Consider the following 288358-nt stretch of genomic DNA (forward strand, 5'->3'; position numbering starts at 1 on the left):
TCTTTGGATGATAACTTGCTCAACCTAGATATAATAGGGAGGGCCTTGGACTTTCCCCAAAGCAATGTGCCTTGTCCTCTCTGAGGAGTGGATGGCAGTGGGGTGGGAGGGTGTATGGAGGCAATGGGAGGAGGGAAGGGAGTTGGTACTTTGGTACGTACAATGGAAAAAGATTGTTTTCTTTTTTTAAAAAAATAAATAAATGAAAAAGAAATAGTTTTAAAAATAATGTTTTCAAAGAAACAGAAAAAGTGATGTGAAAGAGTAAAGACAGTTACAGATTAAAGGGCTAAAGAAAAATAAGTCATGTAAAGACGGAATATATACAGAGAGTCTGGATTATAATATCGTTGTGTTTTCTTTGAATTTTTTGACTGCAAAGAGAGACTTCATTCTGGGGGCTGCTAAGTTAAACCAACATAAAGGTATCTTGACTTCAAAATTTGAGTCTAGGGTGTTGTAATAAGAGCGATGGGGTTGCGTCCCTGGCACTCGGCCGCCCACATGGCTAGCTCTAGCATATGCCCCAAAATAATTCCATAGAAACTGTATTCTATTAAACACCACTTGGCCCATTATATCTAGCCTTTTCTCGGCTAACTCTCGCACCTGGACTAGCCCGTTTCTTATAATCTGTGTAGCCCACGAGCTGGCTTACCAGGAATGATCTTAACCTGCATCTGCCTGGAGTAGGAGAATCATGGCAACACCTTGACTCAGTTTCTTTCTCCCAGCATTTTGTTCTGTTTACTCCTCCCACCTATGTTTTAACCTATGAGGGCCAAGCAGTTTCTTTATTGCGTAAGCAATGAAATCAACAGATTGATATATGACACTCCCCCATCACTTCCCCTTTTTCTGTTTAAACAAAAAGGAAGGCTTTAACTTTAACATAGCAAAATTACATATAGCAAAACAGTTATCAAGCAAGAATTACAGTTACAATATTTGTATCTATTTTATCATTTATCATAACTAAGGAAAACTGTAACTATCCATTCTTCAACTCCATCAAAGACTCCAGAAGGATATAATAATATCTAAGTAAACAAGAAGTCCAAAACTCTAGAAATGACAGAGACATCTCGCTGCCTGGACAGTCACCCAAAGTTCCTCTGTACTGTTGGGGCATCCATCTTCAGCCTTCAGGCCCATAGTATCCAGCAGACATTTCCATGAAGCAGGAAATTTCAAAGTCAGTTCAGTCACCTTCTGCTGTGTCCTGCAGAATGTCTTGCAGACTCGTTCATGAATCAGGAACCCCGAAAGATCATCTCACCTTAGGCAAGTTCAGCAGTCCTCTGCGGGTTCTTTGTGTCCAGTTTATGCAACAGTCCAGGCAAGAGCAGTTTCTTGCCCAAATGGCTATCAAACTCCATAAGGATCCTCTTCAATGCCCATCTTCTTCTTGAAGTAGATTGGTGCTGCCAGGAGCAGAGTGTCTCATTGTCATGAAAAGTCCTAAGTTATTAAAATATTTTAAATGCCATATTCTGTAGCCTTTGAGAGAGATGAAGAATGCCTATCTGAAATATATCTCTATATATCTAGAAAATCTAAGTAACATGACTACAAACTTGACTATTATCGATAATTATCCATTAGCAACCTATATTTCCTATTTATACATTACATTTTAAAAATGAACTACACAATCACAATACCTTAATCAAGATCAAGAAATACATATAACAAAATTGACCTTAAAATCCATACCAATGCAAATTATTCATACCTATATCATTTCCCCCTTTAAATGTAAAAGAACATTTATAAACAATATTTTGGGAACATGGGCACAGTTTTTTCTCTCCAAACTGCTTCCCGCTGAATGGGGGTGTCGTTAATCAGATCATTTAGGGTATAACCTGTGTGCCAGGGTCATCTCACTTGGCAGTTGAGTGAAGTAATTTTTTGAGGGTGTTCATATCAACCTTTCAGGAGGGCGTGGTCTATCATACCAAACTGGGATAGAAGAAATCCACAGGGTCTCATCCTCTGCAAAAACAAAAGAAGGACTTTTCCAAAGCATCATAACCTTAGATCCAAATTCTGAAGTCAAGATACCTTTAGAACATATGTGCAGGTTTAGCTTAGCAGCCCATATAATGAAATGTCTCTTTGTACTTAGCTCCTTCACAGTCAAAAATTTTAAAGAAAACACAATGTACATAATCCAGACTCTCTGTAAATTTTCCATTTTTACGTGGCTTATTTTTCTTTATTTCTTTTAATCTATAACTATCTGTACTTTCTCTCTTTAAAGACTTTACCCCCTTTTTAAGACATTAACTTTATTCTTTATATTCTTTTTCTTCTCTCTCCCAAGCCTACGTACATTTATATGCCCCGAAATAATTACACGGAAACTGTATTCTTTTAAACACCACTTGGTCCATTATATCTAGCCTTTTCTCGGCTAACTCTCGCACCTGGACTAGCCCATTTCTTATAATATGTGTAGCCCACAAGCTGGCTTACCAGGAATGATCTTAACCTGCGTCTGCCTAGAGTAGGAGAATCATGGCGACTCCTTGACTCAGCTTCTTTCTTCCAGCATTCTGTTCTGTTTACTCCTTCCACCTATGTTTTAGCCTATGAGGGCCAAGCAGATTCTTTATTGCTTAACCAATGAAATCAACAGATTGATATATGACATTCCCACATCACTAGGGATATGTTACTTTGTAAAAGTTTCTGACTTTGTTTCCACAGAAGATGAAAACCTATGGATTCCTTCCAGGCTAATGTGGTTTGATGGAACAGAGCATCCTGAAAGATCTCCATGAACCCTAAGAATACATCATTCAACAATCAGCAGGAAGTATGCCCAAAAGTTCTATAGGAATCCTAAGAATACTTCACCCAATAATCAGCAGGAAGTAGTCTCTAGAACTATTCCCAAATTCCCAAAATGATTGGTTATGTTTGTTTTCATTTAAGGGGAGATGATTATAAGTGTTTAATGGTCATAGTCAACTTCTAATAAGAAAAATAAGGGGATATGATATAGATATAATACTTTACATTGGTATAAACTTGGTTTATTGATACAAATTTAAGATTAATTTTACTGTATGTATATTATCTATTCTTGCTTAAGGTATTATATTTATACAGCTCATTTATAATTAAAAATTACAGATTAATAGATATTTATAACAGTCAAATTTGTTGTCATGTTAGTTAGGTTTTCTACATGTACAGAGAGATATTATTTCAAATGGATATGTATTCTTCAACCCTTTCAAAGACCTGCAGAGTATGGCATTTTAAGGGTTTTAAGAACTTAGAATTTTCTCGACAGCAAGACAGGTCTGCTTCTGGCAGCACCGATCTACTTCACAGAGATTGAGGGGTATTGAAGAAACTCATTATGGAATTTGCCTTCAATGTGGCAAGGCTAGCCATTTGGGCAAGAAACTGCTCTTGCCTGGACTACTTGATAGTATGCTGTATGAATTAGACTTGCAGGGCACACAAAAAATAACTGGTGAACTTACCTAAAGAAGGTGAGACAGTCCTTCAGGGCTCCTCCTTCATGAAAGAGTCTGCCAGACATTTTGTAGGACAACAAAGATACTATGGGTCTGTAAGCTGAAGACGGATATCCCAATAGTACAGAAGAACTTTGGGTGACTGTCCAGGCAGCAAGATTTCTCTGTCAAATCTAGAACTTTGGCAGTTGTTTATAATGCACTTCCTGTTTACTTAGGTAAATATTATATCCCTCTGAAGTTTATAAAGAGCTGAAGATATATAGTAATAGTTTTCCTTAGTTATCATAAAAGATAAATTAGATATAAAACTTCAGATTCACAAGGATAGGATAGATGATAGAGGATTTCACCTAATTTGACAAATGTAAAAGGACTAAATATTATAACTATAATTCTTGCTTGATAACTGTTTTGTATATGCAGTTTTACAACGTTAAATTAAAACTTTCTTTTTTATTTAGACAGAAAAAGGGAGATGCTGTGGGATGTTATTCTGTACATTTGTGGTTTTTATTGGTTGATTAATAAAGCTGTTTGGGCCAATGTCTTAGCAGAGTAAAGCCAGGCAGGAAATCAGAATAGAGATAGAGAAGGCAGAGTCAGAGAGATACCATATAGCTGCCAAAGGAGAAGGACCAGGAATCTTTCCAGTAAACCACAGCCTTGTAGTAATTTACATATTAATAGAAATTGGTTATATCAAAATGTAAGAGCTATCTAGAAATATGTCTGAGTCATTGGCTGAACAGTTTTATAATTAATATAGGTTCTGTGTGACTATTTGGTTCTGAGTGGCTGTGAAACAGTCTCCGCTTACAGTCAGAAAAGCACAGTGATTTAAGTTCAGTGACTGAACTACACATCAAGATGGAAGGACAGAAAAGACTACAAGAAATTTTACTCTGACCTCCACATGCACTCCATCACGTGCACAATGCACAACACACATGCGCACACACACACACCATGTAGACACAATAACAAATTTTAAAAGACATAACTGCTTAATAATGAAGAACCAAAACTTTAAATATTTTCTTATCAATTTACATATACCTCTGATATTTCCTTTTTTCCCCCAAGTTTTTAGAAGAAAACTATATTCTTTTAAAGAAAACGCAAACATCCTCGGGGGTGGGGGGAACTTACTTTAAGTCAAATCACATGGTTTTGTGGTAGAGCTGGATACAGTGTGCACAGATGCTCCCCGGGGTCGCAGGGAGCCCTGGTGGGTTCGCTCTCTGTGCCTGGGATTCTCTCAGGGTCTTCTGAGGCTGAGGATGCTAGAAAGGCACCACCCCTGCCAGGATCCAGAGAGGGAGAGACCTGTGGCTGAAACACCCATCAAGGCCAAACCCGGTGTTTCCCAGGTGTCACTGCCCTGGCTGTGATCGCACACAAATAAGGCACCCTTCCCCCATGGCACCAAGCCCTCCAAGCCTTGCCTCTGGGAGCTGAGGCCAAGCGGAAGAAGGTGGCCTATCCCAAGGCTGCAGGGTGCGGGTGTCCTGGAACCCAGCAGGGGAAGTGGCTTGAGGCAAGGAAGGTGAATAAATAGAAGTCGCTTATTTGACGCGGGGGTCTGGCCCCTGCGGAAGAGACAGCAGCTCGGTGGAGGGGAGAAGACAGGAGCGTGGGTCACCCTTCTCTCCGGATGGCTGCTTTTCAGAGCTCAGTCACATGCACAGCGGGCGAGGGGAGTGGGCCCGGTCCGAGGCACCTCAGGTGGCACCGGCGGCAGAACAGATGCCCCTCCAGGGGGTAACGGCGGCGTCCTTCCTCCCCGCTCAGCTGGAGCCCGCAATCCTCACAGTGGTAACACTCCACGTGGTAGTCTCTGTCCATGGACACCACACGAATGGTTGTCTCACAGCCCCGGGCAGGGAGGATAGGGCGGGCACACGAAGCACATTTTGGAGCAAACACCGTGTGGTAGTCTCTAACGCAGTAGATGTTGTTCTCCACGTCCACGGTGAAGGGAACGCCATCCAGACACTCGTTACACACTGAGCAGCGGAAGCAACCTGGGTGGTAGGACTTGCCAAGGGCCTGTGGGATCTGGAAGTCCTCCTGGCAGTACACTTTCTCACCCACGTTATAGAAGGCCTTCCCACGGAGTCGTCTCCCACGGGAGCCAGAGATGAAGCAGTCGGTGTGATACAGACTCCCCACTGCCTGGCACGCCTGCCTTGCTCCGTAGATGCCAAGCCCACACTTGATACAGACGCCGAAGTAGTCTCGCGCCGTGCGCGCCTCAAGCGCGCGCTCCAGCTCCCGCGTGAGTGCTTCCAGCCGCCGCTTGGCCTCGCTCAGGCCACTGTCCCGGCCCGGGGGTAGCGGCAGCGACGACAACGGGAACGGGAACCGGGCGGGCTCCGGAGAGCGGGCAGGCGCGGGGCCGACGCCGGGCGGCAGAAGGTAGGCATAGGCGCCCGCTGAGCCGCGGGAGCCCAGGCTGGACTGCGTCCCGACGGCGGCCCGGGACCGGGGCCGTGGCGCTGGTCCTAGCCCAGGCTGATGGCGCTGGAGCGCGCGCTGCCGCCGTCCGAGCCGGTCAGGCCTCGCTCGGGGCGGCTGGGGACGTCGGGCGCGGCCTCGAGGCCACCGACTCCGCCGCCGCCCTTGCCTCTGCGGCCCGCCGCGGGCGCCGCCTCGTCGGCGGCCCGAGGCCCGCGCCGCACGCGCCCCGGGGAGTCGGCGGTCGGCTTCGGCTCGCGCAGGCCCAGCCCGGCCAGGAGCAGAGCCGCGTCGTCCGCGGCCGTCCGCGAGCGATGCATGGCCGTCGGCCCGCCGCCACCGCCGCGGCGCGTCACCTCCGCCTCCGCCGCCTGCCGCTGCCCCTCCGACAACGCCTCTGCATCGTCCACCGCTCCGCAGCCCGCAGCCCGCAGCCCGCCCTGGGACCCCTGGGCACGGGGCGGGGCGGGGCCGGGGTCGTGGTCGCTCGCGCGCGGCCTACCTCTGATATTTCTGCATTACATATTTATGCTAGTATTCTCAGCACTGATTATAAAATCAAGTTAATGACCAACTTTAAAAAGTACTCAAGATTCTAAGTTGTGCATTATCAGATAAATTCTCCATCCATCTCATTAGTATGCAAACATGCTTCCATCTTTAAAAGATGATAAAAATAAATGCTTTTGTTTTTAAGATAAATTTCTTTAGTATTTTTTACCATTAAATATTTAATTTGTATACCTATTTCACATATCTATATACTCAGTATAATATAAAACTTCTCAGGTAAATATGAGTTACAAGTGGGAAAAGGTTAAAAAGACCTGTAGTAGAGGACCTATTAGTTCAGTTCTTTCAGAACTTGGAAATATGGGAGGTAGGCAGAGAGCTCCCTCATGGAACACAGGGAAGGTGACATTGCTATGCCAAATGTTTAGCAACACATAAAAACTGGAAGACAAATTTTTACTCAGAGAATTTTTTGGGTTCTTTCCACCAAGCCTACCACTTGAGTTCAATCAGGCCCCACATGGTGGAAAGAGATGACCGGTTCTTGCAGGTATCCTTTAGAGTCCACAAAGCTCCAGAACATACAACATACCCCACAGATAAACAAACACAGAGATAGATATGACAGATGGACAGATGGATGAATGGATGAGTGGGTGGATGGGTGGATGAATGGGTAGACAGACAGAAGATTTACAAAGAAAGAAACTGAAAATAGGAATAAGTTTATAAAGTAAAATTCCTCCTTCCTATCCTTTCGGGACCTGAATTTCAAAATGGTAAAAGGCCACCATCCCTCCATTACCTTATAGAAGTCTAGGTGAGTGTTAAAACCACACTGAAGACGAGAGAGGCAAAAGACAAAATTACATAAGAATGCATGAACATACTAGCATACCTCCATCAAAACATTTTTTAAATTTATTTATTTATTAAGGATTTCTGCCTCCTCCCCGCCACCGCCTCCCATTTCCCTCCCCCTCCCCCGATCAAGTCACCCTCCCTCATCTGCTCGAAGAGCAATCAGGGTTCCCTGACCTGTGGGAAGCCCAAGGACTGCCCACCTCTATCCAGGTCTCCTAAGGTGAGCATCCAAACTGCCTAGGCTCCCCCAAAGCCAGTACGTGCAGTAGGATCAAAAACCCACTGCGATTGTTCTTGAGTTCCCATTCTTCCTCATTGTCCACTATGTTCAGCTAGTCCAAATTTATCCCATGCTTTTTCAGACCAAGGCCACCTGGCCTTGGTGAGTTCCCGATAGAACATCCCCATTGTCTCAGTGTGTGGGTGCACCGCTCGTGGTCCTGAGTTCCTTGCTCGTGCTTTGTCTCCTTCTGCTCCTGATTTGGACCTTGAGATTTCTGTCCGGTGCTCCAATGTGGGTCTGTGTCTCTGTCTCCTTTCATCGCCTGATGAAGGTTAATATTCAGGAGGATGTCTATGTGTTTGTCTTTGGATTCACCTTCTTATTTAGCTTCTCTGGGAACATGAATTATAAGCTCAATATCCTTTATTTATGGCTAGAAATCAAATATGAGTGAGTACATCCTATGTTCCTCTTTTTGGGTCTGGCTTACCTCACTCAGGATAGTGTTTTCTATTTCCATCCATTCGAATGCAAAATTCAAGAAGTCCTTGTTTTTTACTGCTGAGTAATACTCTAATATGTATATATTCCATACTTTCTTCATCCATTCTTCCGTTGAAGGGCATCTAGGTTGTTTCCAGGTTCTAGCTATTACAAACAATGCTGCTATGAACATAGTTAAGCATATACTTTTGTTGTATGATAGGGCCTCTCTTAGGTATATTCCCAAGAGTGGTATTGCTGGATCCAGGGGTAGGTTGATCCCAAATTTCCTGAGAAACCGAAACACTGCTTTCCAGAGTGGTTGCACAAGTTTGCATTCCCACCAGCAATGGGTGAGTGTACCCCTTTCTCCACAACCTCTCCAGCAAAGGCTATCATTGGTGTTTTTTATTTTAGCCATTCTGACAGGTGTAAGATGGTATCTTAAAGTTGTCTTGATTTGCATTTCCCTGATAGCTAAGGAAGTTGAGCATGACCTTAAGTGTCTTTTGGCCATTTGAAGTTCTTCTGTTGAGAATTCTCTGTTCAGCTCAGTGCCCCATTTTATAATTGGGTTGATTAGACTTTTACGGTCTAGTTTTTTGATTTCTTTATATATTATGGAGATCAGACCTTTGTCAGTTGCGGGGTTGGTGAAAATCTTCTCCCAGTAAGTGGGTTGCCTTTTTGTCTTAGTGACAGTGTCCTTTGCTTCTCAGCCTCAGGAGGTCCCATTTATTCAATGTTGCCCTTAGTGTCTGTGCTGCTGGGGTTATACGTAGGAAGTGGTCTCCTGTGCCCATGTGCTGTAGAGTACTTCCCACTTCCTCTTCTATCAGGTTCAGTGTGTTCGGACTGATATTGAGGTCTTTAATCCATTTGGACTTGAGTTTTGTGCATGGTGATAGATATGGATCTATTTTCATTCTTTTACAGATTGACATCCAGTTTTGCCAGCACAATTTGTTGAAAATGCTGTCTTTTTTCCATTGTATACTTTTAGCTCCTTTATTGAAAATCAGGTGCTCAAAGGTTTGTGGGTTAAAGTCAGGGTCTTCTATTCGATTCCATTGGTCGACTTCTCTGTTTTTATGCCAATACCAGGCTGTTTTCAATACTGTAGCTCTATAATAGAGTTTGAAGTCAGGGATGGTAATGCCTCCAGACAATCCTTTATTGTATAAGATTGTTCTGGCTATCCTGGGTTTTTTGTTCCTCCATATAAAGTTGAATATTGTCTTCTCCAGATCTGTGAAGAATTTTGATGGGATTTTGATGGGGATTGCATTGAATCTATAGATTGCTTTTGGTAGAATTGCCATTTTTACTATGTTGATCCTCCCAATCCAAGAGCAAGGGAGGTCCTTCCATTTTCTGGTGTCTTCTTTAATTTCTTTCTTCAAAGACTTATAGTTCTTGTCGAATAGGACTTTCACTTCCTTGGTCAGGGTTACCCCTAGATATTTTATGCTATTTGTGGCTATCGTGAAAGGTGATGCTTCTCTGATTTCCCTCTCTGCTTCCTTATCCTTAGTGTAAAGGAAGGCAACTGATTTTTTGGAGTTGATCTTGTATCCTGCCACATTACTAAAGGTGTTTATCAGCTGTAGGAGTTCTTTGGTAGAATTTTTGGGGTCACTTATGTAAACTATCATATCATCTGCAAATAACGAAAGCTTAACTTCTTCCTTTCCAATACAAATCCCCTTGATCTCCTTATGTGGTCTTATTGCTATTGCTAGAACTTCAAGCACTGTATTGAAGAGGTATGGAGAGAGTGGACATCCTTGTCGTGTTCCTGATTTTAGTGGGATGGCTTTGAGTTTTTCTCCGTTCAATTTAATGTTAGCTGTTGGCTTGCTGTAAATAGCTTTTATTATATTTAGGTAGGATCCTTGTATCCCTATTCTCTCCAAGACCTTTATCATAAAGGGCTGTTGAATTTTGTTGAATGCTTTTTCAGCATCTAATGAAATGATCATATGATTTTTTTCTTTCAGTTTATTTATATGGTGGATTACATTGATAGATTTTCGTATGTTGAACCAGCCCTTCATCTCTGGGATGAAGCCTACTTGATCATAATGGATAATTTTTCAGATGTGTTCTTGGAGTCGGTTTGCCAGTATTTTGTTGAGGATTTTTGCGTCGATGTTCATGAGTGAGATTGGCCTGTAATTCTCTTTCCTGGTTGAGTCTTTGTGTGGTTTTGGTATCAAAGTAACTGTAGCTTCATAGAAGGAGTTTGGTAATGACCCTTCTGTTTCTATATTGTGGAATACATTAAGGAGTATAGGAATTAGCTCTTCTTGGAAGTTCTGGTAGAATTCCGCATTGAAACCATCTGGTCCTGGGCTTTTTTTGGCAAGGAGGTTTTTGATAACCTCTTCTAATTCTTCGTGACTAACAGGTCTGTTTAGATTGTTCACCTGGTCCTGGTTTAACTTTAGTATATGGTATTTATCTAAAAAAGTGTCCATTTCTTTTATATTTTCCAATTTTGTGTTATACAGGCTTTTGTAGTAAGATCCTGTACAAAGATACAGGCAATGACTTCCTTTAAGGCACACAGCGAGTCTAGTTGCCATCAAACAAATCACAGCACTTTACTCCAAATGCTCCATTCAATAGCTCTGACTCCCGCAGGAGCCAGACAGAGATGGCAATGGCGGCACAGCCCAGAAAGCTGGCATTTTAAAACAGCCAGTTTTTTCCTGTTGCTGAGTCAGGAAAATTTCAAAATGGAGGATGTACCATTTTGTGCTTGCTCTGTGGCCGCCAGGTAGGAGCGGCACTCAGCACTTTAATTCTGAGACTGAGCGTGCAGCACAGAAATTCTTTTCATCCAAGTTACAGCCAAATCTGACAGGCAGAGCACTGCGCAGTCTAAAAACACATCTCTATATGGCGGCAGGAATCCGCCATGCTCTTCTGCCTGCCTAAGCCTGATTCTGCAGTCTGCCCAGGTGCAGGCGGGGAGCGCTAAGCCATTGGCAGGGTCTCAGAGCACTCTCCTTTCGATCCCAAGCAGGAACACAAACATCCAGTCCCATAAAAGCCATTGAAATGCTTTAAAGCCAGAGTTCATGCTGGCAGCACAGCCCCAAGAAGCTGCACTTTAAAATGACAGCGTTTTTTTTCTGCTGCTGTTGCCGAATCAGGAAATCTCTCTACAGCACGCCACCAACAAACAGCAAAAATCTGTGTTAAACTCTCTCTTCCTTATTTTTAAGCCTTCTCAGGTTTTTTAAGTGGGTTTAGCCCCACGTTGGGCACCACTCTGTTGAATTAGGCGGCGGGCTGCGTCCCCGGCTCCTGGCCGCCCACATGGCTAGCTTATGCCCGGAAATAATTACATGGAAACGGTATTCTTTTAAACATTGCCTGGCCCCATTAGTTCCAGCCTCTTGTTGGCTAGCTCTTACATATTGACCTAACCCATTTCTATTAATCTGTGTAGCACACGAGCTGGTTTATCAGGAAAGATCTTAACCCGTGTCTGCCTGGAGTGGGAGAATCATGGCGACTCTCTGATTCAGCTTCTTTCTCCCAGCATTCTGTTCTGTTTTCTCCGCCTACCTTGGGGTTGGCCTATCAAATGGGTCTAGGCAGTTTCTTTATTAATAAGAAATCACTCCCACATCAACTCTTCACTAGTGAGAATGAAAACCAACAAAATTAATGTTTTGAATTGCTCCTTGTTGATCTTGTTATATGTAAAAGGGATTTGATAAATCAAGACATAAACTATATACCTAGTCAGAATGAAAGAAAATGTTGCATTTTTTATGTGTGTCTATTTTTCAGCTTTGGGTTGCTTTTGCAGCAGGGGGTGAGGTGAATAGGGTGTTGAGACAGAATATCTCTATATAACAGGTGTGGCTATGCTGGAACTTGATGTTTAGACTAGCCTGATCTCAAACTAGAGAGATCTGTCTGCCTCTGTGCCCCAAGTGCTGGGATTAAATGTGTTCTCCACTATTGTCTGGCATGTGGTATTTTTATTTTCTTATTTTTTTCAAAATTCTTCATTTTGTTTTTTAGAACAATCTTTTCTGATTTAGCATACCAAACCCAGTTCCCACTCCCTTCCCTCCTACTTCCCTATCTTCCCTCCTTCACACCCATTGGCTCCTCAGAGTGTATAAGACTTCCCATGGGAAGTCAACATAGTGTGTTGCTATATTTTTTGTTATTATTTTTCTCTTTTATTGCACTATACATTTTGCTCTTCTTCCCTCTCATATTCTCCTCTACTTTGCTACACTTTCCTGTGATCCCCCATGCTCCCAATTTACTAGGGGATCTTGTCTTTTTCTCCTTCCCATTTAGATCCATGTTTGTTTGTCTTAGGGACATCTTTGTTGTTTAGATTCTTTGGGATTGTGGATTGTAGGCTGGTTTTTCTTTGCTTCATGTTTAAAAGCCCCTTATGACTGAGTACATTTTAAAACAAAAGATTTAGGTAAGTGGAGTAAAGATATCATTTTTTTGCTTGAAAAATTAAGGAAATATTCTTTATTTTTCAATTTTAATCTATTGATCTGATAGAATTGCAGTAAATAATAACAATCATATTAGCAGAAAACTAACCTTTCAAGAGTGAGGGGCTGTACTACATTTCTCTCTTCATGTGTCAAGTGTTTTGCCTTGCCAGCTTACAAAATAACCTTGTTCATGCTGCTTTCCAAATAGGTTATAAAGTTTCAAAAAACAAACATTAAAACAACAAAACCCTCCAAAACCAATACTATAAAATAAAATCAGACCCAAAAAGAAAAAGAAAATAAGCAAACAAAAACTCCACCAAACTGTAACCAAATTAAAGCAAAAACACACAAAATGTGGAGTCCATTATATGTTGGTCAGTTATTCTGGAAAGTGAGGCCTGTCCTGGATGGGTATCCAGTGTCACGCTATAAAAGAAAAGTGATTATCCTTGTCTGAGCTAGCATAACTGACAATTCTTTTGTTAACTTTTATCATAGTGTCTGAAGTGTTCATTCATTGAATAATTCATTCATTTTTCTAAAAAATATAACAAAATAATATGTAAAATAAATAAAAAACTATTGCATCAGAGTTGGGCAGGACAAACCAATAGTAGGAAAAGAGTCCAAGAGAGGGCATAGGAATCAGAGATCCACTCAGTTACACACTTAGAAATCCCATAAAATCATTAAACTGGAGCCATGAGGTAAACTCTGCAGACCTGGTGCAGGCAGACCCTGCAGACCATGTCCGTGCTGCTTTAGTCTCTGTGAGTCCATAAGAGCTTTGCTCCTGTTGACTCTGAGGGCCTTCTTCTCTTGGTGTCCTCCATCCACCTTCTTTTTATGGAGTTCCCTGACCCCCCAAGGACATGAATTTCATGGGTACACCCCCCTTATGGAAAAGTGGTTCAAAGTCTCTCACTCTCTGTACAATGTCTGGCTGTGGGTCCGTGTACTTGCTCTTATGTGCTGCATAAGGAAGCTTCACAGATAATATCAGAACAAGACACTGATCTATGAGTTTGTCAAAATATTAGGAATAATTTTATTAATGTATTTTTGTTAAACATGCAGTATCATAAATTTATTATAAACTGAAATATGAAAATGTATTGTTTACACATTTTATTAATGCATTTTTCATACCATCATTATTTCATTTTTCAATAGGTCCTTGGGCTATTAGGTTAGGGAGGGAAAATATGATCAAAATACCTTGAAATTAGAAATTTAAATTAATACAAAATATAAAAAGAAAATCAGTTTGTGCCTTTCTGATCGTGTGTGTGTGAGCATGTGTGTGTGTAATCTCAACCTGCTGCAACAAGACAAAACAAGAAGTATATAGTGTTACACACCACTGTTACCTCGGGTCAGAATAACTGGAAAAGCTAGGACTAAAGCTTTTAACCTGGAAATGGTTCATTCATGGAAGGAAACCGAGACAGGGTTGTAAAATATTCCACTTGACTGAAGAACTTGTACCCATAGTGGTCTCCCCACTAAAGGAAACTGAGACAGGGTGGTAAAATATTCCACTTGACTGAAGAACTTGTAGCCATAGTGGTCTCCCCACTAGATGTGGAACTAAGGAAGAGCTCTAAATTGCTAAAGGCTCTTGCAAACCCCTTTCCTGCTCAGATCTACAAAATCCCTGATTAATTAATGGTTCTTCCTCCATGACAAGTGACGTGGTCTTCAAAGAACTTCTTTCTCCTGCTGTTGGTCTGAGGTGAGGCTTTAGCTGCTCCACTGCAGAAGCTATGTAGTCAGAGAACGCCATGGACAGCTGTTCCATGAGCTTCTTGCCTGATGGGGATAGGTCTGTGGGTGTGGAAAATGTGCAGGGGTGAGTGAGGGGTCAGAGGAACTTTGCACGCAGAGACAATGCTTGAGCCACATTTCTGGAGTCAGAACAGCTCTGTGGAGATGGTGTCAGAGCAGATGGGAGTCCTTTTACTGTATTTTAATGAAACAATTTTCTTAAATAAACAGACATTCCTCTCTTCTATGAAGTGATCATGCAGTACAGTTTATTCTTTTAGGTTTCTTTACAGAAATATAAATGCTTTATACAGTGTGGTTGTTCTGTCACCCTTTCTTTTGTGTCTCTCTACGCATGTATTACTATTCACTCTCTATTCTTCCATTTTGCATAATGTAATACCTTTTTTGATTATAATAGTATCAATCCTACAGGGCAGGGAACTTTGATTGCTCTTTGGGTTGACGAGGGAGGGAGAATTGATTGGGGGAGGGGGAGGGAAATGGGAGGCGGTGGCGGGGAGGAGGCAGAAATCTTTAATAAATAAATAAAAAATAATAGTATCAATCTCCCATTGTAATTTGTATGCTTCTAATTTTCCAGTGGATTCTGCTTTTGTATTAATGACATTGGGAACCTATTAGGCATTTTCTGGAAGAGAGATTGTTCAACAGTTCTAATAAGCTTGAGCAAAGTTAATGCATTCATAGTGACAAAACAGATAGCTAGGATGTCAAATTCTGAATCACTTGATTTGATATTGATATATTTTTGTATCTAATGGAGTCATATACATATGTAGTTTGGAAATTTGTCTAGTGTTCCTGCACCATTAGTGCTATAGGCATGAGCCCATTGCAGTACATGCACCATGAGAGGTGGGATACATGTTTCAGCCTCCCAGAGTATCTACAATGAGTGCTGGAAAACACTCATCAGCTTCTCACAGTGTATGCACTCTGAGTGCTGGGTTACTTGTTGGTGGTCACCCAGAACCCTCCAAAGAGGTCTGGGATATAGGTGTCAGCATCCATAGTACATTAACAATGAGTCCTGGGTTACATCAGCATGTCCTTCCCACACAAGTGTTTCTGAGATACAGTCATCAGCCTTCCACATTATATGCACAATCAAATATGTGTGACAGCCATGAGCCCACCACAGTATATGCACCATGAGAGGGGAGATACATATCTCCCACAGTATGTACCATGAGAGCTGGGTTACAGCCATGTGCCCACAGCAGTACATATACCATGAATGTTGGGTAATAGAGAATCCCATCCAAAAGTACATACACTATCAGTTCTGGGTTATAGCTATAAGCCTACCATTGTATATGCACAATGGATGCCAGGTTATTGGCATGATCCACCCACAGTGCATGCAGCTTGATTTTGGAGTTCATTATGGGACAGTACATTCACAATGAGAACATGGTTGAGGACACAAGTCCACTACACTATGTTCCATAAGAATGCTGGACTGATGGTTTGAGCCTCATACAGTAGATCACGAGTGCTGCAATACAGCTGTCCAGTTCCCATTGTTAATGCACAATTAATGCTGAGTGTTAGCCATAAGAGCACTCCAGTACATGCTGGGATATATGTATGACCCTGTCACAGTACACCACCATGTGTGGTTGGAAACATATCAGCCCTCCACAGTACATGCACATTGAGTGTTGGGATACAACCACGAGCCCACGATAGTGCTTGTACCATGAAGGCTTGGATATAGGCACGAGGCTCTTGCTGTATACACATGACTTGTGCTCAGTTACTGGTTTGAGTCTCACACATAACATTTACAATGAGTGCTGGATTTTAAGCATGAGTTTCCCTTTAATGTGCTGGGATCATGGTTGTATCTAGCACTCATGGTTCATGTTCTGCTGGAAACTCTTACTTAAAATTAAGAATTCATTGTTCATGAATTATTGTGGGCTTATGGGTAGAAACCAGCACTGAATGTGAATGTACTGTGGGAGACTTAGATGAGTCTCACAGTACTCATGGTGCATGTGCTGGGGGAGGATCATGCCTAAACTCCAACAATAATGTGAATGTACTGAGCGAGACTGAAGAACTAATGGTTTATGTGTGGCTGGAGACTCACATAGCTAACCTATCACTCATGGGGCAGGTACTGTCAGAAGTTCATGTTTATATCCCACCACTCACTGTGAATGCACTGCCCCAAATGCAAACCAGTAGCCCAGCACTTCCCTTGCATGCACTGCAGGAGGCTGACACAACTGCAGCAGCACTCACGGTGCATATCCTGTGTGAGACTGACACTTGTACCAGCAAGCATGGCGCGTGCACTGCAAGATGCCTGCAACAGTCTGAAAGAACCAGCTTCCAGGCTGCTGACAGCACTGAAGGGAAAGTCCACAGTGTAGCACAAACTGAAACTTCTTTATCTGAGGGCTTAGGGAATGTACACTCAGACCTATTCTGATGGATTCCATCTTTATTCTCTCATGGTGCTTTCATGATGCCCCTTTGTTACCCTCCCTACTTTCTCCATCTCTCATTCTAACTCTATCTTTACTCTTGATGTTTCGCTACTGATTCTCTCATGCGTGATGTTATTATTCTTCTAGCCCATTTTAATTCCTTCTCTCATGGTTTTCCTCTGATGCCCCAAAGTTTCTTTGTTCTTCACAGCTTAGATACCCCAAAATTTTTCAAGCAATATAGCATCTGATTTGGCAAAAAAAAATCATCTGATTTCAGGATAAGGACTGGAGCACCCTACACATTCTTTGTATTAAGGCATGGCCATGTTGCTTGGTCATTAAAATGGGTCCTTGTCTTGCTTCATGCCATGCTGTGGTCCTGGACCCTTTGTGGTTAGGATTGTCCTTGGTCAAATGAGATGAGGGTGTGGCTCGAATGCCCTTGAATTTAAGCTTTCCCCAGATGCCTTGGTAGTTAGGGAGCTGCCACACTGCCAATGATGTCCCTGGATCTTTGTATGGACTGAATGTTCTGTGTCCCTTCTGTTTTACATGTGGTTCCAAGCTTTGAATTCTCAGATTAATGGTTTTAATTTAGAATACCTGTTAAAGCCAGAAAGCATGAAATGGACCCTTAGAGGAGAACAGGCCTGGAGGGAGTGGGATGGCAGAGGAAATGCACTGTGGACGGGGTGAGGGAATCTTGCAAGTGGAAAGGTTTAACCAGGGATGGAAGAAGGGTGGTGTTGGGGAAAGGGTTAACCAAAAGTATGCATGGAGGAAAAAATCCTTTTGGACAAATATTACATTTTAAGTTGTTTAAGTTTAGCATGTTAAGGTTCTTGATGCCAACCATATAATGTTAAGTTTGATGTTGGGAAGTTACATAGTATAAGGTAAGAAAATGACCCAGAAAAAGATCCTCTGACCTCCACACATGGACCATGGTTTGCCACCAAGCCTAATAAATGAAGCTGCATCCTTGGAAGCCTAATAAAACAACTGAATGAAGGAGCCCTGCATGCATGGATAACGTTCCTCCCAGAAGATTAAGTTGACTAAACAAAGATCCCAATACTATGGGATAGTTCCCTCTGAGCTGTGAAGTAAGGGGGGCTCCTGTCAAACATTACAAGCTCTTGCCAATGTCCTCATTTACACATGAGAATTAGATTGTAGGACTCTTCTGAACACACTACACCCTTGGATATAGGACATTTAGAAGTCATGTTGTATCCATGCTGGCTAGCTTTCACAATACTAGAACTTCTATGCAAGCTACTGGATGAGGGAAGTTGCCAATGATTCTACCCATCTGTAGACCCTGCATGTGACAACTTGCCTGGCAAGATATTCTCTGTGTGTTGACTCTTATAGGAACAATGAAATTTGTGCTTTGCTTTTAGGTCTACCACATAGTGGGGAACTCTTGGCTGGTTCTGTAAACTTGGTTAAGAGCCCAATGACTGAGGCTATGGTGATGTAATATGGCAATATGTCTTATTCTAGAGACTGGAACCTTTGCTTGACATCACAGCCAGAGTTCATAACATACCTTGAGGTCACTTAAGACATAAGGCTGCTCTCCTACTGTGTACTCAAATTGATTGTTTAGCCAACTTTTAAGAGAAAAACGTAACAATTACCACTACTTTCCTTGGTCTTCCTACATAGCCACCTTTTACAAACTAAACTAATACTTAATTGTAATGTTAAATTATGTCTTCTTCTGTGCTTCTGATCCAGAATAATTCATGTATATCATTTGTATAAAAGAGCAAACAGAGGTTGAAAAACACTTCTAAATGAGTATCCACCAAAACAGTTGGGCACAGCAGCATTACTTGGCAATCATGGTATTTGTAATTTCTTTTCCTGTTTGGGTGAATTGGGTTCAGTTGCACTCATTACCTTAATCCCTTGTAAGACTCCATGAATGATTTCTGTAAAGTACCCCACTCCTTCCCCAGGTGATTCTTATGGGGAAATTCAATAGAAGAGAGAGCAAAAAAAGGGGCAGACACACAAATTCACACATAGGGTCACATGTAGGAACAGACAGACATAGGGACAGACAAAGACTCACACACACACACACATACACACACACACACACACACACACACACACACACACACACACACACAACCAGACAAAGGGACAGACAGACTTCTTCAGAAAGGCACAGATTTGGAGGGAAGACAGGGAACATGGAGAAAATTCAAACCTGGAAATGACTCCCAGTGGAAGTGCTTTTATTTCCTTACTGCCATGCTGATGCAGTAGTGGTGACTCTGAGTTAATCACTGATGTGGTGAATCCACACAATAGGCTCTCTGTTGTTGTTTTGTTAAAAGTACATGGCATCAAGCTGCCTTCTACGTACTCTCCCTGACACCTATACATTTGAGCAACTGTGATTCCTAATGAGAGAGGCTTCTTTAGGAAGTGGGCTCTGCTGAATGCACAGACTCACACCTGGCCAAAGTTTAGAGAATACATAACTGCGCAGTTCTCAGACCTCAGCAGGACACCTGAACCACAGCGCACTGCAAGGCTCAGGGACAACTTTGGAAGTGAGAGGCAGAGGTTGAAGATTGTTTCTGTGAAATGGTGTCCAGGACACAATGATAATCACACACAGGAAGGGGCTCATAAGGCCCCACCCTCAGTGAGGGACTTTGCTCACTTAACATGTGCTTGGTGATGGAATGTCATAAAAAGTAAAGAGGGAATGCAGGTAAGCAGCCGCAGTTTAAATCTATGGATGTTAAGGCCAATAGAGTAGTTCAGGTGGTGTTTTTACTCATGTGAGAGCAGTGTGAGAATGGAAACCTCAACATGACTGGTTTGTGCCTTGGAAAATCCACTAAAATTCATTGAACTCCAGTTTCCAAAACTGCAATTGCAGGCCCAGATACCCAGAAATGGGCTCAATTTGGACTTTTGGAGGATTTCTGGGGGGGTAGATAAATCCAACATTCCTTAAAAACTTGTGAAGCTACTTCCTCTTTTCAAAGGGGTCATTTCTCTTATCACTGGCCGTAGGAAACGTTGACTATCTGTGGTGGCTATTACTATAATAAGGTACAGACTAGCCTCCAGGCTCCTTCAGTAGAACTAGTACCCACTGTACATGTCAGAGTCCATGCTTGTGTTCTAGGTCTTCCACCCTGCTCCCTACCCTAAACTCCCTCTAGTTCAGAAGCATCCCTCTCCCAGCTTCTCATTCTCTTTCTAAACCTATCTCTCTGTCTCCTCCTGTCTCTATGTTGCTCTCCCTCTCTCTGTGTCCCATCTTCTGTCTCTCTCTATCTGCCTCTCTGCTCTGCTTCTGCTTCTATCATAGGCAGGTGCAGCTGACTATGTTCAGCCAACATCTCTTTCTGCTCTTGGTGATTTGATATGCTGCTGTCTGTTCTATCTCTGATAGCTATAATAGAAGCTTTCTCCTTAAACATGTCACCAAGAGGTCATGCCATCAGCTTGTACAATACAAGGAAACAGTTTAAAATATTTTCATAGTACATTTTAATGAAAAGCTACTAAAAACTTATATACAAAATTCAATATATACTGTATCAATTTTCAGAGAAATATTTAAGATTAAAATTTCTAATTTTTTTTCTGAGAGTAAGAATTTTATTTTATTAATTATTATTATTACTATTAAAATTTTTCACCTCCTCCCCTCCTATTTCCCTCTCCCTTCCCTCCTTCCCCCTTCCCCTCCCTCTCCAGTCCAAAGAGCAGTCAGGATTCCCTGCCCTGTGGTTAGTCCAAGGTCCTCCCCCTCCATCCAGGTCTAGGAAGGTGAGCATCCAAATAGACTAGGCTCCCACAAAGCCAGTACATGCAGTAGAATCAAAACCCAGTGCCATTGTCCTTGGCTTCTCAGTCAGCCCTCCTTGTCAGCCATGTTTAGAGAGTCCGGTTTGATCACATGCTCCATCAATCCCAGTCCAGCTGGCCTTGGTGAGCTCCCATTAGATCAGCCCCACTGTCACAGTGGGTAGACGCACCCCTTGTGGTCCTGACTTCCTTGCTCATGTTCTTTCTCCTCAGTGGTAAAAAAACAATGACATCTTGAATTTTGCATCCAAATGGATGGAAATAGAACACACTATCCTGAGTGAGGTAACCCAGACCCAAAAAGATGAATATGGTATGTACTCACTCATTAGTGGATTCTAGCCATAAATAAAGGACATTGAGCCTATACATCATGATCCTAGAGAAGCAAAATAGGAAGGTGAACCTAAAGAAACACATGTAGTTATCCTCCCGGATATTGGAAGTAGACAAGATAGCCAGGCAAAAATTGAGAGCTTGCGGGTAGGGGTAAGGTGGGAGTAAGGGGAGAGGGGAAGAGAGAAGTGAGAAGGGAAGGATGGGGAGAACTTGGGGGCATGGGATGGTTGAGGATGGAGGAAGAGTGGATATGGGAGCAGGGAAGTATATATCTTAATTAAGGGAGCCGCAAGAGAGTGGACTCTAGAGAAGTTTCCAGGTATCCAAGGAGATGTCCCCAGCTTGTTCCTTGAGCAGCTGAGGGGAGGGCGCCTGAACTGGCCCTATCCTATAGCCACACTGATGAATATCTTGCATATCACCATAGAACCTTCATCTGGCGATGGATTGAGATGGAGACAGAGACCCACATTGAAGCACTGGACTGAGCTCCCAAGGTCTAAATGAGGAAAATTTCTAAATTTTATAAAATATTTCTGACAGATTGTCACTTGAAAGCCAATGTAATAACATCATAAAAACATCATTTTAAAGGTGTCTAATATCTTTAATTTTTCAAAATAATGTACAACAGGTTAATAGGTTTTTTAGAATACTACAAAAGGAGGTGAACTAAGAAGGAACTAGATTACTATATGCTACCAGAAATACATTATAATTTATTTTTATGATATATTTTGATAGTATTCTTTCCTTCCCTGCAGTATATTCCACATGCTTCCTTAAAAATACAGTTTTAAAATCATGCATTCTGACTACAATTGAGCTCATTTAAAGGACCAGGTATTTTAATTGTACATATATACATACATAACCCCCCCCCACATATGCCATGTTGATTTTCATATTCTAACCCTAGCTGGGCCTCTTAGCCTCAACAATTCTCAGTGGAAGTTTTCATTCCTGAATGTTGAACAATAGGGTGCTAAGGAACCCATACATATCTATATTTGTATTCATAAAGATGTGGCAAACTCAGCATCTAATATTTGTCATCTTTTGTTACAAATGAGCAACTCTACTCATTTTCTGAAAATCTCATGAAATTCATTCTAGGCAGAAATTGATTTCAATATTTTATCAGATGGCAGAATAATGAATTTATTGACCTCTTGGAAATACTTTTGACCCTTTGCTCCTTTCAACTCTCCATTACAGATCCTTAACCTCCTTAGAATTCCACACAACTAGGAGGCTTCTGATCAAGGATTAAGAGAGAAAATCCAAGTGGCAAAGTGTTTTTGTTTATCTTTCAGAATTTATCAGTATGTTCCACTAGATAAAGTCAAATTCCTATTGAATTGTGTATCCCCTTGAGTTGTGTCCTCTCTCTGGGGATGCATGTACAGTACATGTTTAAATAGGTGAATGAAAGTTTAGCAAGCTTTACATGTACTGAAAGCATAATAAGGTCTATAGAATTAGATAAGATTTAATGTTTTAATGCCTGGCCAGTAATTCAAGGAACAAAACACTATATGTAATTTATCTGCAAAAGTGGTGCAAGATAGATGTTATGTCTCCCTCCCTTTTTTAATAACTCACTTGGTCCAACTGATAATGTCCACATGCACTTGGCTGTGGGGGATCCTACTGGAAGTCTTACTCCTTAAGATAAATGACACAAAAATGGGATGGGATGGAGGCAGAGGACAGGGATGGGGAAGATATGAGCAACATGGATGATCTGAATTACATACATTAAAATGTCAAAGAGTAAACTGAAAATATTCTTCAAACAATAAAATGAAAGAAAACCTTAAAAAATATTTCTAACAGCTTGTCATTTGTTGACAGGAGCTCCTCTTAGGTTGTTCAGCAGAAACTAAAAAGAAAAGCAAGAATTATCAGTAGTATCAAGAACATCATTGGTGGCACCGTCAAGATAAGCAGTAACAGAGGCATCACCCGTAGAATCCTATGTAGTGTCATGTCACAATGAGTATCATTGTATTTGAGAACGGTGAGAATGTGGAGTCTTGTTTCATTGGTTTTATTCTCAGAGGTTGTTTCTTTTGGGGTGTTTGTTTCCAAAACACTGCTGTCCACATAAGTCACAGTGTATGGACACAAAAAAATAACAACTAATATCTAACAGTTACATTTCCCTGCTTAGCCATTCAGAAAATACAAGTTTCACATTAAGAGTGAAAATCATTTCCTCATTCCAGCATGGGAGGCAAGTGTGTGCTTACCAACTTTACTTGATCAGTTTGGTTGGACTAAACTGAATTGGTAATTTTATGTGATGCATTTTCAATATGACTAGAAAAGATAATCATTTTTTCTAGTTATAGGTAATATCTAAAGAGTCCTATACAAAGTATGAAATTTATTTATCATCATGCATATTAGAGCCAAAGAGAATTGGATTTCCCGCACAGAAATATTTATCTATTTTAAGACATTGGTGTGGTTTACCTTACCTTGTTAAGCTCCTTTAACTTTAACTGTGCAGGATTTCTAAATTAGGTTCCATATCCACGGCATCGTCAAAGCCACCAACTGCAGCAACCACATTGACGATGTTAGGAGGAGCAAGGATGTGGTTGCTGCCCAAAGTAGAAAAACCATGACAGGAGTCTTCGCTGCATAGCTGGTGCCATGAGCAGGACTTGAAACAAGAACCCGCATATGAGCATTCTGAGGGTCCAACGCGTCACCTGGGATACAAACAAGAACAGATTTCTGGTCAGTAGTGAAGCTAAGACACTGTGTTCTCTTCTAAGCAGGTATCAAGAACAGGGTCAGAATGTTGCACAGGGTCCATGGTATCACCAGTGTGGCTACCAGGAGCAAGCTCAGGGACAGCATGTGTTCTCCCCCTTGCATGCCCAGTATAAGTACCTAGAGAAGGTGTGCGATCCACGCTGGTGTTGTTAACAGTAGTTTCCTTAGATGACGATGACTGAAGATTGTCACCTGTTTCACTAACGCTGGTGGTGTTAACAGTTGTTTTTTCAGATGACCGACGATTGTCACCTCTTTCACTAACGCTGCTGGTGTTAACAGTAGTCTCAGAAGACTGACGATTGTCACCTGTTTCACTAACATGAGAAGTTGATGTGGCATTGGCATGGGCAGGAGGCTGGGGCACGATGTCATGCATATTGGATGGAGGAAGGAAATCTTCTCCCTTCTTTGTTTCAACCTTTAAGGAAATTTTGAGATGTTAGATTTCATTGAAAATCTCACTTATTTTTGTTCATTTTAGAACTTATCTGTTAATGTCAGGGTCTTGATTTAGAGTCCCCAAATGTTTGTTTTCTCGGGCTAATTTTATCACTATAACCGCTGATATCCTGAAACTTTTGCTTCCATTGGTTTAGTCAAAGGCCCAGAGTTTGAGAATCTTAAAAGGGGATCTATTCAGCTTTATGCCTTCTTTTCTTCTGTTCTTTGCTACCTCTCTATAATGGAAAGATGGAAAAAAAGACACAATGTGTCCTCTTCTGTCTTTATGACAAGGATTTTACATTCCATCCAGATTAAGAGAATGTGACAATCGGGGGCTTTGGAAACAAAAAGAACCTCGCTCTTCTGCACCACACTACTGCTTTCCCCATGGCTTTCACAATTGCCCATTAGGTTCCCAGGATAACAGAATAGTGAGGGTGACTTTTGAAATGAATGAATAAAGTGTGCCACTTCCCACAGTGGATGGAAACTATGGGGCTGAAGGAAGGGTTCTGGGAGATGCCATCCAAACTGTTACTCCTTAGCTATGACTCTTCTTATATATGGCTGATGAATGTAATGGACTGTTCCAGCATCTCTGTGGTGGCTTGAATGAGAACAGACTCATGGGCTCATATATTTGAATGTTGGTTTCCAGGTAGTGTAACTATTTGGGGGGAAGGATAGGTGGTGTGGCCTTGTTGGAGGAGTTGTGTGGTCTTGGGTTTCAGAAGACTGGTGCCATTTCTAGTGAGCTCTTGGTTCCTTGTATAGATTTAAATGTAACTCTCAGCTGCTGCTACAGCACCATGCCTGCCGGCCTCAATCATGGTGGTGATGAAATTGTATGTATCCCATTGGAACCATGTGCCTTACTAGAACTGGATGAAGGTGGGTGGTCCTTGGACTTCCCACAGGGCAGGGAACCCTGATTCTCTTCGGACGGGCGAGGGAGGGGGACGTGACTGGGGGAGGCGGAGGGAAATGGGAGGCGGTGGTGGGGAGGAGGCAGAAATCTTTAATTAATTAATAAATAAATAAATATATTTAGGAAGTGCCAGTTTTGAAAATGCATTTGATGCTGTTTGTCAGAAGGGGAGCCTCCCCAACTTTTATTCCAAATACAACTAATGATGCTAGGCCTTAATCATTCATGACATCTCAGGGAGACTCCTAACTTAGCAGTCTATGTTTACCTTTCTGTACCAGGTTTGAGGAGGATTTGTGCTACTTATGTGAAATACTCAAACGTTCCAAAGCTTACCCAACATGATCAAACAATGTAACGTGGGGATGGTAAACAAAATAGCTTGAGAAGCATTGTTTGTAAAGGAAAACATATGAGGAAGTAACATACTACATGTGTGTCTGAACTGCTCAAGGGCATCATGTAAAAATGTTCAGTTCATTTGTTTCCTTGAGAATGATGAGCGTGAACACATCAAAGCTCAAGATTTGTGAGCCTTAGACACATTTTCACACGCCATATGTTTCACTCATTGCTTCATCATTAACTAAATATGCTTAAGCCAGTTATAAAAAGGAAATGAAAGGGCCACATGGTACAAGTATAGTTTTCCAGGACACATGTCACATGGAAATTAGAAACACTGAAGATGACTGAGAAGACCCTGAAAATATTTTCCTTATATGTTAGTTACACAACAGGAGTGCCAATCAATATATAGACACTATTTATTATCTGAATAATCAATATTGTATCATCCTAAAAATTACTATTGGAGTGTGTGTTTGCTTGTGTGCTTGAATTAATATGCCTGTTTGTGCTATGCTAGTGCGTGTGTGTATACGTGCATGCATACATGTGTGCGCACACATGTGTGTGTGTGTGTGTGTGTGTGTGTGTGAAGGGCAGAGGATAACCTTCAGGAGGCGGCTCTCTGCTTTCGCTGGGTGAGACAGGGTCTCGCAATGTTTCTGTGCCTCTGTGTGTTCCAGTCTGGCTGAATTGTAGGTTTCAGAGCTATTCTACTCTCTCGGCCTCCAATCTGGATTTAGGGGTGTTGAGATTACACATGTGAGACACTTGTTGTTTGTTGTGTTATCTGGGATAGAACTCCTATCAATAGGATTGCAATGTAAGGGCTCTGATCTGCTGGCATATGTGTGTGTGTGTGTGTGTTCTAGCTTTTTAATGAAAAGAAGTATGTTTGAGAGAGGAGAGAAAAACAGAGATTGAGGTATTGGTTTTTTATCAGTTCAGAATGAAGATGGAGAAAAACTCATTGTGATGTGAGCTTTTTCTTTCTCCTAAGCTAAGCATCATCTTTGTGCCTTTGAAGCCTGTGTCATTTATCAGCGTGTCTGACTGTAGCTCTTCATGAAGACTTCTGCTTAGTATTCTGTTAGCATGGGGAACTGACATTATCTAGATCAGGTGGTGATTTTATACTCATTACACTGCAATCACCAGGTAATGGGTTCTGGAAAACTCATGTGTTACTATCATTTTATGCAAATCTAACATCACAAAAGTGATGTCTCTTTTTATTTCAATCACATCTTTGAAGGATAGAAACAACTGCCCTTTCACTTTATTTGCCTCAAGAATATGCTAAGATCTCATTTCTATTAGTGATATTGTGGTTTGTATATTGTGGCTTGTATTCTAATCCTTTGCATATCCAAGATGTTGGTCCCTTCACGCCAAGGGGAACACTCCATGGCCGCCACACTCATCACATTACCATTTACTTTCTGTATCAAACTAAAATTTCGACATTATTCTAAAATTTGCATTTGTATTAATCATGTCAACTTATGTGCTAATGATTTTTCACTGATATCTTGGAAGATGTCTGGCAACTGAATGTCTGTTTATTAAAATCACTTGAGATCTGTCTCCCTGCTAAGACCTCCCTTGACCAATTACTCACTTTGATCATACATAATAACTAATATTAATTTAGAAACCAAGTTGGATTAAGCTTAAAAGAAAGAACTTTTGAGTTTGGTTCTGACAATATTAAAATTACAGTTACTAATGGTTTTATTAAGTGTCATAATTAAGTCATGTCTGCTCCCATCTCTCCTATTGCTGAATTTAGATGCTTCAAGGTAACTAGCTAGTTGTTAGCCATTTGTTTTTTTTTGTTGTTGTTTAATTTTTATTTTATTTTATTTTTTTTTTTTTTGCTTTTTCGAGACAGGGTTTCTCTGTGGTTTTGGAGCCTGTCCTGGAACTAGCTCTTGTAGATCAGGCTGGTCTCAAACTCACAGAGATCTGCCTGCCTCTGCCTCCCAAGTGCTGGGATTAAAGGCGTGGGCCACCACTGCCCAGCTTGTTGTTATCCATTTGTAATGGAAACTGGCAATTGGTTAAGTAGGGGATACAAACAGAGCGAGCTCTTCTGCTTGTTTTTACCTTCTGAAGGTTTAAAACACAAAAGAAAATTGTCCATTTCCTTTACATTTTCCACTTTTCTCAAATACATATTTTTGAAATATGACCAGATAATTCTCTGGATTTCCTCAGTGTCTGATGTTATGTCCCCCTTTTTATTTCTGATTAATTTGGATTTTGTCTTTCTTTTGATTAGTTTGAATAAGGGTTTGTCTATCTTGCTGATTTTCTCAAAAACCCATTTCTTTGTCACATTGACTCTTTGTTTCATTTACTTTGTTTCTATTTTATTTTATTTTATTTCTTTTTTGATTTTCGAGACAGAGTTTCTCCGTAGCTTTTGGTTCCTGTCCTGGAACTAGCTCTTGTAGACCAGGTTGGCCTCGAACTCACAGAGATCCGTCTGCTTCTGCCTCCCGAGTGCTGGGATTAAAGGCGTGAGCCACCACCGCCCGGCTTGTTTCTATTTTATTGATTTTAGTCCTCAAATTGATAATTTCCTGGTATCTACTCCTCCTGGGTGAGACTCCCCTTTTTGTTCTAGAGCTTTCAGGTGTGCTATTAAGATGCTAGTGTGAGATTTCTCCAGGTTCTTTATGTAGGCACTTAGTGCAATGAATTTTCCTGTTAGTACTGCTTTCAAAGTATCCCAAAGAATTGGGTATGTCATGCATTCATTTTCATTAAATTCTAGGAAGGCTTCCTTTATTTTTCCTTGATCCAGGGATAATTCTGTTGAGAATTGTTCAATTTCTATGAGTATGTAGAATTTTTGCAATTAGTGTTGTTGAATTCTAACTTTAACCCATAGGTGATCCAATAAGACACAGGGTTATTTCCACTTTTATTAATCTGTTGAGATTTGCTTTGTGATCAAATATGAGGTCGATTATAGAAAAAAAAACCCTGCAGAAACAGCTGACCCAAGGCTGTGGGAGCTCACTGGCTCCTGACTGACAACTAGGGAACTGGCACAGGACCAAACTAGGCCCTCTGAATGTGGGTGACAGTCATATGGTTTGGTCAGTTTTGTTAGTCCACTGGCAGTGGGTCCAGTATTTATTTACCCCTAGTGTGTGAACTAGCTTTTTGGAACCCATTCTCTATGGAGGGATACTTTGCTCAGCCTAGATACAGGGAGGATAGCCTTAGTCCTGCCTCAAGGGATCTGACAGACTTTGTTGACTCCCCATGGGAGACCTCATCCTCTATGAGGAATGAATGGGGAGTGGGGTAGTGTGGAGTGGAGTGGTGGGCAGTTGGGAGAGCAGGTAGAAGGGAGGGAGAGCGAATTGGGATTGGTATGTAAAATAAAAAAGATTGTCTTAAAGAATAAAAGAAAAAGTAAAATAAATAAGTAAAAAACAACGAAGGCTATTACTTTTATAGTTGCTGTGACAAAATATCTGACAGAGATTATTTAAGCAAGGGAGAAAGGCTCATGGCTACAGGGAACTACTGTTTGCCTTCCCTGCTCTAACTGACTGACTTTCCCTGCAGCAGTTGAAGTAGGGAAAGCCAACAGGGAAGCTTTGTCTGTGGCAATGGTCTATTGCTTCTCACATGCTGGTAGACAGGGAAGGAGACAACTCAGAACTGATTCCAGAAGTAGTGATAACCATTAAGACCCACCACAGACAACCTTCTGCTAACCAGACCAAATCCCATCCCAAAGGTTAACCAATCTCCTAAATTGTAACAAAGTATTCAAACACATGATATCCCTTCTCTCTCTGTCACGCTTTTTCTCTTGTTTGGTGGTGGTGGTGGTGGTGCGGGTGGTGCTGGTGGTGTGTGTGAGTGCTACAAAATTTCAGTCCAAGTGTAAATCAGAGAGCCAGTGTGATGGCTAAATGGATGAAGGCACTTGCCAGCATGACTGACAACTTGAATTTGATACCTGAGCCTGAAATGAGAAAACTTACTCCTATATACATTATCCTTTGACCTCCACACTTCTGCTTGGTGCACATGTTCCTTGCCTCCCCCCTTCCTTCAAATAAATAGAGACCAGGGTGTCCTTGAACTGACAGAGAACAGTCAGCCTCTGCTTCCTGATTACAGGGATTAAAGGTGTGCACCAACATGCCCAGCCTCCTATTGCTCTTTGTGCTGCCTCTGTGTTCTCTAGATTTCAGTGTGTCAAAGTGGCCTAGGGCTAGCAGTTTAGTAAACATCCTGAGACTGACTACTCATTTCCACTGATGATATACTCTTTTTGTGTACCAAACAGATTCATTCTGGGAACTGGAAAGATGGCTCAGTAGTTTATGACACTTGTTCCTCTTGCAGAGACCTGGACTAGATTCGAGCACCCACACATATGCTGACAACCATCTGGAACACCAATTCCAGAAGATCGAATGCTGTCTTGGGTGTCTGTGGGCAGCACACACACAAGGTGAATGGAGAGAATGCATGCAAAATATTTATACACATAAAATAAGTCAGTTTAAAACATTGTATGTATGTTATGTGCACTCACGTTGACAGTAACGACTCCAGGAGTCTTTATTTTTTATTCTCTGTATTTCATGAGTCCTCCACAACTGTGATAAAAGTTACTCACTTTCTGATTTTTGTTTCCATAGTCTAATTTGCTATCACTTACACCTTAGAACAGGGATTCTAAAGCTGTGAACCCATTTGGGGATCCTAGGACCTTTTTACAAAGATCATCTAAGGCCATGTGGAAACACAGATATCAGCATTATGATTCATCACATTAGCAAAATTACAGTTATGAAGGAGCAGCAAAAATCATTTTACGGTTAGGATCACCACATGAGAAATTGTGTTGAATGTTCACAGCATAAGGAATATTGAGAACTACTGTCTTAGAAGGGGACAGGCTAGCATGGGTATTCATAGGAATGTGAGTATGACGGAGGTGAAAGGTATGTTCAAGGCTTTGTCTTCTCTGACATGATTTGCAACTATACAAACTCAGAAACACAAAGTCAACATTCTCCTCACAGGCAAATATGTTACTTTTTAAATTAATAGGAATTACCATCATGCATGATTTCTTTTTAGAGAAGTCAGGCTGTGCCTCTCCCAGAGTACTTAGGTCTATCATTGATTTTGATTTGCTAAGACCTGCTTGGTCCTGCTTCTTCATTGCAGCGTTCTTTTTGAAATACAAACTTTGTTTCTCTATGATCTGCAAGGAAAAGACAGAGGATCAATTTTCCTAGTTTGATTAGGAAATGAACTCTTGATTTGGGGTGCACAATATCAAAACTACTTTATTCCGTACTAGCTAGATTGAGAAAATCATGAATTTGAAATTTGGCCTTTCCCTGTGATTGAGACTAAACTTAACTCACTATATTTTAAACTTTCTGAATCTTATTTGAGATGATGATTACTTTTAATAGCCCCCCTTCATCAGTGTTTCTCTTCTGTTTGGGAGGCAAAATGTATATTATTTTCAACTTATAAATATACTCTCACTTACTAGTGTCCTCCATATCATAGTATCTATGAAACTGCTTTATAGAAACCCATTTTTCTGCTGAGTCCCATTCAAAAGTCATTAATATTCAACTTCTGATTCACACAACACTTACTCTAAGGCTCCAGGTTACAAACAGGATTCCTAACCTCCAGCAGATCACAGTAATGAGGTAACTTTACTATGAGCACATAAATGCTAAGTATAACCCTAAGATATTTTAAATAGGTGAACATGATACAAAGAATCAGAATATATATTATTGTCAAATACAGAGCAAATATCCAGAAACCAAGGTGTTACTATATGGTATTGAATCTTCACATCTACAAGTGCTGGCTAATTGGGGAAAAATACTTACCGTGTACCTGGAGGAAGAGTTGTCAATATCCTCCTAGTGGAATCAAACAGAAAACAGACTGTAATCTCTTCATAATGAAAACTTGGTTGAACAGATTACAAATAGCTAAATTTCCAAAATTTCTTGCTAATGTAAACACAGAAGAAAAGAGACAAACAGAGGAGATGCTTTTATCTGTGATCCTGAAATAGAAATATCCAAGGGAAGAGAAAACCTACCTGCAATTATGCTGAGAGAAAAGGCACCTGGGTGATGCCTGGACCACTACAATAACCGGACCCTCTAAACTGTATTCAGATGTATCACCACAGTTGTTTTTAAAATCAGTCTAATGTGTATCTATTTCTGCAAACCATCCTTGATCAAGCACCAGGCATCTTCTAATATATGAGAACTGCACTCAATCTTCCCCTCCCTGTGTTTCCAGTTCATTCTCTTATTGGGCCACTGCTATCTGCAAGGACTTACTGCTCACTGGAATTTATAGAAAGGATGGTTCACTGATACCAAACACTTTTCTCTGACCAAATTTCCATATAAAACTGTGATAGGTAGAGTACTGCTGCATTTTAACAAAATTCATAAGGAAACAAATTTCACAAAGGAGAATTTTACCTTAATAGCAGAGGCAGTGGCCGTGTCCTCTGTTGTAACATGAGGGTTTTCAGAGAGCCTTTAGAGTAAAAACATGCAGTGAGGGGTGAATTTGGTCCTTAGAGCATCTGTCTTGAAAGATTTGTTATCTGTGCACTAAGTGACATTTTTGCATTTATGTAATTCAACGTTGACCCCCGTTTTAAAAAGTTTTTGCTTTGGCAGTTTCAACTTGTCTCAATCTATGTAACATTTAGTGAAGACTCACTCATAGTTCTATTTAAAAATGAAAATTTAAAAAGCCAGTGGTTTGGGAGATGGCTCAGTCAATAAGAATGTTTGCTGCCAACACAGATCAACCTGAGTTTGAATCCTCAGCATCCACATAAAAAACTGGGCATGGACACATGCACATGTAGCCCAGTACTGTGGGTGGAACAGGTTACCAATTGGGCTTGATGGCTGCCAGACCAGCTTGAGGGTCAGTCAGAGATCTTATGTCAAGTGGATAAGTTAGAGAATGATGCAAGACACCAATATCCTCCTCTTTCCCTCATGTCTGCACAAAAAAATATTCAAAGCACGCAAAAGGCACAGACACATGCACACATGCAACACACACACACACACACACACACACACACACACACACACACACACATCCAATCACATAAGAGGGGGAAATGGCGAGTTTTGCACACACTTGTTATGATGCTTGCAGTAACTGATTGTTTTGAGCACTTAATGCTCCTATTTCATTTGTTCCCCTAAACCTAAAGTACCATGGCCTGTTTTTTGTAAAAAAAAAAAAAAATTAGGCATTTCATTTCATAGCACTCTCTTCAAAGAGTTGCTTTGTGAAAACATGAAATGTACTCTATGTCTAAGCATTAAGTTGCCATCTATCTCAGAAGTCATCATATTTTGGGGCCTTGAAGATTTGATAGTGTGTCCACATGCATATGTTGAAACTCTTTATACTCAAGAGTATTTCTGAGTCATTTTATAGGACACTAGGGAGCAACACTGTCCCCTCAGCTTTGATTCATCTGAGCTACAGCTACAAGTTCCTAATTTCAGGGTTTTTACTGGCAAACTCTGGAACAAACACTTTCTTTTTGTAACTTCCACCTACCTAGGGATTCACCACAGAGGTGGAACTCATTAAGAGGGAAATAAACCTGCTAAACAGAAGCATGTCTATAAGGCCATTCTGAGGTGATTTTCTCAGCAAAGTCTGGGAGAGTTTTGCCCACACTCTTCCCAGCAGACACCTTGTCCCAAACATACTAGTAAACAGGATTAACAGCCTGAAAACTAATATTTTTACATATATGTAACTGCATGTTATGTGCAGTGTATTTGTAAGTATGTATGATTTCAGATAAATACGTGCCAGTGTATAGGTGTGGTGACTGGAGTACAGACTTGGGTGTCGACCCTCACCCTCAGCCTTAGTTATATGACTGAATCTCATTCATGAATGCAAGCCCCAGGCTAGCAATCCAGGCAAGACATCCAGAAAATGTGAGAGTATGCTCTGTCTCCACCTGCAATCTCACCAGGATTTTAGAAGCGCACAAGACTAACAGGCCTCATGTGGACCCTGGGCATCCATCTCCCATTTTCCCATATGCACAGCCAGCATTTTATCTGCTGAATCACCGCCACAGACAGGGAGTCCTAACAGCATTGCACACTGTATCTGAGGCATAATTCAGCTTTCATTAGCAAAAAATCAAGAAGCTAAAATTGTCTTACACAGAGGAAAACTTGGTGCCAGCTTCTGAACTTTATATTCTCTACATACTGTATTTAAAATCCAGACATTCTTACCTGAGTGGGATTTGGTCTTGATTTCTTCCATTATCTACAGAGTAGAAAGGCAAAATATATTATAAGCAAATGTAGAAAAAAGAGCATTGAATGCCAAGGCCAATGCTTCGTTACTACATATACTTTGAATCTGTGTAGCCTTCAAGGTGAATACTGATTTATAGACAATATAAACAAGGATAACTCTTAATTTACATTTATTTGTATGTTTAAAATACAGAGACAATTTTATCAAAAGTCGATACTAATAATAAATTGGTATACAAAATACCTATGATCATGAGAATTATCAGAGAAACTGACATCTTAACCAGAATCAATATCACAAGCTGAAATGTTAATTGGTAGCACAGTGTTGCTGCTGCTGGATTTGTCTCTGGACTAGTGGTGTTAGGAGAATTGTGAAAAGAGCCTCTCTAAAGATTAAGTTGAACTTATTTCGTTGAAGATGAAAATTCCAGACACAGGGAAGCTAAGTCTATGAGGACCGCTCTTTGCAGCATAGCAAAAGTTAAGAAACACAGGTAGACCAAGGGCAAAGAATTTCCAGATGCCAGGGTGGCAAAGCTACAGAGAGAGAGGGGGGGGCATTGTGTGTACTCTCCTCAAGTGCTTCTGAGGAAGCTGCAGAAGCCCCTCAGTTCTAGCTTCTGGTCCCTCGCTAACGGGCAATGCAAAGAAGCTCAGCACTAGCTGCTATCACCTCCCATGGTAAGAGCTATGGGAAAGCCCCCTGCAGTAGTTATGCACCCTGAACTGTATCTCCAGGGCGAGAAGCATGGAAGAAACATGGGGAAAAAGCAGCAATTCCATGGGAGTAGTACCTCACAGGAAACGTTTGTGTCCACACATACACAGCTTCAAGTGAGCAGCTTTCACTGCATGCTAACAGCCCGCCCTCTACAAAGGAATAAAGCAAATTTTTGCTTATTTCATTCACAGTATGGGAACTGCAGTATAACCTCCTTGGCATTGCCTATGGCTGAGGCAGAGCATTTGTCCCACCAACAAATGGACTGCCAGTGAGGCTTAGCATGTGAGAGACCTCCATCAACCATCGTCACCACAAAGGAAATTTAGTGTGGAAATAATGTAAAGGACAGTCACCCACATTACAATAATACTGACTCTTTTCAATAAAGTCTTTCAGACCCTCTACACTCCATGTACTCCTATTCACTTGATGCTGTGCTCTCTATAGGCAAGGTAGGTGTGAAGACACTGTGGTGACAGCGGAGAGCCCAAACTCTGTAGTGTTCCTCCCACTCTTAGAATCTTATCCAGACTCAGTGGACCAGTCAGTGCTGTCCCCTGCAGAATGATGCTCTTTTCTCAGCCTTCCTCCTACTGTGGTGAATTGTTCTGGAAATTATGTCTATCAGCATATAAACCAAGTATCACCATATCCTACACTAATAAAACCAAAGGAAAAAGGTGCTGGCGGTATAGCCATTAGGGCGAGCGCTAGTCTAGAATGCTTAGAATGGCAATGTTCAATCTGCAGCACTGCCAAAGGATTCAAAGTCCAGTTTTTAAAAAAGTTGACCAAGCCTATTATTTCTTATGCCAAGAAATAGTCAGATTAAATAGCAGATAATTAAAGATAAACATAAAACCATATGTGAATTTTCTAATATGTCCAAGTAGAGAAATTATAGAAAGGAACAAAACCCATAAAAATGTAGTTAATTTAGTTCTCAAAATCCTTAATGAAAGTAATTGAATACTGTATTTCTGTTTTTTGCATGATCACCTTTCATTGACACTAATATATATGTAGCATAAATGTAATATATTTATCAGAAAAAATGAAAGAAAAATTCATTTTATAACAAGCAAAATTGCTGTCACATAATTCTATAGGACACATACTGTGGACTAGTTAGAGGTCCTTTTATTTATACAAAGATACTGTGTGCATCAGAGGCTCATGTTAAATAAATAAACATGGTTCAGATAATATAGTTTGATGCTGAAATTTCTCAGAAAATCATTTCTGAAATAATTTTGAATGTGAAGAACATTAGGAAGCAAATTTTAATAAATGAAATTACATTTATATCTTATTTACTTTGTTCCTTTTTTGAATGAATTAAGTTGCTATTGAAACTAGGGAAGTAGCAGCAAAGTATTCATGATTACTCTTACCTCCACTGATCTGAAGAGACTTCTTAAGTATTGGTTTCAGCTCTCCAGGTGGTCGTATGCTGCTGTTGCATATTTTAAAATGTAATATTTTAATATTCATACAAGAACATTTACCAAATGCTTTGATTACTTGCTGTCTGATTTCCTAACATACATTAGAGATTTACAGTCAAGCATTAACTTGTCCTTCAATCAGTTGATTAGGTTTGGAGACACTTTTTTAAAACTTTTCCCATGTGAAAGAAAGGAAAGATTTAGTCAACAGAAATTAGTCCATCGAAAGCATAGAAACACACGAGGGAGAGAAAGAGAGAAAGACAGACAGAGATAGAAAGAGAAAGAGAGACAGAGAGAGAGAAAGAAAACACAAAGACAGTAGTTTCTTTCTAGCACATTTTTTAAAATTGTAGTAACTGATGGTCACTCTTGTGCTCAATGTAATGAGTACCCCGATTCCACTTGTCATGTCATCATCTGCTCCTAGAGCATCACAGAACCCCTCTCTCTCAGGTTACTTTGTGGGCTCTCAATGCTTGTGATGCTATCTCTCACAAGGTTTGTTTGTGGACCATAGAATAGATTCCTGCTTCTGCTAGCACTCTGACAAGATACCATGGCCTAGGCTATGCTCAGGCTGTCCCTTAGTAGTCCATTCATGAGTGAATCTTGAAACCACAATCGGCCTGTTCCTATGCCAAATGAGCATTGCTATTAACTTAATGAGATAAAAATATGAACAAACAACAATAAAACTCAGTGGATAATTTCGGGTTATTAGCTTGAGACAGTTTAGAATTCCTAGTAGAAGAGAACATGGTTTTTACAAGGTGTGTCTTTGAACAGTTGTAGCTACGGTAATTTATCTACACTTTGGACCTTTTAACTTGGAGTAATTTATTAATAATTAGTAATAAGCAATTTACTAATGTGTATCAAATGCTTTATGATACATGTTCCCACAAATGATAACACAATTGTCCTCTATTATGGAAGTAATCAATTAAGATGAGCACAGAACTAGCTTGACATACCACCTTTAATTTTCTGCCAAATCAGTGTCTGAGATAGCAGATCACTGACAGAAGGGGCCGTTTACTCTATGTTCATGTCCTACTGATGGGGAAGACAAAGCCCCTTTTATAGACACATAAAGAGTAAACATGCCACAGTTTGGCTCTCTACATCCAGATAATCTACTGAGATCCAGAGACTTCATTACTGTAGAAAACAGCTCACAGGAATGGAGAAGTGATGGATGGAGCACTGTGGTAGGAGGAAGGCACGGGATCTTCCACCATCTATGAAAGGGTCCTACGCAGAACAAAAGGGCCTCTGCATGTGGAGATGGTGTCAAAGGAAGAAAGTAATTTGTTGGCTTCTTGTAATACTGTGTGATAATGCAGAATGATCCAAAATCCTCTCAGTTCTCAGAATGACAAATGCGATGAAGATCTAGTTCACTAGCTGATTTCAGAAAAAATTTGAAAAGGCACTAAGTGTCAGATGGACATAGTGAGTGTGGTTATCATCAGTAGGCTCATTTTCCAAAACGCAGAATTGGTACTTGGACATGATGGTTGAGTATACAACTCATGTCCACGATCTAAAAACAACTATATTTCTGGCTAAAATACATTGATAATACTATGGGGATTGTAAGACAAAGCAAAAATTGAGTGTATAAATCAGTATCTATCTGAGAATACAACCAATAATTGGCTTGTTATCTTGGAATTTCCTTAGTATAATTGTATTCTTAAACCTTACCTGCAAAAAGGCTTCTTATTGGTATTGTAATGTACTTCTAAAAAATCAAAATGAATTTGTTACAACACTAGAGAAATATAACATATAAAATGATTAGATACATAGTATCCATTTTTGAGACTAATCTAGACTATTCTAGAGTAAATACTCTTTTTTAGGAAATTTGTTCATGTAGAATTAATCCATTTTGTTTATTTCAAATCAAACAAGACTTAACTTTATCAAGCACAATACCTAAAAATAAACAATCACCCTGTGATTCCCAAGACAGCCAGAACTATATAACAATAAAACTGTGTCTCACAAACAAAACAATAGATTCAAAATGGAAAACAAGGTCCATGGGCCTATACATATTTTTGTTCTTAGGGAAACGAAGAACCTTGTTGAGCCTTTTAGTTAAAATTGTTCATTTTATTAGGCAAATTCCTACCACTGGGACTATATGTATTGTTTCTGTCTTTTGTATCAGGATAAAACCTGGCAGAAAGAAAGAGAAGAGGGACAGGGACCTTTACATAACAGCTCAAGGGAGGGTAGGCATCAAGCTTCCTCTCCTCATTCCCTTTGGGGAAAGAATATCCTTAGTTCTATCTGTGTTCCCAGACTTATATGCAGCTTAAAGGATGCTCATGATAGCAGGCATCATCTCCCCTGAAATGAATTACTGGAAAGATCTCTCCCTTGGGAGTAATAACCCCAAGCTCGACCTCAAGTGCAAGAGCATCAGAGAAACAGCTGTGAGACTGGAGCAGCAAATTCCATGGGCTTCCTTCTGACATAGGATCATTGTACAAGTTTACATATGTAAACAATAAACTCACTCAATCCTTCACTGTTCACGTGCAGTTTGCTTTTAGAAATGAAACATTGGAGGCTGGCAGTGGTGGCTCATACCTTTAATCCCAGGGCTTGGAAACAGAGGCAGGAGGCTCAATGGGAGTTCAAGGCAAGCTTGTGTAGAGAATACACTAAAGGGCAGGCTCCAAGTATACATACAGAAAAACCCTGTCTTAAAAAAAACCTAAAATAAACATAAATAAACCAAAAAAAGAAATGAAATCATTCATTTTTGTCTTGTTTAAAGTCAAGGAAACTTAGTGTGCCTTTTAAGCATTCCCCCATGTCTCAGGACAGCCATTTGAGCCACCAACTAGTGGACTGGGATTGCGGCTCAGTAGGAAAGCCTATGCTTATTATGCAGGAGGCCTCAGTCAGTTCTCACCACCACAGATGCCATGAACAGCAAACTTCATAATAAAGTGACACAAAGCTGTCTCCATTACAATAATATTGACTCTCTTCATCTTACCTCTTGAGGGAAGAGGGTTTTGCATTCTCTACCTAGTGTGGTTGCCACTGGCAGCTTAGGTATAGAAGACACTGTGATGTCAGTTGGTGAAAGTAAATACTACGTGGTGTTCCTGCCACTGCCACAAAGTCTCTCCAGACTCAATGGAGAAGCAGACAATTCTTTGAAATACAGAATGATGTCATTTTCTACACTCTGCTTTTTGTTTCAATTTTTTAAGATTTATTATATCTACAGTGTTTTGTCTGCATATATTCCTGCAGGCCAGAAGAGGGCACCAGATCTCATTACAGATGATTGTGAGCCACCATGTGGTTGCTGGGAATTGAACTCAGGACCTCTGGAAGAGCTGCCAGTGCTCTTCACCTCTGAGCCATCTCTCCAGCTCCTTGTTTCAGTTTTTATTCTTGAATCATGCTTTGCAGCATGGAAATGATATACACCCTTACCATGTTCTATTTAACAAAAACAGAAGGCAGAGATAATGGGTAGGGTGCTTGCCTACAATGCTCCCAAAGCCTTATGTTCAACCTCTAGCACTTCAGAGAAAAGAAAGAAAGAAAGAAAAAAAGAAAGAAAGAAGGGAGGGAGGGAGGGATTTAGGGATGGGTGGAAGGAACGAGGGGAGGCAGGGACCAAGAAAAAGGAAGAAGGAAAAGAAAGAAAAGGAAAACATATAAGGATTGTTAAGTCTTCCTAAAATCAATGCATTCACTGTAAAAGAAACACTTCCACCCTAAAGTAGGAGATTTCTAAAGAAAACAATTATACAGTATGCCAAAACTTTCCAAACTGAGAACTTTCACAGACATTTAAGAACTCAGATGATTTAATAACATCATAAGGTAGGAAATTAGTTAATGAAAATAATTAAGGTTTTTTGTGACTTAATTTCATTTTAGTGGCAGTGAAATGTGTTAGCGATATGCAGTGCAAAATACAAGGCATTTGTCATAAAACTCAAGAAGAATCTGGATTCAATCCTATTTGCTGCAATGTGACTATGGAAGACATGTGCTGTGTAAAGATGTTTTCTCATTTATTCAAAGGCTGTACAGATATCAGCATTAAAGTGAAATAAGCAATGTTTTGACAAAAATACTTCACACTTGAAAGTGCTTGATGTATACTTGTTTTCCTTAACTCCTTTTTGGGATCTAAAATCTTTACTCTTCCTTATTCCTTCTTCTTCGGGGAAGGTAGGACAGATGGAGTAATTCTTACCTTTGTTGAAGGTGACACACTTTTTCTTTCTCTGCTCTGGCTCTCTTGTCATTGTTCCTTCACTGTGACATATGTTGAAAGTGATCATCATTTAATTATCCATATAAAAACACTTAGCATGTTTATAAATTCTTTATTTTTGAGTCCCTAATACATCTTATATTACATATTACATAAATTCTTTATTTTTGAGTCCCTCATACATCTTACATTACATATTTACAAAAAACATTTTTTGAAACAGGATCTCATTATGTATTCCAGCTAACTTTTAATACACTATATGTTTCATGCTTGTCTTGAAATCAAAGAGATCTATGCCTCCTGCCTCCCACATCCTGGGATTAAAGGCATGGGCAAAGAGGCCGAGCCAAATAATTCTGAATTCATTTTTCAACAGTTGGTGATGATGAATGACTGCTCTCCTTTCCACCTTTCCTCATGGAGAAGAACACAGACAATTTATCTCTTGATTAAAACACACACACACACACACACACACACACACACACACACACACACACACACATCCAAGCACACAAGACAGGGGAATGGCGGTTTTTCCACACATTTTGTTCTGATGGTTGCAGTAACTGACTGTTTTGTGCTCTAAGTACTTAATGCTCCTATTTCATTTCTTCCCCTAAACCTAAAGCACCTTGTCCTGTTTTCTGTCAAGAAACTTTTTAGGCATTACATTTAGTCACTCACTCTCTCCCAAGAAATTGCTTTGGGAGCAACATCTTGATCTAAACATCAAACACCTAAAAATCTAAACATCTAAACATCAAGCTGCCAACAATATCAGAATTCACCATATTTTGGTGATTTGAAGCTGCTTTATTGGTAGTCTGTGCGCAAGTACATGATGAAATTCTTTTTTTTTCCTTTTTTTTTTTTTGGTTTTTTGAGACAGAGTTTCTCTGTAGTTTTGAAGCCTGTCCTAGAACTGGTTCTTGTAAACCAGGCTTGCCTTGAACTCACAGATCCGCCTGCCTCTGCTTTCCTGAGTGCTAGGATTAAAAGCATGCACCAAAACCACCTTGATCTATGAGGATCCTCTTTATACGCAATGGCCAGTACTTCCTGCACAAGTCTTGAGTATTTACAGGGCACTGCAGAGCAATACTGTACCCTCAGCTCTACTCCATCCGAACTACAGCTAAGAGCTCCAAATTTCAAGGCTTCTGGTTGGTAAGCTCTGGACCAACCAGTTTGTTTTTCTAACTTCACCTACCTTGTGAGTCACCACAGTTGGGTAAATCATTAAGGGAAATATTAACCTGCTGGACAGAAGCATGTCTATAAGGCCATTCTGAGGTAATCTTTAGCAAAGCCTTGGAGAGTTTTGAACCTTGCCATATTATTCACACTCTTCCCACAGACAACTCAAACAAACAAATTAGTGAAAAAGATTAATGACTTGAAAATGGATCCTTTTACATATACGTGCAAAATATGTTATATGCTGTGTATTTCTATGTATGTGTGATTTAAGATAAATACATGCCAGTGTGTAGGTGTGGGGATTGGAATATAGACTTGGGAGTTGACCCTAACCTTAAGCATTAGTTTACTAGCTGGGTCTCTCACTCATGAATGCAAACCTCAGGCAAGCAATCCAGAAAATGTCAGGGGATGCTCTCTGTCCACGTGCAATCTCATCATAACCTCACCAGAATTTTAGAAGCACACAATACCAACAGGCCTCATATAGACCCTGGGAATCCGTCTCCCATTTTCCCATATACATAGCCAGAACCTTACCCACTGAATCACCTCCACAGACAGGGAGTCCTAATAGTATTTCATGCTGTATCAGAGGAATAATCAGTTATTTAAAACTATATGCTTCTCCATAAATAAATATTCAGCTTTGATTAGCATATAATCAAGAAGCTGAAACTGCCTTACACAGAGAAAAACATGGTGGCAGCTTCTAAACTTTATATTCGCTACATGCTCAGTGTATTTTAAAATCCAGACATTCTTACCTGAGTGAGACCTCGTCTTTTAGTCTTCGACTACCTATAAAGTAGAAAAACAAAATATTTTATAATCAATTGTAAAATATAAGAGCATTAAATGCCAAGGCCAATATTTTTTTTACTACATATACTTTGTCCCCAAATGAGGCTAAAATTTAAAGTGAATATTGATTTATAGACAACAAATATAGATAACTCTTAATTGAGACTTCTTTGTATGTTTCAAATAGAGACAAACTTATCAAAAGTTACTACTTATAATAAATTGGTGTACAAAACACCTATGATCTTGAGCACTATAAGACATCTTAACCAGAATCAATATCACAAGCTGAAGTGTTAAAGCAGTAGCACAGTGTTGCTGCTGTTGCTTTTGTCTCTGGACTAGTGGTGGTAGGAGAATTGTAAGTGAGTATACTCATCTTGTATGGAAGTGAAAAGAGTTTCTCTAAGGTTTGAGTTGACCTTATTCCATTGAAGATGAAAATTCCAGACACAAGGAAGCTAAGTCTATGGTGACTGCCCTTTGCAGCATAGCAAAATTAAAACAAAACAAAACCACAAGCAGACCAAGGACAAGGGCCCCGGCAAAGAATTTCAAACTGATAGGTTGGCAAAGCTCCAGAGAGGGGTCAAGGTGTATACTCTCCTCAAGTGCTTCTGAGGAAGCTGCAGAAGCCCCTCAGTTCTAGCTTCTGGCCTTCGCTAATGGGCAGTGCAAAGAAGTTCAGCATTCGTAGCTATCACCTCCCATGGTAAGAGCTATTGCAAAGCCCCCTGCAGTAGTTATGCACTCTGAACTGTATCTCTAGGGCAAGAAGCATGGAAAAACATGGGGACCAAGCAGCAATTCCATGGTAGTAGTACCTTACAGGAAACATCAGAGTTCCCGCAGACAATGTATCAAGGTCCCACTGCATGCTAAAAGCCTGCCCTCTGAAAAGGAATAAAGCAAATTCTTGTTTATTTTATTCACAGTATATTAACTGTAATATAACTTCCTTGGCATTGCCTATGGCTGAAGCAGAGTGTTGGTCCCACCAACAAATGGACTGCCATTGAGGCTTAGCATCTGGGAGACCTCCATCAACCCTCTTTACCACAATGAAAATCCAAGGTGGTGCCTGTTCACCTGCAAGCTCTGTGGAACCCTAAAACACAGTTTGTTCCAACACTGACGGGCCCCAAGAACCTGTGAGCTCCGTGGAATTCTGAAACACAGCTTGCTCCAATACTGAGGAGACCTAAGAGACAGTCACAGCAAAAATTGGACCAAGATGCCAAGACATTGCTGGCCTCATTTGAAGGAAGAGATGGTAGGTGCCTATGCAAAAATTCCTCCAATATCCTAAAACACACCATGGTAACACGAGAATCCAGTAGACACACAAAAGGAAGACTTGACCATTCTAACCCAGAAGTAGAAGAAAACGACTTTGAACGTAACTTTATGAAAATGATGAATACCTTTAAAGAGGAAGTGAAAAACTCCCTTAAAGAAATTGAAGAGAAGACACACAAATTTGGAAGAAATAAATAAATCCCTCAAAGACACCCAAAAAATACCCATGATAAAACAATCAAACAAGTGAAAGAAACAGTTGAAGACTTGAAGACTGAAATACATGTAATAAAGAAAATTCAAACCACGGGAATTGTGGATATGGGAAATCTGGGTAAATGAACAGGAGCTACAGAGACAAGTATAACCAACGGAATATAAGAGATAGAAGAAAGAATCTCAGGTGCTGAACATACTATAAAGAAAATACTCATTGGTCAAAAAACATTAAATCCAACAAATTCTTAACACAAAACATTCAGGAATTCTGAGCCACCATGTAAAGGCCAACACTAAGAATAATAATAACAATAAGAATAGGAATAAGAACTCCAGCTCAAAGGCACAAAAAACATATTCAACAAAATTATAGAAGAAAACTTTCCCAACCTAAAGGAGGATATCCCTATGAAGACACAAGAAGCTTACAGAACACCAAATAGAATATCATCCCCTAGCTATATCCTAATCACAACAAAGAACATACAGAATAATGAAAGAATATTAAAAGGTGCAAAGGAAAATGGTCAATATATAAGGCAAACCCATCAGAATTATGCCTGACTTCTCAATGGAAACCATGAAAGCCAGAAGGTCCTGGATAGATGTGTTGCAGACACTAAGAAACTATGTATACAAGCCCAGGCTACTATACTCAGCAAAGATTTCACTCACCATCTATGGATAAAGCAAGATACTCCATGACAAAAGCAGATTTAAACAGTACATATCCAAAAACTCAGCCTTACAGAAAGTACTAGTAGGAAAACTTCCACCCAAGGAAGCTAACTACACCCACAACACCACAGAAATCTTACTAAAAGAATGTTTCTTAGTAAAAGAAACATTACTAAAACTTAAATCATACATCAAACCACACACAATAATAATAGGAGATTTCAACACTCCTCTCTATCCAATGGACAGTTCAATTAGACAGAAACTTAAGAGAGAAATAAGAGAATTAACAGATGTAAAGAATCACATGGACTTAACAGATATCTATATAATACCCCATCCCCCCCCCCCCCAAAAAAAAAGAACTCACTCAGAAGGAGTAGAAGACAGGAAATAATCAAACAGAGGGCTGAAATCAACAAAATAGAAACACAGAAAACAATACAAAGAATCAATGACACAAAGAGCTGATTCTTTGAAAAAAAATCAACAAGATTGACAAACCGTTATCCAAACTAATCAAAAGAGGGAGAGAGATCATTCAAATTAACAAAATCAGAAATGAAAAGAAGGATATAATAACAGACATTGAGGAAATTCAGAGAATCATTAGGTCATAGTACAAAACCTGTACTACACAATATTGGAAAATGTAAAAGAAATGAACAATTTTTTAGATAGATACCATATACTCAATGCACCAATCTGTGCTGTCGACTGTAGAATGATGCACTTTCTCAGCCTTCCTCCTATTGTGGCAAATTGCTCTGGAAATTATGTCTATCATCATATAAACCAAGTATCATCATATCTTAAACTAACTAATAAAACCAAAGGAAAAAGGTGCTGGCAATATAGTCAATAGGGCGTGCGCTACCGGAGAATGTTTATAAGAGCAGTGTTCAATCCCCCAAACTGCCTACAGGACTCAAAGTCCATTTATTTCTGTAAATTTTGGGCAAGCCTGTTATTTCTTAGGTCAAGATTTTTGTCAAGATATATTCAGATTAAATAACAGATAATTAAAGATAAACATAATACCATGTGTGAATTGTCTAATATGTCTAAATTGAGAAATTATAGAAGGAGCAAAACCCAGAAAAACTTATTACCATTTAGTTCTCAAAAAACTTAAAATAATTGAATACTTTATTTTTGTTTTTTTAACATGATCATCTTATTGACATTGATGTATATAATAATATGTAGCATAAACACAATGTGGTTTTAATAAAAAATCCATTTATAACAAGCCAACTTGTGGTTACATGACCATAGAGGACACATACTGTGGAATAGTTAGAGATTTTTTATTTATACAAAGATACCGTGTACATCAGAGGCTCACATTAAATAAACAAAAATGTTTCAGATGATAAAGTTTGAGACTTGACAATTTCTCAGAAACTATTTCTTAAATAATTCTGAATCCAAACCCATTTGAAGGCAGATCAAAAGAAGATAGAATTACATTTCTATATTATTTCCTCTGTTCATATTTTGAAAAAACCAAGCTGTTTTTGAAATTAGGGAGTTGGTAGTCAAGTATTCACTATCACTCTTACCTCTCTTAATCCGGAAAGACTTCTTCAATAGGGATTTTAGCTGTCTTGCTGGTCTTACTGCACTGTGGTATATTTTAAAAAGTAATATTTTAATATTCATATAAAAACATTTACCAAATGTTTTCCTAAAATACATTAGAGATTTACCATCAGCCATTAAATTGTCTTTCAATCAGTTGATTAGGTTTGGTGACAATTTCCTTAACACTTTTTCTCATGTGAAAAAAGAATTTAGTCCACTAAAAACATAGAAAGACACACACACACGCACACACACACACACACACACACACACACACACACACACACACACAGAGAGAGAGAGAGAGAGAGAGAGAGAGAGAGAGAGAGAGAGAGACACTAGTTTCTCCACAAAACTTTTTTAATGCTGTAGTAACTGATGGTCACTCTTGTGCTCAATGTAATTAGTACCCTGATTCCACTTGTCATGTCATCATCTGCTCCTAGAGCATCACAGAACCCCTCTCTCTCAGGTTACTTTGTGGGCTCTCAATGCTTGTGATGCTATCTCTCACAAGGTTTGTTTGTGGACCATAGAATAGATTCCTGCTTCTGCTAGCACTCTGACAAGATACCATGGCCTAGGCTATGCTCAGGCTGTCCCTTAGTAGTCCATTCATGAGTGGACTTGAAACTACAATCGGCCTGTTTCTATGCCAAATGAGCATTGCTATTAACTTAATGAGATAAAAATATGAACCAACAACAATAAAACTCAATGGATAATTTCAGCTTCAGACAGTTTAGAACTCTTATTAGAAGAGAACATGGTTTTTACAAGGTGTATTTTGAACAATTGTAGCTTTGGTAATTTATGAATCTGCACTTTGGATATTAACTGTGATGCATTTTGGACCTTTTAACTTGGAGTAATTTATTAACAATTAGTAATAAGCAATTTACTAATGTGTATCAAATGCTTTATGATACATGTTCCCACAAATGATAACACAATTGTCCTCTATTATGGACGTAATCAATTAAGATGAGAACAGAACTAGCTTGACATACCACCTTTAATTTTCTGCCAAATCAGTGTCTGAGATAGCAGATCACTGACAGAAGGGGCCTTTTACTCTATGTTCATGTCCTACTGATGGGGAAGACAAAGCCCCTTTTATAGACACATAAAGAGTAAACATGCCACAGTTTGGCTCTCTACATCCAGATAATCTACTGAGATCCAGAGACTTCATTACTGTAGAAAACAGCTCACAGGAATGGAGAAGTGATGGATGGAGCACTGTGGTAGGAGGAAGGCATGGGATCTTCTACCAACTATGAAAGGGTGCTACACAGAACAAAAGGGCCTCTGCATGTGGAGATGGTGTCAAAGGAGGTAAACAATTTGTTGATTTCTTGTAACACTATGTGATAATGCAGAATGATCCCAAGTTCTGTCAGCTTTCAGAAAGACAAATGCAATGAAGATCTAGTTCACTAGCTGATTTCAGGAAGTTTTGAAAAGGCAAGGAGTGTCAGATGGACGTAGTGTGTGTGGTAAACATTAGGAAGCTCATTTTCCAAAACACCGAATTGGTACAGGGGAAGTGATGGTTGGGTAAAAACCTCATGCCCGTGATCCAAAAACAATAAATTTTCAGTCTAAAAATACATTGAAAAAACTGTGGGGTTGTAAGACAACACAAAAATTGAGTGTATAAATCAGTATCTATCTGAGAATACAACCAATAATTAGCTTGTTATCTTTGAATTTCCTTAGTCTTTATATATTGTTAGACCTTACCTGGAAGAAGGCTTTATGTCAGTGCTGAAATTTTCTTCTAAAAAAATCAAAATTAATTCATTACAATGCTAGAGAAATATAACATATAAAATTCTTAGGCAAATAGTATAATTTTTTGAGATGAATCTAGATTATTCTAGAGTAAATACACCTTTGTAAGAAATTTCCTCATGGGGAATTCATTCATTCTCTTAATATTTCAAATCAAAGAAGACTTAAATTTAACAAGCATAATACCTAAAGGTAAACACCCACCCATAAACAATTGAGATGATCCTAAGTGATCTCTCTCAGACAGATGGAGAGTAGCATCCTTACCAGTATAAGCATCAATTGACTGTGTCACAGAATAGCTTCTATGGTTCTTGTTTGACTTTGGGATAATGACACTTGAGAAAAATTTTAGAGTCTGGATGGTGGCACACAACTTTAATCCCAGCACATGGATGGCAAAGGCAGGTGGATCCCTGTGATTCCCAAGACAGCCAGAACTACCTAACAATGAGATGGTGTCTCACAAACAAAACAACAGAATCAAAATGGAAGAAAAAATCCATGAGCCTATACACATTTTTGTTCTTCAGGGAAACAAAGAATCTTGTTCAGCTTTTTAGTTAAAATTGTTCATTTTATGGTACAAAACGCTACCACTGGGACTACATGTATGGCTTTTGTCTTTTGTATCAGGGTATAACCTAACAGAAAGAAAGAGAAGAGGGGCAAAGACTTTTACCTAACAGCTCAAGGGAGTGCAACAGGATTCCTCTCCTCATCCCTGTTGAGGGAAGAAGTTCCTTAGTTATATCTGTGTTCCCAGCCTTATATGCAGCTTAAAGGATGCTCATGAAAGCAGGCATCATCTCCCCTGAAAAGAATTATTGGAAAGATCCCTCCCTTGGTAGTAATAACCCCGAGCTCTACCTAAGGTGAGAGATCAGCAGAGAAGAAGCTGTGAGACTGCAGCAGCAAATTCCATGGGCTTCCTTCTGACATAGGATCATTGTACAAGTTTACATATGTAAACAATAAACTCACTGAATCCTTCCCTAGACACTTGCAGCATGCTTTTAGAAATAAACATTTGAGTTGGGCAGTGATGGTACACTCCTTTAATCCCAGCACTTGGTACCAGAGACATGCAGATCTCTGTAATTTCAAGCTTAGCCTTGTCTACATAATGAATTTCAGGTTAGGCTCAAAGTCAACACACAGGAAAACCCTGTCTCACAAAACCAAAATAAACATAAGAAAACAAAAATGAAATGAAACCTTCATTTATTTTTTTGTCTTGATTAAAGTCAGAGAAACTTAATGTGCTTTTAAGCATTCCTCATGACTCAGGAAGGTCATTTGAGCCACCAACTAGTGGACTGGGATTGTGGCTCAGCAGGAAAGCCTATGCTTATTATGCAGGAGGCCTCAGTCAGTTCTCACCACCACAAATGCCATGAACAGCAAACTTTATAATACAGTGACACAAAGCTGTCTCCATTACAATAATATTGACTCTCTTCATCTTACCTCTTGAGGGAAGAGGGTTTTGCATTCTCTACCTAGTGTGGTTGCCACTGGCAACTGAGGTATAAAAGGCACTGTGATGTGAGTTACTGAAAGTAAATACTATGTGGCGCTCCTGCCACTGCCACAAAGTCTCTCCAGACTCAATGGAGAAGCGGACAATTCTTTGAAATACAGAATGATGTCATTTTCTACACTCTGCCTTTTTCCAATATTTATTCCTGAATCATTCTTTGCAGCATGGAAATGATATTCACCCTTACCATGTTCTATAAGAAAAACTAAAGAGAAAAGGACTGAAGGTAGGGATAATGGGTAGGGTGCTTGCCTAGAATGCTCCCAAAGCCTTGTGCTCAATGTCTAGCTCTTCAGAAAACCAAATCAAAACAAAAAAGAAGGAAAGAAGAGAAGAAAGGAAGGAAGGAAGGAAGGAAGGAAGGAAGGAAGGAAGGAAGAAAAAGAAAAGGCAAACATGTCAGGATTGATAAGTCTTCATAAACTCAATACATTCATTACAGAATGAAGCTTTCACCCCTAAATGGGAGATTTCTAAAGAAAACAATTATACAGTAGGACAAAACTGTCCAAATTGAGAAATTGCACAGACATTAAAGAGGTCAGAAGATTTTAATTATATCATAAGGTAGGAAATTATTCAATGAAAGTTATTGATTACTGAGGTTGGTTTGTGACATAATTACATTCTAGTGACACCTACCTGTATACTGTTATGCAGTACAAAATACAAGACTTTTGTCATAAAACTCAAGGAGAATATGTATTTCTGATAATCCTATTTGCTGCAATGTGACTATGGAGGACACGTGTGTAAAGTTGATTTCTCCTTTATTCAAAGGCAGTACAGATATCAGCATTAATATAAAATAAGCAATGTTTTGACAATATATTTTCACAGTTGAAAGTTCTTTGAAATAAATTCTTAATTCTGACTTTTCAGAATATTTGAAAACCACAGAACTGCATTTATACTGGATTTCCTTAACTCCTTTTTGGGGATCTAAAATCTTTACTCTTCCTTATTTTCTTTAGGGAAGGTAGGAGCAGTTGGAGTCATTCTTACCTTCGTTGGAGTTGGCACACGTTTTCATTGATTGTTCTGATTCTACTGCAGCTGCTCCTCCACTGTGACATATGTTTAAAAGTGATCATCATTTAACTAGTCATATAAAAATACTTAGCATGTTTTCTAAATTCCTTATTTTTGAGTCCCTAATATATCTCTCATTAGATATTTACAAATAATTTTTTGAAACAGGTCTCATTATGCAGTCCAGATTACTTTAAACCCACTATATGCATCATGTTGGTCTTGAAATCAAAGAGATCTCTGTGCCTCCTGTTTTCCAAGTTCTGGGATTAAAGGCGTGGGCAACAAGGCCCAGCCTAAGAACTCTATACTAATTCTTCAACAGTTGGTGATGATTAATGACTGCTGTCCTTCCTACCTTCCCTCAAAGAGAAGAAACAGAGAAAATTTATCTCTTGATTAAAACACTTTCTCTCTCTCTCTCTCTCTCTCTCTCTCTCTCTCTCTCTCTCTTGCACACACACACGAATGATAGCAGTGCTTTTTCCATAGATTTGCTTTGAATGCTCCAGTAACCTTGTATTTCTATGCTCGTGGTGTCAGTGTTCCTGTTCCACTCATCTGCCTGCTTGTCCCTAAGGCCCCACAGTCCTATCTGTCAGAACTCTTTGGAGGTATTTTGTTGAGTACTATGCTCTAAGTGGTCAGTATGTGAAAAAGTATTTTTTTTTTTGCTTCTAAGCATCCTTCTGCCTGCATTCTTAGAAGCCATGACAGTTGTGGCACCTTCAAATTGTTTTAACAGTTCTTTCATGTGTGAATGCTGAAACCACCGCCTGGCTGTTTCTTTGTTCATAAGCCTTTTTGTGTAATCCTGAGTCTTTGTAACTCACGACCAGCTTCCAAACTCATGGAAAGCAACGCTCTTTTGTCAGCTATATTCTTCCCAGGTCAGAGCTAAGACTGCTGTACTTCAGGGCCTATTGCCAGTATATTCTGGACCAGCAGCTTTATTTTCCTAGTTTCTGCTTTGGCTGTCATCACAGTCTTGGAACTTGCCATGGGGACTTTTCACCTGCAGTGTGAACCTTGTCCAAAATAGCACCACTGCTGAAGTGATCGCCAGAAAACTAAGAAAACCTTCAAACTTGACCACTATTTCCCATGTCTTTTTAGCAGACAATGATCCCCAGTCTTACTAGATCAACAACCTAAACTTACTTTTTCATCTTCATATTTGATATGCGTTCCTGTTCACATCTGTGTATGCATTTGTGTCTGTTGATCCTAGTGCATGTTTTTTAGGTCAGAGGACATCCTTGACTGGCAGTCCTTGCCTCTTAACTTAGTTTTGAGGCAGAGTTTCTTGTTGTTAACAGCTGTACAAAGCAAGACTATCTAAAGTATAACTTTCCAGACAGTCTCCTGTCTCCATCTCCCATGTCCCTCAAGGTTCCCTGAGATTAAGATGCACACAGCATATGAGGCCCTTTCTGTGTTCTGAGGAGCTGAACTCTGAAATCTTGGGTTTGTGTGATAAGTACTTTATTCCTGAGACATGTTCCTAGTCGTGAATTCCTAAAACTGTGCTATTCCATGTCAAAGTCACAAGCATACTTTATTTGCTTCAAAAGTACCAGCTTTACAAATTTCTGTCTGTCTTGTATTAAAGGAAGAATAAATGACCTCAAATGGTTCTTCTTAGAGGGGGAACACAGGCCCTCTAACTGGATTAGAGGTTTAATTGAAAGTGCTCTGCACTCAGAAGCCTTAGTTGCATAATTAATAGCAATACACTTAGAGCCACCTCTTAATTTAGACCCAAAGTCTTCTTCTAAAAATTGAGTGTTTTACAGCCAGATAGATGGCTCAGTGGGTATACATAATTGTCACAGTAGCCAAGAATTTGAATACCTGGAATTCAACAAAAAGTCAGACACTGTGTAAGGTATCTATAATCCCAGCACTTTTATAGTACAAAGAAAGTGGAGGTAGTAAGATACCAAAGAGGCTTCCCAACCTGCTTACCTGGAGTAAGTGGCCAAGTGCCAAATAAAAATAGAAAAAATGCCTCAAATAAGATGGAAGACAAAGCCACCACACAGTGCTATACTGTGTCTTGGTTGGGAATATCAGTGCATGCATGTCCTCTGACACAAAAACAAGTACATGAAGATGAGGGATGCTAAACCATGTTTAGAATATATGGTATGTCCAAAGTGTATTTTCAATAAAAACATACACAACACACAGGCTTTACTTTTTAATTCATCTGAGTTTAAACTTGTATGTATGAACAAAAAAGGTAATCATTTAATTTTTAATGCTGAAATCATCTTAAATACCAAGTGTCCATTTTAGAGCTGCTATTTCTGTGATAAAACACCATGACCAATATGAACTTGGGGACCAAAGGGTTCATTTGGCTTATATGTCTGCATCATAGTTCATCATTAAAAGAAGACAGGGCAGGAACTCAAACAGGGAAGGAAGCTGGAGGCAGGAGCTTATAGAGGCCATGGAAGAGAGCTGCTGCTTACTGGCTTGCTCATTCTGCTTTCTTATAGAACTCAGGGCCATGAGCCCTGGAACAGCACCTCCCATGATGTGTTGGGCCCTTATCCATCAATCACTAATTAAGAAAATGCCTTACAACCAGATCTTATGGAGGCATTTTCTCAATGGAGTCTTAGTTCTTTGTACTCATTTTGGACAAGTGTCCCTATCCAGATTAGCTGTTTCAGGAGTTTGGGTGTACAGATTCACATCTGACTAACACAGTGTCAAGATAGTTCAGACAGGACAGGGGAAAATAATAGCATCTGGTAATATCATCTAATTGATGGATACCCTAAACTATTTGCTTACCCAAATTCACTTAAAGCAAAGTGAGTGATCAAAGAGACAACATGATTTGAAAAAAATATTTAAGTTGAACATATATAAGAAGAAAATATATAAGGAACAGGCTAAAAATAATAAAATTATACATTTCAGTGTTGATAATAAAGTTGACACTTTTCAAAGTAAACAACATTAATGTGAAGTTGCCTTAACAAGTAGAAAATTGCCAATCAAATCAGATTAGAAATGATCACTTGTTTTTGAATGGGAAGCTGAGCCCTGGTACACACTGTTCCTTTGTTTATGTTGGAACAGTCTCTTTTCCAGCTCACACTCCCTGTGAGCTAGTCTTTCTCAATATATGCTTATGAGTTGAAGCCATTTTCCCTCTACCATTTTAGTGTTCATTACTTAAGCAATGACACCCTCAAGAACAACACTAAGATTGTAAAAAAGAAACGGTACCTATTTGGTGTAAGCTCTGAAGGTGCTTCTGCACCGTTCTCAATTAAAAACTCCGCCATTTTAAGTTGATTTTCAAACAAAGCGAGTTTATAGGGTGTCAAACCATACTGTAAAGGAAAAATTTCATTTTATAAATTGACATGCTTTTCAAATGAAAAATGTATCACAGATTTTGAAAACAAAATGAGTCACAAAGGGATAGATTTTCCTTCAGCCCTTGCTGCAGATTCACACACACAGGGCTTCCCTTTCCTTTGAAACATCTTTCCCTGTCCAACAATGCCTGTGAACACTACTATTTCCAGAACTTCCCACAAACACTTGCTGGTTCCAAGTTTCTTAGCTCCATAGAGAGCTCAATTGCCCCTATCCTAAAACATGGAGATAGATTTCTGTTTTTTCTACAGACATTTATCTTAAAATTATTTTTTCTATTGTTTGTGTGTATGTGAAGTATGTGTGGGCCCAAGTCCTTTACTTGTTGAATTTTAAAGTAAAGCCCAAATCTGAAACAAAATGTGCTGTGCTGAGTTCCTTTAAGTTACCTACAAAACTATGAAAAACAGATTTGAAAAAAATGCTTTACTCTGAACAGATTCAGTGAGACTGCTTGAGCTTCAGAATATGGAAAGTGATCTGAGTGTCATTGCTAGAAGTACATTGTGAATGAAGTGGAATGATTCTTACCTCTGTTTTGGCTTTAATGTCTACATTATACTCCAGCAGTTTACTGACAACTGGTATGTTCCCTCTGCAAATGGCGTGGTGGAGGGCAGCATCGCCATTGGCATCTACAATGTGGGGATCAGCCCCGTGCCTGAGTAGAATAGAGATGCATTCTAAATTGTCCCGCTGGGCGGCCTGTGGGTATTGGATAAAGAAAGAGACACCGAAATCAAGAACTTTAATAAGCATTCCAACAATTCCATTGACTAGTTACCCTTGGATGAGACCAATTGTTTAGGTCATGCATATTATCCCTCTCAAGTAACCAGACATTCCTAAATTCATAACCTCCCCACCAAAGTTTTCCAAGTGGTAGAGTTTCAGAGGTGTGCCACCACACCTAGATATTAAAGGATTTCACTAGCACTGTTTGGCCTTTTTTGTAGTGGGGGAGGTTGCTTGTTCATTTGCTTGTTTTGATAACTTGATACAGGTTGAAGACACCTGGAAAAAAAGAATCTCACTTGAAGAATTGGCTCCACCAGACTGGACTCTGGGAAGCGTGTATAGTATTTTCTTGATTAAGGTTGATCTGGGAAGGCACAGCTTCTTAGGGGTGGTGGCATGACTGGGAAGGTTATCCTGAGTAGTATAAGATATCTGAGCAAGCCTTGGAAAAAGCCACGGGAAAGCATTATTCCCCCATGACCTCTGCTTCATTTTCTGCCTCAGGTCCTGATTGAACTCCTGACCTGGTTTCCCTTCATGACTGACTGATGTGGAATTGTAAGCCAATAAACCTTTCCTTTCCTGAGATGGTTTGGGCCAGTGTTTCATCACAGCAACAAAAACCAAACAAGGATAATTTCTAATCCATTTTATACCAAAAGTGTTTCACGATAGCTACCTTAATTAGGGGCGTGCAGCCTTCGTCATCCTTCATATTAATATCGGTACGGTCGTTGGATGATAGCAATGTTACTACATTAGGATGATTATGGGCAGAGGCGTAGTGAAGTGGACTCCTACAAATTGAGAGGACATTTTAGGAAATTACAGATTATTATGTAAAGGCACACTCAAGTAGACACCAATGTGCATTTCCTTCTGATGTAAAAGAAGAAACTAAAGTTTTCTTATTTACTTATTTCTCTACTCAGGTGTTCATTTTCTGTGCTAGGCATATAGCGCATGCCTGTCCCATTCAAGGCGAGTGCTCTATCACAAGCTTCACCCTTCCTCAGAGCAGCCTCTCTGGATAACAGGAGAATGCCCAGTAGATTGAACTCAGATTGGATTTGAATCCTACGCTAATCGCCGAGGGTTACTAGTTACAACATAGACCTCCTATGAACTCCACAAATCAATCTCTCCATCTGTAGAATGGGGATTCAACACTGCAGCTCTCTTACACAGTGCTGCTGTGACGCTTCAACTCACATCTTCAAGAGCACGTACAAATGCTTCCAGCACCTGACAGCTCAGTGTTGCTAAATACGATTACAATTTGTTCCTAATGGTAACAAACAGAATATTTCAATGAAGAGAAATAGCAGAATTATACCTACTGCAGATGTGAAAGTTTTTACTCAAGTATCTTTACAATATTTTAAAACTATATTCCCTAAGCTGGCCTTGAACTTGGTAATCCTCCCAGTAGGTAGGAATGCAGGCAGTTCCACCGCACCCACCTTACTCTTTATTTCACACTTTAGCATCGCTGATGTCTGCCACTTATAATTCATGATATTTTATGACTAAAATTGGCGATGTTTTTTACTTTGCTACCATACAAAATAAAAGGTCACCATGCAGTCCATTGTGCCTGACATCCAATGAAATATGACACAATCCACAGGCCCATGACACATCTAAAGGTCACATGTATCGATGTAAATTTCTGCTCTTAAGACTATGAAATGTATACTATTTAGAATAGCAATAACAACAAACAAAAATCTAAAATTTCAGTCATCAATACTTTAATTTTTTGCATTTCTCTTTGCCCAGAATTAATGTTTCTATATTTGCTGCCAACAGGGACACAACATAGTCCTCAGTCAATAGACAAAATGTCCATGTTAATATAGACACCAGGTAGTAGCAAATGGCTTTGCCTTATACCTCCATGAATTAGCACCAAAACTTATTAAATCTATCCAGAAGGAGACAACCCATGGTATCATAGCTCCCTTGCTTTGATTTTCAAAAAGTTTAAAGACAAAAATTACTAGGGATTCAATTGAGCATCATTCATTGTTTTCAATATTTAAATTTATAGAACGTCAGGAAAGCTGACTGAACAGAGAAATGTAATATCTTAAGAATGAGAGGGTCTTGAGAGCTAGTAGGTTTGTATGCTGTACAGTAGATATCTAAGTTACATGCAGGGAATAAGTGGATTGGCAGAATGGATAGATACAGCTGGAAAATTCAGTGTTTTTAAAGAATATACTTATTAAGCAAAAATACTTTGAAACAATAATTTACTGTTCTATTATTTGTATGAAGCTCTAATTTGGAAGACTGAATAACTATAGACTAAATAACCTCACAACTACAGACATGATCAAGAAGCATGTGAGCTATGGAGAATCTACTGTTGAGAGTCATTGTTTCCTGCCTATAATCTAGTGAGAAACAGGAAACAAGGACTAGGAAAGAGGGCTGCAGTGATTGTTACAACTAAGTTAGAAAATCACTCACCCTGCAAGCCTGAGACCCCAACTTCAGAACCCCCAGCACCTTGAGAAACTGGTGCTGGAGATGTGGATACAGGAGGATCCCCACATCTATCTTGCCAGCAAGTCTAGGTCAATCAGTATACTCCAAGACAATCAGTCAAACACAGCGGGGATTTTGGTGAGAGAATCTGTCTAAAAAGCTGAGGTGGAGGAACCACAGGGTGGTTCATCAGGTGAGGGCACCTACTGGCAGAGCCAATGGCCTATGTTCAATCCCCAGAATCCACAATGTGGCAGAACACAGCTGTCAATAGTTCTCTTCTGACCTTCAGACACTTGCTTGGCATGTGTGAGGCACAGGTGCACACACACATATGATTTTTTTAATGAGATGAAAAGAAGTTTTCAAAGAGAATGTCAACCATTAGCCTTCATGTATTTACCAAAACACACACAACATGTATATAAGGGGCCAGGGGACAGAGTTATAGTTCAAGTTGAAAATTTTTTTATGAAATCCCTCAGCAAGCATAAAACAGACATAAGATTTCTTGTTACTTCTTTGGGTATTTTTTTTGGCTTTGAGTTGGCTTTTTATGTGAAAATTTATCCTATGATACAATTTTCTGTGTTGCATATAACATAGCATTAAAACATATACATTAAAGGGCTGGAGAGATGGCTTGGCATATACAAGCTCTAGTTTTTCCTGCAGAGGACCTGGGTTTGATTCCTAGCACCCACACAGCAGATCACAACTGTCCATGACCCCAGTTCCAGGAGATCCAACACCCTCTTCCTATGCTTGTGTGGTACACTGAAAATACATACAGCCAAAACACTCAAACCTAAAAAATTATAAGTGTACACATAAAAAGATGTATATGGTTTCCTTAGCTAAATTCCTTTACAGCCCTCAATAAAGTGCTCTAAAAGAGACAATGTAAAGGGATTTGTAAACTAACTGAAGTTCTTTGTTTTGCTTCTCTTAAAGAAAGCCTCGGAGCTGCCCTTCCAAGGTGTGCAGGTTTCAGGTGCCTAGGAGCTTAAAGCAGGTACAAACCCAGAGGTCTCCATGAAAGAAGAGCCTTAAGCATGACATCTGCCCTCCCACAGGCTGCAGATCTGGAAGGTATGTTTCTCCCTGGTAGACCCTGACTGTCCCCAACAGCTTCTGCCCCTCCTGCCCCTCGCCTCTCCTCAAGCCCCATTACCTGCCCCTCCGGTCGCACTCGTTAACATGGTGTTCACGGGCATTGATCAATCTCTCGACTAATTTGACATCACCCACACTGGCCGCCCTTTGGAATTGGCCCACGGGATCGTACCCAATTAGGTACAAAGGAAATCGCTGCTGTCTTCTACCCAGGCACCCATGACCCAGGCATGCGGGCCACAGGCGGGTATACCAGCGAGACCGCTGAGGGGCCCGAATGGTTAGGGCATCATACTCCATATCCTCCTGCATGTTAAGGCTCAAGGCTCTACAGGCCCTCCTGGCCCTCCCGATAATCCCGCCCCTCCTCCCAGCCCTCCTGGCCCTCCTGGCCCTCACGGGCCTACTACCCCTCCCTTCCTTCCCCTTTAACCAACCCCACCCTCCCAAACCCAATAGTAAACGTTCAAAATCTGGTAAAAACTCCCCACTGAACCAAATAAGCGTCCTGCTTGGGCAGATCCTTGGTTCAGTGTGAGCTGAATTCTGAGTCACTCTTAGCAACACAGTTCTAGGGGCATAGTGATGCGCTATGACCTCACAATGGTACTCAGCAGCTGTGCACCGAGGTTGTGTTCTGTGCGTGCCCATGTCAGACTCCAGCGTCAAAAGCATACAGTGCTCAGTACATGTAGACAAATATTGTATGTTTTCTCTTTTAAGGATGTTATGGTTCTGATATGGGAACTTCAATCTGAATACCCACAGAGGTATGGAACCTAGTAAGGGACCAGGAGGGAGGAGAGGAAAGGAAAGAAAAAAGTCTATAGTGTTATTTAGCTATTAAGGAAAACTAGAATTGGATGGTTTAATGAAAGGGGGATGGGACAGAAAGGTAAAGGAAGGAAAATGGAGAGGGACAACCAATACTAAAGGTCCTTTGAAAAACTATATGGACACTGACTATCCCGGAATCTTCCTTTACATATGTGAAAGGAACCCACAGGGAGACAAAAAACAACAGGGGAGTGAAGACTTCAACTAGATATCTTGTGCCACCAAATTAAACCTCCAGTGCCAGGAACAGGTTACAGCCTGTTGAGTCATTCACCAAAGGGACCCATGGAAACCACCAAATAGCACAGGCTATTGCCAAGGCTCTTGGTTGCTCACACAACCTGATGTTAAGGTCTTGTCTCTTGAGGGAACACTTCTGTCACTGAATATGGAGAAGTTGAGCTGGTGTCTAACTATATTATTCACCTACTAACCACAGTTCACTGTACTGGAAGGTACTCTACATGCCCCTGGAGGAGAAAAGTAGTCCTCAATACCTCTCAGCACAAACCCTTCAACCTATAACCAAACCCAAATGGAAGGAAGCTCACAGATATTTATATCTAGGGGATCCAACACCCTCTTGTCTCTTTGCAGGCACCAGACATGCACACAGTGAACATACATATATGCAGACAAAACATACATAGACATGAAATATGATCTGTAGATATTGAGAAGTAATACATTTATGTAGTAAGTTTACTCTTTTAAAGTATATAACCCAGTAGGTATTTTTTTTACTATGTTCTTACAATAACGCAACCATTATTCTATTTACTTTTAAAATAATTTGTCATTTGAGAAAACCACTTTATTCATTAGCAGTTACTCTTCATTTCTCCAGACCCCCACCACCTATTAGTTACCAAGCTAACTTTCTGTTTCAAGTGTCTCATTCTGGGTATTAAAGAGAAATCAAATCATCTAATAAAGAAGTGTCTCATTCTTCAGTCCTTTGGCTACTTTCAACTCAATGTTTGTGATATTTATTCATGTTATAGGATGTATGCTTTCTCTACCCCTTTCCATGACTAGAAACTAGACCACTGTATTAACACACCACCCTTTGTTTACCTACTCATCAAGCAGTAGGTAATTGGGGTATCTCCTTTTTTTATATATATAAACACTCAGTTGCTAGTAGTTGCACCAGCAGTAATGTAGCAGGTTCCTGTTCTCTGGTATGTTTACACTCTCACATATGTCCCAGCACCTGTGCATGCTAGACAAGTGCTTTCCCTGTGACTTATATCCTCAGCATGCAACATGTACTTTTCAATTCTTAGACCATATTTTGCTGTCCAGCTGCAAACTCATATATGATAGACACACCACACACACCACACCCCTCTACCAAGTGCTGGGATTGCAGAGCTGTGAAACCAGGACTGACTTATCTTTTGTATTTTAACCATTTTAATGATATCAAGTATCATCTCATTGAAATTTGATTTGCAACACTTGACGGCTGATGGTGTTGAACATCTTCCAGTGTGCCAGTGGGACATTTGGAAATCTTTCCAGGTCCCACAGCATGTGGGTGAGGTTCAACCTGCAGCTGGTAAGGGACAGACAAATATGCCATGTAGATGAAGATTGAGTGCAAAGTTTTATTAAAAGGGGAGGTGTAGTGGGGAGGAAGGGATGGGAGGAAGGGACAGAGAGAAAGAGAAAGAGAGAGGGAGGAGGGAGAAGGAAAGAGGATGAGACCTGCTTGCCTCAGTGGGGGATAAAGAGAAAAAGAGAGAGAGGGAAGGAGGGAGGGAGGGAGGGAGGGAGGGAGAGCACTAGAGAGACTGAGAGTGAACGGAGGGTCTCTTAAAGGGACAGGATACCATTTGCTATATAGCCAGGCAGATGGTGTGAGGTGCTGTGTGAGGGTGTGCCTGAATACTAACAAAATTTCTCTTCAGATCCATTTATTGCCCTCTTTGTCACTGGGCTGTCATTCTAGTGTTGAGTTATAAGAAATCTTAAATTATGAAGAAAATTCCCTATAGGCCTATATATGGTTATATACAACACATGAGAATAAATCAAAGAACAGGGGATATATAATGATTTCTTCTGGACCCATGTATGACACAAGCTCACACTACCCCCAAGCTCATGCACAGCCCTATGTTTTCCTTACTAGCTAGCATTTTACAAGCATTTGCTTATTTAGGGAGGGAGAGAAATATAAGAAACACTTCTGTTTTTAATTTTTAATGGAAAGAAAACAAGGGAAAAAGCCATTGAAATGGCTCTGCACCTAAGACCATATTCCATACAAGCCTGATAACCTGAATTCCATTCCTGGAATCCATAATAGGAGAATTAAACCAACTCCCTGATGGTGTCCTCTGACCTCCACCTTATCTTTCATCTTTCATACACACACACACACACACACACGAGAGAGAGAGAGAGAGAGAGAGAGAGAGAGAGAGAGAGAGAGAGAGAGAGAGAGGCGCCAAGGATGATCACTGCTTATTGGCCTGTGCTCTATGGCTTTCTCAGTCTGTTTTCTTATGGGAATGAGGACCATCTGTACAGATTGCTGCTACCCACAGTAAGCTGGACCTTCCTACATCAATCATTAATCAAGAAAATGTCTTCAATGACTTGCCTACAGGAAAATGTAACAGAGAATTTCCCTCCTTCTTCCCACATTATGTCTAGGTTTGTGTCAACCTGGCAAAAATTAACCCCCACAGCAGCACCCAAGGCTCAGGTGTTACTGTAGAAGAGGGAGCAAGAAAGGGTGTAAAAGTCAGAGTTGGGGGAGAATTGCTGGAAACTGGGTCTTCAGGAGAGGACACAATGACTGCAGTCAGGAATTCCATGCAGCCATGTTTTCCTGCAGCAGAGCTATATAATACTGGGGCTTCACCACTCCAACATTCATTGAGAAAGGCTCATAAGGTCCCATCCCTCTATGCGGAACTATGAGAAGTTAATGGAGGGTAGGTGAGGGATCAGCATAAAATTTTTACAGAGGAGAAAATGCAGGTAAACCATTAACCAACTGTTTTTTCTCTCTACCAAAATATTTAGTGATATGAATAATATTTAGCACTTGGGCAGTAGGACTGGTTGCCACCTTAAAAATCCACCAAAAAGCTACTGATGCCATAAAGAGTTTTAAATGAATGATTTCTAATTAATGTATTTTAATAGAAAACTCTTAAATATGCAAACACTTTAGTAAATTTTTGTCAGCATTCAGAAAATGCTCTTCTTTAAAATTTCTATAGGTTTTTTTTTTTTCCATTCTTCCTGACATAGATTGTGAATGTCGGCATACTGATCCTGAAGGAGGTGCTTACAAGGAACAAGGATGTACTTGAGCAGAACCTAGACAGAAAAGCACGAGTAATATCCTCAATCTCAAAGGCTTTAGAAATAGGTTAGCATAAGCCAGTAGGGCAGATTGAGAGCACCACTCATAGTTGAGAATAAAATTATGTAAGTACTCCTACATTACAAAATGAGAAGAATGCAATATGCTTATGTTTGCACCCAAACTTTGTCATCATCTACCTAAATGCTGGATAGTTTTCCATTGTTATCTAGTCAACAACCATGTACTAGGACAAGCAGTAGACTCACGAAATGATCCACTGTTCAGCAACCATATGATATAACCCTCCCAAATCAGATGGACAGCATGTCCACACTGGTCATATTCTATGTACATGTAGTACAGGGAACTGCTGGAGCACACAGAAGGCTTATGTGTCAGACTTGGGCCAGCACTATAGGCTCTAAGGTGGAGAACAGTGAAGACAAAGTAAGCCAGAAAGACAGAGGCAGTACCTGCAAACAGCCAGAGGTGAGAAAGCACACATCTGGTGGGAAGCTACAGAGAAAGAAGTGGATGGGGCAGTTGGTGAGAGGTGAGGATGAATAACTGGATGATGGAGGAAGGTAATTGGTTAATTAATAAAGAAACTGTTTGGCCCTGATAGGTTAGAACATAGGTGGGTGGAGTAAACAGAACAGAATGCTGGGAGGAAGTGGAAGTGAGCTCAGACTCGATAGCTCTGCTCTCTGGGGCAGACGTGATGAAGCTCCGACCCAGGATGGACATAGGCTAGAATCTTCCCGGTAAGCGCACCTTGGGGTGCTACACACATTAATAGAAATGGGTAAGAATTAGCCAGTAAGAAGCTAGAACTAATGGGCCAGGCAGTGTTTAAATGAATACAGGTTGTGTGTTGTTATTTTGGGGCAGAAGCTAGCCAGGCAGCCGGGAGCTGGTGGCAGGAATGCAACCTGCAGCTCCCACAACAGAATGGCTGCCCAACGTGTGGACAACTGTATCCACATAAAGCCTGAGACAGCTTGGGAAGTAATTCTAGAACAAAATGAAAGCATTGCGCCTGGTTTCTCGGTTCTGCTCTGCTTGCTAGAGGCAAGCAAGTGCTCTCATCTAAGAGAGGCTTCCTGCCTCAGCTTTAGCTGCAAACCTTGCAGCTCTTTTAAGAGATCCTGCCACGAAACACTTAAATGGTGTTGATGAAAGCCGACTAAATGGTTGTTTGTTTTCAGCAGTAGCAGGGAAAAAAATAATCTGTGTTGTTTTAAAATGCCGGCTTTCTGGGCCATCCTGCCAGGGCAAACTCTGACTGTTTGAGGCAGGAAGGTCGACTACAGAGAGAAGACTTTTGTGTTGGCTGTAGAAATAATGCTGCAGCTTACTTGCTGGCAGGGACCTTGAAACACCATAGACTTGTGGCAATAAATGTGGCTACAATGGTACCTCCTCAAAGAGGCTGGAAAGCTAAGGAATGGGCGGGATCCAGCCGTCAAAGCCACGACTTTAGTCCTACTGATATTGCTTGGCAAATTAAAGACTCAAGTGGTCAGAAAAAGAGAGATATACAGTAAAGAGAAATTCAAATACAAAGAAAACTTCTAAATGATTTACAGTGTGTTAAAAATGTGCAGGCTAAAAGTTGAAGTGCTTAAAGTAAAAAAAAAAAGGAAGAGAATTGTTGGGTGTGGTAGTACACACCTTTAATCCCCAAACTTGGGAGGCAGAGGGAGATTGAACTCTGTGACTTCTGGGTGTGGTAGCACACGCCTTTAATCCCAATGCCTCAGAGGTAGAGACAGGCAGATCTCTGAGAGTTCAAGGACAGCCTGGTCTACAGAGTTATTCCAGGTCAAAGATACAGAGAACCTCAAAAAGCAAAAAAATAAAAGTAAAAATAAACAAAATAGAGGTTAAAATAAAGTGCAGAAAGATGGAAAATACACAGAGAATTTTGATACTGTATGCTATTATGCTCTGTTTGAATTGCTTTAATGCTGAGGAAGGAGCAACAGCTGCTAAAAGATATTTGTTTATAAATGCTGCTGAACCAATCCAAAAACAAATATTTTGAAAATACCTTGACATCAGAATTTGGATCTAAGGATATGATACTTTAAAAAAGAGATTCTTCCTTTCTTTTCACAGAAGATGACACCCTGTGAATTGCTTCCATCCCAATATGGTATGATAGACCACTCCCTCCTGAAAGGTTGCTGTGAACACCCTCAAAAAATTACTTCACTCAATTGATGACTGAGATGAACCTAACACACAGGTTATACCCTGAAATATCTGATTAACAGCACCCCCCCATACAGCAGGAAGCAGTTTGGAGAGAAATAACTGTGCCCATATTCCCAAATATTGTTTATAAATGTTCTTTTACATTTAAAGGGGGATTTTATATAGATATGAATAATTTACATTGATATGGATTTTGCTTTAGTGATTTAAATTTAAGGTCAATTTTGTTATATGTATATGTATTTCTGATCTTGATTAAGGTATTATGATTGTGTAGTTCGCTTAAAAATGTAATGTATATAGGTTGTTAATGGATAATCATAATAGTCAAGTTTGTAGTCATGTTAGTTGAGATTTTCTAGATGTACATAGATATATTTTAGATAGGCATTTTTCATATCTTTCAAAGATTATAGAATATGGCATTTAAAATGTTTTAATAACTTAGGTTTTTTCATGAAAATGAGACACTCTGCTCCTGGCATCACCAATCTACATCAGGAAGAAGATGGGCATCGAAGAGGACCCTTATAGAGTTTGATAGCCATTTGGGCAAGAAACTGCTCTTGCCTGGACTGTTGCATAAACTGGACACAAAGAACCCGCAGAGAGAGGACTGCTGAACTTGCCTAAAGGTGAGATGATCTTTTGGGGTTCCTGATTCATGAAAGAGTCTGCAAGACATTCTGCAGGACACAGCAGATAGTGACCGAACTGCCTTTGAAATTTCCTGCTTCATGGAAATGTCTGCTGGAAACTATGGGCCTGAAGGCCGAAGATGGATGCTCCAACAGTACAGAGGAACTTTGGGTGACTGTCCAGGCAGCAAGATGTCTCTGTCATTTCTAGAGTTTTGAAAGTTGTGTATTTTTTGTTTGCTTAGGTAATACTGTATTCTTCTGGAGTCTTTGAAGGAGTTAAAGAATAACTAGATAGTTATAGTAATAGTTTTCCATTGTTATGATAAAAGATAAAATAGATATAAATATTGTAACTGTAATTCTTACTTGATAACTGTTTTGTTATATGTAATTTTGCTATATTAAAGTTAAAGCCTTCCTTTTTTTGTTTAAAGAGAAAAAGGGGAAATGATGGAGGAAGGTCATTGGTTAATTAATAAAGAAAGTGCTTGGCCCTGATAGGTTAGAACATAGGTGGGTGGAGTAAACAGAACAGAATGCTGGGAAGAAGATGAAGTGAGCTCAGTCTCGATAGCTCTGCTATCGTGAAGAAGCTCCGACCCTGGATGGACGTAAGCTAGAATCTTCCCAGTAAGTGCACCTTGGGGTGCTACACAAATTAATAAAAATGGGAAATCAAAATGAAAGAATTAGCCAGTAAGAAGCTAGAGCAAATAGGCCAGGCAGTGTTTAAATGAATACAGGTTGTCTGTTGTTATTTCAGGACATAAGCTAGCCAGGCAGCTGGGAGCTGGTTGCAGGAATGCAACCCGCAGCTCCTTCAACAACTGGAGAACTTAATTGATAAGGCTTGGTCACTTTATTCATAGGTCACAGTGTCTGTTTTACGACTGGATAGAGAACCCCAGACATCATGCTGACCATGGATAGGAGAACTAAGTCTCTCTGTCTCTCTCACACACACATGTACATACACGAGCATGCACACATAGTTTGATAAATACATATACACATGCACTCACAGATATCGTGGCCCTGCCCTTCCTCACGCCCTGGGAAAATGGGGTGAGATGATGGAACCAGATCTGTCTGGTTGTTTATTTCCTTCCCACCCAGAACCAAAATAATCACACAGAATCTGCATTATTTGCAATACTGTTTGGCTGATAGCTTAAGTGTATTTCTAACTTACATGTTAACGTAATCCATTTCTATTAATTTATATTTAACCACAAGGCTCATGGTTTATCAGTAAAGTTCTGGGCATCTTTCTCCTCTGGTAGCTACATGGCTTCTACTTGACTCTGCCTACTTTCTTTTTATATCTCTGTTTGGAGTTGTTACCTAGCATTACTCTGTTAGGTTAAGTTGTTAATCAGCTTCCTTTTTAATCAATGACAATAAAACACATTCACAGCATACAGAGCAGAATCCCACATCATCTGTTTCTTATGGTAAGTATAGTTTTAGAGTAAGGAGTTATAGCTGGGTTTTGTTATCTTCCTCCAAAAAAGTACAAGAAATCTACTCCCACCTTACCCCTCAATACTAGTAATTCTTTGTATTTTGGTGTGTTTTTGAGACAGGGTCTCTCTATCAAGTTGGGTCTAAACATCTACTTGAGATTCTCTTGCCTTAATCTCCCAAATGCAAAGATTACAGGCACTCCATAGTAGCTAAGTTAATTTGAGTGAGGAGGGTACTATTTAAAATTTAATCTTCACTGAGTCTAGGCCCACTTCAGGGTGAATAACACAACAGTTGAATTGTCTTTGTTTCTTAGTTTTTTTTTCAATGAAGAAACAGTCTCAGAGAAACATGTCATAAGTCACGTCCTTGAATTTGGCAGGGTGGTGATTGTACATACCTTACTTGCAGAACTAGGGAAGCAGAGGAAGGCAGAGCTCTGTGTTTTATCCCAACCTGATCTACAAGCAAGTTCCAAGACAGCCATGGATACATGGAGAAATCCTGATTAAAAACACAACTGAACAAACAAATTAAAGCAACTTGAACTTGAACTGTCAGACTCCAAAGTTTCTACCCTTGAGGCTTTTCTCTGAACCTCAAGAGATTGTTTCCACCCATCAGATGCCCAATCCTCACTAGTAGCACCTTTTACCAAGGTTTATGCCACCTCCTACTTAGAATCATCCCTTTAGCTAGCCTGATTCCATTTCCCACAAGGCAAACAAATTGTAAGAATAAGGCCTGTTTGAATGTAAACCCAATGATCCCATACATCCTAGCCTGACAGAGATGCTCTGGGGGCCAGGTGCAGAGCAGGGACTTGGCCAGCTCTTCCCTCACTCCCCTTGTGATCAGCCATGGAATAATTCTTTTAGGTCAGCTTGCAAACTGAGTCTCCCAGTCCCCTGCCTCTGGAAAGTTTTACCTGGATGCCTGCAGTTCACTGCTGGGCAGAGTCTCTCCCTTACTTTAACTCTCTTCAAACACATTTCCTTTCTCCCCTGCATAAATTGGCACCAGCTGGGTGTGGAATATCTGGAGAAGCACAGGCTGTCTGCTCAGGTCTTACACTCAGCATTGGATGCAGAGGCAAAAGTAAAGTCAGGTTTGCTCTGCTGACTCTAGAGCTCTCATATTAATTCCCTCATCAGGTTGTCTCTCTGTGAATGGGAATACAGCTCAAGGCTTTAAAACAAGAGTGGGTACTGTGGAACAGGGCCTGGTAGAGGATGGGGTAGAGTATAGAAACAAAGTGAATGAGTGATGTGGGATTCCCCTTTGTATGCTGTGAATATTTAATGTGCTATTAAAGAAACTGTCTTGAGACTGTGACAGAGTAGAATAGAGCAAGGTGGGGAAAATTAAACTGAATGCTGGGAGAAAGGAGGCAGAGTCAGAAGTCACGTAGTCTTCTGGAGTCAGACATAACTTGACCCAGTAAGGCACAGCCATGTGGCAATACACAGATTACTAGAAATGGGTTAAATTAAGACGTAAGAGTTAGCCAATAAGAAGTTAGAGCTAATGGGCCAAGAAGTGATTTAATTAATACAGTTTTTGCGTGATTGTTTCAGATCTGAGCAGCTAGGAACAAAAAAGCAGCTTCATTACAACAAATTGGTGCTCCAATGTGGTTGACTATATCCATGTAAAACCTAAAAAAACTTGAAAAGGAACTCTAGATACACATAAAAACCTCAAAGTTTAGTTGTAAATTTTTTCCCAGTGTGGCAGTGTGTTGCAGCTCCTTTAAGACAAGTTTTCCTGATTCAGTGGTAGGGGAAAAAAGCCATTTGGTTTTGAAACAGCAGCTTCTTGGGCCCTGCTGCCAGCATGATATTTAACACTTTCTGGAGGTACGTTCATGGAGCATTTAAATGGGGTTTGTGAGCAGAGTGCTAAAACTTGTTTAATGACTACACAGACCTGCTATGACCTGACCCTGGATCTGGATAGTACGGCTCTCAGAGGCAATGTAGAGATCTCCTCCAACTTGTCAGACTACACCGAGCCAAAAGGTAAAGCAGCCTTAACCCTAGTGCCATTGCAGCTTAGCATTTTAAGAAGCCGTCCTGGTCAGAAAAGGAATAAAGATATGCAGTAAGGACAGAGTCAGACATAACAGACTTATAAGTGAGACAGTGTGTGTTCAAAAACTATAAGTATGCTTGGGAGAGAGAAGAAAAAGAGTATAGAGAGTTATAAAAAAAAGTAAATGGTCTTTAAAAATTATTTAAAAAAACAGAGTACAAGCAGTCATAGATAAATGAGTAAAGAAAATAAAATCCATATTAAGATAGAATATACACAGTCTAAATTATGTATATTATTGTGTTTTCTTTGAATTTTTTCACTGTTAAGGAGCTAAGACAGAGAGACACTTCATTGTATGGGCTGCTAAGCTAAACCAACATATATAACTTAAAGTTATCTTGATTATAAAACATGGATCTAAGAATATGTTACTTTGGAAAAAAGATTCTTTTTTTGTTTCGACAGAGGATGAGAACTTGTGGATTTCTTCCAGACTAATGTTATTTGGTGAACCAAAATCCCCTGAAATGTTGTCGTGAACATCTCTATAACTTACATTGTCCTACAAAAATCAAGAAGTAGTTTGGAGAGAACAATGCCCAAATTTAAGATCAATTATGCTCTTGATTAAGGTATTGTTTTGTACAGCTCATTTAAAATGTAATATATTATAAAGAAAAATGTTTAATAGATAATCATCTATAATAGTCAACCTTGTAGTCATGTGAGGTTTTCTAGATATATAGAGCTATATTTCAGTTAGACAGGTATTCTTCAAATGTTTGAAAGACCTTCATGCTGTGGGAGCTCCTTCCACACCTTCAGGCAATAGCCTTTGAGATACCAGCCCACTGGGGCATGGTCTCTTTCTCTTTAAAAAGCAGCAGCAGCCCTCTGCTCTCTCTGGACTCCAGTTCTGGTGACTAGACTCCTTTCCTGGCTGTCGTGTAGGACAGTGTTTTGTAAGTTTTTTTTTCCCTCAAATAAATAACCCTTTTATTAATAAGTCCAAACAGGTGAGGGAATGTTTCACGCTTTACTTCAGAACATGGCATTTAAAAAGTTTTAAGAACTTAGAACTTTTCATGACAATGAGACACACCTGCTACTGGAAGCACCAATTACTTAAAGAGGAAAATGGGCATCAAAGAGGCTCCTTATGGAGATTACTAGCCATTTGGGCAGGAAACTGCTCTTGCCTGGACTGCTTGATGGTATGCTGTGTGATCGGGACATGCAGTACCCATGGAAAATTTACTGCTAAAGTTGCCTAAAGAAGGTGAGTTCCTGCTTTATGAATGAGTATGCCAGACATTCTGCAGGACACAGAAGAAAGTGACTGACAAACTGCCAATATAGGCAGAACTGTCTTTAAAATTTCCTGTTTTGTGGAAAAGTCTGCTGGATACTACGGGCCTGTAGGTTAAAGATGGATGCCCCAATGATACAGAAGAACTTTGGGTGGCTCTCCAAGCCCCAAAAATATCTATGTCAATTCTGGAGTTTTGGAGATTGCTTGCAATGAAATTCCTGTTTAATTAGGTAATATTATATCCTTCTGAAGTCTTTAATGGAGTTGAAGAATAGATAGTAATAATATAGTTTTCCTTAGTTATGATAAAAGATAAAATAGATATAAATATTGTAAGTGTAATTTTTGCTTGATAACTGTTATATATATAATTTTACTATGTTAAAGTTAAAACTTTTCTTTTTATTTAAACAGAAAAGGGGAGGTGATGTGGGATTCCCCTGTGTATATGGTATATGGTAAATACCATTGGTTATTAAAGAAACTCTCTTGAGCCCATGATAGAGTAGAATAGAGCTAGGCAGGGAAAACTAAACTGAATGCTGGGAGAAAGGAGGCGGAGTTAGAGAAAAGCCATGTAGCTCCACTGGAACCAGATGTAACTTGACCTGGTAAGCCACAGCCATGTGGTGATACACAGATTACTAGAAATGGATTAAATTATGATGTCAGAGTTAACCAATAGGAATTTAGAGCTAATGGGCCAAGCACTGACTTAATTAATAGTTTCTGAGAGGTTATTTCAGATCAGACCAGCGAGGAACAAATAAGCAGCCTCCTTACAACAAGTGTGGGTGAGGGCTGCTGTGGCTTCCAGAAGCTGCATGCACAGGTACCTTCTCTCTCCAGGATGCTCCCCTCTTTAGTCCCTGAGAGAAAAGGGCTGATCACAGAAGGCTAAGTTCAAAGTTAGGTCATATGTGACAGTGCTATGTTTGGAATGAAGTTGCCCAAAATGCATACCTCCTAAGTTAGTTTGAGAAACCTGAATTTGGTTCCTCCAGTCTCTGAGATAACTTTGGATGATGGTTCCTCATCCAGGTTGCTGGATCAATCTATAGCGTTGATTGCTGCCATGTGAGATTGGTTTGAGGAGACAACATAGATCTCATGAGAAATGATCAACAATCACAATTGTAAGATCAGTTAATAGTTGCATAATGTGGTAAAATAAATGCAAGTACAAGACAATCCACATAGAATAAACAGTCACCACTTCCCATGGCATCACCACTGCCACCCATGTTTTGTCCTTCCTTTCTGAATCCCTCAAGCTTCTTGTAGCAGCTTTTCATCAGGTGGTTGTGGCAATAGTGGACATCGTGAACTCTCCTGCCTCTCTAAGGTAGTCTCTCTCACTCTGCCCCCCCCTCACTCCTCATGTAAGAGGACAGACCACAGGGCTTTCCATGTGTTCACCCATCCTATTTTCCAAACTGCTCCACCTGGTAGTGATTTCCTATGGAGGATCTCAGTGTCTCCATGGTGACATTTTCTACTCTAATCTCCATGGCAACTCTTGTCATGGTGTCATTTAAGTGATTATTTGGAGACCCCTAAATAACTCACCCATAGCAGACTATGGTAGAAGTATGTGGATCTTGTTCCTGTGTTGGGGGCCAGGATTGGGGCCTAGGCTTACATGCAGAAATGTGGGGAGGAAGTAAGGAGAGATAACATTCTGCTGTCCTGGATCTAGCTCTGTGAAGAGCCCTCTCGGGCAAACTCCTTAAGCCACAATGAATGAGGAGACCCCTACCTCCACGATGGTGGACAAGACTGATCAGCCAATATATGAGCACCTAAATGGCCAAAATGGCCACTTGAAATTTTTATTTTAGTTTTTTTTTTGTGTGCTGAAGAGGGAACTGAAGACATTTTGCATGCCTGCCAAGTGCTCCCTGATATCTCCCACTAAAAGCCTTTTGTAGAAAAGAAAATCTTAGGCATTTGGGACTGTGTCAGCTAGACATTTGGTCATCTTGTGACCTGAGGAATGGTGCTTACCTGCTTTCAACTGCTGTCCCTAGAAGGGACAACTCAACTACTTCCAGAGCAGAACTCAAGTCCTTTCTAGTTTATCCTTATGTATTATTTATGTGTGTCTGTATGTGCACATGTACACGCATATAGACACACACATGCAAGAGCTCCAGTGGGAAGTCAGAGAACCACTTGTGGAGTTGGTTCTCTCCTTTCACTCTGGTCATGAGGGTTGGCAGCACACATGTTTATCATATGAGCCATCTCACTAGACCTATCAAGAACTTTTAGCGCCAGGTCAGCTCCAAGATGAAGTGTTTTCTTTACCATCTGACATTGATTTAAAAATTCAGTAGGGAAGATCTTAAAAGAGCACCAACATACAAAGGTACAACAGAGCAGGGTGAAAATAAACTCTTCCTCCCTCATTACTGCATTGCATGGTTTTTCCTCAGAGGTGGCCATCACCCCAGCTCTTTAACATACCCCTTGCTGATGACTTTCAAATGGTAACCTTAGTTTTCTTCTTCCTAGTATAAAACAATTCCTAGATTTGCAGATTGGACAGACAGCTGGGGGATGTGCCATAAGAACACCATCTTTACAAATTAACAAACCAGAGCTCCTTGAGTGAATTACAAGACACAGAAAGACAAACAAGGGTCCATGTTCAATCAACTATCCTACCAAAATAAATAAATAAAGCCTAGAGTGTTGGTACATACTTGTGAATTCAGACTGTGTTTTCAGTAAAGATGAGTGTAAGGGTCACCACAGCTGCAAGCATTTTAAGTGTACCATGTACCAAGCATGCAAAGACGTTCAGATGTGTGATTCACTAAACCCCTCTAATGGGATGCTGTTTTATGTAATAAATTTGTTGTTGACTTCACTGATGGTCTATGAGAAAAAATAACAGCTCTTATTCAATTCATCGGAAGTACACTGGTCTTAATGACCACCATGACTCCACAATGTAATAGAATTGGCTTCTTTCTCTAACGCATGAGGCAGATAAGTTAAGGAAAGGCTTGACACTCCTTGTTCACTGAGAAAAGAGCATCTGGAACTTGAGTCCTCAGTGATTGTGGAATACAAGTCTCCTAAGTCCAATCATTTCACAAATTTCATTCATGGGGGCACTTCACTAGAGTACAGATCAGAGACTTAGCAAGTAAGATGGCAGTTATATACTTTGCAAGGATGATCTTTCTTGGGTCCTCTGCTGTGGGCACATCCTCTGGCCTCTGGGCCTAAGAGACAAAGACCCAAAAGGGAGGGATTGGAAGCTAGAAGAACTTCCCCTGAGTGTTAACAAGACCTCTTTCTTCACTTTGATGAGGCCTCCTGCTGTGTACAGCCTGTCTCCATGATCCAGGCCCTGGATGCAACAGCATGATCTGAAAATCACAGTGCAGACAGAATGGCACCATGTTTGGTGGGGTGAAGCTGGGCATGGGAGATCACAGCAGGACTTGGGGAGGGGTACCAGGAAGGGACTTAGGAGGTTACTTCCAGCTATATGGTCCTTACAGCCATCACACTGAGCTCTACCAGTTAATTCCCAGAATGTTACACACTGACCTGCCTCCAGAACCCATAGGAATATAGTTGTGCAATCTTCCATTCAGAAGGACATTTGTCATTGTCCTGAGAGTACACAGCCCTAATTTCAAGTAGGTCACAAGCAGAACGGCCTGGTGTCGGCCACTGCTCCTCTCCTCTGCTCATTGCTATGGTGTGTATTTTTGCTCCTGAGTCTGACCAGGCCTGTGTCTTCTTCCCAGAGAGTTTTGCAGGGAAACAGATGTGTATGTACACATGGGTACCTGTCTAGCTCTTTGGATCTCATGGGAGATATGTCCATAAGACAGGAAAGCCTGAATTAATCTTAGTTAATGGCCTGGCATCTTTTTATGACTCAGACTAGCTTATTAAATAGGAGAAAATTAAGAAAATGTCATTTTCACATCACCGATGTTCTGAGAGGTCAGTCCTATAGATGCAGCCCTAAACCACAAATCTCAGATTATGCCTTGTTATATGGAATAGTTTCACCTTCATCTTAGGCGAGTCTTCTGCCTTCAGGAACCTTGGCCTTAGGTGTATAAAAAAATCATGTCAAAAATTGCTGGTGTAGTTATTGAAAGCCTAACATCATAACATTGGGAAAGCTGAGAAAGAGGGACTTGGATTTGAAGAGCTAGCCTAATAATGCCACGTCAGCATGAAAGAAAAACATGCCTCAGTGGTTACTCCAAGCATCCATAGCCAAACTGAACTTCTTAGCAATGTAAACTCAGAGGTTAGGAAATCAACTAGAAGAAGTCTGAAGAATGTGAGTGTTCTAGAAAATATTGTTTCAATATTTTGATATCTTGCTTTTGCTTTTTTTCTATTGGAAAACTAGCTCTTGAATTACACATTCATTCTACTTGACTGTTCTGGAACTCTATAAGTACAACAAGCTAGCTTCAAGCACATAGAGATCTCCTGCTTCTACCTCCCCGAGTGTTAAATGCATGTGCCTCCATAGCAGGATAGACCATTGCATCTTGTAGACGTTGAGAGAGCTAGACCACTTGGGCCATTCTGGAAGTGAACGTGGTCAAATCTTTACTTCATTTCACCTCACCATTCAGGGAGCAAGGAGGATTAAATTCAATCCATGTAGGCAGGAAAAGGAAGGAGAAGAGGTCCACCTTTGGGAAAGGGAGCTGTGTCCATAACCATTTATTCTTGGCACTAAGCAGACTCAAATGAGCACATTCAGCACAAAAGGTGCATTGTATTCCAGGACAATGACTTTCATTGCTCTCCTGTGCTGTATGGAACCCAGATGCCAAAGATCCTGGCAATGGAAAATAACTGTTGGAGGCCTGAGGAATTATTGAAGAATTCATCCAGAACCTCTGCCTGCCTCCTCATAGTCATTTTCTTATTATCAGGGTATTTTCCCTTCCTAAAGCTGGCTGTTGTCAGCCTGGGCAAATGCCCACAATGCCAGGTCCCTTCTAGTTTGCAGTTTGTGTCTGCCTGAACATAGGAGAGCTAGTGCTGTGTGTTCTTTGGCTCTGGGTGGTGGGATTGACTGCTAACATCTCAGAGGAGTGTGGATGACAGAATAAAGCTCACCTGGACAAGCTGTGCATCATCCAGGTCATCTAAAGTATGTTCAAGATCTAGTGATGCTTCAACAGGTCACAGGGAATGGCCTGCCTTTGGTACAAAACAGTCCCTTGGAGACACTCAGAACTAAACAAGAGAAGTACTTATCCAGGCAGCATAGAAGACCTATTAGAGGTGATTAGGCCTTACATTGGTCTCAGTTCAGTTAAAAATTCCCAACGGCCACATTCACTTAACCCACATTTTAGGTGATGCTTTGAGGCCAGCTATCTTGGTTTTGATAGCTTCTGGGTAAAAAACAAAAAAAACCAAAAAAAAAAAACAAAAAAACCCAAAAGTCCATATCCCTCTAATGGAACAAATACTAACATATTTACATGAATGTAGCAGGTAGAGAGGTATGGAGATTCCATGGCAGCTGATACATAGATGAAGCAAGAACACCAGTGTAGGGCTTATTCCAATCCAGGATGGCACTGACACTATTTGTCAAATAACAAGCTCCCCGTAAGGTCCAACACAGTACAGTGCAGGCACGGGGAGCCAGGAGCTGCTGGCTAAATTAAAAACTGTTCCTAGGTATTCAATGATGCCCTTAGTGTCTGAGCTGCTGGGGTTATACGTAGGAAGTGGTCTCCTGTGCCCATGTGCTGTAGAGTACTTCCCACTTCCTCTTCTATCAGGTTCAGTGTGTTCGGACTGATATTGAGGTCTTTAATCCATTTGGACTTGAGTTTTGTGCATGGTGATAGATATGGATCTATTTTCATTCTTTTACAGATTGACATCCAGTTTTGCCAGCACAATTTGTTGAAAATGCTGTCTTTTTTCCATTGTATACTTTTAGCTCCTTTATCGAAAATCAGGTGCTCATAGGTTTGTGGGTTAAAGTCAGGGTCTTCTATTCGATTCCATTGGTCGACTTCTCTGTTTTTATGCCAATACCAGGCTGTTTTCAATACTCTAGCTCTATAATAGAGTTTGAAGTCAGGGATGGTAATGCCTCCAGACAATCCTGTACTCACATCCTGCGGGTTGGCCCTAGGCTGTGCTGGCTCTGTCCAGAATTCCCATCCCCGGTTCTTCATAGACCTCTAGCCTCCTTTGCTAGTTCCAGTATCCCAAGGCTATTTCCACAGGCCTGGACTTGGGAACCTGGTCTCTACAGCATTCCTGCAGCACAGGCCCCTGGCTTGTCTGGCCTAACCTCTCCTCTCTGGATCTTTGCTGCCCTGTCCTCTTGCAGCCCTGCTTTTCAGGCAGCCAGCACTGGGGCCCCGATGCTGGTGGCCTAGACACAGAATTTGTATTGTTCAGGACTTGGAGTGTGACAGGGTTCTGGTCTGAAAGGAGGCTTCAGTATGAGACTCCTGGAAGTAGCAAACCTGTGTTATGTAAGTTCTGATGGTTGTGGCCTCTAGTGGTTCAGGCTTATACCTAATGGGCTGGGGAACTTCACGGTTTTCCCTCTTGAATTCAGATCTGTTTGGAAATCCAGGAGGAGCTAGAGGTCAGTTGATCTTCTACAGTCAAAGCCACGGTGGACATCAGACAAGGTGTCATCTTCATGCCCACTGCCATCCATCCCTGTTCATATGGCCCCAAGCAGGCAGGTTCACAGTGCCCACACAGTCAAGAAGGTACCTTATGTTCTTTGAGGATACTGCGATGTGAGACAAGCTCAGGATCACACAGCTGTGGATGGGAGTCACGTCCTCATCCAAATGGAACATTCAAAAGGGTGTCATTGAAGTCAACTGACCCTATGTATAGCACTTAGGGAAACATAAAGGTCTCCACAGGGTAGATACCTGGCCCCCAATTGAACTGGTAGACAGTCTTCAGTTGGTACAACTGTCACCATTCATGCCCCTTGGAAGTTTGCCAGATGCCAGTTATTAGGTGTTCTAGGTGGGAGACCAGTTTCCTTCCAATTTCTGTTACTTAGGTCCATGTAAAGAGGAGGAGGAATGGTTTACCTCTTGCCTACTACTGTTCTTACTCAGGGAAGGGCACTGTGTGTGTCTCGACAGTGGGACCGGATGCTGATGATCTCTGTTGGTCATACAGGAACACCAAGGCCAGGATCCAAGTTCTACACCCAGGTTCCTGCTGTTCATGTGTTGCTTTCATTGGTTAAGGAATAAAGAAACCGCTTTGGGCCTGATAGGGCAGAACTTAGATAGGCAGAGAAGACAGAACTGAATGCTGGGAAGAAGGGCACAGGGAGAGCCACCATGGAGATGCCAGGTCAGACATGCTAAATCTTTTCCAGTAAGCCACAGCCACATGGCAATACACAGATTAATAGAAATGGGTTAAGTCAATAATAACACAGGCATCTGACAACCCTCTACCAGCACAACTCGAAGAAGGAAAAAAACACAAACACTACCACCAAAAAAATAACTAGAGTTAACAACCAGTGGTCATTAATATCCCTTAATATCAATGGAATCAATTCACCTATAGAAAGGCACAGGTTAAGAGAATGGATATGAAAATGAGATCCAACATTCTGCTGTTTACAGAGACACACCTCAACCTCAAAGAAGGACACTACCTCAGAGTTATGGGTTGGGAAAAGGTTTTCCAATCAAATAGACCAAAGAATCAAATGGGTGTAGCTACACTAATATCTAAAAAAAATGATTTCAAACTAAAATCAATCAGAAGAGATGGAGATGGACACTTTATACTCATAACAGGAACAATTCATCAGGATGAAGTCTCAATCCTGAATATCTATATCCCTAATAAAAAGCACCAACATATGTAAAAGAAACATTACTAGAACTCAAAGCATACATCAGACCCCACATTCTAATAGTAGGAGATTTCAACACTCCTCTCTCACGAATGGACAGGTCAACCAGACACACACTTAACAGAGAAATAAAAGAAATAACAGATGTAATGAACCAAATAGACTTAACAGACATCTATAGAACATTCCACCCAAACAGAAAAGAAAATATCTTCTCAGCATTTCATGGAACCTTCTCGAAAATTGATCCCATAATCGGCAACAAAGCAAACATCCACAGATAAAAAAATAATTGTAGTAACCAATATACTATATACTATCAATCACTATGGAATAAAGTTAGAATTCAGCAATAATTCTACCCCAGAAAGCCTACAAACTCATGGAAACTGAACAGTCAACTACTGAACCACCGCATGGTCAGGGAAGAAATAAAGAAAAAAATTAAAGTCTTCCTTGAATTCAATGAAAATAAAGACACTAAATACCCAAACCTATGGGACACTATGAAATCAGTGCTAAGGGGAAAGTTAATATCACTAAGTGCCTGCATAAAGAAAATGGAGAAAGCTCACATTAGAGACTTAACAGCACAGCTGAAATCTCTAGAAAAAAAGAAGCAGACTCACCCAGGAGCAGTAGAAGACTGGAAGTAATAAAACTGAGAGCTGAAATCGACAAAATAGAAACAGAGAAAACAATCCAAAGAATCAAAGAAAAAAAAACTGGTTCTTTGAGAAAATCAACAAGGTTGACAAACCCCTATCTAAACTAATCAAAAGTTAGAGAGAGAACACGCAAATTAATAAGATCAGAAATGAAAAGGGAGACATAACCACAGACACAGAGGAAATTCAGAGAATCATCAGATCTTACTACAAAAGCCTATATGTCACAAAATTGGAAAATGTAAAAGAAATGGACATTTTTTTAGATAAGTACCATATACCAAAATTAAACCAAGACCAGGTGAACAATTTAAATAGGCCTGTAAGTCGAGTGGAATTAGAAGCTGTCATCAAAAACCTCCCTACAAAAAAAAAAAGCCCAGGACCAGATTGTTTCAATGTAGAATTCTACCAGAACTTCCAAGAAGAGCTAATACCTATACTCCTACAGTGTTTCACAAAATTGAAACAGAAGGGTCATTGCCAAACTCCTTATATGAAGCTACAGTTACCCTGATACCAAAACCACACAAACACTCAACCAAGAAAGAGAATTATAGACCAATCTCACTCATGAACATTGACACAAAAATTCTCAATAAAATACTGGCAAACTGAATCCAAGAACACGTCAAAAAATATTCATTATGATCAAGTGGGCTTCAACCCAGAGATGCAGGGCTGGTTCAACATATGAAAATCTATCAATGTAATCCACCATATAATAAACTGAAGGAAAAAAATGACCATTTCATTAGATGCTGAAAAAGAATTTGACAAAATTCAACATCCCTTTATGACAAAGGACTTGGATAGACTAGGGATACAAGGGTCATACCTAAATATAATAAAAGCAATATACGGCAAGCCGACAGCTAACATCATATTAACTGGAGAGAAACTTAAAAGCATTCCTCTAAAATCAGAAACAAGACAAGGCTGTCCACTCTCTACATATCTTCAACATACTTCTTGAAGTTCTGTCTATAGCAATAAGACAACATAAGGAGATCAAGGGGATTTGAATTGGAAAGGAAGAAGTCAAACTTTATTTGCAGATGATATGATAGTGTACATAAGTGACTCTAAAAACTCTACCAGAGAACTCCTAAAGCTGATAAACATCTTTAGTAATGTGGCTGGATACAAGATCAACTCCAAAAAATCAGTAGTCCTCCTTTACAAAAGAACAAAGAAGAAGAGAGGGAAATCATAGAAACATCACCTTTCATGATAGCAACAAATAGCATAAAATATCTTGGGGTATCTCTAACCAAGGAAGTGAAAGATCTATTTGACAAGAACTTTAAGTTTTTGAAGAAAAAATTGAAGAGGACACCAGAAAATGGAAGGATCTTCCATGCTCATGGATTGGTAGGATCAACATAGTAAAAATGGCAATTCTACCAAAACCAATCTATAGATTCAATGCAATCCCCATGAAAATCCCAACAAAATTCTTCACAGACCTAGAGAGAACAATAATCAACTTTATATGGAAAAACAAAAAGCCCAGGATACCCAAAACAATCCTACAAAACAAAAGTACTTATGGAGGCATTATCATCCCTGACTTCAAACAGTATTACAGAGCTAAAGTAATGAAAACAGCCCTGTATTGGCATAAATTGGATGGAGGAGAAAGGACCTTGGACTTCCCACAGGGCAAGGCACCCTGACTTCTGTTAGGACTTGAGAGGGTGGGAGAGGGGGAGCGGGCAGAGTGGGAGGGAAATGGGAGGAGGGGGGAAAGGTGGAAATTTTTAATAAATAAATTTAAAAAAATAGTCAAGTTTTAGTTATATTAGTTGCATTTTCTAGATGTATAGAGAAGTATTTCATATGAATAGGAATTCTTCAAATCTTTCAGAGACCTTCAGAATATGACATTTAAATGTTTTATAAATTTAGGACTTTTTATGATAGTGAGACACATCTACTTTTGGCAGCACCAAGCTACTTCGAGAGGAAGATGGGCATCAAAGAGGCTCCTTAGCCATGTGGGCAAGAAACTGCTCTTGCCTGGACTGCTTCACTGGACATACACGACATGCAGAGAGATGACTGCTGAACTTGCCTAAAGGTGAGATGATCCTTCAGGGTTCCTGTTTCATGAAAGAGTCTGAGAAGACATTCTGTAGGACACAGAAGAAAATGAATGGCAAACTGCCAATATAAACTGAACTGTCTTTGAAATTTCCTGTTTTATGGAAAAGTCTGCTGGACACTGTCAGCCTGTAGGCTGAAGCTGGATGTCCCAACAGCACAGAAGAACATTGGGTGACTATCCAGACATCAAGATATCTCTGTCATTTTTAGAGTTTTAGAAGTTGCTTATAATGCACTTCCTGTTTACTTAGGCAATATTATATCCTTCTGGAGTCTTTGATGAGCTGAAGAATTTATAATCATAGTTTTAGTTCTCTTTAGTTATGATAAAGGATAAAATAGATATAAATATTGTAACTGTAGTATTTTATTGATACCTATTTTGTTATATGTAATTTTACTATGTTAAAGTTAAATCCTTCCTTTTCGTTTAAACAGAAAAGGGGAAATGGTGTCAGAGGTTTTTCTGTTCATGTGTTGCTTTAATTGGTTAAGGAATAAAGAAACTGATTTGGGCCTGTTAGGGAAGAAATTAGGTAGGTGGAGAAGATAGAACTGAATGCTGGGAAGAAGGGCACAGGGAGAGCTGCCATAGAGCAGCCAGTGTCAGACATGCTGAATCTTTCTTGGTAAGCCACAGTCACGTGGCAATACACAGATCAATAGAAATGGGCTAAATCAAGATGAGAGAGTTAGCCAATAAGAGGCTAGAGCTAATGGTCCAAGCAGTAATTTAATTAATATAGTTTTTGACTCATTATTTTGGGTGTAAGAAAGCTGGGTGGTCGGGGTGAAAAGCAGGCCCTCCTCTGAACCTCCAACAGCAAAGAGGAGGAGGAATGGTTACCTCTTGCCTGCTACTGTTCTTACTCAGTGAAGGCCACTGTGCAGGACTGGACAGTGGGACAGGATACTGTAATCTCTGTTGCTCATACAGGAACACCAAGGCCAGGATCCAAGTTATACACGTTTGCCCAGTTTTCCACCTCTTCCCAGAAAAAGATGTCCTTCTACAGCTGGGAACCATGTATCTGCTGGGTCTACTCAGTCCAGGTGCCCCCAGATGTTTCAACACTGGATGAGGCATACCTTTTGTCTTTTTCCTTGGTTACTTCATCTTCCTAAGGAAGGGTTCTTTACAGGAAGGGGATTAGGAGCTGGGGGTCTTTGGAGGTGGCTAGGGGCTGTCATGTAGGGTAGTGGTGAGGTGCTGGGTCCTCGGTAAGTAGCACCTAGGCTGGAGCTGCTGGAAAGATCTGCATTGAGTAGGAATCTGAGGGTTGTTTGAGGAAACCATGGTTTTTGATTGGTAATGTCTGCTTGGATGCAGGAGAGTGAGATGGTATTCCTTTGGGCCCTTCGTTGCCTGACCTGATATACCTGTATGGTACAATGTATACAGAGTCCAGGCTGGGAGAGAAGGACATGCTTAGGTTACTCATCAAAACAGAGCCTGCTGACCAGAACAAGCAGACCCATTTGTGGATCCTAAAGCAAAATGAAAATATGGCACTCCTGTTTAAACAGGAAGAATCCCAATATGGTGACAGCAGAATGCTGAAACTTACAGAGTCCCATCAGTGATTGTGTGTCTCCAGGGTTCTGTGCCTTGTAGAAAGTTCTGCCATTGCCTGGGATCGCAGCTTCCTGAGTGACTTCCTCCTTACTATCATCCACAGGCTCCCACCATGGGCCACAATTCCCCCTGCTTCTGAGTGTCGACATGGAGTGGCAAAATCACAGTCAGAGTCAGCAGGGAACCATGATTGTTTCAGCCAAGAGCCTTGTGGTCAATTCCCTGTGCAGAGCAGGATGACTCTGTTCAGAGCAGGGAAGTCCTGCTGTGGATGCAGGGACTCTTATCATCCTGATAACTGAAATTTTAGTAGTAGGTCCCCAGAAGCTTTGCTGAGGGGTGCCAAGGGTACCAGAACCCACTCCGGGAACACAGGAAAGAAGGAAGGCTTTGCTACTGCCAGTATCAGTATTCTCGGAGCTCCCGTTAGAGTTTGCATGGGATTTCTCCTGGGTCCCTGTGTATGTCTCAAAGGGCTATGCCATGGAGGTGGCTTCTTCCAGGCAGAAAGTAACAGGGTGGTTCCAGGACATATAATGCTGCTGTCTTGGTGATGGTCCAGGAATGTCATGGATGTAGAAGCTGAGGCTTGGACAGGCCCATATCCTCTCTAAGAATCAAACTCAAGAGACAGAGAACTGGTATTTCACCTCTGGAAGCAAGTGCAGAGACTTCTGACATGATTTGGACTGTACACAGGTCCATCTGCCTTGGATCCCCTTCTGTGGCTTTGAAGGGTGACACAATGGGAAGGACTTTGTTTTCCTCCTGGTGGTGGATGTGTTTATAATTGCCTAGGGTTTCTCAGACTTCTGTCTTGATCCGCCAGTACTGGCGGTCTAGGTTTATGCCTTATCTAGTCATAACCCTCTATCCTATGGTAGGCACCTCTGACCGATGGGTATATTTTGTGCTGATTCCCTCCTTGCATTGGCTTTAGGACTATAACCAAGAGACTCAGAGCATGGTTTAGAAAGTTGTGTTAGACCTGGAAGAACAGAAGATGCTCAGATGGAATAATGGGAGTACCCTGACACAGAAGCTGGGATACATGAGCATGCGGCTGACTATCTGAGACCAAAATGGATGTGTGGAATGAGGCCTTTGGTCAGAGATTGGGGCTGCAAGATAACAGTTTGCACTGGTTCCTGAGTCTCTCCCAAACCCACTTGTTACTGAAATCTACCAGTCTGTGGCTTCATCTCTTGGTGGCTCAGATTCCTTAAGACTTGGCTTTGTCCCCATCTCCTCTAGATCTCATTTACTATCATCATGACTCCTGTCTCTAGATCCAGCTGGTCCCCACTTTCACTAGCATCCCAATTAGAGGTTGAAGCCATTGTAAGTCATTATGATAATGACACAAACACTTGTCTTAGCTGGGTGCAGTGGTAACTGTCTCTTATCTCATTACTACGGAGGCCGAGGCAAAAGAATTGCCATGAGTTTTAGTATTGCCTTTACTGAGACCCCATTTTTCCCTTGCTTTTATTTCTAAAGCTGCTGCATGTGGATTCAGAGTCTGTGGCCACAGAGCCTTTGCATTAGCTGTCTCGGGGCTGCTGTGGATACCCTTTCCTCCCATTGTTTGCCCATCCTGGTCACCTTTCTGGAGGAAATTCCTGTTTCTTCTTGTTCCAGTTAGTAAGAAAGTTGCTGAAAGTCCTTCAGCATTAGGCACTTAGTCATCTCTCACTAGCACTGGCAAGGAGGGATATCATGGTACCAGCCTCTGTGCTGAGCACTGCCTTGTCCATGTACTGATCATAACAGCTTTCAGAAGGAGGCACTAACAGAATTACCATTTGCTAGGTGGATAACTGGAAGCTCAGACAGGTGAAGTCACTTGCCTGGAGCCACACTGTGACTATTCTACCACTGAGTTACATCCCAGGTCTAAACTCATCTTCTACAACAATTACAGGGCGGGCTGGATAAGGGTAGACAGCTGTCAATTTGTTCACCCCAACACTGGTCCTTGAGAATGGTTGAGAGAATGCTTTCAAGACAGGAAGTATTTAGTTATCTGGGGGATAAAAAAGAAGTCCACAGTCTACACTGTGACTGAGGAAGGCTGACAAGAAATTGCCATCTACCTGCACAAATGCCAGTAGAAGAAACCAGGATACCTATCTGGTAGCATTTACCAAAGCAGCCACTCTGCTGAGGACACACAGGTGAGTAAGGCATAGCTATCTCAAGATTCAACAAGATACTAAAACAGACAAAGATCACCAATCAATATAGCAATAACTTAGCAGTGTGGCCTAACCCAAGTCTTGCATAGTTACCAGTGTAACTATAGATAGCTCTTTCTGTGTCAGGGTTTTCTCAGAGATAGGAGGTGACCTATGGCAGAGAGTAACCACTATGATGCTTTGCCTGCTAAGCTTGTAAATGCCTGGGGTTGTCAATTCCTGTCTGGGGACCCACAGGCTTACTTCCTCCACATTTGAACTCTCTGACTTACTTCCAGTCTCACAAATTGGATCTGCCCCCAGGAGTTCTACAATCATAAAACAGTCACCTAGAAGAAACCTCTCCTCAATATACTCTGACATCTCCAATGGCAAGGGACAGAATCAACTGTTCATCTTATGTGCACAAATGCACAATAAGAAAAACACCCATTCACATAAAATAAAAAATAAATAAATCTAAAAAGAAAAAAAGTACATCAAATGCTTGGGCAAGGACAACAGCATCTAGACAAACACTGCTTCCCTAAGTGACTGGGAAGGTCATTATCTACATTGTGTGCTTATCATTGATGATGCATACAGTATGGATCCGGATTTCCTCATAAAGTGTGTATCCAGGGAGCAAGCCAGGCTATCCACAACCAAGACACCAATAACCTGCATAGCTCTGACTGACTGGGAACTCACTATGCAGCCCATGCTGCCTGGAACAAGTAGAGATCCATGTCTGTTTGTGAGTGCTGGGGTTACAGCAGTGTACCAAAACACCAGAAAAAACAAACTGCTCTTAGGTGTGAAGAATCTGAAATCACTTTGTATTTTATTAATAAACACTACATTTTTTCAAATGGAGCTTTTAATGGGCAACCAGTATAAACAGTGAATGATACCCTTGGCAAATTATGAAAAACAAGAACAAATAAAATCAAAATAACAAAAGTAAAACCTAAACAACCAACATAAAAAAATCTAAACAAAAGGACAAACAAAAATTAAGCTGGCAGTATTCTCTCACTGCAGACTGAGCAGCACAGACCTAAAGCTTACAGCTGACCTTGGACAGGTGGAAGCAAAGCAGTCACTGATTGTTACAACCTTTTCAAGATGAGAAGAGCCATGCCTCTTTGGGGTTTTGTAGTGGGGAGCTGCGGGCTGCGTTCCTGCCACCCGGCTCCCAGCCACCTGGCTAGCTTATGCCCTGAAATAATAACATGAAACTGTATTCTTTGATGGGGAAGAGTCTTTTGTTTTGTGTTAATTTCATTGGTTAAATAGAGAGACTGCCTTGGCCCTTTAATAGGACAGAAAATTAGTTAGGCGGAGTAGACAGAACAGAATGCTGGGAGAAAGAAGCCAAGTCAAGCAGTTGCCATGATTCTCCCACTAGACACAGACACAGGTTAAGGATCTCCCTCGTAAGCCACCAGCTCGTGGTGCTACACAGATTATTAGAAATGGGCTAATCAAGATGTGAGAATTAGCCAATAAGAAGCTGGAATTAATGGGCCAGGCAGTGTTTAAAAGAATAGTTTCTGTGTAATTAGTTTGGGGTTAAAGCTAGCTGGGTGGCAGGACGCAGCCCGCCGTTCCTATTACAACAGAGTGGCTCCCAACGTGGCCAATTAAATCCACTTAAAAACCTGAGAGAACTTTAAAAAAAGGGAGAGTTTAACAAGGCTTTTTGCTGTTTCTGGGTGGCTTGCCATAAAGTTTCCTGCCTCAGCAGCAGGAAAAAACTGGCTGTTTTAAAATGCCGGGTTTCTCGGCTTTGCCACCATTGCAATCTCTGTCTGGCTCCTTCCGGAGACAGAGCTTTTGAATGGAGCATTTGGAGTAAAGTGCTACGGCTTGCTTGATGGCAATGTGGACTGATGTGTGCCTGAATCTTTTGCGTTGGTCAGGGGCACCAAATGGCTCTGAGGCAGGAGTGGCTCAGCTCCACCACGCTGAACTGTGCTGGTCTCAGGCAGGAACTACCATAATTACCACAATAACAGCGCAGTTAAGGTTAGGCTGGGCAGGACACAGGCAGTACTGTATTACCCCCACATGGTGAAACCTAAGTTTTTAAGAAGTGCTTAACATTTTAAGAAGTGCTTCTGGATAGTAAAAAATTACAGATTCACAATAGGACAGATTCAGACATAAAAGACCTCTATGAATGTTGGATGAGTGTACGTAGGCTTGGGAGAGAGAAGAAAAAAAATATAGAGAATGCCTTAAAAAAAAGGTAAAGTCTTTAAAGAGACAGAGTACAGATAGTTATAGATTAAAAGAAATAAAGAAAAATAAGCCATGTAAAAATGGAAAATTCACAAAGAGTCTGGATTCTTTGTATTATTGTGCTGTCTTTGAATCTTTTGACTGTAAAGGAGCTAAGTACAGAGACATTTCATTACATGGGCTGCCAAGCTAAACCAGAATGAATATAATAGTATTATGATTTCAGAATTTGGGTCTAAGAATATGATGCTTTGGAGAGGATCTTCTTTTGTTTTCACAGAGGATGAGACCCTGTGGATTGCTTCTATCCCAATATGGTATGTTAGACCACACCCTCCTGAAAGGTTTCTGTGAACACCTTTAGAAAATTACTTCACTCTATTGCTGACTGAGATGAACCTGGCACACAGGTTATACCATAAAAGACCTAAATAACAGTGCCCCCATTCAGCAGGAAGCAGTTTGGAGAGAAATAACTGTGCCCATATTCCCAAATATTGTTTATAAATGTTCTTTTACATTTAAAGGGGGATATCATATAGATATGAATAATTTGCATTGGTGTGGATTTTAAGGTCAATTTTGTTATAAGTATATGTATTTCTGATCTTAATTAAGGTATTGTGATTGTGTAGTTCATTTTTAAAATGTAATGTATAATTAGGAAATATAGGTTGTTGATGGATAATCATAAATAATAGTCAAGCTTGTAGTCAATTAGTTAGATTTTCTAGATATATAGAGATATATTTCAATTAGACAGGCATTCTTCATATCTTTCAAAGACTACAGAACATGGCATTTAATGTTTTAATAACTTAGGGCTTTTCGTGACAATGAGACATGTCTGCTCCTGGCAGCACCAATCTACTTCAAGAGGAAGATGGACATCAAAGAGGCTCCTTATGGAGTTTGCTAGCCATTTGGGCAAGAAACTGAACTTGCCTGGACTGTTACATAAACTGGACACAGAGAACCCACAGAGAGAGGACTGCTGATCTTGCCTAAAGGTGAGATGGTCTTTCGGGGTTACTGATTCATGAAAGAGTCTACAAGACATTCTGCAGGACACAGCAGAAAGTGACTGAACTGTCTTTGGAATTTTCCTGCTTCATGGAAATGTCTGCTGGAAACTATGGGCCTATCCACTGAAAATGGATGCCCCAACGATACAGAGGAACTTTGGGTGACTGTCCAGGCAGCAAAATGTCTCTGTCATTTCTAGAGGTTTGGACTTCTTGTTTACTTAGGTAATATTATATCCTTCTGGAGTCTTTGATAGAGTTGCAGAACGGTTAGTTATAGTTTTCCTTAGTTATGATAAAGGATAAAATAGATATAAATATTGTAACTGTACTTTTTGTTTGATAATTGTTTTATTATATGTAATTTTACATGTTAAAGTTAAAGACTTTCTTTTTTGTTTAAAAGAATACAGTTTTCATGTAATTATTTCGGGTGTAGGGCTAGCCAGGTGGCGGGACGCAGCCCGCCGTTCGTATTACAACAATTTTTTAAACACTGCCTGGTCCATTAGTTTCAGCCTGTTCTTGGCTAACTCTCACATCTTGACTGACCCATTTTGAATAATCTGTGTAGCACCATGAAGTGGTGGCTTACCAGAAAGATTCTAGTGTACGTCCATCTTGGGCTGGAGCTTCATCGAGTCTGCCCGAGAGAGGAAAGGCATGGCGATTGCCTCACTTCCTCCCAGCATTCTGTTCTGTCTACTCCACCTACCTAATTTTCTGACCTATCAGACCAAGCAGTTTTCTTTATTGATTAACCAATGAAACAACAAATTGACAAATGACCTTCCCACATCAGGGTTTTATACTATATGTCACATTCTCACCAAGGTCAAGGATTAACATGTTACAGGCTTTGTCTCAAGGACTGATGAATTCACTTGAGTCATATCCACTAAATTTCCCTATATGGTCCATCAGGATGAGAAATGGTTATACTGGTGGACTCCTAGTGGAAGTCTAGCAGCTCTGGATTTGCTTCATTTCTTTTCTGAAGCCCTCTCCTGTGCATCCTTAGCTAGAGTAGAGTCCCAAACACCTCCATTTGCAGACACATCTTAAGTATACCTGGGCCAAGGCTTTTCCTCATCTGCAATCATTCCATTCCTAAGGTTATAAACATGTTGAAACTTCATCTTCCTAATGTGCACTGATACTGTTGTACCATACAGATTCTAGCAGTCTGAGTCTCCCTGATGCTTTATTCTGAACCCCACAGCTCTTTCATTTCTTTAGGCATCCTGCACATAGCCATGCATGTTTGTATCCAGTGTAACTTCCTCAGCTCTGAACTGGCTGCTGAGCCTTATGCACTTACCTCTGTCCATTCACAAGTCTACAGTAACTCATGCTTTTTTTCTTCACAGTATCTCCTGCTCCACCATTAGGAACATACACCTTCAAAGTAATATCAGTTCCCCTCTTCATCAAACATGCTTATTTCACACACCTCATAGCCCCCAAATCACTTCATTTCCTGTTTCCTTTGGGGTTAAGATAAACCTCCAATCCACTATGATTCTCTTGCTGGGAATCAGGGTTGCATGGCGAGTAATTTGTAGGGTTCTGAGGATCTTTTCCCAACAAAGATCAGAAAGTTGGAATTGCCCTGAAAAGTCAACCTTATGATTGATATATCTATGTCATCTTATGGCATGCCTAAATCTCATCAACTGCTGGTACACTGGCAGTAAGCTCAGGTCATGCTCCCTGCAGGCAACGTTTGCTATACTTTCTCGTTCTACTGTCACATGATGCACAGGCGATACCCACATATTTTTCCTTTATACTCAGCAAGATCTCATCATCAACCAGGGGTCAGAAGTTGACCTCCTGCACTGGATATAGGGTGTCATGCTGCCTCTCGATAATTGTGGATTGTCGCATTCTGTGAGCATAAGCATGTCTTTCAGCTGATGTTCATGTGATCCATGAACACCTGACACAGCTTTGAACACCAGAATTTGATCTGAATTATTCCATCCAAATGACTGCTAGTGCCTACTAGTGATAATCTCTTGACTGAGGTGATAAACTCTTGACTTAGCACAGAGCACGCTCTGAGACACTAAGGGATGTGTTGGATGACTGCCCTCTGCTGACATGATATACACAGACTTGTTAGCAGACCTGAGAAGAAGAATAAGCTTTACAGAAGGCTGATCCTGCAATGTGTTGACCATTATGGTTTTTTTTTTCAATCAACATTTGCCTGTGTGGTTATTCAAAACATAACAAATCTATGGAGATTATCTACTGTCCATTTTTAATCTTAGCAATTGTAATGAGGAAGCAGGATGACCTGCTGAGCCAGTATGAGGACAGCTGGGGAGACATTGTACCTTGTCTCAACAAACAAAACACACAAATAAAATATACTCTACCTCTAAAACCTCACCTACCAATCCTTTCTAATAAATAGAACTTACAATTCTCCTTAACAGTTTCATCTTAGGAAGATATGGTGGGCAGAAGAAGTGATTTTTCTAATCTAAGTATCTTGCTCTTGCCTTTCCTTAGGTTCACATACAGACTGGATGGAATTGGGTATGACCATTTGAACTACTGAGCAATGTACACTGATGCTATCAAAGTACTGTGTCTATGACAATCTCTGCCTTTCCCTGAGTTATGCTGGTGCAGCATGAAGTGTCAGGGTCTGAGGCCAAACCATGCTGATCCCTTCAAGGGACTATAGAGAGAAGCCATCAGAGACACTAAGATTCCTTGGCTAGAGATTAAATCAAGCCAACCCATTCCAATTGAGGTGGGCTGTTTAACTACTGTTGATACTCCAATCCCCAAACTTCAGAATTCAGTTCAGGGTGGAGTTCAGACACCTACACCCTTGATGAGTACCTTGGTATCCTACCCAAGTGTCACATTTGTTATAGGACTGGCTGTAGATAAGCAACTTGTTGCTGACAGTAAGAGCTGACCCTGCCCAGGAACTCTGCCTACAGAGACTTTAGGGAAATCACTCCCTTATTTGTCAGGACTGTTAATAATGTTGTACAGTCTTCAGTTGGGAGTCACCAGCTACAGAGTACTTGAAAGGTGACTCACATTGTTAGGAACCTGAAAGTTTTTATTTCCCTTCTTTAAAGAAAAGCAGCTAAATTGAAATAGTCAATGCCTAGCCAGGGCCTGGCCATCCCACACGGGACCTCTCATTCTAGCTGCTTTTCCAGGAATGCTATGGATTTAGTTTTCTTGGTTCTACAGCTTCTGGTTTCAACATAACAACAAACACTGTATGTCTCTCAAACAGAACAAATAAACAACAGTAATGTATTAATATGAGTGCATCAGTGAAAAATCAGGCATAACCAGAATTGGGAAATCATGACTGTGGCTCACACGCAGGAATGGACACACCTTGGGAGCTTCTTCAGAGACAGTTTGAGGCAGAATGGGCATAGAGGAAAACAGAAAGCAGCAGTGCTGAGGCCACACAGGTCAAGTAACAAGCAGACTCTCAGCTCCCCATCTACGGAGCTCCTGTCGAGGTCACGGGTCTTGTCTGACCCCGGGCACTGGCTAAGATCATGCAGGTTTCTGTCCAGGGCACACAAAATTCCATTCAGGAGCTGTCAGCATGAGGAGCTAAGGTTGGGAATGGTGACTCACTGCCATTAATCATGTCCTGGGGTCTGACTGCTGTATTCTGGCTTGTGTATGTATTGCTCCAAATTCTAATCCTCCTCACTTTTCTTTATTTCACCTTGATGTTATTTTGAAGATGGGGTTGGAATATGTAGAACTGACTGACCCAGAACTTGCCATGGAGAAGAGGGTAGCCCTGAGCTCTTGCCTCTGCCTCCTGAGTCCTGGATTGAAGACACTCATCAGCAGGCCTGAATTTCCTGTCACCTTCTCCATCCTCAACCTGTGTATCCACATTTTCTGGGCCACTTGGTTATTAAAGTGATGTTTAGTGCCTCAGTAAGTCAATTTCCTCATGCCAAAGCTCTTACGTGAAGCTCCCCATGAGACAAATGTCAAAACAATTCCCAGTCACAGGACATGTCAGCTTTTTTACTTTTTCCTCTTTTTTTCTAGACAGAATTTGTCTGTGTAATAGTCCTAGCTGCCCTGGAACTAGCTCTTGTAGACCAGGCTGGCCTTGACCTCAGGGAGACCCACTGTTTCTACCTCCCAAGTGCTGGGATTAAGGTGTGCATCATCCTGCCTGGCTATATCACAGTTTTCTGAGTCCTCTCACAACCAAGTTTTTCATTGACTTTGAACCTTTAGGAAACTTGAGAAAATACTTACATATCACACAGAAGGGAGTGGACACTAAGGTCGTGTCAAAGCTGGTATTAACATTACAAAATCAAACCAAAAACAAAGCACTGCGGGAACTCCCAATATAAGATATGCCTAATCTAAATGTTACCCAGATGAAAAGTGACGGATCTGCTCCATAGCCAACAAGAAGTGATGCTGAAGAATGATCCTGAACCCACACAGAGCAGTAGGGACACCAGAACCCTGCATAGATACCTGGCAGCCTAAGACAATTAGCATGCCTACTTCATGTACCTGTTCCTACATGTACCCAAAATTTTCTCTCTCTGATTGGAGGTGATCCAGTCTAACTAATACAGTACATAGGGGTAGAAAGTTAAAAGCCAAGAGCAGAAGTTGGAGAGATGGCTCAAGTGTTAAAAGGATTTGGTGCTTTCAAAAGGCTCCAAACAATCCTCTATAACATGAGATGCATTGCCCTCTTCTGGCATTTGAGGGAACTGCATTCATGTGGGGCATGACTATTTAGTAAGAAAAATACCATTCATATAAAAGAAAAATAATGAGCCTAAAAAGAAAAGCACATCAACTGCAATTCAGAGCTAACAGCCAGTATAAAAATCTGTTTCCCAAAGTGGCTTGGAAGGTCATTATCTTTTATGTTTATCACTGATGCTGTATTGTACAAAAAAACAAGGTTTCCTGGTTTCTTCTATACTTCCACAATGAATATTTTTATTTCCTGAGAGCCCATAGAGCATACAAACGTGTATTTCTCAATAATTTGGTCTTTATGATCAATTCACAGAAGCGTGTCTATAGAGTACTATATTTTATGGATAGCTAAATATATGACAGCTTGGATACAGTATGGATACTGACAGATCACATCAGAAATTGTGTATTTATGGAGTCAGCCACACATGACAGCAATCCCCTGTATTTCCCTTGCTGGGTGGGAACACACTATGTTGTCTATGATATCTGGATCATTTGTAGATGCATAAATGCCTGTGAGTTCAGTGATTATAGGAGTGTGAAACCACACCTGACTAAAGAAGCTGGACTTAAGTATGAAAAGTTGTAATTGCTTTTTTATTCAAAAACATAGAATTTTCTCAAAAGGGGCTTTAACGGGCAGTAAATATAAACAGTGAAAAGCCTTAGTAAATTGGGAAAAGCAAGAAAAAGAACAAATAACATCAATATAACAAAACCTAAATAACCCAAAACAAAACCCTAAACCAAAAACCAAAGAAAATGAAGATAAGTAGCATTCTCTCTCTGCAGATTGAACAACACAGAGCGACAACATATGCTTTGCCTTGGAGACATAAGAGGAAGACAGTCAGCAGGGTAGTGGTGGCGCACGCCTTTAATCCCAGCACTTGGGAGGCAGAGGCAGGTGCATCTCTGTGAGTTTGAGACCAGCCCGGTCTACAAGAGCTAGTTCCAGGACAGGCTCCAAAACCACAGAGAAACCCTGTCTCAAAAAACTAAAAAAAAAAAAAAAAGAGGAAGACAGTCACCAATTGTAACAGAATTTTCAAAATGAAAACAGCCACTCATCTTTGGGGCTTTATATGTCATGTTCTCCCCAAGGGTGAGAAGGCATTTTCCTCCTTGTGAGCTCCCAGTCACAAAGAGCTGTCTGTTTATGAAGAGGCCTAGATCCTAGGGTAAAAATGAGATGTTTTCAAGATGTCTATGAGTTTCTTAGGCTTCCTCAGTTCCTACAACAGCATTGTCAAGGGGGAAACGGAGTCAAGACTCAGAAGCAGCCATGCTGGATCACTGGCTAGACATAATCAAGACCTATTACACAAAGGAAACCAAATTTGAAGAACACAATGCATGCCTTAAATTGAGTAGCTTTTGGAAATGGGGATAAACAGGTGGCTCTTACCACAGCAGCTCCTTCTGAAAGTGACCCTCAGTCTGGGCTGTAGCCTGTTCAAGCCGAGCCTGAAGATTTTTGGACATGGGAGATTGGTGTAGGGGGTTCTTCTGTCTATATGTTGCTTTCATTGGTTGAATAAAGAAACTGCCTTGGCCATTTGATAGGGCAGCACTTAGATAGGCAGGTAAAAGAGAACTGAATGCTGGGAGAAAGAAGGCAGGCAGGGAGAGATGCCATGGAGCCTCCAGGTCAGTTATTCTGAATCTTTCCTGGTAAGCCATGACCTCGTGGTGAATACAAATTATCAGAAATGGGTTGAATCAAGATGTGAGAGTTAGCCAATAAGAGGCTAGAACTAATGGGCCAGGAAGTAATTTAATTAATACAGATTCTGTGTTGTTATTTTGGGGGTTAAGCTAGCCGGGCAACGGAAAACGACCCGTACTCCTTTTACTACAGTATATGAAAGCAATTAAAACGAAGGTGAGGATCCATGGCATTTCAACTGTCTAGCTAACTGACTTCTCCATGGAGACCATGAAAGCCAGAAGGTCCTGGATAGATGTACTACAGAAAATGAGAGACCATGGATGCAAGCCCAGACTACTATACCCAGCCAAGCTTTCATTCACTATAAATGGAGAAAATAAAATTTTCCAGGATAAAAACAAATTAAACAATACGCAGCCACAAATCCAACCTTACAGAAAGTAATAGAAGGAAAATCACTAACCAAGGAGTCCAACAATGACCAAATAACTCAGATATCTAGAGACCCTTCACCAACACAACTCAAAGAAGGGAAACACACAAACTCTATGACTAAAAATGTGAACGGAGTTAACAACCACTGGTCATTAATATCACTTAATGTCAATGGGCTCAACTCACCTATAAAAAGGCACAGGCTAAGAGATTGGATACCAAAACAGGATCCAACATTCTGCTGTTTACAAGAAACACACCTCAACCACAAAGACAGGCACCTACTCAGAGTAAAGGGCTGGGAAAAGGCTTATAAATCAAATGGACCTAAGAAACAAGCAGGTGTGGCCATACTAATCTCTAACAAAGTTGACTTCAAACTTAAATCAATCAGAAGAGATGGAGAGGGGCATTTTATACTCATAACAGGAACAGTTCATCAGGATGAAGTCTCAATCCTGAATATCTATGCCTCTAATATAAAAGCACCCATGTATATAAATGAAACATTGCTAAAACTCAAGGCAGCCATCAAACTGCACACACTAATAGTAGGAGACTTCAACACTCCTCTCTCACCAATGGACAGGTCAATCAGACAGAGAAATAAGAGAATTAATGGAGGTAATGAAGCAAATGGACTTAACAGACATCTATAGAACATTCCACCCAAATAGGAAAGAATATACCTTCTTCTCTGCAGCTCATGGAACCTCCTCGAAAATCGACCACATACTCGGTAACAAAGCAAACATCCACAGTTACAAAAAAATATTAGTAACTACCTGTGTCTTATCAGATCACCATGGATTAAAGTTAGAATTCAACAACAATGCTACCCCCAGAAAGCCTTCAAACTCATGGAAACTGAACAGTCAACTACTGAACCATACCTGGATTAAGGAAGAAATAAAGAAAGAAATTAAAGTCTTCCTGGAATTCAATGAAAATAAAGAAACAACATACTTAAACCTATGGGACACTATGAAATCAGTCCTAAGAGGAAAGTTCATAGCACTAAGTGCCCACTTAAAGAAAACAGAGAAAGCTCACATTGGAGACTTAACAGCCCACCTGAAAACTCTAGAAAAAAAAAGAAGCAGGCTCACCTAGGATGAGTAGAAGACTGGAAATAATCAAACTGAGGGCTAAAATCAACAAAATAGAAACAGAAAACAATACAAAGAACCAATGAAACAAAAAGCTGGTTCCTGGAGCAAATCAACAAGCCTGACAAACCCCTATCCAAACTAATCAAACGGGAGAGAGAGAATTTGCAAATTAATAAGATCAGAAATGAAAAGGGGGACATAACCACAGACACAGAAGAAATTCAGAGAATCATTAGATCTTACTACAAAAGCCAGTATGCCACAAAACTGGAAAATGTAAAGGAAATGGACACTTTTTTAGATAAATACCATATACCAAAGTTAAACCAGGACCAGGTGAACAATCTAAACAGACCTGTTAGTCGCGAAGAATTAGAAGTGGTTATCAATAACCTCCCTACCAAAAAAAGCCCAGGACCAGATGGTTTCAATGCAGAATTCTACCAGAATTTCCAAGTAGAGTTAATACCTATACTCCTTAGTGTATTTCAAAATATAGAAACAGAAGAGGCATTGCCAAATTCCATTTATGAAGCTACAGTTACCCTGATACCAAAACTGCACAAAGAATCAACCAAGAAAGAGAATTATAGGCTAATCTCACTCATGAACATCATCACAAAAATCCTCAACAAAATACTGGCAAACCGATTCCAAGAACACATCCAAAAAATTATCCATTATGATCAAGTAGGCTTCATCCCAGAAATGCAGGGCTGGTTCAACATACAAAAATGTATCAATGTAATCCATCATATAAATAAACTGAAAGAAAAAACCATATGATCATTTCATTAGATGCTGAAAAAGCATTTGACAAAATTTAATATCTCTTTATGATAAAAGTATTGGAGAGATTAGGGATACAAGGGTCATACCTAAATATAATAAAAGCTATATGCAGCAAGCAGACAGCTAACATCAAATTAAATGGAGAAAAACTCAAAGCCATCCCACTACTCAGGAACACGACAAGGCTGTCCACTCTCGCCATACCTCTTCAATATAGTGCTTGAAGTTCTAGCAATAGCAGTAAGACAACATAAGGGGGTCAAGGGGATTCGAATTAGAAAGGAAGAAGTTAAACTTTCGTTATTTGCAGATGATATGATAGTGTACATAAGCGACCCCCAAAACTCCACCAAAGAACTTTTACAGCTGATAAACACCTTTAGTAATGTGGCAGGATACAAGATCAACTCCAAAAAATCAGTTGCCCTCTTATAAACAAAGGATATGGAAGCAGAGAGGGAAATCAGAGAAGCTTCACCTTTCACGATAGCCACAAACAGCATAAAATATCTTGGGGTAACTCTGACCAAGGAAGTGAAAGATCTATTTGACAAGAACTTTAAGGCATTGAAAAAAGAAATTGAAGAGGATACCATAAAATGGAAGGACCTCCCTTGCTCTTGGATTGGGAGGATCAACATAGTAAAAATGGCAATTCTACCAAAGGCAATTTATAGATTCAATGCAATCCCCATCAAGGTCCCATCAAAATTCTTCACAGATCTTGAGAGGACAATAATCAACTTTATATGGAAAAAAACCCCGCAGGATAGCCAAAACAATCCTATACAATAAAGGATCTTCTGGAGGCATTACCATCCCTCACTTCAAACTCTATTACAGAGCTACAGTGATGAAAACAGTGTGGTACTGGCATAAAAACAGAGAAGTCAACCAATGGAATCGTATAGAAGACCCGAATTTTAACCCACAAACCTATGATCACCTCATTTTCGATAAAGGAGCTAAAAGTATACAATGGAAGAAAGAAAGCATCTTCAACAAATGGTGCTGGCACAACTGGATGTCAACTTGTACAAGAATGAAAATAGATCCATATCTATCACCATGCACAAAACTCAAGTCCAAATGGATTAAAGACCTCAATATCAGTCCGAACACACTGAACCTGATAGAAGAGAAAGTGGGAAGTACCCTACAACAGATGGGCACAGGAGATCACTTCCTAGGTATATCCCCAGCAGCACAGACATTAAGGGCAACATTGAATAAATGGGACCTACTAAAACTGAGAAGCTTCTGTAAAGCAAAGGACACTGTCACTAAGACAAAAAGGCAACCTACTGACTGGGAGAAGATCTTCACCAACCCCGCAACAGACAAAGGCCTGATCTCCAAAATATATAGAGAACTCAGGAAACTAGACTTTAAAATGCTAATTAACCCAATTAAAAAATGTGGTACTGAACTGAACAGAGAATTCTCAACAGAAGAAGTTCAAATGGCCATAAGACACTTAAGGTCATGCTCAACCTCCTTAGCAATCAGGGAAATGCAAATCAAGACAACTTTTAGATACCATCTTACACCTGTCAGAATGGCTAAAATCACAAACTCCAATTATAGCCTTTGCTGGAGAGGCTGTAGAGAAAGGGGTACCCTCATCCATTGCTGGGGGGAATGCAATCTTGTGCAACCACTTTGGAAATCAGTGTTTTGGTTTCTCAGGAAATTCGGGATCAACCTACCCCTGGACCCAGCAATACCACTCCTGGGAATATACCCAAGAGATGCCCTATCATATGACAAGAGCATTTGTTCAACTATGTTCATAGCAGTATTATTTGTAATAGCCAGAACCTGGATACAACCTAGATGCCCTTTAATGGAAGAATGGATGAAGAAAGTGTGGAATATATACACATTAGAGTACTACGCTGCAGTAAAAAACAATGACTTCTCGAATTTTGAATGCAAATGGATGGAAATAGAAAACACTATACTGAGTGAGGTAACCCAGACCCAAAGAGATGAACATGGGCTGTTAATCACTCATAATTGGTTTCTTACCATAAATAAGGGTCACGAAGTCTACAATTGGTGAACCTAAAGAAGCTAAGTAAGAAGGTGAACCAATGGAAAAACATATAGTTATCCTCTTGGCTATGGAAAGTAGACAAAATTGCCGGGGAGAAAATTGGGATCTTGGGGGTGGGGTGGGATGGGGGTAAGGAGAGATGGGGAGAGAAAAGGGAGAAGGGGAGGATGGGAGGAACTTGGGGAAAAAGGATGATTGAGATAAAGGAAGGTTGGATAGGGGAGCACGGAAGCACAATTCTTAGTTAAGGGAGCCACCTTAGGGTTGGCAAGAGACTTGAACCTAGAGTGGCTCCCAGGAGCCCAAGGCGATGTCTCCAGTTAGTTCCTTGGGCAGCTGAGGATAGGGAACCTGAAATGACCCTATCCTTTAGCAATACTGACGAATATCTTGCATATCACCATAGAACCTTCATCTGGTGATGGATGGAGATAGAGAGAGAGACCCACACTGGAGTACTGGACTGAGCTCCCAAGGGCCCAATGAGGAGCAGAAGGAGGGAGAACATGAGCAAGGAAGTCGGGACCACGAGGGGTGCACCCACCCACTGAGACAGTGGGGCTGATCTATTGGGAGGTCACCAAGGTCAGCTGGACTGTGACTGAAAAAGCATGGGATAAAACTGGACTCTCTGAACATGGCGAACAATGAGGGCTGATGAGAAGCCAGGGACAATGGCACGGGGTTTTGATTCTACTTCATGTTCTGGCTTTGTGGGAGCCTAGCCAGTTTGGATGTTCACCTTCCTAGACCTGGACGGAGGGGGGAGGACCTTGGACTTTCCACAGGGCAGGGAACCCTGACTGCTCTTTGGACTGGAGAGGGAGGGGGAGAGGAGTAGGTGGAGGGGGAGAAGGGTGGGAGGAAGGGGAGGGAAATGGGAGGCTGGGAGGAGGCGGAAACTTGTTTTTTTTTCCTTTTCTCAATAAAAAAAAATTTAAAAAAATTAAAAAAAAACAAAGGTGAGGGTACATGGCATTTCTACTCTCTAGCTACCATCTTCCACAACCTTAGGTGGCGTGGACAGTCAACATTGATCTTTGGACTGATATCGTACTTTTTATCCTCAAAGGAAAAGGATCACATAGTAGCTAGGTCTAGCATTTTTCCAGTCCTAAATATGTCATATTTTAAACAGCACTGTAAAATGGTCTTTCTACTTGAATGAATAGGACATTCTCAGTTCAGAAAAATCATTTTGTAAATAGCAACAGGATATTAATACCATGTCCCAGAGTATATGAGCAATACAATTGTTATTGATGATGAGTTACTAATCAACTATTTCATTTTATTGATAGCCATAATAAAGCCTTGCCATCTAGGAAGCTGAACAAGGTCATGAGGCTAGCTGAGTTCTCATGTCCAGGAAACAATTGAACATGAACATCATGCAGGATAGAGCCTCTCACGCTAGAGCAGCATTTCCTGAGATGTGTAGCTGAGAACCCTGGCCCTGCCAGGGCTCTGAGACCAAGCAGAAACTGGTGATTTCCTTGGCACTAGAGCTGGGAACCTGCATCCTGGCTCTCTTTGGGAATCTGTAACAGCACACTCTAGAAGGTTCTGATCTTACCTGCAGCAGAGGCATCTGCCTGTGTCATCCTGGAAAGTTCTTAACCTATTCTATTCAAAGAACATTTTGCACAGGAAATGGGTAATATTGCAGAAAACAAAGTTCAAAGGTGGAATTCTCTTCTCCGCAAGGGGTGTTCCTAAATAAAAGTGTTATTTCAGCCAGGTGTGGTGGAACACACATTTCAATCCCATTACTTTGGACCTGAAGCAGGCAGATCACTGCCAGTTCAAGAAACTTCTGCTCAGAACATAGAGAGTTCAGAAGGGAGGAAGGGAGACTCAATTCTGGAGACACACTGAGTATCAAATGTATTGTTTTCTGGACAGAATTTTTTGTTGACTGGACCAGCACAATTCCCTTAGGTATTTTCCTTGGTTCTAGTTGTGATGTGGGAATGATTTCTTATTAATAAAGAAACTGCCTAGACCCATTTGATAGGCCAACCCTTAGGTAGGCGGAGTAAACAGAATGGAATGCTGGGAGAAAGAAGCTGAGTCAAGGAGTCGCCATGGTTCTCCCACTCCAGACAGACGCAGGTTAAGATCATTCCTGGTAAGCCAGCTTGTGGGCTACACAGATTAATAGAAATGGGTTAGATCAATATGTAAAAGCTAGCCAATAAGAAACTGAAACTAATGGGTCAGGCAGTGTTTAAAAGAATACAGTTTCCGTGTAATTATTTCGGGAAAAGCTAGCCATTCAGGCGGCCGGGTGCGGGGACTCAGCCCGCCGCTCCTATTACTACAAATGACGCCCAGACGTGTGGCTAACTAAACCCACTTAAAAAACCTGAGAAGGCTTAAAAATAAGGGAGAGAGAGTTTAACACAGATTTTTGCTGTTTGTTGGTGGCGTGATGTAGAGAGATTTCCTGATTCGGCAACAGCAGCAGAAAAAACGCTGTGTCATTTCAAAGCGTGACTTCCTGGGGCTGTGCCGCCAGTGCAAACTCTGGCTTTATGTTTGTGTTCCCGCTTGGGATCGGAAGGAGAGTGCTCTGAGACCTTGACGATGACTCAGAGCTCCCCGCCTGCTCCTGGGCAGAAGGCAGAATCAGGCTTAGGCAGGCGGAAGAGCATGGCGGATTCCTGCCGCCATACAGAGACATGTTTTTAGACTGCGCAGTGCTCTGCCTGTCAGATTTGGATGTTACTTGGATGAAAAGAATTTCTGTGCTGCACGCTCAGTCTCAGAATTAAAGTGCTGAGTGCCGCTCCTACCTGGTAGCCCCAAGAGGCTTCCTGACTCAGCTTCAGCTGCAAAACCCTGCGGCTCATTAAGAGGTCCTGCCACAAAACACTTAAACAGTGTTGATGAAAAGCTGAACACATGCTTTTCGGTTTTCAGCCGTAGCAGGAAAAAAGCTGTGCCGTTTAAAAATGCCGGCTTTCTGGGCCATCCTGCCAGGGCAAACTCTGACTGTTTGAGGCAGGAGGGCCGGCTACTGAGAGAGGACTTGAGTGTTGTCTGTTGTAGCTTGCTGGCTGGCAGGGACCTTGCAGCCAGTACCTCAGCCATGAGGCTGGAAAGCTAAGGAATGGACTGGATCTAGCTGGCAAAGCCACGCCTTTAGTCCTACTGATATTGCTTGGCAAATTAAAGGCTCTTGTCATCAGAAAAAGAGAGATATACAGTAAAGAGAGATTCAAAGACAGAAAATTTCTGAATGGTTTAAAGTGTGTTAAAAATATATGCAGACTAAAAGTTAAAATTCTTAAAGCAAACTTCTGTGACTTCAAGGTGTGGTAGCACACGCCTTTAATCCCAGTGCTTAGAAGGCAGAGATAAACAGATCTCTGTGAGTTCAAGGTGTAGTAGCACACGCCTTTAATCCCAATGCCTGGGAGGCAGAGACAGCCGGATCTCTGAGAGTTCAAAGACAGCCTGGTCTACAGGGTTATTCCAGGTCAAAGATATATGCTCAAAAAGCAAAAAGTTAACCTAAGAATGTCACAGCTTAGATTCTTAAGCGCCTAGTGATTTAAAGGCGCAAATCAAAAGTGCTCCTGGATAGTAAAAAATTGCAGATTCACAATAGGACAGATTCAGACCAATAAATGAGTAACACTGTTGGATGAATGTACGTAGGCTTGGGAGAGAGAAGAAAAAGAATATAGAGAATAAAGTTAATGGTTTAAAAAGAAAAAAGTAAAAGTAAAGTCTTTAAAGAGACAGAATAAAGTAAAGTGATAGAGTAAAACTAAGCCGCGTAAAAATGAAAAATTCACAAAGAGTCTGGATTATGTACATTGTGTTTTCTTTAAAATTTTTGACTGTGAAGGAGCTAAGTACAGAGAGACATTTCATTATATGGGCTGCCAAGTGGAACCAGAACGGATATCATGAGGGTATGATTTCAGAATTTGGATCTAAGGATATGATACTTTGGAAAAGAGATTCTTCTTTTGTTTTCACAGAGGATGAGACTTTATGGATTTCTTCTATTCCGATTTGGTATGATGGACCACGTCCTCCTGAAGGGTTGCTGTGAACATCTTCAGAAAATTGCTTCGCTCAACTGCCAACTGAGATAAACCTGGCACACAGGTTACACCCTAAATAATCTGATTAACGACGCCCCCATTCAGCAGGAAGCAGTTTGGAGAGAAAAAACTGCGCCCATATTCCCAAAAATTGTTTATAAATGTTCTTTTACATTTAAAGGGGGATATGATATAGGTATGAATAATTTGCATTGGTATGGATTTTAAGGTCAATTTTGTTATATGTATATGTATTTTTGATCTTGAATAAGGTGTGATTGTGTAGTTCATTTTTAAAATGTAATGTATAATTAGGAAATATAGGTTGTTGATGGATAATCATAAATAATAGTCAAGTTTGTAGTCATGTTACTTAGATTTTCTAGATATATAGAGATATATTTCAGATAGGCATTCTTCATATCTCTCAAAGGCTACAGAATATGGCATTTAAAATATTTTAATAACTTAGGACTTTTCATGACAATGAGACATGTCTGCTCCTGGCGGCACCAATCTACTTCGAGAGGAAGATGGGCATCGAAGAGGATCCTTATGGAGTTTGATAGCCATTTGGGCAAGAAACTGCTCTTGCCTGGACTGTTGCATAAAATGGACACAGAGAACCCGCAGAGAGAGGACTGCTGAACTTGCCTAAAGGTGAGACGGTCTTTTGGGGTTCATGACTCATAAAAGAGTCTGTGAGACATTCTGCAGGACACAACAGATAGTGACTGAACTGTCTTTAAAATTGCCTGCTTCATGGAAATGTCTGCTGGATACTATGGGCCTGAAGGCTGAAGATGGATGCCTCAATGGTACAGAGGAACTTTGGGTGACTGTCCAGGCAGCAAGATGTCTTTGTTATTTCTAGAGTTTGAAGTTTCTTAGTTCTTATTTACTTAGGTAATATTATATCCTTCTGGAGTCTTTGATGGAGTTGAAGAATGGATAGGTAGTTACAGTTTTCCATTGTTATGATAAAAGATAAAATAGATATAAATATTGTAACTGTGATTCTTGCTTAGTAACTGTTTTTGCTATATGTAATTTTACTATGTTAAAGTTAAAGCCTTTCTTTTTTGTTTAAACAGAAAAAGGGGAAAATGATGTGGGAATGATTTCTTATTAATAAAGAAACTGCCTAGACCCATTTGATAGGCCAACCCTTAGGTAGGCGGAGTAAACAGAATGGAATGCTGGGAGAAAGAAGCTGAGTCAAGGAGTCGCCATGGTTCTCCCACTCCAGACAGACGCAGGTTAAGATCATTCCTGGTAAGCCAGCTTGTGGGCTACACAGATTAATAGAAATGGGTTAGATCAATATGTAAAAGCTAGCCAATAAGAAACTGAAACTAATGGGTCAGGCAGTGTTTAAAAGAATACAGTTTCCGTGTAATTATTTCGGGAAAAGCTAGCCATTCAGGCGGCCGGGTGCGGGGACTCAGCCCGCCGCTCCTACTACTACATAGTTGGAAACCATACATGTGAGCAGACGACCATAAAAGACAGAGATCCCAGGTAAAAGGGACCCACTGGGCTCTACTTCCTCATCAACCCTGGGTTCCTACCTCAGCTGGGAGACTTCAAAGTGATGCTGTAGCTTTTCTTCCAAGTCCTTTTCCTGCATGGGCATTTCCCTCTGCCTCCACAGGAACTGAAGACTTTCCTCCAATCTCTTGAGCTCCAGTTCATTAGAAGACTGTGTTGATAGTGGAGGGTCACAGACCATCATACATCTCTAGGCACATACAAAGGATCCAAATAGCATGCTGAACAGCTATATAGACAAAACAGTAAAAGTACCCAGGAGAGTAAGAAACCCTGATTCAATTTAGAGACAGATCAGAAACACAGTAGTCTCCTTTAGCCAATGGCACACATGCATGACTCACAAGATCAGCTAAATACTGATACTACTACTACTACTACCATACAACACACACACACCCCTGCAAACATACACACACACACATTCTCCATCCTATGTACAGGGACCTCCTGGTGCTTTTAAACTTGTTATCTTGGCACTAGATCAGCTGGCTTCACAGACGGAGGATGCCATGGTTGCTTGTGTTCACTGAGTATGCTTAGAGATTCAGTGTTGCCCTCCATGTTACCAGGGTTTATGCAAGATGTCTTCCCACACCAAATATTACAATGACATTTCTCCCACTTCAGAACAGCGATTCTAGGTCCCCTGTGACTATTACACAGGATAATGATATAAACTCCCACAAGGGATTTCTAGGGGTCATAAAGGTGAGTATGTAGAACAAGAGTTGTGCTGCTTAAAGTGGGGTTTTCTGACCCCTAGCACCACCTGGAAATTGGTACAGGTAAATCCTCATGTCCCTTATAGACCCCTGGATCTCAGAGTCTCTATGGACACACAAACCTGAAAATGCACACACACACACACACACACACACACACACACACACACACAAAATGAAAACCCAAACACATTAGGGAGAAAAAGCAGATAGGGGGAGAGAGGAAGAGAGAGAGGAGGGGGAAACCATGTTTGCATGCTAAAGAGATTCATGGAGCATTATTGTCTAAGAGTATGAGGCACAAAGCTAGAGAGAAACTGTGATGAGTCCCAGGACTCATGCACACAGATGGACAAAGTGGGAACAGGTCTCTCCAGCCTCTACCAGGAACTTCCAGTACACAATCAATCAGCTTTCAGACAAGTTCAAAGACTCACACAAGCTCACAGCAGCTAGTATCTCACCCAAGCCACCACCTGTCAGGTCCTTCCCAAATGCACTCAGGGATCGGGAAAGTGCACATGACTATCTCAATCCCTTAGTCGTGTGACTCAGACCACAGGCTCTGGTTTTCATTTGGAGAAAGAAGAACAGCTAGAGTCACCATCTCCCTCCCCCCAAGCTTCAGGTCTGCCTCTCCTGAGAAGAATTTAAGACATGGGTCACACTGGAGGTCCGGTGCTGAGAACCCAAAACCTTAAAGGAAACGGTGAAGGTGACATTGCTGAAGGTCCCATGAAGACTAAAACAATGAATACCTGTTCTCCATGGTATCTTCACTGATGAAGGTCAGGTGGTCTTGCCGCTCATTTCTTTGGCTTGTAATCAGCTGCAGTTCCGTGGTCAGCCTATCCACTTCCTGCCTCATCTGCTTCTTGGTGAGGAGCATTGGGTGGGATTTTGGCTCCATAGCAGCATCTGTGGGTAGACAGAACACAAGTGAAACTGCACAGGACAAGGCACAGAGGACAGACAGACCAGCCTGAGGCCCAAACAGAAAGATCAAGTTTGGAACCAAGTAACAAACCAAATGTTTTGGCTCGGTTGAGTTGCACCCTCTGTGGATGTAATCTTTCCCATCACTATGCAGAGATGAGGCTACATAAGAAGCCAGGGGTTTTCTCTGCCTCCCTACACAAGTTTCAGGTGAAAACAGAGACCACCTCTTCAGGCTTATTCACAGAAGCACAGGATGCAACATGGCCCAGGGCCCTGAATCCTGCCCGTGGTTTCAGAAGCCAGGAGAAAAATGACAGCGTGCATAAGCACTCAGGTTCTGTGAGGACTCCAGATCTCCTGCCTGGAAGGGTTGTGAATTGAAAAGTCATGCAGGGGCAGAACATGATCAGCAGACTCACTAAGTCACCCCACTGACAGTCCAGAACATGGGAGCTGGCATCAAAGAGTCGATCTCTGCGCTAGTAGCATGCCTCTGAGAGTTGTTTGGCTACCCTAGAGAACTGGCTGCCCCCCTCAACTGCTGATCAGAACCCTAAGTGGGCCACTGTCAGGGAGAGGTGGTCAGAGGAATTCTGCTGTACAATCTGAGGACACAATGTCTTAGCCAGAAGCACTTTTCTCTCCCTGTAACTAGTGTCAGAGAGCCACTGAACCTAAAGGAAGCTGCTGAGTGTGAGGTGCAGTAAGGCATGTCCTAAGGTGGGGACACATTAGTGCCTCCCTGCCTTCTGCTGTTTGTTCTCCTTCTGTCCCCAAACCCCAGTAAATGTAGAAGCTAGATACTCCCACATAACAGTTTTGGCATGGCTAGCTCATAGATTAGGGAATGGACAAACTAATGTTCTGGAATCGTTGACTTTTAGTAGTTGTGATAAACAGGAGAGCCCTTTTGCATCTCAGAGTCTCTAGCTCCTCTGCCCCATGACTGGAAGGCCCACCTCCTCCAGGAAGCTCAACATCTCCTGCCCAGGACTCACTGTTTCTATCCAGAGCATTCATTTGATCTTGTTTACTCTTCTGCATCTCTCTGCTCTCTGGACGATCACCATTCTCTCTCCCAAGTAGACTCCTCAGTCTTGACAACATCTCTAATGGTGTACCCTACAGTCACTGAAGGAATGGCCTAAAGGCAGCTGGTATTGCAACATCAATGGTGGCATCACGGGATTCCAGGAGCTTTCCAGGATACAATAGATTGTGCAGAGAAGAGACTGCTGATGTCATGGGGAACAGCCTTTGCCACCATGCAAATTAGCTTTCCTGAAATGACCAGAAGCCCAGGTTCCCTTTCCAGGAGCCTCTTTTGGAACACAGAAGATCTTCACCAACTTTTCATTCTAAAGATAGAGTTCCCTTAGCTTGATTGGAAGGCCCATAGTACTTTCTTTTTGAGAAATAAGCTATGCTTTTCAAATAGGGCCCAGAAACTTATTGTTCCTTCCCTAAAATCACTCTGTTCATCAATATGAGCAATTAAATATTCCTGAGAAGTCATGTTAGGATAAATGTAAATGAGAAAACATCATGTTCCCGAAGTACAAGTGTTTGAAAACACACACAGACGAACCATCTGGGCTGGCTACAGTGTAGGATTTGGTATAAGAGTACAGTCATAGAAGCCATAGGCTTAGATTTAGAAAACTGTCCCAGGTGCACTTAGAGAATGCATCATCAGGCTACTGGCAAAAGTGTGATGATCCGTTGGCAGAGGAAAGCTGAAATACTGGATCCACCATGATGAAAGGCCTCAGGCTGAGTGTGATGCTCTCCACACTGCAGAAAATACACCAAAGCAGGATTAGTTACAGGACTCTGTAGGTTACAGCGAGGGTCTGACTAATGGAGGAAAAAGAAGGATAGTGGGAAAATAAAGACAACAACTGTAGACATATCTCAGTTGGCAGAGTGCCTGCCCAGCATGTAGCAAGTTCTGGGTTCAATGACTAGTGCTGCCCTCACTGGTCCTGGTGGCTCCACTTATAATCTCAGCACTGTGAAGTGTAAGCAGGATGATGTAAGCTCAAGGTGAACCTGCAAAGCCAGTGTGAGGACAGCTTGGGAGACATTAGACCCTTCCTCAAAAAATAAACCAGAAATCAACCCTACCTTTAAGGCCTCACTTCCCAATACTTTCTAATAAAAAGAACTTACCATTCTCCCTAACAGTCGTTCATCTTATGGAGATGTACTGGTAGGTAGAGTCATCTTTGTAATTAAAGGACATTGCTCTTTCCATTCCTTAGGTCCACATAGATGACTATTGAAAGTGGGTTTGGCCATCTTATCTACTGAGTTCTGCTACCCAGTTCTGCTACCCAGTTCTGCTAGCATAGTACAATGCCTATGACAAACTCATGTAACTATTGGCTATAAAAAAACAAACAAGAGGCTGAGAGATAGCTCAGCAATTGAGAGCACAGGCTGCTCTCCCAGATGCCCTAAGTTCAATTCCCAGCAACCACAGGCTGGCTTGCAACCATCTCCAGTGGGTTCTTATGCCATCTTCTCTCGTAAAGCTATGTGTAGATAAAGTACTCATTTACAGAAAATAAACAAATATTGAATAAACAAAGCAAATAAGACCATAGTTTCCATTTTGACCATATCCATTTTTGACTTATATGACTTTCCAAAGGCCAATCACTGATCAGAATAGCAAACCTGCCCTCTGAACAGTAGACACTGCCCTATTAGCAAACAACAGGCATTCATGAGCAAAGGGACAATGGGTCCTAAAGAAACAAGCCAGGGAGCAGCTACCTGATGGACTTTCAAGCTTGATAATCTCTTTGATCCATGACACACCACGGTGATGTTCATGGAGGCTACCCCTGCAAAGCAGAACACCTTCAAGGTCACCTGGGTGCCTGGTTCACCAATGCTCTGTACACAGAGTGCACCCAATGCACAGCCAGGCTGCATCTCTGCTCTAGAAGAAAAGGGCACAGAAGAGGGTAGGATGCAACAGTGAAAAGGACAGAAAATTGTTGGGTACAGGTTTCTGGGTAATGCCTCTTTTATTGTTTTTATCGACCTGTACATTGTTCTATGCTCCCCTTCCTTCCTCCACTCTCTCTTTTTACCCTTTCCTATGACTGCCATGCTCCCAATTTACTCAGAAGATCTTGTCTTTTTCTCCTTCGTATGTAGATCCATCTATGTCTCTCTTAGGGTCCTCTTTGTTGTCTAGGTTCTCAGTGGTTAATGCCTCTCAAAGAAAATTAAAGATTCTGTTGGTCTTACGTTGGAAACAGCAGTCAGTCCGGCAATGTTTGTGCCAGAGGAACAGGTTTGCACAGACTAGGAACAAGTGCCATGAGGCAAGCAAGACAGTCAGTGGGGAAGATAATATGACTGAATTCTGTGTGGCAAGCATGCGATTGATAAAGGGATAAGTCCACTGTGTGATGTAGTTTGAAGTGGTCTGCTCTTACTAGGCATTAAGGTAGTCAAAGTACTAGAATCTGACACATAAGAACCTGAGATTCCTTATGGGCAAAAGATGTTCAGGAAGTATCTTTTCATGTTAAGAAGCTTACAGGCATTGGTCCCACTGGAGACCACAGATGTGAGGCACAAATTCTGCCTGATGCAAGCAGTGATGTTGGGACAGTGTGCTTGTTAGTTTTCATTATCAGCCTGACCCAAAAGAAAGTCACTTGGAAAAAGGGACTCTCGATGAGGAATTACTGATATCAGATTGACTTTGTCATGACTGGGGGAGACTTTATAGATTGTTAATTGAGATAAGAAGACTCATCCTAAAATGGGCAGAATCACTTCATTGCCTTGGGCCTGAACTGTATAACAGTGAGGAAATCTGGAGCATACGCAGAGGACTTACACAGGATCTCTGTCTGCACTATTACTTGTTATATAGATCTGGCTGACTGAACTCATAGAGGTACACCTGCATCTGCCTGTTGACTGTTTTTATTCAAAGTATGCACGACCAGGTCTGGCCAAAAATTATTAAGAAATATTTACATATATGTATTAGTTTTTCGAGACAGGGTTTCTCTTTGTAACAGCTCTGGCTATCCTGGAACTCCCTTTATAGACCAGGTTAGTTCCAGAACTACTGAAGAAGAAGCTGGAAGATCTCAAGGAGTTGAAGGCCAGTCTGATCTAAAGAACTAGTTCAGGACAGCCAAGGTCACAAAGAGACAACTTGTCTCAAAAAAAAAAAAACAGAAAAAATTAAAAAAAATAGATTGTTGTTGGTGGAGTGTAGTTAGAGCTGCAGGCTGCATTCCTGCCATCCAGCTCACGGCCGCCTGGCTATGTTATGCCCCAAAATAACAACACACAAACTGTATTCATATAAACACTGCTTGGCCCATTTCTATTAATGTGTGTAGCAGCATGAGGTGGTGACTTATCTTGCCTAACCCATATTTAGTAATCTGTGTAGCACCAGTCTTACCGGGAAAGATTCAGCATGTCTGACCTGATGGTTTGCTTCATTGCGTCTGCCTTGGAGTGGAGCAGCATGACGTCTGTCTGAGGCGTCTTACCTCACTTCCTCTTCCTCCCAGCATTCTGTTCTGTTTACTCCAGCTACCTCTGTTCTAACCTATCAGGCCAACAGTTTCTTTATTAATTAACCAATGACCTTCCTCCATCAGTGGAGGCTGCTCATTCATTCTCGGCCACACAGATTTGAAATAACCATATAGAAACTATATTAATTAAATCATTGTATGTCTTATTAGCGTGGGATTCTTATTGGCTAGCTCTTATATCTTAAATTAACCCATTTCCATTATTTTATATTTTACCATGAGGCTCATAGTTTACTGGCAAGGTCCTAGCACATCTGTATTCGGCAGCAGCTACATGGTGTCCCACTTCCCCCTACGCTGATCATACTAGGGTTCTGGTACAGCACCAAGCAAATGTATCTCTAGACTATTCACAGTGCAACAGAGGACCCTGTTGACAGTCAGATTCCTTGGGCTGTCAGACACTCAGACATGACCTCTGGTGTAATAAACCTGCATATGCACCTTGAACAATCTTACCAGTAAAACTCTAATGATCAAGAATGGTAGGATGCTCCTTCCAGGACAACTCAAAGAGTTTGTGACAGTGCTTGTATTTAAGCTATTAGAGCTTCTCCCTGAATTAAACCCAAGGCCCCACGTCCCCAGGCCTAGCAACTGTCTTCATGGCCTTGATTGTGCTGAGTAGCAAGGGAAGGTTCTGCCTGCTGTAGGAAATTCAGAATATATGAGTCTGAAATTGTTGCATCCCTCTGCATGCTCTGGAGCTATTCAGAGGTGGAAGTTTGTATGCATGCTTTAGCAAAGCACATGCTGCTCATCACTGCTCAGTATTCAGTCTTGGTCAATTGCTACCTCATCCCTCTACCTCTTCTTTGTCTGAAATTATCTTGAGCATGATGATCATGGCTGTAACAATGAATAGGCCTCCCAGCACTGCTGCCATTGTGAGCTGCCACTTATCTGACCATCTCTAGTTGTCCTGACACTGGAACCTCCAAGATGGGTATGCTTTCTTTTGCTACATGTCTGTTTCCCCAGGGAGATGCAAGCAATGTGAGGTTTAATTTCAGTGCTAGTACAAGGCCTTCTTTACAGTAAGCACTTTAAACATACAAGTCAGCAGGGCGGTGGTGGCACACGCCTTTAATCCCAGCACTTGGGAGGCAGAGGCAGGCGGATCTCTGTGAGCTCGAGACCAGCCTGGTCTACAAAAGCTAGTTCCAGGACAGGCTCCAAAACCACAGAGAAATCCTGTCTCGAAAAAAAAAATACAAGTCACAAGGAGGATGCTATCGCCCATGCTTTTAATCCCAGTACTCAGAAGGCAGAAGCAGGTAGATAGCTGTGATTTTGAGGCCAGTTTGAACTACAGACTGAGTTCCAGGACAGTTAGAGCTACATGGAAAGACACTGTCTCCAAAAAATAAAAGTAAGCTTGAGAGATTTTTCTCAGCAGTTAAGATTACTGGCTACTATTGTGGAGAAGAGTGTTTGGTTTTCAACAACTATATGGAGGTTCACACATACTTTTCCAGCCACTTAACACACCAAAAACACATGTGGTATCCAAAAGTACCTGAAGAAAAAATACCCATATGCATAAAATAAAGAAATTAAAATAAAAGATGCCAAAGAACTACAAATAGCCTGCTCTAAAAACTCCAACTCGTTGATTGGACTCTGTAAGCTACAAGTCCCACTCTGCCCTCAGCCCTTTGTATTCCCCATGACCTCATAGGACCTCTGAAACACAGTCTGCAAATACACAGAGAGGACCAAGAGGTGAGTGACCACCCACTTGGCAGGTCACCCTATTCTCTAGATCCTCCATACCAGGGAAAACTCCCAGGACCCTTGTCTCAGCTTCTCTAGCCAGCCAGTAGGTAAGCATACCATCAATCAGACCCTGTAAGTTACAAGTCTCACTCTGCCCCCAAACCTTCCTATCCCCCATGACTCAGAGCAACTCTGAAACACATGCTGAAAGTACATAGAGAGGTTCAAGAGCTAGGCTATTTCAACACCCCTCCACCACTGATTGGACCCTGTAAGCTACAAGTCGTACTCTACCTCCAAACCCTCCTATCCCCCACAATCTCAGAGGAACTCTGCAGCACTGGACGTGACTTCACAGAGAGGACCAAGAGAGGAACTCTGAAGCACAGGCTGTGACTGCACAGAGTAGGCCAAGACAGTGAATCAAAAGAGAAGAACAAGAAAGTGGACCAAGAGAGACCTCAGTGACTTCCTGAGATACAGACAGTGACAGTACAGAGCAGACAAAGAATAGTTTCCGCAGACACAGACAGCCAGTAGAATGTTGGACCATGAGGCAAGGACACTGCCAGCACAAACTGGAGGAAGACATGGGTAGGTGCAAATGCAAGAATTCATTCAACAACCTAAAATGCAACATGGCAACACCAGAACCCGGTGGTCATACAACAGGAAGACTTGATCACTCTAACCCAGAAGAAGCAGAAGATAATGATTTTAAACATAACTTTATGTGGATGATGAAGACATTTAAAGAGGAAATGAAACATTCCCTTAAATAAATAGAGGAAAAGACAAACAAAAACTTGTAAGAAATCAACAAATCTCTTAAAGAAGCCCAAGAAAACCAAGAAAAAACAATCAAACAGGTGAAGCAAACAGTTCAAGACTTGATGACTGAAATAGAGGCAATAAAAAAAAAACACAAACTCAGAAGATCCGTCCATCCAGAGGGGTGAGTGTGTGCCCAACCAGCAGCCAGTTGGATGCCTCAGAAATGGAGCACAGGCACCCTCTATTGCCTAAACTTTCTGGCCATTCAGAGGGGCTTCTCCCTGGCTACTGCCTTTCTCTTCTTATCCCATCCCAGCTTGCCCCTCAAGCACATCTTTCCATCTGTGGGGTGGTAGGATCTCCCAACTCAGCCTGCTTTCAGGGCTGAGAGTCTGGGGACAAAGAGGTGAGTGCAACTGCTGTAGGAGTTTCTTTGTTCCATTGAGCCTGCGCCCAGAAAGCCCGCCCTTTTGTCTGTGAGGCCCTTGACCAGCAGATGACCCTGATTCTGTACCAGAAATTCCATCCATCTGGAGGAGTAAGTGAGTGCCCGACCAACTAGCCAGACACCCTGGGAATGGAGCACAGGCACCCCAAAACCCCTAAACTGTCTGACAATTCAGAGGGGCTTCTTCCTGGCTACTGCCTTTCTCTACTTATCCCATCCCAGCTTGCCCCTCGCCCATGCACTTCTTTCCATTTGTGGGGTTCTTAGATCTACCACCACAGCCTACTTCAGGGTAGAGAGGATCTGAGAGACTCCAGGGCGGAGAGTACCTAAGAGAGGGCAGACCAAGAAAAACCCCCAAGTACGCAGGTAGCCACAGCAAAGATTGGATCAAGCCACCAAGACTCTCCAAACAGCATTTGAAGGAAGAGATGGGCAGGTGCCAATGCAAGAATTCCTCCAACAATCTGAAAAGCAACATAATAACACCAGAATCCAGCGAACATACAACAGGAAGACTTGAACACCCTAATCCAGAAGAAGTAGAAGAGATAGACTTTAAACATAATATAATGAAAGTGATAGATTCCCTTAAACAGGATGTGAAAAACTCCCTTAAGAAATGGATGAGAAGAATAAAAAAAAGTTTTAAGAAATGAGTAAATCAAAGATACCCTAGGAAACCAAGAAAAATCAATCAAACAGGTAATGGAAACAGTTCAAGACTTGAAAAATGAAATAAAGGTAATGAAGAAAACACAAACCAAGGGACAGCTGGTTATGGAATATCTTGGTAAGTGAACAGGGACTACAGAGACAAGTATAACCAACAGAATACAAGAGATAGAAGAAAGAATCTCAGGCACTGAAGATACTATAGAAGAAACAAACTCATTGATCAAAGAAAACAGCCAATCCAATGAATTCTTAACACAAAACATCCAGAAAATCTGGGACACCATGGAAAGACCAAACATAAGAATAATAGGGGTAGAAGAAGGAGAAGAATTACAGCTCAAGGCCTAGAAAATATATTCAACAAAATTATAGAAGAAAAGTTTCCCAACCTAAAGAAGGATATTCCTATGAAGGTACAAGAAGCATACAGAACACTGAATAGACTAGATCAAAACAAAGCTAAACAAAACATCCCCTCAAAAATATAATAATCAATACACAAAACATGCAGAAAAAGAAAGAATATTAAGAGCTGCAAAGGAAAAAGTTCAAGTAACATATAAAGGTAAACCTATCAGAATTACACCTGACTTCTTTATGGAAACCATGAAAGCCAGAAGGTGTTGGATAGATGTGATGCAGAAACTAAGAGACCATGGATGCAAGCCCAGAATATTATACCCAGTCAAGTTTTCTTTCACCATCAATAGAGTAAATAAGATATTCCAGGATAAAAACAAATTTAAACAATATGTTGCCACAAACCAGCCTTACAGAAAGTAATAGAAGGAAAATCACAATCCAAGGAACCCAACAACACTCACAATAACTCAGACATCTAACAACCCTCCACAAACACAACTCAAAGGAGGGAAACACACAAACTCTACCACTGAAAAAAAAATCAACCAGAATTTAACAACCACCGGTCATTAATATCAATATCAACGGCTCAATTCACCTATAAAAAGGCACAGGTTAAGAGAATGGATGCGAAAACAGGATCCAACATTCTGCTGCTTACAAGAAACACACCTCAACCAGAAAGACAGACATTTACTCAGAGTAAAGGGTTGGGAAAAGGTTTTTCAATCAAACGGACCAAAGAAACAAGTGGGTGTGGCTATACTAATATCTAACAAAATTTACTTCAAACTAAATTCAATAAGAAGAGATGGGGATGGACACTTTATACTCATAACAGGAACATTTCAACAGGATGAAGTCTCAAGCTTGAATATCTATGCCCCTAATATAAAAGCACCCGTATATATAAAAGAAACATTACTAGAACTCAAAGCACACATCAAATCTCACACACTAATGGTAGGAGACTTCAACACTCCTCTTTCACCAATGGACAGGTCAACCAGACGGAAACCTAACAGAGAAATAAGAAAACTAAAAGAGGTAGTAAATCAAATGGACTTAACAGACATCTACAGAACATTCTACCCAAATAGGAAAGAATATACCTTCTACTCAGCATCTCATGGAACCTTATCAAAAATTAATCACATACTCAATAACAAAGCAAACTTCCACAGATACAAAAATTTTAGCAACCACCTGTGTCTTATCAGATCACCATGGAATAAAATTAGAATTCAACAACAATTCTACCCCCAGAAAACCTACAAACTCATGGAAACAGAACAGTCAACTACTGAAACACCCCTAGGTCAGGGAAGAAATAAAGAAAGAAATTAAAGTCTTCCTTGAATTCAACAATAACAACAAAAAAGACACAACATACCCAAACCTATGGGACACCATAAAAGCAGTGCTAAGGGGAAAGTATACAAAACTAAATGCTCACATAAAGAAAACAGAAAAAGTTCACATTAGAGACTTAACAGCACAGCTGAAAGCGCTAGAAAAAAAGAAGCAGACTCACCCAGGAGGAGTAGAAGACTGGAAATAATCAAACTGAGGGCTGAAATCAACAAAATAGAAACACAGAAAACAGTCCAAAGAATCAATGAAACAAAGAGCTGGTTCTTTGAAAAAAATCAACAAGATTGACAAGTCCCTATCCAAATTAATCAAAAGGCAGAGAGAGAACATGCAAATTAACAAGATCAGAAATGAAAAGGGGGACATAACAACAGACACTGAGGAAATTGAGAGACTAATGAGGTCTTACTACAAAGGCTTATATGCTACAAAGGTGGAAAATGTAAATAAAATGGACTTGTTTTTAGATAAATACCATATACCAAAATGACTGCTCTTTGGACTGGAGAAGGAGGAGGAAAGGAGTGGGGGGAGAGGGAAAGGAGTGGGAGGAGGGTGAGAGGGGGGAGGGGGACAGGGGGATGGGGAGAGGAGTGGGGAGGAGGCGGAATTTTTTTCAATAATAAAAAAAAATTAAATCAGGACCAGGTGAACAATTTAAATAGACCTATAAGTCATGAGGAAATAGAAGCTGTCATAAAAAAAAAACCTCACAACCAAAAAAAGCCCAGGACCAGATGGTTATAATGCAGAATTTTAGCAGAACTTCCAAGAAGAGTTGATACTTATGCTTCTTACGGTGTTTCACATAATAGATACAGAAGAGGTTTTATGCAGCTACAGTTAACCTGATACCAAAACCACACAAAGACTCAACCAAGAAAGAGAATCACAGACCAGTCTCGCTCATGAACATCACTGCAAAACTTCTCAATAAAATACTGGCAAACTGAATCCAAGAACACATCAAAAAATTATCCATTATGATCAAGTAGGCTTCATCCCAGAGATGCAGGGCTGGTTCAACATACAAAAATCTATCAATGTAATCCATCATTATAAATAAACTGAAAGAAAAAAAATATGATCATTTCATTAGATGCTGAAAAAGCATTTGACAAAATTCAACACCCCTTTATAATAGAGGTCTTGGAGAGCTAGTTAGGGATACAAGGATCACATCTAAATATAATAAAAGCAATATACAGCAAGCCAACAGCTAATATAAAATTAAATGGAAACTCAAAGCCATTCCACTAAAATCAGGAACAAGACAAGGCTCTCCACTCTCTACATATCTTCAACATACTTTTTGAAGTTCTAGCAATAGCAATAAGACAACATAAGGAGATTAAGGGGATTCAAACTGAAAAGAAAGAAGTCAAACTTTCGTTATTTGCAGATGATATGATAGTATACATCAGTGACTCTAAAAACTCTACCAAAGAACTCCTACAGCTGATAAATACCTTCAGTGATGTGGCAGGATACAAGATCAACTAAAAAAAATCAGTAGCCCTCCTATACACAAAAAGATAGAGAGATAGCACCTCCCAGCTTAGCCTGCTTGGGCGCTGGGACCGAACCCGAATCGGGAGGGCAAAAGGAAGGGCGGTAGTTCCTTAGTCTCCATAGCTTGCCTGCAGCAAGCAGGGTGGGCCCTTTGTTTGCGAGCTACCCAAGCAGCACGGAGATCCGATCTGGACACCAGGAGAACCATCATTGGGGAGAGACATCACTGGGAAGGTACATCAGTGGGCAAGAAGACCTGATACTGTAAAAGAAGATCCATAGGGGAGTATTTGGAGGAAGAGATGGGCAGGCGTCAATGCAAGAATTCACCCAACAATCTGAAAAACAACATGAAACCACCAGAACCCAGCGACCTCACAAGAGGAGGACATGAACACCTTAATCAAGAAGAAGTAGAAAAAACTGACTTTATGAAAGTGATAGAGGCCCTTAAACAGCATATAAAAAATGCCCTTATAGAAATGGATGAGAAGTATAACAGAAAGTTTGAGGAATTGAGTAAATCAGTGAATGATACCCTAGGAAACAAAGGAAAAACAATCAAGCAGATAATGGAAACAGTTCAACACTTGAAAACTGAAATGGAGGCAAAGAAGAAAACACAAACATGGAAAATCTAGGTAAATAAATAGAGACTACAGAAACAAGCATAACCAGCAGAATACAAGAGATAGAAGAAAGAATCTCAGATTCTGAAGATAACATAGAGAAAATAAACGCACTGATCAGAGAAAACAGCAAGTCCAACAAACTCTAATCACAAAACATTCAGGAAATATGGGACACAATAAAAAGACCAAACCTAATAATAATTGGAGTAGAATAAGGAGAAGAAGTGCAGGTCAACGGTCCAGAAAATATACTTAATAAAATTATAGGAGAAAACTTTCCCAACCTGAAGAAAGATGTACCTATGAAGGTTCAAGAAGCATACAGAACACCGAATAGGCTGGATCAAAAAAACACATCCCCTCGCCATATAATAATCAAAACACAAAGCATACAGAATAAGAAAGAATATTAAGAGCCACAAAGGAAAAAGGTCAAGTTACTTATAAAGGTAAACCTATCAGACTTACACCTGACTTCTCTATGGAAACCATGAAAGCCAGAAGGCCCTGGATAGATGTACTGCAAAAACTAAGAGACCATGGATGCAAGCCCAGACTACTATACCCAGCCAAGCTCTCCTTCACTATAAATGGAGAAAATAAAATTTTCCAGGATAAAAACAAATTTAAACAATACGCAGCCACAAATCCAGCCTTACAGAAAATAATAGAAGGAAATTCACTAACCAAGCAGTCCAACAATGACCACAATAACTCAGACATCTAGAGATCCTTCACCAGCGCAACTCAAGAAGGGAAACACACAAACCCTACTACTAAAAAAGTGACCGGAGTTAACAACCACTGGTCATTAATATCACTTAAGGTCAATGGACTCAACTCACCTATAAAAAGGCACAGGCTAAGAGATTGGATACCAAAACATGATCCAACATTCTGCTGTTTACAAGAAACACACCTCAACCACAAAGACAGGCACCTACTCAGAGTAAAGGGCTGGGAAAAGGCTTATCAATCAAATGGACCAAAGAAACAAGCAGGTGTGGCCATACTAATCTCTAACAAAGTTGACTTCAAACTTAAATCAATCAGAAGAGATGGAGAGGGACATTTTATACTCATAATAGGAACAGTTCATCAGGATGAAGTCTCAATCCTGAATATCTATGCCCCTAAAATAAAAGCACCCACGTACGTAAAAGAAACATTACTAAAACTTAAGGCAGACATCAAACCGCACACACTAATAGTAGGAGACTTCAAGACTCCTCTCTCACCAATGGACAGGTCAATCAGACAGAGAAATTAGAAAATTAGTGGAGGTAATGAATCAAATGGACTTAACAGACATCTATAGATTATTCCACACAAAGAGGAAAGAATATACCTTCTTCTCAGCATCTCAGGGAACCTTCTCGAAAATCAACCACATACTCGGTAACAAAGCAAATATCCACAGTTACAAAAAAATGTTAGTAACTACCTGTGTCTTATCAGATCACCATGGATTAAAGTTAGAATTCAACAACAATGCTACCCCCAGAAAGCCTACAAACTCACGAAAACTGAATAGTCAACTACTGAACCATACCTGGATTAAGGAAGAAATAAAGAAAGAAATTAAAGTCTTCCTGGAATTCAATGAAAATAAAGAAACAACATACTCGAACTTATGGGACACTATGAAATCAGTCCTAAGAGGAAAGTTCATAGCACTAAGTGCCCACTTAAAGAAAACAGAGAAAGCACATATTGGAGACTTAACAGCCCACCTGAAAGCTCTAGAAAAAAAAGAAGCAGACAAACCTAGGAGGAGTAGAAGACTGAAATAATCAATCTGAGGGCTAAAATCAACAAAATAGAAACACAGAAAACAATACAAAGAATCAATGAAACAAAAAGCTGGTTCCTGGAGAAAATCAACAAGATTGATAAACCCCTATCCAAACTAATCAAACGGCAGAGAGAGAATACACAAATTTATAAGATCAGAAATGAAAAGGGGGACATAACCACAGACACAGAGGAAATTCAGAGAATAATTAGATCTTACTACAAAAGCCAGTATGCCACAAAACTGGAAAATGTAAAGGAAATAGACACTTTTTTAGATAAATACCATATACCAAAGTTAAACCAGGACCAGGTGAACAGTCTAAACAGACCAGTTAGTCGCGAAGAATTAGAAGCTGTTATCAAAAACCTCTATACCAAAAAAAGCCCAGGACCAGATGGTTTCAATGCAGAATTCTACCAGAACTTCCAAGAAGAGCTAATACCTATACTCCTTAATGTATTCCACAATATAGAAACAGAAGGGTCATTTCCAAATTCCTTTTATGAAGCTACAGTTACTCTGATACCAAAACCACACAAAAACTCATCAGGAAAGAGAATTACAGGCTAATCTCACTCATGAACATCATCACAAAAATCCTCAACAAAATACTGGCAAACCGAATCCAAGAACACATTTGAAAAATTATCCATTATGATCAAGTAGGCTTGATCCCAGAGATGCAGGGCTGGTTCAACATACGAAAATCTATCAATGTAATCCATCATATAAATAAACTGAAAGAAAAAACCATATGATCATCTCATTAGATGCTGAAAAAGCATTTGACAAAATTCAACATCCCTTTATGATAAAAGTATTGGAGCGATTAGAGATACAAGGGTAATACATAAATATAATAAAAGCTATATACAGCAAGCCGACAGCTAACATCAAATTAAATGGAGAGAAACTCAAAGCCATCCCGCTTAACTCAGGAACAGGACAAGGCTGTCCACTCTCGCCATAACACTTCAATATAGTGCTTGAAGTTCTAGCAATAGCAAAAAGACAACATAATGGGATCAAGGGGATTCGAATTGGAAAGGAAGAAGTTAAACGTTGGTTATTTGCAGATGATATGATAGTGTAAACAAGCGACCCCCAAAACTCCACCAAAGAACTTTTACAGCTGATAAACAGCTTTACTAATGTGGCAGGATACAAGATCAACTCCAAAAAATCAGTCGCCCTCTTATACACAAAGGATATGGAAGCAGAGAGGGAAATCAGAGAAGCTTCACCTTTCACGGTAGCCACAAACAACATAAAATATCTTGGGGTAACTGTAACCAAGGAAGTGAAAGATCTATTTGACAAGAACTTTAAGGCACTGAAGAAAGAAATTGAAGAGGATACCAGAAAATGGAAGGACCTCCCTGGCTCTTGGATTGGGACGATCAACATGGTAAAAATGGCATTTCAAAATCAAAATCAAAATCCCAAGAAAAGCCCTCACAGACTTTGAGTGAACAATAATCAACTTTACATGAAAAACAAAAAACCCAGGATAGCCAAAACATTCCTATACAATAAAAGTACTTCTGGAAGCATTACCTTCCCTGACTTCACACTCTATTACAGAGCTACAGTAGTGAAAACAGGTTGGAATTGGCATAAAAACAGAGGTGCTGACCAATGGAATTGTATAGAAGACCCGGATTTTAACCCACAAACATATGAACACCTCATTTTTGACAAAGGGGCAAAATGTATACAATGGAAGAAAGAAAGCATCTTCAACAAATGGTGCTGGCACAACTGGATGTCAACCTGTAGAAGAATGAAAATAGATCCATATCCATCACCATGCACAAAACTCAAGTCCAAATGGATTAAATACCTCAATATCAGCCCGAACACACTGAACTTGATAGAAGAGAAAGTGGGAAGTACCCTACAACAGATGGGCACAGGAGATCGCTTCCTAGGTTTATCCCCAGCAGCACAGACATTAAGGGCAACATTGAAGAAATAGGATCTACTAAAACTGAGAAGCTTCTGTAAAGCAAAGGACACTGTCACTAAGACAAAAAGGCAACCTACTAACTGGGAGAAGATCTTCACCAACCCTGCAACAGACAAAGGTCTGATCTCCAAAATATATAGAGAACTCAAGAAACTAGACTTTAAAATGCTAATTAACCCAATTAAAAAATGGGGCACTGAACTGAACAGAGAATTCTCAACAGAAGTAGTTCAAATGGCCAAAAGACACTTAAGGTCATGCTCAACCTCCTTAGCAATCAGGGAAATGCAAATCAAAACAACTTTGAGATATTATCTTACACCTGTCAGAATGGCTAAAGTCAAAAACACCAAGGATAGTCTTTGCTGGAGAGGCTGTGGAGGAAGGGGTACCCTCATCCATTGCTGGTGGGAATGCAATCTTGTGCAACCACTGTGGAAAATCAGTGTTTCACTTTCTCAGGAAATTCGGGATCAACCTACCCATGGACCCAGCAATACCACTCTTGGGAATATACCCAAGAGATGCCCTATCATATGACAAAAGCATTTGTTCAACTATGTTCATAGCAGTATTATTTGTAATAGCCAGAACCTGGAAACAACCAAGATGCCCTTCAATGGAAGAATGGATGAAGAAAGTATGGAATATCTACACATTAGAGTACTATGCTGCGGTAAAAAACAATGACTTCTCGAATTTTGCATGCAAATGGATGGAAATGGAAAACACTACCCTGAGTGAGGTATCCCAGACCCAAAAAGATGAACATGGGATGTACTCACTCATAATTGGTTTCTAGCCATAAATAAGGGTCACGGAGACTACAATTGGTGAACCTAAAGAAGCTAAATAAGAAGGTGAACCCAAGGAAAAACATATAGTTATCCTCTTGGCTATTGGAAGTAGACAAAATTGCCGGGGATAAAATTGTGATCTTGGGGGTGGGGTGGGATGGGGGTAAGGGAAGATGGGGAGAGGAAAGGGAGAAGGGAAGGAGGGGGGAAACTTGGGGAAACAGGAGGATTGGGATAAAGGAAGGTTGGACAGGGGAGCACGGAAGCACAATTCTTAGTTAAGGGATCCACCTTAGGGTTGGCAAGAGACTTGACCCTAAAGTGGCTCCCAGGAGCCCATGGTGATGTCCCCAGTTAGTCCCTTGGGCAGCTGAGGATAGGGAACATGAAATGACCCTATCCTATAGCAATACTGACGAATATGTTGCATATCATCATAGAACCTTCATCTGGTGATGGATGGAGATAGAGACAGAGACCCACACTGGAGCACTGGACTGAGCTCCCAAGGTCCCAATGAGGAGCAGAAGGAGGGACAAGATGAGCAAGGAAGTCAGGACCACGAGGGGTGCACCCACCCACTGAGACAATGGGGCTGATCTATTGGGAGCTCACCAAGGGCAGTTGAACTTTGACTGAAAAAGCATGGGATAAAACCGGACTCTCTGAACATGGCGAACAATGAGGACTGATGAGAAGCCAAGGACAGTGGCAGGGGGTTTTGATCCTACTTCATGTTCTGGCTTTGTGGGAGCCTAGCCATTTTGGATGTTCCTAGAGATGGACGGAGGGTGCGGACCTTGGACTTTCCACAGGGCATGGAACCCTGACTTCTCTTTGGACTGGAGAGGGAGGGGGACAGGAGTTTGGGGGAGGGGGAGAAGGGTGAGAAAAGGGGGAGGGGAGGGATATGGGAGGCTGGGAGGTGGCAGATACCTTTTTTCCTTTTCTCAATAAAAAAAAGATAGAGAAGCAGAGAGGGAAATCAGAGAAACTTCACCTTTCATGATAGCCACAAATAAATAGCATAAAGTATCTTGGAGTTACACTAACCAAGGAAGTGTAAGATCTATTTGACAAGAACTTTAAGGCTTTGAAGAAAGAAATCGAAGAGGATTTCAGAAAATGGAAGGATGTCCCATACTCTTGGATGGGTAAGATCAACATAGTAAAAACAGCAGTTCTACTAAAGGCAATCTATAAATTCAACTCAATTCAAAAGCAAAATCCCAAGAAAAGTCCTCACAGACCTTGAGAGAACAATAATCAACTTTATATGGAAAAACAAAAAACCCAGGATAGCCAAAACATTCCTATACAATAGAGGTACTTCTGGAGGCATTACCTTCCCTGACTTCAAACTCTATTACAGAGCTACAGTAGTGAAAACAGGTTGGAATTGGCATAAAAACAGAGAAGTCAACCAATGGAATCGTATAGAAGACCCGAATTTTAACCCACAAACATATGAACACCTCATTTTTGACAAAGGGGCAAAATGTATACAATGGAAGAAAGAAAGCATCTTCAACAAATGGTGCTGGCACAACTGGATGTCAACCTGTAGAAGAATGAAAATAGATCCATATCCATCACCATGCACAAACCTCATGTCCAAATGGATTAAAGACCTCAGTATCAATGTGAACACACTTAACCTGATAGAAAAGAATTTGGGAAGTAGACTGCAACACATGGACACAGGAAACTACTTCCTACATTATCCCTAGTAGCACAGAAAAGAAGCGTAACATTGAATAAATGGGACCTCCTGAAACTGAGAGGCCTCTTTAATGCAAAGAACACTGTCATTGAGACAAAAGCATCCTTCTGAATGGAAGAAGATCTTCATCAATCCCATATCAGACAAAAGTCTGATGTCCAAAATATATAAACAACTCAAGAAACTGGACATCAAAACTCTAATTAATCCAATTTAAAAATGGGGTACTGAACTGAACAGAGAATTTTCAGCAGATGAAAGTCAAATGGCCAAAACACACTTAAGGTCAAGTTCAACCCCCTTAGCGATCAGGGAAATGTAAATCAAAACAACTTTGAGATACCATCCTATACCTGTCAGAATGGCTAAAATCAAAAACACCAGTGATAGCCTATGCTGGAGAGGATGTGGAGTAAGGGGAACACTCATCCATTGCTGGTGGGAATGCAAACTTGTGCAACCACTTTGGAAATCAGTGTTGTGGTTTCTCAGGAAATTTTGATCAACCTACCTCAGCATCCAGCAATAGCACTCTTGGGAATATACCCAAGAGATGCCCAATCATACTCCAAAAATATTTGTTCAACTATGTTCATAGCAGCTTAATTTGTAATAGCCAGAACCTGGAAACAACCTAGATGACCCTCAATGGAAGAATGGATAAAGAATGTATGGAATATACATGCATTAGAGTACTACTCAGTGGTTAAAAGAACAATGACATCTTGAATTTTGCATGCAAATGATAGAAATAGAAAACACTTTACTGAGTGAGATAACCCAGACCCCACAAGATGAATATGGTATGTACTCACTCATTAGTGTGCTCTGGCCATAAACAAAGGACATTTAGCCTATAGTTCACAAGCCTAGAGAAGCCAAACAATAAGGTGAACCCAAAGAAAAACATATATAGATCTTCCTAGAAATTGGAAGCAGACAAGATTGCCAGGCAAAAGTTGGGAGCATAGGGGTGTGAGTGGGAGAAAGGGGAGAGGGGGAGAGAGAAGGGAGAAGGGAAGGATTTGGGAGAACTTGGGGGAGTGGGAGGGCAGAGATAGAGGAAGGGTGGATAAAGGGGCAGGGAAGAAGATATCTTCATCAAGGGAGCCATTTTAGTGTTGGCAAGAAACTTGGCTCTAGATGGGATCCCAAGTGTCCACGGGGATGCCCCTAGCTAGGTCCTTGGGCATCAGAGGAGATGATGCCTGAACTGCCCTTGTCCCATAGTCACACTGATGAATTTCTCGAATATCACCATAGAACCTTTGTCAGGCAATGGATGGAGAGAGAGACAGAGACCTACATCAGAGCACTGGACTGAGCTCCAAAGGTCCAGTTGAAGAGCAGAGGAGGGAGAAGATAAGCAAGAAAGTCAAGACTGTGACGGATTGGTCCACCCACTGAGACAGTGTGCCTGATCTAATGAGAGTTCACCAAATCCAGCTGGACTGGGACTGAATGAGCATGTAATCTCTGAATCTGGCTGACAGTGGGGACTGACTGAGAAGCCATTGATAATGACACTGGGACTTGTTTCTACTGCATGTACTGGCTTTTGGGGACCCTAGTCTATTTGGATGCTCACCTTCCTAGGCATGGATGGAGAGGGGAGGACCTTGGACTTCCCACAGGGCAGGGTACCATGCCCTCTCTTTAGGACTGCAGGGGGAAAGAGGAGGGTGAGTGGGGGAGTGGGAGTGGAATGGGAGGAGGGAGGGAAGTGGAAATTTTTGAATGGAAAAATAAAAAAAAGAAAATAAATCAAAATATCAAAATATCATTTGCAGTATTTTCCAAAGAAAACTTTAACTAACAGATGCCAAAGAGATGCAACTGAAATTAACATGAAAGGACATGACCATTGTGTTTCAATATGAATGATAGGACAATTAAGCTAGTTCTACTTCGGGAATTAAAACAGAATCATCATCACAGCAAAACTCCAGTCAACCAAATGCAGGGAAATGAATGCACCCAAAACATAAGAAGGCACGTGCTTAATGCATTCTGTAAATCCCCAAGAAATGAAAGTGTACAAAATGACACCTATTTATCTCAGAATCATCTCAGTTCATGGGAACGCCTCTACAGACAATGACCTTTCAAAATCTGGAGCACTTTTCAGATCCGGAAAATGGAATGGTTTAAAAACATGAATGAGCGACTTCTGGAAATAAATGGGGATGATAAGGGAGTGGCGGTAGTAAGCATAAAAAGATACATCACTTTGGCAATGAACTCTCAAAGGAGCTTCATTATGGAGTAGAAAAGCAAAGACAGAACACCAAAATCCAATTTTCATTATGAATTCCTGAATTCACAGTAGGGTCTAGAAACTTAACGTGACCCAATCTTTCAGAGGCAAGATGGGGTGGGAATGGGGGTGGATAGACAGTTTCTCAACTAGAAGAAAACAGGGTTTTCTACATCGTTTCATGCATCCCGCGAGTTCTATTTACCAAAAGCAGCGACTAGCTGGGTATGCACTAGGGCCCCAGCTGAGGATCTGAATGCAGTTTTATGAGCATTGGTCACACCCCCTCCCCTAGAGAAAGCGTGGGAAAATGCCCTAAGACTGCCAGGGCACGCAGTGCTTACCTGACTGATCCGCTGTACCAGGGAGCTCTTTCCTGCGATGTCCACGCCGAGCACCTGTCCTTCAGAGGAAAATCCCAGCAGGAGCCACTGAAGATGGTCGCAGGAGAATGCGCATCCATGGAGGCTGGGATCCGCGGCTGCGCCACCCACCCCTGGCCACGGATGCTAGGGAGAAGGGTCCACCCCCGCGTTGCTCTCGCCTGACCCGGGTCCTGTATCTCGCGCATGGTCGCGGGCAACCGAGGCAGAGAGGCCATTGCGCGCGACTGCTCCTCAGACGCCCAGACTTCCCTCAACTACCTTGAGCCCTCACCGGTTGGCTTCCCAGGCTCACCCGCGGCCAAATCCAAGCAGCTCCGCGCCTTGGCGGTGACCGACGAGAGGCGGCAGCTCCTTGGCGGCGGCTGGGGAGAGGTCGGGGATCCGCGGGAGTGAAGGAGCCTGAAGCTTAACAGGGGTCTCCTTGACTACCCCTGCAACAGCCTCGCCCACCCGCGCATGCGCTGCCCTTAGACCTGGAGTGACAGCTATGCCCCCAGTGAACGCCCCTTCTGGGGGCGGGGCTTCTGAGGAGCTGTTGACAGTTGATCTCTTCTGGGGAATGACAGTCAGTTTAAGAACTGGAACCCCTTTGGTCAATCATGTCTCAGTGGATGCCCAACTCCAGTCCCTATACTGGCAGAACAAATTGAACCCAGTGAATTATTATAATATATATATATTAACAGGGGTCTCCCTGTTATATATAATATATATATTTAAAAAAAGTTGAGAGGGATGGCGTGGGTGAATATGTCCAAAATATGTTATATGCATGTATGAAAGTATCAAAGAATTATATAAACAGTTCCCCCTCCTCTCAGTGCTGGGACTACTGGATTGAACCTGTGCAAACCTTGTGTTTGCTGCCACAGTCTACATGAGTTCATATGTACATCAGTCCTTCTGTGCCTAGAAGTCACTGTTTCCTTGGAGTCATGCATCACCTCTGGCTCTTACAATTTTGCTGCCTCCTCTCCTCATACCTCCCTGAGCCTTGTGAGGAGGGGTTCAATCAAAACATCCCATTTAGGACTCAATGCCCCAATGTCTGTCACTTTCTACACATTGTGCACTCGGGGGTTTCCCATCTACTAGAAGAAGAAGCTTCTCTGATGTGGATTGGGCAAGGTGCAATTAAGAGACATTTTATTGCTATGTTCCTTTATCAGAATAATAATAGCAGGCATCCCCTAAGACCGTGACATATCAGTTTGGGGTTCTAAGCCACTTTGTCAGTGTAGGTCTGAGCTTTATCTCGTGGAATCACAAAGTGGCTGGTTGCTCCTATAACATTTGTGCCTCAAACTAGAATGTCTCACTGTTGTAAGTCACAGATTTGTAGTTTGGTAATATTGGTGATTATCTTTATCTTTTGGTATCAAGTAGAATAGCTTCTACTACCATGGGGGCTAATCAATAAAGGCAAAATTTCTAATTAGGCACTAGCTCATCTATTCCATATTTGATGATAGAAGTGAATGATATTTTCAGCAATAGAGCTTTACTATCAGTTTATGGAAAGTAATCAATGGCATTGGAAATAACCTAATATATTTGGGGATTTCCATGGGGTCTCTGATCAAAAGCTCAGTAAGGTATCACCCATTTCTGGCACTGGGGGTTTTACTTGGTGGCATAAGATGTCCAGTTGTTTCGGCTGTTATTTGGTAACTCCATTTAGATCCCTTTTAAACATATATGTGTTTTAGGAATCTTCTACCGTAGTAGGTTTCCATGTTGGTTTCTCAAATGTCCTTTAGTGTTAGTTGTCCTCCCCATAGTCCCTCCTTTACCCTTTTCTCCCATCTCCTCCCATTTTAATTCTCCTAGTATCCCTGTCTCTCCACAACAACATATTCTATCTTTTATTCCTTCGGGGAGTCTCTCCTTCCCCAACTCCCTTACTTGGTATCCAACCTCTGTGGTTATCTGGACAATAACTACATATATTGAAAGCTTAAAAGCTAACATCTACATATGAGAGAAAACATACAATATCTTTTAGGATCTATGTTACCTCAGTTGAGATGATGTTTTCTAGCTCTATGCATTTACCTGAGAATTTTATGATTTTTAATAGCTGAATAATATTCCATTGTCTAAATGTTTCACATTTTCATTATCCATTCGTCAGTTGGTGGACATCTAGGCTGTCACCAGTTTCTAGCTATGATGAATAGAGCAGCAGTGAATATAAATCAGCAAGTATTTTCATATTTGGGATATATACACAAGAATGGCTTAGCTAGATCTTGAAGTAGATTGGTTTCTAGCTTCCTTGGAAACCACAGTGGCTAGAGAAGGTTTACTCCCACCAGCAATAAATAAGTGTCACCTTTTCTCTACATCGTTGACAACACATGATTTATTTTATTGATATTGGCCATTCTGGCTGGTATAAGATGAAATCTCAAAGTCCTTTTAATTTGCATTTCCCTGGTGGCTAAAGATGTTGATCATGTCTTTAAAGGTTTCTCAGCCATTTCTGTTTTATTTTCTTGAGGGTTCTGTGCTTAGTTCTCTATCCAAAGTTTGAATTGAATTATTTGTTTTCTTGATTTTCAGCTTTTAATTTATATGTTTTAGATATTAATCATCCATCAGATGACTAATTGATAGAGAGATTTCCCCACTCTGTAGGCTGCTGCTTTGTCCAAATGATAATGTCCTTTACCATATAGAAGTTTCTCAGCTTCATGAGGTCCCATTTATTAATCATTGGTCTTAATGCCTCTGCTATCAGTGTTCTGTTCAGAAAGTCTTCCTCCGTGCCAATGAGTTCAAAACTATTTCTCCACTTTCTCTTCTGTTAGATTTAGGATATCAGATCTTGTATTTATGTCCTTGATCCATACAGCCATCCAGTTATACTGGAACCATTTGTTGAAGATGCTGTCTTTTCTCCAGTGTATATTATATATTCAACACAATCACCATCAAAATTCTAATACAACTCTTCACAGAAATTGAAATAAAAATCTCCAACTTTGTATGAAAACACAAAAAATTCAGAATATATATAAGATTGTTGACTTATTCTTTTTATTAATAATTGCTATTGGTAGAATAGCCATTTTACAACATTAATCCTACTGATCAATGAGCATTGGAGATTATTGCATCTTCTGATTTTTTCTTTAATTTTGCCCTAAATTGCCAGTTTTTATTATACAAGTCTTTCACAGTTCCAGATATAAGGAATACAACACACACATGACCACATCATATATACATATTTATATATGAAACTTCATGTATATGAATTTATATATAAAAGATTGTATATAATCTATGCTATATTTATATGGAAGAAACAGAAGACTCACTAGTGTGTACAAACACCATTCTTGTTATCTCAGCACTAGGACCTACTTGATATGACATATTGCTGTTTTATGTGTCTGCGTCTCTCACAGGTCAGAGAACCCTTAAGCAGAGACCTCGCTGGTCAAAGATGCAACCAGCAGGTGGTAGTAGACCTCAGCTACTGGAGGGTAGACAGAGGACTCACTTCCTTGTATGCTGGTTGTGCAGGCTTAGGGCAGAAGCACAGCCTCTTCCCCAGAGACTGAGTTGATGACAAGAGGTAGAATTGTTACTGAGAAAGAGCAACACCCTTAGCTGTAGTTAACCTGCTAGTCACAACTGTACCCAGGGGCTTAGTTTAATTGGAACACATGTTCCTACTTTATTCATGTTACTGTGGCTGAAGCTGGATGATGAGTTAAGATTTTAGGGTCGCAAAATACTCAGTGGGTATTTCTGAGAATACAGGAGGACTTCTATTTTTGTCATTTATATCGTAAAAAAAGAATCCTGGATAGTGATGGCTTGACAATCATTTTTTCCATCTTTCTACATAGGAGTGAGCCATGGCCAGCAGGTGGAACAGCATCCTTCTACCCTGAGAGTCCAGGAGGAAGCAAGCACTGTCATCAACTGCATATATGTAGATACTGCCTCATCTTACTTTCCTTGGTATAAACAAGGACATGGAAAGCATCCTAAGCTCATTATAGACAATGGTTCAAATATGGAAAGAAAGCAGGATGAAAGACTGATAATTTTATTGGCTAAGAAAGCCAACCACTTCTCCATGCACATCACAGACACCCAGCCTGGAGACTCTGCCATGTACTACTATGTTGCAAGGGCACACTGCTCCCCAGACACCTGCAGCCACTCCTCAAACCTGCCACAGGGCCTGGAGCCCCATCAACATCCTGTACCACAGGCCTTCCAGTACAGCATATGCCAGTTGTTGGTTGGTCAGTACCAACTATAGTGTAGACATTGAAAACACAAAATAATAAAGTTAGCTTCAAGTCCCTCAATACAATTTAGGATAATTTATTCTGTTTTTAAAACTTGAAATACAATTTCATCATTCCCTTTCTGTGGTTTCACACATGGTGATTGTCACAGAGAACCAGAATACACTGCAGAGAAGAACAGATTATAGCACATTCACCCACAGATGGGACATCTACATTACACACTTTCCTCCCAAGAACAGAGGCCACTGAGGAAGGAGGGGTGGAAAGAATATCAGAGACATAGATGGGGATGGCCACAAAGAGACAGTGTTATCTGGACACAGCAGGGCAGCTGCACACATGAACTCACGGAGGTTGAGAGCACAGGTAAGACTTGCAAGGATCAGGGCAGACAGAGTTCCAGGAAGCAGAAGGAGAGTGGGCATTCTCACCCTTAGTTAAGGAGCTATGGACAGTTGGTAGCTGCTGGGAAACGGATTCAGGTTTCTTTATTGGTGAGGCCTTCATTGCATTGACTACACTCCACTGAAGGTCACACATCCAAGAGAATATGTGCTGTACAGCTTGTAAAGCAAAAAATGAGTTATTTCCTTTTAAAAGTGTGTGTGTGGGGAACTGGGTTGGTAGGGAAGAGTAGATGGATCTGGTAGGAGTGTAGGGGGCAGGTGGATATAATCAAAATCTTTTGTAACATTTCCTAAGAACTAATAAATGAGAAAAAGAAAAATTTTAGGAGCTATGTGAATGTGTGTGTATATATGTGTATGTATATTGATAGATAAATTTTATGTATATTCATCACACTAAATATAATAGAATACATATGGTTTAGTAACACTGGCGATTGCAGACATTCTCTGTGGACTTGAGACCTGCCACCTTTGGGTGAGGTTTCAAGTTTATTCACAATGTGCTGTGCAGACATCTGTGTGCAGTGTGAAGGGAAATCAGCAGAGGGCGCTGCCTCTTCAGATGTGGTTAACATCTCATCCAGGTGGTAGCTTCACTTGACAGACTGTCACGGCGCAGACGGAGTTTCTCCTTTGAGCGTGAGAAGCTTTAATAAGGTCCTGGGGAGACTTGCCCTGTGAGTTTGGTGAACTCAGGAACCAAGTGTCATTGACTTCTGTGAACATGCTTCCTGACACCTGCTCTGTCCCTGTGCTCCTGTTAATGCTCAGTAAGTCACATTTACCCTAAGTGGTGCTGATGTCATTCTCTTACAAGTGTGGATGTCTTTACCTTCTTCCTCGTAGAAAAGTGATTTATCCTTATTTATTTATTTATTTATTTATTTATTTATTTATTTATTTATTTATTTATTTATTTATTTTCAGGGAGGAGCAATGGAGACTCAGTCACCCAGACAGAAGGCCTGGTTACTGTCACAGAGGGGTTGCCTGTGAAGCTGAACTGTACCTATCAGACTACTGATTCAGCCCCTTTCCTTCTCTGGTACGTGCAATATGTCAAAGCTCCTTGGATACTGCTCAGGAGCTCCACAGACAACAAGAGGACAGAACAGCAAGTTTTCCATGCTTCTCTCTATAAGACTAATAGCTCCTTCCCCAGGCAGAGGTCCTCAGTGCAGCTGTGGGACTCTGCCCTGTACTACTGTGTTCTGAGTAACACAGGGAGGGAGACTGCAGGGGAAGCTGCACACAAACCAAGGGGGCAGGAGGGCTGAGGGGAGTGGGCCTGTGAGGGAGGGCTATGTGCCTCCTGAAATACAGCAACAAATTTCATATCAAAGTCCTAGAAAACTTGGAATTTGTGGTTCTTCTGACAGGATAGGATGGAAGTCATTACCAGAGACAACTCGGGCTTTGTTCCACAGAAATACTGTTCTCTCCCTATGTGGAGGACCTCTCACAGAAAACGTCTCCTGGAAAATTCTGACAGAATTTATCTCTACCAAGATGTCTTACAAAACATAGTGATTGATATTCTCCAGCAGTCTTCTGTTATTTCTCTGCAAATTTATATCCACATGACAAATACAGACTCCAGTCTTTAAACATCTGCTTCAGTCTCAGTCCACAAGATATTTAGTTTCTTTCTCTCTTTGGTCCATGTTACAGGTGGTTCAACCTGACTTCTGGCCTCAGTTATTTTTCTATTGCTGTGAAGAGACATCATGACCAAGATAACTTATGAAAGAGATCATTTAAGTGAGTTGTTTTTCTGTGTATGTGAAAAAAGTCTTGAATTTTTTTCCATATATCGCATGAATTAATATTGTAAAAATGACTATTCTACCCAAATCAGTATGTAGATATGATGCAATCACAATAAGAATTCCTAGTAAACTGGTTTCCCTTTCCTACTCCAACAGTATTAGTGTTTAAAGCCTTGCATCGATATATTTGATCAATTTTTAATTAATATTCTTTAGGGTAGCAAAGTTACAACTTATTCTACTATTTATTTTTCCCAGCATCATTTATTGAAGATGTCTTTCACCATTGCATTGCTGTAGTTATATTGCTTTATGAGACCTTAAGAATAATTCCATTGTTCTGTGTGTCTCTTTCATTAATGTAAAATGTCGTTTTGCTCCCATGATGCTGTTCTATAAATAGATATCAGAAACTGTGATATCTTCTACCTTACTATTTCTACTTAGGAATAGCTTTGACAATTCTGAGTATTTTCTAATTACATATGTTTTTAATGCTTTTATATCCCTGTAAATTATATAAAGTACTGGGATTTTAATATTGATATTATTAAATCTTTAGATTGTTTTCAGTATAATATCCATTACACAAAATTAAAAGCAAACAAACAAACAAACAAAATTCTTATCAAGAAAGATGTTGTGTGACCCAATAATAACAGTATACCATTTAGTCCATACATATCTTCTGATAAGACTTCCTTGCCTCTGGTTTCTCTACACTATAGATAATGGACGTTCACATATCCCCTTCTTGAATATTCTATTGATGCCTTGTGTCATGGAGATCCTCAGCTTTGGATCTGTACATCTGGGCCCTTCACACACTCCCGCAGTACCTAGATGAAGAGGATTGTAACTCATAGGTTCTGTGCTTAGGTGGTAGTAGTTTGGATAGCTCACCACCCTTTCTCATCTCACCACCCAGGCCAGCTCTCCAGCACTGCCCCAGCTAGTTCTCCCAAGGCAGCAGGCAGAATGGAGAGAAGTCAATTCTCCTCCTCCCATACCCTCACATCTCACTTACCTTCACTCTGACCACCGGGGAGAGCTCTAATATTTTGACCAGGTGAGGTCCTGGGTCCATAATCCCAATTTCTGCCAATGGTGAGATCTTCTGTTCTCATGGCCCAGAGGCCAACTCTCCCACCAGCTACAGCTGCATATGCTCAGGTGGGGCAGACATGTTTCCCTCACCTTTGCCAACACAAGGTGGACAGAGTAGGGCGGACTCAGTTCTGCTGCTCTCACACCCTCGGGGCCAGCTTACCTGCATCACCACTCTATTCTACAACACTCTATTGTGCTGCTCAGTTCAGGTGCAGGACCCACTCTCCCGAGTGCCACAGTCAGTGAGGGGCAGGTTAAGTAACTCTTTGTTAACCTCTCCTGCTTCAGTGGTAACAGGGGACATTGACATTAACATAGACTGAGGCTGTGGCAGCATATGCGATCCAGACATGGCCTTTGGCAGCAGTCTAGACCTGGATGTCTCCAGGGCCCTGGTTGACAGTGCAGGTCAATCAGATTGGTATGGACCCAGGAGTGCCATGTCCCCAGGATGCGGTCCTATTCCAGATGTCTGCCCTGTCTTTGATGGCAACAGGAGCATGAGACATCAACTCAGACTCTGACTGAAGAAGAGACTTTGACCCAGATGGATGTGAGATTGTACTCTGTATGCAGTATATATGTTTTATTACCATTGGTTAATAAAGAATCAGCTTTGGCCTATGGCAGGGCAGAATAAAGCCAAGTGGGAAATCCAAACAAGAGAAATATAGATATATGGAGTCAAGGAGAAACCATATAGCTACTGAAGGGGAAAGACACCATAACCTAGGTAAGCCACGGCCTTATGACAATACACAGATTAATAGAAAAGGGCTAATAGAAATGTCCCTAAGCTATTGGGTGAACAATGTTGCAATCAATTTAATTTCTGTCTGATTGTTCGTGTCTGGGCAGCCAGGAATGAAAGAGCGGCCACCGTTTACACCAGACAAGGCCCTCAGTATCAGTTTCTGCCCAGATGTCACTCTGCGCCTGGATATCAGCATAGCACTCTAAGACACACATGCCCCCTATGGGGGCACATCCCTTTAACACCAACATGGTCACAGGTGGTCACCTAGTCTGCAGGTGACTGCAAGGGCCTCACTGGTAAGAGGAATCATGGATACCAAAAAGAATCCCCACATCTGTGTCAGGGCCGTGGACTGGATATGGCCCTAGGCAGCAGCCCAGGCAAGGACATTATCATGGTCCCTGATGGCAAGCAGGCCATGAATTTCTTTCATAGTCCCTTAGTAAGTGTTTTCATTTCCAGAGAGGTTTTACAGCAATACTATTGTGTTTCTTATTAATTTGGCATACATGATTATTTCATGAAATGTATAAACAGAAAGTTATATTTTAGGGATGGATAAATATATGACCACAAGGATACAGTATGGATATTTCTCCCACCATGCAATGGATATCCAAGCTGGCAACACTGTCCACATTCACACCCCAGGATAGTTCTGGCTGACTGTGAACTTATTATGCAGCCCAAGTTGGGCACTCAAGAGTTATGGTGTTGCAGGTAGTTCTGGGGCTACTGGAGTGAGACGCCACACCCGACCAAAGAAATTGGTTCTAAGAGAGAAGAGTTGGAAATCATTTTTGTATTAATTAGTCATTTTATTCAATAGGGGCTTAAAGGGAGCAGTCAATATAAATAGTGAATATCCTTTAAAAAATACCAAAATACAAAAAATCCAAAGAACAAATAAATATAGCAGAACATCAAACCATAACAAAGAAAATCAACAAAGCAAAGCAAATAAAATTCAACCAAAAATGAAACAAAAAAATTAAGCAACCAGCATTCTCTTTCTTCAGATTTAGTCACACAGACCTACACTGTCACTGGACATGTTTGGAAACATGGTAAGAAGTCTGTTGCCAATTGTAAAAAGCATTTTCAAAGCTAGTATAGCCAGGTTTTTCCTTGAAGATTTGTGAGTCAAGGCCTCACCATCAGTAAGTTTGAGACATGTTTCAAGAGCATTCTTGGTAGCCCTTTTGGGCAGTTTTTGATGGATATACTTGGAGATGGATCACGTGGAGGTCAGCTGGTATTCACTTCATTGGTAAGTCCACAGATATAAGGGGGTGTCTTCTGAGGAGGAGGCCTTGATCCATGGGTGTAGAATGTCATGGGTTCGAGGCATCTTTGACTTCTTGGGTCTCCTCAGCACTCTCAAGATCGCTATATTAGAAGAAAAAGAAATCAGACCAATAAGCAGCCTGGCTGGGACACCAGCTAGAAAACAATCAGGCTCCATTCATACTGGAAGCCAAGGTCGAGAACTCCTAGTCCCCCCAATGCCAAATTTGCTGGGGATAGGATGAAATGGTGGTTCACTTGCCTGTGAGACTTAGACCTGCTGCGGCAGCTCTGTCTGCAGGAGGCTCTCATCCTGGGCTGTGACCTGTTCCACCTCACAATGGAGATTCTCTGACCTAGAGGAGGAAGGCAGTTAGGGGAAAAGCCTGGAAGGAACCTGCTCTGTCATCTGTTGATCTGAATCAGCTCTGTTAAGCTGGACAATCCAACATGACTTTTCAACTGAGGGTGTTCCCCAAGGGAGAAGGGTCAGAGTGCACCTGGGCTTGGATTTTTTTCTCAGCTTTTAGAATGTGCTTGAAGATGAACTGAGAACTACACTGTGCTAAGCAAGAAAATACAGCACATTTCTCCAGTTGTATAGACTTTGGAAAAAACAGTGTAGCAATGTCTGCATAACGATTCAAGACAGTTATGAATGGCCTTGATTAGATACTACGTGAGTGTGAGCAACCTGGTGAACTCAATGTAGACTCACTAAAGCTGATGTTCTGGAAGGAAAGTAAAGTGACAGGAGCACACACTGTCTTCCACAACTAACCTTCGTTCTGATAGGTTTAGGACTATCAGAGGTTGAATTTTGTGGAGAAATGAAGTAACAGATGCTAAGAAGATACAAGAGAGCTCAGAAGGAAATAAGGTAAAAACAATGCCCAGAAAAACTAAAAATCAGTGTTTCCTGGTGAAGTTCTTGTTGACTGGATCAGCCTAATACCCTAAGGTGTTCTTTCCCTGGCTGTAACCAAGAAACATCCAGAAAGTGAGAATCCCAAAAAGGACAGAGATCTAGGTACAGGTGACCTACTTGGTTCTAACTGCTCCTCCCAGCTGGGCTCTTACCTCATCTCAGGGACACTGAGATGATGCTGCAGCTTTTCTGCCAAGTCCCTTTTCTGGGTGGCCAGCTTCTCCTGCTTCAGCAGGTTCTTCAGTCTTTCATCCAGGCTTTCTTGCTCCTGTTTATTAGAAGATTGCATTCTCATAGGAGGGTTGCTCACTCATGTATATACATGAATTCATGAACACAAACAAATACATGTATGTATACTTACAAGCACACTGTAAAGCAGTAACATGTTTAGTTTACCAGTTAGTGATAATGTAAGGAAAAATCACCAGGGAAACTGTTGAGAAGAACATTAATTTTTGTTGTATAAGAGAAACACATGGGCATGAGAGAGCGGCAGCTCAGTCATTCAAATGTCCATCCCGTCAATCTAATTCACAGGCAGGTGGAGCTCTGGAGTCCTGGCTCCTTAGCCAACCCTGTTCAGAAAGTTTCCCAGGCTGTGGAGAACAGGAATGTTCCCAGCACAGGACCACTGGATGCTAGTGGACCTGCACTCTGGTCCTGTTAACTTACCAGTGACCCCCAAGGTGAGCAACTTCCTCCAAAAGAAGCTCCCTTTGCCACAGGCTGCCTCACTTCAGATCCAAAGCAATGAGCTCAAGAAATCAAAAAATTGACAGCCAAGAGTTAAAATCAACAATTCCTCCCTGTGAGGTGGTTGTGTCAGGAATTTCTTTGAGTAACAAAACACTGACTAAGTCAGGGTCAAATGATGTATGTATTAAATCATGGTGAACAACATTCCATGGAAGGGCTCAATCACATTGTGCTTTTTCACTCATCAAATGGTGGAGATCTGGGTAGTTTAACTGTGAGGCTACTCTGCGGATTACTGCCACAGCCCTGATGTTGCCTAGCTTCTCTGTGGACACCTACCTCATGTTCTGTAATCACTGGGTCACCTGGGGTCTGCAGTCTAACGTTCTGAACTTTCTGAACTGCACCACATCATTTTATACCTTCAGCATCTCTGAGGGTCCTCATTTCTCCCAACCCTCCAGGAGACTGATTTTTAACTCAGAGTGAACAATTTGAATAAAAAATTTCTGAGTTCTACAGATAGGGCACATGGTGAGTGCTTTAGACCATCATGAGTCTAAGTGGGGTGCACTGAAATAGCGCCATTAGCACACAATATAGCTATGGTACTTCTGCTGGACTTAGATACAGCTGGAAGAACATTATCTCTCAATGAATAAAATTCAGTTTAAGCTCCAATGTTAACTGAGCTTAGGTTAGGCAAAGGTGGAAAGAAAATGATAGCAGGCAATGCAGATGAGGACAAAGCAGGGGACACAGAAGACACAGTGAGCTACCTGACCATTGAATGTGCAGTCACCATTCACCCAGAGCAGGGAAGGGACACAAATCATTTACAGGTCTATCCTGTCCCTCAGACGCCTTGATTTACCACAGTGACCCCCTCCTCACCTTCCTGTACTACATTCCTTTGATTTTCTCTGAAGTCTTTTCTGGAAGATATATATTTTCCCTCTAAAAACACCATAAAACCACTGAATTAGAGTAGTTTTGTGTGCTTTTATTCTAGAGCACTGGGTGGACTTGCAGAAAGATGGGCAGCAGCAAACAGTATTTGATGGACACAAGGTGAGCGATAACATTGATTTCTCAGGAAAACTAGATTCCATCATCATTATAGATGCTTCATGAGTAGGTCATACAAATGTGCAGAAATACACACATGCAAACATGCACACAAACACATACTTGCACCCATACTCACAAAAGCACTTATCCCTACACATACAGGGAACATGGGCCCACACAACCACACTCAACCACACAAGGGCACATATACCCACAAAGGGATACATACTACTGTGGAAACAACAGGCAGCAGACACACACACAGACATACACACAAACACATATAGAAGTTCACACACACAGATGAGCAAAAACGAGCCATACAACAATATGTATGTACATAGATATATACATAAACACACACACACACAGTTCTGAACGCAGAATGGCCATGGAGGTCATTGCTGTCTTTCATAATCTTTTCTTCTGCAGGGGGAGGTAGAAGGTCCTCCCTGCTGTCTACAAGACTCTTAGACTCAGCCAGGTTATGCTACCCTGCACTGCAATTTCTTTTCCTTCCATGAACTTTATCCATACTGAGACTCTCTGATCCCACAGGTTCTAAGTTGATCCATCATAGTCTCTTCACTAAACCTATCTTGGCTTTTTCACATATAATCTTGACAGCTCATGTGAAAGACATTGACTCATAATCAACACTCAGGAAGTCTTCAAAAGGTTACAGTGTATATAATAGGAATTCATCCCCAATGTCAGTAGGAAGGAGGCTAGTGACATCACCTGCATTGCTTTTCAGGAATGCACACTCTACAACTATGAGAGGGAATCTGTCCTAAGACACAGCCATGCCCATAACACAGTCATCAGCGCAATGTCAGCAAGGAGATGCACTGTGGGATTCCATGCTGTGAAGTCAGTAAGACCAACCAGACATTTCCTGTGGTGTTATCTCTGTGTAGTGAAAGGAAAAAAGTCTACTTTTCATTTTTAATAAAGCTATACTGTTTGAATTTTGATATTTATTGCAAAACACGTTAAATTTCAAAAGAATAAATATGTGTAAAATGGAGAGAGCGACCACATCCATCCTCTTTCCGAACTATTGAAATTTGTAACAATTGGGAGAGACCAAACAAGACAGAAGATCCACATTGGAGAGCAGATCCAAAGAGTGCTGGCCAGCCAGATTAACCGAAGCAGAAATTTTCATGTTCCCTGAGAGGTCTGGGCTCAAGGGAATAAGGGAAAGAACAACAGAGAACAACAACAGATGTCATTATCTGTCTGGAAACAGACCCACCATTGTACACATCTACACATGCATGTACACATCACACATGGACCACATAAAACATAAGTGAGCAGAATAAATGAAGAGGACATCACACTGAATGAGCAGTTGAATTTAGACCATGCACACCAGGCTTTTCTACTGAGACCCACAGCACTGCTATCCGTCACTTGGGGACTAAAAATTCCTAGGGACACACACAGTGTGCTTAAATCTTGCTGAGGTATTTAGATAAAATGTTCTCTTGCAGCCTCCCAAGTGTCACCCCAGTCCTTAGCCTGTAAAAGTCCCCCTGCATCTATGGTCATCTGGAAGCTCCAGGACAGGGAAACTTTTCTACACTACCCACAGAAAACAGGGTTGACAATCTGCTACTCAGGCTTCTGTCAGTGTGAGCCAAGAGTTGATCAATGGGAAGAGAAGGCATTGGAATACAGAAGAAAGGAGAAGACCACATTCCTGACCGCCCCAAATATAAAGATGAGAAACACCCACTTGGCATTGGCACTGGGCTCTAGTCCTTGCAAGTTGCTACCTACCTGTGATCTCATGTGACCCCCTGCAAAGGAAATGAGCCACAGGCTGCTGACCTTATCAATGAAAGCTCTGTTCTATTCCCTGAGTAACTCCCTCTGACCATAATGCCATGTAGGTGTGTGATGTGTAACTGATCCATCTCCCTCAATGGACTCCAGCATCCAGCAGAACAGGAGGATTTCTTGTCCATCATCCAGTTCCTTGCAAGAGAGTAACTCTCCAGAGACTTGTGAATGATCACAGATATGAACAAGTGGGTGGCAGTAGGTGGTCGTCTGGATGGGTAGGTGTATGGATACATGTCGGTTTTCTCTGTTTATGGTTGGACTGGTAGGAAGCATGCCCCTACTCCCTCAGCCTACCTGATGCTTCTCAGCACAGGGGTCACAGATCTTCTCACGGAGCTCCTTCAAGAGCTTCTTCACCTCCTCACAGGATTCTTGCAGTGCAATCTGCTCCTCCCACAACTTTATCTTCTCAGCTCTCAATACATGTATGCTATTCTTCAGCTCAGGCAATTCTGGTACGATCTGACTGTGAAGGTAACTGAACCACCATCCAAAGATGATGAATCCCATCCATCCTCCATTTGCCAACCCTAGTACCACCAGCCCTGAAAAGCTGCACACTCCAGATAACCCAAGACTGGAGCTCACATTAGCCATGCCAGTATCTGTCAAAATCCAGAGAAAACACAAATTCCAGAAAGATTCAAACTACTTCTGAAAACCCTGGCACCAAAACTGATACTGTGTGCCTGAGAACAGGGTGTAGCCCACACCTTTTCTGAACTCTTCATGGTATTGGGGAAGCATCAACATGTAGAGGGCAAACAATCTCAGAAGGACAGAGGTCCCAACAGGACTTCTGTCTGCATGTCCCATGGAAACCAGATCTGCGAAACCACTGCCAGAGCACCAGAGGCCCTGGGCTTCATGACACTCCCTTCTTGGTGCAAATCATTTTTCTATACAGGGGCTTCTCTTTAGGACATCACTGGGAGAGGCTCATTGTCTTTCACACTCTGCAAAACTGAGTCCAAGAGGCACAAGTTCAAGTGCTACAAGTCAGGCTTCTTGGTAAGAGGCAGTTGGGCTAGAACCAGAACCCTCTCTTTGGGTCAAAGATAAAGAGGGTAGAATCAGTCTCTCCAAAGCTGTGTCAGGCACTTACCTGTAGGTTTTGTTCTCCTTTCTCAGCCGCTTGCACTTCTTCAAGGCATCACTGATCTCCATGGGCCATTTCTGCAGGTCCAACATCACCTGCTTATGCTCATTTTCCCGCATCTCAAGAGAATTCATCCTGTGGTAGGGCATGGCCCAGGAGAAAAGACCTCCATGAACATAGGACTCAAGGATCACAAGAAAATAAGGCTGTGTCCTGGACTGCCCCTGCTCAGTAGATGCCACAGCCTGGCACCTATACACTGGGGCCTCCTGGTGCTATTTAACTTACTATCCTGTGCCCCACCAGAAGAGGCAGGGTGTCCAAAGGGAGTTATCCAGGGCTACATGAGCACCCTCAGTGATCTCGGAGCTACAGATGAGCTCTCTAAGAATTTCCCATGAATCACATATCTGGGCCCTCCAGGAACCTATGACGACATTTCTCCTGAATTCAGAGCATGGATTCTCATCCACAGGTACCTATTGCTACACAGAAGGCCAGAACACATGATCAGTATTTCCAGGGAGGAGACCTAACTTCAGGATGGCTTTGTAAACTCCACAGGGGATTCCAGTGTTGCACCAAGGTGACCACAGTAGCAAAGAGTTGTGATGCTCAAAGTGTGGCTCCCTGGCTTCAGCACTGGCATCCCTGGGAAACTGTGAGAATGGCAAAACCTCAGCCTCTGCCAAAGACCCCAGGTTCCCAGAAGTACACACACCCCACATGTTCTCTCTCCCCACCCACCCACACCTACAATCAGGTTGCCCATGAAGTGCAGGGAGGTGTCATGGACTCAGATTATAAAGAACAAGACCAGAGAGGAGTAGTGATGAACTCTGGGCCTTCCAGAAACACACTGATGCAGATGGATGGGACAAAGCCCTTCAGCTGTTGCCAGGATCTTTCAGCACACAGTCATCTGCTGGTCAAGTGCAAAGACTCACCACAAACTCACAGGACTAGCATGTCTCACAAACTAAAACCTGCCAAGGTCTCTTTTGAGGCATGTTGAAAGCTGACACACTGCTGTCCCTATCCCCGGAGTGTGATTCAGGTCACAGGCTCTGTTTTTCATTTGGAGGAAGCAGAATAGCCTGTGTCCTCATCTCATAGCTACCCAGGTTGCAAATTCTGACTCCCTGAAACATTCAGGAAAATTATGTTAGGCACCAGGACCCCCTGAGGTTCAGCCTCCTATTCCTCAGGAAATCTTGGCTTGACACTGTGGAATCAAGATGGTCAGCAGAGAACTGGGCATAAACAGCTACCTGTTGTTCAAATCCTTGTAGTAATAATTGGTCATGAAGCCACACAGCTCAATTTGTTCGTATTTTATACTCTGTATCTGAATGGTGAGATCCTCCACCTCTTTCATCTCCTGCTCCTGCTCAGTGAAGGTGGAGAGTTGGGATGGTGCCTCCCCAGCAGCCCCTGCAGGTAGATAAAGATAAGTGAGCTTGTATAATTGAATGGTATAGGGACAGGAGAGTCCATGCTCAATCCAAAAAATAAACCAGAGGAAGAGGGAATTCTAGGAACAAAGTGAAGTCTCCAAAGAACAGGGAAACTGTCCTCAAACTGGTGTCCATGAGATTTGTCTGTCTTCAAACACCATGGCTAGCATTGCCTTGCTCCCTAATGCAGTCCTCTGTACCTGGAAGGCATAGGTAGCCCGGCCATGTAGATCTGGAGGACAGTGTCACCTCATAGCTGACATGATGCGGGTAAGTCCTGTTGTCCCCAGTGCTTAACACCACTAAGTCCTGATCACGTGTGCCAGGACCAAAGCATCTGAATGTCTGAGACTTTGGTTCATGGCCAGGGGAATTTCCCTCTCTTCTTAGCATCAGATTCTTATGGAAACTGAAGGAATCCACTAGGCTAAAGTGCAGCAACTCCCTCCCCCAAGAGGAACACCTAATTAGTCCCTCCTTTGCTCCCCCTGGCCTCCCTTTCCACTCAGAATGAGGTTAAGAATCTCTCAGAAAAATAGCTGCACAATAGGCAATTCATGGCCCTCCCAAACTAACCATCATTAACAACTGACTCTAGGCATTATTTTGGGGAACCCAGAGAAGTAGGAGAAGCCCAGTGGTTCCGAGAAGTCCCCAGATGGAAAGCCTTACTACTGGAAGGCCAAACTCAAGCTTCATCTCCTCCAGAACCTTCTAATTTCCTGCCCAGGACTTATTGTGCCTTCCCCAGAACCGTAATTCTCCATGGTTTACACTGAGACTGAAGTCTAACCTCCTTCTACCTCTCACAATCTCCCCATGTTCTTCTTCTCTGATATCACAGGGAGTATCAAGGGCTCTCTAGAATGCAATAGAATATGCAGAGAAGGCAATAATAGGGTCAGCATTAGTAGCCCTTCTCACCTGCTTACTAACTAGTTCTTCTACGATTCACTGGAAGCCTTACTTGCCTCCTCGGGACCCTTCCCAGAAACACTAGGGAAGACCTTCATCACCTCCTCATTACAAAGCCAGAGATCTCTCTCTGCTTCATAAGAAAATATTCACTACTTCATGTATTGGATATTGAAGATTCACTTCAAACACATCCCAGGAAGTGGTTCATCCCCTTCTTGACATCTCTAATCAATATCACGAGAAATAAAGGTTTCTAGGTAATTAATTCAGAATATTGGTGAGAAAATTTCAGTCCCCTGACAGCAATAAGCACATTATGAATGATCCACAAAGTTTTAATTCTATATGGGTGTGATAGGAGATTGTGAGTGTCCTGTCCAAACAAAGGTAGCTCCATAGTTGATGAAAATTACCCCCAAACTTCAGCAGAATTCATTTCAGCCATCCTAAGTTAGCAAATGTGTGATCACCTTTTTGATTGGGTTTAGACAGGTTGGGCTGGAGATGCTAAGAACTGGGGCTTGCCAGGGGAGCCCTCAACACAAGAGTAGACACTCCCATGAAGAGTGATGAATCTTTCCTATACTCAAGTGTAAGGAAAGATGAATACTTATTGAGACACCACACACAGATATGCAAAGACATTTCCTGAAAGTCAAAATTCTCACAGTCATGGAGAGGGTAAGTAATGTGTCACTGCTATGGTGCTTCACCTAGGGCCATACAAAGGCTGATCTGGAGCCACCTATGACAATGGACCTGCCTTAGGAAAAGGGGACACAGCCAGCTTAAATTACAATCCACATCAGAGCATGAGAAGAGCAGGCAAAGGACACAAAGTGAGATAACTAGAGTCTTTTCCTCTAGACCCTTCCCAGGGCCCACTTCCCACTTTTGAATTTACTGGCCTCCTGAAAATGAAGAACTAGCACCGTGTTCAGCCTGGATTGAAGATTCACAGAAAGCCTTGACTGTGGTTTCACAAGTGGTCTTGGTGGAACCCAGAACAAATGAGTGATGAACTATGTCCATTCAGAAGTTATATCACACTGACAACCATGTTAGACAGGATTAGGTGTCTCAGTAATACCCAATTCTAGAAGTCAAAGGACAGAACCTGCCCACACACGACCTGTTCTCAGTCAAACTTGTCCATTCAGAAGTTATATCACACTGACAACCATGTTAGACAGGATTAGGTGTCTCAGTAATACCCAATTCTAGAAGTCAAAGGACAGAACCTGCCCACACACGACCTGTTCTCAGTCAAACTTGACATATTGAAGGATGCTCAGGAAGTGACTGACAGATAAGACTTTGCCCGGGTAGGATCTGATATATAAGATTGAGTCTCCCCCTTTGTGGGTGTCAGTTCTCCCTTCTTTATATAGGGAGGTGCCTGTCTGTCATTCAGAAGGCACCTGGTTACCTCTGTCTCCCTGTACAAGGTGATCTAGGGGAAAGCATTCTCAGGCTTATTCAGAGCTACAGAGGATGCACCTTGTCTTCTTAGACCTCAGCCATGTGCTTTCAGAAGCCTGGAGAAAATTGTTACTGTCATAATCACTCAGGGAGTATAGGCATGCCCAGGTCACTTGTTTGAAGCTTCAGACTCTCATGTTAATGGAGAAGCCATTCAGGGGCAGGACATACTCATCAGATTCACAAAGCCATTCTCACTCACTAATAGCCCAGGACACCCAGAGCTAACAAGAAATTGAAGTCTCAGATGGACTGTGGTGGCACATTCCTTTAATCCCAGCACTCAGAGTGGCAGAGGCAGGTGGATTTCTATACGTTTGAGGCCAGCCTGATTTTCAGAGTGAGTTCCAGGATAACCTGAGATACACAGAGAAACCCTGTCCCAAAAAACATAAAAACACAAAACAAAAACAAACAAACAGAAAAAAGAATAAGAAAATAAAAAGTAAGAAATCGCAGTCTCTTCCCAGTCTCTCACCCACTGGCTCTAATAGCTTTCAAGCTGAACGGCAGACCAGGGGTGTCATTAATAACTGGGAGGTCAGAAACCTTAGGAGTCAATGGAAGAGAGAATTATTGATACCTCAGCCCTGCTAACGGCTGTTATGTAAAGCATAATAACCTCAGGCTTTTCCAGAGCACCGTCCTTTTCCTATTATTACTGGCACACTACCTAAAGGACTCTACTGGGGGCAAAGTGCAGTGCTGGTATTAAAATCTAACTAATTCCACTGTGCCTCCTTCCCCACTCAGAGAGAATGCAGAGGATCTCCAACACAAAGGCTACAGCTTGGTCAATTCCAGAATCTGTAAATTTAACTATTATGAATCCTTGATGTTGGTTGGCCCTTTAAGAACTCAGAGAAGCAAGATTGGCCTATTGTGTCCCAGAAACCCGTAGTTCCAGAGCCCTAGCCCTGAGATGCTCAAGGCCATCACATTCAGAAAGCTTCCAAGTCCCTTCCCTGAACTCACTGCGTCTTCCCCAGGACCATTTATTTTTCCATGTTTTCCGGTGAGACCTAGGGCCTGCTTCCTTCTGCCTCACTCTGGTCTCTCCACGCTGCCCATTTTCTCTCGCAAGTAGTCTCCTCAGTCTAGACAACATGTCTATAAGCGAATCTTACAGCCACTGAACGAACGTCCTGAGGGCAGTTGAGTTGCTACAACACAAGTGACATCACAGGATTCCAAGAGCTCTCCAGGATACAATAGAATTTCCAGAGAGGGGACTGCTGATGTCACGGGCACAGCCTTTACCTCCTTACTAATTATTTCTCCCTAATCTGACCAGAAGCTGAGGCTTCCTTTCCAGGAGTCTCTCCTGTGGCACAGAGAAAGCCATTCAGCATCTCCTCCTTCCCAAAGCAGAAATTTTTTTCTGCTTTATTAGAATCTTTTCACTACTTTACCCATGTGGAGTTGAACATTCACTTTACATGTACTGTCCATGAATGGCCTTTCCTCTCCTGAACATCCATACTCAGGAATATGAGCAATGAAGCCTGCCAAGAAATTAGGTCAGAATAATATGGAAGATGAGGCTTGAGTCCTTTGAAGTGAACAAGCACCTAGGGAAGGCTAAGGTTAAGGGAATTTTGACTCTGAGGGACAAGAAAAGAGTTGCTGCCCCTCAGCCAAGAGCAGCTGCTGCAGATGCACAGGTGCAGCCATCAGGCTGAGGCACCAACTGGGCTCTGCATCCTCCTGCATCATCAGAGCACAAAGGAGGGACCATGTTCAGAGAGGGATAGGGCACTTTCTGGGACAGTACTTTTTTTTTTTAACTCAGTCAAAACTTCACCCAAAATGTCCTACAGGCCTGGAGGTCATAAGTGACTCTCATACTGTTGGAGAACAATGATGGGTGGAGATAGGGTGAGGTTGATGGGGAGATATTTTTGAGAAGACTGCATGCTAGCTTCTAATTACTAGTCTCATTTTTCAAGCAGTCAACTTTAAAATGAAACCCTTAGAATGTATTCTTCTAATGTTACGAACACACAGTGCATAGCTCCCTGGATTCACCATATGCGAAGGCGCAGCAGATCTGCTGCCCCTGCCACTCTGGATGCAGTACTCCTGCATTAGCTTTCCCCAGCCCACTTCCTTATGATGCAGTCTCTTTTTTAATCAACATTTAGAATAACCTCTGATTGGAGCAGATTATTCCAATTTTTAAAATGCCTTCAAAAACTTTAAAACCATTCCCCTCATACTTACTCTACTATTATGTTCCTGTTTTTTTTTCTCCTGCGGTGATTTTACTTAAATTATTTCATGGTGATGAATCTTGTTATTTTAGTATGAAAGTGGGTCTATGAAAATGTGTGATATTTGTGTACACATACTGAGGAGGACAGAAGAGAGTAACAGATCCCCTGGAGTTGGAGTTACAGGCAGCTGTGAACCTCCTGATGGAGGACATCTAGAAGGACAAGGACCCTTACCTGCTGAGCTATCCCTCTGGCCCCAGTAAAAGGTCTTTAGTCAGAACATTTATCTGTTTCCAGAGTTAAACCTTTATCTGTTGTTTCTCTAAGTGTATCCGGCTCTGTGAGCAGCTGAGGTTTTTTTCTCACTGGGCCAATCTGGTCCTCTCCTGCTTCCAGTAGTATTGCTTACTCCATGCATCCTAGGATGGGAAAACTCCTTCCTAAAACAGGACAAACTGGGATGACTTTTGTGTAGCCTTTATTGTAAACAACATCTAGATTCATCCTTTTGCTTTCAAAGCAAAAGAGTTTATTAGGATTTGAAGTTTCTCTGAGGGTTCAGAGAAGCAGGATTTGAGGCAACAGAACCAGGAAACAATTCCTACTCCAGAGCTCACCACTGACACTAACATGGTGCTAATTGATGGAGGGGGCTCAGCCCTCTGTGGGCAGGGCCATCCCTAGACATGTGAGCTTGGCCACAGAGAAAAGCTTGCTGAGCAGAACAGTAAGCAGCATTCCTCTGTGGTCTCAAGGCCCTCCTTTGGGATTTTGCCTTGGCTTTCCTTGATAATGGATTCTCAAACCCTAACCCAAAACAGAATTGGGAATTGAGGGAAAAACCTACTTTAAGGGAAGGATGTGGCTCAACGTGTGAATTACCTGTTAAGGTTTCTGGTGCTAAATGGGTCTTCAGTTTACCCAAGAATCTCAACCTTCTAATCACCCAAACTCCTCCTGACTGACTCAGATCATGCCAACATTATTGTCCAGACCTGTGTGCAGTCTGATCAAGAAACACTGGCTTACACCTCCCACTTCCTACACTACTGCACTAATTCACTGAACGGCAGAACATAGTCTCAAGCTGGGAGAGCTTCCCTCATTACCTGTTTTACTCCTGCCAGTACTGCATTTGGCAAAGGGATTAATTACATAAAACCCAGGAACTGCCATCATGTAGTCAGTTGCCAATACAGAGTATTTGTACTGAACCATTTTTGGGGCATGAAAGTAGGTCACTGCCGCGTTCTTTCATTAGCTGTAAAGGAACACAGCTGTGACCTCCTTAAGGGTCAAGTACTACTGCACTTACATCTAATTACTGAGAACAGAAGTGCTACATCCCTTGCAATTCCCCTGCCTTTCCACGTGAGCATCACAAAATACTCCCCAGGTGGACAACAGAGCTGGCCAGAACAAGGAATGTAACTACAGAGTAGGCAATATCTTCAAATTTGGGGCACACACAAGGGTTTCTCATCAGACAGTATGCAAGAATCATGAAACAACTTCAGGATGTTGGTGAGGTTTTGTTCCTGTTGCTTTGAATTTTTTTTTATCGAAAAAATTTCGGCCACCTCCTTTCCTCCCATTCCTCTCCCTCTCCCCTTCTCTTGTCCCCCTCCCACCACTCCTCTCTCTCTCCCCCCACTCCATTCCCCCTCTCTCTCCAGTCTGAAGAGCAGTCCAGATTCCCTGCCCTGTAGGAAGTCCAAGGTCCTCCCCCCTCCATCCAGGTCCAGGAAGGTGAGCATCCAAACAGGCTAGGCTCCCACAAAGCCAGTTCATGCAGCAGGATCAAAATCCAGTGCCATTGTCCTTGGCTTCTCATCAGCCCTCATTGTCTGACATGTTCAGAGAGTCTGGTTTTATCCCATGCTTATTCAGTCCCAGTCCAGCTGGCCTTGGTGAGTTCCCATTAGATCAGCCCCACTGTCACAGTGGGTGGGTGCAACCCTCTCGGTCCTGACTTCCTTGCTCATGTGGCGATTTCTAAGAAAATTTGGGATTAACCTACCCCAAGACTCAGCAATACCACTCTTGGGAATATACCCAAGAGATGCCCTATCATATGACAAAAGCATTTGTTCAACTATGTTCATAGCAGCATTATTTGTAATAGCCAGAAACTGGAAACAACCTAGATGTCCTTCAATGGAAGAATGGATGAAGAAAGTGTGGAATATATACTTATTAGAGTACTCCTCAGTGGTAAAAAACAAAGACATCTTGAATTTTGCATGCAAATGGATGGAAATAGAAAACACTATCCTGAGTGAGGTAACCCAGACCCAAAAAGATGAACACGGGATGTATTCACTTATAATTGGTTTCTATCCATAAATAAAGGACATTGAGCTTATAATTTGTGATCCTAGACAAGCTAAATAAGAAGGTGAACCCAAAGAAAAACATATAGTCATCCTCCTTGATATGGGAAGTAGACAAGATTGCGGGGCAAAAACTGGGAACTTGGGGGTAGGGTGTGATGGGGTAAGGGAAAATGGAGAGAGAAAAGTGAGAAGGGGAGGATGGGGGGAGCTTGGGGGAATGGGATGTTTGAGATAAAGGAAGTGTGGATATGGGAGCAGGGAAGTATATATACTAATTAAGGGAGCCATCTAGGGGTTGGCAAGAGACTTGACTCTAGAGGGGCTCGCAGGTGTCCAGGGAGATGTTCCCAGTTAGTTCCTTGGGCAACTGAGGAGAGGGAATCTGAAATGGCCCTATCCTTTAGCCATACTGATGAATATCTTGGATATCACCATAGAACCTTCATCTGGTGATGGATGGAGATAGAGACAGAGACCCACATTGGAGCAATTGACTGAACTCCCAAGGTCCAAATGATGAACAGAAGGAGGGAGAACACGTTGCTTTGAATTTTTAAGACAGGTCAGTGAACTCCTTCTGACCTGAGCTGACACCATTCTATCCACAACAATTAAATTTAGACTTGATTAGAGGAGGCTTGTGCATCACCTGGAGTAGAGCCTCTGGGATCCACTGCCCTATATATCAAAGGTTCTATAATTCCACCGGGAGATTGGCAAATTCACAGGGTATTTCACAATTCCAGTGCCTCATTCAGGCTCATTCACCACACAATATTCTGTCAAAGAACTTACTCCAAGCCAAAGCAAGGCTTTCATGTGGAACAAAATAAGCCCTATCTGTATAAAAAAACTAGACTATTCCCCATCCATTTCCCATCTGGAGGATCCAAGTTCGGTTTAGTTGAATCGATAGTCACCTCATACTACAACTAAAAGTTAAGCTAGAAATCTTAGCCCCACACAGATGATCTGAACACCTTAGTTCTCACAGTATCTTGTTCCAGGAAGTCTATTTTGCCAGAGTTTACAGAGGATTCTTTATGGTGGGGCACAGAAGACGTTAATTAAGGTCACTTAGCTCTTCATCTTTTACAGCAGATCTGAACTCAGATGGCTGACTTCTGAAGGCTTCCTGACGGGAATCCAGTAGAGTTGTTTCAAGGATCATATTGACACTAATAGATATAACTTGAGCAGAAGCTGTGATCCACAAGAAATCCGCAATAAATTGCAGCAAATCTGAGGCAGTCAACCTTGCGAAGGCTCAGTGTCTGAACATAAAGATGTTGCAGTGACCAGTGGCTGCAGGTTTGGATTTATATGCAGAGTAACTATAGAAACACTGTTAAATCTAATTCACAAATATTTAAGACAATGAAAACACCTATAAATCCAACACACATCAAGAACAATTGTAACTCTTGATTTTCGGTAGTGCAACAGGGACATTTTGCCTTTTTTTTTTATTTTAAATTGTCTCTCCTTTTTAGAGGTGAGTTAGCTTTTTATTCAAGTTCATGATGTATATGTGATACAGGGGAGAGGAGAAAAAGAAGCGGTGTTAGCCAAGGACAGCGATTCAAGGCTGGTTGGTGGAAAAGCAGGAGACACCAAGGCTATTGCCCCTGAGCAAACAGAAAGCAATCTGTTCACCTTTTAAATATTTGGCAATCTTTTTTTTTAATATGTTGGTACCAGAAATCCCCCTTAGTCCATGTGTCTACCCAAAAGCACCATGGGAGTAGCTTCTCTATCTAATATGTATGCTGGTCCTGGGATTCAATCAGAACCTAGGTTTTGGCTTTCTGGGTGAGGGCTGGACAGTCACTGAAATCAAGGTCTTCATCAGTCAGTCACTGTAGATCTAGAAATCAGATGCTGAATTAGTGTTCTTTTTGTTTAACTGTGGTCTAGTTGTCTGGGAATGCTTTAAAAAAAGGCCATTACTTAACTGTACTATGCGGCTCTACTCCTGATTTTTCAAGCACAGCATACTGCTCATCTAGCTGAAGATTAAGGGCTTGGTTTTTGAAACCTCCTTACCTCTATTTTTATGTCTAACTGTTTCAAAGCTTTTCTCCATTTCTTTATCCCTAAGGGAAAAGAAATGTAATCAGTAAATACATCTTGAAAGTATTCTTCCTGAAATTAAAATAAATGACCCCTAAGAATAATCCTTGAGAAGAAGGGAATAAAAAATCCTTATCAAACTACTTTGAGGCTTCAGTTGAAGAGAAAAAATGTTGTACCGTACTGAAGCTCTGAGGTCTCCTCTTCTGAATAGACTGTGTAGAACCAAGCTTGACGACATTTGGAAAGAAGCTGTGTAATGACATTCCTCCTAAGACTCACTTCTAAGCTTTAGCAGCTAGCAGATAATAAATCTTTATACATAAGGTACCCATTTTCTCATTCAAGTAATTTTCTCATCATTCAACCAGTTCTCCTCCCTTTTTTCTTTTGGGGAGTGGTCTGATTAGATCAGGTAACGATATCTGTGGCAAGTCACTGCCCTCTCAGAGTCCCCATATATTTGAGGACAGAGCAGAGAAACAAGTCCAACTGAAGGTCTGAATCCAAGCCAGCTGTGCTCTCAATGAGACAAAGAGGGTGGGATTTACATTAAAGCCACCCCAATATTTTTCCATCTGATGCCATTCACATTTCTTCCCATTTTATTTACTTTTGAATATTCATGTCCCAAGATGTACATGCGCTATATGTGGTAATTTAACTACAGGTAGCATTCATTTTAAGCACCTGTTCTGGCTCTCTATGTGTTTGGTGGTGGACTGTAGGGATGGGAAGTGTGTGTCACTGTCTGCTTTTGGTTGTCATTGTGGTGTTTGCCTTGTTCTGAGCAGCCTGGCTACAGGAGGTCTATATACACCACTTGGCATTGCCGACTCCGAGGTTATGCAACTATTACTGGAGGAGGAGGCTCTTATACTGGAACTGTTTTATCCCAGGGACCTCGGTCTCAGTCATGGCTGGATGGGGGGGGGGACAGGTGGTAGAAGAGGCACTTGCATTTTGAAGCTCTACGTCAAGGCTGGCTGTGTGCACAGGGTGCTGCTTGCATTGTTGCCTTGGCCCTGTATATTCACCTATGGGTGGGCTGCAGGGTGGCCATGTCTCCCCATACTCCAGAGAATGGTGTAAGCTTCTCAACAGGAGCTGGGAGCAGGGTCAAGCCCTGATGCCTGAGGGACTAGGAAAGCATGCACTGGTGAGCTCTTGGCTAACTAAAGTGAGTCTACTTTTCTTCTCCTTTATTTCTTTTCTTCCCCCTTCCTTCCTTTTCTTTCCTTGCTACTCTTCTTGTAGACCAGACTGGCCTTAAACTCACAGATAACCACATGTCCTTGCTTTCTAAGGGATTCAAGGCATATACCATTGTGCCCTGAGAGGGAATTTTTGATTACTGCTTCCAGTAAAATTAAATTGATTGTAATATATCTGTTTTAATGATTTTACTTCATCCTGATTTAACTTTGGTAAGTTATGTACATCTAGAAATTCATCTGTTTCCTTTAGGTTTTCCAGTTTAGTGGAATATAAATGTTTATAGTATATTCTGATTCTTGAAATTTCCTGTATGTGTGTTGTGAAGTCTCCCTTTTCATCTCTAATTTTGTTAGTTTGGGTATCATGATTTTTTGGTTAATTTGGGTAAAGCTTTGTTAGTATTTTCAAAGACCACGTTTAGGTTTAGTTAACAAATTGCATTGCCTGCTTTTAATTAGCTTAATCCCTTATTTGGTGATCTCTTCCCATGTATTATTTTAGGGTTGTTGTTTATTCATGTTTTTCTAAGGTTTTCAAGTGTATCTTTAGTTATCAACTGGAGGTTTCCTTTTTTATGTAGGTGAACACTGCTATAAATTTTCCTCTTGTGGGGTGGGGTTAAACATACCTTTAATTCTAGCAGCTGGATCTTTGTCATTTTGGGGTCAACCTTGTAACGACTCACAAGTACATACACACTGAGTTCCAGTACAGCCAGGACTACACACAGCGAGATCCTGTCTCCAAAACACAAAAGTGAATAAATAAACTTTCTTCTTATGAATGGATCTATTGAACCTCATGAATTTTGTTATATTGTATTTTCATTTTCATTCAGTTCCAGGAATTTTACATTTTCATTTTGATTTCTTTCTTGGCTTCATTACCATTCAGTAGCATGATACATAGGCTCTATGATTGTCTGTGTTTTCTGTAACTCCCACCACTGTTAACAGCTAGCATTAATCCCTTGGGATGAGATAGAATTTGGGATATTATTTCAAGTGTCTTACAATAGTTGAGAATTGCTCTGTGAACTACATATGGTCAGTTTGTATAACTTTCCATATGCTACTGAGACATATGTCTATTCTTTAGTTCTGGTATCGAATATTTTGTAGATATTGTTACATATATATATATATATTTGATTTATGACATCATTTAATTCCAGTATTTCTCTGTGTAGTTTTTGCCTGGATTATCTGTCTATCTTTAAGAGCATAGTGCTGAAGTCACCCTGGATCACTGTAATGGGGTTAATTTTTGGTTTTAGTTTTTTATTTTGTTTTATGAAATTTGGTGACCTGTTTTTGGTGTTCATGTTTAGAATTATCATAACCTTTCTGGAGAAAGTTTCTTTAGTTGATATAAATTGTTCCCTGTTCATTTCTTCTGAGTTGCTTTGGTTTGAAGTCTATTTTTCCTTATATTATATTACTTATACCTGCTTTTCCTTAGTAGCATTTTCTTTGGATGCTTTTTTTATTCCATATGTCTTCATCCTGTCTTTGATCGTAAGGTATGTTTCTTGGAAGCAGCAAAAAGATGATACCATCTTCTAGCGTATGTTTTCAATGATTGTATTGACTTATTTCATTTATCTCTTTGTTTTTGTTCTGCTGTAGTATACTCATTCCTTCTTTGTGTTATTTAAGCATACTTATAATCACTGTTTTGAATTCTTTCTTAAAATTCTTCTATGCCATTTTTATGTACCAATAATGTGGGATTACAAATTCATAGAGGAGATACATTGTCTTGGTTTTTCATCTGGTTTTAGTTTCTGTGTTATGAACTGCACATCTGAAGTGCATTGTTGGCTGAAGTTTTCTCTTCCTTTTCCAATTCCTCCCTTTAATTGCCCTTCCCCACCTTTCCTCATTTTTTGTTTGAGCTGCATTTCTATCCTCATGGAGGCATGCATAATGTCCAGTAAAGGACCAAGAGGTAGCAATGTTGAGATGCACAGCATTCTCCATGGGCTAATGCAGAATGCTCTGTAGAAGGGTGTGTTGGGTAGCCTACTTCTATAAGAGGCTGTGTGTGTTGGATACCCAGAACAAAATGCCCAGGAGTTTTAGTTGGGTCTAGTGCAGTAGGATGGCCAGGGCCTGGAGAATAGTTTCTGAATGGGGTACACTGTCTGCAGTAGGGAAAGACAGATTTTATTTGCTGTTGGAGGCCCCTGGGTTTGTGTTGCTGGCTAAATTCCTGGGTGGTATAGGCATGTGCACCTTACTTGCTGTAGAAGGCTGTGTGGGCTAGAGTCCTTGATGTGGGAGTGTCATATATCAATCTGTTGATTTCATTGGCTAAGCAATAAAGGAACTGCCTCGGCCCATTTCATTGGTTAGAAGATAGGTGGGAGGAGTAGACAGAACAGAATGCCAGGAGGAAGAGGAAGTGAGGTCAGACTCCGCAGCTCTCCTCTCCAGAGCAGACACCTCAGAGAGAGACGCCATGCTACCTGCTCCAGGGAAGACGCACGCTATGAAGCTCCGACCCAGGATGGACTTAGGCTAGAATCTTCCCGGTAAGCGCACCTAGGGGCGCTACACAGATGATTAGAAATGGGCCAGAGCAGTGTTTAAAAGAATACAGTGTCCGTGTAATTATTTGGGGCATAAGCTAGCCGAGCCAGGCGGCTGGGGATTTGGGGACGCAGCCCTGCCGCCGCCCCATATTACTACAAATGGCGCCCAACGTGGGGCTAACTAAACCCACTTAAAAAACCTGAGAAGGCTTAAAAATAAGGGAGAGAGAGTTTAACACAGATTTTTGCTGTTTGTTGGTGGCGTGCTGTAGAGAGATTTCCTGATTCGGCAACAGCAGCAGAAAAAACGCTGTGTCATTTCAAAGCGTGGCTTCCTGGGGCTGTGCCGCCAGTGCAAACTCTGGCTTTATGTTTGTGTTCCCGCTTGGGATCGGAAGGAGAGTGCTCTGAGACCGTGCGATGACTCAAAGCTCCCCGCCTGCTCCTGGGAAGAAGGCAGAATCAGGCTTAGGCAGGCGGAAGAGCATGGCGGATTCCTGCCGCCATACAGAGACGTGTTTTCAGACTGCACAGTGCTCTGCGTGTCAGATTTGGATGTAACTTGGATGAAAAGAATTTCTGTGCTACACGCTCAGTCTCAGAATTAAAGTGCTGAGTGCCGCTCCTACCTGGTAGCCCCAAGAGGCTTCCTGACTCAGCTTTAGCTGCAAAACCCTGCGGCTCATTAAGAGGTCCTGCCACAAAACACTTAAACAGTGTTGATGAAAAGCTGAACACATGCTTTTCGGTTTTCAGCCGTAGCAGGAAAAAAGCTGTGCCAATTAAAAATGCCGGCTTTCTGGGCCATCCTGCCAGGGCAAACTCTGACTGTTTGAGGCAGGAGGGCCGGCTACTGAGAGAGGACTTGAGTGGTGTCTGTTGTAGCTTGCTGGCTGGCAGGGACCTTGCAGCCAGTACCTCAGCCATGAGGCTGGAGAGCTAAGGAATGGGCTGGATCCAGCCGTCAAAGCCACGCCTTTAGTCCTACTGATATTGCTTGGTAAATTAAAGACTCATGTGGTCAGAAAAAGAGAGATATACAGTAAAGAGAGATTCAAAGACAAAGAAAATTTCTAAATGGTTTACTGTGTGTTAAAAATATATGCAAGCTGAAAGTTAAAGTTCTTAAAGCAAAAAAAAAAAGGAAGAGAGTTGTTGTGTGTCCTAGTACACACCTTTAATCCCAACACTTGGGAGGCAGAGGGAGATAGACCTCTGTGACTTCAAGGTGTGGTAGCACACGCCTTTAATCCCAGTGCCTAGAAGGCAGAGACAAACAGATCTCTGTGAGTTCAAGGTGTAGTAGCAAACACCTTTAATCCCAATGCCTGGGAGGCAGAGACAGGCGGATCTCTGAGAATTCAAAGACTGCCTGGTCTACAGGGTTATTCCAGGTCAAAGATATACGCTCAAAAAGCAAAAAGTTAATCTAGGAATGTCACAGCTTAGATTCTTAAGCGCCTAGTGATTTAAAGGCGCAAATCAAAAGTGCTCCTGGATAGTAAAAAATTGCAGATTCACAATAGGACAGATTCAGACCACTAAACGAGTCACACTGTTGGATGAATGTACGTAGGCTTGGGAGAGAGAAGAAAAAGAATATAGAGAATAAAGTTAATGTTAAAAAAAAAAGGTAAAGTCTTTAAAGAGACAGAGTACAGATAGTTAAGAGATTAAAAGAAATAAAGAAATATAAGCCGCGTAAAGATGGAAAATTCACAGAGAGTCTGGATTATGTACATTGTGTTTTCTTTAAAATTTTTGACTGTGAAGGAGCTAAGTACAGAGAGAAATTTCATTATATGGGCTGCCAAGTGGAACCAGAACGGATATCATGAGGGTATGATTTCAGAATTTGAATCTAAGGATATGATGCTTTGGAAAGGAGTTTCTTATTTTGTTTTCACAGAGGATGAGACCCTGTTCATTTCTTCTATTCCGATTTGGTATGATGGACCACGTCCTCCTGAAGGGTTGCTGTGAACATCTTCAGAAAATTGCTTTGCTCAACTGCCAACTGAGATGAAACTAGCACACAGGTTATACCATGAAAGACTTAATTAACGACGCCCCCATTCAGCAGGAAGCAGTTTGGAGAGAAAAAACTGCGCCCATGTTCCCAAATATAGTTTATAAATGTTCTTTTACATTTAAAGGGGGATATGATATAGATATGAATAATTTGCATTAGTATAGATTTTGCTTTATTGATAGAGATTTACGGTCAATTTTGTTATATGTATAAATGTTTCTGATGTAACTTTTACTTGATAACTGTTTTGTTATATGTAATTTTGCTATGTTAAGGTTAAAGCCTTCCTTTTTTTGTTTAAACAGAAAAAGGGGAAGTGATGTGGGAGTGTCATATATCAATCTGTTGATTTCATTGGCTAAGCAATAAAGGAACTGCCTCGGCCCATTTCATTGGTTAGAAGATAGGTGGGAGGAGTAGACAGAACAGAATGCCAGGAGGAAGAGGAAGTGAGGTCAGACTCCGCAGCTCTCCTCTCCAGAGCAGACACCTCAGAGAGAGACGCCATGCTACCTGCTCCAGGGAAGACGCACGCTATGAAGCTCCGACCCAGGATGGACTTAGGCTAGAATCTTCCCGGTAAGCGCACCTAGGGGCGCTACACAGATGATTAGAAATGGGCCAGAGCAGTGTTTAAAAGAATACAGTGTCCGTGTAATTATTTGGGGCATAAGCTAGCCGAGCCAGGCGGCTGGGGATTTGGGGACGCAGCCCTGCCGCCGCCCCATATTACTACAAGTCCTGGAGATAAATTCCTGGAAGATGTATGTGGCATGATTCATGAGACCACAGACAACACCTGAAGTCTCGTTCTCAGGTGGTATAGGTGGGCCAGGGGAAGAGGGGCCCTATCTGATATCCTAGTGGGAGCATTTATAAACATAAGCCTTTGTTTAAAAACTGTTCGAAAATGTTTACACTTAAAAATTACATTAGGTGTGTGTTTGTGTGCGTGTCTGTGTGTGTGTGCTAAGGGAGAGAGAACGTGTGTGTGTAGTGATATGGTGGCAGGCTATGTTCCCAGCGCCCAGGTACCCGGCCACCCTGCTAGTTTTGCACCCAAAATAATTACACGGAAACTGTATTCTTTTAAGCACTGCCTGGCCCATTATTTCTAGCCTCTTCATGACTAACTTTCACATCTTGATTAACCCACTTCTAATAATCTGTATAGCACCACAAAGCGGTGTCTTACTGGGTAAAGTCTAACTTGCATCCATCTCGGAGAGGAGAGCTATGGCATCTGCTTGAATCTGCTTCTTTCTCCCAGCATTCTGTTTTGTCTACTCCACCTATCTAAGCTTCTGTCCTATCAAAGGGCCAAGGCAGTTTATTAACCAATGAAAGTAACACATAGACAGATCACCCTCCTCCATCATGTGTGAAGGCATATGTATGTATGTATGTAGGTGCAAGGAAAACTATCAGGAGTTGTTTATTTTGGTTATTGACCATTACTAACAATGTATAAAGGAATGAATTCAGGTTGCTATGGTTATAGTCAAGTGTTTGACTCATTAAACCATCTTGCTGTCTGGAGAATTGTTTTTGATGTGTCCAAAATATTTTTATAATTTGTGATTTTGTTTTTCATTTGATTTTTAAAAAATAAAGATATTCATGCTGCTTTTAAAATAAGTTATCAGCCTTTTGGTTTTTCTCTCTATTATCATGCAGTTGCATAGTTTCACTATTTACTTCTAATCTTAAAGTACCACAATCTTATAAAACATAAGAAGAAATTGTAATTGTTTTGTATTTGTTAAGGTTTAAATTGTAACCAACAATATAATCTATTTTAGAGAGAGTTTCCTGTGCTGCAGAGAAGAATGTATACCCAGGAGCTTTGTGTGGAATGTTGTATGAATATTTGTAAAGCCATTTGATCCATGGTGCCTTTTAATTCAGAAATGTCTTTCCTGATTATTGGGTGTTGAAGATGTAAAGGTGAGTGTAGCTACCTTACAATGATGAGTGAGGGACTATTGCAGTCTTCAAGTGTTAAGAACCAGAGCGCATCTCTTTGTGTTTGTTGGTGTGGGGGCTCTGTTTGTGTGCTTGTCAGCCAAGGATAAGATGCTCAAGTGCACTGTGATCACTTAAGGTGATTTTCCTGTCTAGGGACCAGACTTGTTTCTGATCCCAATCAGTTTTCCAACCTATTCATTAGGCAGGTTCTCACTGGCTCCAGATACACCTTGAGGTGTCTAATGTCTAAACCATGTATGGCATTCTGAGCATGTTGGAGGTTGGGGAGGCAGGAGAGCACTGAAGTTTATTACTGGAGGACTCATCTCAGTGTTTGCTAATTCTACTCAGTAATAAATAACCTGTGTGATGAATGAGTCTGTCAGGAGAGTCTCAGAAATATTTATTCTAAGTTTATAGCAACATATGAAATTGTGTGCTATAGGTAGACAATATTAAATCAATTCTCACCTCTGCATTCTATATTCTTAAGAGCAGATATTGACTAAAAGCAGAAAATATACAGATGAAAAAATGTAACTGTATAAAAGAGAGTGGGAGCAGCTGGTACAGCAGGTAGGAACTATCCACCAGGTGGCAGAGCATCTCTGCTGCTGCAAACTTAGGGACATTTTGCTTGACTTCTGTAGAGCAGCTGCTGAAGAACCTGCAGTGCTGTGGAGGACAGAGGAGGGGAGCTGACCACAGAACCATCTTGACTGGCTGAAGGCCATAGTTCCCAGAGAGAGCAATGACAGCACTGATTGGCCCTTTTGTCCTGTGCTTGTGGCTGCAGCTGAACTGGGAGTGAGAGCTTTGGGGAAACACAGCATTTGGCAATGTTCATTATCAGTCTGAAGAGCAGACTTGTTTCTTCCAGATTGCCTGAGATCAACATGTGGGAGACAAACAAAGTCTGGGGAATGGTGTCCTGATGGTCTTCCTGCTGTTTCCTTTTGCATGGGTGTGAGCAGAGGAGAGAAGCGGGAGCAGCAGCCTTCTCTCTTGAGTGTCCAGGAGGGAGGCAGCTCCATTATCAACTGCACATATACAGACACTACCAATAATTACTTCTCCTGGTACAAGCAAGGACTCACTGCCCTGCTAAATTAGAAGGGCAAACAGCTCTTCCTGATCTCCATAGCTGCCCATCCTGGGGACTAAAGCCTGTACTTTTGTGCAGCAAGTGCACAGTGCTCTCCAGGCATCTGCTACCTGTACATTAATCTGGGGCCAGGACTGGAGAAAAATTTAAACATGTTTTTGAAATAGAAGATTTTTCCACCTTGCAGTTTTAGGATAGGAACATTCTAAAATAATGTAAAATTTAGCTTCAAGTTGACCTGAGAACATTTTAAAGAAACTTGTACTTAACATGATATTTTTCTTTTAAACTTATATTTTTATTTCATGTGTATAAATATTTTGCCTACACAAATGTCTATGTTGTCACATGTGTGCCTAGTGCTGGCTAAGGCCAGAGAGGTCATAGGATCCCTTGGAACTGGCTTTACAGATGGTAATGAGATGTCACATAGGTTCTGGGGTGAATCAAACCTGGGTACTCTGGAAAAACAGCCAGTTCTCTTAATCCTTAGCCATATTTTACTTTTAATGGTATTTTTAAAGTATTCCTTTTATTCTATATTTAATGCCAGATGGCTAAAAACAGTGAATGATAAACTGTTGTGTATTACATGACTAAGACAGCTATTTTATGCTAAATTTAGGGCTAATTTGGTTTTTGTTTTTGGCTTGTCTATTGAATCTTTGGGGGTTTCACATAATGCACCCAAATTCTGTTCACCTCCCAGTCCTCCATATCTTCTCTCTTCTCTGTTGTAGGCCCACCATAAAAGAAAACAAAACAAAATGAACAAGCAAGCGAGCAAAAGCAAGAGGAAAAGCCTCCACACTAAACCAAAACAGAAAAAAAACCTACACTAGAGACAGAAAAATCTTTGTTTCTGCCCTCCTGACTCTCCATCACCTCTTCCTCCTTCCTGATGGCATTGGAGGTTCAGTGTGTCATATAAAATACCCCTTTGTACCATCAGCTCAACTGGCCACTACTCATTGCAATGAGTCTTTGGTCCAGTGTTAAGGCCTCTGGTTTTTGGTACATCATTCTCGTTGGATCCTCACCAGAACTCTTCTGTGTCTCAGAAATTTTACAGGTATCCTTCCACAGGACCAGTCCTTTCTTAAGCTCCAACAGGACATATTTGTGGTAGAGGCTAAGGTGGGTCAACCCAAGGCCCAGTAGTGGTCCTTGGTATTAGCCAAGCAGGTCAGATTGAGCCACTGGGGCCCCTCACCTTGGATGTGGTGGTGGAGTCAGCTCCCCTATATGCATGCCCTAAGGCTAGGTTCATCCTCACCTGTGTGAGGGGTGGGGGGCCTCTCACCTGAGTGCTGGGACCAGCTCCCCTGTTGTAGTGGCCAGCAAGGGATGAGGTAAGCTTTTCTGATATAGGAGTGCCTTCTTTCTATGTGTTACTTTCATTGGTTAATTAATAAAGAAACTGCTCGGCCTGATAGGTCAAAACATAGATGGGTGGAGTAGACAGAACAGAATGAAGGGAAGTGAGTCAGACGCCATAGCTCTCCTCTCCAAAATGGACGCAGGTTAGAATCTTCCTGCTAAGCCATCACCTAGTGGTGCTACACACATTAATAGAAACGGGTTAATCAAGATGTGAGAGTTAGCTAGTCAGTGGCTAGAGCTAATGGGCCAAGCAGTGTTTAAATGAATACAATTTGTGTATTGTTATTTTGGGTGTAAAGCTAGCCATGTGGGAGCCGGGCAGGACTAAAAGCAGGCCTGCTCTCCTCCTCACTATACTGTTCCACAGCAGTGAAGGGTGGGACTTGTTCAGTATAGCCCTCTGAGTTCATCTCACATGATTCCCAGGACCTCCTAATACGACAATGGCTACAGACCCTAGTTGTGCCTGGACCACTCACTCAGACATGGTGCTTGGCCACAGCTTAGGCCAAGATGACATCCTGGCTCTGGGTGGAGGAAATGGCCATGCAGGTGGGAATGGTCCTGGCACCCGTGTGGTTGCCTGTCACCACCATGGCCTCAAGTTGTCGCTCCAACACTGGGCCTCTATATGACCATTATTGGTGCAGAACCTGTAACTTGCATCAGACTCTCAGCTGTGATAGGATCATATACCTTAACAATGGTTCTTGAAAGTAGCTGGGTCTGGATGTCACCATGAGCCCAATGGTGGCACGAACCCAAAACACTAACTTGGCCCTTTATCTTTGGTGTCTGCATGAGCTTTGATGGCATCAGGAGCAACAGACATCAGCACAGACCCTGGCAGTAGTGGGGTTTGATTTCATTGTGCATGATTCCTAATGCCTCCTGAGATGATACAGAGGAATTCTGAGGAATGGATGAGACATTCCTAGGAAATCTTGGAAAGAACAGCTCATGGGAAGTACCATGGACCTTCCAGTCAAGCTAACAGAATTCTTGCTTTGGAAGAAGAGGCATTGAAAATTTTCCTCTGTGTTTCCAGGGAGACTTCTGGAAAGGGAACCTGGACTTCTGGTCATTTGAGGAAAGGTAATTAGCAGGGTAGCAAGTGCAGTTCCTCATGACATCAGCAGTCCGTTCTCTGGGCATTCTACTGTATCCTGGAGACCTCTTGGAATCCCAAGTATGTCATCAGTGTTGTAGCAACACCAACTGCCCTTAGGATATTCCTTCACTGCCCATAGTGGACATCATTAGAGATGTTGTCTAGACTGAGGCGTCTACTTGGGAGGGAGAATGGAGTCCATCCAGAGAACAGAGAGAGGCAGAAAGAATCTGCCTTTAAGTCCCAGAAAAAAACACGAAGAAGTAAATTGTTCTGGCGACGGCAGAGTGAGTCCTGGGTGGGGTACTTGCTGGTGGAGGTGGGCTTTAATTTGGACTTCCAGTCATGGATGATCAGGTCTTGTGCCTCTGAGAAGCAAATGGACTTCCCTCCTTATGGTAATTCCTGAAAAGCAAGGATTCCAGAACATTGGTTTGTCCATCTCCTAAGCCAGAGGCTGACCTGGGCAAGGCTATTGTGCTGGGGGCACCACTTAGCTTTACCTTTGCTGTGGTTTGGGGAAAGTAGGGGCAGAAAGAGACCATCAGGAGGAAAGGAGGGGATAATGTGTCCCCTTCTTAGGGCACACATCACTGTACTTCACCTTCAGTAGTTTTTTTTTTTATGTTCAGTGACTGCCTTACACTATTCTCACAGAGAGAAAAGTGCTTCTGGCCAAGACATTGTGTCCTCAGACTGTACAGCAGAATTCCTGTGACGACCTCTCCCTGACTGTGGCTACCTAAGGGTTCTGAATTAGCAGCTGAGGATGGCAGGCAGTTGTCTAGTGTAGCCAAACAACCGCCAGGGGTATGGCATCAGGCCAGAGATTGGCTGCTTTCTGCCAGCTTCAATGTTCTGGGCTGTCAGTGGGGTGACTTGGTGAGTCTGCTGACCATGTTGTGCCCCTGCGTGACTTTCCAATCCACAGCCATGGTCCTGGAGTGGCCTCAGTATATCTGGCTCCTCACAACACCTGAGTACCTGTGCACTCTGTTATTTTTCTCCTGGCTTCTGAAACCACGGGCCTGCTTCAGGGCTCTGGACCATGCTGCATCCTGTGCTGCTGGGAATAAGCCTGAAGAGGTGACTGGGGTCTTCTCCTGAAGCCTCTGTAGGGAGGCAAAGGAAACTGCAGGCGGCTCATGTAGCCACATGTCTAGAGTGATGGGAGAGCTGAGATCCAGAGTGGGAATCTCTCAACATGGGCCAAAATATTTGCTTTTCAATGCGTTCCATACACGACCTTTCTGTTTGGGTCTCAAGGCTGTCTGTCCATCCTCTATTCCTTGTCATGTGCAACGTTACTTGTGTTCTATTTCCCACAGGGGATGATATAGAGCCAATGTCAGACTCAGATCTCTTCACCATGAAACTGAAGGAAAAGGGGGAGCTGACCAAGGAGCTGCAGCAGATGACCAGCCAAAGGAATGAGTTACAAGCACGCCTCATCTCCATCACAGAAGGAACTGTGGACAATAGGTGCCCATCATTTCAGACTTCATGGGGCGTCGGCAGTGTCACCCTCACCAGCTTTCTCTTTGGGTCTTGGCTTCCACAGTGACATCTGATGTGAGGTTTTGATAGCTCATGCCCTCTGGACCAATAGTTAGGGAGTTTGCATGGGACTGACCTAGGACCTCTGTTCATGTGTGACAGTTGTGTAGCTTGGTAAATTTATAGGGTCCTAACAGTGAGATCAGAACCTGTGCTTGGAGCTTTGTTACCTTGTGTGAACATGTTCCCCATGCTGGATTACCTCGCCTAGCCTTGAAATAAGGCAAGGAGCTTTGCCTGCCTCAACTTGATCTGCCATGCTTTGCGTAAGCCCATGGGAGGCCTGCCCCTTTCTGAGTGGAGGCAGAGGAGGCATGAGAGGAGAGGGGTTAGATTGGAAAGGGAGGCGATTAGAAGGGAAAACTGGAGTTGGCATATAAAATAAATGGAAAATGCTGTTTAACTAAAAGTCAAATAATTAAATTCTGATAAGAAGGTGTGGATTTCTAGGAGGCTGAAACTCTGGAGTGCCTCTGTACCTCACCTCGCATTCAAAATAATTCTCAGAGGAGAGGCAGACCTGAGGCTTCGGAGGGCATGAGATTGGGACTCTAACTATTCTCCTTTTTTCAAATGAAATCCAGAGCTTGTGATCTCAATCACAAAACTCAGGGACAGCAGCAGTAACAAATAGTTTCCAGCATGCATTTGGAAAGGACTTTACGGGTGGTGGCTTGTGTGAGATACTAGCTGCTATTAGTTTGTGGTAAGACTTTGAACTTGACTGGTAGGTGATTGTGTATTGGAAAATCCTGGTAGCAGCTGGAGGGGCCTTGTTCCCTCTCAGTGTGCAACTGGATGTCCTGGGGCTCATCACATTTTCTATATATTATTGTACATTATTCTCTTAGATGATAAGGCTCCATGCATTTCTTTAACGTCCACTTGTGGTCCCTCTCCCTTTCTGTGTCTCTATTGCTATCTTTCTATCTCTGTCTCTGTCTCTCTCATATGTCTCTGTGTGTGTACATACATACAATTTAATGTTTGTGTGTCCCAAGAGTTTCTGGGAGACAGAGATCTGTGCTAGGGACTGAGGATTTGCCTGTCCCACTTTCCAGATGATGCCAGTACTGAGGTCCGGAGCACCAGTTTAAGCAGCATAGCTCTTGCCCTATGCGCTTACCTTGGTGGCACCAAGGAATCGCTTGGGTAGGTTATATCACTATCCTGTTCTTGGGCATAAAACTCAAACTTATGTGCTCTGTCCAAGTGTTCAGGAATTGTCAGCCAGGTTCTAGAATAGCTGTAGTGAAATGGGAGAAATGTCACTACAGTATGTGGTGTGCCAAGACCTGTATCATAGACTCTTGCTAACATAGAGAGCAAGACTGAACCTCTTGGCTACATGAGTGAGATCATGCAGCCAGCGAAGCTTCCATCTGAACCTGAGTCTCAGCCGTCCTGGACCCAGCATTCCAATTGAATAGCACCCAGTGGTTCTAGGCCATGGGGGTTGATTGTGGCATCCACAGGGCTGTGGTGAACCAGTGTGCAACTTGATTTCCTGTTATACTTGAGACCTGTGTTCATGGGGTCTTTCTTCCTGTTTCTAGGCCCTACCCCAAGCCAAATCCTTTATATGAACAGCTGAAGTCAGAACATGATGAGGTCATGATGCAACTGAAGAGATTGGAAAATGAGAATACCAAGGCCTCACAGAAGTTCAGTGAGCTGACCAAGGAGATAGTCTTCTATCGGTAAGGCCCACCTTGACATAGACTCCCACAATCGTGCAATGGACATCTATGCCTTTCTTTGTCTGGATGGAGAATCGCCAACTGTGGTTGTAGCCTTTCTGCTTGATAGTAAGCAGCTCTTGGGTTTTTTCTCTTAGACTCAGTATTGCTAAGTGCGAAAGGGGCAGTTAAGCCACCATTGTCCTAGAGCCCCATGAGCCTCTAAGGAGAAAAGGGATCTACAGTGTGAGGAGAATGTCTGGTAGCCTTGGGCATCTGGAGCTCAGGACCAATTACACATATGGAGGTTGTGGAACCTGGAGATAGAATAGAATCACCTTGGGTCTCCCGTCTTCCCTTGGAGGGTATTTGCCCACTACATGCCAATGTTTCTCCATTACCACAGAGTGCTAAGGACAGCTGGACAGCTGGTAGACTCCTCTTTCTATTGAAGGGGCATGGGTCCTTTTTGGTGTTGGGGCTTTCCATAGTAGCTTGATACTTTCCAGTATCAAGCTGTTCTCTCATTTTGGCTTTTGAATGCAGCTGTCCTGGCTGTATCAGACTCCTGGTTAACTCTTCTAGGAATCATAAATCCTTTTAGGGTGCTCATTCCTGGAGGCAGGGTTATCAGGATGAGGCTTACAGGGCCTTAGAATGCAGAATGTTTCTCCAGGGGTCTGCACAGCCAACTCCTGATGCAAAAGACTCAACTGGAGAAGAAACTGGACATGCTGAGACAGGAGAAAATGAAGCTGTTGGAGGACTGGGTCTTGCTGAAGCCCCACCTGGAGGACTGGAAAATGATCTGCAAGGACAAAGAAGAAGATACCAGTGACCTCAAAACCCAGCCACAACAGGTAGGGCCAGGCAAGTAGGTCAGGAGGTCAACCACCATTGGCCCATTTGACTGTCTTTCTGCCCATCCATGCATGCATGCTATCTGGGTGTTCATTTCAGTGTCCATGCACAAGTACTGCTGTGTTTGTAGTCAGCCTCTTGATTAAATCAGGGTTCCTTCCTAAACCAGATGGTTATGTTTGCCTGATTGGCTGACCAGCAAGCTATTTAGATCCTTTATATGTGCTTAGATTAGTATGACACTGTAGCCCTCCACTAAGAATACAATATTCTAATGAATAGGAGCTCAAGAGGCTGGAGGAAAGACTCCAGTTTCTGCTGAAGCAGAAGGAGGTGATCACTGCTGAAAAGGACATGGCAGAAAATCTACAGCATCACTTTGAGGCCTCCCAGATGAGGTAGGAGAACAGACTGGGAGGGAAGATAGAGTTAAGTGAGTCCCCTGTACCTGGAATCTCTGTCATTGGTGGGTTTCTGCTCATCTCTGTGGCTCCCAACAAGAAACAAGGAACAAAGACCTCAGAGAATACTGCTGATACAGTCAACAAGATCTTCTTTCTAGTATATCATACTTTTGACACTCAGTGAGTCTGTAGAATTGAGTCTTCCTTTGTCCCTTCAGAACCCTCTCTATATATTTTCAGTAGGCTTTCCCTGAAGTCACATAAAGCTTCCTGTTGCATCTCCCATCATATTGGATTTAAAGTTGTTCAACATGGGGCCTGGTTGAAATTGCAATTTTCTTTTGAAAAATATCATGTACACAATAGATTCCCACCTTTGAAAAAAGCTTTCTGCAACATTTGCACGTTCCCATGAAAAGTGTTCTCTGGAGAGAACAGGATAATGACTTTTGAGAATGAGCCCTGGCAGATGTGTCAGCTTCAGGGAAGATCAGACCATTCTCAGACTGTACTATCACGGACTCCCAAAGAGAGCCTGGATGCAGATTCCCAACTCTAGTCCTGAGAAATCACAAATTCTTTGTGGCCCCAGAGCCCCAGAAGAGCCAGTGTCCTCAGGCACACATCACAGGAAATGCTGTTCTAGCACGACAGACTCTATCATACATGTTCATGTTCAAGGTGCCTTCTGGGCATGAGGACTGAGCTAGGCTCATGACCTTGTTCAGCTACCCAGAATGCAAGACACTTTTATGTCTATTTATAAAATGATGCAGTCAATCTCATCTTCTACAGAATGTGTATTGTTCTTATGGTATTGAGAATGTTGTAATATATTGCTGATATTTCAAAATGAGTTCCCGATCTCTAGGAGCATGTTCTAATCTTTCTAACAGAATGGACAACATAGAGTGATTATTTTAAATTATGACTTGTGTTTTGGACTGAGAATATTTTAGTCTCAGCTACTCTATCATCCTAATTTCTTGAGGGTACCGACAATGACATCAGTCAAAAGATGAATTTTGACTGTAAAGCAAAGCTGAGGTGGAGGGAGGGAGCTGCTTGACATTCAACACAGAAGCTCGTCACAAAGGATGTGTCATAACTGCTTTTTTCTCTCAGGTCCAAAAAGCTTCAGAATGATCTGGAACAGGCAACAGCCCAAGATTCGAGCAACCTGCAGAAGGAGCTGTTAGAGCCAGAGCCACCTGCTGAGCCCACCCCCAGCAGATACTGAATTCTGGGGATGCATACTCTTCCTCAAGTTTGGTTTCCCATTTGGAACAGGCCCAGATTATGACTACGCAGTGACCCACGTGGCTGCTTTTGGGTCTTGATTCCTTCTTGATAACAGTCCTTAAGAGAACTGAAGAAACCAAAGGAAGCCACATGCACCTTGCACCCGTGACATTGTTCACATTAGGGTCAAGGCCTCCAGACAAAAAGACCTTTCTTGTAGTTGTGAACTCACCAGTGAGGGAAACACTAACTGACCTCCAGGTGATCATACACAGTGTGTCATTTGTCTGTTGACTCAGTTCTTCTGAAGAAAAGAAAGCAGCCTAATATGTTTGGGAAGCAGAAAATCTTAGACAGATTTACTCAAAAGTCTACATTTACTAGTAAATGGCCTCATCCCTTGGGAGAACTTGATATATACAGACCCCAAGAAAATCGGTTCCAATGGGTGATTGCCTGCCACAATGTCTCCAAGGCAAGCCACAGCCTATTATAGTTCTGTGCTATTCCATCTGCCTTGATGAATGCTAATTAGTTTAAAGTTTGTTTGCCTTTTGCTTTATACATTTGGATTTGATTATTTTGGTTTTGGTTTCTTTGTTATGATGTTATTTGCTGTTGTTATTGATTTTCTTAGTTTGGTAAGGCTATTCAGTGTTTATGTTGAAAGTCCTTTTATTGTTCCTTTAGAGAGAAATTTATTTCTTTGTGAATAAAAAAAAAACAATTTACAACTCTTCACACTTAAACCCAACTTCTTTACTCAGGGGTAGCATCATACTCTTATAACCCCAGACATCAAAAGGAACTGTGGATCGCTGAGACTTCCACGCAGAATGGGCAGTGGTGGCGCACGCCTTTAATCCCAGCACTCAGGAGGCAGAGGCAGGCGGATCTCTGGGAGTTCGAGGCCAGCCTGGTCTACAAGAGCTAGATCCGGGTCAGGAACCAAAACCACAGAGAAACTCTGTCTCGAAAAACCAAAAACAAGGGGGGGCACATAGGGAGTTCCCAGACAGCCTGGCAGACACAGCAGTTTGGCGTCTTGTGTATGCATAGCTAGGCTTATTCCATATACACACACTTAATGATAAAATCATTGTCTCATGATGTATCTACACTTTCATGTACTTAGTTACCCCTAATAAAGTACTCTATAGATACACTTTCATAAATTGTTCAAAAGACTACATTATTGAGAAATACACCCTTTTCCTTTATAGACTCTCAGGCAACAAACACATTCATTATGGGCTTTTCATTGTGGAAATACAGTGAAGAATAAGGCCTGGTATTGATAGGGGTCACTACTGAGCTCAAGGACCACACCACTTCCTGGCCATATTGCTCAAGATTTTCTAGGTTTTTGTGCCAGCTCTCACACCAGAACTCAGTGCATTAGTTTCCCATGTGTTCTCTCATCAAATTCAATGGAAAAAGTCTACAGTACCTGAGATTGCTAATTGTGAGGAGAAGACTCCCCCTAAAGGGGTGGTGTCATTTCATTGCCTGGGGCCTGAACTGCACAACAGTGAAGAGAGCCAGAGCATAAGCAGGGGCTCTCTGCTCTTGAATGTCAGTGTGACGTGACTAGATAAATTATTGCCTTGACTTCCCCTCATAGACTCTAAGTTGGACCTATGAGCTAAAAGTCAATTCTTCCCTTCTATAACTTGCTTTTGGTTAGAGCATTTTACCAAAAAATGGAGATGAAACCAGGGTATCCAGAATGCTGAGACCAGTGAGAATATCCCAGACACAGGAGACCTGCATGGACACCTGGCACTCTAGAAAAATTAGCTTACCTATCTCCTGTGCTTTACCCCACAGATCAATAGAAACTACTCTATTTGGTTAAGGATGATGCAGTCCAACTGGTACAGACCATGAGGATAGAAGGACAAATCCAAGTGTCCATCAAGTAGCTACATCTGCGAATCACTGAGTCCCACATGCATGGGAAGGCTGTACAACTCTTGTGCCATTACCGTTGATGCCATATATGTCTCTCACTTTTGTGATCTTTACAGACAACCCATATATCAGTGTTTTCATTTCCATAAAAGAATATAGAGCACGCCTCAACTGTATAATTCTCTAGGCTTTGGAGAGCACAATCATTCTGTATCCATCAACAATGGACAAAGTGTGCCACATCTTAGCAACTGATAACCACACTGGGTGTGGGTTCTCGCACACTGTGCTTGTAAGGAGCCTCACACTCTGTGGAAACTGACTCTCTCCTAAGATATGGTTAGGTCTCATTATGCAACCTTTTCCCGTGGGTTATCGTGGGGCCTTATCTCAGTCACATGGAGATGGAAAGGAGCTCAGCATAGCTCTGGGGACTCTGTGTGGCATACATTTCCACACTCAATGTGTGCATGACTCAACCATCAAGGCTTCTTTGAATATGTCATCAATAACTATGACCATCACTGTCTCTATCATATGGTTATAGTATATCAGAGAGTCTTGGGATAGTCATCTCTTTTCCTCTCCTCTGCTCTCCTCTCCTCTGCTCTCCTCTCCTCTGATCTCCTCTCCTCTCCTGTCCTATCTACTCTCCTTTCCTATTATATCCTCTTCTCATCTCTCCTTCTCTTTTCTCTTTTTGGTTATTTTAGGCAGGGTTGCTCTGTGAAACAGTTCTGGTTATTCTGCAACTCATTTTGTAAACCAGGCAGGCTTTGAATTCAAAGAGATCTACATACCCTTGGCTTCCAGTGCTGGGAATTAAGTTGTACACCTATATTCCTTGGTCAATTCTTTATCCTGAGATTGTATATTAAGGGTAATGTGTTACAGTTGCAGTACTACAGAGATATCCTGACTTATCAGAAATCCAGGATACATTTAGATATGCAATAGGATAGCTCTGGAGTTATAGAGCCTCAGGAGGACAGCTCTGGAGGTGTAGACCCACAATAGGACAGCTCTGGAGTTATAGAGCCTCAGGAGGACAGCCCTGGAGGATAGACCCACAATAGGAGAGCTCTGGTGTTATAGAGCCTCAGGAGGATGCCCTGGAGGATAGAACCACAATAGGAGAGCTCTAGAGTTACAGAGCTTCAGGAGGACTGATGTGGGAGTGTCATATATCAATCTGTTGATTTCATTCGTTAAGCAATAAAGAAACTGCTAGGCCTATTTGATAGGCCCACCCTTAGGTGGGTGGAGTAAACAGAACAGAACGCTGGGAGGAAGAGGAAGTGAGCTCAGACTTGACAGCTCTCCTCTCCAGAGCAGACACCTTCAGAGAGACACCATGCTGCCCGCTCCAGGGAAGATGCACGCTATGAAGCTCCGACCCAGGATGGACACAGGCTAGAATCTTCCCGGTAAGCGCACCTAGGGGCGCTACACAGATGATTAGAAATGGGCTAAATTAATATGTGAGAATTAGCCTAGAAGAGGCTAGATAGGAATGGGCCAAAGCAGTGTTTAAATGAATACAGTGTCTGTGTAATTATTTTGGGTAAAGCTAGCCAGGCAGGGCAGGCGGCTGGGGTTTTGGGGACGTAGCCCCGCTGCCGCTCATATTACTACAAATGACGCCCAGACGTGTGGCTAAATGAGTCCACAGAAAGCCTGAGAAAGCTTGGAAAAGAATAGAGTAAGGCATGTTTCTTATGGCAATTTCTTGGGTCTGCTCTGCTTGCTAGAGGCAAGCAAGCGCCTCATCTAAGAGAGGCTTCCTGACTCAGCTTTAGCTGCAAAGCCTGCAGCTCATTAAGAGGTCCTGCCACGAAACACTTAAACGGTGTTGGCGAAAAGCTGAATGCATGCTTTTCGGTTTTCAGCCATAGCAGGAAAAAAGCTGCACGTTTAAAAATGCCGGCTTTCTGGGCTGTCCTGCCAGGGCAAACTCTGACTGTTTGAGGCAGGAGGGCCAGCTACCGAGAGAGGACTTGAGTGTTGTCTGTTGTAGCTTGCTGGCTGGCAGGGACCTTACAGCCAGTACCTCAGCCATGAGGCTAGAAAGCTAAGGAATGGGCTACATCTAGCCCGCAAAGCCACGGCTTTAATTCTACTGATATTGCTTGCTAAATTAAGGACTCATGTGGTCAGAAAAAGAGAGATATACAGTAAAGAGAGATTCAAAGACAAAGAAAAATTTTAAATGATTTACAGTGTTAAAATATATGCAGACTAAAAGTTAAAATTCTTAAAGTAAACCTCTGTGACTTCAAGGTGTGGTAGCACACGCCTTTAATCCCAGTGCCTAGAAGGCAGAGACGAACAGATCTCTGTGAGTTCAAGGTGTAGTTGCAAACACCTTTAATCCCAATGCCTGGGAGGCAGAGACAGGCGGATCTCTGAGAGTTCAAAGACAGCCTGGTCAAAGATGTACGCTCAAAAAGCAAAAAGTTAACCTAGAAATGTCACAGCTTAGATTCTTAAGCGCCTAGTGATTTAAAGGCGTAGATCAAAAGTGCTCCTGGATAGTAAAAAATTGCAGATTCACAATAGGACAGATTCAGACCACTAAATGAATCACACTGTTGGATGAATGTACGTTGGCTTGGGAGAGAGAAGAAAAAGTATATAGAGAATAAAGTTAATGGTTTAAAAAGAAAAAAGTAAAAGTAAAGTCTTTAAAGAGACAGAGTACAGATAGTTATAGATATAAATAAAAATAAGCCGCGTAAAGATGGAAAATTCACAGAGAGTCTGGATTATGTACATTGTGTTTTCTTTAAAATTTTTGACTGTGAAGGAGCTAAGTACAGAGAGACATTTCATTATATGGGCTGCCCAGTGGAACCAGAACGGATATCATGAGGGTATGATTTCAGAATTTGGGTCTAAGGATATGATGCTTTGGAGAGAGTCTTCTTTTGTTTTCACAGAGGATGAGACCCTGTTCATTTCTTCTATTCCGATTTGGTATGATGGACCATGTCCTCCTGAAGGGTTGCTGTGAACATCTTCAGAAAATTGCTTCGCTCAACTGCCAACTGAGATGACCCTGGCACACAGGTTATACCATGAAAGGCCTAATTAACGACGCCCCCATTCAGCAGGAAGCAGTTTGGAGAGAAAAAACTGCGCCCATGTTCCCAAATATGGTTTATAAACGTTCTTTTACATTTAAAGGGGGAAATGATATAGGTATGAATAATTTGCATTGGTATGGATTTTAAGGTCAACTTTGTTATATGTATATGCATATTTCTGCTATTGATTAAGATATTGTGATTGTGTAGTTCACTTAAAATGTAATATATATAGCTTGTTAATAGAAAATCATCAGTCTGTAGTCATGTTAGTTAAGATTTTCTAGATGTGCATAGATATATCTTAGATAGGCATTCTTCATATCTTTCAAAGATTATAGAATATGGCTTTTTAAATGTTTTAATAACTTTGGACTTTTCATGACAATGAGACACTCTGCTCCTGGCAGCACCAATCTACTTCAAGAGGAAGATGGGTATCGAAGAGGCTCGTTATGGAGTTTGATAGCCATTTGGGCAAGAAACTGCTCTTGCCTGGACTATTGCATAAACTGGACACAGAGAACCCGCAGAGAGAGGACTACTAAACTTGCCTAAGGTGAGATGATCTTTCGGGGTTCCTGATTCATGAAAGAGTCTGCGAGACATTCTTCAGGACAAGCAGATAGTGACTGCCTTTGAAATTTCCTGCTTTATGGAAATGTCTGCTGGATACCATGGGCCTGAAGGCTGAAGATGGATGCCCCAATGGTACAGAGGAACTTTGGGTGACTGTCCAGGCAGCGAGATGTCTCTGTCATTTCTAGAGTTTTAAAAGTTGCTTTTTTCTTATTTGCTTATGTAGTATTGTATCTTTCTGGAGTCTTTGATGGAGTTAAGAATAGTTAGTTATAGTTATAGTTTTCCTTAGTTATGATAAAGATTATTGTAACTTTTACTTGATAACTGTTTCGTTATATGTAATTTTGCTATGTTAAAGTTAAAGCCTTTCTTTTTTGTTTAAACAGAAAAAGGGGAAGTGATGTGGGAGTGTCATATATCAATCTGTTGATTTCATTCGTTAAGCAATAAAGAAACTGCTAGGCCCATTTGATAGGCCCACCCTTAGGTGGGTGGAGTAAACAGAACAGAACGCTGGGAGGAAGAGGAAGTGAGCTCAGACTCGACAGCTCTCCTCTCCAGAGCAGACGCCTTCAGAGAGACACCATGCTGCCCGCTCCAGGGAAGATGCATGCTATGAAGCTCCAACCCAGGATGGACATAGGCTAGAATCTTCCCGGTAAGCGCACCTAGGGGCGCTACACAGATGATTAGAAATGGACTAAATTAATATGTGAGAATTAGCCTAGAAGAGGCTAGATAGGAATGGGCCAAAGCAGTGTTTAAATGAATACAGTGTCTGTGTAATTATTTCGGGTAAAGCTAGCCAGGCAGGGCAGGCGGCTGGGGTTTTGGGGACGTAGCCCCGCTGCCGCTCATATTACTACAGAGGACGCCCTGGAGGACAGAACCACAATAGGAGAGCTCTGGAGGTGTAGACCCACAATAGGACAACTCTGGAGGTGTAGACCCACAATAGGACAGCTCTGGAGGTTGGAGCCACAATAGGACAGCTTAGCCCTAGCAGGTAGAGCTGCAATAGGACAGTTACGGATGCTAGACCCTCAGTAGCACAGCTCAATCATGGAGGTTAGATTTTCAATACAACAGCTCAACCCTGGAGAAAAGGTGTCCTGACTATTGGGAAGCCAGGCTAACAGAAGCTGTGGTGTGGTGGGGGATGGTCTCCCCACAGGATATAGTGATCTTGCTCTTCTCCTGGAGAGCTTCTACAGCTGAATTCAGCTCTGTTCCCTTAAGAGAACATCATAACTGAGCTATATTCTTCTTCTCCAGCCCAAGATGATGCTTCTTTGCTAACACTCTGCTAAAGAAGAAGCCCCTGCTAAATGTAGCAATATCCTCTGTCTCCTGTGAAAAGTTGCTATTTTTTTTCTGCCAGGCCTTGCTCAGCCCCAAAAAGAAACATGATATCAAAGTACTTTGGTTCAGCTTGTCCTTGCTGTGAGATCCCCTAGGGAATGACTCAGCAACATTTTTCAGCTCAGTCCCTTTATGTACATGCAACCTTGGTTCTTCTTGTCTGCCCTGGCAAATGAAGGTCGTCACCCAAGACTCTTTTGAGAAAGACATTTATTTGAGAAGGAGGAGTCCAGGAGAGTGGCTACCTCTTCCAGGGAGGTATTAAAGGCACCTTTAACTGAAGGGATAGAGAAGCTTTGCCTTTATGGTCAAACTTCTTTTTCGTTCCCTGGTCCCATTTAGCTTTTTGCTTAGGAATTGGATAGTTTCGTTGGTCAGGGGTAGAGATGACTTTGAATTTATGGTTTCTTTAACAGGTCCTTAATAGAACTCAAAGCATACATCAAACCTCACACTCTAATAGTAGGAGATTTCAACACTCCTCTCTCACCAATAGAAAGGTCAATCAGACAGAAAACTAACAGAGAAATAAAATTAACAGAGGTAATGAATCAAATTGACTTAACAAACATCTATAGAACATTCCACCCAAATAGAAAAGAATATACCTTCTTCTCAGCATCTCAGGGAACCTTCTCAAAAATAAATCACATAATCGGTAACAAAGCAAACATCCAGATAACAACAACAAAAAAAAATTAGTAACCACCCGTGTCTTATCGGATCACCATAGAATAAAGTTAGAATTTAACAACAATTCTACCCCCAGAAAGCCTACAAACTCATGGAAACTGAACAGTCAACTACTGAACCACCCCTGGGTCAAGGAAAAGAAAGAAATTAAAGACTTTTTAAATTCAACGAAAATAAAGACAGAACATGCCCAAACCTATGGGACACTATGAAAGCAGTGCTAAGAGGAAAGTTCATAGCACTAAGTGCCCACATTAAAAAACAAACAAACAAACAAGAAAAGGAGAAAGCTCACATTACAGACTTAACAAAACAGCTGAAAGCTCTAGAAAAAAAAGAAGCAGACTCATCCAGGAGGAGTAGAAGACTGGAAATAAACTGAGGGCTGAAATCAACAAAAGGAAACACAAAAACAGTCAAAACAAACAATGAAACACAGAGGTGGTTCTTTGCTAAAAGGAATAAGATTAACAAACCCCTATCCAAACAAATCAAAATGCAGAGAGAACATGCAAATTAACAAGATCAGAAATGAAAAGGGGACATAACAATAGACACTGAGGAAATTCAGAGAAACATCACATCTTACTAAAAAAGCCTGTATGCTACAAAATTAGAAAATGTGAAAGAAATGGACATTTTTTTAGATAAGTACCATATACCAAAATTAAATAAAGGCCAGGTGAACAATTTAAATAGACCTATAAGTCCTGAGGAAATAGAAACTGTCATCAAAAACTTCCCAACCAAAAAAAAAGCCCAGGACCAGATGGTTTTAATAGAGAATTCTACCGTAACTTCCAAGAAGAGCTAATACCTATACTCCTTAATGTGTTTAATATAATAGAAACAGAAGAGTCATTGCCAAACTATTTTTATGAAGCTACAGTTACCCTGATACGAAAACCACACAAAGACTCAAACAAGAGAGAGAATTATGGACCAATCTCACTCATTCACAACGATGCAAAAATTCTCAATAAAATACGGGCAAACTGAACCCAAGAACACGTCAAAAAAATCACCCATTATGATCAAGTAGGCTTCATCCCAAAGATGCAGGGCTGGTTCAACATATGAAAATCTATCAATGTAATCCATCATATAAATAAACTGAAAGAAAAAAACATGATCATTTCATTAGATGCTGAAAAAGCATTTGACAAAATTTAACACCCATTTATGATAAAGGTCTTAGAGATTAGGGATACAAGGTTCCTACCTAAACATAATAAAATCAATATACAGTAAGCCAACAGCTAACATCAAATTAAATGGAGAGAAATTTAAAGCCATTCCACTAAAATCAGGAACAAGACAACTGTCCACTCCCTCCATACCTCTTCAATATAGTGCTTGAAGTTTTAGCAATATCAATAAGACAACAAATGGAGATCAAGAGGATTCAAATCAGAAAGGAAGAATTCAAACTTTCGTTATTTGCAGATGATATGATAGTGGACATAAGCAACCCTAAAAACTCTACCAAAGAACTCCTATAGCTGATTAACACCTTTAGTAATGTGGCTGGATACAAGATCAACTCAAAAAAATCAGTAGCCCTCCTATACACAAAGAACAAAGAAGCAAAGAGAGAAATCAGAGAAACATCACCTTTCATGATAGCCACAAATAGCATAAAGTATCATGGTGTTTCTCTAACCAAGGAAGTGAAAGATCTTTTTGACAAGAACTTTAAGTTTTTGAAGAAAGAAATTCAAGAAGATACCAGACAATGGAAGAATCTCCCATGCTCATGGATTGGTAGGATCTACATAGTAAAAATGGCAATTCTACCAAAAGCAATCTATAGATTCACTGCAATCCCCATCAAAATCGCAAAATATTCTTCACAGAGCTTGAGAGAACAATAATCAACTTTATATGGAAAAACAACAAACCCAGGATAGCCAAAACAATCCTATACCATAAAGGTATTTCTGGAGGCATTACCATCTCTGACTTAAATCTCTATTACAGAGCTACTGTAATGAAAACAGCTTGGTATTGGCATAAAAACAGAGATGTTGACCAATGGAATCGAATGGAACACCCAGATATTAACCCACAAACCTATGAACACCTCATTTTTGATAAAGGCCCTAAAAGTATCCAATGGAAGAAAGAAAGCATTTTCAACAAATGGTGCTGGCATAACTGGATGTCAACCTGTAGAAGAATGAAAATAGATCCATATTTTTCACCATGCATAAAACTCAAGTCCAAATGGATCAAAGACCTCAATATAAATCTGACTACACTGAAGCTGATAGAAGAGAAAGTGGGGAATAGTCTGCAACACATGGGCACAGGAGACCACTTCCTACATTGAACCCCAGTAGCACAGACAATAAGAGCAACAATTAATAAAGTGGACCTCCCGAAACTAAGAAGCTTCTGTAAAGCAAAGGACACTGTCATTAAGACAAAAAGGCAGCCCATTAAATGGGAGAAGATCTTAACCAATCCCGCATCAGACAAAGGTCTGATCTCCAAAATATATAAAGAACTCAAGAAACTAGACATTAAAACTCTAATTAACCCAATTAAAAAAATGGGGTACTGAACTGAAAAGGGAATTCTCAACAGAAGTTCAAATGGCCAAAAGACACTTAAGGTCATGTTCAACCTCCTTAGTGATCAGGGAAATGCAAATCAAAACAACTTTGACATATCATCTTATACATGTCAGAATGGCTAAAATCAAAAACACCAATGATAGCTTTTGTTGGAGAGGATGTAGAGTAAGGGGAACACTCATCCATTCTTTGTGGGAATGCAAACTTGTGCAACCACTTTGGTAATCAGTGTGGTGGTTTGTCAGGAAACTGGGAGTCAATCTACTTCAGGACCCAGCAATTCCACTCTTGGGAATATACCCTAGAGATGCCCAATCATACTACAAAAGCATTTGTTCAGCTATTTTCACAGCAGCACCATTTGTAATAGCCAGAACCTGGAAACAACCTAGGTTTCCCTCAATAGAAGAATGGATAAAGAAGGTGTGGCAATATACACTTTGCTTTTCCCTGATTGCTAAGGAGGTTGAGCATGACTTTAAGTGTCTTTTAGCCATTTTTACTTCTTCTGTTGAAAATTCTCTGTTCAGTTCAGTACCCAATTTTTTAATTGGGTTAATTAGAGTTTTAATGTCTAGTTTCTTGAGTTCTTTATATATTTTGGAGATCAGACCTTTGTCTGATGCAAGGTTGGGGAAGATCTCCAATTCAGTAGGTTGCCTTTTTGTCTTAATGACAGTGTCCTTTGCTTTACAGAAGCTTCTCGGTTTCAGGTGGTCCCATTTATTCATTGTTGCTCTTATTGTCTGTGCTACTTTTTTAACATGTAAGAGGCTCTAGGAATGATCCCAGTGCTTCAAAACCTAAACAAAAATCAGGAAGCATATAGCTCAGTGCTAAGTAGGCTATTAACTATGTATTCTAGTCGAAAGTGTGTTCTTTAGCACACTTGAATAATAATACAAATTGATGAAATACAGTTTGATTGGTAGAATACAAAAGATGCTGAGTTCAATCAGAACACCATATAAACCCAATGCACTAACATACCCTTGTACTTTAGGTACTCAAGAAATAAAAACAGAAAGATCAGAAGTTCAAATCCATCCTCAACTACAGACTTTCAGGCCAACCTACTATATAGAAGACCCTTGGAGGAAGGTGGAAGAAAGGGATAAAAATATAAGCAACATATTAGAAGGTAGCATTTTCAAATAATAATCAACTGCACATATACAGGGTTAGAGTTAGGGTTATGGTTTAATTAGCTGAAGCTTCAGGGTGTACAGTTTTGAACACATATCTCACCAAGGGATGGAAAATAATCACATAAAAAGATAGCATAAGTTAGTATACAAAAAGTTACATTCTATATAATTCCATTTTTATGACACCCCCTACACACACACACACACACACACACACACACACACACAAACTTTGACTTGAGACAGGACTTATATAATTCAGGTAGCCTTGAACTCTCTGTGTAGAAATAGATTATCTCAAATTGTGATCTTCTAGCGTCCACCTCTTCTACCTGACCACAAGTGTAGGGATTATAGACATCTACCACCACATACAGGGTTATCTGCTACTAGGGATTGAACATAGCCTTTTGTACATACTAGAGACACACAAATTGCCATACATTCTTAGACCTAAACATTCCTAAAATGGATCAACAACAACAAAAGCAAACAAACAAAGAACAAACAAAAGCCACATGAAGGCAGAAAGCAGATTAATGGTTTCTGTGAATTAGGAATTTAAACCTGGATGACTACAAAAGATACAGCCCAGTATGGAAGGACAAAAGGATTATTCTAATTTAAGCAGTGGTTAGATGAATATACACATTTGTCAAAATCTGTAAGACATTATACACTAAAGTCAGCAAATTTGAATAAATGTAAAGGATATAATTTTGGAGAATAAAAGAAGTAGGAGAAAAAGGAGACATAGTAACAATGTACTGAGCTTGACTTTCCCTGGATCACATCTGTGTGTGGTGTGTGCATTATGATGCAGGCCGCGTGCTAGTGCGTGTACCTAGGGAGGACAGTGGGTGTCAGCTGTCTTCCTCCTATCACTCTCCTCCTTAGTCCTTGAGACAGTCACTCAGAGAACATGGAGCTCACAGACTGGCTAGACCAGCTGGCTAGGAGCTTCAGGGATCCTCCTGTCTCCACCTTCCAGCCCTCAGATTACAGACACATGGTGTCATGCCTGGTCCTCAAGCTTAACACATTAACATTTTACCCACTGACCAATTAAACAGCCCCTCCATAGATTTTCGAATGAATGTTAAAAGAATATCAGACATATGCTGAAAAATATAGTATTGTCACATTAGATGTAAATAACTGGGTCTTGTTAGTTATGATTGAGGCTCAACAACTTACTTGTGTAGAAGTCTATAGCGCCAAAGCAGCCATAGACAATATGGGTGTGGATGCATCTCACTAAACCCTTATTTATGAAAACAGGCAGCTGGCCAGAGAAGAAAGCCCTACTGTATCAAAAGTACGGAGTACCCTAGGGGTTGCCTATGGTAGAGCAGGCAATAGATGAGCACCTAGAAGGTGGCAGGTCTATCAGACTGGAAAATGGTAGAAATGTTTTGACCCTGTTGTGTTACAGGCAGGTATGATTTATCATGACTCACTAAACCTTATGTTCTTAAAATGGGTGTATTTATTGCATTCTGTAATACCTCAACAAATTTGATTTGTTTTTAAAATAAAGTTGAAATTTTCATATGGCAGCATCAATGACATGGAAAAACCTGACTTCTGAGTCATAATAATCAACTCAACACCACATTAAGGCCTACTAGGTAATTTTTCCTTATTCTAAAAATTGGTTAATAATTTCATTCTCAGGATTCTTTCTTGGTCCCCACCACAGAAGGGAAGGGTTGAGAATGAAATGATGAAAGTAGGTAAAATAAAGGGCACCTATCACAGAAGAAAACTGAGTGAACTAATTTTAAATGATAAGTATGAAAATGACAGTAAAGAACAGCAGCTACACTGACCTCCTCCGTAGTCTGCTTTAAATATCCAGACACTGCTCACTGTTAACTGCTGCTTCACCCGACATCAGACCCCAGCATCAAAGTCAGCTGCTATATTCACTGTGATTTGCATCTAACAAGCATTCTGAACCAAAAGTTAGCTAAAAAATACTCCCTGATATATATTCAAAGAGATAATATGAGAAGACCCAAACAGAAAATGAAAACAGGCCAGCTTTCCCAAGCAAGAGGAAGGACAGATGTCTTATACTAGTTTAGTTGCTTTCCATGGGGGAAAATAACAGCGAAGCTCGTGACAAGTATTCCCTTGAAGGCTAGGATTTCCATTTTGTCCATACCAGGAGCTGATCAATGAAACTGCACCAGCACACAGTATGGGGCTTTCTGGCCTGTTTCTCACTACAGTAGCATTTAGCTGACAGGATAATAGTGGGGCGTGGGGGTGGAGGTGGAGGTGGGAATAATAAGCAAAGATATAAAGTCTGAGAAAGATAAAGTGGCTTGCTTAAGATCAGACAGTGAAAAATGGCAATGTCCTTTATTAGAGATCACAAGAGTGTACCAACTTGGGGTTCTACAAGCCGTGATGCTTAACTTCTAGGAAAGGCTTTCCCTTATGTTGACACCTCAAATTAAAAAGGGCAGTTGATTGTAGTGTACCAACCTAATCAATTCCATATCTTTCATAAATAATTCATTATTTGTGGTGGTAGGAACTGATTCTAAGATCAAGAGCAGGCTTATTATCAGAAAATAAAAATCCCTACAAGAAGCCTACATCATGGCATAAAGAGTAAATGTCTCACACCTTCCCCTTTCTTTCACTTACCATCCGTATCATACAAATGTACCAAGACTCAGCTCTGAAGAGGTAAAACAAAGCACCCCATTGCCCAATGCAGAATTCAATCACAGTGTTTCAGTACTGATCAACCATTCCAACCTCCCAACTAGAAGAAAACAGGGTTTTCTACATTTCTACATCAATTGTTTCATGCATCCTGAGAGTCCTGTTTACCAAAAGCAGCAACGTCCTGGGTCTGAAAGTGTTAGTCTCTGCACTAGCGCCCCAGCTGAGGATCTGAATGCAGTTTTCTGAGCACCGGTCACGCCCCCTCCCCCAGGAAAGCATGGGAAAATGCCCTAAGACTGCCAGGGCACGCAGTACTTACCTGACACTGAACCAGGGAGCTCTTTCCTGCAATGTCCACGCCGAGAACCTGTCCTTCAGAGGAAAGTCCCACAGGAGCCATTCCCTGAAGCTGGTAGCAGGAGAATGCTGATCCATGGAGGCTGGGATAAGCGGCCGCACCACCCACTCCTGACCATGGATGCTCTGGCCTGACCAGGGTCCTGTATCTCGCGCGTGGCCGCGGGCAACCGAGACTGAGAGGCATTGCGCGCGACCGCTCCTCAGATGCCCAGACTTCCCTCAACTAAGTTTAGCCCTCACCATTGGGCTCCCCGGGCTCCCCCGCGGTCAAGTCCAAGCAGCTCTGCCCCTTGGCAGATACCTAAGATAGGCGGCGGCTGGGGAGAGGTTGAGGCTCCCTGGTGTTGAAGGAGCCCAGAAGCTTAACAGGGGTCTCCTTGACTCCCCCCGCATACAGCCCCGCCCACCCCCGCGTGCGCTGCCTGTGGACCTTGAGTAGACAGCTGCGCCCCCCAGTGAACGCCCCTTCTGGGGGCGGGGCTTCTGTGGAGCTGTTGACAGTTGATCTCTTCAGGGAAAGAGAGTCAGTTTAAGAATTGGAACCCCTTTGATCAATTACGTCTCAGTGGATGCCCAACTCCCAACTCCTGTCCATATACTGCCATCAGAAATTGAACACAGTGAAATACATATAAATTTGTAAAATAGCACATATATAGAAAGCTTAAAAGCTAACATCTACATATGAAAGAAATTATACAGTGTCTTTTCGGATCTATTTTTGCTTAGCTGAGATGATGTTTTCTAGCTCTACCCATTTACCTGAGAATTTTATCATTTTTAAAAATGAAATAATATTCCATTGTCTAAATGTATCACATTTTCAATATCCATTCATCAGTTTGTGGACATGTAGGTTGCTTCCAGTTTCCAGCTATTATGAATAGAGCAGCAATGAACATGAATCAGCCGTATTTATGTGTTTGGGGTATATATGTAAGAATTGTTTAGTTAGACCTTGAGGTAGATTGATTTCTAGCTACCTGGGAAACCACCACACTGATTTTCATAGTGGCTAGAGAAGGTTGCACTCCCACCAGCAATGGATAAGTGCTACCTTTCCCTACATCATTGAAAGCACATGCTTTATTTTATTGATCTTGGTCATTCTCACTGGTATAAGATGAAATCTCAAAGTATTTTCAATTTGCATTTCCCTGGTGACTAAGGATGATAAACAAGTCTTTAAAGGTTTCTCAGCCATTTTTGTTTCATTTTTTTTCCAAAGAACTAAGTTCTGTGCTTAGTTCTCTGTCCCACTTTTGACAGAGGTGACTGAGGAAGGAGGGGTGGAAAGAATGTCAGAGACATAGATGGGGATGACTACAAGGACACAGTGTTTCCTGGACACAGCAGGGCAGCTGCACACATGAACTCACAGAGGTTGAGAGCACAGGTAAGACTTGCAAGGATCAGGGCAGACAGAGTTCCAGCAAGCAGAAAGAGGGTGGGCATTCCCACCCTTAGTTAAGGAGCTATGGGTAGTTGGTAGCTGCTGGGAGAAGGTTTCTTTATTGGTGAGGCCTTAGTTGCATTGACTACGCTCCACTGATGGTCACACATCCAAGAGAATATGTCTGGACAGCTTGTAAAGCAAATTGTAATTTATTTTAAAAGTGTGGGGGTGTAGCTAGGTTGGTAAAGAAGATGGATCTGGTAGGGAGAAGGTGAATATAATCAAAATGATTTCTTAATGTTTCCTAAGAGCTTCAAAAAAGAAAATAAAAATAATAGGATCTATGTGAATGTGTATATGTATGTGTGTTTGTATATATTATTTTATGCATATTCATCACACTGAATATAATAGAATACATATGGTTTAGTAACACTGGTGATTACAGACATTCACTATGGATTTGAGACCTGCCACCTTTGGGTGAGGCTTCATGTTTATTCACAATGTGCTGTGCAGACATCTGTGTGCAGTTTGAAGGGAAATCAGCAGAGGGCACTGCCTCTTTAGATGTGGTTAACATCTCATCTAGGTGGTTGTTTCTCACAATAGCCTGTCACTGTGCAGAACCAGTTTCTCCTTTGAGCGTGAGAAGCTTTAATAAGGTCCTTGGGAGACTGGCCCTGTGAGTTTAATAAACTCAAGAAGCAAGTGTTATTGACTTCTGTGAACATGCTTCCTGACACCTGCTCTGTCCTGGTGCTCCTGCTAATGCTCTGTAAGTTACATTTACCCTAAGTGGTGCTGACGTCATTCTCTTACAAGTGTGGATATCTTTAACTTCTTCCTCATAGAAAAGTGATTTTTCCTTATTTATTTATTCATTAATTAATTTATTTATTTATTATTAGGGGGGGAGCAATGGAGACTCAGTGACCCAGACATAATTTCTGGTTACTGTCACAGGGGGGTTGTCTCTGAAACTGAACTGCACCTATCAGACTACTGATTCAGCCCCTTTCCTTCTCTGGTACGTGCAATGTGTCAAAGCCCCTTGGCTACTGCTGAGGAGCTCTACAGACAACAAGAGGACAGAGAACCAAGGGTTCCACGCCACTCTCCATAAGAGCAACAGCTCCTTCCACCTGCAGAGGTCCTCAGTGCAGCTGTGGGACTCTGCCCTGTACTACTGTGCTCTGAGTGACACAGGGAGGGAGACTGCAGGGGAAGCTGCACACAAACCAAGGGGGCAGGAGGGCTGAGGGGAGTGGACCTGTGAGGGAGGGCCAATGGCCTCCTGAAATACAGCAACAATTTTCATATCAAAGTCCTAGAAAACTTGGAATTTGTGGTTCTTTTGACAGGATAGGATGGAAGTCATTACCAGAGACAATTCAGGCTTTGTTCCACAGAAATACTATTTTCTTCCTAACTGGAGGACCTTTCACAGAAAACATCTCCTGGAAAATTCTGACAGAATTTATCTCTACCAAGATGTCTTACAAAACATAGTGATTGATATTCTCCATCAGTCTTTGTTATTTCTCTGCAAATTTATGTCCACATGACAAATACAGACTCCAGTCTTTAAATATCTGCTTCAGTCTCAGTTCACAAGATATTTAGTTTCTTTCTCTCTTTGGTCCATGTTACAGGTGGTTCAACCTAACTTCTGGCCTCAGTTATTTTTCTATTGCTGTGAAGAGACACCATGGAAGACAACTATAAAAGAGATCATTTAAGTGAGTTGTTTTTCTTTCCATATATGTGAAAAACTTGACATTTTATTCATGCATCACATGAATTAATGTTGTAAAAATGGCTATTCTACCAATAGCAGTATGTAGATGTGATGCAATCATAATACAATTCCTTGTACAGTGGATTCCCTTTCCTACTCCAACATTATTAGTACTTAAGGTCTTGCATTGAGCTATGTGATCAATTTTTAATTAATTTTTTTCCAAGTCACAAAGTTATGATTTTTCTACTGCATAGAGGTATCTATTTTTCCTATCACCATTTACTGAAGGTGTCTTTCACCATTTCATGTGCTGTAGTTATATTGCCTTATGAGTCCTCAAGAATAATTCAATTGACCTGTGTGTCTCTTTCATTAATGTAAAATGTTGTTTTGCTCCCATGACGCTGTCCTATAAATAGATATCAGAAACTATGATATCTCCTACCTTACTATTTCTTCTTAGGAATAGCTTTGATGATTCTGGGTATTTTGTGATTACATACGTTATTAATGCCTTTATATCCCTGTGAATTATATAAAGTATTGAGATCTTGATATTTGTATTAATGAATCTTTAGTTTGTTCTCAGTGGAATACCCATTTCTCAAAATTAAAAATAAACAAAGATCTTGGCAAGAAAGCTTGTGTGGCCCAATAAGTCACCCAGTAAACTCTTTAGTCCATACATCTTTTCTGATAACTCTTCCAAGCCTCTAGTTTCTCTACACTATAGATGATGGACATTCATTCACACTCTTCTTAGATATCCTATTGATGCCTTATGTCATGGAGATCTTGTAGTTTTGGATCTGCAGATCTGGGTTCTTCACATGCTCCAACAGTTCTAAGATGAAGAGGACGGTAAGGTGGGATAACCCATAGCCCTGGGCTGTGCTTAGGTGGTAGCAGTTTGGATAGCTCACCACCCTTTCTCATCTCACCACCCAGGCCAGCTCTCCAGCACTGCCCCAGCTAGTTCTCCCAAGGCAGCAGGCAGAATGGACAGAAGTCAATTCTCCTCCTCCCATGCCCTCACATCTCACTTACCTTCACTCAGACCACAAGGGGACAGCTCTAATGTTTTGCCCGGGGGAAATGCTAGGTCCACAATCCCAATTTCTTCCATTGGTGAGATCTCTTTTCCCATGGCCCAGAGGCCAACTCTCCCACAAGCTACAGGTGCATATGCTCAGGTAGGGCAGACGTGTTTCCCTCACCTTTGCCGACACAAGGTGGACAGAGTAGGGTGGACTCGGTTCTGCTGCTCTCACACCCTCGGGGCCAGCTCACCTGCATCACCACTCTACTCTACAACACTCTATTGTGATGCTCAGTTCAGGTGCAGGACCCACACTCCCGAGCGCCACAGTTGGTGAGGAGCAGCTCCAGGTAACTCTTTGTTAACCTATCCTGCTTCAGTGGTAACAGGAGACATTCACATTAACATAGACACTGAGGCTGAGGCAGCATATGGGATCCAGACATGGCCTTTGGCAGCAGTCTAGGCTTCGAGGACACCAAGGGCTTTGGTAGTAGACTGGACACTCAGATCTGTATGGTCCCAGTGGACTCACAGCCCTTGGACACTATCATGTTTCTAAGTTGTGTCCCAGATCCCTACCTACTTCTGTGTGGTACTTGGTGGCAATAAGGCCATGGACATGAACACAGATCCTGGTTGGATATGCAACATGGACCCAGACGTGGTTCTGGGCTGTGGGACTGGAGAAAAACTTTAAGCAAATTTTTGAAATAGAAGATTTTTCTGCCTTGCAGTTTTAGGATATGAACATTCTAAAATATCATAAAATTTAGCTTCCAGTTGACATGAGAACATATTGAAGAAACTCATACTTAACATAATTTTTTCTTTTAAACTTATTTTATTTCATGTGTATGAATATTTTGCCTACACAACTGTCTATCTTGTCACATGTGTGCCTAGTGCTGGCTAAGGCCAGAGAGGTCATAGGATCCCTTGGACCTGGAGTTACAGATGGTAATGAGATGCCATGTAGGTTATGGGGTGGATCAGACCTGGGTACTCTGGAAAAGCAGCCAATTCTCTTAAACTTTAGCCATATTTTATTTTTTTAATGATATCTTCGGTAAGTATTCCTGGAAGGCCAGATTGCTAAAAGACAGTGAATGATAAACTGTTGTGTATTACATGACTAAGGCAGCTATTTTATGCCCTGGATAGCTAAATTTAGGGCTAATTTGTTTTTTTTCAGCTTGTCTATTGAATCTTTGGGGGTTTCACATAATGCACCCCAATCTTGTTCACCTCCCAGTCCTCCATATCACTTCTCATCTCTGTTGCAGGACCACCATGAAAGAAAACAAAACAAAGTAAGGCAGCAAACAAACAAAAGCAAGAACAAATGGTGGTTTTGTCCCAGGCTCCTCCATGTATGTCAGTCCGGACACTGGCTGCTACAGAGTCACAGACCCAGACATGGCCCTCAGCAACAGCCTGGGCCCCAATGAGACCCTGGTCTTGGGTGGTAGTGCAGACTGCCCATATCTGTATGGCCCCTACTATGGGGTAGCTCCCCTGACTCCACCCAAGCCACAGATGTTAGCCCCAAATCCTGGCTTCTTAATGGGTGCTAGTGGTAACCTGTGCCATCATGGTCAATTCATAAACCAGCTGCAGTTAGGCCATGGACCCAGATGTGGTCTCGGGTAGCAGTTTAGCCTGGATGACATCCATGTTCTGAGTGACTGCTCCAGGCTCTCAGATCAGGATGACTGTAATGGCAGCATGACCCCTGGATACCAATAAGGCCACACACAGGATGTGGCCCAGACACCAGGCTTCGTGTGGCCATTGATGACACAGACATGATCCTCAGCAGCAGCCTAAGCCTGGTTCCATCATGGCCCTAAGTGACGGCAAAGGCTACCCAGATCAATACAATCCCAGTGGCAGTTTATGGGCCCAAACAGGAGCCCCAGTTTACTGGAGTTAGCATGGCACTTGATGGCAGGAGGAGCCATGAATATCACGCCAGACCCTGGCACTGTAGGACACCAGACCATAGATCGCTTTTGGTAGCAGACTGATCTGGACATTGTCATGGTCTCAGGTGTCTAGGAGACCTCCCTCCTCAATGTGTTCCTCACTGTCTTCACCATGGACTCAGGTGGCAAGCTGACCTCTCTCCTCAATCTGCTCCTCACTGTCTTCACCATGGACTCAGGTGGCAAGCTGAAATCTAACATCTGCCCCACCCTCTCTATCTACCTTTCTTCCTTTATGTGTCTGTCCATGACATATGAACCGTTCCACTTCTCTAACTCTCCCAATTCTCTGCCCCTTGAACCGGGCTGGCTTTCTTATCACCAGCTGGGAAGGTCCAAGCAGGTTAGCCTTTGTCTCACAATCTTTTTTTTCTTAACATATATCTTTTTTTCCAATTTAGTTCTTTGTTTTATTTATGTGTGTTTTGATATAGGGTATCACTATGTAGCCACTGCTGACCTGCAACTTGCGATGTAGATCAAACTGGTCTCAAACACACAGAGATCCACCTGCCTCTAACTCCAAAGTGCTAGAATTAGTGATGTGTGCCATCTTGCTGGGCACTTATTTCTTTAAAAATTCTTTTATTTATTTATTTTGTTCCCTGAGATTGGTGTATATTTTTATTTTTATTTATTATATTTTAAAAACTATCTTTTCTTATTTTACATACCAATCCCAGTTCCCTCTCCTGCCTCTTTCCTTTTTCCTCCACCTTCCTCACCACCATACCCCATCCACTCCTCAGAGAGGATAAAGCTTCCCATGGAGAGTCAACAAAGTCTAGACATTGGTTTGAGGCAGAAACAAGGCCCTCCCCACTAGATCTAGGCTGAGCAAGGTATCCCTTCAGAGAGAATAGGTTCCAAAAAGCCAGTACAGACAGTAGGGATAAATCCTGGTCTTACTATCAGTGGTCCCACTCTCTGACCCTGTCATACAACTGTCACTCACATTCAAAGGGCCTAGTTTGACCCTGTGCTGATTTCCTTGCTGTCAGACCAGAGGTGGTGGGAAAATTTATTTTATTTTTGACAGGTGCTTACATGAATACAACGTATCTTAATTATACCCAATCCATTTCACTCTTTTTGCTCCCCCAATGCCTAACACATCTTTCTACATTCATATCTTCTTCTTTTACTTGGTTGCCTTCTGAGTACCATTAATGCTATCTGCTGGAACATGACTGATGTTGACTTGATCTTGTGCATGTGTCTATAAATTCAGTGATTTCATGGGTGCACTGGGTTTGATATGCCTATAAGATCCCTATCCCCTGACCCTTACACTCTTGCTGCTCCCTCGTCTTAGATGTTCCCTAAGCCTTGGTCAGGTTCCTCTGTTGAGAACTCTCTATTTAGATCTGTATTCCACTTTTAAAAGTTGGATTGTTACTTTTGCTGATATCTATTATTTTTTAGTTCTTTATTTTGGAAATTAGTTATCTGTCAGATATGGAGTTGATAAAAATCTTTTCCCATTTTGTGGGCTGTTATTTTGTCCTATTTACAGTGTCCTTTGCCTTTAAGAAGCTTTTAAGTTTCATGGGATCCCATTTATTAATTGCTGACTTTAGTCTCTGTGCTATTGGAGTTCTGTTCAAGAAGTAGTTTCCTGTGCCAATGCATCAAAATTTATACCCAAGTTTTTTTTCTATCAGGTGTGTATCTGGTTTTATGTTGAGGTCTTTAATCCACTTAGACTTGAATTTTGGGCAGGGTGATAGATATGGATCTATTTGTGTTTTTCTGCATGCCAGCATCCAGATAGACCATCACCATTTGCTGAAGATGCTTTTTTTGCCATTGTATATTCCTGATTTTTTAATCAAAAAATCAGGCATCCATAGGTGTGTGGATTCACACTTGTGCCTTTGAATTGATTCAGTTGCTCAACCTGTTTGTTTTTATGCCAATACCATAATTTTTATTGCTGTTGTTTTATAGAAGATCTTAAAATCAGTAATGTGTACAGGATTATGTCATCTTGTTTTTTTTTATTTTTCCATATGATGTTGAGAATTGTTCTTTCAAGGTCTGTAAAAAATTGTGTTGTAATTTTGATGGAGACTTCATTGTATTTGTAGATTGATTTTTGTAAGTTGAAGTTCTTGTCATACAGGTCTTTCACTTGTTTGATTAGCGTTACCTCAAGATATGTGATATTATTTGTGGCTATTGTATAAGGTATTGTTTCCTTGATTTCTTTTTTGGATCATATGCCATTTGTATATAGGAGGGCTACTGATTCTTTTATAGTTAATCTTCTATCCAGCTACTTTGCAAAGGCGTTTATCAGCTGTAGGAGTTCACTCATAGGATTTGGGGGTCACTTATGTGTACTATCATATCATCATGTCTGCCTTCTTCAGAATCTTACCATCTCCAAGTGGCCATGGTTCCTGTTCCTGGGCTCACACAGCTCTCAGCTATGCTCTTCCCTGATCCTGTTGTTTTATTCAAATCATCTTCATTAGAGTGTAAACCAGTGTCTTCTCCTGTTTATGTGTTCTTGTTATTCACTTTCAGTAACGCTTTAGTCAATGCTTATGGATTTATTTTTACTAAATTTTAGAAATCTAATAAATAGCACATGATAAGAGATATCATCTAATTTAGAAGTTTAATGCCCATTATGTACCACTTTTAAAGTGGTTCACCTTTAAACCCCACTCCACAGAGACTGTCATGGTTTCTAACCATCTTGCATTTCCTACATCAAGAACTAAAGGAGTTAAGGGGGTTGCTTTTGTGTGACTTGCAGAGTTATGGCCAGTAGTCACTATTGCTGACAGCCTTGATCCACTAGAGGGCACAGCAGGCTTGCCAAAAATGATTTTCTGAAGTGCCTTAAGGGCTGGACTGTTAAAGAGAACATGTCACAGCAAAGTTTATAGACTGTCAGTTAGATATGTTTTCACAGTGTTCTCTGCTCTCAAATTATTATTCTATAAAGGTTTTAAAGAGACATGATGTTCAGAGAACCGAAGCGATGACCCAGTGGTTCAATCAACTGCAGATCTTTTGATTTTTAAAAGGAATGAGGTCTTTCCTATTACATGCAATGCCCACCTATGTGGTCTCTGGGAGCTCTGCAAACACCAAAATTAGTGCCTATCCATTTTGTTAGTGAATTAATACAAAATGCAAGCTTATATATGGGCCTGTATGCTGCTGTATAACATCTGGGACGGTTGTTACAATCTTCACAGTTTAGAAATTCTCATTCTAAAATTTGTAAACTTGAAGCCACATTGCAGTGCAAATGTCCACGGGCCTTAAAATAGATGTGAAGTTTCCGATGAGTCAATTATGAACAGAAAAATAGTGTTTTATCTCTTATTAATTTTTTGAGATTTTTGTACATGCACTTTGCCTGAATTCAGTTCTCCACCAATTCTTAGCAGATCCACTTTTCCTTACTCACCCATTTTCCCCCTCTCATGTTTTGTAATATCAAAAGAAAATCTCCATCCACAGTTTATGTTTTCCATCACTCTTAGATGTTTGGCCATCCCTTGGCTGTGAATGACCTACTGGATCCTTTAAGGTTTTAAAGAAAACAGATTTCTGCTCACCTAGTAGCTATCAGATGCCAATATCTACTTGGTTAGGGAAGCACTTTGTGTTTATGCTCTGTGCTGGAATTTTGTGTAGCTTGAGCTTGTTTATGTCTTCTGCATACTATTCCAACTGCTTTGAGTTCATACAAATTACTTTCCCATGTAACTGAAGATTCAGTGATAAAAATATATAGGTAAGAATTCTGGTTTACCTCTAAATTATGGCTATTTAAAGGAAAATTTCCCAATGGACACATATATTAACAGGCTTTGTCTCCAGTTGATAAACAGCGTGGAACGTTGGAAGGTGTGTGCTTGTTTGGAGGAAGTGAGGGAGGAAGTGTATCTCTGGATGTGGGCTTAAAGTTTAAAAAGCACATGCATGAATGTTCTGTCCACATTTGTGTTTAGGTACTATGTGTGTGCTTGCTGCTAGGGAGGTCAAACGAGAGAGTCAGATCTCCTGGAGTTACCAATGATTGTCAGCCGCTGTGAGTCTTCTAAGAATCAAACCAGCGATCCTCTCTGAGTGCTTTAAGTGCTGAGCCATCACTCTGGAGCCACACAGTTTCTTTATACAAATTTGATTAAGGGAAAATAAAACAAACTTGTAAAATCTACTTCTTGCCATTCAATTTGTCATATTGTAAAGACCCAAACAGAAAAAACCACCAGTTGCTCCACTACAACACTTTCATGCCAGAATCCTAAGAGTGACAGCATTGAATATGTGAATAGCCATTGCTAGTGTTCTTTACACTGGTAAGGGCTGCTAGATGTGTGACATGTGCCTTATGAATGATTTCTTTTTTACTAAGTTTATGTTTATATAGCATGTGTATAATGTACATACGTACATGGTTCACCTATTCCCTCTCTTCCTTTCTTTTTTTAATTGATGTTTATTGAGCTCTATATTTTTCTCTGTTCCCCTCTCTCACTCTCCTCTCCCTGTCAACCCTCTCTCAAGGTCCCCGTGCTCCCAGTTTAATAAGAAGATCTTGTCTTTTTCTACTTCCCATATAAATTAGATCTCTGTATGTCTCTCTTAGGGTCCTCATTGTTATCTAGGTTTTTTCGAATTGTGATTTGTGGGCTGGTTTTCTTTGCTTTATGTTTAAAAACCACTTATGAGTACATGTGATAATTGTCTTTCTGGGTCTGGGTTATGTCACTCAAAATGGTGTTTTCTAGGTCCATCCATTTGCCTGCAAAATTCAAGATGTCGTTATTTATTTATTTTTATTTTTCTGACATTGTAGAAAAAAGAGCACAAATTTTAAATCACTTTACTTCCCAAGAATAAACAGTGGCATCACAGTTCCTAAGGCTGGAGAAATGTTCATCTTTAGTGTCACCCAAGTAATATTCTCAACTCTTCCCGTCAATAAATGATGAAATGATGAACCTATGAAACTGATGTATACTGAGAATGATCGTGTGTTAGGAAACTCCTCCCCTGGTGGACAGAAGTTAAACTAAGGTCTGTCTCTTGCTTACACCCCAGAGGTCTCTCATCCTTGAAATCGACTACTATGATGAACACTTCTCCAGCTTTAGGAACTGTGATGCTACTGTTTATTCTCGGTAAGTGAAGTGACTTAAAATTTGTGCTATTTCTTCTATGATGTCAGAAAAAATATTTAATCATGTAAGAGTTTTGTCTTTAATGTGACACAGATATTCTCTTCTTCCTCCAGAAAGAAGCCATGGAGACTCAGTGACCCAGAAACAAGGTCAAGTGACTCTCTCAGAAGATGACTTCCTATTTATAAACTGTACCTATTCAACCTCAAGCTACCCGACTCTTTTCTGGTATGTCCAATATCCTGAAGAAGGTCCAGAGCTGCTTTTGAAAGTCACAACAGCCAACAACAAGGGAAACAGCAGAGGTTTTGAAGCTACATATGATGAAGGATCCACTTCCTTCCACTTACAGAAAGCCGCTGTCAAAGAGTCAGATTCGGCTGTGTACTACTGTGCTCTGAGTGACACAGTGTCACAAACCACAGGGGGAGCTGAGCACAAACTCAGAGGAGCCAACGGAAGCCCAACTTCTGATCATCTGCCTTGGATCTCTCCATCTTTCAGTCTAAGCTATGTTCCCCAATAGTTCTCTGGAAGATGAAAATTTTACAAATGGTCAGAACAGAACAAAAGTATATGTTACCACAGCTGGATTTCATCGGGTAAACTGCAGCTCTAGGACATCAGTGGTTCCTCATAGAGGATCACGCTGACTTTACAAGACAACCAGAGAAACAATGAAGTGATCAGTTGTCTTGATGTTTATAAACAATTTGTTTTCTTCATATTGTTGCATGTCACCTCTGTCCCAATTATTCACAATGGGCTATATTAGTCAGAAAATGTGGCATCTCAATCATGTCTACCTAATACTGTGAAAGGACATATTTCCAGAGGGCTCCAGCCTTTCCAGACTTCAGGGTTTCTAATAAAGAGATATAGCTAAAAAACAAATGAGAAAGGGAGGCCAGAGGAAGTATGCTACCTTCCGAGTTTCAATGTCCCCCTCGATAAATTCAATTCCAGTCTCACCCCAGCTCTGTAGCAGATAACCGGCTGTGGCCTCTTCTATCATTTTCCCCCATTCCCAGAGCACTCAGAAGATCGTGATGGCACACCCTGATTTCCTACATACTGTGGTTATTCTTACCCCACCCATCTTCTAGCCCATCTCTATGCCCAATTTTCAGCTTACAATATCAAGAAACACATTATATCTGAAACTATAGTAATATATTCACACCGGGAAGGATCTCAGATGTATTTCTTACCATGCAATCTCTAGCCTCCACATTCTCCTCATGACAGGACACAGCAACAGAAACAAAAACAAACAAACAAACAAAAAACAAAACAAATATCCAACAAATACAAGGCCAAATATCAGAATTACAGCATTTCCAAACCCAGATGCTTAGATTACACCATAAAAACAACCAATAACAAGTCAGAATGATATGTCTACAGTAAAGCCCAGAAACCACACTAAAGAACACCCTGAAACATGCAATGTAGCTGAAGCATAACACAACTACTTCAGAATGGACCTCGTGACTATGTTAGAGGTCTTGAAAGTGGAAAGATTAAATTCCTAAAGAAAATCCGTGAAAACACAAACAAACAATAGAATGAAATGAAGAAAACAGCTCAAGACTTACACATGGCAAGAGAATCAAATATAAAAGCAAATACTGAGGAAAATTGGAAAACAAAACTGTAATTCAGACAGGAAGTTCAGAGATAGCCTTACTCTACCATATAAGAGATGGAAGGAACTCTGTCTCTGTCTGCTTTCATCGCCCGATTAAAGTTAATCTCCAGGAGGATGACTATATGTCTTTCTTTGGGTTCACCTTCTTATTTAGCTTCTCTAGGATCATGAATTATAGGCTCAATGTCCTTTATTTATGGCTAGAAACCAAGTATGAGTGAGTACATCCATGTTCCTCTTTTGGGGTCTGGCTTACCTCACTCAGGATAGTGTTTTCTATTTCCATCCAATTGCATGCAAAATTCAAGAACTCATTGTTTTTTACTGCTGAGTAGTACTCTAATATGTATATATTCCATACTTTCTTCATCCATTCTTCTGTTGAAGGGCATCTAGGTTGTTTCCTGGTTTTGGCTCTTACAAACAATGCAGACAGAGACAGAGACCCAAATTGGAACACCGGACTGAAATTCCAAGGTCCAAATTAGGAGCAGAAGGAGAGAGAGCATGAGCAAGGAACTTAGGACCGCGAGGGGTGCACCCACATACTGAGACATTGGGGATGATCTATCGAGAACTCAACAAGGCCAGCTTGACTGGGTCTGAAAAAGCATGGGATAAAACTGGACTTGCTGAACATAGCGGACAATGAGGACTGCTGAGAAGTCAAGATCAATGACACTGGGTTTTGTTCCTACTGCAGGTTCGGGCTTTATTGGAGCCTAGGCAGTTTGGATGCTCACCTTACTAGACCTGGAAGGAGGTGGGTGGTCCTTGGACTTCCCACAAGGCAGGGAACCCAGACTGCTCTTCAGGCTGATGAGGGAGGGGGAGTTAATTGGGGGAGGGGGAGGAATATGGGAGGCGGTGGAAGGGAGGAGGCAGAAATCTTTAATAAATAAATAAATAAATAAACAAACAAACAAAAAAAGAGATGGAAGGAAGAATTTCAGCCATTGAAGACCCGAGAGAAGAAATGGTTACCATGGACAAAGTAAATGTTAATCTAATATTATCCAGGCACAGACCATCAAGGATATATAGAACACTTTGAAAAGACCAAATCTATGATTAATAGGAACATAGGAAGTAGAAACTCAAGTCAAAGGCACAGAATATATTTTCAACACAATCATAGAAGAAATTTACCCAACCCCCGAAAAAGAGGAACCTATCAAACTAAAAGGAACATACAGAATACCAAATTTACTGAACCAGGAAAGGACATATCAGGGTGCATAATGTGCAAAACAAAGAATTTTGTCATTTATTTTTGTTACATAATATTTGTTGAAGTAGGAAACACATAGTAAAACCCAACATTGCTACCACAAAGCTGTCAATTTGGGTTAAGCAAATCTGTCCAATACAGCTATTTGTGCCTATTATGTGTCAAGCCATAATCTAAAGGACAGTAAGCAAAGAGGACAACATTGTTGTTTTGGTAGTCTTGATTCCATGTTGGCTTCCTTTTCATGGGTTGCTCAACCCAGGACCATCTATCCATGATTGGTACCACTCACAATTCCTTTGGCACTTCCACATCAATCATTAATTTTAAAAAGTGCCATGTTCACACCCATAGGCCAATCTGATGGAGGCAAATTCTTAGCTGAGGTTCCCTCTTCTCAGATGACACTAGCTTATGGTCAAGTTGATCAAAACTAACCAATAATGTTCACTCATTTTCAACCTGGCACACAACTGCATCAATATTAAACTGTATACTTTTTTATTTTTCCTCAAGAGCCCATACTTATGCAAGAATATAAAGAACAGTAAAACTTTAAATGTTCCACAGTCTTTCAAACTGAACTTTTTTAAAGGTCAGTCTCTTTAAAAATATCCATCTAGAGCTAGATGTTGGTGGCACATGCCTTTAATCCCAATATTCAGAAGGCAGAATCAGGTAGATATCTCTGAGTTGAAGGCCACTATGCCCTACAGAGTGAGTTTCAGGACAGCCAGAGCTATACAGAGAAACCTTGCCTTGTCAAACAAAAAACCAACACAACAAACAAACAAAACCATAAAGCTCTTTCCAGGTCCTCCCTTCACAGCTCCTCTCAACATCATGTAGGTATTTTTTCTTTATTACTCATGGAGTTCAATTTGTGCTACCCACTAAAAACAGGCATGGAGGCACCCACAAAAGCATCATCAGCTACTATATATCATACCACTGAATAAAACTGACTCTTACCCCTAGAAGCTATCAACCACTAATAGCTGCTCAGCTAGTGGTGGGGGCCCATAAGTCCCTCTCTAGTCCATGCTGCCATGTTGACTGGTTTAATCACCTTCAAGTCTTCTTGTTCAGGCAGATACAACTGCTATGGCTTCCTAAGTATAACAGTTCTGTCATATTCTGAAGACACTATTTCATTCCTGATGTATGTCTCTTAAAACCTCCCTATACAAATTTTTGTGACATTTCCTGAGCTTTCTGGGGAAGTGTTGTGATATAGATGATATAGTTATAGCTGTGTGTTTCACAGACACTTAATCTTAGCATTTTGACTAGTTGTGAGCCTAATATTGTATTAATGGTGGTTAATACAAACCACTATCTGCTGCACAGAAACACTTCTCTAATTAGAACTGAATGTAGTCTAATCAATGAATATGGTAAAAGTAGAGGGAAGTTTGACACTAGGTCAATTTAGCAGAAACAATAGTCGTAGATTTTCCCCTGAGGTCTATAAAGTCCACCGGCATAGGTTTTTGTCAAGATTTATAGTAAGAAGCAAGCATTTTACTCCTGCAGAGCACATCTGAAGCCCAATCAGGAAGCATTTGGCCACTCCCATAACAGTTATACCACTCTTGTGCCCACGAACATATCTAGCTACGCCAGTCATTATTGTAGCTCACAGGATTCACAGTTGGTTAAGACTGCTGTTGACTTTTCTCCCCTAGTAGCCTGAGTTGCACTTACTGGTAATATAAAATGGAGCCAGTAAGGAGGAAGCTTCCCGATTAGTACTGACTTGATTTCTCTAAGTCTTGTGATCAAAGCATGTGGCATCTTCAACATTGTGGTCTTGTCATCAAGTTGTTGTAGATAACCACATTTAATGGCAAGTAGGTTATATTGTTCTGTGGGTCTCTATAACTGTCTCTGACCTATAACTCTAGGAGATGTATCCTGTACCTGGACTGGCTTTTTATTTGTCAATCTGTGTCTTCTGGGAATAAGTGTTACTTTTGTAGACAAACTTCATTTACATACACACACACACACACACACACACACACACACACACACACACTTTCAAATGCCCTCAGTGTTAGTTGTTCCTTAATTCATCTCTCCTCTATACCTTGCTACCCTCTCATTCCCTACCCTAGTAAACCATTCATTGTGCAGAAAAATTATGATAGAGATGACTAAAAATTAATTTTTCTTCCCTTTGTTCATAAGAGAGTACAAATAAGAGATTGTAAGTTTATATTGATCCCAGTCATGAAGAATATTTAAGGCTACAATTAACATTTTATTCCTTTTCCTGTGACTGGGCATTTAAGATTTGGGGTTATGAACATAGTTCATGAGTGACATTTTATTTTAAATGTTTTAACTCAGTTCAACATTGAATAGCACCAAGAGCATTCATGTCTCTCCAGTTTACTAATAATGACTCAGTAGTTTCATAAAAAGCACCCCAAACCACCACATATTTATTGTGTCTAAGGTCACTTTATTGGACTTATGTTTCTAGAACTTTCACTGCGTTCAGTAATTATAAATACAACCACCAGAGGGCAGTAGAAAGCAGCTGATGAAAAGTGACAAGCGCCTTACATGGCATTCTGAAGGAACAGGAGAGAACTCAAGTATTTGTTTTCTTATTGGCTGTGAAGAGAACACAAGAAGATACTAAAACTGTTAGAGAAAAGGGGACAACCTGGAAATACATATAGCCAGATTGGGAAAAGACTGCAAGTCTGCACTGCTCCCAGGCAGGAAGAAAAATGAAGACATCCATTCACACTTTATTCCTATGCTTGGGTCTGTGGATGGACTGTGAGTAGATTTGGGGTCAATGGAAAGCATTTGGTTTATAATTCTTAGATATCAAGGGAAATCCCTTTTATAAGGCTTCCTCTAGTTATTGTGAATAAAGGCAATTAAGCAGAATACTGACTAATTCCGCCTTTCTGTTTTTCTCTCTGTGCAGGGGAGAGCTGTGGAGAGAAGGTGGAGCAGCAGCCTTCCACTCTGAATATTGGAGAGGGAGACAGCGCCGTCATCAACTGCAGTTACACAGGCGGTGCTTTCTCATACTTCCCGTGGTACAAGCAAGAAGCTGGAAAGAGTCCCCACCTTGTGATAGATATTCTTGAAAATGTAGACAGAAAGCAAAAGCAAAGACTTACCGTTATATTGGACAAGAAAGCCAAACAATTCTCCCTGCACATCACTGTCACACAGCCTGGAGACTCAGCCATCTACTTCTGTGCAGCAAGTACACAGTGGTTCCCAGGCACCTGTAGCCTGTTTTCAAACTTGCTATGGGGCTTGAGCCCTTTCCACATCCTGGGTCTTGTAGTAAAGCATTTGTTACATTGCTTGTTTGTAATGGAGGCTAACATGCAGCTATTCATGGCATAGAATAGAAAGTTAGGATCTAAGTGGATAGGAAGAGAGACAGAGACAGAGACATAGAGAGACACAGAGACTTTGTTGTTTGATTTTTGCTTATGTGTTTATTAAATATCTTCATTTAAAATGCATAACAAAATTTTTGGGACACACACACTGGTCTACATATCTGCTTTTGCAATGGTACCATATTGCCTGTCTATCGCTATGAATGAAATTGGACCCATAAATATCACCTTCACAAAAATAACTCAAAATGGATCAAGAAACCTGAGTGTGAAACCTGAAAGGCCGCAACTGCTAGGAATATGAAATCGGATGTGGTGAGCTCCCGTTACCAGTCTGTCTCTTTCTCATGAAGATTGCTTCAGCTATCCTACACTTTTTGTGCTTTCATATGAATTTTAGAGCTTTTGTTAATATTTCTGTGTTGAATCTTATAGGGATTTTGATTGAGACTTCAATGTAAATTGCTTTTGGTAGAACATCCATTTTCACATTACTATTTCTTCCAATCCCTGAGCAAGGTATGTATTTTTATATTCTAGTGTCTTTCTCAATCTTTATGTAGTTTTCTTTATAGAGTATGAATCTTTAAACTTCATGGTTAGATTTATTCTTAAACCTATTTGGTAGCTGCTGTGAATGGAAGTGTCTCCATGATCTCTGTCTCAGCACACATGCTGTTGCTGTTTATAGAGACTACCGATTTTGTCCGCTGATTTGGTATATTGCGACTTTACTGAAATTATTACTTATCTCTAGAATATTTGAAATCTCCTCTGTACAGTATGTCATCTTCTGCAAGCAGGATACTGTAATGTTTTCTTTTTCTAATTGTAGACCTTTAATTGTCTTCTCTTGTCTTCAGCGTATACATTGGGAAGCAGTGGGAATGTTGGAGAATCCGTTCTAATGTTTTACTTCAATGAAATTGACTTGAGGTTTTTTTCCTGATTAGAATGGTGTTAGCTGTGGATCTTCACATATAGCATTGAAAGTGTTAAGGTTCATTACCTCTAGTCCTACTCACACTAGGATTTCATCATGATAACAAGCTGGATTTTTCTAAGGGCCTTTCTGCATGAACTGAGATCATGTGACTTTTGTTTTTAAATCTGTATTTGTGTTTTATTACATTCATTAACTTATGTATATTGAACTATCTCTGCATTTCTGTGATATTGTCATATGACCATTATGTATGATTATTTTTATATAAGCCTACATGAGGTTTAAAAGTATTTTATTAAGTATTTTTAATCTATGTTTATCAGGGATACTGGTCATTATTATTCTTTTGTTGTGTCTTTACCTAGTCTTGATAGTAGAATGATGTGACTTCATAGAAGTTCGGATGTCTCCATCTTACTTATTTTTTTTAATAATTTGAGCAGTGTTGGCTATTAATCTTTTTTCAAACTCTGCTAGAATTCACTTCTCAATGTATCATTTTAGTTAGAAAGAATTTTAATCCTACTTTGATCCCCTTATTCATTATAGGTATGTTTACATTTTTGGTCTCTTTTTGGGTTAAATTTTGTGGTTTGGATGATCCTAGACATGTATCCATTACTCTTATATTTTCTAACTGAATGGTGACTGCTGAGTGTCCCCAGCATCTCCTTCTCTCCCCCACATTTTCTGTTCTCTCTTCATACACTTGAGCCTAGGTTGCTCCTCCCACTTATTCTCCCTGCTCCCCAGTCTCACCTTTTCCTCCTCTGCCCAGCTGTTAGCTATTCAGCATTCTATTAGATAAATCATTAGGTAGGCAAGGTGAAACAGTAACACATATTTACATAATTGCACAAACAAATGTAGCAACCTATAAATACTTAAACTAACAGTCCACAACAGTTTCTATTGTATTTTTTGCAGGGTAGTTTTTAGTTACTTGGGTTTTTTGGTTTTGTTTATTTTTTAGGAGAGAGAAAAAAAAAAACCACAGATTTGGGTGGGATAGTTGATGGGGAAGATCTGAGAGGAACTGGGGGAAGGGGAAAGCATCAAATATTAAATATTAAGATAAAAATTAAATTAATATTAACATTATGTAAAATACTAAATAAAATTGGGAGCATAGGGGTGGGGGAGTAGTATGGGTGGAAGGAGAAGACAAGGGGAGACAGGGACGGGGGAGAAGAACTTGAGGGAACAGGATAGTTGAGATGGAGGAAGGACAGAGATGAGAGCAAGAAAAGAGATATTTTGATTAAGGGAGCCATTATGAGGCTAGCAGGAACCCTGGCACTAGAGACGTACCCAGGAATTCACAAGGATGACCCCAGCTAAAACCCTAAACAATAGAGGAGAGGATGACCAAACTGGCCTTGCCCTGTAATCAGACTGATGAATATCTTAAATATCACAATAGAACCTTCATCCAGCAACTGATGAAAACAGAGGTGGAGACCAGCAGCAGAGCACTGGGCTGAGCTCCCAAAGTCCAGTTGAAGAGTGGGAGGAATGAGAATATGAGCAAAGAAGTCAAGACCACGAAGTATACACCCATTGAAAGAGTTTACCTGATTTAATGGGAGCTCAGCAACTCTAGCTGGAAAGGGAAGAAAACAGCATAGGTCCAAACTAGTCCCTCTGAATGTGGATGGCAGTTGTTTAGCAGACTGCAGGCCACTGGCAGAATTTATCCTACTGCTTGTATGGCATTTTCAAACCTATGCTCCTTGGATGGGTACCTTGCTCAGCCTATATATAGTAGGGTGGGCCTTGGACATTCCCCAAAGCAATGTGCCTTACCTTAATCTCTGAGGAGTTAATGGGGGGTGGGAAGGGGATTTAAGTGGAAGGAAGGGTAGGAGGGAAGGGAGTGGAAACTGGGATTGGTATTAAAATGAAAAAAGATTGTTTTATTTTAAAATAATAAATTAGTTGATTAAAATTGCTTTGTAATGCTCAAATTTCCAAGATTAATGAAATCCTCCCCGTCATGAATAGGCATTATAACAAATACCACATTGATCCTTTAGAATTAACAAGTCTAGCGAATAAGATTAAGCAAGTCAGGTCAGGTTTCCAAAAGAAAATGTATACTTGAAATTACAAGAATATAAAAAATTAAAAAGTAAACATTTCAGGGATTATATAGGAAGGTCAACTTCTTCTATCATTGTTAATGATTTAGGATACTTAGCAAGGCATGATGTCTGAGTACCAGAACTAGAAAAGCAAAGCAGGACTACCACAGGTCTGAGATTACCCTGAGTCACATAGAATGAGTTCCAAGCCAGCCTTGGCTATAATAACAGATCTTATCTTAAAAAATTCCATGCAGTCAAACAGTCTGAACACTAACAATAAACAAAAACCAACCAAATGAACAACAAACTTAGAAACAAAAAAAGAGAAAAGAAAAAAATTAAGACTTTTCAAAATCTGGTAGGGCTGAAGACCTGTGGGAGACACGTGTAAAGGGATGCGCTTTGTATGCTGACATAAATGTGGGTTTTCTCCTTTTCTCCTCCATATAACAGAGATGCTTATGGTTTCCAGAGCACACAGGACACTTGGGCTACTGCAATTCTCTGTCATCACTCAACATGAAGTAAAGCTCCCTGAAGTCTTCCTGGGATGTCCTTGTAAGGTGGTGCAGGAGTTGTGGAATCAGCAAGTCTGAGCAGTAATGAGTCACACACTACATACGTAACTCACAAGCTAAGTTTAAAACCTCCCCCTTTTCAAGGAATGGGGTTTACTTTGTTTCACAGTTTGACAGTAAAATATGTTATGATGGGGAAGGCATAGAGGGAGAGTATGAGGCAGCTAGCAACAGTAAATCTACAGTTAGGATGTAGAGAGAAATAAAGTATGGTATTCATGTAGCTTTCTCCTTTTTTATTCAGCCAGTGACCCCAGAACACAGGCTGCTCTAACACACATTTTGAGTGACTCTCCCTTCTCAGTTACAACTCCCTGAAGACACTCTCATTAGTTATAGAGTGTGTTTTCTTTTCTATTTCATATAATATTTTTATTGTAATTCTTTAGACACTTCTTGGATATCACTGTTTACCAAAATTTGAGAGCCTTTCTTTGCTGGAAAAGACAGTTGGACATACCGCTTTTTAAATCTGAGTACATTGGAACCAGGTTTCTTTGTGTTTTTTGTTTTTTGGGGTTTTTTTGGTAATTTTTGTAGTGAACAATAAAATTCACATGTATTAACACAATAATAATCATGTATATTCCCATGTTCACCCAATGCAGCAGGCAGAAAGGAGAGAGGCCAGTTCTTCTGTTCTTGTGCTCTCCCATCTAACTTACTAAACTAAGACAGCTCTACAGTGTTGCCCAGTAGAGGTGCCATGTTCACAATCAAGTTGCTACAGTTGTTGAGAAGCTGTCACATATTTTCTGTTCTTATGCCCCAGAGGTCAATTCTCCCATTAGTTAAGGTGGCTTATGCTCAGGTTGGTTAGGCAACTTTTTCTCACCCTTGCCAAAACAAGGTAGAAGAAACGGGATAGACTCATGTTTCCCGCTCTCACACCCTCAGAAACAACTCACCTGCACTGTTGTTAACCAGGTCAGCTTTACTGTGCAGCTCATCCCAGGTTCAGGACCCACTCTGCTGAGTGCTGCAGACTGTGAAATGGAGAGATAACTCTGTGTTTACCCATCCTGTTTCAATGATAACAGGAGCCATTATGTCAACATAGACCAAGGCTGTGGTAGGGGCAATGGATCCCAACATGGCCTTTGACATCAGCTATGCCTGGGAAACCAGGGACCCTGATGGTGGCACTGGCCACTCAGATCTGTATGGGCCCAGCAGAAGCACAGCCCTTGGAAACTAATAAGGTTCTAAGTGTTGGCCCTGACTCCTATATACTTTTATGTAGCCTTTGGCAGCACCACAGGCCATTGAAATGACCACAGATTATGGCTGTGTTTGCAACATGGCCCCAGACATGATCCATGGCCCTGGCTGGCAGAGCAGGTCACTGAGTTCAGCGTGAAGCTAACAGCACCATGTCCCCAGGTTTTGGCCCAGATTGCAGGCATTTGTCCTAATTTGATGGCAAGAGGAAGTTGAGATTTCAACCCAGACACTTGTTGCAGAAGGGTCATGGATTCAGATATATCCCGTTGCAAGAGATCCTGCCTAGCTGTTGTTATTGTTCTAGAAGGCAGCACAGGCTTTGAAAACACACCTTCTCCCTGTTGGGGCATGTCCATTGACAGAGCATGTTTACAGGAGGTGGCCCAGAAAGCATGTAGCTGCAAGCCCCTCACTGGTAAGAGTAGTCATGGACATCAATACAGATCCCCACATCAGTGTCAGGGCCATGGACAGGACATGGTCCTGGGCAGCAACCCCAAGCAATGATATCATCACATCCCCAGGTGGCAAACAGGCCATTGATTTCTTTCATACTCCCTTAATAAATGTTTTCATTTCCTGAGTGCATTTAGAGCAATACTGTTGTGTTTCTCATTGATTTAGTGCTCATGATCATTTCATGGAATGTGTATTCAGAATGCTATTTTAGGGATAGCTACATATATGATGTCAAGGATACAGTATGGATACTTTTTTTTCAATATTCAATGGACATCCATGGAATTGGCAACACCATCCACATTCAAAGCCCTGTGAAGCCCTGCCAGGTTGGGAAATCACTGTTTAGCCCAACCTGAGCACACAAGTGTTGTAGCCTTACAGAAGGCTCTGAGGCTACTGTAGTGAGAAACCACACCTGACCAAAGAAAATTTGCTCTAAGAAAGAGGGTGGGAGTCGATGTTTATTATTAAAATACAAACAATGTACTCAATGGTAGCTTAAAAGAAGCAGTCAGTATAAACAGTGAATAACAGTAGCAAAATACTAAAACAGGAACAAAAAAGAACAATTTACTCAATGGGAGCTTAAAGGGAGCAGTCAATATAAACAGTGAGTAACCTTAGCAAAATACTTAAACAAAAACAAAAGAGAACAATGTAATATTCAAATATCAAAACATAACAAAGAAAGGAAATAAGTAAATAAAGCCCAACCAAAAACCAAGCCAGAAAAATTAAGCTAGCAGCATTCTCTTGCTGCAGATTTAGCAGCACAGACCTACAGCCTGTGGCTGGCCGTGGAAACATGGTAGCAAGCAATAACTCATTGTAAAAGCCTTTTCAAAGTTATTATGGCTTGACCTCAATAGGGCATTGCAGGTCAAGCCCTCATCAAGACAAAAGTTGAGACATATTCTGAGGGCACTCTCTGTGGACTTACGGGAAGTTCTTGATAAATTATCACCCATGGCCAATCCTGCAATAGTCTTGGCCACTATTGGATTCTTTCAGTCACCACACACTTGTGTACTTACAAAAGACCGAACAAATCTGTGGGCAGCATCTGAGTGCCCAAGGACATCAAAAATGCCCCAGGGGTCTTCTCTAAGTCCTTCCTCAGGACTGGTCACTTCAGTCCAGGCTGTGAAACTGAAGAGTATCCATTCCACTATCTCTACACTCCATGGTGTTGTGCCCCTCAGGGGCCACTAGATGCGGAATGTCAGGGTCTAATTGATTCTTGTCTGAAACTCATTTTTGATGTTTCTATTCTTCAGGAGTACTGACATCAACAGAGCTGTGGATTTGATTGAAGATGGATCACCAGGGGGATCAGCTCTATTTGCCTCACTGGTGAATTCCTAGATATAACTGGGTATTTACTTCTGAGGAGGCCTGGATCCAAGAATGTAGAAGGCCAAGTGTTGAAGGCATCTGTAATTCCTTTGGCCGCCTCAGCTCTCTCAAGATCTGCTGTGTGAGAAGGAAAGGCAATCAGACCAAAAGTAGCCTGACTGGGCCACAGGCTAGAAAACAATCAGGGCCTATTTACACTGGAAGCCAAGGTCAAGAGTCCTCAGTCCCCCTTCCAATGCCATGTTTGATGGGTTGGGATGCTTTGGTGGCTCACTTGCCTTTGAGACTTAGTCCTCCTGCTGCAATAGCTCTGTTGGCAGGAGGCTCTCATCCTGGGCTGTGGCCTGTTCCAACTCAGACTGGAGATTTTCTGACCTAAATAAGGAAGACAGTTAGGGAACAGGCGGGGTGGGGACCTGTTATGTTAACTTTTGAGCCCTAATGAGCACTGTATAGCTGGACATCCAACATGACCTTTTAGCTGAGGTCATTCCTTTGTGAGGTAGAGGGTCAGAGTGCATCTGGTTGTGGGTGTTTTTCTCAACATTTAGCATATACCATAGAGGAACTGAGAATGACATGTGCTGGGCAAGAAAATACAGCCCATTTCTTCAGTGGCCTAGACATACTATTTTGGAGAAAAAAAATAACAGTGTAGCAATGTCTGAGTAACAGTTCAGTACAGATCAGCATTGCCTTGATTAGATACCAGGTTAATAAGTTCAACCTGAGAAACTGAACGTAGACCCTCTAGGGGAACCTATAAAATAAAAGCACTGAGAGTTCCAATTATTCCTATAGCACTAAAACCTGTCTGGTTTCAACTACTCAACCAATAAATCTTCTTATAGCCAGAAAAGTGCTTTCACAGGAAATCAGTGCACCTTGTGGAGACCCTGTAAGGAACAGGAGTGGGCTGCATACAGATCTGCCCAAAAGTAGGAACTTCTCTCTAAAGGTGATGTTCTGGAAGGAAAGTAAAGTGGCAGGAGCACACAACTAACCCTCCTCCTCCTAGGTTTAGGACTACCATAGAGAGATTTGTGGAGACACCTAGGAAACAAGATACTGAGAAGATACCAGAGAGCTCAGAAAGGAATAAGGCGTGGACAGTTTCCAGAAACACAAAAGATCAAGCATAGTGTTTCCTTACAGAGTTCTTGTTGACTGTGCCAGCACAATAACCTGAGGTGTTCTTTCCATGACTGTGACTGAGAGGCATACAGATGGGGGAGAATCCTAAAACGGACAGAGATCCAGGAACTGGTGACCTACATAGTTCTAACTGCTCCTGCTAGCTTGGGTTCTTACCTCATCTCAGGGACATTGACATGATCATGCAGCTTTTCTGGCAAGTCCCTCTGCTGGGTGACCAGCTCCTTCTGCTTTCCCAGGTTCTTCAGTCTGTCATCCAGGCTTTCTTGCTCCTGTTCATTAGAAGATTGTGTTCTCAGTGAAGGGTTGTTCACTTACACACACACACACACACACAAACACACAAACACACACATAACCTCATGAGCAAACAAAGCACATGCATGCACATTGTAATACAGTAATATGGTTAGTTTAGCAGTTAATGCTAATAGAAGGAGCAATCACCAGAAATTTTTTTGAGAAGAAGGTTAACCTTTGCTGGATGAGAGAACACGGTGGGCATGAGAGAGGCAGCACAGTCATTGAAGTGCCTATTCAGCAAACCTAATGCACAGACCTATGGTCCTCTGGGGTCCTGGCCTGATAGCCAACCCTGCTTGGGAAGTTCCCCAGGCTATGAAGTACAGAAACGTTTTCCAGCACAGAACTACAGGATGGTGGTGGACCAGCCCACTGGTCTTATCCACTGTTTCCTAGTGGTCCCCAAGGTGAGCAACTTCCTCCAACAGGAGCTCCCTTTACCACAGGCTGTCTCAGTTCGAACACAAAAAAATGTGCTTGGGAAACTAGAAAATCTTCCCACCCAGTAATTAAAAAGTGCAAAACCTCCCCGTAAGGTAATTACATCAGAGATTTGCTTGAGTAACAAAAGGCTCACTAAGTCAGGGTCATATGCTTTCATGATGAAGAAGAGACACAGAAGGGCTCAACCACATTGTACTTTTTCATTCTTCGAATGATCAACATCTGGATAGTTTCTACCTTGAAACTACTCTAAGGAATGCTTCTACAGCCCTGCTGTCCCCTAGCTTCTCTGTGGGCACTTACTTCATGTTCTGGAATTACTGGGTCACCTGGGAACTGGAGGTTAACTATATGAAGAATTATGTGTACTTTCTCAGTGTGCTACATAATTTTACACCTCCAGCACTCTCTGCGAGTCCTCGTTTCTCCCAACCCTACATGAGCCGATTTTAACTCAACTCAGAGTGTACAATTTGAGTAAAAGCAGTTACTGAGTTCTACAGATATAGCATGTGGTGATTGATTGCTTTAGATGGTCATGAGCCTAAGTGAGGTGCACTGAGACAGCCCCATTCTTACACCACAGTCTGGCACCATACAGCATACACATACAGACACACACACACACACACACACACACACACACACACACACACACACAAAGACACGCACAGTGATGAGCAGAAATGCATCACATAGCACTCAACACACACACACACACACACACACCTGAACCCAGAATGGCCAGGGAAATAACTTCTGCCTTTCATAACCTTTTTTTTTCTTTTTTCTTTTTTTTTTTGCTGCAGGAGGAGGTGGTGGATCTTCCCTGCTGTTTTCAAGATTCTTAGACTCAGCCAGGTTTTGCTACCCTGCTCTGCACTTACTTTTCCTTCCATTAACTTTATCCCTACTGAGACCCTCTGATCCCACAGGTTCCAAATTGATCCATCCTAGTCTCTTCATTGAATCTGCCCTGGCTCCTCCACATATAACCTTGACAGCTCAAGTGAAAGAAAAACACCCATGGTCAACAGCCAGGAGGTTTTGAACAGGTTACAGTGCACATAAAATGACTTCATCCCAAATATCATCAGAAGGAGGGTAGTGATGTCATCTGCAGTGTTTTTCAGGAATGCAGCTCTTTGTATGACTATGAGAAGGAATCTGTACTTAAACGCAGCCATGCCCATAACATAGTCAGCAGCACAATGTCAGCAAGGAGATGCTCTGTGGGATTCCATGCTGGGAAGCCAGTGAAACCAATCAGACTTTTTCAGTGATGTTAGCTCTGTGCAGTTAAGGGAAAGAAGTCTTCTTTTCATTTTTAGTATAGCTATATTGTTTGAACGTCATTATTTATTGCAAAACACATCAAATTCCAAAACAATAAATATGTAAAATGGAAGAGAGCTAGGACATCCCTCCTCTTTCCGAACTACTGAAACTTAAAACAATTAGAAGAGACCAAACAAGACAGAAGATCCACCTTGGAGAGCAGAGGAGATCTCAGGAGTGCTGAACATCCAGATTGAGCAAAACAGAAATTTTCATATTCCCTGAAAGATCTAGCATCTAGCAGAGCAGAGGTTTGCTTGTCAATCATCCAGTTTCTTGCAAGAAAATAACTCTCCAGAGAGACTTGAGAATTATCACAGAAATGAACAATTGGCTGGTATGTAAGTGGGAGTCTGGATGGGTGGGTGGATGGTTACAGGGCTGTCTCTGTGTTTATGGTTGGACAGGTGGGCAGCATGCCCCTGCTTCCTCAGCCTACCTGCTGCTGTTCAGCACAGGGGTCACAGATCTTCTCACGGAGTTCCTTCAAGAGCTTCTTCACCTCCTCACAGGACTCTTGCAGCGCAATCTGCTCCTCCCACATCTTTCTCTTCTCAACTCTCAACATATGTACATCACTTTCCAGCTCTGTCAAATCTCGTTGGACCAGGCTGTGAAGGAAACTGAACCCCCATCCAAAAATAGTGAGCCCCACACAGCCTTTATTTGCCATCCCTACCTCCAACTACCACCAGACCTGAAAGTCCCACACCCCCAGACAGCCCAAGACTGGAACTCACTGTAGCCAAGTCAGTAACACTCTGAATCAGGCCAAATACAGAGAATAACCAAATTACAGAATGATTCAAACTACTAAAAACTCTGACACCAAAAGCAACTCTGTGCCCCTAAGAACAGGATGCAATCACCACCTGTACTTAACTGTTCATGGTATTAGGCAAGCATCAGCAGGCAGAGGGCAAACATTCTCTGAAGGGGGGCAGAAGTCCCAACAGGAATAAATTCTGTCTGTGGGACCCATAGAAATCAGCTCTGTAAGCCACTGTCAGAGTCCCAGAGGCCCTGTGCTGCCAAACACCTGCTTCATGCTATAAACCACTTTTCTATCTAGAGGCTTCTATCTGGGACATTACCTACAGGGGTTCAGTGTGTCTTTTCACATTTAACAAAACTGCATCAAAGACACACAAGTCCAAGAGCCACAAGGCAGACTGCATGCTAAGAGGCAGACAGGCTAGAACCGGAGCCATCCCTTTGTGTCAAAGACAAAGAAAGCAGAATCAATCACTCCCAAGCTAAATCAGTCACTGACCTGTAGGATTCGTTCTCCTCTCTCAGACGCTTGCACTTGTCCAAGGCATCACTGATCTCCATGGGCCATTTCTGCAGGTCCAACATCACCTGCTTGTGATCCTTTTCCCGCATCTCAAGTGAATTCAGCCTGTGGTAGGGCATGGCCCCAGGAGAAAAGAAGCCCATGAGCACAGGACTCAAGCATCATATTAAACCAGGCTGTGTCCTGGACTACCCCAGCAGAGTGGATGCCCCAGCCTCGAACCTATACACTCGGGCCTCCTGGTGCTTAGTAAACTTAACTATCCTGTTCCTAGACCAGAAGAGTCAGGGTGCCCAAAGGGAGCTATCCATGGTGATGAGCTATAGATTAGTTCTCTAAGAAGTTCCCAGGAGTCTGTGCTGCATATCTGGGTCTCCTGGAACCTATTATGATATGATGATATTTCTTTTGTTTCAAAACAGGGATTCTTATTCCTGGGCATCTCTTGCTACATAGAGGACAAGAGCACAAAGCAGTATTTCCAGGGAAGAGTCCCAACTACAGGATGGCTTTAGAAACTTCACAGGGGATTCAAAAGTTCTCCCAGTTTAGGCATAGTGGCCAAGAGGTGTGCTGTTCAAAGCTGGGCTTTCAGCACGCAGTCATCTGCTGGTGAAGTAGAAAGACTCACTACAAACTCACAGGACATAGCATGTCCCAAAACCCAACACCTGTCAAGGCCTCTTTTAATGCATATAGTTGGCTCAGCCATTATCTTCCCTATCCCCAGACTGTTATTCAGGTCACAGACTCTGCTTTTTATTTGGAAGAAGCAGAACAACCCTATCCCACAGCTACCCAGGTTTCGAGTTCTGCCTCTTCAAGGTACTTAGCAAAATTAGTTTAGGCAGCAGTATACCCTAAGGTTCAGCTTCCTGTCCCTCAGGAAAGCTTGGTTTAACACTATTGGATCAAGATGTTCAACAGAGAACTGGCGTGCTGACTACCTGTTGTTCAAATCCTTGTAGTGACAATTGTCCAGTAATTCACCCAGCTCAGTATGCTCATATGTTATACTCTGTAGCTGAATGGTGAGATCCTCCAATTCTTTCATCTGTTGCTCCTTCTCAGGGAAGGTAGAGAGTTTGGATTGTGCCTCCCCAGTAGTCCCTGCAGGTAGATAAAGACAAGTGAACTGTATAGTAGAATGGCAGAAGACTATTAGAGTCTGTACTGAGTCCCAAGAAGAAGCCTAGCTATAGGAAATTCTAGAAACCCAATGAAGTCCCCAAAGAGCAGGGCAGTTATCCTCAAACTGGTGTCCATGTGCTATGTCTCTGTCCTAACTACCATGTCTAGGCATGTGCCTCACTCTCTAATGCAGTCCTCTGGCTCTGGAGAGCATAAGCTAGCCCAGCCTCGTAGATTTGGGTGACAATATCAGCTTAGAATTGATGTGCTACAGGTAACTCCCTTTGTCCCTAGAGCTTAGCAGCACCGAGTCCTGACTACATGTGTCCTGGACCAAAGCATCTGGATGTCTGAGACTTTGTAAATGACCAGGGAGTTTCCCTCCCTTCTTATTAGCATCAGATTCCCACAGAAACTGAGAGATTCCACTATGATGAAGTGTAGCAACTCCCTACCCTGAGACACTCACTCCTTTGCTCCTGCTGGCCTTCCTTTCCCACTCTGAATGAGATTAAGAATCCCCCAGAAAAGCAGCTGCAGGTTTGTCAATTCAAACTAACCATCAGAAATGGTTTACTCGGGGCATGCTATTTTGGTACTCAGGGAAGCAGGATAAGCCCTTTCCTGAGTCCTAGCTCTGGAAAGCCCAAGGCCATCACATCCAGAAAGCTCACCCTCCCCTTCCCTGAACTCACTGCGTCTTCCCCAGGACCATTTATTTCTCCATGTTTTCCTGTGAGACCTATGGTCAGTTTCTTTCTTCCTCACTCTGGTCTCTCTGTGATCTCCACTCTCTCTTCTTAGGAGACTCCTCAACCTCGACAACATGACTGTAGGTAAATCTTACAGGAACTGAACGAACGTCCTGAAGGCAGTTGGTGTTGCTACAACACAAGTGACATCACAGGATTCCAAGAGCTCTCTGGGATACAACAGAATTTCCAGAGATGGACTGCTGATGTCACGGGCACAGCCTTTGCCTCCTTGCTAATAGGTTTTCCCTGAACTGACCAGAAGCTGAGGTTTCCTTCCAGGATTTTCTCCTGTGACACAGGACCTCTTCCTTTCAAGGATAGTGATTTCTCTCTGAGTCATTAGAATCTTTTCATTACTTCACCCATGTGGAGTTGAATGCTCACTTTATAAACACTGTCCAAGAACATCCTTTTCCCTCCTGCAAAGAAATTAGGCCAGAATGATACAGAAGATGAGGAGAGAGTCTTCTGAAATGAACAAGTGTTGCAAGGAGCTGCTATACAGTGGAAAATCCCACATTAAACAAGGTCCTAGGGAAGGCTAAGATTAAGGGAATTTTGACCCTGAGGGACAAGAGATGAGTAGCTGCCCCTCCGCCACAGGACAAGTACTGCAAATGCACAGATGCAGCCATCATGCTGCGGCACCAAATGGGCTCTGCATCCTCCTGCATCATCAGAGCTGTGTGGGGAACTCAGCTCTAAGGAGGGACCATGTTCAGAGTGAAACAGCAATTTTCTGCGACAGCACTTTTTACTTCAGACAAAAGTTCACACAAAATGTCGTACATGGTTGGAGGAAATTTTTTGACTTAATATTGTTGGAGACAGTGATGGGCTGAGATGGAGTTAGCTTGGCTATGAGTTATTTTTGAGGTGATTGCATGGTTGCTTTTCATTACTAGTTTCATTTCTCAAGCAGTCAACTTTAGGTAGATTCCTTAAAATGCATTCTTCTTTCGTGATGAACTCACAGTGCATCATTCCCTGTATTCACCATATGCAAAAGCGCAGCAGCTCTGCTGCGCCTGTTGCTCAGGATGCAACACTCCTGCATTAGCTTTCCCCAGCCCACTTCCTTATGATGCAGTCTCATTTTAATCAATATTTGGAGCAAACTCTGATTGAAGCAGAATACTCCAATTTCTAAAATGCATTCTAAAACTTTTAAAACCATTACTCTTATACTTACTCTATTATTATGTTCCTGCTTCTTTCTAATGTTGTGATTTTACTTAAATGATTTTCTGAAGCACCTTAAGGGTTGGGCCCAACCTTCCCTAACATTTCAGTTCAATGGTTCCCTCTTCTTTTATCCCCAGCACAAGCCATCTCTGCGAACATCAGACTGTTCAGGATGACTGTTTCACATCACTGTAAACTTTCCTTACAGAAACCCACTTTCAGGAACAAATTCTCATGAAGAGGTTTGGAACAACCGAAAAAGATGACAAGTTTCAGAGGACTGTCTGATCCGTTGGCACAGTGTTCACTCTCTTAAATTATTGTTCTTCAAAGACTTTTAAGAAATATGCTGTTCAGTGAACAGAAAAGAAATGACAGAACATTTCAGTCAATTGTAGATCTTTTAATTACCTAGAAAATTGAGACTTTTATTAGTTCTTTGAGGATGTCATACAATGTACTTTCATAATACTCAGTTCTCCACCAAATCCTATCAGTTCCACCCCTTGTCCTCACTTTCTTTTTTCTTCCTTTTTTATTATTACTTAAAAAATACCAATCCAAATTCCCACTCCCTCCCCTCCCCCAGTCTCCTTCCTCTCCTTTCACAGACCCTCCCCCCACCCCTACAACCCTAAGGGAGTGTCATGCACCCCGCTCTTTGGAAAGTCCAAGACCCTCCCTACTACATCTAGGTTGAACAAGATTTACATCCAAAGAGACTAGGTTCCCATGAAGCTGGTATATGCAGTAGAGACACATCCCAGTGTCACTAGCAGTGGCCTCTCAGCCTGCCCCAGCTGTCTACCACCTTCAGAGGAGCTTGGTTGTTCCCATGCTCATTAACTCCCAGTCCAGTTGGAGTTGGTGAGTTCCCATTAGCTCAAGCAAACTGTCTCAGTGGATGACCCCCTCATGGTCTTGAATTCCTTGTTCATACTCTCATGCCTTCCACTCTTCAACTGGATCTTGGGAGCTCAGTCCAGTGCTCCAAACAATTCTCAATAGAAGAATTCCAAATGGCCAAAAGATATGTAAGTACTTGTTCTTCTTCCTTAGCTATCAGGGAAATACAGATCAAAACAACTTTGAGATACCATCTTACACTTGTCAGAACGACTAAGATCAAAAACACTAATGACGGCTTATACTGGAGAGGTTGTGGAGCAAGGGGAACACTCATCCATTTCTGGTGGGAATGCAAACTTGTGCAATCACTTTGGAATTCAGTGTGGCGGTTTCTCAGAACCCCTGGGAATACACACAAAAGATGCTCAATCATACTACAAGAGCATTTGTTCAACTATGTTCATAACAGCATTATTTATGATAACCAGAACCTTGAAACAACCTAGATGCCCCTCAACTGAAGAATGGATAAAGTGTGACACACCTACACATAAGAGTTATTTTTTGTGCTGAGTGATAGACACAGGTTCATATTCATTCTTCTGTATGTGGCCATCCAGGTTTTCCAGCACCATTTGTTGAAGGTGCTATCTTTTGTACAGTATGCACTTTGGTCATCTTCTTCAACTACCAGATGACTGTAGTTGTGTGTACTTTTGTTTGTTCCACTGATCTACCCGTCTGCCATGATGATTTTTATTACTGTAGAGCTATAATAAAGTTCTAAATCAAGTATGATAATTTTTGCAACATTGTTCTTTTTTCAGAATTATTTTGGTTATCATGAGCTTTTAGTGGTTTTATGTTAATTTTAAGATTTGTTTACTTCTGTAAAGAATGTCATGGAATTACTGATGGTATAGCATTGAATCTGTAAGTAGTCTTTGATAGAATAGTCATTTCACAGTATTGTTTGTAATAACTGATTATTATAGGAGGTCTTTGCAATTTCTAGTGTCTTAATCAATCTCTTTCTAAAGAGTTCCACTATAGAAGTCTTTTACCTTCTTGACTAGTTATTCCATGTTTTTTATGTTTATAAGCCTATTATGAATGGGCATTTTCATCATCTCTTTCTCAGCATTTTTGCTGTTGGTGTATTAAAAGGTTTTTTCAAGTTAATTTTGTATTCTGTCACTCTGCTGAAATTATTGATCATTTCTAGGTGCTTTTTGTAGAACTCTTGAGAACAACAAATAGGTATAAATAAATTGGCTGCTTTTACTATTTGTATCCATTTGGTTTTCTTCTCTTGTCTTATTGCACTAGCTAATGTTTCAAGCACAATAATGAGAATGAGTGGGGGCAGTAGGCATGCCTGTCTTATCCTGGTTTTAAAGAATTGTTTTAAACTTTTCTCCATTTAGAATGCAGTTGGTCAAAGAAATGATATATAGCTGTTATTTTATTAATAGATGTTTCTTCATACTGTCTCAGGATTTTATCATGAAGGTTTAATAGATTTTGTCAAAGAATTTTCCCATCTATTGATAGGTCATGTGATTTTTGTCTTTAAGTACTGTTATGGGCTTTATTATATATGTGACCTTATGTATCATGTCTGCATGTCTGGGGTAAAGTCAATTTGATCTTTGTGCATGGTCTTTTGATACATTCTTTTATTTGCCTTACAAGTATTTATTGAGGATTTTTTCATGTATGTTCATAAGAAATATTGGCCTGTAATTTTATGTCCTTTTAAAATTTTCCCCTAGTTTTGTTATTAGAGTAATGCTTACTTTATAGAAAGAGTTTGACAATGTCTCTTTTCTTTCTATTTGCTGACTAATTTGAGAAGTTTTGATTATAGATCTTCATTGACAATCTGTTAGAATTCTGTAATGAATCCATATGGGTCTGATCTTTTTTTGTTGGAGGACCCTTAATTGAAGGCGTAAGTCACAAACAATGCCACACCGGTTTGGAATTATGATTAATAGGGTGGTATTTATTTAAGGGGGAAAAAACTTACAGATCACTGTCAGCCCTCTGCGTAACCAGGAAGGAAGTCAAGTCACCGGCGGAGCAGGAAGTGAAGAGAGAGAGGAGAGGGAAGTGGCCGCTTTTTTAAAGGGAGAGAGACCACGCCCCAAGGGGCTGGTATCTCAGCGGCAATAGGCTGGAGGAGTGGGAGGACCTCCCGTAACACCTCCCCCTTTTGTTTAAATAAGAGAGTTCTAAACCTACTATGAAATTATATACAATAAGTACAAATATCCTATTCTAACTAGCTTAGGTCTTGTATAATAAATAACTTGGCCAAGTCATGAGAGAAAGGTAACTACATCTATATAGTCTTCAACCCCATCAAAGATCTGAGAAGGGAAATAATGTTACTTGGTTAATTAGGAAGTTCAATAAAACAACTTCCAAAACATGCAACAAATCACAGAGACAACTAGCTACCTAGGCAATCACCCAAAGTCACATTAGCAGCGTTGAAGCAACCAACTTTGGCTAAGGCCTAACATAACTGACACACCATTTTCAAAGGCAAGCAACTTTTCAAAACTATCTTACCCTGTCTTGGCAGGATAAGACAGCCCTGTTTTATCCATTGATGCACGCTCTGTAACTTTGTCAGTGGTTGAGGTATGGGCATTTCTTTGCCCCAAGGCCAGTTCTGCCAAAAGGAAAGGCTCCAGGTGGAGTGTCTTTGGTGCTCAACATTCTCTCGGGAATAGAGTGGTGTTGCCAGGAGCAATTGTGTCTCACTACCACAAAACTCTGAGTTAGATTAAAGGCCATTTTCTACAGCTCTTTGAAGAAGTTGAAGATTATCTATCTATACTGAGTATAATCTCTATATATCTAAAGAACCTGATTAGTCTAATTATAAATGACAAACTTAGATGACTATTAGTCTATATAATTCTCAATATCTATCTAACTTAAAGATTAAGACAATAAACAACTGTGAAACAAATGAGGACAATGACCTCCAAATATAAACAATGTACAAATATACATTGCAGTAGGTAAATATATATCAATACACAAACATTATATAAGTATCTTAATCAGAGGTAGAAATGTACACAGCAATATGGTAAATATATACAATACAATATATGTCAATACATAAAAATGTTTTAAACAAGGTAGAAACATGCATGCATACAATAGTCAATATAATTTAACTTTGTATCAATATACAAGAATCTATACCAATATATTTGTCTAAAAACAGTAACTCACAATTACAAATCTATTATCCCATCATCCCTCTTTTTTTTTTTTATTTTTTTCAAAATGATCCCTGAGCTTATAAAATTCCTCCCCCAACCCTCAATCGTATACTAATTATAATCAACCCCTAAATGATGTCCCTAAACCCAAGGGCAAACTTTACTGGGAGAGGGGACGTCGTCCTCTAGAATTACTTCCAGCTGTCATGGGGGCGACGTTCTTTCTGGGGGATCCTGTGAAAGTAAAATGATGGTTAAATTTCAAGATCAATGTCTTTTAAAATTGCCAATAGTCTCTGAGTATTTTGTGCAGGTCTGGCCAAAATGTTGTATAAGATGTGCACCATTTCAGCTAACCAAGTTGGAACTGTCTTGTGCAGCTGGTACCCAAAGCAGGTCTTGTTGTAGCGCTATCAGTATCATGACGTCATATCAACCAGGTGGAGTTGTTGTTATGGGGCCCCATCTTCTTCCTGGAAACTTCAAATGTCACTTCAGGAAAAACTCATTGTTCATTATGAGAAACTTAAGCATTAATCATATAGACATATATATATATATATATTCAATGAAAGACATGATAGATATATTCAATGAAAAGTATGATAGATATGAAGAAAAGCAAAGATGTTTTCTAAACTCATATTTCTTTCTGTCCCACATCATGGCTCTTGACATGAGACAGAAACTCCAGAAACTCTGGGTTTTTCTCTTACTAACAGGCTTGGAATTGGAGAGGGACTGAGCCAGAGTCCAACTTCAAAACCAGCTTTATAAATTTAGAAATATGGTTTAATATTACTTACACGACCCATTCAGTTTTCTTGATATTTCCTATCGGGCAGGTATTTTTCCATCTGTCAGTATCCAAACATCCAGGGTCCCTTGAATTTCTCAAAGATGAGTGTTTTCCTGTGGAGATAAGAACAGAACCCTGCCCCCATTCTATATGTTTTTCTTACCACCTGTATGAATATCATCATTGTGGATGAGTTGTCATTTCTCCTTTCCAAGAGGTTTCTCTTCTTCAAATCGAAACTTTATTAATTTTGATGGTATCCACAATTTTTCTTCTCCTGTGGAAACAAGAGCAAAACCCCTTCCCCAACGTAGCACATCTCCTGGCTTCCACTGAGAGGTCAGCACATCTTTGAAATAAATCGGTTGATTTAGTTCAGCAGACTTTTCCATTATCCAATGTCTCTCTGCTGCTGTCGTTCCTTTCTCATTAGCGTTAAGAAAATTCAAGGTTAATAAAGCATTATGTAATCTATTTCTGGGGGTATTTTCGGTCCCTTTCTGTTTGTTCAGCATATCCTTTATAGTACGATTTGATCTTTCTATAACTGCCTGACCTGTAGGATTATTTGGTATACCTGTAATGTGTTTTATATTATAATAATCAAAAAAGCGTTTCATTTTCTTAGATACATATGCTGGACCATTATCTGTCTTTATTTGCGCAGGTATACCCATGATGGCCATAACTTCCAATAAATGTGTGATTACTGAATCAGCCTTTTCTGAGCTCAGGGCAGTAGCCCATTGAAAACCTGAATACGTGTCTATGGTGTGGTGTACATATTTTAATTTACCAAATTCTATAAAGTGGAACACATCCATCTGCCAGATTTCATTTCTCTTAGTGCCCTTTGGGTTACTCCCTGCAGGCAACGGTGTTTGATTATAGAAAGAACAAGTAGGACATCTCTTTATAATGTCCTTAGCTTGTTGCCAAGTAATGGAAAATTCTTTCTTTAGGCCTTTACTATTGACATGATGCTTCTTATGAAATTCTGAGGCCTGCAACACACTTCCAATCAATAATTGATCAATCTCAGCATTGCCTTGGGCTAGAGGACCAGGCAGACCTGTATGGGAACGGATGTGTGTTATGTACATCGGACAAAGCCTGTTCCTGATTATGTCTTGTACCTGGATAAACAATGAAGTCAACTCTGTGTCATCTGGTATAAATTCAGCGGTTTCAATATGCAAGATAACTCTTTCTGCATATTGTGAATCTGTAACTATATTAAGAGGTTCTTTAAAATCCCTTAGCACCATAAGAATGGCATATAATTCTGCCTTCTGGACAGAATTATAAGGGCTTTGTTCCACCTTACTCAATTCATCTGACTTGTAACCTGCTTTCCCTGATTTATTTGCATCAGTATAGAACGTACGGGCTCCAGTTATTGGAGCATCACGTACAATTCTAGGAAGAATCCAAGAAGTTCTTTTTATGAGGTTAAGTCTACCACTTTTGGGATAGTTGCTATTAATTTCTCCCAAAAAGTTAGCACAAGCTCTTTGCCACGGTTCATTGTCTTCCCATAACTTTTTTATTTCTTCAGTAGTAAAAGGCACTATAATTTCTGCTGGGTCTATACCTGCTAGTTGACGAAGTCTCAGCTTACCTTTTATAATTAATTCAGAGACTTTTTCCACATAAGTTTTTAATTTTTTACTTGGTTTATTAGGTATAAATATCCACTCTAAAATAATATCGTCCCTCTGCATTAGAATCCCTGTAGGAGAAATTCTGGAAGGCAATATGACTAGGATGCAGCTAAGATTTGGGTTCACCCTATCCACATGTGCCTCCTGTAATTTTTCCTCAATCATTGTCAGTTCCTTTTCTGCTTCAGCTGTCAGTTTTCTTGGACTATTCAAATCTTTATCACCATCTAAGGTTTTGTTTAAATGAACTATTAGATCAGGTGTTATCCCAACAGCTGGTCGTAGACTGGAAATGTCTCCTAACAATCTTTGGAAGTCATTAAGAGTCTTTAACCGGTCTCTCCTAATTTGTGCCTTTTGCGTTTTAATTTTCTCTAACCCTATTCTGTAACCTAGGTAATTAATAGAATTTCCTCTTTGAATCTTTTCAGGGGCAATTTGTAATCCCCACCTAGGCAAGACTTTCTTTACTTCTTCAAACATCCTTTCTAAAGTATCTTTATTTGAATCAGATAACAAGATGTCATCCATGTAATGATAAATAATGGACTTGGGGAATTGTTTACGAATTATTTCCAATGGCTTACTTACAAAATATTGGCACAGTGTAGGACTATTGAGCATACCCTGTGGGAGGACAGTCCATTGATATCTCCTATTGGGCTGAGAATTATTATAAGTAGGCACTGTGAAGGCAAATTTTTCTCTATCCTTTTCTTGTAACGGTATAGTGAAAAAACAATCTTTCAAATCAATAACTATAAGAGGCCATCCTTTTGGTAACAGAGAAGGCAAAGGAATTCCAGATTGTAGTGAGCCCATAGGTTGAATTACTTTGTTGACAGCTCTTAGATCTGTCACCATTCTCCATTTACCAGATTTCTTTTTTACAACAAACACAGGAGAATTCCAAGGGCTGGTTGATTCTTCAATGTGGTGAGCATCTAGTTGCTCCTGCACCAGCTGTTCCAATGCCTGTAGTTTATCTTCAGCTAGAGGCCACTGTTTGATCCATATTGGCTTCTCAGTTAGCCATTTTAAAGGTAGGGCTGTTGGTACCTCTAAAGGTTTGGTATTTGCTGTATGTTCTTGTACAGCCTGAATGGCTAGTGACCTTTTTCCATAATACCTCATCATATACTTCCCAGAATTATGAGTTCCTGGAACTACAGGAATGTTAATCTGGGTATTCCATTGCTGTAGCAGGTCACGGCCCCATAAATTTATGGCAATATTGGCTATATATGGCCTTAGTCTTCCTATTTGCCCTTCGGGCCCTATGCATTCAACCCATCTTGTGCTTTGTTTTACACGAGATAGGGTTCCAATTCCCAGGAACTGAACATCAACCTCTTGAAGAGGCCAATTCGGATGCCAAGATTCTGGGGTAATGATACTTACATCCGCACCTGTGTCTAATAAGCCTTCAATAAAAGTGCCATTTATACAGACTCTTAGCTTTGGTCTTTGATCATTAATAGAAGTCTGCCAAAATATACGTTTACTCTGTCCAACTGGGTTTTTTGACTCATCCTCCACATGGATTTCATCATTTAGACCAGTATTACTTTTTACAGCAGAAATTGGAGCTTTTAATTTTCTTGGTGAGGCACGTTCTCCACTGTGACTGGGAATGACTGGGCCACTGTTGGCTTGGGGGCCTGCGAGAGGCCCCTCAAGGAGTTTCCCGACGGTATCGGGTTGCCTTGTTTGTCTGTTGTTGACCTGCATTCATTGGACCAATGTCGGCCTTTACCGCATCTCCTACATATACCTGAAGGCCTAGGTCTCCTATCTTTGTCATTCCCAGAGGAGATAATATTCCTAGAAATTCTGTGCCTGCAATCCCTTTTCAGATGTCCTAATTTACCACAATTAAAACACCTGGCAGTTTGATGTCTCCTCATTGCTGTGGAAATCGCTTCTCCTACCCAAGATTCATCGTTATAGCTAAACGTCTCAACATTCATCGTATGCTGAATCCATTCATCCATAGGTGCTGATCTAGACTTTAAAGGCCCAATTATCTTTTTGCATTCTATGTTTGCATTCTCAAAAGCTAGAGATTCAAGAAGTATTCGTCTAGCTTCTGGGTCTGTTACCCCTATGTCCAGAGCCTTAATTAATCTTTGCAAAAAGTCAATAAAGGGTTCTCTCTGTCCCTGCCTAATTCTGGTATATGATTCAACCCTTTTTGCTGGATCTTGTATCCTATTCCAAGCATTTAAAGCTGCTTGGTGACATAGACACAGTACTTCATCATCATAAAGAGCTTGGACCTGTGGATCAGCATATTCTCCTGCACCAAGAATTTGGTCTTGGGAAACCTCAATACCTTTTGCTCTTCCTTGCTGTTCCATATGTTTGGATTCTTCTCTAAAATAAATTCCAAACATCAAGGAAGGTCCATTATCTAAAACTGCAGACACTAACTGATGGAAATCATGGGGGGTAGCTCTAGCATTAGAAGCCCAAGTCCTTATCATTTCCTTTACGTATGCAGAGTGCAAGCCAAAATTAACAATAGCTTGCTTAATTTCTTTTAGATCATTCATTGCTATTGGCGTCCATCTAGCTTCTCTGACTCCCTTTGAGCCTTTAGAAGTTGACGCTTTGTCAGAATTAAGTATAGGGTATGCTGCTAAAACCTTTGGTAAGCCAGTTCTAATAGCTGGTGTTGGCATTGTATCCTGTCCTTGTGCCTTATTACTCTGTTCACCAGCTCCAATCATTTCTTCAATCATTTCAAGTCTTTTTATTATTGTCTCTTTTGAATCCTTAATCTCCTGACCTGCATGAGTTTCTAGTAAAGATTGTATGGTTCTTAGGAGTGCCATGATCTTCCTAAATGATAGAATATGCAAAAGAATACTAAAACCTAGTAACCAGTAAATTAAGTTATCCCCATAGTCATATAAACCTTGCATGATATAACCCATTGTATTGGTAACCAGAACAGTAAAATTCGCGTTGGAAACGGGAACTGCCATATTACCTATTATCCAGCAGGTGGCGCTGTTGCCAAGTCTCGACGAAAACACGGTCCTGTTTCAGAGTCCGCCTAGTATTTGTTAAAAACTGGAAAATGTAAGTTGCTCAACAAAGTAAATGTAATTAAATCAATTCCAGAGATGGAACCAGAAACCAGAATCCAGGGGTAGAGAAGAGCAACCTGGAAGCCGCTTATGCCTCCACGTGACAGAGTCACCCTGAGGGGTTGCAGCTTTCAGCAACCGCGTGCTCTGGTTCGCGCCACTTAAGAGCTGTGCTTGCAAGGGGGATTTAAAAACGACTCAGAAAAGAGCAAACCAGGCGGGCAGAGACTACGTGGGCCTGTGGAGTTTAAATCCACAGGCAGCGGCTGAGGAAGCAAGGGCTCCCGCCAAGCTGAACAAGCGCCCGCCAAGCCGAACTTGCGGCCGCCAAGCCGAACTTCCGGCCGCCAAGCCGAACTCGCGGCTGCGAGCCGGGAGAGGTTCTAAAACCAAACGTTGGGCGCCAAATGAAGGCGTAAGTCACAAACAATGCCACACCGGTTTGGAATTATGATTAATAGGGTGGTATTTATTTAAGGGGGAAAAAACTTACAGATCACTGTCAGCCCTCTGCGTAACCAGGAAGGAAGTCAAGTCACCGGCGGAGCAGGAAGTGAAGAGAGAGAGGAGAGGGAAGTGGCCGCTTTTTTAAAGGGAGAGAGACCACGCCCCAAGGGGCTGGTATCTCAGCGGCAATAGGCTGGAGGAGTGGGAGGACCTCCCGTAACACTTAATCACTGTTTCAAATTCCTTATTTATTTTTGGTCTGTTTAAGTTGATATATTTATTATTTAACATTGGTTGTTTGTATGAATCTATGAATTTATCAATTTCCTTTGCATTTTCCATGTTTGTGGAGTAGAGGTTTCTAAAATATTTTCTTACAACATTCTGAATTTCTCTAGTGTCTATTTATCTCTTATTGTGTTAATTTGTGTACCCTCTCTGTATTTTGCTTAATTGGGCCAAAGTTTTGTCACTCTGCAAGGACTAACACTTAAATTTGTTGATTGTTTGTATATATTTTCTTTATTTCTATTTAAATAGTTTCTGCTCTGGTTTTTAATTTTTTGTCCCATATACTGGGGTGGAGTTTCATTTGTTTTTGTTTTTTCCAAAATTTTGAGTTGTATTATTAAATAGTTTATTTGTATTTTTTCAGATTTCTTTTTTTTTTCACATTTTAGAGACAGGGTTTCTCCGTAGCTTTTGGATCCTGTCCTGGAACTAGCTCTTGTAGACCAGGCTGGCCTCGAACTCACAGAAATCTGCCTGCCTCTGCCTCCTGAGTGCTGGGATTAAAGGCGTGCGCCACCACCGCCCGGCCAGATTTCTTTTTTAAATGTAGGTACTTATAATGAAGAGTTCCTCTTCTATGCCTGCTTTTAATGTGTCCCAGAGGGGGATAAGGGTTATTTCCCTGTGTGTGTATTTGTTTGTGTTGTCATTTTCATTTCATTCCATGAAATTTTTCTCTCTTGATTTTTTTTTCTTTAACCCATTGGCCATTCAGTAATATGTTCCTTAATTTTCAGGAACTTGTATAACTATTAATTATTTGTTTACTAATGGTTTTATATTTTAATCAGAAATTGTGCCCAGAATAATTACAGTTTTTCTGATTTTGGTAAGATTTTTCTTGTGTCCCAAATATGACTATTCTAGAGAAGCTCTTATGTATTCCTAAGTTCTTTGCTATTTGGGTGGAATATTCTTTGGATACTTGCTAGGTTTCTTTGGTATATGATATCATTCAATTATAATGTTTATCTGTTTATCTTTTGTTCAGATGATCTGTATATTTGAGAACGTCAGTGTATTGAAATCAGCTACTATAAATTGATCGTTATTAGTTAAATCCAATATTAGATCTTCTATGAAATAGTGCACACCTGTTGTAGGAAGGCCACTTGCTCATTCCAGCTGCTCAGACCCAAAATAACCACACAGAAACTTTTTTAATAAAATCACTGCTTGGCCTATTAGCTCTAGCTTCTTATTGGCTAGCTCTTACATCTTAATTTAAACCATTTTTATTAATCTGTGTATCAACACGAGGCTGTGGATTACTGGGTAAATTTCTGACATCTGTCCCCAGCAGGGATACATGACTTCTCCCTAACTCCACCTTTTCTCTCAGCATTCAGTTTAGTTTTCTCGCCTATCTCTACTCTACCCTATCACACATGACAAGTCAGATTTTTTTATTCATTAACACATAGACAGAAGGGCCCCCCACATCACACATTAATCTACTCTTCTTCTGTTTCTGTTTAGGAAAGATTTCCCTTCAGTATCAACAAAACATGGTATATCAAGATACAGTAAGATTAAGCACACACACTCCCCCCCCCATGTATAAAGGCTTGGCAAAGAGACCCAGTATGAAGAGCAGGGCTGCAAAAATCAGTAAAAGAGTCTGATATAGCTACTGTTCCCAGAAGAGGATCAAGCTACATGACCCCAACATTTATGCAGAGTGCTTAGTTCTGTCCCATGCAGGCTCCTTGGTAGTTCATTCAGTCTCTGTGGACCCCTATGAGCCCAGGTTAGTTGATTCTATGAGTTTTCTTTTTTAATTAACTTTTAATGAATAATTAATCATATGTATTTTCTTTTTTGCTTTATAAATAATACCATTCAAAATTTCCACCTCCTCCCCTCCTCTCATTTCCCTCCCACTCCCCCACTCATCCTTCCCTCTCCCGCTCCAGTTCTAAGACAGGCAAAGGTACCCTGTCCTGTGGGAAGTCCAAGGCCCTCCCTCCTCCATCCAGGCCTAGGAAGGTGTGCATCCAAATAGACTAGGATCCCAAAAAGCCAGTACATGCAGTAGAAACAAATCCCAGTGCCATTATCATTGGCTGCTCAGTCTGCCCCCTATTGTCAGTCACATTCAGAGAGTCTGGTTTGATCACATGCTCATTCAGTCCCAGTCCAGCTGGCCTTGATGAGCTCCCCTTAGATAAGTCACACCGTCTCAGTGAGTGAACGAAACCCTGGTGGTCCTGACTTCCTTGCTCATCTTTCCCTCTTTTTGCTCTTCAACTGGACCTAGGGAGCTCAGTCCAGTGCTCCAATGTGGGTCTCTATCTCTATCTCCATCTATCACCAGAGGAAGGTTCTATGGTGATATTCAAGATATTCATCAGTGTGGCTATGGGACAAGGCCAGCTTAGGCACCCTCTCCTCTATTGCCCAAGGACCTAGCTGGGAACATCTCCTTGGACACCTGGAAACCTCTCTAGAGTCAAGTCTCTTGCCAACCCTAAAATGGCTCCCTTAATTAAGATATCTTCTTCCCTGCTCCCATTTCTGCCCTTCCTCCATCTCAACTATCCCACTCCCCCAAGCTCTCCCAAATCCTCCCCTTCTCCCTTCTTTCTCCCTCCTCCCCTCCCCCTCCCCCACCCCCACCCTCATGCTCCCAACTTTTTTGTCTGCTTCCAATTTCCAGGAGGATCTACATATATTTTTCTTTGGATTCACCTTATTATTTAGCTTTTCTAGGCTCAATGTCCTTTGTTTATGGCTAGAATCCACTAATGAGTGAGTACATACCATATTCCTCTTTTTGGGTCTGAGTTATCTCACTCAGTATAGTGTTTTCTATTTCCATCCATTTGCATGCAAAATTCAAGATGTCCTTGTTTTTTATCACTGAATAGAACTCTAATGTTTATATGTGCCACACATTTCTTTATCCATAATGCTGCTATGAATATAGTTGAGCAAATGCTTTTGTAGTATGATTTGGCATCTGTTGGGTATATTCCTAAGTGTGGAATTGCTGAATCCTGGGGTAGGTTGACTCCCAGTTTCCTGAGAAACCACAACACTGATTTCCAAAGAAGTTGCACAAGTTTGCATTCCTACCAGCAATGGATGAGTGTTCCTCTTACTCCACATCCTCTCCAGCATAGGCTATCATTAGTGTTTTTAATCTTAGCCATTCTGACAGGTGTAAGATGGTATCTCAGAGTTGTTTTGATTTGATTTGCATTTCCCTGATTGCTAAGTGATGGAGGTGGGTCTTGTATCTTATCTGTTGTTTTTATTGGTTAACTAATAAAAAAAAAAACCTACTTGGCCTGATTAAAAAAATAGATAAAGTAAACAAAACAAAATGCTAAAAAAAAGCCTAGTCAGACAGTCACCATGATTCTCTCACTCTAGACAGACACAGGTTAAGATCTTTTCTGATAAGCCAACTCGTGGTGCTACACACAATATTAAAAATGGGTTAAATCAATATATAAAAACTAGCCAATAAGAGACTAAAACTAATGAACCAGACAGTGTTTAAAAGAATACAATTTCCATGTAATTATTTCGGAACTAACTAGCCGGGTGGCGGGACACAGCCCCGCTGCTCCTCCATACAACAGCTAAGGAAGTTGAACATGCAGTAGGAGGTCCAAACTTTTGAGTATAAGCCAAGGAATACTCTAGTTGGGTCATCGGGTAGATGGATTTTTATCTTTTCGAGAATTCTCCACACAGATTTTCATAATGGCTGTCACAGTTCACAATCCCACCAACAGTGAATGAGGGTCTCTTTTGCCCTTAACCTCTGTCTGGCATTTGTTGTCTGCTGTTTTCTTGATCTTTGCCATTCTTATTGAGATAATAAAAAATATCACAAAATTGTCTTGATTTGCATTTTTCTAACTGCTATATATAGTAAACATTTTTAGCCACTTAAAAAATCTTTTGAAAGCTATCATTCCAGTCCCATGCCCATTTCTAAATGGGTCTTTTTTAACTTTTGGATTTTGAAGATTTTTGGGTATTCTGCGTATTAAGTCTCTGTCAGACGTATAACTGACAAAGATTCTCTCCCATTCTGTGGCTTCCTCTTCACATGATAGATTTTTTTCACTGTGAAGAAGCTTTGTGTTTCATGAAATCCCACTTGTCCATTGTTGACCTCAGTTCTTAGGCAATGGTACTGTCTATTTTTCCTTCTAACAGTTTCTGAGTTTTGGGTTTCAGGTTTAATACTTTGATCTACTTGTAGCTAGATTTTGTGCAAGGTAATAGATACAGATCTAATTTCATTCTTCTGCATGTGGACATCCATTTTATCCAATATCATTTATTGATGTTGTTTTCTTTTGTTTTCCAGGTTATGTGTTTGATGTCGTGCTTGTTGACTATTAACTGACTGAAGTTACATTTGCTTATGTCTGGGTCTTTGGTCTTGTTCAATTAATCTGCATGTCTGTTTTGTACCAATACCATATTTTATTTATTACTGTGTTTTTTATTTTTTTCTGTGCTTTGTAAATATACTTTAAGATCTGAAATTTAGTACCTCTGGTGTAGTTCTTTCTGTTCAGAATTGTTTGGGGTACACTTGGTCTTTTGTGGTTTCATATAAAGTTTTGGAATTTTTTCTTTTTTCTGAAGAACCAGATGAGTATTTTGATTAGGATTGCATTGAATCTGTAAATAGTTTGGTAGAATGATCATTTTCACAAAGTTGATTATACATGATTATACAAGAACATGTGATACCTTTGCACTTTCTAATGTTTTTCTTTGTCATTTTTCTAAGGTTTAAAGTTTTCAGTGTAGAGACCTTTCACTTTCTTGGTTGGGTTTATTACTAGATATTTTATTTTCTTTGAAAATACTATGAACAGGAATGAGTCCAATATCTCCTGTTACGCCTGTTTGTTGGGGTGGGATTATCTTGGCCTTTCATGATGCTTGTGTGTTTGTGATATGATCTAGGCATGTAGACTTCTTTCATTGTGTCTGAATTTCAGATCATGTATAAAGAGTTGGTAGGTCAGTAGGTAGTTGGCAGGCCAGGTCTCCAGAGAGATATATTCATTATTAATGGCATGATGAGAATGATTCTAATTCATTAGTTATCAAAAAAACATGTGTTGATATGGCTCAGGTCTATGTCTGTGTGCTGATGAAAAAGCTCTTTAACCTCAGCTATGCCTGGGACTGTGGGGAAGATACACTGAGGTTCTGGGACACTCACAAGTCTGGGTTGGTATGATGACTGCAGGATCCGAAATATGCCTTCTGAAGTGTGGGGAGATGTGAGTAGATGGGATCAGGGGCTCTCAATGGCTGGGATGGTGGACAAGAGATGTAACCACAGGTGGTAGGCCTGTAAACATGCAGATTGAGTGGACAGTGGGGATCTGGAACACTCATCCAGTTAGGTTGGCTCACAGGTTATGTGACCCAGCTAGGTATGAAAATGTGGTACTCACGAGGGTAAATAGGAAGCTAGTGCACTTACCTGGTTGAGCAGGTGCTTAGTCTGTGAGCATAGCTAGGTTGGAATTGTAGGAATGGCAGTTGTGGGCTGAGTTCAAAGTCTTTCCTAGAGTAAGAGAAAAACACACTAGATTTCTGCAGTTAGAAATCTGACCACAGGGTGGCAGTGTCCCTCAGCTGATGCACAGAAAGGCCACCTTAGTGAATTTCAAATGAACAGGCCTTTTTTTTTTATTGGCTGAGCAAATACTTAAGCATGTGCGGTTATAACAACAAGGGTCAAACAGAACCTGCTAGAAGCTGCTGGGTAAAGAATTGCACGTACAATTGATCTGCATAGGAAACATAATGAAGGCAGCAGTTCATATTTTATTCATTCTTTTCTGCCTTTGGATGAACTGTGAGTGGAGGACTGGGAGAATATTAGTGGGAGGACCTTAAATATCCATAAGAATGACTTTATACATGTTTTCTCTTCTTATCGTAGGAAAAAAGCAAGGAAGCATAATAACCTAATAACATTTCTCCATTCTCTCCATCTTTCTGCATAGGGGGGAGCCACGGCGAGAAGGTGGAGCAGCATCCTTCCACCGTGAGTGTCCAGGAGGGAGACAGCACTGTCATCAACTGCACTTACACAGACAGTACCTCAGTCTACTTCCCTTGGTATAAACAAGAGCCTGGGAAGCAGCCTCAGTTTATCATTGACATCCGTTCAAATGTGGAAAGGAAACAGAGCCAGAGACTCACCCTTCTATTGAATAAGAAAGTCAAACACCTTTCCTTGTACATCACAGCCACCCAGCCTGGAGACTCAGCCATCTACTTCTGTGCAGCAGGCACACACTGCTCCCCAGGCACCTGCAGCCTGTCTTCAAACCCGCCACCAGGGCTGGGGTGACACTCTTGGTGCTATGTCCGACATTTCATTACAAAACTTGTCACATTGTTTAAGAGCAGAAACTAACATATAGATATTAGAAGCACGTATGATAGGTCCCAAGATGACCGAGGAAGTTTAGATTGATGCTTAATGGTTATTTTAAAATGCATATTTATTGTATATGTTAAATTGTACTGTGTACTATGATATCTTGGTGTAAGTGAACAGAGGGAAATGAATAGTTTGGTGTGTAGGTGCACAGAGCAATGTCTGAAGTAAAGTGTAAATCTTCATCTTCTTCCTGTGTGAGCGGATTCTAGTATGTCTCTGTGCTCAGCAATCTAAAAGCTCTGTGTAACAGATTCTTACAGGAATTGATGATGGTCTGTTTCAAAACCATGTGTTAAATGACCAACCTGACAAGCAAGGCAGGCCCACTGCTGCAATAGTGACCTGATGGTTTGCTGGAGTAACCAACTACTTTCTCAATGGAGTTGACGCCTGCTTTGTAGGAGGAGGTACATGTGCAGTATGTCAATCTGTCCAGAAGTCTAAGGCTGTGAAATTCTAAAAACAAGAGAGAAAATGCTGCTCTAATAGATGATTAGGAAAACACTGTGAGCAACACATTCTGAAACAACTACAGAAGTTGTGCGTGAGGGAAGTTCTGATGGACTCAACATTTGTTACCTTGAACTGTAAGAGACAATGGTTCTGAGCCAAAGGCTGGCATTTACAGATTATATTTATATGTTAAAAACAACAATTAGAAAACAGATGTAGACAAAGGTGAGAAAGAAAGCTTTATGACTATACATTAACTTGAAAAAAATTCTACCAAACACAAAAATTAGGAAAAGTACAAAGAAGAATCACCCATAATTCTATTGCCCGTGTTTAGCATGTTAGTTAACACTTATACTGTATTACCAATTAACAAACTATCCCTCGTAGTACTGCATAAAAACTTTTAAAAAATAGGAGGAATAATAGTAACTGTCTCATTATATTTTTGTGAGAATATAATTATCACTTGGAATAGTACTTGACACATAATGACACATAGGAGGAATTCAAAGTTACCAATCATCCTCTCAGTATATAATTTTAAAACATAATTTAGATTTTAGTATTTATGCTTTTTCCATGATCACAACATCTATTCTTTTCCACAGCATTAATATTTTTATATAACTGAGTGCTATAATATACACTTTGAACTATAATTCATAAAAAAGTTTTTAATTAATTCTTTAAAATTGTTATTTGTAAATATAAATTTCTGTATCAGATATTTAGATTTTATTTCTAAAATTGTTATATATAATACTGCAACAAATATTTAGTGCAGTTTTCTGATTGTTTCCTTAAGGTATATACCTACTGGCGGAACTAATAAAAATTTCTTTGAATTATATAAAAAATATAATAGCATTTTGAAAAATAAATTTGTCAATGAGGAAATATTACTAAGACAAATTAAAAGGCAGAAGGAGATCCCACAGAAACATGGCAGTCATGAAGAAAGACTCAGAAGTGGAAGCTTTGACACTTGGGGGAAGGAGTTTTTCTGAAGACACTTGTGTGAGTTGGCTGTTTGCTCTCTTCAGTTCTGCAAGGAAGAGTTCCAGATATCTCCCCAGTTCCAAATGATAGTTAACACTGCATTTCCTAACAACAAGTACCATTGGTCACGATGACATTTACAGAAAAGAACTAAGGAAAGATCGTAGCTTACATTTGATGTAGCATTGCACAACACGTGAATTCTACACGCCAGTCAAAATTACTTCCTTAGTTATGGCTGTCTTGTACCTTCAAACATGGTTTCAAGACAACAATGACCTCCTAAGTAAATGGGCAGCGTAAACCCATCATTTAAATTTCTAGAAGATAAAAAAGAACAGATTTTAATGATCACACAGTCTGAAATCCAGTTTATAATTACCATGACATAATAATGTTAGAGAAATTTAAATATTTATTTATTTATTTAGTTTATGTACATGAGTGTTTTGCCTGCATTTGTAATTACGCACTCTGTGTGTACCTGGTGCTCGCGTAGATCATAAGAGAGAGTCATTTACCCTGGAACTGGAGTTACAGATGATTGAAAAACACTATTTTTCTTCTGAAAATCAAACTTGGAACTTCTGTAAGAACAATAAACAGTGCTGTCAAGTGCGGAGCCATCAGTTTAGGTCTGAATAGTATCTTACTCCAAATTCAAATCAGAGAATATAAAATGGATAAATTGGTAAAATCTGCTTTTTGCCTTTAATTTATGTTATGGTAAAAACCAAAACAGAGAACCCATCAATTATTTCAGTATAAAACTTTCATGTCAGATTGAATCCTAAGAATGACAACCTTGGATATATAAATGACCATTGCTTATATCCTTTATGTAAGAGCAACTTAAAATTAACATGTGCCTTATGAGTGATTTCAAGGATAAGAGTACACTAGTGACTTCTGGGAGGTAAGAGACCCTAGGTTGTCTGTATCATCTAAGGGGAGGAGTTTCCAGACTCAAGATCATCAGCTCTGTGAAGTCAAAGCTACATAAGTTCATCATTAGATGTCATTTCATCATTTCTTTGTGTGAAGAGTCAAGAACATTACTTTGGTGATACTAAAGATGAAGACTTCTCCAGCGTTAGTGACTGTGATGCTGCTGTTCATACTTGGTAAGTGAAGTCACTTAAAATTTATGCTCTTTCTTATATGATGTCAGAAAAACATTTAATTTTCTAAGAGCTTTGTCATTAATGTGACACATATCTTCTTCTTCCTCTAGGAAGGACTCATGGAGACTCAGTGACCCAGAAAAAAGATCAAGTGACTCTCTCAGAAGATGACTTCCTCTTTATAAACTGCACTTATTCAACCACAGGGTACCCAACTCTATTCTGGTATGTCCTGTATCCAGGAGAAGGTCTGGAGCTGCTTTTGAAAGTCACAACAGCCAACAACAAGGGAAGCAACAGAGGTTTTGAAGCTACATATGATAAAAAATCCACTTCCTTCCACTTACAGAAAGCCGCTGTCAAAGAGTCAGACTCGGCTGTGTACTACTGTGCTCTGAGTGACACAGTGTCACAAACTGCAGGGGGAGCTGAGCACAAACTCAGAGGAGCCAACGGAAGCCCAACTTCTGATCATCATGGAAACAATGAAGTCCTCAGTTGCCTTGATCTTCATATACAAGTCATTGTCTTCATATTGTTGCATGTCACCTCTGGCTCAAGTTATTCACAGAGAGCAAAATATGCCAGAAAAGGTGGCATCTAGATTATGTCTATGTAATCCTACAGAAGGACAGATTATCAGAGGGTAACAACCCTTCCATACCTCAAGGTTTCTAATAAAGTAATGTGGGTAGGATTGACAGAACAAAGGGAAGCAGAAGCAGGTAGGTGATCTTCAATGTCCCTCCTCCTCTCTACATCCAAACCCCCAGTATCATCCCCAGTACATCTCTGGGTATATCTTTGGTATATCTTTCTATACAAGACTTCCTGCTATGCCCTCTTCTCCCTCTTTTCCCCAATTCCTAGAGCACTAAGCAGATTCTGTTGGCACACCCTGACTTTGTCCCTACTTTCTTCATCCCACCCCTCTTCTAGCCAATTTACATGCCTAAATGTCAGCATCCAATATGAAGAACCTCATTATATCAGGAAGCCTACTTGCAACATCTGGCAGAGTATCAGCCTATCAGGCAAACCAGAGTCACTACACTCTCCTAAGAACCAGAGAGGGCAACATAAAGCAAAGAACAACAACAGCCAATAAAGACAAGATCAGATATCAGCACCAGGGTTTGCAGTGATCCCAAACCCAGATGCCTGGATTCCAGCATAAAAACAGTCAGTAACAGCCACGTGACAGGTCTCCAGTAAAACCCAGAAACACTAGTACAGTAGGCCCTGAGAAAAGCAATGTAGTTGGAACACAAGACAATAAGTTTTGAATAGAAGTTATGAATATGCTAGAGGTGTTCAAAGCAGAAATGAATAACCCTCTTAGTTAATCTATGAAAGCACAAAGAAGCAGTGGAATGTAGGAAGAAAACAGTTCAAGACTTGCAAGAAGAAATAGAATCAATAAAGAAAACAGAAAGCAAGGGAAGAATGGAAAACAAAGTTTAGTAACTCAATCGGGAAGCTCAGTGTCAAGCTTCACCAAGAGATTATAAGAGATGAAATAAAATAATCTCAACCAATGGAGATACTGATAGAAAACATGGACACCTTGGTCAAAGAAGGTATAGAATCTAAAAATTTCTAGGCATAAAATATTGGAGAAAACCTAGGACACTTTGAAAATACAAAATCTGTAGAAGCAACCCAGGTCAAAGCCACAGAAAATATTTGAACAATATCACAGAAGAAAATTACCACAATCCTCAAAAAGGATATATCTATCAAGATACATGGAACAAACAGAGCACCAAATAGACTGCACCAGAAAAACTATCATGGCACTTAGTATTAATATTCAGAACAGTTAATGTATGGAACAAAAGGAATATAAAACAGTACAAGGGAAAAAACAAAGGCAGGCATAGTATAATAATAGCTTAATAATACCAGTCTTCTTAATAGAAAATCTAAAGTCTAAAAGACCCTGAGCAGATGTTGTACTCCTTTACGAGACCACATGTGGCATTCAGACTACTATACCCAACAAAACGTCCAATCACCATAGATGGAGTAAGACATTCAATGATAAACCAAATTAAACAGAATCTGTCTAAACATCCAGCCCTACAGAAGGCACTAGAAGGAAAACTGGACCCTAAAGAAGATAACCACACCAAAGAAAACACAAGAAAAAATAATGTCAACCATCAAATCAAAAAAGGGGGGAACCCACCACCAATTCCTCAAAACAAGTAAACAAACACTCAAAAGCTCGCAAGGAAAATGTTCTAAATTTCCTAATAAAATAGTAGCCATTCTTATCCTGCATTCAAGAAAGACACATTAACATCAAACATAGACTTCACCTTTGAATAAAAGAATGGAAAAAGATGCTCCAAGCAAATGAAACTAAGAACCAAACCAGTGTAGCCTGCATGCCACCATGTTCCCCATCATGATGATAATGTATTGATGTTTGCTGGTCTATGCAAATCTGTCTGCTAGATCTGGGAGCTGAGGACACCGAAGAATGGAGCTGACTACAAGCTTCTGCTATAAACAGCCTTACATCAGTTTCAGTGTACTTTCACACACAAATGTAACAAAGAAAGCAATGGTCTATAAAAGACTGTTAGAATTTAACAAAAACATGAACAAAAACTTGTCAATAAACACCAATAAGCACACACTAAAAGGTAATGGAGCCACACCCTTTCCCAGGGCTTTCTAGAACAGGTCATTTTAAACAAAATTGGATGACATGTACTATAGATTATATCTGGTGGAGACCAAGAGAAAGGTAGAAGGCCATATCGATATTCAGAGTATACTGACCAAATTAGTTTCTATAGCTATGTTCTGATATCTAAAATGAGTAAACATGTCTTATAAATCACATGTAGCTATTTAACAAAGGAGGGATGAAGTCACATCCAAGAACAATTCAGGGAACAAAATATACTTCAGTGAAAAGGCCATCTGCATTCCCCCCCTGAAGCTTCTCTCATGTTTCCTAAAGACATTGTTCGACAAGCATCATTCCTTTGACTGTGCTTCGACAATAGTAGACTAAACCTCTGAAACTGTAAGCAAGTCCCAAATGTAATGCTTTCATTTATAAGAGTTTATATGGTGATGGTTTGTCTCCACAGTAATAGAAAAGTGACAAAGATACACAATCTCACTATCCCTAGTCCCCATTTTCCTGAATGACTAGCCTCTTTTGTATAATTCCTTAAACAGTAACCTTTCATTTTTAATATGTGAAGTGCACTTATATCTGTGTGTGTGCATACTCATGAGAGTATACACAACCTTGTGTGTATACATAGGTACATACACCTTTGTGTATGTGAAGGACAGAAGATGGTATCCAACCACTTAAAGTCAAAGTTGCATGTTTTTCAGGATACTTAGCAAGTACTAAATGCAATGCTTAATATTCAGAGATTCTTACCCTCATATTAGATGTCCTCACAAGTGATAATTCTTCTTGCTTAGTGATATTATCTGGATAATTATATTTTCATCTTTAGGCACCTAGATGTCCAGGGTCTCTTGATTTTCTGAAGATGATTATTTTCCTGCAAAGACAAGAACAGAAACCTGCCCCAACCCTAAAGAGGTTTTCTTACCACCTGATTGGTTGTCACTTCTATGGATGAGCCATTTATTTTTCTCGAGAGATTTCTTTTTTTCAAACAAAATCTTTATTAATTTTAATGGTATCCATAACATTTCTTCTCCTGTTGAAACAAGAGCAAAACTCCTTCCCCAATGTAGCACATCTCCTTGCTTCCATTGTGATATTTCACATCCTTGAAATATACAGGCTGATTTAATTCAGAAGACTTTTCTATTATCCAATATCTCTCAGTTGCTGTTGTCCCTTTTTCATTGGCATTAAGAAAATTCAAGGTTAATAAAGTATTGTGTAACCTATTCCTGGGGTTATTTTCCATCCCTTTCTGTTTGTTTAACATATCCTTTATAGTTTGACTTGACCTTTCTATAAATGCCTGACCTGTAGGATTGTGTGGTATACCTGTAATATGCTTTATATTATAATCAGCAAAAAAATTGTTTCCTTTTCATAGAGACATATGTTGGATTATTATCTGTCTTTATTTGTACAGGTATACCCATGATGGCCATAACTTCTAATAAATGTGTAATTACTGAATCAGCCTTTTCTGAGCTCAAAGTAGTTGCCCATTAAAAACCTGGATAAATGTCAATGGTGTGGTGTGCATTTTCTATTTTCCAAGTTCTGCAAAGTGGAACACACACATTTGACATATTTTATTCCTTTGAGTACCTTTTGGGTTTCTCCCTCTAGGTAGCAGTCTTTGTTTTTAGAAAAAGCAAGTAAGACATCTCTTTATAATCTTCTTAGCTTTTTGCCATGTAAGAAAAACTCTTTCTTTAAATCTTTGCCATTGACATGATGTTTCTTATGACATTCTGAGGTCTTCAACACATTTCCAATCAATAATTGATCAATTTATGCATTACCTTGTGCTAGAGGACTTCGTAGACCTGTATGGGATTGAATTATTTTATGTACATGGGACAGAGACTATTCCTGATTATATCTTGAACCTATATGAATAATGGAGTCAATTCTGTAGCATTTGGTATAAATTTAGCAGTTTCAAAATGCAAGAAACTCTTTGTGCATATTTTGAATCAGTAACTATATTAAGAGGTTCTTTAAAATCCCTTAGTACCATGAGAATAGCATATAATTTTGCCTTTTGGACAGAATAATAAGGGCTTTGTTCCACCTAACTTAAATCTTCTGATTTGTAAACTGCCTTTCCTCATTTATTTGCATCAGTATAAAATGTACAGGCTCCAGTTATTGGTGTATCCTACGTGGGTAAGGATCCAAGTATTTCTCTTTGTAAGGTTAATTCTATCACTTCTTGGGATAATCGCTATTAATATCTCCTAAATAACTTAGCATAAGCTCTTTGCCAATGTTCATTGCCTTCCCATACTTTTAAAATTTTATCAGTAGTGAAAGGCACTATAATTTCTGCTGGATCTAAACCTGCTCATTGACAAAGTCTTAATTTTCCTTTTATAATTAACTCAGAGACTTTTTTTCACATAAGTTTCAATTTTTTTACTTAGTTTATGTGGTAAAAAGATCCATTCTATGATAATATCTTCCCTTTGCATTAAAATTCCTGTAGGAGAAATTCTTGAAGGCAATATGACTAAAATGCAATTAAGATTTTCATTCACCCTAACCCCATGTTCCTCCTGTAATTTTTCTTCAACAAAAATAAATTTCCTCTTCAGTTATTAATTCTCTGGGACTATTCAAGTCTTTATCACCATCTACGGTTTTCTTTAAATGAATTATTAGACTAGGTATTATCCTAACAGCAAGTCATAGACTGGAAATGTCTCCTAAACATCTTTGAATGTTATTAAGAGTCATAACCAGTCTCTCCTAATTTGTGCCTTTTGTGTTCTTCATTTTCTGTAAACCTATTCTATAACCTAGGTAATTGACAGAATTTCCTCTCTGTATTTTTCAGGAACAATTTGTAATTCCCATTTTGGCAAAGTTTCTTTACTTCTTCAAACATTCTTTCTAAAGTATCTGTGTTTGAATCAGATAGCAAAATGTCATCCATTTAATGGTAAATTTTAGATTTAGGAATATTTTACATATTATTTACAATGCCTGACTTATAAAATATTGTCATAGAATGGGGCTATTGAGCATTTCCTGTGAAAGGATGGTCCACTGGTATCTACTAGTAGGTTGAAAATTATTATAAGTAGGCACTATAAAGGCATATTTTTCTCTGTCCTATTCTCATAAAGGTATAGTGAAGAAACAATCTTTCAAATCAATAACTATAAGAGGCCATTCTTTTGGTAATAGAGAAGACAGAGGAATTCCAGATTGTAGAGGGAGAGCCCATAGGTTGAACTACCTTTTAACAGCACTTAGATCTTTCATCATTTTTCACTTGTCAGATTTCATTTTAACATTACAGGAGAATTCCAATGTCTGGTTGATTCTTCAATATGGTGAGCATCTAGTTGCTCCTGTACCAGCCGTTCTAAAGCCTGCAGTATGTCTTCTGTTAATGGCCATTGTTTAATCCATATTGGCTTCTCAATTAACCATTTTAAAGGTAGTGTTGTTGGTACCTCTAAAGGTCTGATAGTTGCTTTGTGTTCTTGTACAACTAGAATGGCTGGTGATCTTTGTGTATAGTACCTTATAATATTTTTCCAAGAATTATGAGTTTCTGGGACTGCAGGTATGTTAATCTGGGTATTCCATTGCTTCAGCAGGTGACTTTATCATAAATTCACTGCAATATTAGCCACATATGGCCTCAGCCTTCCTCTTTGTCCTTCAGGCCCTATGCATTCAACCCATTTCATGCTTTATTACTTTTGAGCTATGGTTCCAATACCTAGCAATTGAACATCTGACCCTTGAAATAGGTCACTTTGCATGCCAAGATTCTGGAGTAATGATACTCAGGTCTGCACCTATATCTATCAAATCCACAATTACAATGCCATTTATATTCATTATTAGCTTTGGTCTTTGATCATTTATAGAAGTATGCCAGAATATATGTTTCTTATTTTCTATTGAAATTTTTGATTTGTCCTCCATGTTTATTTTGTCATCCAGAACAGTATTTTTTTTTCCAGAAGGCTCTAGATTTTTAAATTTTGCTAGTGAGACATGCCCTTCACAGTGACTGTGAATGACTGGTCCACTTTTGACTTGGGGGATTGTGGAAGGCTCCCCAAAGGAGTTTCCCAATGGTATCAGGTTGCCTTGTCTGTCTTTTGTTGATCTGAATTTATTGGTCCATTGTTGGCCTTTGCCACATCTTCTACATATACCTGAAGGCTGAGTTCTCCTATTCTTGACATTCCCAGAGGAGACATTATTCCTAGGAATTACTTTTCTACAATCCCTTCTCAGATGAACTATTCTACCATAATTAAAACATTTGGCATTTTGATGTCTCCTCATAACTTTGGAAATTGCTTTTGCTACACAAGATTAAGTATTATAGTCAAACGTCTCAATGTTCATTGTATGTGGGATCCATTCATCTATCAGTGCTGATCTAACCTTTAAAGACACAAGTAACTTTTTGTATTCTAAGCTGGCATTTTCAAAAGCTAGAGATTCAAGAACTCATCTAGCATCTGGGTCTGTTTCTCCTATTTGTACAGTCTTAGTTAGTCTTTATAAAAAGACACTAAAGGGTTCTCTCTGGCCCTGTTTAACCCTGGTAAATGATTCAATTCATTTCTTTGGTTCCTGAATCCTGTCCCAAGCATTTAAGGCTGTTTTGTGGCATGGGGACAAGATTTGTTTATTGTAAAGAGCTTGAGCCTGTGTGTCAGCATAATTACTGTCACCAAGAATTTGACCTGGGGAAGTCTCAAATCCTTTTGCTTTTCCCTGTTCTAATATTTTAGCCTTTCTCATTAGCATTTAAACATCAGTTGTAGCCCATTAACCAGGACTGATGAAACTAACTGAAGCCAGTCATGTGACATGGTTTTAATGCTAGAAGCCCATGTCTTTGCCATCTCCCTAACAAATATGGAATGCAAGTCATAAGTTACTATAGCTAGCTTAATTTCTTTTAGAACATTCATTCATATATGTATTCATCTACCTTCTTTGGATCCTTTTGTGCCTTTAGAACTTTATACTTTGTCAGAGTAGATTACAGGGTAGGAAACTAAAACCCCTGGTAAGTCAACTCTGATAGCTTCTGGTGATGTTAAATCCTATCCTTGTACCTTCTCTCCCTGTTCATCAGATCCAATACTTTCCTCAGTCATTTCAAATATTTTTACTTCTGTTTGTAAAGCTTGAATTTCCTAACTTGTATATATTTCTAGTGATTTCATTGAGGCACCGAGTCTCTGGTCCTCATTCTGCACATGGGATTCCAACGTCTGAAGTTTTTCCTTTAAAGATAACATCTGATCCTTGGACATTATTTGGATAGTGTTCAGACTGCCTTCTTAGAGAGATACTCTATCTGCTAACCTATAACTTTTTAACAATTTTTGATTGTCAAATTCAACAATATGAATTATTTCAGATAATTTCTTAGTACTCTTTGACATGGATTCAATTTTGACTGTCAAATTATTGTTACCCTTTTCAATACTATTAATTTTCTGAGGTAAGTTTTAATTTTTGATGGTATTAATCCTGGTAGCTAGCTGTTCATTATTTGTCTGCAACGACTATGTCATTTCTAAATGCACCTCATTCTTGGCTCTGTTATCAAACCATTTTCTGAAGGATACAATATGAAGAAAAAACTGAGTCCCAATGTCCAAAAAAATAGATGTATCACAATTAACCATACAAGCCTTGTAGAGTACAGTCTATAGTATTAGCAAAAAAGTTTCTAAAAGTTTCAATGGTATTGTTTTCTGCCATTATAAAACTTTCAAATTTATTGATTCATTAATTACTTGTTATGAGGTAGAATTGTTTTAGGTGTAATAATCTTTATTGTCCAGCAGGTGTCAGAGTTACAGAGTCACAACTAGCAGCAATGCAACTAGTGGTGACATGAAAGGTCCTGAGCTGCTTTAGTTTCCTGCCTTGGTACTGGTTAAATACTCAAATGTACGGTTTGTTCCAATGTGGGACTCTGTCTCTGTCTCCTTTCATCGCCGTATGAAGGTTAATATCCAGGAGAATGACTATATGTGTTTCTTTGGGTTCACTTTCTTATTTAGCTTCTCTAGGATCACGAATTATAGGCTCAATGTCCTTTATTTATGGCTAGAAACCAATTATGAGAAAGTACATCCCATGTTCCTCTTTTTGGGTCTGGCTTACCTCACTCAGGATAGTGTTTTCTATTTCCATCCATTTGCATGCAAAATTCAAGAAGTCATTGTTTTTTACTTCTGAGTAGTTCCCCAAGGTCCATCAGGAGCAGAAGGAGAGAGAGCACGAGCAAGGAACTCAGGACCGCGAGGGGTGCACCCACATACTGAGACAATGGAGATGTTCTATCGGGAACTCACCAAGGCCAGCTGGACTGGGTCTGAAAAAGCATGGGATAAAACCGGACTCACTGATGATAGTGGACAATGAGGACTTCTGAGAAGTCAAGAACAATGGCACTGGGTTTTGATCCTACTGCACGTACTGGCTTTGTGGGAGCCTAGGCTATTTAGATGTTCACCTTAATAGACATGGAAGAAGGTGAGAGGTCCTTGGACTCCCCACAGGGCAGGGAACCCTGACTGTTCTTCGGGCTGATGAGGGAGGGGGAGTTGATTGGGGGAGGGGGAGGGAAATGGGAGGCGGTGGCGGGGAGGAGACTGAAATCTTTAATAAATAAATAATAAAAAAATGTATGCTTTGCTTGACAAATTAAAATCAATTAAATTAATTCATTACAAGGAGAAAGAAGTGCAGAACCAATGGACAGAGAGCACAAACAGGAAGCTGCACAAGTTGCCATGCGGCAAAGAACACAGCAGTGGGGGAAGGGATGCGTGTGAACTTAGGAAATTTCCAAGTCACCGCATGTAGTTAGCCCCAATGTGTCAGGGGCTTTACAAAAATCTGCTTAGGTAAAAGCTAGCCAAGCAGGTAGGGGTGGGAAACTTTTCACCTGGTAGATACAGAGTCCAATCCACGTTGGGCGCCAGATAAAGAAGTACTCTGAAAAGAAATCCCACACTAACTCAGAATTGAATATAATAAAAGGTTATTTATTTAGGGGTAGACATACAGATCACAATCCTCTGCACAAACTGGGAACAGGAACTGAATCATGCCACTGGAAGAGAGGTCAGATCCACACTGTACATTGGCATATATGTTATAACAGGCCTCGCCGAAGTGCTTGGGTAACTTAAAAGCTACTGGCTGTAGGAATTCCTACAGCAGTAATCCAGATCCATAAAGACAAATATAATATGCATTCACTCATATGTGGCTTTTATGCATAAAACAAAAAAAAACCAGCTTACAATTCACAATCTGAGAGAACCTAGACAACAAAGAAGTCCTTAAAAGAAATATATGTGGATCCAATCTACATGGGAAATAAAAAAAGACAAGATCTTCTGAGTAAATTGGGAGCATGGGGATCATGGGAGAGGGAAGAAGGGGAGGGAGAAGGCAGGGGAGTGGAGAAAAATATATATAGCTCACTAAAAAATATTAAGAAATAAATAAAAAGTTTTGAAGGGTATGCACCACAAAAGAGAATCTAACTACTTTAATTTTGCTAAGTAAACATAGAATTAAGCCTATTTCTAAATTTTTATCTTTATACCCATAGATTATTACAGTTCTCATTCTTGATCAGAGAAGCTTCTTGTTCTAAAAGACAATAATTAACACAGAGTCTCACAACTTGTCCAAGGCAGAAGAATAATTGATTGTGGTGTGGTCAGCCTCAAATATTGACATAGAGGATGGAAACTTGAAAAACCAGAAGTCTGAGAAGATTGCTATAAAATAGTATTGTCTGAATATGACAGAATTCTTGTACTGATGAACTCAACAACTGTGGTTGTCTACACAGGATTAAGCCAATCAACATTCCAGGATGAGTGGAAGAGCTTTGACCTGGCACCATTGGTAGCTGGGAGATATAGGTCATGAATAATTCAGGAGAAGACAGAATCAGTTGTCTCCAGGAATGTATGTCATAATAGGTTGTCTCTGGTCCAGTGGATTGATCTATGCTCATGTGTATAATGGCACTTATAATTGGATCTAGAGGTTTACAAAGAATGACAAATGATATCAATGTATAAAAGCATCGTGAAGATGGATCTGAAGAAATTTGAAGGAGGGAGTAGGGTTTGGACGTGATCTAAATATATTATATGTCTATCAAAGAGTAGATAAAATAAAATTTTCAAGATGATTGAATGCTCATGAATCAGAAAAATATCAATGAATGTATGTTCTGTAAAACTGTTATTTCAGAAGCATAATCAATAAGGACATTCCAAAATACATAAGACTCGGTGTTTCCATAACTAAAGGATCATCACTACAAGAGTGGCTCTAGGTCTCTGGGCTGAAATAGAATGCCACTGTGGTGATCGGTGTTCATTGCGATCTCAACAGATTCTCCAACCTGATAAGGCTGTGCTTCAGGCCAGCACACTTTTAGGCTTTAGTTTTCATTGTTGAATGTTGTCCAAAGCTGTGTTGGGTGCCATCATGTGTTATTGCCACGCACCTTCTAGTTTTCAAATGTACTGAAATATATCTGTCATACTTTTTTCAAGTACATTGTACCATTGAAGAGAATGATTTCATGGTTGCTATTTCCCCTCATTCTATTCCTTATGTAGATGTTAGTGGGCAAGGGAGGAGTCTGAGTGGACAATATACAGTGAGAATTGATGTCATGAGTGTTGGGCAGAAAGGGATCTGACACACTGCTGGCTCTCAACTGATAGCATGTGCAAAGGTATGAAGCATGTTGTAGGACAAGAGAAAACACATCTTTTTTGTCTGTTTGGTTTTCTGAATACTCAATTAAGCTATGGTTTACATGGGCCTCTGATACCCTGCGTGTTAGATTACAGTGGAAACATGAAGAAATATGCAGGAGAAGATTTATAAACTTATAATTTTTGAAGACCAGAGCTTTTCAGTAGGATAAAAGTAACAATAGAATTTAGTAAGTGAACATGGTGTTGTTTACGGTGTGGGTGCTGAGATCAATTGCATTTCTACTGCATCAACTTAAGGAAGTCCCATTTTGACACAGGTGTACGGGACAGTTAGAACAACACAGGCAGATTAGAACGTAAAACTCCAATTCCTGAGATGGAGATTATTGTTCTCACAAGACATCACCAAGAAAATACAGGAAGGCACGAGAAGGGTTGTAGTTACTAAGTCATGAACAGTAAAAGAAAAGGGAGGACCCAGGAGCCCTATAGAATGTTCAACCCAGAGCCCATTTAGCGGCCTCCTAGCCTTAGTATTCCTCATATCCCTAAGGGATATTGGATTTCTTCACAGCTTGGTCTTTTGTCTGTCCAGGATTCTCAGTTCTTTGTCCATCCCAGTGACATCCCTTGATGAATCACAGCTCCCCCATTATATATCCTTGAGACTTTCATCTGGTATTAGAGAAACATTCTACTCAGGCCATATGCTTGACTAAAAATAACAGAGAAGGACTTGGAAATGACTGTGATCATCCAGCACTCCGAGTCCACTTAAAAGTGAGAGCTCCCATCCCTTGACCATGGCTACAATCATGGAACCCACAGTGAGTTCCTATCATCACTGGAAATAAGGAGAGTAGGTGATTCCTGCTAATTTTCAGGTCATCTCCTAGTTAAGTATCTAGAGCAATCAAGGTTCCATCCTTGACAGCAGTTGCTGTTGATCTCTGAGGAGGTAGGGCTGAGAAACTGTTATAGGAGTACAGACAGATGGGAAAGAAAAATAAAAGACAACTTGATTTGAACTGGTGAGAAGGCATGGGTGGGTTCCCTAAACAAGATGAATAGTAGAAAGGAGAAGACACATAAGCTCAGTAAAACCCCCAGGCAAAGCCCACTTATCTTAGTCGTACAAGTCTTCCCATTCCAGTAGATAAAGATTATTCTTTTTCTTTCTGCATAGTTCCATCTTCTGTCTTTCTATGATGTTCTATTATTTATCTGTGTCATGGATGGAGCACAGTACTGCTCTAAATAATTCCTAGGTATCCTTGTCACAGATGTTTGTTACTGAATTTCCAAGCACTTCTAGTACCTCCAGAGTAAAGAAACAGCTGACCAAATAAATTCTATGCTGAGAATCTATCTTGTACCCAAAATAATTAATATCATCCAAAAACAAAAGGCAATGATATTGTGAACATGAGAAATAAACCCTTATATGTAGTTTATCAGGATATGAATTAGTATAACCATTATGAAATTTAGTGCAATATTTTTGCTGAAAACAATTAAAAATAAATAATAAAATACAAAATTAAAAAATTCCACATAACCCAGCTTTAGCACTTGTAGCTGCGTGCCTAAAGGATTCAAACTCAGTAGACAATAAAGATATGTGCAGATCATGCTGTTTTGGTACTATTCACATTAACCAAATTATGGAATTAGCTCAATTGTCCATCATTGAGTACCAAAGAGTGAAATGGGACGTGAATATGAATAACATATATGATATGTGTGTATAAAAATATTACAATATTTTATTAATATTTATTTATATAACAATATGAAGTTATTACTACTAACAAAAATAAATAGGAACTGGAGAGATGGCTCAATCAGTGAAGTGCCCATCTCACCAGCATGAAGAACTGTGTCCAGATCCCCAGAACACATGTGCTATCCAGTACTGCACCCACATCTGCGGCCCTAGCCCTGGTGAGGACATTGTCTGTCCAGTCCATGGAGTTCACTGACAAGGCAGCCTGGGATGATCATTTGGGTTTAGTAAGAGACCCAGAGGTGGTTTCTCGGGTATCCCTTCGTGTGAGAGAGGATGGGCAGGGAGGATGAGAAGGGCTTGTTGACAAAGAAGTAAAATCTAGGACAATTTTTTCTAGTTGTTCTTTTTAAGTGTATGTTAAATGATAAAAATAAGGTGAAGAGTAATCAAGGACAACCTCTGATCTGTACACATGTAAAACAACTGCACTGATGTGTTCTCACCCTTCATACACTCACACATACACATAAATAACATCTACAAAAATGAATGAATGAATGAATGGAGAAATAGATGAATAAAATATAGCTAGGCTGTGAGCTAGAACCATATATGTTAAGTCACATTTAAATCCTTTACATTTTAAACAGATATTTTTAATTATAGAAAATTTATATAAACATTGATGATGAAGGAACAATAAAGGGGTATATCAGCTTATACTGAGAAGGCATAAAGAACATAAACTGTTATTTGATTGTGAGAGGTTCTTCAGAAATTTTACAGAAAAGTGACTAGTGTAATAACTTTCATTTGCCATTTGCAGAAAACAAGTTGTCATTTGGTGAAAAGTGTATGCTTAAACTTGAACAAATGTCTCAAAGTTCTCATCTGACTAAACTATTGCTTGTTTTAATCATCACATAAGAAGAGTATGCAGTTAAAATATTTCTTTGATTCTAAGGTGAATCCACAGGAGGGCAGCTTCTTCTCAGAGACCCAGAGGCAATTTCTCACATGGTCCTTTGTGTCTCTGTGTTGTGGGGATGGCTAGAGGGAGGAGGAGAGATTCTGAGGTAACAGTGGAAACTAGGACTTTCTAATTGGATGAACAGTTTGGGGTATTCTTTTTCATGCATTTTATAGCAGAAGAATTTGAACTCCCTAAGTGCCAGTCCTTTTGTTATGGTTGTAGTATAGATCTTCAGTGAAAACAATAATGCATCTCTTAAGTGTTTCATTAGTGGTACTCTGGCTTCAACTGAAGGGTGAGTTTGACCATTCCTATGGGAAGATACAATATGGGAGGGTATTGCCCTCACATATTTTAGATGGGAGGTTAGAAGTACTAATGTTATCATGCTGAAAATAAGCAGGTGGGAGGCCCATGGAAAAGTCATTTTGGGGTTTTAGCATCCATAGACACCCAGTCCTGTTTGTTTGACCTTTGTCTCTCTGCACAGGAGTGAACAGCCAGCAGAAGGTGCAACAGAACCCGGAATCCCTCATCGTCTCAGAGGGAGCCATGACCTCTCTCAACTGCACTTTCAGTGATAGTAATTTTCAGTACTGGTACAGACAGCATCCCTGGAAAGGCCCCACGTTGCTGATGTCCATCTTCTCCAATGGCGAAAAAAAAGAAGGAATATTCACAGTTCAGCTCAATAAAGACAGCCTGCATATTTCCTTGCACATCAGAGACTCCCAGCCTAGTGACTCAGCTGTCTACCTCTGTGCAGGGAACACACAATGCTCCCCAGGCACCTGCAACCTGCACCCAAACCTAGTGGGTCGTGTCAAGACCTTAGCTAGAGAACAGACCACAGGGTGAAGAATTCTCTTTCAATCCTATGAGCAATGGTAATTAAGAGCAGGAGTAGAGAAGACTTGATTGATTGGGAAAGTGTGGGAGAGCTCTCACTGGGTTACACCTGGTCTGGCTCCAGAGTGCCCTAATCCATCTCTTTTTCTCGATTACATTTTCTTTCTTTTGTTGTCCTCTACGTGAATCTTGTCTCAGTCCTTCCAGCGGTACAAGGCATATGCCAAACTAGTTTTGGAAAAATCTGGCGAATTGTAATATTCCTAAATCATGTATTTGTATTTGACATTGTCCCTTTGGAGGTCCAGTCAGGTTGTTTTGAGGATATAGAAATCAACTTGCTTAGGTGTAAATATGGAGAACAAGAAAAATACCCTTGGCTTAGGGAAGGTGTCTCAGTCCCTAGAGTTTCTGATTCCACCTGCACCTGAAAGACTAGACATACTAAAGGTGAGCTGTGTCTTTATCTCACAGACCTGTAGGAACCCACACCCATATTCCAACAGGAAAGGATTTTGACATTTTGAAAATAATAAATCCTAAATGGAAAGACACTGACTTGACTAAAGTATTTTCCACTTCTCTGATGTTGATGGTTCTACAACAACACTGTTTATGTGCCTATCTTGTTGAGATGGAAGACATGCACGTGGCCTTGAGACTCACCTCACGTCATGTCTTAAAGACCACCATCACCTCTACAGCATTGCGACTTCCTTGATTTTTAAAATCTTTCCATTGAAATATTTATTTTCTAATTTTGAAAAAACTTGCTTATAAAGTACCTCCTTTCTCTATTGCAGTTTCTAATATATTTAATTTTGGTTGAGCCTGGCCAACGCTAATCCTCTCCACCATCTCTCTAGTCCCAATTTTTATTGAAACCTTCTAGCTGCCAGTACCACCCCTACTACTTTCATATAATGTGTTCTATTATCTTCACACTCGTCTTTCCTTTTCCCTCCGCTGGGTTTCTTTTTAATGGTTGAGTAAATGTACAACATTTTCTTTTCCCATTCTTCTGTGTCGTTTCCAATTTCTGACTATTATGATTAGAGCAGCAATATGCATAGTTAAGCAAGTGTCTTCATAGTAGGGTGGAATATTTGGGTATTTGCCTGAAAGTGGTATAGCTGGATCTTATAAAGATTGATTCCCATCTTCCTGAGGAATTGCCACACTGATTTTATGGCTCTGTTTTTAGGAGGAAGTCAAATCAGTCTCTATCAATTACCATTTTATTCCAGCATAGTTCTGCCCAGGTTTTGATTTAGTTGTGGTACACAGTCTCCAACTTCTTCACAGTAGCTTTAAAGATGCTAATTGCCATGTTAATTTAGAGAAACAAAGAAATAAAATGAAGGTGTACATCAAAAGCTTTCTTTATGCCTTGATTGTCAAAATTCCAAGTGTATAGAAAAAAGAAAATAAATTGATGGTTGCAAGAGAGAAGGACTGAGTTTCTCACATAGGCAAGAAGACCAAAAGACTGTAATGACAGGCTTCATACCCTGAAAGGAAGCAATTTCTATCAACTGAGCTTACTATATCTAGAAAATCTTTTTTTCAAAATTAAGAGCTATAAAGATCTGTCCTAAGCAGTGATAACAATCTGTGATGTCCAAGTCTGTATTACAGAAGATTCTAAAGGAATGTAAGAAAGCCAGAATAATATGGAGACCTCTGGAAATAATAGACAAATTACCCAACAATAAACAATTATCTTAGTAACCAATAAGATTCTAAGATGAGCAAATGATGAAGAACAAAAGTAACAGAAATAACCGGAGGAATAAAGAATACAGAATTGGATCTACCCTCTCATCCTTCAGTAGCATGGTAGGCAGTTAGCACCTGCAACTGTCCTGGGACTCTCTGGATGCATTTAGGTTTGCACAGAAAAAGAATGCAGAATGGTTATAGCCCTTATGGATGCAAACAATACCCTCCACAAGATTATAGAGTCACTGCTATCCTTTTCTCTCACAGACACCCCCTTTCCTCTAGGAGGGTGTGTGTCCTCCGCTGTAGAGGTCAGGCTCTAGTCTTTCTTTGTTTTTTCTTTCTCTTTCCCTATGCTACCCAAGAAATCTAACAAGAGTTTGATAAGGACAGAGAATAGAACAGTATTGCAGTCAGGTGTGCACATTCCTTACCATTGCATGCTCTCTAGCAAGATGATGGGGCTACCACTAGATGTCAGGGCTTGCCTTCACACTACTTTGCTTTGAAATCAGAGACATGGAGAAGAGGAGGGTGGAGGTGAGGTTGGGGAGAGAAGAGAAGGGGAGAGGAGGGAGGTGTTTCAACTTGCTTCTGAGGTTTTTCAAGGCAGATGCTCCAAAACCAAACAATTTGTGACCAGGCCCAGAGCTGCACTTCTTGTGATCTACTCTTCAATGGGAAGAATGGACAGACTCCTGGGAGTGTCTACAGTGACACTATGGCTACAAATGACATGTGAGTTTGGGTTTCTGGTGAGGGTAACAGGGACAGCAAACTTCATAGTCCACATATATGTGAGACGTAGCCTTCTCATTAATCTGGAAATGCCATTTGAAAGTGTAACCCCTGACTTTTGTTTTCTGTCCCATGTTTCTATGTAGGGGTAAACAGCCAATTAGGAGAAGAGAATCCTTCGGCCTTGAGCATCCAGGAGGGTGAAAATGTCACTTTGAACTGCAGTTACAAAACATCCATAACTGCCTTACAGTGGTACAGACAAGACTCAGGCAGAGGCCCCGCCATGCTAATATTAGTGCGTTCAAATGAGAGAGAGAAACACAGTGGAAGGCTCAGAGTGACTCTGAACACTTCTGCCCAGAGCAGTTCCCTGTACATCACTGCTGCACAGCCTGAGGATACTGCTGTTTACTTCTGTGCTACAGAAGCACAGTGTGCAGCAGGCACCTGCAGCCCTGACACAAACCCTCAGAAATGTTTTCTAGACCCCAATAGTAGGTAGAATTGCGAGTATATCATCTCAGTGATGAGAGTCTACTGGCAGTGCAAGAGAATTCTTTCAAATTTGTGATGTTCTTAATTTAGTTTTTCTAAACTATTTTATAGTTCATTTATTTATTTATTTATTTATTTATTTATACCAAAAATTTCTACCTCCTACCTGCCTCCCATTTCTTCTCCCCCTCCACCACTCTCCTCCCCCTCCCTCTCCAGTGCACAGAGCAGTCAGGGCTCCCTGTCCTATGGGAAGTCCAAGGTCCTCCCCCCTCCATCCAGGTGTAGAAAGGTGAGCATCCAAACAGACTAGGCTCCCACAATGCCAGTACATGCAATAGGATCAAAACCCAGTGGCCTTGTCCTTGGCTTCTCAGTCAGCACTCATTGACTGGCACATTCAGAGAGTCCGGTTTTATCCCATGTTTTTCAGTCCCAGTCCAGCTGGCCTTGGTGAGCTCCCCTTAGATCAGCCCCACTGTCTCAGTGTGTGGGAGCACCCCTTGCGGTGCTGACCAGCAATGCAGGAGTGTTCCCTTTACCCCACAACCTCTCCAACATAAGTTGAAAGACAATTATCATATGTACTCACTCATAAGTGGTTTTTAAATATAAAGAAAAGAAAACCAGCCTACAAATTGTAATCCCAGAGAACCAAGACAACAATGAGGACCCTAAGAGAGGCATACATGAATCTAATCTACATGGGAAGTAGAAAAAGACAAAATCTCCTGAGTAAATTGAGAACATGGCAACCATGGAAGAAGGTTGAATGGGAGGGTAAAGGTAGGGAAGGGAGCAAATAAAAAGACATAGCGCACAATGGTCTCATGAGGTTAGCTGTTTCAATAACTGTCTGTTACTTGTTCAACAATATATTTGTTCATTACAAGAATATTTACTATACACTTGATTTTCTATTATGAAGAACCTCAGCAGGGAGAAATATTATATGAACAACATGAGAGTCAATCAGCAGCTTGCCAAGTCCAAAATTATGGCTTTGGCAGAAGAATAGAGAGAGACAAATGGAGGTAAAGATGTATCTGAAGACCTTAAGTGAACAACTTCAATAGATATCCTGCTAATAGCCAGAGAATGGGTACATACTGTGACCTAGTTTTGGACACCCACAAACTATGCTGTATAAATTAAAATGCATACCACAAAAATATTATGAACTTTGTTTTATGAATCAGATTCATTTCAATTTCAGATGTGTTTCCAGTCCTATATTTTACACAGGAAGTGGATCTGGTTCAGTGTCCAATGAGTTATTATTCTTGATTATTTGTATATGCAACCTCATTTGAGTTCTTCAAGATGATTGTATCACCTCCTCCCAGGAGTGCCATGTGACATGGAGTCAAAACTATAGAATTGGGATAAATTTCAATTTTTAGTAGCCTCTGGGATCTTCCTGATCAACAACTTACAGAGAGTTGTATCTATATATGGCATTGGGTTTTTTTTATAACAACAAAAATGTTAATACTATAATTGTTTGAATTAGAATACTATAAAACTTCATAAAGATCAGAAACAAATGAATATCAGAATAAAGACTAAGTGGAAAAGCAAAACATCAATAAAATTTCTCAAAAGCAAAGCAAATATCAAGCTAGATCCTAAATAATTACACTAAATATAAAAAGCAAACATTCAAACTGAAAGAGAAGCACTGTGAAGTGAGTCTAGAACTCGACCATTCAATACACATGATTATTTAAAAAAAACGTTTAACTGACAAATACAGACTATAAAATGAAAGGAAAGAAACTATATGCAATGCTAATACCTAGCATAAAAGCTAATAAATTTGCATTGCTATCAGATTTTTCTCTTTCAAGCTACTTATTTCAAATACTTAATTCAATTGAGAAAAAGAGAGAAAGGGTCCTAAGATGTGGATGTGGGTCCTAAGAAGTTAGCCAGTGGGATGATACCACACTATACACACAGATGGAACACTAGGTGGACTCATTGGATATTGATTTAAAACACACACACACACACACACACACACACACACACACACACACACACACACGTACATGAAGCCGGAAGGGAAAAAGTGGGAAGGAGGCATTGGAAGAGAAGAAATGGTAGTGGATTTGATCAAACACACTATATGCATCAATGAATATTACATAAAATATTTAAGTAAAAATGAATTGGAAAATGGGCAAGGATGAGGGCGCATGAGTCTCATGGTAGATATCCACTGATGGTTTGAAATCTTCCTTCTCTCCTGAAATCTTGCACATCTTCTTCTGTGAACTGTTTTAATTACACCCAAAACATATCCTTAGGCTATGCGTTACCAAACTTTATATCAAAATACTTTCTAACTTCTCCTTTTACTCTACCCTTACCTGTGGTTTACTTGAATGTGTTACTTAATTTTCAAATACTTGGTGATATTTTGCTACTTGTCCTGCATTTGATGGATTTCTACTTTACTTTGTGGCCAGCAAACACATGGCTTGTAACTTCAATCCTTCAGGTTCACTGGTGTATTTTGCACTGTCTGAATCTATGGTCATCCCAAGAGAACATTGCTGGAACACTGGCACAAAGCACACTGCATTGGTGAGTGTAATGGTCAGTACAGACGTCAATTTGGTCTAATTGGTTGCTCTAATCTAATCCCAGCTTTTACCTTGTAATATTTTCTACTTGGACGTGAGTATCGCATCTTTAACTCTGTTTGTAGGTTTATCCTATTTTAATTTTCTCTGCTTTGCTTCATTCATTTTTTTATTTTCTTGTTAACTGCACAGACAGAAAATATCATCTCTTCTGACCCAGGGACCCTTTACTCATTGTAAAATGCATTCTTTATCTCACAGTATTACTTGTTTTGACATAGCATTTAATCTTTTTTTTAGTTTTAGATGTCTTAATGCTGAAGTGGGAAGAAAAGCTTCTCTTTTAGAAGAATGGAAATGCTATTGGCCACAGTCAACACTACCATCATTAGACTACCCAGCATCCACCCACTCAAAACTGCTGGATACTAATGTGTCCAGGTCAAGCCGTTCCCATGGTTTCTCTTTCTATGGGCTGTACTTCATTGGCACTCCCCCTAAGAAGTCCATGCTTCATGTAAATTTTATTTACTGTTTTCTTAAATTTAAGCCTTTCATGGCATGTGTGTTATAAGTACGTTCATTAGTCAGCCTAGTTTCATCTGCAGATGTTCCAGTCTGCTGTTTCTTTGACGGTGTGTCATCCCAGATCTTTCCAGAACAAATGATGTCTTTTCTCCATACTGCATTGTCATTGGTGATTATCTAAAGTCACTGAACCTTCACAATTCTGCTTGAAATAGAGAAGTTTGTTTCATATTTTAAGGGAAAGATTAGCATTTGAAACTAGTAGCTTATGTGTCTTTTTTGTATTTTCATTTCATCAAAGTCACTGCCTTTATATCCTACCAGAACACCCCTTGTTTGGATGCTCACTGACAGCAAAGATGTATGGTAGGCGCACAGTGAGAGAGTACTGCATCTAAATTTTGAAAGCAGGTATGGACTCTTCTTCCCTAAGTAGGAATCTACAGGAAAACACATTGCTATAGGTTTGTTTGTTCTGAGTTAAACAAGGGGTTGGCTTGGGGGTAGAGAGGTGATGAAGAAATGGGATAGAGAGAGGGGAGTGGAAGGGGAGGCAAATGAAAAGGATATCTCAGATCCAAAAACCATCTGGCCAAAAGGGTACTACTGAACTTCAAAAAATTAATTCCCTTTGTTCTGGCTCTCTACAAAAATGCTAATGAAAAAATTCCCAGGAAGGCAGAGTATTCATTGCCTTCCCAGATTCAACAAAACACACTTTAAAGATCCAGGTTTTGTGTTTTGACTATGTTTCAGGCAGCAGGACTTCTTGCAGCTTATTACACTTTTACACTCAAGTTTTAACAGCCTCCAAATTTAGTAGTTTTATCATATGATGATTTTTTCAAAAGAAAATTACCCTTTCATTATTTATGGCCTATTTTTCATTAGGTTAGGACTAAACACAGCACAGATTCGCTTAGAAACGCGAGGTGTGCTCTAGATAGAAAAAACACATAAATTTGCTTCAGAGCGTTTATCCTGCACTGGCCACCAGAGGGCGACGTTGCACAGACTCGCTGCCTCCTCCATTTCTGCAGTTGATCCCCATTTTCAACTCAGGTGCTACCCTGTATCTGACGGAGTCCTAAGAACATCTAATGAGTGAAGAAGTGAAGACAGTCAGAGGCCAGAAGGTTCCCAGAATCAGGACCACTTCTGCAGGTTGTTTGTTTGTTTTCTAGAATTTGTCTAAACAAGGAAGGTGTCTAGTCAACTTTTTGTTGTTTGTCTATCTTCAAGAACTGGGAACGGCAGCCACTTTCCAGCATGTGCCAAGCTTTTCCAAAAAGGCACTATAAGTGTCTCCAGTGCTCATCAATGCTTAAAGTCCTCATCTCATTCCTAGGCATACCTTTTTTCCTGGGTGAGTAAAATATCCTGATTATTTTAATATGCACATGATTCACTGCTTTTTTTCACTTGAATTTTAGTAAGAATATTTTTCTCCATGAAATCTGCATCACATTTACTGACTTATCTTTGATTCTTTTTCAGGAGACATCCAAGCACAGTCAGTTACACAGCCAGATGCCCATGTCACTGTCTTTGAAGGAGACTCAGTGGAGCTCAGATGCAACTACTCGTTTGGTGGAGCTCCTCTCCTCTTCTGGTACATGCAGCACCCTGGTCAAGGCCTCCAGCTTCTCCTCAGGTACTTTTCAGGAGAAACTGTGGTTCATGGAGTGAATGGCTTTGAGGCAAACTTTCAGAAGAGTAACTCTTCCTTCCACCTGAAGAAAGCCTCTGTGCACTGGAGTGACTCGGCTGTGTACTTCTGTGCTCTGAATGCACAGTGTCTGAGGCTGCAGGGGGAGCTGAACACAAACCTGTAAGATGCTGGGGGAGCTGTAGCTGACTGACTTTAGATCATCCATGCTCCTGTAACTAACCTAAATAAACTTATTGGTTCTTAAAGTTGGACTTCTCTGGAAGCATTATTTTGGTCTGTCATTGGTGTCCTATCTGCAGTGTATAGACATTTGGTCACAAATCCCATGTAAGGTGACATATCAGCATAAAAAAAAGCATAAAATGATTGCTGAACCATGTTTCCTTCCTTTATGGTTCTTTTTTTTCCTTTTTTTAAAATTTATTTTTCCATTCAAAAAATTTACATTTCCTTCCCTCCTCCCATTCCCCTCCCACTCCCCACTCACTCTCCTCCCTATTTAAGAGAGGGCAGGAAACCCTTTTCTGTGGGAAGTCCACCCCCTCACATCCAGTCCTAGGAAGCTTTGCATCAAAATAGACAAATAGACTAGGGTCCCAAAAGGCCAGTACACGCAGTAGAAACAAGTCCCAGTGCCTTTATCAATGACTTCTCAGTCAGCCCCCATTTACAGCCATATTCAGAGAGTCCGGTTTGATCGCATGCTCATTCAGTCCCGATTCAGCGAGCTCCCATTAGAACAGGCACACTGTCTCAGTGGGTGGACCAACCCTAGAGAGTGCTTGGGAGAGTGGGAGGGTTGAGATGGAGGAAGGACAGATATAGGAACAGGCAAGAAGATATCTACATTAAGGGAGCCATTTTAGGGTTGGCAAGAGACTTGGCTTCAGAGAGGATCTCAGGTGTCCACGGGGATGTCCCCAGCTAGGTCCTTGGGCAGCAGAGTAGAGGGTGCCTGAACTGGCCTTGCCCCACTATCACACTGATGATTATCTCAAATATCACCATAGAGTCTTCCTCCAGCGACGGATGGAGAGAGAGACAAAGTCCCTCATCAGAACAATGGACTGAGCCCCCAAGATCCAGTTGAAGAGCAGAAGGAGGGGAAGATGAGAAATGAAGTCTGGACTGGGAGGGGTTTATGTTTGTTTTGTAGACTGCATTTTCTACTGACTATTTCCAAGAGATTTGAAGATACAACTCAGTTCCACATAAACATTGACTGCAGTTGGTGCCTCTGTAGTGTGCACTAGAGGGAGAAGTCTTGACTTCTTTCCTCTTCAGCCTGAAGGTTAGTGTTAATTAAGGAAGTGTGATAGGTTGCACTCAGTGCCCCAAGAGCCTCAGAAACACTCTCCATCTGTGTGGTTAGTTTAGTCAACGTGACTCAGGGTAGACTCACCATGAAGAGACTTTCAATAAGGACTCACCTGGATTAGGTTGGCATGTGAAGACACAGCCTGAACATGGGCATAACCATTTCCAGAGTTTGGCTCTGCACACTGAGTAGAATGGAGAGAGCGAGTAGAACCTGGCATGAAAGCATTCTGGGCTCTTTGTTCCCGATTATGGGTGCGATGCGACAAGTTCTCTCAAGCTTCTGCTGCTGTGACTTCCACACTCTGAAGTACTGTAACCTGGAATTGTCAGGTCAAGTGAATCCTCTTCCTTCTGAGTGATCATGCCCAGGCTGTCTCTTTTGTCACAGCAACTGGAAAGGGAGCTGTAATGCTGTCATTGCTCCAGCCCATGGCTGCTTTCTTACATTGTGAGCAGAAAGTAAAGACACAGAAGGCACGGAAGAACCAGAACCTGACCTCAACAAATAAAACAAATTCAGTGAAGGACACACAGTCTTACATAGGACATGGAGGTCTGCAAGGAAGGAGGGAATACTTGAAGTTTATAGAGGGGATTGTGATGAGGAATCATGGGCACCTGCAAGGGGCTGCATCCAAGTCTGCAGTATCTCCTCGTGTTGACTGCTCATTTGAGACAGACTATCTTGAGAAGCAGGCTGTCTCACCAAAGCGTTTCCTTTCTGGAGCTCACTGATAATGGTTGGAGCAAGAACAGCTGTGACCTCATAGATATTCTGTTCATACACCTAAGGCACATGATCATATGTGAGCAATGCAGTATGATTTCTTCTTCTGTAAGTGTGACCAATGTTCCATAAACACACAAATGAGAAAGTGGGAGCCCCAAAACTTTAGATGGTTATATTTGCTTTAGGTCAAATTATAGCACCCTGTAGGTATATTTATCCAAATTAATATAGTTAAACTCAAATATAAAATTTCCATTAAAATTTAAAACATTTGCTAATTAAGTTATCATTGTTTTTGATTTTCTCCTCATTGTTATTCCCTTTCATTCCTTTTCCAAAATTTCCATTTCTAATATATGTGTGGATGTTAATATAGTGAACACCAATTTCTGACCCCGAGTGTTTATTAATCGTGCTGCACATTTACTTTTTATTGTTCTTTCTCTTCACTCTTAATTAAAAAAATCAATCAATTGCCTAGGTAAGGCCTGGATGTTGTGTTTCCTTAAGTAAGCAGGCAAGCAAGTAAGTCAGTAAGTAAATAAATGGATAGGCTATTGATAGATAGATGATAGATAAATGATATGTCTATAGTGTCTATTAGCTTATCATATCAACACAGCAGAGTACCTGAGCTAACCCTGCTTCCTTAAGTGGGAATTGCAGAATTGCTTGTTCATATCCTCATAATCAGAAAGTAGAGCTGGAGCTGGGAGTAGAGCATCAATAACTTCAAAGACCCACATGCACTAGTATATACATTTACCACTATGCCCCAAACCTCTCACAACTTCTCACTTTTCTTATGACTGAATAACTTGACATCCAAACATATCACTTTAATACATAGTATTCTGCCTTTGACACTTGTAGTAATATCCTAATGCCAAAGCCATTCACTCCAATGTCAAATATCACCATAGTTGAACATTCTTAGCATATTCTTAAAAAGTCCGAAGTTCCTTCTGAGATTTAACAAAACTTCTTAACTCCAAGTCCTTTCATTCTGTAATAACAATGCCTAGTAGTGACAGAGAATACAGCATCAGAAACCTTTTTCTAAACACCTGGACAGTGTTTAGAAACTTTCATGATGACCTGCATTATTCCTCTGCTCCCAGCACTTGTAAGCATTAGAATTTGATATCAAGCTTAGATATCAGAACTCTGTTCCTGATGGACTCTAATCAGGTGCAATGTTCTTAGTTCCTGTAAGCATGGGGGTTGTTTTTAGCTTTTAATGGGTATTTATCACCCTTACAGTTCAACAATCTGTATCTCTATATACCTGAGGACTGGACAAGGAAAGCTTTGCTGTGGTTTGGCCTCAGAGAGCTAGTTAAGTTGAGCTGTGTCTTGTTTGCTCACAGGCATCCTCCATCTTTCCTGATTCTTCCACACTAAGCAGAGACAACAATGCCTGATGGGAGAAAATACAACACGAAATAAAGCAAAAGCTCTATTACTCACTAGTTGTGTCCAATATTCTCACTCCTCTTCTTCCCAACTCTTTTCTCTCTTCTTTATTTTACTCTTCCTCTTTCTTTACCTTTCTTCTTTCTCCTTCTTCTGTCTAACTACATAGAAAAATAGCTTCTGTAGGTTGGAATTGTGTGCTTTCCCGGGTCTCTACCCATTCTGCTTAGCAATAATCATCACAAAATATATAGAATACAGAGGGAATTTGTATCAATAGTAGCCGTCTTTTCCCAAATTAGAAGTTACCCTTACTAAGAATTAGGAAGTCAAAATGCATCACAAAATATATAGAATACAGAGGGAATTTGTATCAATAGTAGCCGTCTTTTCCCAAATTAGAAGTTACCCTTAATAAGAATTAGGAAGTCAAAATGACAATGAAATAAGTATTTGTGAAGCTGCTAAGTATTTAAGACCAACTCTTTATTTGGAGCAACTCTTGACATAGGAGAAAAATATGTCATTCTGAGAAGACATCAACTGCCTTAAAGTCATATACGTTGTTTATATAATGAAATTGACACTAGGTAATTTTTTTTTCTGTATTGGATTCCAATAGAGACCATTAGGCAAGAAATTTATGGAAGAACAACCAAATCTGACTTGTTAGCTTATGTTTCTCATAGTTTACCAGAAAAGCAAATGTGCTTTGAATTAAGTTCTAAAACTGCACAGATTTCATGCTGATTTAACAATGTAATAGATGAAATCTATTCATGTAATACTAATTCAGATTTGACTTGTAGAATTATATACTACGTATACTAATAATTTAGAAAGTTACTTTTCAATGTTTTGTATTTCCAAATAAATGATAAATATTAAAAACAAAATACGTGTCAAAGCCAGTTCACTTTCAAACAGAACTTCTGACTTCTGGTCCAGATGGTAAATATACCCACTTGTACCAAACAAAGCTAACTTGTTACTAAGATTTAAATTTTAATTGTGTGTATGTGCCATGGATAGAAGTGTCTGTGGAAGACAGAGGAGATGGAACAAAGGCATTGTGAGCTGTCCAATGTGAGATCTAACTCAGGTCCTCTTCAGTAGCAGGATGTGCTTTATCTCCTTAGCACACTCTTAAGCCAACAAAGCCAGCTTTTAATATCACATCTGAGATTTTAGTTAAGACAAAAACCTCAAAATGCCAAGAACTTGCATTGAACAAAACTTAAAATTTCTTATTTTTAAAAATATTAAAAACTTTGTAATATGTGTGTGTGTGTGTGTGTGTTTGGCGTGTATGGATGTATAAGTGAGAGGTGTTTGTATATGTGTGTGGGTAAGGGGGAACTGTGATAGACTTCCTAATTTATGTTAATAGGTATTAGGTCACAGTGAAGAAAAAGGAACCTGTTCAACATCTCAGTATGATGGGCAAACACATTAAATATGCACAAACAAAAATGACTGGACTTTATTATTTTTGCAGATTTTGACACTTTTGATGGACTGTCATTGGTAGTAACAAGGTAATGCATTTGTGTAACATATCCTGTTGCACAAAAAAAAACAGCAGTTAAGAATAACTTACTTGCACCACTAAGTCCATATAGATAATATTCAGTCTACGATCAGCAGCTTGCTGTTCCTCATTGTGCTCTTATTTAAGACAGTTTGCAAATGTTCACTTCCTAAGGAGCAGTTACTTTTATACACTTTTACATTATTGCTGTATTCTGAGCTCTATGCTTGAACTTTACTGCCTAGCCTGCTGTGTACCACGTCCAGATCAGACTCTCAGTGACTCACACATATTTTTCTGATTCATTGTTTTCTTGGCTCCCCTGCTTTTAGTGTCTCATCCTAATAATCTATGCCATACCCTGAAGAATAATGTATCCTCATATGAAGAATAACATCAACAATATCTGTGCTTTGTATGGTACCCTTTTTTGGCTCTTTTGCCTATGCAACTAAAACTAAATCTCTTTATAGGCCTCTCAATGCCTCTGCCACTTATATTTGCCTTTCCTTTTCTTCCCATAAAGTCTATGCCAAACAGTTTAGGAAATACACTTTAGTATGAGCAGCTTTGCCTTTATTCCCCCTTTCTTCTTGTTGACATAATTTGAATGCTTTACTCTATCTTATTTCTTCCCCAGAAAGCATCTTAATATTGTTTTTTTTTCTTTAGTATCCCTGTTCAGGCCTGGGGAGACTTCAGGAGTTAAGGGCATGCACGGTTCTTGGAGAAAACAAGCACCCTTCAGTCCCCAGCACCCCTGTGTCAGCTCACAACATACTCTTTGTCCTGTTCCAGGTGATTCAGTGCCCTCTTCTGGCCTTTGCAGGCAATGTAAGTACATGATACACAATCATGCTTTCAGGAAGAAAGCAACCATTACATAAAAAATAAAAGAAATCAGTCTTTTGTAGAATAATCCCTGGTCATTCTAATTAATGGCTATTTTTCCCCTCGTTTGGGAAGCTCTGCAACTTAATCACCAACTTGAGGAGCTGATTTTTTCCCCAAATTTTCCCCATGTATCTCAAAGACCAACAAACTTATATACCTGCTCTGGGGAACTTTTGGAAATGTCAAAGAGTTGAAAAAAACACTTGACAATCTCCATAATTTTTATCTTTATAGAGTAGGAAAGACAACAGATCAGAAGCAGGTTTACAACCTGGGCAGTCTTATTTTTCCTCCATATTCTGGATCCTAATAGAAAAAGGACCCACAGAAAAAGGCTACAGAGGAGGAATTTAAGAATTATACACCATCACAATTAAGTAAACTCTAAACTCTCCAAAGTCAGAAAATTAATTCATAAGCATTTTAACATGCAAGCAAAATGGGTGAAAAATTTGTTTGGAAACTCAGATTAAGGCAATTTAATTGATACATGGTTTCCTTTGTACCAGTGGTAGACAATACTAAATATTTTTGTGAGACAGATAAATGATGTATACCAGGAAAATGGAGAACACAGAGGAAAGTTTCCAGGTGTTTCAGCCTGAAGGGAAGAGCATCCTCATATTCTAACACCCTTCAAACAGGGAGATGTGGGGTGTAAAATAAATCTAAGCACTGGAAATCTGATATTCAACCAACTTTACTCATCATTTTCAGTTTGATCTCTTTTTCTAAAAGCCTGGGTCAAGATGGTTGGGGAAAAGACTTGGAGTAGGAGTCATGGTAATTATCTGCTTCCCATTCTCTTGAAAGCAACTTTTCCTGATTTCTGTGTTGATTACAGAGCCTTACACATTGTATGTGACTCTATATGACAGAAGAAAGAATGTCTGAGTCTAGGGGTTTCTGATTACAGCCATCCCTATAAGGGTATCAGCATGATTTACTTACCAAAAAATCTCACTCACCTGTGAGTGCTTGTAGTCTAGACTAAATTCAGTAGGCACCCAGTAGCCCACTTTTATTTATTAAAAGTTCATGGAAACTAAAATCTGTTTGCCAACCTTGTGCTGATTGAAATGCAGGTGGCACAAAACTGTGTTGGTAAGGAAGAGTGTATGGATCTAGCAGAAATAGAGGGAGCAAGTAAGTATAACCAAATATTTCACAAAACATTCTCAAAAAACAGTAGAACAAGGAAAAGTAGATAAATTTTATCAGAAGTGTGTGTATGTATGTGTGTGTGTATTCTCTTATGTACAGTCATTACCCTAACTACGCAGGATACATATAGCTCAGTAAGATCCACTAGAGACTTGAGACCTGTCTCCTGTGGGTGAGGCTTCAAGTTTAATGACTAAGTGTTGTGTAGACATTTGTGTGCAGTTTGAAGGGAAATCAGCAGAGGGTGCTGCCTCTTCAGATGTGGTTAATGTCTGCACCCATGTGGTAGTGTCACATGACAGACTGTCACTATGCAGAAGGAGAACTTGGTTTATGAGTGAGGAGTTTCAATAAGGTCCCGAGGAGACTTGCCTGTGAGTTTGGTGAACTCAAGAACCAAGTGTCATTGGCATCTATGAACATGCTTCCTGACATCTGCTCAGTTCTGCTGCTCCTCTTAATGCTCAGTGAGTTACATTTGCCTAAACAATTATGCCATTTTCATACAATTACGGAAGTCTGTGCCTTTGTCTTCACATAGAAAAGTCATTTCTTCTTTTGTTTATTTTCAGAGAGGAGCAGTGGAGACTCAGTGACCCAGACAGAAGGTCTTGTTACTTCTACAGAAGGGTTGCCTGTGAAACTGAGCTGTACCTATGAGACTACTGGAAGTCCTTACCTTTTCTGGTATGTGCAATACCCGAAGAAAGGCCCTCAGCTACTCCTGTGGACTGCCACAGACAACAAGAGGACAGAGCACCAAGGGTTCCACGCCACTCTCCATAAGAGCAACAGCTCCTTCCACCTGCAGAAGTCCTCAGTGCAGCTGTGGGACTCTGCCCTGTACTACTGTGCTCTGAGTGGCACAGTGAGGGAGACTGCAGGGGAAGCTGCACACAAACCAAGGGTGCAGGAGGGCTGAGGGGAGTGGACCTGTGAGGGAGGACTGTTTGCCTTCTCTAAGTGGGGTTTACTCAGCTTCCTGAAATACAACATCAAATTTTAGATTATATCCCTAGAAATTTAAGAATGTGTGGATATCCTGACAGGATAGGATGGAAATCATTGCTAGAGACAACCAGGACTTTTATTCTGAACTGAATATTAACAATATTAACTGAAATACTGTTCTCTCTCTAAGTGGAGGATCTCTCACATTGAACTTTTCCAGGAAAATCCTGACATGGGATTTATCTCTACCAAGTTGTCTAACAAAATTTAGTGATTTAATTTCTTCAGAATCATCTTCTGTTGATTCACAAATTTATGACCCAAATGAGGAACATAGACTCCACTCTTGAAAAATCTGCTTCAGTCCCACTCCACAAGTAATTTAGATTCTTTCTCTCCTTGGTTCCTGTTACAGAGAGTTCAGCCTAACTTCTTGCCTCAGTTACTGTTCTATTGTTGTAAAAGTACACCAGGACCAAGACAACTTATAGAAGAAACATTTAATTGGGGGCTTAACTAAAGTTTCAGAGGATGTATCCATGACCATCATAATGGGAACATAGTAGCAAACAGGCAGGCTTCAGGAGCCTTGACTACCAGCCTCAGTATCCCCTCAAGGATTAGAATAGGGGGTCTATGGCAAGCGAGGATCTGAGGGTAAAAAATTAACTCAAGCATATTACCTCTGCATTTTCTTTATTTTTTGGGCAAGGGAAAAATTGAAGTGAAGGGCATTCTCCATGAATTTTTTAGCTTTTACAGTCATAGCTGAAAATTCCATAGGCAAAGACAATGATAATATGCATATCAAAATCACAAAAATGGCAGGTAGAACCCGACCAGACAGCACTCTGGAACTGGTGACACTACCTAGGAAAGAGCCAGCATTCAAGGGGAAATGCCTGACATCCCAAATCATTAGATATGGTTAGTAAACATCCCTGTATCCTGGACTCCCCTATTCTCCTCATCCAATCTCTTTTGAGACAACCAGCTTTGGGGACACCCAGATTTGTTTGCTAGCAAAGGTGAGACATGCTACCTTGCTACTCTGTGCCTGTCTTCTTTTAGTTATTTCTATGTAGTCTGTGGGATTGACTTTCTGTAAATTTGACCATTAGAACACATATTCAATGTTATTAGTCTAAGACGTTGTGGTGTGGGGAAATGGAAAGGTCACTCAGTTGCCCAAGCAGAAGTTACACTGATATCGTGTTTTGGGAATGAATCCTATTATGAAGGGAAAATCATGGCCTCATAAGCTATTGCAGATATGATAGTGACTTTTCCAAAAGACAAGTGTTTCCATAGCTCTGCAAAACAAGTTATTCCATGTGAATGTGTACATATTCATTTCCTGTGCATATGCCTATTGGTCTATCAGCTATACATTTACTCTATAGTCTTATGGGCTCCAACAGGCAGGCATGTCCCTGGAGAAGTAGCTGAGATCTTACCTCTGATTACTAGGAAAGGGCAAAGAGAAGTAGAGCCTGGATGTGAGTTGGGCTTTGAGATTCAAAATTCCACCACCATTGTGACTTACCTCCTCTGACCAGGCCACACCTTCTGACCTTCCTAAATAGTTCACCAACTAGGAAAAAGTAATACTCAGATATATGAGCATATGAGGGCCTTTCTCATTCAAATCACCACACCCCTCAACAGCTTTCACTCAGTGAAACTGCTCAGGAAATATAGCAGGTAGAACTCTGAAAATGCTGCCATGTGAGGTAGCCCCTCCCCTTTCCTACACACTGTGTATGAAGCAGGCTGGTCATGAAAGACTCTTTCAAGAAAGCCCTCTCCCTTAATATCCACTCTCATAGGTGTTATGGTTTTGACACCAATGTAATGGTTTTAGTAAAATGGTGCAGTTCCCCGAGGTGCACAGCAGGCCATGAGGGGCAGCAGGTTCCAGGCAGGGAGCCTCACAATATGTGAGACCTCAGTGGATTATCTAGTCCCACAAAGAGCCACAGTGGATGAGAGACAAAGATGAATAGGCACACCATGAAGTTTTAAGTTTGGATATAGTTTATTCAGTTAAAGGGAAAGGAGAGGAGAGGAGCCATGACAGCAGCCACCTCTTCCAAAGAGAGGTGGGGTGAAGAGAGAGAGTTCACAGGCAGGAAGCAGAAGGAAGATCCACTTGCCTCAGTAAAGGGGGGAGTGGGCAAGGTTTGTCTCTTAAAGGGACAGGGCAAATCAGTAGCAGGTAATAACAACAGGCCTTCACAGTTTGCTTAAATCCTGAGGCCATGGTATAGTCACTAACCTTGGACTAGGGTTAGGTTCTGTGGTAATTCTTCTGCAATGTGTAAAGGAAGCCAAGGTTTTGATCATTCTCAAATTTGAAACAAAATATTAGTTTAAATTAAAATGCTCTATTAGTCATAGTATCTCTCTGTAAAGGAAGAAAGGCTTGAAATAAAGACCATGGTGTTCCTCAAGAAATATTCATGTTTGTGTTCACAAAATACAGCAAAGTAGTATATGCTATCTTAATGGTGAGGGAGCAAAATTGAATGTGAAACAGAAGTTAGAGCTAATAATACAAGCAGTAATTTAATTAATACAGCTTCTGTGTGGTTATTCTATGTCTGAGCTTCTGGAAGGCCTGGAAACAAACAAGTGACCTCCTCCAACAAATTGCCACCCATTGTGGTCAACTATGGCTACATTAAACCTGAAAAAGCTTAAAAAGGAATCCTAGCCACAAATAACAGTTAAGCATGGTTTGGTAGTGGCATATTCTTGGGTGGGCTCTGTTTGCTGGAAGCAAGCAGAGGCTTGGCTCCTTTAAGAGAGGTTTTCCTGACTCAGCAGTAGCAGGAAAAAAGCTTCTTTGTTTTTAAATGCTGGCTTTCTGGGCTGTGCTGCTAGTGCAAACTCTGGCTCTTTCAGTAGGTTGAGCATTTAAATGGGGTTTGTGCGCAATATGATACAACTTGTTTAATGGCAACATAGACCTACTGTGTGACTAAAAGTGGGGCAATGTATATGGCTCTCAGAAGCAGTAAACTGCTCCACCATGCTGGACTGGGCGGGGCAAGCATGCAGTGCAGTATATACCCTGGCCATGCTGCAGCTTAGATTGTTAAGAGGTGCCTCTGGTCAGAAAATAATTACAGATATGCAATAAAGGCAAATCCAGATTTTAAAAAGGCCTCTAAATAGGTCACAGTGTGTTTAAAAATGTACATAGGCTTGGGAGAGAGAAGAAAAAGTATAGAGAGTTATAAAAAGAAGCAAAAGGTTTATAAAAATATAAAACAAAGTCATTAAAGAGACAGAGTACAGACAGTCATAGATTAAAAGGAATAAAGAAAAATAAGCCATGTAAAAATGAAAAATTCACAGAGAGTCTGGAATATGTATATTATTGTGTTTTCTTTGAAGTTTTTGACTGTAGAGACATTTGATTCTGAGTATTGCTCAGATACTTTAAAGGTATCTTGATTTCAAAATATGGATCTAAGGATATGTTACTTTGGAAAAGAGGTTCTTCTTTTGTTTCCACAGAGGATGAAAACTTGTGGTATTCTTCCAGACTAATGTGCTTTGATGGACCAAGACCACCTGAATGGTTGTTGTGAACACCTCCCTCCCCCCCAAATTACTTCACCAAACTGCTGACTGAGATAAACATAGCACACAGGATACACTGTGAAAGACCTCATTAACAGTGCCCCCAATCAGCTAGAAGTAGTTGAAAGAAATATGCCCATATTTCCAAATATTGTTTATAAATATTTGTTTACATTTACATGCTATTGATATAAATAATTTGCATTGGTATGGATCTTGGTTTATTGATACAAATTTAAGATCAATTTTGTTTTTGTATGTTTCTGCTATTGATTAATATATTATGTTTGTGAAGCTCATTTAGAAATGTAGTATATAATTACAAAATATAGGTTAATAAATAGTCACCTATAATAGTCAAGCTTCTAGTCATGTTAGTTAGATTTTTCTAGATGGACAGATATATATTTCAGATGGATAGACTTTCATCAAACCTCTCAAAGACTACAGAATATGGCATTTAAAATGTTTTAAAAACTTCGGACTTTTCATGACAATGAGACACATCTGCTCCAGGCAGCACCAGGCTACTTCAAGAGGAAGATAGGCATCAAAGAGGTTCCTCATGGAGTTTGTTAGCCATTTGCAAAAGAAACTACTCTTGCTTGGACTGCTTGAAGGTATGCTGTGTGAACTGAACATGCAGCTACTCATCCCTTGTCCCCCAGTGTCCTTTTCTTCATGTGTAACACCCTCACCTGGGACTCCAGCCCCTCCTGAAGCTCACACCAGGAAGCCAGCCTGTCTCAGGCATGGAAGACTATCAGAATGAGTGCAGGAAGGATGAACACTCCTTCCACCTAAGGGTCCTCTGGCAATAGTACTGTGTTTTTCTGCCCTGAGTCACAAGTGCAGAGCTGGACACAAACCAACCTGAGATTTGCAGAGTAAGAGACCAGGGTCCCAGCCTCAGACAACCTCAGTGAATTGGCAGCTTCAGTGAAAGCAAGAGAACAGAGAAAGTGGACTCTTGGGACGCTTTCATTCTTATGAGATTCTTTGTTGCCATTTACTGTTTTCTCATTTTGCAAAGAAAAGGTTTGATTTTCCCTCAGTAGAATTTTGACTAAGGTTTAAAAAAACAAACAAAACAACAACAACAACAACAAAAATACCTTTTTTTTCCTCAGTAGAAATTTTACCCAAACTATCCCACAGGATTGGAAGACACTGGTTACTCTAAAACTGTTTGAGACTCTGATGGACTGAGATGGCCTAAGGTTAGTTCTGAGTTATATTCAAGGTGATCGTGTGTCACCATTTTATTTCCAGTCTCATTTCTCAAGCCATCAACTTTATAGTGAAAATTTTATAATGCATTGCTCTTCTGTTACGAATGTACAGTGCACTGCCCCAAGTAGTCACCACGTGCAATAACACACCAACACTGCTGGCCCCGGCAGTCTGTAACACATCACTCCTATATCCACTTCCACAATCCACTTCCTTCTTATTTTGTTATATTTTGAACACCTTTTTAGAACAAACCTTTACTGAAACAGGAGTGTTCCAATTTTTAAAATGTACCCCCAAACTATAAAACCATTACATTTGTACTTACTCTGTTGTTATGTCCCTGTTTCTTCTTCTACTGTGGAGATTTCATTTCAATTATTTCACAGGTGAAGACTTTTTTTTTCCCCAATGTGTATGAGAGTTGGTCTGTGTAAATGTATGGTACATTCATACAGGTTCTGGGGAGGACAGAAGAGAGTATTAAGGCCCGTGGAGCTCGAGTTACAGGCAGCTTTGGGCCACCTGATGTGGATGTTTGGGACAGAACTGAGGCCTCTGGGAAGGACAAGAACCCTTATCTGCTAAGCCATCTCTTGTAAAGGGTCTAGTCAGAACATGCATTTGTTTCCTGAGTTAAATCTCTAGCTATTGTTTCTCTGAGTTTACCAGGCTCTTTGTGGAGCTGAGGCTTGTTCTCTTTGGGGCAGGTTGGTTCTTTCCTGCTTCTAGGATCCCAAACTGAATTAGACACCAGGGTCATCTCAAAATGCCACCTGTTGTGCTCTGCTGAGACTCTCAGTCAGGTATGGTTGGGGAAAAGCCTCAGGCTCAGAAGACTGGGAGGGAATTCAACAGTGTCCAACCTGTCAGTGTTCCTGGGTGGAGCTGACTGGTTACAGGAGAGGCATTTCAACAGCTAGCCATCCTAACACAACAAACAGCCCAGGGGTTGGTTACTTGCTTCTGTCTCCAGCATCCACACAAGCACCATGAAGAGGTTGCTGTGCTCTCTGCTGGGGCTGCTGTGCACCCACTTTTGCTGTGAGTCTGTTAACATTCAGGGGATAGAGAGGATGCTACTCAGCACTTGGAGGATTGGGAAGGAGATCAGGAGTCCTGTAGATCTCATACCTTCCCAGAGGACATGGGGGAAATTTCAGGGTTCTTTGGATGCTTAGTGACCAATCTCTGTCTCTTTCTGTTTCTAATCCGGAGTGAAATGGCAACAAATAAAGCAGAGCCTGTGACCTTGGTTCTGCAGGAGGGAGAGAGCACAGAGCTGCAGTGCAACTTTTCCTCCTCTGTAAACTAAACACAGTGGTTTTACCAAAGTCTTTGGGGACACATCATCAGCCTGTTTGACAATCCATCTGGAACAAAGCAGAGAGGAAGAGTGAAGTCCACCTTATGCAGCAAGTATAAACAGATATAATATAGGTAAATGACTACACAGATATATTCATCTGTTCTCTAATTAAATTTAAGAACATAGAAGATAATGGTTTACTTATTTCAAACAATAACCTCTAGCTTATAAGGAATAGGTGGAGGAGCCACAACCTCTATCTATTATGAAATAGCTCTGCCCCTCTGTAGACAAATAAGAAGGTCTTCACACTCATCGGTGTCCTGACCTTAGAAGCCCATAAGGTTGACAAATAGGAATTTAAAAGTGAAAACTATGAAAATACGTACTATCCTTGAAGACTAGGCCATATTAACTTCTCTAATGGACATTTATAAACTTGTCACCTGCACTTGGTTCAATCTCTAGTCACATCGATATAACCTGTGTCTAGAATTATGTTAGGTGTTCTGTCTACTTCTACTCATGGTTTGAAGCCATCCTCCACCAGGATCATCTCTGACTGGATCATGAAGCAGCGTCCACACCCTTTCCTTCATTATCTTGTTTGGACATACTGGTGTCCTTGGTAGACTTCAGTTTTCTGTTCTTGAGTGATGGTATCCAGAATGAAGATTAGAACAGTGAGTATCATGAAAGATACCAGAGCACTGCCCACATAGCACTTGTCCTTCATCTTGTTTAACTCCCTCAGTTTTCAAATCATTTGATATTTTAATATTAAATAAAAACTTCAGAAACAAGCAGCCTATCCAGTTCCTTTTAAATATTTTTTCAAATGTGAATAGAAAAGAAGAACAAGGACTCACTGTCCTAGTGAATAAAAAGGACAAACATCTCTCCCTGAACATCACAGCTGCTCATCATGGGGACTCAGCAAAATATTTCTGTGCAATAATAAAAGTTATAAAAGTTAAAAAGAAGCCTGAGCAAACAGACCAACCAGTTTATGATTTATGTAGACCTCTGTGTGTTTTGTTGGGCTGTGGGACCAGGAGTAACATAAATCCCTGTAAACAAATGGCACCAATATGGACAACTAAATCCACTTAAAACCTGAGAGAGTTTGGGAAGGAATTCTAGACACAAAAGAACAGAGATTAGCAGAGCTTCTTGGTAGCAGCATTTCACAGGTGGGATCCATTTGCTAGAGGCAAACACGTCTCATTTTAGAGAAGCCTTCAGACTCAGCTTTAGGTGCAAAAACTTTGCATCCCCTTTAAGAGGCTCTACTTCAAAGCACATACTGGTTTTTATGAATTGGTGACAACATCCTTTTGAGTAGTGGCAGGGACCTTAAAACTCCATTGTGTTGTGGCAAGAAACATGGCTCCAGCCAGTACCTCTGCCATGAGGCTAGACACCCAGAAAGAGAAGTAATGGCATGGATCCAGCTTTCAAAGTAACACCTTGAATCCTAGGCATATTGCTTAGCAAATTAAGGACTCATGTGGTCAGACAGAGAGATATACAGTAAAGATAGATTCAGGTGAAAAAAAACTGTAAATGGTTTAGAGTGTGTTTAAAAATATGTGTAGGGTTGTGAGAGAAAAGAAAAAAGATAAAGTCAGAGAGAGAGAGAGAGAGAGAGAGAGAGAGAGAGAGAGAGAGAGAGAGAGAGAGAGAGAAAGAGGTTGGGTGTGGTGGCACAAACCTTTAATCTCAGTACTTGGGAGTCAGAGCCAGGTGGATCTCTGTGAGTTTAAGGACAGTCTGGTCTACAGAGTGAGTTTCAGGACAGTCAAAAATACACAGAGAAACCCTGTCTCAAAAAAACCATAAAATTTAAAATAAAAATAAAAGAAATAGAGTTTAAAATAAAGCCACATAAAGATGGAAAACACAGAGAATCTAGATACTGTATGTTATTGTGTTGTCTTTAAATTGTTTGATGGCTGAGGAAGGAACAACAGGCACTAAACAACATTTGGTTATAAATGCTGCTGGACTAATACAACAAATATATCTTGAAAATGTCTTGACTTCAAAATTTAAGATAAAAGATATGTTACATTGGAGAAGAGGTCTTGCTTTTATTTCTGCAGGAAATGAGAGGCTGTGGATCCTTCCTAGGTTAAGAAAAATCATATTTGACAAGGAAGACCCCCTGAGAAATCTCTGGTAGAAGAGGATGGCCCAGATGTCTAAATTCTACATATAGAACAGTTTCAAGACTGCTGGCTGAGATGATCAAGTCTCACAGAATAATCCAGTAAGGACTTGAGCTACAATCACCATGGATACTACTGAAAAAGTTAACCTTTGCTAGATGGGAGAAGAGTGGGCATGAGAGACAGGCAGCTCATCATTAAAATGTTTATGCCGTAACTCTAATGCATAGACAGATGGACCTATGCAGTCCTAACCCGTTAGCCAGTCCTGCATAGGGAGTTCCCCGGGCTTGCAGTACAGGAATTTTCCTCAGCATAGGACCACAGGACGGTGATGCATCAGCCCACTCATCCTGTTGACTGATTCCCAGTTACCCCTAAGGTGAGCTACTTCCTCCAAAAAGAGCTCCCTTTACCACAGGCTGCCTCATTTAGAACCCAAAGCAATGACTAAGGAAATTCCACAACTAGGAGTCAAAATCAATAATTCCTCCCTATAAGGTGATTGTATCAGGGACTTAGTTGAGTAACAAACATTGATTAACTCAGGGCCGAATGATGCCTGTGTCATTTCATGATGAATAATCCTCTATGGCAAAACTCAGCCATGTTGTACTTTTTCACTAACTGAATGATGGACATCTGGATAGTTTCTACTTTGAGGCCGTTCTAAGGAATGCTGCTACCACCCTAATATCCCCTAGCAACTCTGTGGACATCTATCTCATTTTCTGGAATCAATGGGTCACCTGGGGACTGCAGTCTAATTTTATGAATAATTGTGTGTGACTTTTCACTCTGCTATATCACTTTACACCATCATCAATATCTGGGAGTCCACATTTCTCCCAACCCTCCAGGAGGCTGGTTTTAACTCAGAGTGAACAACATTGAATAAAAGCAGTTACTGAGTGCTGCAGACATAGCACATAGTAAGTGTTTTAAGCTATCATGAGCCTAAGTGGGTGTGTTGAGACAGGCCCATTCTGACAGAATGGCTGTGGGATTCTGCTGGACTGAGATGCAACTGGAAGCATACTGAAAGTCAGAGTCTCTCAATGAATAAAATCCACTCCAAGCTCCAAGGCCAAGGTTAACTGAGCAAAACCTAAACAAAGGTAAAAAGAAAATAATAGAAGACAATATGGATGAGGACAAAGCAGGAGACAGAGAAGACAAAGTGAGAAACCTGACCATTGAGTGTGCTGTCACCATTCACCCAGAGCAGAGAAGGGACACAAGCCATCAGCAAGCCTATCCTCTCTCCCAGACACTGTGATTTGCCACAGTGGCATTCTCTTCACCTTCCTGTACCAGTCTCCTTTATTTTTCTTCAGAGCCTTTTTTATGAAAATAAATATTTTTCCTCTATAAATCCTGGAAAACCTTTGCATTGCAGTAGTTTTGTGTCATTTAGATCTACAGAGCTATGTGGACAAATGGAAAGAAGGGCAGCGGCATACAATATGTGATGGATGCAAAGTGAGCAGGCTTAGGGCTTTCTTAATAAAATTGGTCTTTATAATCATTAAGGGGATACAGTCATTTTAAATTACAATATTCATCAGAGCATGAGAAAAGCAGATAAAAGATACAATAGGAAAAATAATTGGGGTACTTTTCTAATGACCTTTCATGGAGTTCCACTTCACTCTTTTGAATTACTGGCAGTCTTGAAATGAAGAGCTAGCACCATGTTCAACCTCAATAGAAAATTCATCAGAAGTCTTGGCTGTAACTTCATATGTGTACTTGGTGGACCTCAGACCTAATGAGTTATGTGAGGTAAACTGTGTCCTTTCGGATGTCGTATCACCCTGACAACCATGTTAGACAAGGTTATGTATCTCAGTAATTCCCAATTCTAGAAGTCAAAGGACAGCATCTGTCCCACAAACGACCTCATCTCAGTCAAACTTGACACACTAAAGGATCCCCAGGAAGTGACCAACAGATGAAACTTTGCCCAAGCAGGTTCTGAAAGAATAGACTTGAGTCTCCCCTCTGTAGGTGTCAGTTTTCCCATCTTCCTGCAGGGAGGTGGATGTCTCTTAGATGTTACCTGTCTCCCTGCACAAGGTGGCACAGGGGGCATCCTCCTAAGGCTTATTTAGAGTTACAGAGGATCTACCTTGGCTTCAGAGCCCTCAGTCATGTGCTTTCAGAATCCTAGAGATAATTGCTGCTGTCACAATCACTCAGGTAGTATAGGGCTTGCTAAATCACATCTTGATGCTTCAGACTCTCATTTTAATGCAAAAGCCATTCAGGAACAGAGCACTTTCACCATATTCACAAAGTCATCTTCACTGACAGCCCAGGACACCTAGAACAGGCAGGAAAGGACAGCCTCTGCCGTGGTCCACTGGCTCCAGTAGCTCTCAGTCTGAACTGGAGACATATGTCTCACTCACATCTGGGAAGCCAGAAACCTTAGGAGTCACTGGAAGAGAGCAGCACTTGGTGCCTCTACCGTGATAATGGTTGTGATGTAGAGAATGACAACCTTAGGCTTTTTCAGGCTACTCTCCTTTCCCTATTACTACTGAAAAGCACCCTAAAGCACACCAGTGGGAGCAAAGTGAAGTGATGAGATAGAAATCTGATTGATTCCTCTGTGCGTCCTTCCCACTCAGAGCACAAAGGTTACAGCCTTGTCAATTCCTGACTCTGTCAAACTAACGACCATGGATCTTTGATGTGGGGTCAGCCCTTTAGAAACACAGAGAAACGAGATATGCCTATTACATCCCAGAAGCCTCCAGTTCCTGAACCCTAACCCTGGAAGGCCTGCTTCCACATCCAGAAAGTTCCCTAGTCCCTTCCTTGAACTCACTGCATCTTCCTCAGGACCATTTAATTCTCCATGTTTTTCAGTTATACTTAGGGCCTGCTTCATTCTTCCTCACTCTGGTCTCTCCATGCTGTCCATTCTCTCAAGTAGACACCTCAATCTTGGCAACATGTTTATAGGCAAACCTTAAGGGCACTAAATGAATGTCTTAAGGGCAGTTGGTGTTGCTATAATGCTAGTGACATCACAGAGGGTGCTCAGAGCTCTCCAGGATACAATAGAATTTTAGAGAAGGGACCGATGATGTCACAGGGAACAGTTTTTTTGTCCTTGCTAATGGGTTCTCCCCATATTGACCAGAAGCTGAGCTGAGGTTACTTTTACAGGATTCTCTCCTGTGACACAGAGGAAGCCATTCATCACCACCTCCTTTCAAAGGTAGAGCTTTCCTTGGCCTAACTATAAACTTTTCTCTACTTCACCCATGAGAAGTTCAGTGCTCACATTATAAGCACTGCTGAAGAACGGCTGTTGCCCTCCTGAGCATCCATACCCAATAATATGAGGAATAAAGCATGCCAAGAAATTAGGTCAGAATGATACGGCAGATGAGGGTTGTTTCTTCTGAAGTGAACAAGCACCTTGGGAAGGTTAAGGTTAGGCCACTGGTAATTTGCAAGTGAGCTTAAATTGTTATAAGACTCAAATGGGTCTAGACTGTCCTCTCTACATGCCTGTTGTATTAGTCAATGCTCTTTAGAGTAACAGATGTTATAAAATGAATCTTTCTATATATTGAAAGGGGATTTGTTAGGATGACCCACAGACTGTGTTCTAGCTAATCCAATAATGACTGGCTACAAAAGGAAAGTCCAGGAATCCAGAAGTTTTTCAATCCAGAAAACTGTATGTCTCAGTATTCTCAGCTGTCTGCAGTATATTCTGGAAGCTTAAAGAAATAGACTCTGCCAGGGAAGGAATGGTGGTGCTAACAGGATTAGAGCAAGCAGAAAAAGAGTAAAAGTTTCCTCCTTCCCTGTCCTTATATAGGCTTCCAAGAGAAGGTGTGTTCCAGATTGCATCTGAATTAAAGATATGAATTAAAGCTATGACTTAGTATCTCAAAGATCAAAACTAAAGTAGTTCTTCCTACTTCAGATTAAGCAGAAATGGCCTACAGGTGTGCCCTCTATTTGGTTTTTTTTTTGATGGTCAGAGAAGCTGGATTTGAGGCAACAGCACCAGGAAACAAATCATACCCTAGAGCCAAATTCTACTCCAGAGCTCACCATTGACACTAGCACAATGAACGTGATCTCTGAGCTCTGCAGTGTGTCCTCAAGAAGAATGGCATTACACAATGTGCTTGGTGCTGCCTCAGAAACTTGCCACATCTAAGACTCTGAAAAGGGATACAGACTTTCCCAAATTATCAAGCAGATTAGACTCTTCCATTTCTTGAGAACATAAGCTCTTGAATGCAGTTGATGATTCAGGTTTGTATTTGTGACCTAGTCTCTGTACGGGGTAGGGCTTCTGATGGCAAATTCCCCACCAAAACAATTGAGGAATGGTCAAATTTGCTGGCAGCCAACAGTCACCCCCATGTCCACCCTATAGAATACATAAGGGGCTTTAAGAAGTCAAATTTATCAACTTGTCCTTTGTGTTTTGGGCTTATTGTCACTCATTGTTTTAAGTACAGTACTATTTCCTGACATAAGTACTTTTAAATGATTATTCCTACAATTGAAATTTGACATTGGGCATAGAATTCTATGAAAGCTCAATTTTCTAAGCAGTAAGCAGAGGTTTATGTTTTCTACTATAGGGCTTGCTGTTGTGACTAATCTTTGCTGTCTGCTTGACACATTGTTAAAAATTGACTCCATAAGACTGACTTACAGGCATATTTCTTTAGCATTTTCTTGATTTAAGAGCGATTGGCCCTTTGTGGATAGATAGCACCATCCCTAGGCATGTGAGCCTGGGCCACAGAGGAAAGCTAGCTGAGCAGATCAGTGAAGAGTGTTCCTCTGTGTTTGCAATGGCTTCCCGTGATGATGGACTATAATCTGTGTGGTGAATAAACCCTTCACACACTTCACTTTTCCCCCACCACACACACACACACACACAAGAGAGAGAGAGAGAGAGAGAGAGAGAGAGAGAGAGAGAGAGAGAGAGAGAGATGAGATGAGATGGGGGAGAATAGAATTGTCATAGAGGAATTGGAAGTCAATGCTCATAACTGGGGCCCCCTGGTGTCCATGCATGCATATTCTCCTTCTGTGAGAACCTAGACGTGGCAGGTGACAATTCTGAATTGTGCTCTATTTTATAAGAAATGCAAAAGGACTGCACTGGTAACTATGTTTCTCATCAGTTTGATTATGGTGAATTTGATCTGAGTTCATCAAAGTGAAGATTGTCCCTCAGGGTCCTTTCCTGCATGTGCAGCACCCTCACCTGGGTCTCCATCACCTTTTGGAGCTCACATCAGGAAGCCAGCCTGTCTCAGCCATAAAGGGTCTTCAGACTGACTGTGGGAAGAGTGAAATCACAAACAACTTATAGACACCCTGACAATGGGACTGAGGGGTGTGGGAGCTCCTCTGCTCTGAGTCACAGGTGGAGAACTGGATACAATCCATTAGAGGCTTCAGAGTGAGAGTACAGGGTCCCAGGTTCAGATACCTTCAGGGAGTTGGCATGTTCCATGAAGGCAAGACAACAGAGAAAGTGGACTCTTGGGAAATGTTTCATTCTTATGCGATAGATCTTAGGCGCCATCTCCTTGTTTCTTGTTTTACAAAGAAAAGGTATTTTCTCCTTCAGTAGAATTATGAGGGACAATTGAGGGACAACAGATGAGTAGCCGTTCTCAGCTCCAGAGCAGCTGCTGCAGATGCACAGATGCAGTCATCAGACTGGGGCACCAACTGGGCTCTGCAAGCTCCTGCAACATCAGTCCATGTGGGGACCCCCAACCCAAAGGAGGGTTCCTGTTCAGAGAGAAACAGCTCTTTTCTGGGACAGCATTTTTTACCTCAGTCAAAATTTCATTTAATGTATCCCACTAGACTGAGGGACATCACTTGCTCTAATACTGTTGAGATGAACTGAGATGCTGTAAGGTTGATGGTAAGTTGTTTTAAGGAGGATTTCATGCTTTATTTTCATTACTAATCTCATTTCTCAAGCTGTCAATTTTAAGGTAAAATCCTTAAAATGTATTCCTCTATTGTTATTAATGCACAATTCTTTGTCCCCTGCATTCACCATATACAAAAGCACAACAGCTCTGCTGTCCCTGTCATTCTGGATGCAGCACTCCTACATTAGCTTTTCCCAGTCCACTTCCTTCTTATGCATCCTTATTTTTAAATCAACATTTAGAACAAGCCTTGAATAGAACAGGAGTATCCCAATTTTAAAATGCATTCTAAAACATTAAAACTGTTGTATTTATACTTACTCTATCATTATTCTCTTCTTCTACTGTGGTGATTTTATTCAAACTATTTCATGAATAACGGTTCTTGTTAGTGTTTTTAATGAGTATGAGAATGGATTGTGAAAATGTGTGGTATTTTGTGTACAGGTACTTAGGGAAATAGATGAGGGTAACAGGTAGCCTGAAGCTGGAGTTACAGGAAGCTGTGAACCACCTGATATGGCTGCTGGGAAGGGAAATAAGGGCTTCTGGAAAGACAAGGGGCCTTACCTGCTGAATTATCCCTCAGGCCCAGTAAAGGGTCTTTAGTCAGAACACGTACCTTTTTTTCTGAGTTAAAAATTTAACTATTGTTTTTCTGAGTATGTCAGGCTCTGTGTGCAGCTGAGGCTTGTTCTCCCTGGGCAGGGTGGGTTCTCTCTTGTATCCAGGATCCCTAAATCCATCCAACCTCAGGTCATCTAAAAATGCTCCTACACTGTGCTCCAGCCAGACTCTCAGGCAGGTATGGTTTGGGAGGAGTTTCAGACTCAGAAGTCTGGAAGGGAATTCTCTCTGATTGCGGGAGGGGAGACACTTCAACAGCCCATTCTGACACCAAAAGCCAGGGATTGGTTACTTGCTTCTGTCTCCTGTATTCAGACAAACACCATGAAGAGGATGCTGTGCTCTCTGCTGGGGCTACTGTGCATCCAGATTCGCTGTGAATGTGGCTCTCCACATGCAGGAACAGAGAGGATTTTGTTCAGCACATGGAGGGGTGGAAAAAAGAGTGTAGGGGCCCTGCAGAGCTCTCATCTTCTTAAAGGACATGGGAACAAGTTTAGGGATCCATTAATACTCAGTGTCCTCCACCTTTGTCTCTTTCTCTGTTTCTGATCAGGGGTGAAAGGGCAACAGGTGAAGCAGAGTCCTGTGACCTTGGTTCTGCAGGAGGGAGAGAGCACAGAGCTGCAGTGCAACTTTTCCACCTGTGCATCCCAAATGCAGTGATTTCACCAAAGTCCTGGGGGACACCTCATCACCCTGTTTTAAAATCCTTCTGGAGCAAATCAAAGTGAAAGACTGAGGTCCACAACAGTCACTCAGGAACGCTGCAGCTCTTTGTAAATTTCCTCCTCTCATACCACAGACTCAGGCACTTATTTCTGTGCTATGATCCACATTGCTCCCCACACACTGCAACCAGTACACATTCAGCTTGGTGGCTGTGGCCCTTATGTCCCCTGTCATTCATCACAGAACGTATGCTTGATTTAATATCCCTTTTATGTATAGGTAGAGTTTTAACTTCAGGTAAACTTTTGACCATGTAAGTTATGGATTCAGGTCTTTAAATTCTCACTACATACTGTCTCCTGATTCATAAATATCCATCTTATAATTAACAGAGAAGCTGATGGAAGGACAGAATCAACATGATCATTTAAGTCTCAATATGTCACAAATGATAAAGAGAAAATGGAATGAAAGGGAAAGACAGGCTTCCAGGTAACCCTGATGTGTACAGGGTCAGGGTCAGTGAGGAGAAAACAAACTGAAGTAACAGCAAGAAATCAAGCTATGAAAGAAACAGAATGTACAGATAGCTGGATGCTCTATCTTCCTTTCTGTTGTGATAAGTTTTCCAATTTTGTGGAGTACAGGTTTTCAAAATATGACCTGATGATTCTCTGTATTTCCTTTTCCTCCATGTCTGTTGTCATGTCCCCCTTTTCATTTCTGATTTTATTAATTTGGATATTCTTTCTCTGCCTTTTGGTTAGTTTGGATAAAGGTTTGTCTATTTTGTTGATTTTCTCAAAGAACCAACTCCATTTTTTTATTGATTATTTGTACTGTTTTCTTTTTTTCTATTTTTTTTGATTTCATCTTTCAATTTGATTATTTCCTGCCATCAAGTTCTCCTGGGTGAGTTTGCTTCTTTTTGTTCTAGAGTTTTTAGGTGTTCTGTTAACTCACTAGTGTGGGATTTTTCCAGCTTCTTTATGTAGGCATTTGGTGTTATGAACTTTCCTCTTAACACTGCTTTCATTGTGTCCCATAAAATTGGATATGCTGTGTGGTTATTTTCATTGATTTTAGGAAGTCTTTAATTTCTTCCTTTATTTACTCCTTGACCCATTGATGATTAAGGTGGGCATTGTTTAATTTACATGTGTTTGTGGGATTTCTGAAATTAGTGCTGCAGTTGAATTCTAATTTTAAGCTATGGTGATCTGATAAGATTCATGGGTTATTTCATTTTTTTTTGTATTCTTTGAGGTTTGCTTTGTTACCTACTATGTGGTCAATTTTTGAGAAAGTTTCATGCTATACTGAGAAGATGGTATATTCTTTTATGTTTGGATGGAATGTTATATAGATGTCTGTTAAGTCCATTTGAGTCATAACATCTACTAGTTCCCTTATTTCTCTGTTAATTTTCTGTCTGACAGACTTGTCCAGTATTTAGAGTATTTAAGGTGTTGAAGTCTTCCACTTTAGTGTGTGAGATTTAACATGTGATTTAAGCTTTAGAAGTGTTTCTTTTACATATGAGGGTGCTCTTGTATTTGGGGCATAGATGTTCTGTATTGAGATTTCCTCTTGATGGATTTTTTTTCCTGTGACTAATATGAAATATCCTTTTTTGTCTCTTTTGATTGATTTTAGTTTGAAGTCTATTTTGTTAGATATTAGGATAGCTACACCAGCTTGTTTAGTAGGTTCATTTAATTGGGAATTTTTCCCAACCCTTTACTTTGATGCAATGTCTGTGTATGAGATTGAAGTTTGTTTCTTGTATGCAGCAGAAGGATGGATTCTGGTTTCTTTTCCAATCTATTAGTCTGTGTCTTTTTATAAGTTAGTTGAGTCTATTTACGTTAAGGGATATTCATGACCAGTGATTGCTTGTTCCTGTTAATTTAGCTTTAATTGTTGGTGATGTTATTATGTGTGTTTTTCCCTTCCTTGGGATTTGCTGCTGTGAGGTCATCTATTGTCTGTGTTTTTGTGGATGTAGCAAATTCCTTGGGTTGGAGTTTTCCTTCTAGTACTGTGCGTAGGGTTGGGTTTGTGGCTATGTATTGGTTAAATCTGGTTCTGTCATGGAATATCTTGTTTTGCCCTTCTATGGTGATTGAAAGTTTTGCTTGGTATAGTAGTCTAGGCTGGAATCCATGGCCTCTTAATGTCTGCTTAATGCTTGACCAGGACCTTCTGGCTTTCGTTGTTTTCATTGATAAGTCAGGTGTAATTCTGATAGGTCTGCCTTTATATATGGTGTGATCTTTTTATTTTGCAGCTCTTAATATTCTTTTTTTATCCTATATGTTTAGTGTATCATTGCTTTTATCTGTTTGATAAGCACATTGCTTTGGGGAAGATCCAAGGCCCCAACGTGTCCCCTGAAAAGAATAGGTTTCAAAAGAGCCAGTTTCAAGCAGTAGGGATAAATTCTGGTGCCTCTGCCAGAGGCTCCTCAGTTTGCTCCAGCCATGCAATGGTCAACCACATTCAGAGGGACTACTTTGGTCCTATACTTGTTCTTTCTCAGTCTGGCTGGAGTTGGTGAGCTCCCATTAGTGTACTCATCATAGTCTTGACCGCTTTGCTTATATTCTCATTATTCTTACTCTTCAACTGGACTTTGGAATCTCAGTCCAGTGCTCTGATGTGGCTCTCTGTTGCTGTTTCCATTAGTTGCTGGATGAAGTTTCTATGGTGATATTTAATATATTCATCAATATGACTACAGGTCAAGTCAAGATAAGGCTTCCTCTCCTCTACTGCTTAGGGTCTTAGCTAGGGTCATCCTTGTGGATTCCTGGGAATTTCTCTAGAGTCAGGTTTCTCGCTAACCCTATAATGGTTCCCTATATCAATATTTCTTTCCTTGTTCTCATCTCTCTCCTTCCTCCTTCTTGACTATTCTATTCATTCAAGTTTTCCACACCACTTCCCTTCTCCCCTTATCTTCTCCTTCTACCCTCCCTTTCCCCCCATTGTAGAAGGAGCGGCGGGCTGCATTCTGCTTGGCTCCTACACGGCTAGCTTTACACAAGAAATAACAACACACAAATTGTATTCTTTTAAACACTGCTTGGCCCATTAGTTCTAGCCTCTTATTGGCTAACTGTCATATCTTGTTTAATCCATTTATAATAATCTGTGTAGCACCACGAGGTGGTAGCCTACCGGGAAGAATCTTAACCTGCATCCATCTTGGAGAGGAGAACTATAGCATCTGCCTCACTTCCCTTCTTCCCAGCATTCTGTTTTGTCTACTCCACCTATCTAAATTCTGCCCTATCAGGCCAACCAGTTTTCTTTATTAATTAACCAATGAAAGCAACAGATAGATAAAGACCCTCCTACATCACCCCACCTCCAAACTCCCTATTTTGTCAAGCTATCTTGTCTGTTTCCACTTTCCAGACAGATCTATGTATGTTTTTCTTAGGGTTCACCTTATTATTTAGGTTTTCTAGGATCATGAACTAAAGGTTCAATGTCCTTTGTTTATAGCTACTATCCACTTATGACTGAGTATATACCATATTTATCTTTTTGGGTCTGGGTTACCTCACTGGGGATAGTGTTTTCTAATTATATCCACTGTACGAAAAATTCAAGGTGTCATTGTTTCTTACAGCTGAGTAGTACTCTAATGTGTAAATGTGCCACATTTTCTTTATGCATTCTTCAATTGAGGGACATCTAGGTTGTTTCCCGGTTCTGGCAAATAATGTTGCTATGTACACAGCTGAACAAATGTCTTTGTAGTATGATTGAGTATCTTTGGTTATATGCCCAGGAGTAGTATTTCTGGATCCTGAGGTAGGTGATTCCCAATTTTCTGAGAAACCACCATACTGATTTCCAAAGTGGATGTACAAGTTTGGATTCCCACCAGCAATGGATGAGTGCTCCCTTTACTCCACATCCTCTCCAGCATAAGCTATCATTGCTGTTTTTGATCTTGGCCATTCCTAGTTACTGTAAATAGAATAGAAATAAAACACAGATAAATGAATATCTGTGGAGTAGGATGCAGCATTCTTTGGACACAGAGCAAAATGTAGCCTAGCTGTGTCATGTGAAAGACTCATCTTAGTGTTTAGAAGATTCTCCAAATCTATTTCCTGAGTAGCTGCACAAATATGCATTTTCCTGAGAGTAAATATGGCTGTCTAATCTCTCCACAACTTCCCCAGTCATTGATTCTCTGATTTTTAGATATTCTGACTGGGGTGAAATAAAATCTCAAAGTTGTTTTACTTTGCATTTTCCTATTTGCTAATGATGATGATCAATTTTAAGATTTTTTTTTTTTGGTTTTTCGAGACAGGGTTTCTCTGTGGCTTTGGAGCCTGTCCTGGAACTAGCTCTGTAGACTAGACTGGTCTCGAACTCACAGAGATCAGCCTGACTCTGCCTCCCGAGTGCTGGGATTAAAGGTGTGCGCCACCATCGCCCGGCTAATTTTAAGATATTTTTAGCCATTTTTCAATTCCTCTTAGAACTCCATCTAAACAGTGATGCTTTCATACTATCTGCATTTCCTTTGCCAGGAAGGGATGGAGTAAAAAGGGCTGGTTTAGTAAGAAAAGGAGATATCCTCAAGTTATTTGTTGGTGGTGTCAATCCACTAGGGGGCACTGTAGGGTTCCCTAGAAATTATTTTTCTTATGTTGCCTAGAGGTTTGACTATTCCAGAGGAGACATAAGACAATCTACTCACAAAGCAATGAGTAGGAGTGACTGTGTGGAATTCCCTGGTCTTAAGTTCTCAATTATTCTATACAAAACCCACAGATATCTAGAGCTTGTTCGCTGGATCTTATGTGTTTATAAACCTATTTTAAAAATAATTCTCTGAGCCAGGCAGTGGTGGTGCACGCTTTTAATCCCAGTACTCGGGAGGCAGAGGTAGGTGAATCTCTGTGAGTTAGAGACCAGTCTGGTCTACAAGAGCCAGTTCCAGGACAGGCTCCAAAACTACAGAGCAACACTGTCTCAAAAAGCCAATAATAATAATAATAATAATAATAATAATTCTCTGAACAGATGTAAGCAAAATAAAATCTCACTGGGCATCATGAGAAATGACAGTTAAGAGAAAACATCCCAACTGCTTTCATTTTTAAGTTATATTTTCAAATTTTTCTAAATTTATAAAACTAGAAATTATCCCATTTCCTTTATATCATATATGATATATTCAAGATATCTATCTATCTATCTATCTATCTATCTATCTATCTATCTATCTATCCTCTAAACGAGAAAGAAAAGAATAACTACTTAGAGAAGAAAACCAGGAAATACAAATTCTAAAAAAGTACAAGAGAGCAGAGCTTGCTGACCGAGAGCAGTCATTCACAACCAGATCAGGATCAGACATCTTTCCTGCACAGCTGTGAAAAAGAGTTGTGCACAAACCAAGAGATGGAAAATAAATCATGGTAAAAACACAGGCAAGGCCTTTTTAAAAAAATCAATAAACCTATCATTGGGAACATTTTCTATGCACATGCTGATCTGATAATTTCAAGAAATATTTTTGTATTCCTTATAGTGCACTACATGCTGACTTGTTCCATTTGTGATGTAAGGACTTTCTTGTTGAGCATACTGTAGTATGAGGAGTGGCAGGTGGCTTGTCCCGGCTGCCCGGCTAGCTTAGCCCCCGAAATAACCACACAGAAATGTATTAATTAAATTACTGCCTGGCCCATTATCTCTAGCCTCTTATTGGCTAACCCTCACATATTAGCTTAACCCATTTCTAATAATCTGTATCATCACTTGACTGTGGATTACTGGCACGAGTCTAACCAGCGTCCATCTCGGGCAGGAGAACCATGGCATCTGCCTGACTCTGCTCTTCTTCCCAGCATCCAGTTCTGTCTTCTTTGCTTACCTAAGCTTCTACCCTATCAAAAGGCCAAGGCAGTTTCTTTATTTAACCAATGAAAGCAACACAAATACAGAAGAACCTCCTAACCAGGCATACTAAGCACATTGAATGGTGGTCCCAGGCGCATCAGTAGATGGCCACACAGAATGAGCTCAATGGTGTTTCTGTATCATATCGCTTAGTTTGGATTTTTGTTTTTGCATTTATTGGTTTTTGTCTATATTTTATATACACCTGTCATGTTTTATGGGTTTTGGATGTGTGTTTCTTCTTTGTTATTTTTTTTAATTCCGGTGTGCTGATTTGCCTGTCTGTTTCCTTTCTAGAGAGAGGGGGCACACTGTTGGGACAGTGAGGAGGTAGAAAAAATTTAGGCGGACTTGGGAGATGGGAGACCATGATCAGAATATATTGTCTGAAATTCTTTACATAAAAAGGTTTAAAAAAAATCTTGCTAAGATTCTGCAAGGCTCTTTTAACTCACGGGTGACATCAGTTTTCACACCAGTATTCTGAATTTATGAATTCTCTTTTCTCACACATTTTGTCTCAAATTCCCCTTATATGAAATGCTACATTAGAAATATACAGTCCTGGGATCTGCCTCTTGGCCTCCATGGTTGTGGATCATTTACCCTGTAGAGTCATGACGTGAAGGTGGGTGGGGCTGTTCAGATGAAAGAGGAAGTTCAGAAAATCAGGGGGAACCTTTTGTGTGTAACACAAGCGTGTCTGCATAAATTCTTGATACCCTCACAGGTGGAGAGAAGACAACCCAGCAATTGGACAGGGGCCATGGAGAGTAAACT

The 288358-nt window shown here is 40.8% G+C and overlaps 1 protein-coding gene, 2 long non-coding RNA genes and 1 pseudogene across 3 annotated transcripts; 1 reads left to right on the forward strand and 3 right to left on the reverse strand.

Moving 5' to 3' along the window:
- Positions 1-4578: 4578 nt before the first annotated feature.
- LOC142835644 (Wilms tumor protein 1-interacting protein pseudogene) lies at positions 4579-6390 on the reverse strand (annotated as a pseudogene).
- A 19689-nt stretch (positions 6391-26079) lies between these two features.
- LOC142836073 (uncharacterized) lies at positions 26080-104379 on the reverse strand. The gene is made up of 16 exons (XM_075950093.1): positions 104181-104379; positions 55265-55382; positions 54379-54552; positions 53692-53798; positions 50416-50477; positions 47817-47853; positions 46049-46110; positions 42251-42284; positions 40257-40318; positions 37721-37757; positions 35954-36015; positions 33806-33839; positions 31991-32048; positions 31376-31408; positions 30571-30720; positions 26080-26202 (listed from the first exon to the last, which is right to left on the reverse strand). The coding sequence occupies exons 1-16, from the start codon at positions 104342-104344 to the stop codon at positions 26080-26082; spliced, it is 1317 nt and encodes a 438-aa protein (XP_075806208.1). The 5' UTR covers positions 104345-104379.
- Positions 104380-105662: 1283 nt separating this feature from the next.
- On the reverse strand, positions 105663-127258 carry LOC142835871 (uncharacterized). The gene is made up of 3 exons (XR_012907950.1): positions 126799-127258; positions 106823-107618; positions 105663-105803 (listed from the first exon to the last, which is right to left on the reverse strand). It is a non-coding gene; the product is annotated as an uncharacterized LOC142835871 (long non-coding RNA).
- A 125439-nt stretch (positions 127259-252697) lies between these two features.
- On the forward strand, positions 252698-258196 carry LOC142835836 (uncharacterized). Its single transcript, XR_012907943.1, has 4 exons — positions 252698-252792; positions 255797-255882; positions 256182-257775; positions 257907-258196. It is a non-coding gene; the product is annotated as an uncharacterized LOC142835836 (long non-coding RNA).
- The last annotated feature ends 30162 nt before the right edge of the window (positions 258197-288358 follow it).

Source organism: Microtus pennsylvanicus, chromosome 15 (assembly GCF_037038515.1).
Source record: "Microtus pennsylvanicus isolate mMicPen1 chromosome 15, mMicPen1.hap1, whole genome shotgun sequence".
NCBI lineage: Eukaryota > Metazoa > Chordata > Mammalia > Rodentia > Cricetidae > Microtus > Microtus pennsylvanicus.

Coding starts and splice junctions, on each gene's coding strand:
- LOC142836073 (XM_075950093.1), bottom strand. CDS start 104,344: ATGATGGTCTGTGACCCTCCACTATCAACACAGTCTTCTAATGAACTG. Junction 32,049..33,805: donor CAAGACCAAATCCCACTCAG/GTAAGAATGTCT, acceptor TTTACTCTAAAG/GCTCTCTGAAAACCCTCATG. Junction 31,409..31,990: donor CCACTGCCTCTGCTATTAAG/GTAAAATTCTCC, acceptor TGATTCCACTAG/GAGGATATTGACAACTCTTC.